The sequence below is a fragment of the Dipodomys spectabilis genome, unplaced genomic scaffold (genome assembly GCF_019054845.1).
Source record: "Dipodomys spectabilis isolate Male_0828 unplaced genomic scaffold, ASM1905484v1 ptg000141l, whole genome shotgun sequence".
NCBI classification, from domain to species: Eukaryota; Metazoa; Chordata; class Mammalia; order Rodentia; family Heteromyidae; genus Dipodomys; species Dipodomys spectabilis.
The window spans coordinates 10627530-10915887 of record NW_024870818.1 but is presented as its reverse complement, the minus strand read 5'-3'; the positions used below and the strand labels follow the sequence as shown (position 1 = coordinate 10915887).

The 288358-nt window shown below is 42.1% G+C and overlaps 1 protein-coding gene across 3 annotated transcripts; it reads left to right on the top strand.

The window, feature by feature from the left end:
• Positions 1-75557: 75557 nt before the first annotated feature.
• Positions 75558-262071, top strand: Sptbn1 (spectrin beta, non-erythrocytic 1). 3 transcript variants are annotated; one of them, XM_042691168.1, is made up of 36 exons: positions 75558-75745; positions 124337-124531; positions 192078-192229; positions 203023-203196; positions 206612-206703; positions 207973-208053; positions 208365-208480; positions 211667-211779; positions 212469-212656; positions 214664-214781; positions 216004-216162; positions 216805-217107; positions 218731-218884; positions 219551-220421; positions 220521-220658; positions 221700-222456; positions 223161-223363; positions 229413-229503; positions 234093-234239; positions 235339-235602; positions 237203-237427; positions 238212-238301; positions 238476-238757; positions 239607-239737; positions 240880-241084; positions 241482-241856; positions 245624-245868; positions 247329-247467; positions 248506-248590; positions 250439-250635; positions 251968-252080; positions 252722-252785; positions 257461-257699; positions 258928-259101; positions 260090-260132; positions 260737-262071. In XM_042691168.1, the coding sequence occupies exons 2-36, from the start codon at positions 124384-124386 to the stop codon at positions 260953-260955; spliced, it is 7095 nt and encodes a 2364-aa protein (XP_042547102.1). In that variant the 5' UTR covers positions 75558-75745; positions 124337-124383; the 3' UTR covers positions 260956-262071. The 3 variants fall into 3 exon arrangements, with proteins under 3 accessions (XP_042547102.1, XP_042547104.1, XP_042547103.1); XM_042691169.1 differs by lacking the exons at positions 75558-75745; positions 124337-124531 and adding an exon at positions 152658-152998; XM_042691170.1 differs by lacking the exons at positions 75558-75745; positions 124337-124531; positions 257461-257699; ... (1 more) ...; positions 260090-260132; positions 260737-262071 and adding an exon at positions 152650-152998 and having other exon boundaries at positions 252722-255110.
• Positions 262072-288358: the final 26287 nt, after the last annotated feature.

The window sequence follows — 288358 nt, the reverse complement described above, 5'->3', positions numbered from 1 at the left end:
TCTTCTATTACTCTGTTCTATCACTGAGTGTCTGCATGAAGCCTCAGGCTTGCTCAAGAGGTTACCCTTTTTTCTAGGTTCTCTCTCTTTGCCAAGGCAGACACCTGAGACACCTCTAGACACCTGAGGTCACACTTTAGTCTCCTGCCTGCTCTCCTTGACCACCCAGCATGCCTCCCCCAGTGCCCCCTTCTCCCTCACCCTGTACTGATTGACTTTTGCTCTGAGCATTTCTTCTTGCTCAATATTGTAACTTTTCTAGATGAAATCTTAAGATGCTGCATATCCAGGTATTTTTTCTTTTTCTTGTTTGTTTATAAGATATTTTAGCAACTATATACCCTAGTACCAGAAGTCATTTTTATTTCTTAAAAATAAAACAAGCATTTTATTATTCAGATGCAATTCCTATGCCATACAGTTCACTGTTTAAAGTGTACTCCTCAGTGTTTATGGTCCCTTTTTTCTTCTCCTTTTTAAATTTTATTTTAGAATTTTAAATTGTTATGCTAAAGGTGATGTGCAGAGGCGTTCCTGTTTCATAAATCAGGTAATGAGTACATTTCTTTTTTGGACATTGTCATCCCTTCCTTCATTGTCTCATAGGTTTTCCCTCCTATCCCTGCCCAAAGTTGTATAGTTCATCTTCAACATAGTTGCCAGTCATTATCCCTGCTGAGCGCTTTGTCCCTCCATTTCTGTGTACCTCTTAACCACCTCTGGAGACAGATATATAAGCAAACAAGACAAAAAGAAAAGTAAAAAATTCTAATTCCCAGTTCCTGGAGTTCATTTTGATAAATATTATTTTATATTGGTAGTCCTTTTTAAAATAAGGTATGTAACTAATTAAATTTGGGTGATCTGATTGAGAACTGAGATTTTAAATATCACTTGGATATCCATAGTGCCTCTATTCATTGAGGCCTTTTTAAAGTAAAAAGAAAATTGTAGCATGGAAAAGTGAACATAAATGTTTTAATGGTTTAAGTAAAGATAAAACCATACTTAGAGACTGAATTTTTATTTATTTATTTATTTTTTTTTTGGGGGGTCCGGTCGTGGGGCCTGAACTCGGGGCCTGGGCGCTGTCCCTCAGCTCTTCAGCTCAAGGCTAGCGCTCTACCACTTGAGCCACAGCGCCACTTCCGGCTTTTTTCTTTTTGCTTATGTGGTGCTGAGGAATCGAACCCAGGGCCTCAGGCATGCAAGGCAAGCGCTCTACCACTGAGCCACCTTCCCAGCCCGAGACTGAATTTTTATACCCTACATTTATTAGGGAATAATAAATTTCCTTCATAATAAGACAATTGGTTCTCATTTAAAGAACTTAATGGAGTTGAGGTGTGGCTCAGAGGTAGACACTTTGCTAGCATGTGTACAGCCCTGGAAAAAATAATTGATAATTTAATCATTACTTCACATGTTGGTCTCTTTAAAGGAACATTACATACATTAATTAAAATGTGTGTTGGAAGCCGGGCACACATGGCTTAGCTACTTAGGAGGCTGAGATCTGAGGATTGTAGTTCAAAGCCAGACCCAGCAGGCAAGTCTAGGAGACTCTTACCTTCAATTAATCACCAAAAAGCCAGAAGTGGTACTGTGGCTCAAGGGTAGAGTGCCAGGTTTGAGTAAAAAAGCTAAGGGACAGTGAATTCAAGCCTGAGTACCAGCATTAAAAAAAAATATATGTAAGAAATTAGAAAGAAAAGGCTGGGATAAGCCAGCTTGAAGGTAGTGATCAGTTTTTAAATACAGAACACTTGACAGACTTCTAATTCTCTTAATCTTTTCTTTTTTCCATGGCAACATAAAGATAGAATAAGCCAGTGTTAAAGTTTGCCTTAAGAGTCAAGGATGAAATACGTATGTCAAAATACAAACTGTAGGCTTCCTGCAGCCTCCCTCGCTCCCTTCTCTTTCTTTCTACACCTCAGTCTGCAAAAAGAATTGATTAATCTTATTAGTGAAATCATTTTTGTCTTGCTTCCATAATCATAAACTAATGTGATATTTAATAAGTGCAAGTTATCTTTTTATGAGATTCATTAGTCAAACTTTATAGACTTCTTTTGCTCCTTACAGCTTTCCAGTTACTTTACCCACATTTATGAATATCCAAAATTAAGAACCAAAACTTAGAGGCTCCAAAGAAACAGATCAGCAGGTATATCTACTAAACAATATAAAATGTTAAAAAAAATATAAAATGTTGATATGGAAATATATGGTCTTAATAAATTTAATGATAAATGGAAGAATGAGAAACTCTGACAGAGTGAATATTAATAGCTCTAATATATAAGAATAAAATTTTTGACATAAAAAGCTCATACAAACCAGTAAAAGAAAGTTAATTAAATTAGCCAGGAATTGGCAAGAGCACGGAGAGCAATTCACAACAGAAATATGTAATAAATGCTGTTGGGTATAAGTGCAAAATAAGAGCAATACAAGTGTGTCTATGACATGAACAAAAATTAATAAAATTATTCATACGCAATGTTGATAAGAATGAGGAGGAAATAGATAATATGTACAGCCTTTTAAGAAGAGCAATTTGATATTGGGCATGGGTGGCTCACACCTGTAATCTTAGCTACTCTGGAAGCGAGATCTGAAGGTGGAGGCTCAAAGCTCACACATGCAGACAAATCAGAGAGACTCTTATCTCCAACTAGCCAGCAAAAAGCTGAAAGTAAAGGTGTGGCTCAAGCGGTAGAGTGCCAGCCTAGAGTGAAAAAGCCAAGAGAGTTCGAGGCCCTAAGTTTAAGCCCTAGTCATGGCACACACAAAAAAGAAATTTTACGAAAGTTAGCAAAGTTGTAAATACACATGCCTTTTTTTTCTTTCTCTTTTTCTTTTTTCTACTTCTTTTCTTTTCTTTTTCTTTTTCTTTTTTTTTTTGGTCATAGGGTTTGAACTCAGGGCCTGGACATTGTCCCTGAACTTTTTTACTCAAGGCTAGCACTCTACCACTTCGATCCACAGTGCCACTTCTAGTTTTCTGGGGGTTAATTGTAGATAGTCTCATAAACTTTCCTATCCAGGCTGGCTTTGAACTGTGCTCCTCAGATCTCAGCCTCCTGAGTAGTTAGGATGACAGAGGCATGAGCCACCAGCACCCAGCTACACATACATTTTTATTCTACTATTTTTCCCTTGGTTATCTGTTCTACAGAAATAATTACAAGTAAACAGGGACACTCATTTTCTATATTATTGAAACTTCAAATAATTGAAGAAACATCAGTGCATATTAATAAGGCTCTTTATACAATGGGTGTATCTGCACAATGGAATTTCCTACTGTGCATCCAAAACATGGGCTAGATTTTTCTCCTCTTCAATTTTCCCTCAATTTTTTTTTACAGTGACATCAATTGATTTAACTTTGGAAACTTTAATGAAAACAATTGAGGAAGAAGACTAATATCCAAAAAATGCTAACTATCTTCCATCATGAGCATCAACCCACCAAGTTTTATATTTACTAGGCACAGCTCAGGCATGCACCTGTTTCTTGGGAGCTACTTGGGAGGCTGAAGTAGGAGGATGGCAAGTTCAAGACCAGCCTGGGAAATATAGTTTTCACTATGATCTCTTTCATTTCCAGATGCCTATCTTCATGGATAAACCTGACCTGTGGTGATGGCTATAACCAGAAGACACTCACTGGGACAGTGGGCTTGTAGTGCTCAGGATCAGGAGTAAAAGAACCAAAGAAAGTCAGCCAGATCTCACCCTACTGTGAATGTGTGTTCACACACCTCACCATCTGAGCTGCCACAGCTTGGCCATTTGTGCTGACACCCAGGAAGCGGCGAGACTCAGCAGCCCTGGACCCAGCTGTCCCTTCCTTTTTACCTGGTTTGGGAATGAGTCTAGGAGAAGCACTGACCACCATTCTGGTGCCTGGAAGCTGTCTGTGTTTAAGCCTCCCGATTAGACTTGCCACTGTGAGGCACAAATGTCACTCCATAGACCTGTTCTGGGTTAGTGGAGATAATGATTAGGATTCGCAAGGTTAGACAACCAGTAGCCATTCCTGGGGAAATTCCAGCTCCATAGCCTTGCAGCCTCCAGAGTTTATTTGGGGATGTTAGGCCTTCATCTAAGCTAGTTCAAAAGGAATTCAAAATAAGATTTGCAAATTGAAAAATAAGTGTGGCAATTTGAATGTCTTTCTTAATTTTAATCTCTTTCTTTTCTTAATTGAGCAAATCATTTGCTTTGTGCATGTGAATGATGGTTTTTTTAAAGATCACATTTTTTGTTCTAAAATATATTTGGGAAAACATATAAAAATTTTGTTTAGAAAAGAAAGGATGCAGGAATTCCCAGTTTCCCTATGATCTAGGGCATATTATAATTAAAGTGCAGAGGTACCAGTTTGAATAAAAAGAACATTTAGCCACTCACAAATCAGTTCTTAAAAAGAAGCATTCAATGAAAAGAGAAAATGGAATGTGTTCAAGTATAACTCTTCAAGCCCCAACCTACTGCCCAAAGGTTCCAGTAAGCCTTTTTGGACCTTGATCTCTTGAATTCCATAGGTATAGAATTTAAGTTTATAACCTAGGTTTATACTTACACTCCATTCTTAACTGTTTTCCTTCATAGCAACGTCCACTATTTTTGAGTCCAAAGGCATGCATTGTTAGCCTCATGTAACATATACTCCACTCACGACTGACTAAAGGAACCAGCAAAGCCATAAATGGGCAAACTACAACTCATGGAACCCTTGGCTTCCCTATCTAGTCTTAGACAAGTTAACCTGTACTCAAGTTCCAAGCAAGGCTCTTGCTAGTAGGGCAGTTTCTTGACTTGGCTATTGTACCTGACATCTCTAGAAAGTAACCTGGCTTCTCTAAACCATGGATCTTTATCCACATGGATAATAAACTAGCCAAGAAGTGCTATCTGGTGTTCTTTTCTTTTTCTTTTAGCCTTTGGCTTGTACTCTTTTTCTCTAGTTCCTTTCTCTTCTAAGATAGTGTTTCTTCACAGGTGGTTACCTGCAGACACTACCAGTGACCCTAGTTAAATGCACAGCTTTGTGGGATCCCTTGTGGACTTTGAAGCCGATTCTTAGGTATGAAGCCAGGCCTGCATCTCTCAGTGGTTCCTACAGACTCTCTTTTATTCTCAGGTACTTGTGTCTGATTTCCACAAAGGTAGATTCTACTGTTTTTCAGTGATGAGTCTCAGACACAAATATGCTGATGAGACTAGTTGATGGAGGCCCCCTAGTCAGTTCTTTTGCCATGCCATACCATCCACCCTGCTCCCAGACAGTGTCTGCCCATTCACATGCACCTGAGGTCCCTGGTTTCAGTGGATACGTTTCCCCGTTGACTCCAAGTGACTTCTGAGATGCTTTGCCACAGCCCAGAAAACTGGGAATTCTTCATCCACTTGTGGACACTACAGGAAGGCACACCCTCATCTACACCCATATACCTACACATATGGGCACACCTGTGCCACACCAGGCACAGAGCTATGTACAGCCATGAGCTATCATGGGAACATGGGCACAGAATGTGTAACTCCTCATCCTCTTTTTTAGATATTTTCAAATCTGTGTTTCTGTGGTGATGTCTTTTTTAGGCTCGTTTCCTTGACTACAGGTTGAGAATGATGAAAAGCCCCTGCGTGCCTTTTAGTAGTCCTGTCTCTACTGGGCTCGGTGGCTGAATGACTGTATTCTTAGTCCTGAGTCACAGTCTGTTGTATTGATCATATCTTTGCACTGGAATTTCAGAATCTATTTGCATAAAACATATCCCTACCCAAGAATTGATCATCTTCATTCCTTCTTTTACTGCATCAAATACTAGCTCCATTGCTTTCAAGGGCTGCATGGCTCAACCCTTGTCTCCTTAAACCCTCCTCTGCTGCCTCTCTTCCAGCCCCCTGTGATTTTTTTGTTTCTAGCCTTTGTTCTAGCCTCTGTCCATGCTGGTTCTAATGAAAGGTTCAAATCCAATTCCTAGATCCCTGAGTGACTTGGGGCAAGTTGTTCAGTCTCTAGGTCTGTTTCTTCACCCATTGGCAATAGGGGTCACCACGTGCTGATATATAATTTGACCAGCTGCCCAGTACTGAAATATTTATAGTTTTAGCAGCTATTTTTGTGAGAAAGCTAAGTGCATACTTACCTCATAGTGACTCCAAGTGCTGAGCAGAACTAAATAAAGTCAATCTGATAGCACAGCATACATTTTTCTACTATAAAAACTTGAATAAAAGATTACAAACAATATTTCCTTTCTTTTTTACTCATTTCTCTAAATACCTGTATTGGATATTTAATTCAAAGCAATATTCTAAATCATATGCCATCAGTGTTCAAAGAGCTAAAAGAGTAAATATTCACTAGAAATTGAGAAGAGTAAAACTGAGCCAGTACAATACATGGTTTACTTATAAAAGTCATTGATGATACCATAGTCTATGCCCTGGGATGCAATCCAAATAAGAAGAAGGGATTAGTCAAAAGGTTTCACTTGAGCTGGGCACTGGTAAGAGTCTGCCAGGTGCTGGTGGCTCACGCCTGTAATCCTAGCTACTCAGGAGGCTGAGATCCAAAGATCACCCTTCAAAGCCACCCCAGGCAAGAAAGTCCATAAGACTCTTACCCTTTTTTTTTTTTTTTTTTTTTTTTGGTCAGTCGTGGGGCTTGAACTCTGGGCCTGGGAGCTGTCCCTGTGCTCTTCAGCTCAAGGTGAGCACTCTACCACTTGAGCCACAGTGCCACTTCCGGTTTTCTAGTGGTTTATTGGAGATAAGAGTCTCACGGATTTTTCTCCCCAGGCTGGCTTTGAACCATGATCCTCAGATGTCAGCCTCCTGAGTAGCTAGGGTTACAGGTGTGAGCCACCAGCACCTGGCAGACTCTTACCTTTAAGTAATCAAGGAAAATCTGGAAGTGAAGTGGTCAATTAAGTGACCGAGATAGTACCTATGCCCTGAGTTCAAACAAAAAGGGGATGAGGGAGGGGCTCTTTTACAAGTTCCTGGAGGTCCCAGTATGCTGCAGCATACTGTTTCCCCTGTCCTTCCATTCATCTACTTCCCCCACCTCTGCCCATTTACCACCCATCTCTACTCAAACATCTTCCTTAATCTCCTCCTTGTCCCGACCCACAAGCTAGGCCCTCTACACACCCTAGTAAATACACAGATGTTTTCTATCCAGTATTCAGCCTCCTCTCCTTGTGACCACAAATAAACTACATTTCATAGATGTTATTTTAACTGACCCATGAGGTTGATTTTTTTTTTGGGGGGTGGGGGAAGGAGTTGGTCATAGGGCTTGAACTCCAGGCCTGGGTGCTGTCCCTGATCTCTTCAGCTCAAGACAAGTGCTGTACCAGTTGAGCCACACCACCACTTCTGATTTTCTGGTGGTTACTTGGAGATAAGAGCCTCATGGACTTTCCAGTCTAGGCTGGCTTTGAACTGCGATCCTCAGCTCTCAGCCTCCTGAGTAGCTAGAATAACATGCATGAGCCACTGGTGCCCGGCAATGAGGTTGATTTATACCAACAACATGGACAGCAGTAACACTCATCATTTGCAGTCTTTATTGGTTTCAAAATATGCCTATATATTCTTTGATAGTATTCCTTGAAAGGAGCAGTGGAGCATAATTCTTCTCCTCTTAAGTGTGAGCTGGACTTAGTGATTCTCTTCTAATAAACAAATATGGCCTATGACTTCTGAGACCAGATCATAAAAAGCATTGCTGCCAGGTGCAAGTGGCTCATGCCTGTAATACTATCTACTCAGGAGGCTGAGATCTGAGGATCGAGGTTCAAAGTCAGCCTGGGAAAGGAAAGTCTGTGAGACTCTTACCTCTAATTAATCCCCCCAAAAAACCAAAAGCCAGAAGCAGAGCTGTGGCTCAAGTGGTAGAGCACTAACCTCGAGCTGAAAAAGCTCAGGGACAGTACCCAGGCCCTGAGTTTAAACCTATGACCTGAAAAACAAACAACAACAACAACAAAAACCACATTAGAATATCCACCTCTGCCTACCCCACCCAATCACTCTTTGACTTCCGGGGACTCCAACTGCCATGTTGTAAAGTGCCTTTGGAGATGTCCACATGGCTAGGACCTGAAGCTGCCTTCTAGCAATTGGCAAACATCTGAGCCCTTCTACCATTAGCCATATGAGCAAGCCATCTTGGAAGATCTTCTGTCATTCAATTCTTCAGGTAAGTGGCGTCCAGCTAATCTTGATTCCATGAGCAATCCAGATCCAGAACTACCCAGCTAAGCTGTTGAATTTCTGACCCACGGAAAGTAGGAGTCCCCTCCACCCCCTGCCACCAGTCCTGGGCTTGCACTTGGGGCCTAGGCACTATCCCTGAGCTTTTGTGATCTAGGCTAGTGCTCTATTGCTTGAGCTACAGGCTCCACTTTTAGCTTTTTGGTGGTTAATTGGAGGTAAGAGTCTCACGAACTTTCCTGTCTGTGCTGGCTTCCAACTGGGATCCTCAGATCTCAACCTCTGAGTAGCTAGAATTACAGATGTGAGCCACTGGTAATACTGGCTTTTTAACCTAGTTATATAATAGATAACTGAACATTCATAGACCAATAATATACCAGCTTAACTATAAAATATTCCATACAATATGTATACAAACTCTCTATTTGCCTGTTCATGAGCCTTGAAATAAATGGTTCTAAAACCCTAGAAGGCTACAAAGAAAGGAAGAGCAACACCTTAGAAAGCCCAACTTGAGGCTTTCTTATTACAGTGGCAAGAGCTATTTATACTGTGTAAAACATCCTCCTGTTTTCTTCCCATGACATTTATTGTTCTTTATCTCATACAATATAATTAGTGGTTTTTTTTCTAGTTTGTGTGTGTGTGTGTGTGTGTGTGTGTGTGTGTGTGTGTTAGTCGTGGGGCTTGAACTCAGGGCCTGAGCATCATTCCTGAGCTCTTTTGCTCAAGACTAGTGCTCTACCACTTTGAGCCACAATGCCACTTTCCTTGTGGTTAATTGGAGCTAAGAGTCTCACAAGGACTTTTCTGCCCAGGCTGGCTTTGAACCATGATCCTCAGATCTCAACCTCCTGAGTAGCTAGGATTATAGGCATGAGCCACCAGCAACCAGATAGTCTTTTATTTATAATGGGCATTGAATTGATTACAAAATGTTTGGCAGTATATTTATTGATGATGCATCTCCATCAATGCTCACAATAACCCTAGAAAGTTGATACTACTATTTTGATCTTTCAGATGCAGGATCTGAGCTAAGATGTTAAGTGGGCTTGCTTATAGTCCAGAAAAGGCCAAGGTGACAAATGCTCTTGTTCCCAAATTCAGGCTCTGAGCTCTTCCCCAATATTCCTTCTTCCATACAGTGCCTAAAAAAGCTCCTTACATACCATTGTTGCTTAATAAATGTCTGTTTCTGCATGAATAAGTGAATGGGCAAGCAGTAAATGTTAAGAGGGGTAAATGTCATGAAACAGTTCTCTAGTCATCAAAAAGCCTCATTGTCCTGAGATGGGTTTGACTCCATACAAAGTCTTTTTCACTTGCATACACAAGAAATTTAGGGTGTCAGTGACTAGAACACATAAAAAGATTCATTCACTGCATGAAAAGCATGCTTCGAGAACACTAAGAAATTCCTCATCACATCTACAGTTTTAGATCTAGAGCTTTTCAGTGTTTGGGGACATCAAACAAATTCAAGACTTTTGTGACTAGCCAGCTCATTAAGGAAAGCTGCAAAGCTCCATGGGCAACCCTTAACTGAGAGGACAGCAACAGGAGGACAATCACTAGAAACCTGTGTCCATTCATAGGGGCCTGGCTGGGGAGCCTGGACAGCACAACAAAGACTGAATTGTTCCATCCAGAACAACATGAGAATGCAAGAAAGAGTGGGTACTGAGAAAAGGCAATGAATGAGTCCCTGGCACCCACACAACAGGTCAGCCTTCACAAAGTTGGGGACAGAACTCCCTGCCAAAGAACTAGTCTCAGCAGGCTTGTTCTGTGAGTTCAAACTCTATCAGATACAAGCTAAAAAAAAAAACACCCTAAATTTCCAAAATATGCAGACAGTCACCCTGGGAAAAAGAAGGCTCTCCCTTCCTAGGGAGGTAGATAAACAACAAATAGTCTCAAACTCTTTCTATGTAAGCGAAGCCAGGTCTTCCTTTCTGATTTGCTCAAAATTGACCTTCAGGTCAAGCCAACAGTCTATTACTCAGGCTCATTCCTCTGTCTATTCCAGTTCTCCCTCGGGAAGCTTACATTTTCCCTACTCTAAGCAGTTTTTGTTTTTTTTAATGAAGTGAAAAATGTTGAAAGTAAACTTTGGGAAGAAATGATTGGAGCAAGAGAGAGACACTTGTTTTCTATTCTATTTTTTTTAACACTAACATCAAGGTGTAGTCTTTTTCTATTTCAAAAGAAATCAAATATTACTCTTGGAAACCTTTATAACTACAAATCTCTGCCTTCAAAATAATAATTGTTCCTGCAAACAAAAGCTTTATTTCTAATGGAAAAGTCTACTCTGTGTGTATTACAGAACACCTTCACTAAACAAAAAAAAGGCTACATTGGCTTATTTTTTAATTATAATATTGCTTAAGATGGTATAGCCATGTATTACTCTTTTATAGAGTATGAAAGTATGATTTTTTTTTTTTTTGTCAGTCATGGGTTCTGAACTCTGGACCTGGGTGCTATCCCTCAGCTCTTCAGCTCAAGGCTAGCACTCTACACTTGAGCCACAGCACCATTTCTGGCTTTTTCTGTTTATGTGGTGCTGAGGAATCGAACCCAGGGCCTCATGCATACAAGGCAAGCGCTCTACCACTGAGCCACCTTCCCAGCCCCAAGTATGATTTTTTTGACTGAAGGTGGTTCCCTCCTACTCCAAATGATATTTAACAATATGTAGGAACTTTTTCTATTGTTGTCATAATGGGCCTAGAGGAGTGAGATTTCTACTGACATCTAATAGATAAAGGCCAGAAGGCTGCTAAGTATTTTCCAACACATAAGACAGACTCCCACAACAAAGAAATAATCTGGCCCAAAATGTCAATAGTGCCCAAGCTGAGAAAGCCTGACACAGATACCATGAGTTCATCATTTAACACAGCAATTCCACCTTAAATTGTGCCTACAGATTAACAAGAAAGGATGGGTCCTTGTTTGAATAGCACATTGTTTGAGTAGTTTGGCCAGGTGTGTGTGTGTGTGTGTGTGCTTTATGGACATGCAATGCACTTGATAAATGCTGTGAAACCGAACACAACCTTTACTCTTTTTCCACTTTTTAAATGGTATTTGCTGAATCTCTTCTATAAGATAGACTCATAATTTTATTTATTTATTTTAACATTTATTATTATTATTATCTTTAAGTAGTTGTACAAAGAAGTTCCCACTCTACAAAACAGTATATGAATACAAGTTGTCTGACAACATTGTCATCCATCACTCCTAACCCATCCCTTCTCTCACTTCTTTTTAAAAATTGAGATTAGGTGATTTCATAAATTTCACAGTATTGTGCAATAGTGATACTTAGTTAATGTCACAAACACATTTTAACCTTCACAAGGCAAACTGTCATTATCATGGTCTATAAAGTTTATGAATTCTGAGCTTTGACAATACAAATTATTTCTTCCACATCAGGCGATGTTTACTTTTCTTTCCTTTTGCTTAGTGTGGGCTGTTCCCTCTTTCCCTCTCATTCCTCCCTTCCCATTGCTGTCTTTGCTTTGCTTAGTTCTTCTTCTTATGTCCAGTGCAGCTGATGGGTCCCTTTATTCTGTGTCTTCCTCCTGGCTTCCCTCCATTGAGTGCATATATCTACCATATATATGGTCAAGAACATGGAGTCATTTAGTAATGATACGACAAAATGAGTGGCTGTCCTTTGTTTCTCGAATCCTGTTTACTTTGTCATATCTTCTTGGATTTTGGCAGGCACAGAATTTAAGTAAATGACTCTTCAAGCTTGAACATGCCTGTTCTTAGCCAGACAGAGAAATGTCCAAGCTATTTCTAAATATTTCACTCAATATTTTGGCCAGGAAATGTTTTTGTAGAAAAAAATGAAATGAGATTATACTGAAATGTCTAAAATGTACATGTTATAACTAACTTCAGATATGACTGGTTTTGTTAGATCGTAATTATAAATAAACTACCTTTGGGAAAGTCAGGTCTTCAAAGGGCATCAGTTCAAGGGTCTTGGGGCTTAACTAGTAAGCCTGGGTCATGAGAGCTGCTGGTACTTTCCCTGTATAATTTCCGACTGTCCCCACCCTAACCAGTTATCTCAGGACAGGAGGTTCTTCTGGACTTCCCTCCACAGCTAGAATAGCCGGAAGGACGTGAGTGTTGGTCCCAGGGGTGGAATTTGGCTCTTCAACTTGGAATAGAGACATTGGAAAAATTTCTGACCTGTCCCTCCCTACTCAGTCACGAATCCACATTAACTCCTCTACTGAGTGGCATGAAAACATTTTTCACTTAAAGTATCCTTAGCAAGATGGATGCTCTCAGAAGCTACATTATTGAACTGTGAACAATTGAAGTCTTTGGATTGTTGACTAAGAATACGAAGAAATTCCATGCCTTCTTTCACAGGTCTATGAAAACATTGCAGGCAATGTAATCTTTTATTTTTGTTAATGATTTAGAAAGATTTTTTTCTAATAAAAAGAAACATAGCCTTTCAGAAACATTAAGAAGAATATGGTCAGTAATATTAGAGGGCACCAAGAAAAACCTAACAATGAGCTCTTGTTGTGTAACTCGGGCTGACCTTAAGTTTAAACTTGAGGCCTTCCTTCCTCCTCTTCCTCCTGAGTACTGGGATTACAGCTGTACCCTACCATGCCCAGAACATGGGATGCGTGATTCCTTGACTTAAACCTGTTTGTGATTATCTTGCTAGGGAAAAGAAGTAAAATCTGTGGCATATGTGCAGAGAGAGAGGGAGAGAGAATGCTACAAAGCACTATGATAGATGTACAAAAATACATTTACATTTACAAAAATAAAAATGTACTTCCAATGGTTTTGGCTGCCTTCAAAGAAAAGCATAAGATGGAAGAGCTCTTTGGTACCCGTGGACTGGGCTAACACGGAAGCCTATTCAGGTCAGGGAGCTGCAGGCCCAGCCTTACCTCCCTGCTTGACACGAGTCAGAGCAGGATTCTGCCTGCTGTCTCTATCCGCTTGGCCCCGCTTCCCATTCCTTCACAGTCCTAGATTGGAGCCCACCTCCGTTACTACAGGTGACCAAAGCATCAGACAGAGGTTCAGAGCCCTCTACTATCAGTTATGAGGCTCCCTGGTCTCAGTGGGAAAGATCCAGTCTTTTGGGGCCATGGGAATGGGTGCAAGGTCCAAGAACAGTTGAAAAGTCTGGGATTCATCCAATAGCTATTCAAATCCAAGGGCTTTGGCTAAGTCAGAAAAATTATGGGAATGCAGTAAACCATCTGCCTAGTTGCATTCATCCCTGGGTCAATCACAATAGGTGTTCAGAACCCCTGGCCCTATGCAATCAATTAAAGACAGACAGCTTCCACTAAGCACTAAAATCCTGGATGGGCTTGCTGGTTTTAAATCGTGCCTCTGTCATTCTGGAACTATGGAATGAGTTAAACCTCAGCATGATCCTTGACTTTAACTCATTCCAGTTTCTCACATAAGAACAAAGAAAACACCAGAAGTTATGCATCCACAGGGTGATGTACTCACACTTGGCTGAGCACTGCGTGTTCACCCTGAGCTCAGAATTTCCTTTGGAGTGCAGATTTAACACAAATCCTTTGTTTTTGTTAAATGATAGCACACATAAGTTGTTCTTTAATTTATTATGTGCTGGGAAGTTCTTTATAAACATTAATGTTTTCATATATCTACATATGCACATAATTATAAATGTATGTATGTACAATCTATACATCTATAAGAAATTATACATAGTAAGAGGTTGCATAAATGCCAGCAACGGGAACACTTTTTGAAATCCCTTTGAAACTGAATTTGTTTTTATATGTTTAATTACTGAAGTCATATATGCACATTTTAAGAAAGTAAAAAAGTTTTATAAAGGAAAAAAATGAATAATCTTGTCTCTGTCCAAGCCCCCTTTTTTGAGAGGGGGAGGGAAATCTGTCTCAAACTGATTAGAATGAGAAAAATAACATTTTTTTCAGGAAAAGAATGAAATGAAGTGAAAGTCTGGCACTGGTGGTGTATACCTGTAATCTTAATTACTCAGGATGCTGAGATCTGAGGATCCCTGTTCAAAGCCAGCCCAAGCAGGAAAGTCCATGAGACTGAAAAGGGAGATTTAGGTCCTGGTATGGAAAAGGAGGCAAGGACCATGGCTAGTTGAATTTTTTAGGTACTGCTTTAAGATAGAGATAGTGAAGAACCAACCAGAAGTCAGTGGTAGATCTGTAGGGATGGCAAAGGAAACAAGGTACAAATTCAGGCCTTCCATAATTGATCAGTGAATTTTCATGGCTATAGAGAGCAATAACCTAGCGGTTCCTTCCATAGATTTTCCTCCCAAGAGCTTCTCCTTTGAGAAAAGTCCAGTTACCCAATGCGCATTTACCCTAAGGATTCTTGGAATTGCATCTGAACATTCTTCTAATGCAAAAAGGAAATCTGGTCCCTCTTCCCTGGAGAGAGTAATCCAATGGCCTAAAAGGGAATCTGCAAACAATTTCCCAAGAACCTATGCTCTTCCTGTAGTGTGAGCAGGAGACATTTGGCCCAAACTCCTAGAAAGCCTCAATCCCAAGGGAAGTTCACACATCCCCTGGAGAATAGGATCTATGGTGGCCAGCACCAAATGGTCTTTTGTGGGATCTAAAATGTAGCATACATGGTAAAGAAGATTCTGAGTAAAGGAATTATCTGGAAAGTAGCAAAGAGAGAAATTAGGACAGAAAAAAAAAAAAAGAAAAGAAAAACCACTAGAAGCCTTACAGGGTCACTGCTGCAGGCCCCAAAATAAAGGGAAGACTTCAGCCTCCAGAGACTACGCTCCCAGCTGCAAAAATGTTACAGACTGAGCATCTTTGTCTTCCAAGGAGACCAAAACAAAGATCAAATAATCCAGGGGGTGGAGAGTGGGACTACAGAACTTCATAGCTTGCTGACCTTAACCTGGCATGTGATTCGAAAGTTTTGTTATCTCATATAGTAATTGGATGCTTGGCCCTTTAAAAATACACATGTTGCCAGGCGCTGGTGGCTCACACCTGTAATCCTAGCTACTCAGGAAGCTGAAATCTGAGGATCATGGTTCAGAAACAGCTGGGGCAGGAAACTCTGTGAGACTCTTATCTCCAATAAACCATTAGAAAACCAGAAGTGGTGCTGTGGCTCAAGCAGTAGAGCACTCGCCTTGAGCTGAAGAATGCAGGGACAGCACCCAGGCCTAGAGTTCAAGCCCCATGACTGACAAAAAAAATATACATATGTTAACAGTTCTTTATGATCTGCATTGAGTTCTCTTAACCTTTCCATATGACTAATTAATATTTCTTAAAGAGAGCAGGTGTTTTAAACTTTAAAGTGTTGGAAATTATAATGGGATGTGATTAAGGTAGTGTTTGTTAAGGGAGAGGTGGAACATTCTAGTTGCATATTAAAAATAATCTAGCCTGGGCATGGGGGCTCATATTTGTAGTCTTAGCTATTCAGGAGGTATAGATTGGAAGAATGGTATTTGCCAGCCTAGGCAAAAAGATAGTAAGAACCCCATCTCTAAAACAAGCAGGGCATGGTGAGTATATCTGTAATCCTAGTCATGTAGGAGGCATATATTGGAGGATCACATCCAAGAGCCCAGGGAAAAAAGCATGTGATCCTATCTGAAAAATAACTTAAAACAAAAAGGGCTAGGGGCATGGTTCATGGCTCAAATGGTAAAGGGTTTGCCTAGGATGCATAAAGCCCTGAGTTCAAACCCCAGACTTCCCCTTGCTCTCTCCCAAAAGATAACCTAGAGAGTTTTAAAAGACGCCTGAAACTCATCCTTAGAAATTCTGATGTGATTGTTCTGGGGTTAGGGAAATGTATCTGTATTACTTCCAGATGTTTCCGTGGTGATTGGAATGTGCAAGTAGACATGAGAAGCACAGGTCGAAGCCACTAACTTGACTTATCCCAAATAAGCACCACTTCCTGTGAGGGTACAGAAAAGCAAGCGAAACAAAGGAGCTCTCCTCCCAAATCGCTCTGCAGCCTTCTAGTGAGCTTCCAGGGAAGTCAGAGCCCACGCTGAAGCTAACTACAGGCTGTTTTTTCCCCAATCCCCAACACCAGCACCAGATTTCAGTTCATCATTCTGGTAAGACTGACAACCACACTCATAACTAGAAGCAAGAGAATGAACACAAGACAGTAAATCATTCTCAAGGCCTTGAGTGACCATACCCTGGGCCTGCCTCAGCCAGTGAGGAGGAACATAGGGACAGGAGTACAGGGGATGCTGGCCCTCCAGGGCAATCCTCTAGACCCATGGTGCTTCATGCTGGAAGGAGATGAAGAGAGGAGGAAGACACAGCAAGGACTTCCCTAAGGAAATAACACCAGGCCAGATTCAAAGTCTAGAAAGGAAGAAGACTATAGAGGAATGGCAAAGGAGGCCCCTCACTGCTCTGGCTAGTAGTTAGCTCATCAGTGGACACATGTGAGCACGCCGGAATGGAAAGAGACAGACACCAGCTAAAGCTGACCTGGACATTGCTCCAAACACATAGGAGCACTTCATAAGGGACTACCAAAAGGAAATTTCAATATATGGGCACACCCAGGGGGAAACAAATGAAGGTCAAAACTAAGCAAGTTCTGAAACTGGAGGAACAGGCCCCTGAACTGGCAGCCTGGTGGTCCTAGAGGCTATTGAGTCAGGGTGTGTCACTGGCATCAAGATAGATATGGCCTGCTAGAAATAGCAGTTCTACATACAAAGTATCCTCAAAGAGCTGCCCTTCCTTCTATAGGGCTAAGAAAAACTATGTGCCTGGGATATCAAATAGGAAAAAGAAATCAACAATACTAACCAAAACTCTTTAATAAGAAATAAGAACCAGACCAGGCACTAGTGGCTCATGCCTATAGTCCTAGCTACTCAGAAGCCTGAGATCTGAGGATCATGGTTCAAAGCTAACCTGGGCAGAAAAGTTCCCATGAGACTCTTATCTCCAATTAACCACTAAAAAAATCAGGAAATGAAGATGTGGCTCAAAGAGGTAGAGCTCTAGCCTTGAGCAAAAAAACTAAAGGACAGCATCCAGGCCCTAAGTTGAAAGTCTACAACTGAAAAAAAAAAAAAAAAAGGAAAAGAAAAAAAAATCAGAACCACAAGTCTATGGAGGAGTGAGGTTCAGAATACATCATCTGTGTGGTATATAAATCCCAAGACAAAGAGTCAGAGTAGAAAACTGGACTAGATGCAATGAAACTCATAGTCCACAGAGTCAAACACAAAACTCCCCTAATGCGATACTTCCACAACGCAGGAAGTCCATGGTCTCAAATGTGAAAGTTAACACCAGTGAAATAAAAATTATAAGCCACACAGGATAATACTAGAACAAGGGAGAATCAGGACAGGAAGCAAATGGGAAATGAATAGTAATCGGATAACAAAGAAAACCACATATATTACGAGTAAAAAGTTTGTTTTGAAGGAATACAAGAAGAGAACATAACATAAGGAGTAAAGGGGGAAAAGCAATGTTGAAAAAGATTCAAAGAGATTGTCCAGAAATTTAAATAAAGCTCCAGTGAAGTTGTTGAAACGTTCTATAAACAGTAAAACAACGAAACATACAAGTTCCAAATGACTGCATAAATGAGCTTTTACCAATCCTTTAAAGATAAAATAATGATGTTAATGTTTTCATGAACTGGTTAAAGAGAAAATACAACTTATTAGAGGAGAACTTCTTGTTCTAGAAGATGGAAAGAAAGTTTTTAGCTGTCAACATAATGTGGAGAAGAGAATTAAGCCCTGTGGCACTTTTGCATCATGGTAATTCCAGAAAGAACAAATAGAGAAAATGGAAGATATTACACATTAGAAGACATTGTAATGGCATGTCCCAGAATTATAGAAAGGTGTGAGTCCCCAAATTCAAAAAGCACAAGTAGTGGAAAGGATGAGTAAAAGTAAATCCACCACAGAGGTACTGTAGCAAAAAAAAGATAAAAAAGAAAATCTTAAAGATCAGAAAGAAATGGTTACCTCCAAAAGAATAACAATTAGACTTCTTAGCAAAATTAAGAGCCAAAACTTGAAATAATCCAAATGTCTGTCAACTACTGGGACAGATCAACAAAATCTCATTTACCTATAGACAAAATACTATTTAGCAATAAGAGTGGAGTAATTCATGATACATGCTAAAAGTGGAGTCCTACAGATTGTAGGGCTCCACTAATAAAAAATATTATCAGAAAATTGCCCCTGGTTTGGGGAGGGAGCCAAGACCCACAGCAAAAGTCAATGAGGGAACTTTGGGGAAGATGAAAATGTTCTAAAGCTAGTTTGTGGTGATAGGTCACTTAAAACCATTGAGCAATGCACTTAAAATGGATAACTATGCTATGTATTGATGAAACTCCAATAAAGTTGTTGAACGTTTCTCTGAACAGTAAAACAACAAAATATACAAGTTCCAAATGACTGCAGAAGTTAGCTTTTACCAATCATTTAAAGAGCAGATAACCCTGATCCAATACAAACTATTTCAACAATTACAAGAGTATGTATCCCATTATGTATAAAGATAATGCAACATGAGAGTCAAATCTAAGCAATCTGTGTCTGAGTTAGGAAGGATTCTTTTATTGGAGGAGGGGGACAGAGATGGTGCTTGGATTTGAACTTAGGGTCCTATGATTGCTTGGCAGGTGTTCCCTGTTTGAGGCATGCTCCTAGCCCATTTTTCTCTAGTGTTTTGTTTTGGCCAGTCTTGGGGCTGGCCAGTCTGGGGGACAGGACCCGAGCCCTGTCCCTGAACTTCTTTTGCTCAAGGCAAGCACTCTACCACTTGAGCCACAGCACCACTTCTGACTTTTTCTGTTTATATGATACTGAGGAATAGAACCCAGGGCTTCATGCATGCTAGGCAAGCACTCTACCACAAGCCACATTCCCAGCCTTTCTCTAGTATTTTTGTTTGTTAAAAACTTTATATTGGATAGAATCTCATTTTTTACCTGAGTAGGAAGCTAGGTTTAAAGAGATTATTTCCTTTCCCTTCCTTCCTTCCTTCCTTCCTTCCTTCCTTCCTTCCTTCCTTCCTTCCTTCCTTCCTTCCTTCCTTCCTTCCTTGTCTTTCTTTGTTCTCTTGTTTTGTGCCTGTCCTGGGGCTTAAACACAGGGCCTGGGCATTATCCCTAAGCTTTTGTGCTGAAGCTAGTGCTCTACCACTTGAGCCACAGCTCCACTTCTGGCTTTTTGGTGGTTTGGTGATAAAAGTCTCATAGTTTCCTGCATAGGCTGGCTTTGAATCAGGATCATCAGATCTAACCTCCAGGGTAGCTAGGATTACAGGCATGAGTTACCACATACTTGGCTATAAACGAATCAAAACTAATCTCATAAACTCTTCTCTACTCCAAAGTAGGCTTGGGATGGGGGGAGAGGGGCCTGGCTGTCTGATCCTAACACCTCTAGGTGTGGGGGCTGGGAAAAGTGCTGAAGGCTGAGGAGATACTCTTCTCTGGGTGGTGGGGGTGACCAGTGGCTTATGTTTTGTTCTTTTTTGTTTTGTTTTTTGAAACAAAGGACTCTCAACTTCAAGGACATAAAAACATCTCTATGGTACCTGGGACAATGAGAAATAGGTACTCCAAGGGAACCTTCTTGGGGGCTAGAAATGTTTAATATCTTGTCTTGCTCTCCCTCAGGATATCCACAGGAACAGTACAGGTTCTACTGTCAAGTTCCTCATGGCCAAGTGTATGAAAGAAAAGAGAGCGGCCTGTTGGAGACATACGCTATACATCCTTTGATTTTCAAGTACAGCATGCCTTTTCTCATTCTGCCTAGTCTGTTACAGCCTTGCTTTTGCCCTGAGATGAATCCCTTCTCTGCTGTTAGACTGAAACTGGTCAATGAATCCTAATGAATAATTGATCAGTAACTGCATCAATACTCCTTTCAGTAGTGAGCTGAGGAAAGAAGGAAAAGAGAAATGGCTACATCCATCCAGGGCCATATCAGAAGGAGAAAGAGGAAGCATTAAGGACTTCACTCACAGCCATGATTTAAGAAAGAGATTCATAAATCAGTTATTTCTGGGGACTCTGGTCCTTTCATATGACCATGTCCATATCTCCCAGTCTACACTTGCATGTTCTTATTTCTTGAAGGTTTCAGATAGTGAGTCCATCTTTGGGTAATGACCTGTGTTGTAGAGCATTCTACTCTAAAAGGAAAGCTGTCCCTAAAAGAACATAATTCACACCAAGTAACAAGTTGGCTAGGCTTTTTGGATATGTTCAGGGGCCTTCCATTTCATATAAAACTTGCTACACCTTAATTCCATTTAATTTAGAGGCCCTACGCAACTCTGGTTCCATTCCTTATGGACTCCTAGGTAAAATTTTCTTTTCAGCAGAGTATGATGGTGCACACCTGTAATCTCAGCTCTTTAGAAGACTGAGGCAAGAGGATCATGAATTCAGGGGCAGCCTGAGCTACATAGTGAGTAAAGGAAAAAAAAATCTGTTTTCAATGTCAGATATCCCTGGGTAGAAATCGATTTAAGATATATGGAATAATTCATGAAATTCTTTGATTAAGCACTATAGTCTATGTACTAATGCAATTTCACTATTTTTATGTTGTTAAACTGTTCAATAATTGATGTGTTCTGGGCTCTGGAGATATTTCTCGTTCATATCAGTCAGAAGTTACAGCACTGAAATACAGTCTATCTAAATGCCATGTATGTTCTGGTACATAGAGAGGCTCAGTTATTGCCAAATAGCAAAAGTAACATCTTGAGGGCAAGGCAGGATATCCAGGGAGAGATTTAGTTTCTTTATAGGGTCAACCAAAACCCTTGTCTTTTTACCAATTAAATCCCATACTTCATTCTTTTTCCTCTTAGTTCAAGTTTCATGGCATTATTTTTCCTTTCAAATATACAGTCATTCTTCACATTTTATGTCACCCAGACTAGTTAAAATTCTCCTTCCTTTAAACTATTGTAAAAAACAAAACTATAATGGGTTTCCATTTGTTTAACTTTTAAGAAGTGACATGGTCTGCAAACCATAGAAGAGAGGATGAATCAATCGCCTTCTCAGACGAGAAACCCTGAAATATTTATAACCTAGGCAGGTCAAGGATAAATGCACTAGAGGCTGATTGGATGTTTGCAATTAGCAGGATGCACAGCCTAAATGATGTGCAGGAAAAGTGACAGTTCAAATAACATCAGCCTCCCTAGCTAAATATACATCTTCTAAATATCTCTGAAACATTTCCGAGTGTCTGTCATTTGCTGTTGTTGCTGGGATGGCTTTAAAGTACTCCTGCATCCCTGTGTGGAGGTGACTCACCAGCTCACTCCACCCATCTGGCTATGACTCAAGGCTCCAGTTTCTTGTTAGAAAAATAATTATGGGAGCTAAAAACTGTGAAAGAGAAGAGCATGTCAGGAATTTCAGAAACCCACCCTGGGGACCTCTAAGATGCTCATGTTGTAAAGGTCATGAGCAATCGCAGATCACAGTAAATTACCTCTTCTTGCCCATTTAGGTGAAGTAGCAGGGGTTCTCTATTGGCTAGTCTCTCTCTAGAGAGAATTAACCGTGGAGTTGAATCTCTGCCCTTTCAGAGGGAGTTCTAAAGCACTAAATCTCATTCTTTCTCCTCCCTGCACCTCCTGCTTCTTATTCAATGTTGGTAGAGACCTTGGTGGGTGCTATGACTGCTAACACTGCTTCAGGCCCTAGAACCCTTCCTCCTTCCCTGGGGAGGGGTCATACCACTCTTAGTTTGCACAAGGGGTCGATTAATTTTCTCTCTATCTTTTTATAGTTTGAATTGCTTATGTGGGGCTTTTTCGCTTTTGTGTGCAGCCACTTCAGATTCTTTTAGCTGCATGAAGTTAAAATGCTCATGTTTTCCTGCCTTCAATGTATAGATTTGCTTACTTGATTATAAAGTCTCTGAAGTTCTCCATTTGGAAACTGAAAAAAAGAGAGAGAGACATCAGTGTTTCTACAGGCTACTTAGTTCTCTCCTTCCTTTCTGTGGTGGACATATATAGTGCTAATACATATTTAGCTAAGCTGGGCCTACAATTCCCAGAGGTCTCTTTCAGGTCTAATTGACCTGAATTAGTGAAGAAATGAAACAGTTATTACTTTTATACTTAGAAAGTGGGTGTAATCACAGGGTAGTGTGCTGTCCACCATACTATGGCTGATCTAGGGGCTCCACTGGCAGTCCTAGGACAGCTCCTCCAGCTCTTCCAGCTCCCATCAGGCCTTCTCTGTCAGCTTTTGTCACTGCAGCCAGGTATATTCTTCTCTGTGGTATAGAAGCCATCAGCTTCTTCTATAAGAAACCTGCATCTGAGCGGGGCATCAGTGGCTCACATCTGTAATCCTAATTACTCAGGAGGCCGAGATCTGAGAATTGGAAAGTCTGTGATAGTCTCATCTTCAGTTAACTACACCCCCCCCTCCAAAAAAAAAAAAAAACAGAAATGAAGCTTTGGTTCAAGTGACAGAGTGCTAGCCCTGAGCCCAAAAGCTCAGAGACAGTGCTTAGACCTGAGTTCTAGCCCCTAGACTACATAAATTTGAGAGGGAGGGGAAGGGTGTGAGAGGAGGAAAGAAACAAGGGGAGGGCGTGTATTCTATAACTGTATTCTATAACTTGGCTGGTAAGAGCCAGTGCAAGGCCCCACCCATCCTCATGGTTTCCCCTCCTTCTCACATGCTCCAGTTGCTTCTACTTCTCCCACTTCACCCCCATCTCTGCTTCCTGACTCCCTGCTGACTTCAAGCTGCAGCACCAGAGGCAAGAGCTTCACAGAGATGCTTGTCAACATGCCCTTAGCTCCCATGAGTATACACAGTTAAATTGCTTTATCTTCCCTAGTGATTCTGCTTCTTAGATAATTCCTGACAGATATACTGACTTCACTTGGTTGCGTTTATTTTGGGATACATAGGGGAAAGGATTTAGGCAACCACTGTTGAGGCCAGGAGAGCACATCCTTTAGCCTTATCTGAATAGACACTTTCCAAATGCATTAACCCATCTAGGTGGGTCTAATGTCTGGAATTATGGCCAACAGCACTTCTGTCTTTGCGCTCAGAACAGTTTAAGGTTTTTTGATCCATGTTGCTTTAGTTTCGCTGACATGAACTAATCCAGAATGGTTTAATGGAGCATGTGGGTGGCCAAGGTGTGACTGTCTCCTTTAAGAATGTTCTACTGCCGGGCTCTGGTGGCTCAAGCCTGTAATCCTAGCTACTCAGGAGGCTGAGATCTGAGGATCATGGTTCAAAGCCAGCCTGGGCAGGAGAGACCGTGAGACTCCTATCTCCAATAAACCACCAGAAAACCGGAAGTGGCGCTGTAGCTCAAGTGGTAGAGCGCTCGCCTTGAGCTGAAGAGCTGAGGGACAGCGCCCAGGCCCAGAGTTCAAGCCCCACGACCGACAAAAAAAAAAAAAAAAAAAAAAAAAAAAAAAAAAAAAGAATGTTCTACTACTAGTCTCCCATCAGACTTGTCAGTTCAAGGCCTCCAAGACACTCTGGTGTGCCTACCACATCGTAAGCCTTGTTAAGAGGAGGCCTTCTTAGGGAAATTAGTAATCCTGTTGGGCAGCCAAGCAGTGAGGATTTATTTGACTCTTCTCTCTGGGTGGGTCTGTTGATTTTAAAGGCCATGTTTTAAATTATGAAAGTTTCCCAGCAGCCACAAAACTACATTTTGGTTACATGCATGCTTATGTAGAGCGCCAGCGGGGTCTGGAACATACCCCAGGAAGTTCTCAAAATTGTTCCTGTGGCTGAACTTACCAATTTTTTTTTTAACATGAGAGTTTCCTTTGGATGGAACTTAGGCATACAGGTCATGACTTGATCAGGATTTTAAACAACCCCAAACCTAGACAAATAAGAGCATTTTCCAAGCACAGCTGCTTGACAATGGAGATTGCCAATGTTCTTTCGATGAAGTGGTGGGGAGAAGATGTTTACAGGAAATCTGTTTGCTTTCTTCCAAAGTTTGTTTTTCACTCAATCTACAAATAAAGACAATGTTTTATTAACTCTATGTATCCATCTTTGAAATGATTTGGGGGCAGTCTTACTCCCCTAATTATTCTTACAATCTTGCCTAATATTATGCTGGATTTACTCTGCATAAATTTGAGCAAATAGAACACTATCAGTCCAACCAGGCCTCCAAGTGATCCTACACAATCCTGCCAGGAAGAGGTTGTAGACAGGGAAGCCAAACATCACTCAAGTAAAGCAGATGTCATTGCCTGATGCAATCTTCCACAACCATGTTTGCCAGTGCAGATCACTAGGGCCTTCAATATTCCAAGGCTATGCCTGTCTGAGTGACCAGGGATCTTGTATGCAGGAGTTTATGTATATTTCCTGTCTTTTACCCATCTGAACCCAACAGTAAGAGCTAGACAGAGGTATTGATCAATTACCATAAAAACTATCAGCTTCATTACCGAGAAAGACTGTTAGAGGATACTTTTTAGTTATATAACTATAGGATTGGTCTTACTGTCTCCTGTCACAACCACAGTCTTCACTCAAAGGGTCAAGGTCTGTCCCACTAAACTTCCTGAATGATCAGGGACAGATGAATCAGGAAGCCCCAAAGGAGAGAAAAGAGGAAGGGAGAGGGTTTGAGCCAGCCTACTGTTCATTTTTTCTAAATCCTGTACTAGAGAAATATCTTCTTTCTGTAGAGAGAATAGGCCAAGATACTGCTAGACTGTGATTTTTCTATGCAGACACCACCCTTCCTAGCCTCTGTTGCTGTTTTCTGCCACGTTCAACCATGGCTGCTAGAGCACTAGAATCTTCAACAAACTAAAAGTGGCCTAGTGATCTTTAGAAAAGCAATAAAGAATGTTCCTATTAATTTTAGCTTATTTTTATACTAGCATTTTGCTAATATATTCCAATCTTGCTTAGGCTAAATATTAAATATAACATCTTTAGCAAAATTCTAAACTGTTTCCCTTCCTGGCCTCCAATGCATAAAGGATGGACATAGGATAGAGTTTAAGCCAGTGAGACATAAATAGAAGTCTCCTGAGCTTTTCTGTAAAATACGTTGTTTTCCAGATTTTGAAAAAATAAAATAGCTGATAACGTCCTTCCTTCCCAGTTTCTTCTTCATGCCCTGGCTTGGAAATGATGACATTTTAGCCACTTTGCAATCATGACAAGTCAAAGATAGAAGTAAACACTGCCTCATTAAGGATGAGTGGTGCAGCAGACACAGAGACAAGATGCGTGATGGCTCCATGCCTCAGCTGAGCTGAACAGGAATCAGCCTACCTCTGAGTTTCTCTTATACGGAACAACAAAAACAGAACAAAAGAACATTTGTATGAGATGCTTTTAGGATGGATTTTCTGTAACTTGCAGATTCTTACAATCTGCACTGACTTTGTTTCCCCAAGCATCATCAAGAGGTCTTTTATGAAGCAATAACACGTCAAGGGACTGCTGTCTACCTTTTGCTCACCAATTCTCAGCCAGCCAAGCATCCAAACCAATACCGGTAGTGACAGAGATGAAATATACCATTGCCACTTCTCCCACATCCTGTCATCATCTAATAATACTGTAGAGCAGAGCCTGCTTCCTTTGACTGTTGTGTGCCATTCTGATTCGGCTTTCAGTGCTTATGCCCAGCCTAGGATTTGCTGCCTCATTACCAACGATCACAGAGTCCTTTCTCCTGGCTCTCCTTTTCAACTTCAGGGACAGCTAACATGCTACATCATCTCCCATTTGAAAGACATAGGATAAGTGCAAATTGTGTTTTTAATAGAGTCCATTTATAACAAATTATTTTGTCACCAACTTCTCCAGCCTTTAAGGCAATTGATTCCCTTCTCAATAATTTGTTATCATCTGCAAAAGAAGATTCATATTGAGTAGAAACAGGCTGAGTGAAGAGATTCCCAATACTCGATTGATAAAGAAATAACATTCTGGAGTTCCACAGAGCTCTGTCTTGTATAATTTAGTAGCATTCTATGTGAATGAAAGACAGTTGATGTAGAGAGAAAGAAAAACGACCACCATATCATGTCCTAATAAGCAAGCAAATTTAAAAAAGGTTAACAAGGCAAAGAAAGTCCTGGATCCCCTGCTTTCACTGTATTTGATGTTGGTATAATTTGTGGAGGGGAGGAGAAAAAACAAATTATTTAAATAGGGATACAGGTGGACCCATTGTAACAATGAGACGTACAAGTCGTTATGTCAAAAACAAACTTTACAACTTTGGTGTGGGGGAGGAGAGTTAGGGGGGTGGGGGGGAGGATGGGATGGGAAGGGGAAACAAAGGAGGAAGCTACAATGCTTGATAAGAAATGTATTCATTATCTTGCCTATGTAATTGTAAACCCTCTGTACAGTATTTTCACAATAAAAAAAGAAAGTCTCTGGATCCTTATTTTAATTCCTAATATTAAACAATATTTATTTACCAAGAACTATTAGAAGATTCAGGGAACCTTGTAGCAAATTAGTATTTAATGACTTCATCAGCATTCCACTTCCTTCCATAAAAGTATAACATTTTTCTAAATTATCTGTATATGTACTGCAATACTTACTGTTACTTTGTGGCTTCTATATATTTGGATAGCTCTGGGTACCAATGAGTCTTATTGGTGTCTGATGTATCCGTTAGGATGTGCTGACCTACAAGTATCAAAAATGTAGTCAAAAAACCCAAGAAGGATTTTTGAGTGTAGCTATCACCAAGTCCTGGGGCCTTCTGGTTTTGAATAATGTGATGCCATCAAGTACTAAGATTCTATCTTCTCACTCTGCCCTCCTCAAAGAGTTAAGGATGTTGCAAGACAGCTGTGTTAGCTCCCAGATCCAGTCCTCACAAGCGAAAGGCAGAGCAAAAAGATACATACCAAAAGACTTATCTGGCTTCTTTATGAGGTGAAAGTTTTTTGTTTTTTTCAGCCACACTCCCCACAGACTTTCTCATAGGACGCGTTAGCCAAGACTGGATTGTATGGCCACAAATGGATCTAGGAAATCAATTATGGCATTTCTAACCTTTTGTGTTGGATTCAGACAAAGGGTCCTGAAAACATTAAGTAGGCCCCAGACATCACCTGCCCAGTATAAACTATTAGAGATTACCAATTGCATATTCTGTAATGAAAAAGATATAAAATAAAACTTACGTACATGAAAATAATCAGAATAAGTATGATCAAATAGTACTTAGTTAAAATGATGTCTTCTGTTCACTATCAATGGGCCATATTCATGGATTTGTAAAACTCATTTACAATCTAAGTTCATATTCATTTTCCATTTACAAGTGCAATACAAGCATACTTTTGTTTTTATAAATTGTTCACAACCATAATTTTAGTGGAAAATGATTTTTCATTAAGATTTATACATCACAGTTTACCTAGCCATTTCACTCCTGCAGAACTCAGATGATTCTCCCCCCCTTTTTTTTACTTAAATAGACTGTAATATCATGTTTGTGCTAGTGAAGTTTTTCTGCTTGTAGAGTTATTTTAAGTGCAAAAACACTATGAATATTTGTATAACTTATAAAATATTGTCATATTTTTAAACATCCAGAATGACTATCACAGTTTAAAATTCTCCTAGTAACATGTATACATTTGCAAATTTAATCATAGCCTTACTGACATGATGATGTAATTCTTTAGTTTTTTTATTTGCACTATAAAATGTCATATTAATTTTATTTTTATTCTTTTCCTGGAAGAACTGACCCTCCAGGCTGAAAATTATAGTTGAGGGAAGTTAGTCTCTTACCCAGAGCCAATTTTAAACTACTAATAATAGTTCTTATCTCTGAAGGGTATACATGAGAATTTGGTTGATTTTTCTCACTTTTTTTTCCTAGTTATTAAATGAATATGGATTACTTTGGTTAACAAATGTAAGGTAATTCACACAAAATATTGTCCTTCTAATGAGCTCAATTTTGATAGCAGTAGGAGTATACATAAAAGAGGAGAGTCCAAACAGGAGGCCAGAACACAGAGCAACTAGAGAGGAATGCAGAGATGAGTGTAAGCCAAGGCTCCAGAAGTCACGGAGACCATGAGAAGGAACAGCATGTCCACCAAGTGGGTTTGGGGTTCCTGTGTGCCCCTGAAGCCAGACAGGACACAGGAGACAAGCTGGACTGCTAACGAGCCAACAAGAGAACAGATCGTTTCTTTGATTGTGTCAAAGGGTTTTCTTACTGTTACTGTTAATCTTGGGTAATTTAGCTATTTTTCATTCTAAAATATGTCTTTGTAATTATATTGATTTAGTCATTCATTCTACAAATATTTGTTGTCTATGTGTAAACATTGTCATGAACCTGGTGTGCAACATAAGACCAAAAAACAGAAAGTCTGAGAAGACTTTCTCTAAGTAGAAAGGAAGATTAACCAGTAGGAAGAAATAGAAAGAATGGTAATGACGCTGTGTCCAAGGGAAGAGTGAGCTCTCTCATGCCAGGTGATGAGGTGCATTTGAATAGAGCCTGATGCGAGGAAGTGACACATAAGTGTGTGTTGTGTTGTTGGAAAGAAAACAATCCTGTGTGGCTGGAGTGGCTCAATAAAGTGAGTGTGGTCAGAGATGGGATCAAGGATAAATCTGGAAGTTCATTCCTATAGGCTCTCACAAACCATGGAAAGAACTTGACATTATGTTTTCAATATAAGGGAAAGTAGTTGAGTTTTCAGTGGCGTATATTTTAAAGGAATCACAGTCAGTGTTTGAAGAAGAGATGAGTGAGACTTGGAGGCAAGATGAAAAACCAATTAGGACCAATTGGGGTTTATTGCAAGTCCAAGTAAAGGCATTAGGAGTTTGGATTAAAATGGAAGTTATGAACTAGTGAATGGTGTTTGACTCTGAAACATTTTTCTAGACAGAGATGAAAGACTATGTTGATAGATAAGACTGATAATGTTAGAAAAAAGGCAGAATACAAGATGATTCCTCAGGTATTAGCTTGAACAGTTAGGTGACCAACTGGTATGGCCTTTACATTTTAGAGGAATGAGTTTAAAGGAGTGAAATCAAAAAGTTCAGTTCTCGTCAGTTTGACATTCAGTAGCCAAATGAAGATGGGGAAATTAGCAGTTGAATATAGTTCAGAGAAGAGATCTGGCTTGGAGGTTTAATTTTAGAGTTATTAGTGCCAAGACGTACTTACTAAGGGCCTGGGCATAGCAAGAGACTCTTCAGCAGGTAGGGATTGGGAAGAAAAGAGGGTCCTGCAGAGGTCACTAAATGGCAGTAGCCAGAGAAATGAAGAGAATCGGTTAAGTTGATGGTCCTGGAAGCTCTATGAGAAAACAGTTTCAGTTAACTAAGATGATGCCTAAGAAATGATCAGAAAACATGGTCAGTAGCTCAGTATGTTCCCAAATGCCTCGGGTAGATCAAAAGTCAAGTAAAGCAATCCTAGTAGCCACCTCTCCCAGGATTCTTCTAGAGTGATATCATCGGAATTTAGGTGCCTTTGAGTTTAGGATCAGGTGGCTCATATCTGGATGATCCATAATTGGTTGTCAATCTTTGTTTCAGTGAGATGTATGTTAGCTATTGTATGTTATATGCTAAGATTATGGACGAGAAATGGAAAACATGAGGCACAGGTCTAGTGGAGTATCATCACTCAGTAATGTTGGTGTTGACTTTATAATAACTCTAGTAAGTCTCACTTCAATTTTAGCTCTCATTTCAGGCTGTTGCTGAGCAGTAATCCAAAGATAAGCACTAAGTTTTCTGGGAATAATTGAAAATCATCATAACATCTTAGAGCTGGAAGGACTGCAGGAATTCCTCCATTCTCTTCAGCTAGCAGATAAGAAAACGGAGATCCAGAAAGGCTAGGTGACTTCTCAAAATCATCTTTCAAATTAGTGGCAGAAGTCAGACCAGAGCATGGGTATCCCAATTCTGTGTTGTTTCAAATGAGTTACAGTAAGGCTCATGATTTAACCACCTAAAACTTAATAACAATCACTGTCACTTTTGATTAAAAATCTTCTGCTTCTCTTGATTAAGGCAACTCAGTTATTCTTGTCTACAGGATTTGAAATCCTTTAAGTTGGTCTTTCTTGTTACCTTACTTCTTTACTAGTTGTTTTAAGCACTGAGAAATCCTTTGATAAGGCAACAGACAGCTTCATTTGACAATATTATAGTATTGTCACATTCATCACTGATATTTTTATGGAGGGACAGAAATCCAGGAGTTAAGAAATAGCTGTTCTATGGCTGGGAATGTGGCTTAGCAGTAGAGTGCTTGTCTAGCATGCATGAAGCCCTGGATTTGATTCCTCAGTACCACATAAACTGAAAAAGTCAGAAGTGATATGGTAGCTCAAGTAGTAGAGTGCTACTCTTAAGCAAAAAGAAGCTCAGGGACAGTGCCAGGCACCCAGGACTGGCAAGAAGAAGAAGAAGGAGAAGGAGAAGGAAGAGGAGGAAGAGGAGGAGGAGGAGGAGGGGGAGGAGGGGGAGGAGGAGGAGGAGGAAGAAAGAGGCTGTTCTTCATCTAAAATCATCCACTTATATATCTTATATATACATAAAGAATTGCAGGAGCATTATTGTGCAGATTTCAATACACATTGCAGATCTCAGGCTCATGCAGAAATTAACCTTAAAAGAACCAATGTTATTTTTTCCTTCAGCTCTTCAGAGTCTACATGGAGCTCATATATATTTAGTTATTGAAATATTTTATACCTCTATTACATTTTTCCATAGAGAAATCCTGAACATCCCTTCATTAAACTTATAAATAAGCCTATGAGAGATGAAGAATCAGACAGTCTTATTCCTATTTTAGAAATGTGAAAACTAACAACCCCAAAATGTAAAATATGCCCAGAGGACCCATATGAACAGGAACAAAGTCCTTTTCTCCCTTTCCCTCTCCAGTCAATCTTTGAGTCTTATCCAGTAGTCTGAATTTAGCCCTCTGTATTACAGCTGTTCCAAGAATAGATGCTGCCAGAAAATAAAGCCCATGGATTCCTGGTGCTCACAAATCCACTCCCAACTTTTCCCATCACTAGTGACCACAGGCTTAGCCTCTGCCAGACTCTAGAGTCAGGTGGTCTCTGTAGCCACAACAACAGTGAAATCCATCACATTTCACCCTGGATAGCTCTTAATAAGTCACCAGTAATTTATAGTCTATCCAGTCTTATTAAAGCGACTGAACTGTGTGCATCTGTAGAAAATGAAGTAGCAAGCAACAGACCAGCAAAAGACTGGTCGGATGTCTGTGACTGATGAGCAATTTCATCAGATGATAGATGTGGAATGTCCTAGAGAACGGCTGACATCTGGGCAAATTATAAGGTGGTTGGAAAGGTTCAAATTAATGGAGGTAACATAAAGTGCTTAGCAGAGTCCTAGTCAAAGAAAATATTCCCAGGCACTGGTGGTTTACACCTGTCATGCTAGCTACTCAGGAGGCTGAGATTGGAGGATTACTGTTCTAAGCCAGCCGGCTCAGGAAAGCTGGTGAGACTCTTTGCTCCAATAAACTACTCAGAAAAAGCTGGAAGTGGCACCGTGGCTGAAGTGGTAGAACCTTAGCTTTGAGTAAAAGAAGCTCAAGGACAGCACCCAGGCCCTGAGTTCAATCTCCAGGACTGGGACAGAAAAAAAGAAAAAACATGTTCACAAAATGTTAGTGGTTGTTAGACTAGTAGTTATATAGGCCATCATGGCTACGATGACCACTTTTTAAATTAGATTTTAGTCTCATGAGAAGTTTAGGCGGTGATTGTCATTTTCCCCATTCCACAGATCAGACTTCCATAGATAACACTTGGTGGTCCCCAAGTTTTCTCCAATATCACCAAGTGGATTCATTTGTTTACCAACCAAATATTTAGCAAGTCTTTGTGCATTAGGTACTGAATTAGGCAAAGAGAATGACAGAGCTGTGTCTTCATGGGGTTTAGAGTCTAGAGGGGTACAGACAGGTAAACGCAAATGTCATAACATCCCGAGGCCAGCTTGCATTCTTCTCCTTCCACCTTGCAAATGTCTTAATATGAAGCCGCTGTAGGGCTGGGGATATAGCTCAGCAGTAGAGTGCTTGTCTAGCCTATAGGAGGCACTGGGTGTTCTATCCCAAGCACCATAAAACAAAAAGGGGAAAAGAGAGGGGGAAGGAAGAGGAAGGAGAGGGAAAGGGGAGGAAGAAGAGGAGGAGAGAAGAAAGAAGAAGGAAGAGGGAGAGAAGGGGGAGGAAATGGGAGAGGGGAGAGAGGGAGAAGGAGAGAGATAGGATTGTCCTACTAGGCCAGTGAGAAAAGGACATTTTCCTGAAGAATGCACAGGGGATATAGAATTTATACTTCACAACACACGGAATTCCTTTTCCCATAGACATCTTAGTCCTTCCTGCCACCTTAATTCTTAGTCTTCTCACCCCACCCTGTTCTACCTCAGTTTCTCAGTGTAGGGCCAGACCCCTAGCCAAGGCTCTTCCTTGCCAGCCACTCTATGGCTCTTCTTCATGCAAACCATTAAGCCTTATATTGAGGTATTAAAAAGCTCCTCTCATTAGTAAGATAACCCACTTAGAAGATAACTAAGGGATTATGAAGAAATTGTTTTTCTGCTGTCCTGTCAGTAAACAGGCAGTTCTAGTGTGGGTTGATCCCCGGCATTAGAGGAACACAGAGGAAGAACTTGGAACCTGGACGTAGGGCAGCAGGGCAGATGTCCAGGAAAAATTGACATCTAGAGTATCGTGGGTGTTGCGGTTGCCTACTCAGTATGCATTGTTCAACTGTTGGTAACTCTCCTAATTTGGGGACAGAAGGAGGAGTGCAGGATGCTTGTACCTTCTATATAAAGCCCAGGTGCTGTGGGGTAAAAGAATTCTAACACCCTTACCTCAAGCTTAAGCTCACTTGTAAATTTCCATCTCACAGCCACAGTTCTTGGATCAGGGGTGAACAAGGGCTTAAGATAAAGCAGGGAGGGATGGGATGGCTGTGTGGCAGGAGCTGGGCTCTGCTTTCTTTAAATTGCTATCTGACTACCATGAGGACCACCAGCCTCAGCAGGATGGTTTTGTTGTCCATAGGATGAAGAATTCAAAGGAAACAGAACCCTAGGACCCCAGAGCGGAATCATTTTAGTGCTGTGAACCTTTCTAATCTGAGGATACTTACAAGCCAACCCAGCCTAGCAGAGACAGAAGGTGAGATCTGATCAATGTGTAGACAATAAACTTGAGAAGGGGAATAGATAGGTACCAAATTTACAGCTTACAAAAGTTCATTTAAATGAAGTTGTTACATTTTCAAAAATACCATAAAATACATAAACATGCATTGATTTTTAAAGTTAGAATAACTAGGAACTCACATAACTTTGTTTTTGAAATGGGGTCACTATGCAGCCCAGGCAAGTCTTGAACTCAAGATCCTCCTATGTCAACTTCTCCCAAGAGTTGGGATTCTAGGTGCAGGCCATCATGTGTGACTTATAATGCGACTTTTAAAAGAAAACTTAAAGCTGGGCGCCAATGGCTCACGCCTGTAATCCTAGCTACTCAGATCTGAGGACCAAGGTTCAAAGCCAGCCTGGGCAGAAAAGTCCATGAGACTCTTATCTCTAATAAACCACTCAGAAAACCAGAAGTGGTGCTGTGGCTCAAGTGGTAGAGCACTAGCCTTGAGCTAAAGAGCTAAGGGACAGAGCCCAGGCCCAGAGTTCAAGTCCCATGACCAACCAAAAAAAAAGAAAGAAAAGAGAAAGAAAACTTCAACACTTTGTTAGAATTCTTAAAAGATTATTTAAATAAGTGGAGAGAGTCCATTCCAAGCTGAAAAGACTTAAGAACATTAAAATGTTTCTACCAACTAATAGAATTGAATTGAATTTATCGACATAATACTATTATATTATATGCTATTATGCCAAAATCCAGTATTTTTAATTCTACAAACATATCCTAAAATATAAATATGATAGTGTACAGTGAAGGCTGGTGGCTCATGCCTATAACCCTAGCTACTCAGGAGGCTGAGAGCTGAGGACTACATTTCAAGGCCAGCCCAGGCAGCAAAGTCTGTGAAACTCTTATCTCCAATTAACCACCAGAAAACTGGAAGTGGTGCTGTGGCTCAAAGCAATAGCCTTGAGCCTCAGGAATAGTGCCTCATCCCTGAGTTCAAGTCCCAGGACTGACAGAAATATTAAAAATTAAAAAATATATATGGTGAAAATACCATTAACAGAGTATAAAAACAATGAAAAACTTCTATAAATATTCATCATTAAAACACATAGTATAATAAAATTAAGATTAAAAATAATTCACCAACTATATCATGGATTCATAGGACCAAATGAAAGTATTTAAAATACATAATAATTATTGTGAAATGAACTATAGCTAGTTCAACATGTAAATATTTATCACAAAATGCCTTTTGACATATGAGGAAGGAAGGCATGTACAGACAGTATTCCCCTTTGTCATATATTATAAAAATAGGAAGAATTAACACTTTTCCTAATAAGACCTAAAAGAAAGTCCACTGTTAGGTTTCTGAGAGAATTTTTATTGTCCTGGTAAAAAGGGGCTGATGTGGTCTCATTGTTCTTCCTACTTCGAATCTAGAGTTTTAACAGCCAGATTGGAGCCAAGAGGTAGATAATATGAGGAAAAAGGCCAAGAGAATTTGACTTTCCAGCATTAACATTGTAGAGAGGTAAAATGATCCAGCAAGCCACTCAGTTCTTGTAAAAGGAGAAGAATAAACTTATTTGTTTAAGCCTCTGTTACTCAGATTTTTGTTATTGGAAGTGAACTAATTATAAAGGATGCAAAGAATGTTGGATAAGAGTAGAGTTAGTAACAGCAATTTTTTATTATGTGATTTTTATTTGGATTATCTAATTTTTTTAAATTCTTATTTTTATTATAAAGGTGATATATAAAGAGGGTACAGTTACATAAGTCAGGTAATGATTACAATTTTTTTGGACAGTGTTACCCCTTCCCTCGCTCTCTCCCAGTAACAGCAAATTTTTTATTAATTTTTCATTTTTATTGTTATTATAAAGGTGATGTACAAAGGGGGTTACAGTTGTCTAAGTCAGGTAATGAGTACATTTAACACCATTTTTTTTTGTCAGTTGTGGGGCTTAAACTCTGGGTCTGGGACCTTCCCTCTGCTCTTCAGCTCAAGGCGAGCTCTCTACCGCTTGACCCATAGCACCACTTCCAGTTTTCTAGTGGTTTATTGGAGATAAGAGTCTCATGGACTTTCCTGCCCGGGCTAGCTTTGAACTGTGATCCTCAGATCTCAGCCTCCTGAGTAGCTAGGGTTACAGGTGTGAGTCACCGTTGCCTGGCTTTTAACAGCAATTTTTAAAACAGACAATTATGCAACATACTACCAATGCATTAATAAATTAATTTTAACATTATTAAAAGGAACAACAGTGAAAAAGATTTTGATCTATAAGGAAAAACTTTCTTACAACTTTATGAGGAATTGCAGAGAAAGAGATAGGTAAGCGTACATATACAAATGTTAAACTTCTGTATTATCAAAACACCTGAAACATAAGAAAAAGTGCAGTATGAAAAATATATCAAATATGATGCTATAGGATCACAAACACAATAAAAAGAAGTTTATTCATCACTCTGACAATGGTCAAAGGATGTTACCAAGAAATTTTCCCAAGGAGAAATAGAAACAGGAAATAGATACCTGAGAAAAATCTTCGTCTCTGGTAGTAATCAAAGAAATGCAAGTTAAAGCAACCATTTGGCACTGACTTGATTAACATTTTGAAAAGTGATGGGCTGGCAAGGTGACAGCAATCCTGGTGTACTCATTCATTTTAGTTGGCACTACCAATTACAACCACCTTTGAGAAAGCAATATGGTAACCATGGAAAAATTTGTGCCCTTTGGCCCAGTAATTCCCATTTTTACAATTAATACAAGGACAATAATTCAACAGAAGCAGACATACACTCGTTGTTCTTCAGGGCCTCAGCAATTCAATTAAATCCAATTAACATATATTTTACACCTTCGATCTGCCAAGCAGAGGCAACAGGGAATCAGAAATTAATAAGACACAGTATCTGACCTCAGGGGGTTCACAGTCTGGCTAAGGAATCAGTGGATAAGTACACTACAGAATGGCATAGAAAATCCAGCAGTAGAAGTCAGAAGAGCTAGATATTTATGATGGGGAAAGCAGCACAGGTGACCCAAGGCCAGACAAGCTGAGAAAGGCCCACTAAAGGGTTAGAGATGAGAGCACAGAGTTTGGACGGGGAACAATGAGTCACGCAGTCATGCAGGAATACCGGTTCCAACAGTTGGTTTATGGAAAGAGAGTTTTCAATTGCCCCAGATTAACCGCAATAATAATGAGAGTGGAACATTCGTAAATCGTCAACATTGGAGTTGTCTCTTTATGAATTGTGATGCACCATGAGGATGAAAACTATAAAGAAGATATGTTAATACACAAGACATTTATGATATGCTAGCAAAACACCTGGGAGAAGTAACTAGTCCTCAACACTGAGCTTGGCTCCAAAATTCACTTTAAAATTTTTTTATTGTTATTATAAAAGTGCTATACAGAGGGGTTACAGTTACATAAGTCAGGTATTGAATACATTTTTGGGGGGACAATGTCACCCCTTCCCTTGCTCTCTCCCAGTTTTTCCCTCACATCCCCACCCACAAGTTTATTTTTAATATAGTGTCTAGTGAGTACCATTGCTGCATTTGTTCACACTTTGTCCCTCCATTTCTGTCCCACCTCTTACCCTCCCAAAGACAGATAAATGAACAAACAAGACAGAGAAGAAAACAAGAACAGCAAAGAAAAAAACTTCTCATTTCCTTGGATTCCTTTATTAAAACATAATCCACATGTTACAAAACTTACTCATTTGAAGTGTACAAGTGAGGGGATTTTTTGTTTGTTTGTTTTGTCAGTTGTGGGGCTTGAACGCAGGACCTGGATTCTTTTGCTAAGCTCTTTACTTAAGGCCAGCACTCTATCACTTTGAGCCATAGTTCCACTTTCAGTTTTCTGGTGGTTAACTGGATATGAGTCTCATGGATTTTTCTTGCCTGGGCTGGCTTTAAACTCCATCCCCAAATGGCAGCCTTCTGAGTAGCTAAGTATATAGGCAAGAGCCGCTAGTGCCTGGCAGAGTCAGTAGTTTTAATATCTTCACAAAGTTGTACAACTCTCACCAAGACCTAATTCCAGAATATTTTTGTCCCCCTAGAAAGAAATCAGTTAGCAGTCACTCTAAATCACCATTGCCTTTGATGTGAATCTATAGAACTGTTTCCTTGGGGGGAGGTGTGCCTGGGTGAGAGTCCATTGGAACTCTGAGCCTTCTACTTGGTAGGCAAGTACTCTACCTCCATCCCTTTTCTGTACTGGTTATGTTTGAAATAGAGTCTAGCTTCTTTTTTTCCAAGCATACATGTGAAACACGATCCTCCTCCTTTTCACTTCCTTCCATAGCTGACATGTCAGGTGTACTCCACCATGCCCAACTTCTTCCCTTGAGAAAGGGTCTTTTCTGTCCTTACTGGCCTGGCACTTTATCTCAGCACACCAGGTAGTTAGGAGCACAGGAATAAACCACCATCCCAGGCCAGAATTATCTATTTTTCATTTTCCCCTTCCAACCTCCCCCAGCCTGGGGAAGCAAGGCTAATACCTTATTTATTGTTCTGGCCCCAGTAGGGAAGCTGGCCCTTGGCAGAGTGCAGCTGACAGAACCCTGTAAAAGGTATAGACATAACAAAGGGGAATTAAACACAGACTCTTGTGAAACTGGAGAATCCGCTTTGCAGCATGTGTAGCTTCTTGCACTGTGGGGTTCTGCAGGCCCATCCATCCTAACTTGAGTCCTTCCTCCCCATGGTAAGGCAAATGTCAACTTGGCTCCCGCTCCAGCTTCCCTCGTTGACGTCTAGGGGTCCTTCCACAGCAGGAAGGGAGGGGGCCGGAAGTATCCCCACTCAGTAACACGCACGGAGGAAATCTGGTGCTGCATTTAGTTTTTCCACTAAGGAACTTAGAGAAGCCATTGTTCCCGTGGCCGCCTTCACCAGGCTCATTATTTCTCTTCCTCACAGGTCTTATCTCTGGCAGGACACCGTTTTGTTCTTTCCGAAGAACATTGAAGTATAAAAGCTGTGGTTCTCTGTGGAAATGACCACAGATGATTTTCCGTGCCATTTGCACTTGTGCTTTCTCTGACCAGCTAAGGTTTGTGCCCTTTCATTTTCTGCAACCACGACACATCCTCTTGAGCAGCCTGAGTGGTTACAGAATCTTACCTCACTGTTCAGGAACAAACTACAGAAATGATTCATCGAGGCATACTTCCAAGCGAAGATGAGGATGAACTCTAGCACTGTGCTGAAAGCACAGACATGGAGAAACTCCGTGACGCAGGAGGAGAGGCGCAGGCCAGGAGGCAGGGTCTCCGCTTCTCGTTAACCTCTCTGGTTCCTCTCCTTGTTGAGGTTGGAATGGAAAGAAGTCACAGCAGGTCCTTCTAGATTTAATTTCTACAGTTGCTCTAAATTAATAAGGGGAGGGCCTGGGAAGGTGGCTCAGTGGTAGAGCGCTAGCCTTGAGCTGAAGAGCTGAGGGACAGCGCCCAGGTCCAGAGTTCAGGCCCCACGACTGACATAATTAATTAATTAATTAATTGAAGGGAGAAACATGGCCTTCCTGTTACAGACATATTGGGTGTCAGAGTCCTGGTGAAGGGCCCAAAAAGCAGGGGAGGATGGAAATGGAGGAAGACAAGGGATGGAGTGGAAAAGACTGAAGGAAAGCAAAGGGAGAGGAGAAAGGGTACAGAAGAGAGAGGAGGAAGGAAACAGGAGAGAAAGAGAGAAGAAAGGAAAGGGGAATAGGGGCCAGAAGAGGGGGCAAATGGACAGGAGAAGAGGGAGAAGAATGAAGTAGAGGGCACAGGAGGGGGAGGGGACAGGAGGATTGGCAAACTGGAGTGACTTCAGTGGAAAAAGGAAACAGGGCTCCCATGTCTGACATCCTACCACAGGGCTATTTCCACAGCCAAGGCAGGTTATGGGGTTTGTCTTCAATGAGAATCAGTAAGTTTCTGTGTCCTCCCTGTGTGCTGAATGAGCACGTTCCCTTTTCTTCAAGTCACTCTGAGGCTGGAGGCTTTGAGGGATGTGAGGAAAAGCCATTCACCCAACATCTTACACTAGCCAATCATGCATGCAGTTCAGACTCAGCCCTGCTTCCAAGACCCATGTTCTGAGACTCTACTAGCCTGGGAAGAGACAATACAGAGAAGTGAGGGAAGGAAAAGTTTCAGAGTGGTTATCTTTCCACAAAGGTAATTTAAAAAAACCCACAGCTTATAAACTTGGTCAATAAAATCCACCTACTATTTTAAAAAAGTGGAAAAAGTAGTCTGAGTGAAGTACAACTTGTTCAGTTCAAGTGAACAGACTTAAGATAAAGTCTCAGAAGCATTCTTGGCACAACAGGCCTCCCCACCAGGGTGATACTTCTGCACTGTGATGGCAGTTAACTCTTACTGTCTTACTTTTTAATAGTGACTTGGATTTAGCAACAATGCTTTATATTTTATAGCATATTCAAAGATTTGAAGCATGCTCACATTCATCCTTTTACTATGACAATAAAGAAAGAGGAGAAGGAGCTCAAGTAAGGTTTTTGTTTTGTTTTGTTTTTGTGTTAATCCTAGGGCTTGAACTCTGGGAGCTTTCCTTGTGCTTTGGTTGTTGGGGTTTTTTTTTTCCCCCCTCCAGACTAGCAATCTACCACTTGAGCCATAACTCCACTTCTGACTTATTGGATAGTTAATTGGAGATACAAGTCTCAAAGGCTGTCCTGCATAAGCCAGTCAATTAAAGATTTTTGAGCCATACCTCAGTTTGATTGCCACACTTGTCACTTAATAGTTTTATGACCTTTGACTGGCTGCTTAACTAAGTCTCAATCTTCTCTCCTTTTAGATGAGGGTTAATAGAAATATGTATCTTGTAGGCATCCAAAGAGATAAAATATGTTAAGCCCTTCACATACTAAGTGCTCAAGAAATATTTAACAGATGTTTAATAATTTATATATATATATATACATATATATGTATATATGTAGAGAAAAGTTACTATAGGCTTTTAGAGATTCTTTTTTTTTTTTAATTTTATTTTATTTTATTTGAGAACATACTGTACAGAGGGGTTACAATTACATGGTCAGGATAATGCATACATTTCTTACCAAGCATTGCAGCCTCCTCCTTTGTTTACCCTTCACCTCCCTTCCCAGCCTCCCCCCTCCCCCCCACCCAATCATACCCCCCCTCCCCCCCCTCCGACATGGTAAAGCTGGTTTTGACATGACATTTTGTACTTCTCATTGTTGCAACAGGTCCACCTGAATCCTTAAACGACTTGTTTGTCCCCGTCTCTTCCACATGTTATACTGACATCAAATATAGTGAAAGCAGGGGTTACACTGTGGGGGAGGGACATACAAAGCAACCAAGAAATAATCTTATAAATGCGTTAGAAACACATGCATGAAAGAAACAAAAACATTAAAATACATATTTGAGGGTTCGTTTTCCTAACATCACATTCTCTGACTTTTTCCGCTTGACTCATACCTATACTAGATATTGCAAATAAGGGAAACCATGGGACCTATGTTTCTTTGGGCCTGGCTTACTTCACTTAATATAATTTTTTCCAAGACTTTCCATTTCCTAACAAATGGGGCAATGTCATTCTTTCTGATGGAGGCATAGAATTCCATTGTGTATATATACCACATTTTCTTGATCCATTCATCTATTGAGGGGGGCTTTTAGAGATTCTTAATGTGCTCAAATCCCAAAACAGATTCAACTAGGTTCTATCTACCTAATCAATGTAGACCAAATTTAGTTTCTATAGACGAGTTTTGATTTCCGATTGCTAAGGTTAGTAAATGATAGATTCCTTACCCCCTCCCTTTTTTTTTGTCAGTTGTGGGCCTGAACTCTGGGCCTGGATGCTGTCCCTCAGCTCTTCAACTCAAGGCTAGCACTCTACCACTTGAGCCACAGCCTCACTTCTGGCTTTTTCTGCTTATGTGGTGCTGAGGAATCGAACCCAGGGCCTCATGAATGCAAGGCAAGCACTCTACCACTGAGCTACCTTCCCAGCTCAGATATCAGAAAAACTATCCAATATTTGAAAACAGGCAGAAAAGACCACTAGCTCTTCCTTCAAAGCAGCAGTATTGCACTTGTCTGTTGACTTTACAACTCTTATGGATGGGGAGATTGACTTGAAATTTTTCTCTATAAAACAATTTCTGTCCAATAGAGCAGATGAGCACAAAAATTATAGTTTAATGTCTTTTGTACAATATTCAGTTTTATATCTAACTCATCAATCTTGTAATATTTCTTTATTAAATTTAATCCACACATACATATCTCAAATGCTCTTTGGGCCAGTTTTAAAATCTTGATGTTCTCATCAATAAATAAGATATTCCTATTTTATTTGCCTGAAATCTGATTTTTCCTCTTTTGGAAATTACACTTTCATATATCACATGCTAATACAGGAAGAGCTCTGAAATACCAAGAGATTTCCACTTGTTCAGAGCTCAGAACAGAATAAAGTTATCTCAAATTCAAGCCCAATATCTTTGTTGTATCTTATACCTCTTATACAAAATAGAATAGCAACAATAATTTCTAATGTAATAAGAACAGAAGGCTACTCTTCTGGAAGGCTCTGGATGTTTCCAGGCTATCTTCACATCCATCATTCAGTTGGAGAGGAATGTGAGAAACCTCCTATGGATCTCCTTTCCAAAGGCCTGCTTCTCCAAATATGTTTCTAATAACCTTAGAGGAAAAGGAGGAACTCTTTAAAAATAGCATTGGTCTAAAAGTTTGGGGGGGGGACAGAGGGGGGTGGGGAGGAAGGCTGGGAAGGTGTCTCAGTGGTAGAGTGCTTGTCTTGCATGCATTAGGCCCTGTGTTTGATTCCTCAGCACCACATAAGCAGAAAAAGCCAGAAGTGGCGCTGTGGCTCAAGTGGTAGAGTGCTAGCCTTGAGCTAAGAGCTGAGGGACAGCACCAAGCCCAGAGTTCAGGCCCATGACTGACAAAAAAAGGGGGGAGAGGAGTAAGGAATCTATCACTTACTAACGTTAGTAATGGGAAATCAAAACTCTTCTATGGAAAATAAATTTAGTCTACATTGTTTAGGTAGATGGAACCTGGGTTGAATCTGTTTTGGGATTTGAGCACACTAAGAATCTTTAAAAGCCTTATATTAACTTTTCTCTACATGAAAAGAAAGAGAATTCCTTCAGAGCTGCAGAGAGGTTAAGATAGAAACCTGCGCTACAAGGCTGAACTCACTGTTATATTTTAAATGAGTCAAGTATCTAAAACTAGCATGTTGTTTAGAGTCCTGGGCACAGGCTATTCTAGAAAAAGAAAACTGAAGCACAGATCTGAGTCTACCTCAAGCAATAAATATGGGTGTGGAACTAGGGTTTAGTTAGGCAGAGCCTGTAGTCACGTTTGTACTTAACACAACTGTTATTATTGAAATAATAGCAAAATGAAGAGGGGGATTTGTGTTAAGAAACTACCAACACTTGGTTTTGGCATAGTTGGCTCTTCATTTTACATTTTCCTGGATTTCATTCATTCTTTCCACTTGCTTTTACTCATCGCTTTTGCTGACTGCTTAAACTCAATTCCTCAGTGTATAAATGTTGGATTCACACAAAGTCCAACATTTCTTAGCCCTGTTTTTCTTGCCTTGTTTAAATGTCATCCATAGTCTGATGCTTCCCAAATTTTATCTATATCATCAGAAGTAATTGCATTTCCATTTGGATGTCAAGGATCAACTTAAATTTCATAGTCAAGACAAATGATTCTATCCTCTCATTCCAGGTCCTTAGTTCCTGAAGCTAAATTCTATAGGTGGGCCTTTTCCCATACTGCTCTGGGGCCTCAACACTCTTCCTTCAATCTTTTCAGGGACAGCTCCCCTTAGTGATCCAGATCTCAGTTCAAACATCACTTTCTTCCAGGAGCCCAGCTATCTCTGGCCCCCACCTGAAGTAACCCCCCCCCCTTACTCAGCCACCACCACTCATTCTAGCCATCATAGACATAACTCCAGGTTATCTGCTAAATATTAGTGTAGTAATCATTACTCACTATTAATCTTCCTCAAGCTCTATTCCATACTCCAATAGAAAAGGTGCCTCATCTATTATAATTAATATTTCTCCAACACCTAGGTACTCAACAAACTTACTGAATGTATATGAGCTTGCATGAACAAGCACATCTCTGGGGATCCTATTTTCTTATAAAGCCAGAGTGTCATCATCACAAAAACCATGCATGATAACTGGGAAGGGAGGAGACACATATGAAGCATGACTGTGAATTTTAATTGGATGGGGAGCTAGTCAATGCTGGAACAGAAAGGAGATGGTGGAAGAAGAGTTTTGTAAACAAAAATAGCACAAGAAAGTAAATGGTTTAGTATCCAGACTTTGAGATTCTAAAAATGCCCAGTAGTCTCTAAATCTTCAGAAAAATTTCAGGAGACTGATACAGAAGATTCATGTTATTCTTATTTTGCCAAGTAAAGATAAGAGGAATTTTTATCATCTATGATCACCATCATATCCTAAAGAACTTTTAACATAATCAACTTTGATTTGTGGAAGCTCTTTAAATTGATCTTATTTTTTTCATTCTACCATGGACATTGGGAAGTGTCACCCTGATATCATAAGAAACCACTGACTTAAGTGACTATCTTAGGGTCAAAGAGAAATCAATAGCAAGTTTCCCAACTTCTCAATATGTTGCCTACGGTCCCTTAAAGCTCTCTAAATACTCTCTACTAAAGTGTTGCAACATCCAGGTGAGCTCAGAAACCTGGCATGGGAATGTTTCTTAGAATTCTTCTCATGTGATAACCAATTATAAGGTATACAAGAAAGGTAAAATGTCTGATATGTGTGTTTCCGTTTTATTAAGGAAGAAATGGATGAATCAGGAGAGTCATAACATGTAAACAAGATTAGTAGCACCTACTGAAAATAATGGCCAAGACACCATTATTGTTGTATGTGATTGTGTCACATGCAACACAACATAGAATTTCCTTTCAATTTACTATAAATTGTTTTTTTTTAATTTTTTATTGTTAGTACAAAGTGAATGTACAGAGGGGTTACCAGTACATGAGTCAGGTAAAGGGGACATTTCTTTCTGGACACTTGGTAACTCCTTTCCTTGCTCTTGCCCGGTTTTTCCCTCCTGTCCCCATAAATTGTTTTTAAAATAAATATTTTTAGAGAGTAAGATTAGATGGCACATATAATGAGAGGCAACTGAAAAAAAAATGTTTAGTCTACTTGGGAAACTAAGAAACAAAACCAAATGAGCCCAAGGCTACCAAGGATTATTCACATTTACTGCTGAACCAATTTATTCAGGAATAACACCCACACGAGAAGGTAGATATTTTGAAATATGGAAAATGTGAATAATTTCCTTAGATGGCTTACTTCATTTGAAAAGAGGGAAATCTGCTCCTAGATGATCTGCAGAATGCAAATGACAGTGATGAGAAACCAAATGTTAAAGGGCGAAGAGCCTTCATGTCAGTATCTAAAAGAAGCAAGGGTGGCTGGGCCATGTGTCACCACCTCTTAGATGCTATTGTAAGAAATTAGTAAACCCCCGGAGAACACTGGGAACCCTGGGTGGCCATCATCATATACAAGTGAAAAAACCAGCAGGACTAAATAGTGTGGTCATTTCACTATCTGATGGGCTCCTAGAGGGCAGTAAACTATCTAGGTGTCTGGCTCACTAGAGCAACAACAGGAATAAGGGTGGTCCCCATTTGGAATTCTAGCTCAAGGAAGCATCAAGTCCTCACTCCAGTCATAAAGCCAGAGAACCCTCTCTCCCCACGTTCAGGTCAAATGGAAGGGAGTCAAATTTGATCCCACACACTTCTAAACTGTGGGCGAGCCTCTTGAGCTGCTGAACAGCAGTCAGGAAATGGGGCTGCTCCATACACTGATTCTGTGAACCCAAGGTTCCTCTGGAGAGCTGAAGAAAATCATAGTAGGAGATAGATTTGACTTGCTCATACAACCCAAGATAGTCTTTGCATTCATTTCTAATAGTTTTTTTTCCATGAACACAGCTGGTCTTCAGCTGATTCATCTTCAGTTGGACTGATACCTGCCCCCAGCTCACTCTTTTCCAGACTTAGATCCACTTGAATGTCAAGTTTCAACCTCCTCAAGGTTAAAGTGGTTACATGATCATCCTACAAACCTTGCTATGTAAACCTAGTTTATGGAGTAACTGTGGATAACAGTGGACATTAACCTTGTTCTGTAATTGCATCTTTTGAACAATGAAATAAGAGCATATGGTAGGAGAAGGAGTGAGTTTTTTTCCCCTGCAGAGAATGGATGTTTCTGTTGTCAATCACCCTCTAAAGTGGTTTTTTTGGAGACAAGGAATTGGAGGGTGAAATGCTTTGAACTAGAAGCAGACTGTGTCTGAATCTGAGGCATGGAACAGATTAGAGGCCTTCCATTGGCCGAATAACTGCTGTTGTCACATGAAAACAGGTGATGACAATGCCAGGTATCCATTCAAAGTCAAAGCAAAAAGGGCGTCCCATTGTGTTGTGACTGAGGTAGCAATGGTGAATCTGGTTAGTGTCAAGAAGGTGCATCTGTTTCCAGGGTTGGAATGGTGATCCATCAACGCAGTCACCCAAGACTTCTGATCCTGCAGACTGGATATCTCTTAAGGAGCAGCAGCAAGATGAGAAAGGTAGACCAGAAAAATGAAGGATTTTGTTGGGTTCAACTGAAAGACACTTGTAAGATATTCTCATTAACAACGGATAAGATACTGAAAAGTGAGATTTCTGGCGAACAGCTCCTGGGCAGACTCTATGCCAGAATAATGTAAGTACACCAAGGAAGAATAATTGTTGAGAGTCACTGGCTAGTGGGGTAAGAGTATTCCTCTGATTACATCTACTTCCATCTATATTAGTTTATCTCATCTGTAGTCACTTAATCTCCCAAATGCTTGTTCTGTATTCTCTGACAGTCACATCCTGCCATTTCTTTCAGTTGTTGCTGTGTCAAAGAAAGCAGATTCTGCATTGTGTTTAAAGTTAGATTTCAGTCTTTTTTTCTTCAGTACTGTAGTTGAATGATTCAGGGCCTCATACTCACTAGGTAAATGCTCTACCACTTGAGCCATTCTGCCACAGCTTTAGTTTAGCTTTAGTTTATTTTTCAGGTAGGGTCTCTTACTTTTGTTCTTGTTGGCTTCAGACCAAGATCCTTCTTTTTCCTCCTAAATATCTAGGATTACAGCTGTAGACCATATCTAGTTTGTTGTTGTTGTTGTCTCAATTACACTTATACGTGGGCTTGTCTTAAACCTAGATCCTTCTATCTGTACCTCTCAAGTATGTAGGATTACGGGTGTGGGTTACCACATTCAGCTTAAAGCTGGTTATTATAATTACTTTTTATTTTGTTTATCATTTGTTTCTGTTGAAACTTTACTTCCTGGCATAAAGGCAACTATCTCATATTCTGGGCTGGTATCTCTTCATATTATAAGGACACTAGTGCTGCTGGATTAGATCTGATGCTGATAGCAACATTTAGTCTTAATTACCTCCTAAAGGTCCCAGCCTCTAGAATAGTCACATTAGAAGTTAGAATCTCAGCATGATCAGACACAATTCAGTCTAGAGCAACTATATATATACCAGCATAGTTAACATGAAAAACGAACATTATCAATACTAGAAACCAGAATGACAGGAACTCTCAAATACTGTTGCTGGGACTTTACATTTTATTTAGCCGAATACATCCTTAGATTATTAGCCATAGATTCTACCCCTAGTTATTTCATTCATACATACATCTACTTACTAAAATACCATACAAGAACATTTACAACAGTTCTATTCAAAATTGCCTTCAGCTGGAAAGAACTCAAATGTTTATACATAAGATAATAAAAGATAAATAAATTATGGTATGTTCATACAATGGGATATTATATAACCATGAGATTGAATGCACTATATCTCCCTCCACATGATAGTATGAATGAAGCTCATAAACATAATGTTGATGGATAGAAGCTAGACACAAAAGACTATATACTTTAAAATTCCAGTTAAATAAAGTTCAAGGCAAATCTATGGTGCTAGAAGTCAGGCCAGTGGTCACACTTGGAGAGGGAAGTGGTGACGGGAAGGAAACAAAAGAGGACTTCAAGGACACTGGATATGTTATGATCTAGCTTCTGGCTACACAGCTGTGTTCAGTTCATGAAAATTCATGGAGCTGAATACTTATCATATGTGCATATTTCTGCACTTATTTTACACTTCAATAAAAGTTTTCTTTTCCCTAAAAAAAAAAGAAATACTCTACAAATTCCACATTGTTCTGAAATAAAGTCCCCAATACATCAGCCTAGCCTCTTTATGACCTGGCCCCTAGCCCATCCCTACAACTTCTGGCTTAAACCACAGCCAAAACAAGATATCTTTAATACCCATAATGCTTCAGTATCTTTCCTGCTCCCCCGCTCCCCACCCAAAGCCTGATTAGTCTTCTCACTTTATCTACTTGGTTCACTCTTTTAAACAGTAAAAGTCGGCCCAGATTGTATTCTCCACCAGCATGTTTTCCCTCCCTTAACACTCCCTGTGTGCTTACACTTACTACATTGCACGGTTGTTGCTGGTTTACAAATCTGTCCTCTCTGCTGGACTGAGTGTCATGAGGGCAAAGATTGGATCCTTTGTCCTGCATGTGTAGCGTCTAAGGCATGCTCAGCAGATAGCAAATGCCCTGCCAACTGCAAATAAATAGAGATGAATGTAATTTAGTTTACATCTTGATTTTGTTACAGAATTTTTCTTTGATCAGTCTAGCAAGAAAAAGAAAAAGGTTTAGTAATAAATGAAACTAATCTGGCAGCACAGACCATCCCATGCTCAAAATGTAGGGGTTTTTTTGGTTTTTTTTTGGGTCTGGTCGTGGGGCCTGAACTCTGGGCCTGGCCGCTGTCCCTCAGCTCTTCAGCTCAAGGCTAGCCCTCTACCACTTGAGCCACAGCACCACTTCCGGCTTTTTTTCTTTTTGCTTATGTGGTGCTGAGGAATCGAACTCAGGGCCTCAAGCATGCCAGGCAGGCACTCCACCACTGAGCCACCTTCCCAGCCTCAAAAATGTAGTTTTCAATGGGCATTTTGTCTTTCATGAGTCTATATATCAGAGAAATCAAATACACATTTCTTAAAATACATTCTAGTAATATTGTCACTCCCTATAGGCTATCCAACTGTACAAAATGATCACATTCCTCCAGAATACGGGTGAAGTGTTAATGTTCTTGGTTGGCAAGAGACTCAAGAAATTCCTCTGACATCTAGATTGGCCATGTTTCTTGGTGGATCTGCCAGAAATTCCTCAGATATCCTAGTTGAGGATTTATAGACTGAGAGGTTTATGATATTTCAGAGGGTAGAATCAGCTATTGTTACACATATTAAACAAGTGAAGCAAATGCAGCGTAAGTTGTAATTGGGCTCAAAGCCCAAAAAGTGATCTAGCTTGACAACAGCCATTTTCTGTACAGATACAGAACAGCTTCAGTCAGGTGCAATAATAAGTAACAGGTATAATCATAATGGATTCTAAACAGTGTGTGTTCCCTACTTCTGATTTAGGGCTTCCCTTAGGACTTCATAATAAAGAGCCAGAAGACATTAATGATTGGTAGGTAGAAAAAAAAACTGCTTACCACCCAAATAGTTAAGACAGAGGTAAAGCAGTAGTGTATAACTGTGTGTGTGTGTGTGTGTGTGTGTGTGTGTGTGTGTGTGTGTGTGTTTGGGTCAGTCCTAGGGCTTAAACTTACGACTTGGGCATTGTCCCTGAGATTTTGTGCTCAAGGCTAGTAGTGTTTTCCCACTTGAGCCATGGCTCTACTTCTGGCTATTTGATAGTTAATTGGAGATATGATAAGCCTTTTAACTGAGCTGGCTCTAAACTGTAATCCTCAGATCTCAGCCTCCTGAGTAGCTAGGATTGCAGGTATGAGCCACTGGCACCTGGCTTGTATAACTTTTTTTTAAGGTGATAGGAAAGTTGATTAGAAGAGAAGTGTACAGAGAAAGAGCTCATGTAGCATGGACATGCCACATGAAGATAACACTTCAGCCTATCTCAACCATCTAGTGCTGTTTTCCTCTTTACAGAGCTTGGCCTTGGATTAAATAGGGAAAATTGGGGCCCTTGAAGATGGCTTTCTGATTAGTGGGTCTCTTTTCTGTTTCCTGTAAGGTTGTGACACCAGAGACTTACAGTCCCATTCTTATTTCCTCATTCTTTTGTGTATAGCCTTTAAATATATGTACATACAAATACTGACATACTGATAGGTGTCTAGACATACTAAGCTATTCTTCAGAGAAGTGTTAGCAGTGGGCACTGCCATTTGGCTGAGGACTTCTTGGTCTCACCCTCTATGATAGAGGATGCAGGCTTATTGGTAATGCCCTTGGCGCTGCCTAACCCCTTGACACCTGATCAAGCTGAGCCAATCCCATGCTTTGCAGCTGAGTCCTAGTTAGACAGGCAGTCCAAGTGAGAAGATCTGTAGGGCTACTGTGGGTAGCCATATAGGGTCCAAGGAGTAGGCAAAGGTCAATACATGAAAAGGGAAAAAGAAGATAGATAGATAGACAGACAGATAGATCGAGTTGTAGTTGGAGAGAGAGAATGGTATGGTGGGAGGAAATCAGTTCCCAAAAGCTTTCTCATTTCAGATTCCAATTCCTTGGTTGAGAGCTGCGACATTCCCTGCCTAAATTGAGCCTGGTTTTTATGACAAAGCACCAAGTTATTGTACTGGCTGATTTGGGAGGATTTCTGAGACCCTGAGCCTAAGATTCTCATGCTGTGGTATGCAGGCAGGAGGTCTGTCTTCACCCCCCCCCCCCGAAGTGAGGGAGAGTGGGGATTTAGTGCAGCTGGTCAGAGGGAGCCTGCCCTACACCAGTCCCTACCTCAGACCCAGGCTGAGCTTCCTGTCCTTCAGCCCTGGACGCTGGTGTCTTGGGAGGAGTTGGTTAAGGGAGGGTGTTCATCTGATTCTTTACAACCGGAAACTGGACACTGTAAATGATGACATGGGAACGTCACCAATACAAAATTAAGCCCATGGAAAAATTTAATTACCAAAGCTAGCACAGGAAATTGCATTTATATATGGAAACTAAATTTAGCAGCCTGGACAGATTGACAGGATCCCTTCTTAAGTCGGTGTAAATAGCCCATGCCAGGTGCTAGAAAGTAGTGGACAGTGGCAGAGGCTGGCTGAGCAGGCCCGGGTCGCTAGGCTGTCTGTCTTAGGATCTCAAGGAAGAAAAAGGTTTTTCTTCGGCAAGCGCAGTAATTTAGATGTCTTCTTTCCTAGGTTAGGAGAGACTGAACCGATTTTGCAAGAGTCATTTTGCAGGGCGGTTCCTATTCTCTCTCTGCTTCAAACAAGGAAAGGGTGTGGCCTGACATGGATTCGCCTGGCCAGTGTGTTTGGAAGCCCAGGGGACTCATAAGAAAGAGGAAGTGTGGCCGTGGGTGAGGGGAAATGTCTCAGGCTCTTTCTCCTCACCCAAATTCCCTTTACTGTCAGGGTTCCCTCCTTCCCAAAGTGCTCCTTCTACCCACTGCAAGGCCCAGGGACATAGAAGACCTCCCTGGGGATCTAGCCTGGCTGTCCTCAAAGCTCCCTTTAGCTCATGAAGGAAAGTCCACCCAATCACAGAACCTCCCTTGCAGTCCATGTCACCCCCATCAAGACCATGGACCAGATTCACAGTAAGCCTTTTCCCAGGGTCTGATTTCAGGGTGCAGTAGGGGCAGCTGTTAGGAGATAGTGTGGACAGGGTTGGGGGTGAAACTCAGATTCAGGGATGGGTAGAGAAGGACAGAAGCCAGGACCTGACTTTCCCTCTCTTTGTGGAGTCTGGGAATTCTTCTTCTGAAGCTGTGCTTCCAGGTTGTTTTGAAAGGTTATCTGTCAATACAGGAGGAGAGGACACATTTCAACCTTTTAGCTTAATATCTATTTGGGCAGTATTGGGATTTGAATTCAGGGTCTTATACTTGTTAGGCAGGTGCTCTGCCACTTGAGCTACATCCCCAGTCATTCTTGTCTTAGGTACTTTTTTGGACAGAGCCTTTCCTTTTCTGCTCTGGGACACCTTTGACCTCCACCTTCCTGCTTAGGTCGCCAGTGTAGGTGGAATCACAGTTGTACAGTACTGTCCCTGGCTTATTGGTTGAGATGGGGGCTCGCTAACATTGTTTGGCTCTGGTCATCTCACACTGTGATCTCTCAATCCTGAGTGGCTGGGATTACATGTGTATGTGTCTGTAGCCACCTTGACATAGACATAGAATATGGATCTTGGAATAGCCTTGTCCCTAATATTAGGGCTAGGCTGTTGCACAACTTCAACACTGGTTGAACGTGAATAAGTACCTTAGACCCCTGGACCTCAATTTCCTTATCTGCCAAATGAGGATAACAACAGTAATGCTTATTGGGAGGGCTTAAAGTATAATTAATTGCAGTTATTGTGTGCCCTTGACAAAGTTAGTTTCTCTGTGTCTCAGTTTTCTTACCCATCAAATTGGGAGGGCAATAATGATATCTATTTCTAAAACTTGTTATTACCATGTGTGCCAAGGCCTTGAACCAGGGTCTGATACACAGTGAATGGTATGTGCATGTTAGTTGTTCTTACAGTTCACCAACTGGTACTCCTAGCCCCACTGGCTGACTGGATTAAAGGAACACACAGTGCAATGTGTAGCTCACAGTGAGGCCCATCTCTCCTACATCTCAGAGGTTGAGATTTGCCTCATGCTCCACACTTATTACAAAATCCCTACCAGACTTCTAAGGAAGTGTAAGGCCTGTCCCTCCTTCCAACTGCAACTGTTACATTAGCCAAGTGTAATCTGATGAATACAAACTAGGCGTTTTGTCCTGGGATAACCCCCATTATTGTCAGTAAAGGGCTTTGAGATCCACTCAGAAAGGTGCAAAATGAATCTTCCACCTCTGGGCAAAGATGTGGCAGTGGCAGAAAGTGAGGAATGGGAGGGAGGATGTTGGCTGCTCTCCTGAAATGCACTGCTTGCCATTCTTGACTGTAGAAGAGTTTCTGCAGCCCTGTGCATTTTGGCAGGCGCTGTGGACCGGGCTGGGTTTGGGAATTGACTTCAAGTGTGGATTATGTGAGAGGTCTGAGCCTCTACAAGCCGTGAGTTGATCACACAGAAAGACCTAGACGCCATGAAGAGCTATAAAGGCTTTCCCAACAGCAAGCCCAATTTCCTCTGACTACATGACAGTCTCTGGGGATCAGAAACTCTGTTGAATGCTCCATATCCAAACAGCACCCTGGGCTGTCCCATTGCTCTCTTTGGGAGTGAAACTTAAGAAGGATGGTGGGGGGAGCTGAGAATGAGTAACAAAGGAGGTGAATGTAATCAAAGTGACTATATGCTTTTTGTGGAAAGATCACCATGAAACCTCTCTATATAATTAATATAGCTAATAAAAAGAAGAGGCCCTGGGGAGGCCACTGGCCAACTGGGACCCATCAAGCACCCCGATCCTCACCTGCAATGGGTCCCCAAGGATCCATTGCAGGCAGCCTCTTACTATGCCTTCTGCCTTGTAGACACATTTTATCTTAGGAACATTTTATTCCTTACCCATATTAAGGCATGAGTGAGAAAAGATCGTACAGTATTATACCACTAAGATATTTTCATTTTTTTTAATGCTTAAGGAAGTCCTAGGCTGGAGAATATTGGCATCTACGTGTACAATTTCAGACAGCAATCTGAAGTTGGGTAGGATCTTTGTTGGAATATGGTTCTGGGGTATCAGGCCTTTTCCAAAGTCTTTCTCATCCTGGAATCCATTTCTTCAAGCTAAACATTTTTCTCTTGGTCCCTCCATGTATGATGTGAAGTTCAAGGACATCACTGTGTTTTGGAGTTGTTTGGAAGGTATTCCCCAGGGCTCATGAGCAGTGACCATTAAATCCCAGTGGCTGTGGTTTCTATCCAAACCTTTACTTTGGAGGCCCCATCCCTGATGGCCAACAGCTGAGTCCTGAAGACAGTCATGGAACAGCGTCCTCACCATCTTTTTGTTCCTGTTTGGAGGCTTCTGACCATGTACACATCAAAGGAATTGTACGGTTTTTACAAATAGGAAAATGCTAGAGTGGGGGAAAGCATGACATGCTGTTGCTTTATTGGTTTGAGCCATGACTTTGTTTTTAAGATCATGTTCAGTGCCGGATATTGATGTGTTAAGTTGGTTTACATGCCATGTCGAACAAGCCCAGCGGTAAACTATAAACATCCTTGTGACTTTTCTTCAAGGGAGTATTTGCTGTGTGTGACTGGGTAACCATTTTTTCAAGAGTTAAACATCTGAGCTATTTAAATTCCTCTGCCAAGTATGAAAAGCAAATTAAGTAATCATGGCACAAGCTCTAAAATCAGAAGAATGAGGAGTGCTGTATTTTTTTTAAATAACTGGTGAGGGTATGGATATATGAAAGCTGATTGTCAGAAATTCACTCCAAATCACTGGCTGATGAAAGAATTTCAGAGAATACAGATACCCCATACATGTATCTGTCCTGGTGGCAAATGAAGTTAACAAGTACTTGAATGCCTGCTGGGCAGGACAGGGTGAGGATGTCAATCCAGGGTGTGGGGCTGAGCTTTGTAAGCATGTGTTCTGGGTGTGTCCATGAGGCAGCAGAACTATTTTTCTCAAACTTTCTGTTTATAAGGCTGTGTTACTTGGACAGCTGCTGAAAAGTTGAACCAAGAGATGTGATCGTCAGTTTGTGTTGCCCATGTGACCTCATTTAAATAAATGTATCAGTGATATACTAAGCCATAGTCTAGCCCCGCTCTTCTCTGCTCAGAGGAAAACAGAGATACTGTTTATTTCCCATGAAGGAAAAGTTTTGGTTCCACCCTGAATGTACCTTTGCTTGTTTGTAGAGCTGTTTCCTGTTTTTCCTTATCAAAATATTTCAGCTGTGACTTCACAGATTGAGGGGTCCTGTCCCAACTAAGTCAGAAAAGTGTGCTTAATCACTGTCTTGAAACAAACCTACTATGTTAGCAATTAGATGATTTTTTTAAAGAGAGGGAAATAGTTTTGTTCCATCCAATATCTTCTATTGAGGAAAATTCAGATAGGAAAACAGCAAATTGGAACAAAATTAATGTAACAATATTATATAACCATAACAGCTGCCTATGATATTTCTATTTCCTTTTATGAATAATGTACATATTTTCCTTTGAATATGCATCTATGCTTGAGTCTGGCAGCAGTCAAACCTTAAAGGAATGAGATAGATGATTGATTTCTGCCCATTAAAGAGACTTCACCCCTCACCACTCAATGCGTGCTGATTTCATCATTTCAAGCACAAAATGTGTTTATTTCCCTGTTTCCTATTTCTTGGCTGTGTTTGTTTCTTTATGTCCTATTTCTGGGCTATGATGGGGGAGTGGGAGGAGTAGATATCTTCTTTTTGCTCACATGAACACGTACACATGTGAGATAAAATTCTAAGGAAACATATCCTAACTCTCTGAAAGAATGTATTCTGATTTGCTGGCAAATGCAGCATTGAGGCATCAAAACCAGCTTTTTTTTCCTATTTCTTCATATATATCCATCAGTATGTTGAACAAGAAAGAACTACCTCATTCTTTGAGCGGAAGATTGAGGAAAGTGCTTAGCTGGGTGAGAGAGTTAGTCATGTGTCCTAAGGCTGGCAGTGTTGCACCTAGGGCACCAGTTAACTAATCTTTAATTTTTGTACCAGGCACAGATCCAGCCCATCCAGTTAATCAGGATAAATGATTAAGAAGGACTTTCTAAAACTGCTGAATATAACTCACTCTCACCAAATATAGGAATCTCTGAAGCCAACTATCTTGGTCAGATGAAATGCAGTGACAAGACCTAAATTGTGCTTGTGGGGAAGAGGGATGGGAAGGGAAAAGGTGGGAGACCATGAGGGAGGGGGTAACACTGCTCAAAAAGAAGGAAAAAAGATCCAAATTGTAAGAAAAGGAAACTTCCTTGGTTAGGATAGGAAAGAAAAAATAAAAGCAAAGAATCTTGGGTTTCTTTTTTTTTTTTTTAATACTTTCTTATTAGAAAGCTACTGTAAAGAGGGTTTACATTTACAGGAGTAAGGTTATGAGTACATTTCCTATTGAGCATTGTTACCTTCTCCTTTGTATTTCCCCCTACTCTCCCTACCCTTCCCACCTACCCAACTCCTCCCTTCCCCCACCTTGTTTATTGCTTTTTAAAGATTGAATTTAGACTCATTGTGCACCTAATGATACAACCTTCTGGCTGGTGTTGAGTAGCCACCAAAGTATACCTCAGAGTTCATGGTGAGAGAAAACTACAGGGCCAGTGTCTATCCTCTGTAGAGGTCCTTATCAGTGCTTCCTGAGACCTTCCAGAATGATGACTTTCAAATTCTGAACAGCTATAGGAAAAGAAAATATTTGGCCAGCTGTAGATGTTGGATTTTGCTTATCTGAAGTGGTTTTCAGCTTCAGAAAAAGTTTTGCTTTTACTTAACAACCCACCACAGCCCCGGAGTCTGAGCCTTATGTTAAGTTATCTTAATGTAGGTTTTTTAGATCAGTTACCTCAGAGGAACCTTTTTTTTTTTTTCTTTGCCAATCCCAGAGCTTGAATTCTGGGCCTGAGCACTGTCCCTTCGATTTTGTGCTCAAGACTAGCACTCTACCACTTGAGCCACAGCTCCATTTCCAGCTTTTTGTGGTTAATTGGACACAAGAGTCTCATGGACTTTCCTGCCTAGGCTGGCTTCTAACCATGATCCTCAGATCAAAGCCTCCTGACTAGCTAGGATTAGAGGCGTGAGCCACTGATGCCTGGTAAAGGAAGCATTTAAAAATTTTTCTTGTTATTATAAAGGTAACATATAGAAGGGATACAGTTATGTAGGTCAGGTAATGAATACATTTCTTTTGGGATAATGTCACCCCTTCCCTCATTCTTTCCCAGTTTTTCCCTTCCATCCTCACCCACAATTATATAGTTCATCTTCAATGTAGTGTCTAGTGAGTATCACTGCTTCATTTATTTACTCAAGAATCATTTTTAAAATCCTTTCTGATTATCCAGATAGGGTACACATGTATGTGTACAAGTGCATAATGTGGTCCCCTCTCCCAGAGACGCTCACATCCTGTAGGTGCTCTGGCCTGTTTCCTGTGTGGTCATTCACAGAACAGGATCTGAACATGGCTTTTCTGTAACTTTGATATATTCTTTGGAACATGTATCCCAGGATGTTCTTTAAGGCTCCAGTTAACTGGACAAAATCATTATTATGCAAACAGGGAGGAAATGGTGAAATGCTATAACATAAAAATGAATCTTAGAACTCAATAAGAAACAAAGATAAACAACCCCATAGGAAAATAAGCGAAAGATATATACAGTCACTTCAAGAAAAGGAACAAAATACAGAAATAGACACATGGAAATGTACTCCAGCTCACTCTTAGTTTAAAAAGTCATATTCAATTGATGATGACATAGCAGTTTCACTTCCAATTGCACAGATGAAAAAAGGAGTAGAAAGCCCAGGATAAGGTACAAGGGAGCTGTCACTCATACTCATTGTTGGTGAGGGCATTGTTTGAGGGCAATGTTTTGTCTTAGCAGCTTTGTAATACCTACTACAATTGATCTGCATATTGTACTCCTATTAATGTAACCTAAGGAAACAAGTAAGCACACAAAGAAATGAATATGGACTGTTGTTGCAGCATAGACTCTAATAGAAAAAAAAAACTAGAACCAAACCAGAAAAAGAATTTAATAGACCTCTACATGCTCTCACAGAAAGTGTTCCAAGATACAGCAACCAGTAAAAAGAGCAAGTTATGAAAAAGACATAGATATGATTTCCTTTTTGTTACATGCATGGGAAAAGCTAATGGCTTATTTAGTCAGATATAGGGGTTGGCATTTTGGAGAACCTTTCATTTATATCCTACATATTTCTATAATATTTGGGCATCTATTAAAGAGAAAAATACAAGCAGTTTCAAAACCAACCAGTAGGAGCAAATTGTTAAGAAAACTGTCAGATAGTTTCCTTGCTAAACTTGTTAAATCTGAATCTAAACATGAGCAAATAATACTCATATAAATCCAAGTTCCTCGATGTTCTTTAAGATAAAACAGTTTGTCCTCCTAAAATTTATCAATGTTATAAAAAGTAAATGAGTCAAAGAGATTGAGATTGCTTTTTAATAAATAAATAAAGTGACCTGACAACTGACCTTTGTTTGAATCCTGAATTCACAAATACAAGGAAACAGTCTGAGGGACTTTATTTGGACATGATTGCATGAGTGAATCTAAGTGACCGGGTAGTATTTTGGTGATTAAATTTGGGGACATGCTAGTATACAAAATTTTCTTTTAACTGAATATTTTGAATATTTTGTGTATCTCCATAATAGATATTCCTGTGTATATATTATCTTATTTTTGTTTTGAGTGTTTATAGGACAAGAAGATGTTTTCCTATTTTGGCCAAAAATATTTCTGTGATGGTTGGGGAAGATCATAAATTCATTTCTAGAATATCTTATCTGGCGTATAGATTTCCAATTAATGCTAGATATCAACTAGGCTATATCATAAAGTTGGGGGAATTCTGAGCGAGAGCAATTGTTAAAGATCACATGAGATCAGAAGTCAGAAAGTCTTCCAAGTGAGCAAAAGAATCTGGATGGACCAGAGAAGTTACACATAATTGATTAGGAGATATGTTTTTGGAACTCTTGCCCCCATATTCAGTACTCTTACCAAAAACGCAAGTAAGATTTATTTAACCCTCACAAAACATGAACAATGGACCAGACCCCATTATGACCTGTCCTGAGAGAAGCTGCTTTTGTGTGTGTGTGTAGGGGGGAAAAAAAAAAAGCTTAGCACTTGAGAAATTGTATGATAATCCTCCAAGGAACAAAACCTCCAACTCCTAGCACTTGTAATCATGCAGGCAGTTTGCCCAGTTCAAACTGAACTAAGACATGCCCTTTGCTTGACTTTTTTGTTACATAAGAAGCACTAGGTGTTCAAGCCAACATGTGTTTTTTTTCTCTCTCTTTAAAAAAAAAGAAAAGAAAAGAAAAAAGAAAAGTGGCTGCTTATGGAAGGTGAATAACAAAAGAATTCTAAATCCCGGGGCTGGGAAGGTGGCTCAGTGGTAGAGTACTTGCCTCACATGCATGAGGCCCTGGGTTTGATTCCTCAGCACCACATAAGCAGAAAAGGCCGGGAGGGGTGCTGTGGCTCAAGTGGTGGAGCACTAGCCTTGAGCTGAAATGCTGGAGGACAGCGCCCAGGCCCTGAGTTCAGGCCCCACGACTGACCCCCCCCCCCCCAAAAAAAAAAAGAATTCTAAATCCCTTATCCTCCTAATAAACATTTCCTGCCCCATTCATTGCCAAGATGCTCAGTATTTTGTTCGTAGAGGGGTAGGGAGAGCTGATATCAACTGGCCTTAAGAAATGTGTAAACCTCTTTCTTGGCTGAATGAAGAAAGACTCCAGCTTTACTCAACCCCTGAGAATGATCTGGTGACTCACACGGTTGGCTGAAATCAAAAGGCCTTTCTTCCTAAAACAATATAAATGCCCACACCTTGGGGACCAATGGAATGCTCCCTAGTGTTAATGGAGAGAGAGTGACTTCTTGGAGCAGCAAATATACTTGGGAGTAGGTGGGCAAAGAACTCTAGACACACAGGGCAGCGCCAAGTTAGAGAATCTTTTAGAAAATAGTCCCAGATACTAGCTGGCATGTGAGACTCACCACTTCTGGCTGACAGGACCCAGTGTCTTTTTGTTTTGTTGGTTTTTTGAGACAGGATCTGACTATGTAGTCTGGTCTAGCCTCAAACCTGTGATCTTACTGCCTCTACCTCCCAATTCCTGGAATCACAGGTATGGAGCACCATGCCTGGCTTATTTTCAGGGAGTACGTGGGTTATGTCTTGGATTCGTTGAAGTAGCTAAGATCAGGTAGACCAAGAAGAACCACCAGGCAGAGAACTACAGCTGAGAGCACTGGGACTTGAGTTTGATTTGGAGTCAAAATTGGATTTTCACACCCAATGAGGGTGAAAAGGTTGTGAAGTCAAGGATAACACTGTTTTCCGTCCAATAGTCAAGTTAAAACAATAGCTAGAATGAAGCCATGGAGAGCAGGCAGCCAAGCTGATCAAGGTCAGAGAAGTATAATACAGTCCTGGGGGTGGGGATGGAGTGGTGCCAGGCCAAAGAATAGATGGTACAGCCACTCCATTCTGCTCCTGCTGCTCTGAATAGATTATGTATCTGGGCCATTAGAAGAAGTACCACCATAATTTTATTTACTCTGTTTCCTGGCAAATGAACTGAAACATAAGGCAGAAAGAAGTTTGCTTCTGGAGGAGTATGTCTATGTTAATACAAAAGACTTTTGGAGATCTCTAGAATTTCAAGCATCCAAGAACACTTCTAAGCTGAAGCAGGATAGGGGAAGAGATCTGGTCAAACAGACCACACCATGATCAGCCATATTGAGTTCTTCAACAGAGTGGTTAGGTTCCCACGGATCAGGTCAAGATGCTTAAATGTAGGGGAGGGTTTGTAATGTTAGCATGCAGAATAGCCCTAGCAGTTCAGGTCAGATATGTTTATGCTTAAACCCTCAGGGAATGGCATGAAGAAGCCCAGTGCAATAGTTTAGATCTGGAGTGTCCCCCAAAGGTCCCTATGCTAACGGCTTGCTCATTAGCCTGTGGAGGTACTGAGCAAGAGTAGAACCTTTAGGAGGTTAGGGCATTGGGAGCACGCTCTTGAAAGGGATGCTGGGACCCTTTTACCTTCTTCTTTCTTGACTTCCTGGCCACCATGCGGTGAGCAGCTCTGCTCCACCACATGCCTTTGTCAGGATGTGTTGCCTCACCCCTGGCCCAAAGCAACCAAACCAAATGATCATGGACTGCAGCCTCTGAAATGAGAAGGCAAAGTAACTTTTCCCTCTTTTCAGCTTGTATATCTAAAGTATTTTGTCCTAGTGACTAAAAGCTGGCTAACATACTCAGGTATTAGAGAAGGGGAAAAGGTAAATTCCCAATAGAAATCCTGATAACTCAGGGTGACAACAGGGTAGGGGAGAAGGGAAGATGAACTCTACAGATGCTTTAGAGCCTACTCAGAGAGAAGGGTAGAGAGCAGGGCCCAGTTTGAGATGCCAGTGTTTACCCCAGCCACTTGAAAACCACCACCCATTATGAACGATGCCCAGTGCTGTCCATGTTCTTAGCTTTAAATCTGATGCTGTCATGTTTATCACGTAGGAATCCTTCCTCAAGGAATTTACAGTCTTTCTGGAAGACCCTATTATGTGGCCAAAAGAAGATGGGGAAGGATCTATTTTTGGAGGGGTGAGGGAGGAGCCAAAAAATACAGCAAGTTCTACCCTTTCCTCCCAAAGTGGGACCTGAGCTGAGCCTACAAGGAGGAGAGGATTTGAGGGAGTACATAGGAGAGCATGAGCAAAGGTAGTGAGGCAGGGATGCTCAGAGGCCAGTTTTGGAAACAGTAAATAGAGAAAACATATGGATGACTGACATTTTAAAAATCACTTATTCAGACTGTATCCTGAGCAAGAACAGTTTCCTGTGGTTTATAAATAGACTGTAGTTATTTTAGTAGAACTGTAACACTGATGATGATAATTCATGGAATGTTCCATGGAGACTTCAGTTTTCTACGAGCCAGGATGAAATGTATAAACATGTAAGAAATCATCTAGAACATGAAACGCCACCTATAAAAGCTACTACAATGCTGTTCAGAAACTCAGTGTTCTCCACCAAGTTCTGGCTTCCCTCTCCTTTTTCTTCTTCCTCCCTCTTGGGTTGGTCCTGAATTATGTTATAGAACGCCTAAGGTTTTTGAAAGATCTAGAAAGGTGTTGAGTGATACAAACACAAGAGATGGAGTTATTTTTCTGAACTCACAGAGTCAAGGTTACAGTTTAGAAGGCCTATCACGTTTCCTTAAACTTACCTTGTTGAACATCCAATTCCGATCCATCTCCATAACCTAAGAAGCTACCAGAATTATACAAAGTTTAAATCTTGGATTCCTAAGAGGAGAAATTTGTTCACTAGACTGGTATTTTTTATAGGCTGAGGATTCCAATTGCCTATACTTAAGAAATATTCCTATGTATTTGTACATGTCCAAAGGGGGAAATATTTATATTAGTAGTTAAGTACTGAACTTATAGGTGTTTTCTTCTTTCTTTCTCTCTTCCTTCCTTTCTCTCTTCCTTCCTTTCTCTCTTCCTTTCTTCCTTCCTTCCTTCCTTCCTTTCTTTCTTTCTTTCTTTCCCTCCTCTTCCTCCTCCTCCTTCTTCTTTGCTTCCTCCTTTTCTTTCTTCTTCTTCTGTCTTCTCCCTCTCCTCCTTCTCCCTCTCCTACCCCTTCTCATTTCCTTCCTCTTTATCTTCTTGGCGGTTGTAGGGTTTGAACTCAGGACTTGCTTGCTATGCAGACCCTCTACCATTAGAGTCATGCCTCAGTTCCTAGATTCACATTTTGTTTACAAATAGCATATTTATCCATCTTTTATACTACTCTATTTCTCAATCTGTTGCTTAGGAGTCCTATTCTTATAAATTGCTCATTTTGAACAAGAAAATCCCTTTTATTTGTATTTTCCCCTAGGGTTCCTATTTCTATAGACTTAGGGCAAGAATGACTACACAATATCCTACATATTCAGTCACAGTGCAGCTAGGCTTGGGTTTCAATCACATCTTTGAACAAATTTAGTTTTAGTAGTGACAGCAGTGTCAGCAAAGTGCTACAAAATTTTACTAGAGGAAACACTAACAGGCAGTCCTTTCTTTTATCTGAAGAGATTGCCATCAAACATCTCCAAAACTCTTCAATACTTCTTCTCTGAGTGGTTCTAGAAGACCTGCGGTTATGGCTAAGGCTCCAACCATACTTGAGCTCTCTAAATTAAATAAGAACAGGTGTTATATCATTCTCAGCCTTACCATGATGTCATTTGATGGTACAGAAAAGCCACCAGCAGCAGTACTTATAGAAATTTTAATAATCCTCTTAAACACCCTCAAATTTTGAAGGTGCTCTAGGAGTTGAAAAGGAAGCTCCACCCCATTTTTTTTATAACATCTCCTACAAAAAATCCCCTTTAATTCGTAGCCTGAGTATCATCTTCACACTTGACATTTGTAGAATCCTTTCTTAGTGACAAAGATTTTACTTGGTTCAGCCTACACCATATGTGTAAGTTTATATTTCAGGTCTTCCAGAGGAATTAGGGTGAAGGTATGTTTGTGGATAAAAATCTTTCATATTGACATGATGACAAATTGGATTGTATGTTAGACCAGAGCTGAGGAGTATCATCTAGGCAGATGTGTCCTACATATGATTTCTGGCTCAATATCCCAACCCGTTTACTTGAGATATGAAAGACATAGAAAAGAAACTCGGGGTATTTTCTCCTTTAGATATCAAATCAGATTTTGTTTTGCACTTTGATTTTTTTTTTAAAAAAGGTATACATGGACAGAAAGATCAAAACAAAACATACCACTTTAGTGAGATGTGCAAGTGTGGGTAGAGTTCTCTTCAGTGCATCCCTCAGAAAGTAAGATGTAAGTGCCCTTCTGTATTTTGGCCTTACATACCTATGAAGAATGAGAACACACCAGGTAGCCAGAGAATACTTCTCCTTCCTTTCTCCAGCATGGTCTATTGAGGCTTCCCTAAACTGATAGCTTTCCCAACACCTAGGCTACTGAATGCAGCTTGAACAAGGGGCATGGGAGAGGTGGGACAAGAAGGAAATAGAAGTTAAAATTAGTTTTGGAAATGGAAAATGTGACATTTAACTCTTGGCTGATTTATGCACCATGGTAGCATATGAAAGTCTCTGGGCAAATGTGCAGTTACATGAAGGTCTGATTGTGCTTATCTTAGTCTTTTCCATGATTAGTGGATCCAGAGCCAGGGTACCCCCAGGCTGTGCATTAGGTATCCAGTGAGCTGCCTATGGGGTTTAGCACACTCTCTGCTACTGGACAGCTTTGAGGGCAAGTTATCCTTTCAATGCCTTACTGCCACCTGTATAATGTAGAAAATAGCATCTCTCACGTGGGTCATTGTTGTTTGTTGTTTTTAATGCTGGGGTTTGAACCCAGGGTCTCTTACCTAGAGTGCTTAGGCAAGCACTCTACCACTGAGCTTCATCCTAGCACCACACATGACTGTTTTAATTTAATTTTTAATTATATCAAGGGGTTTCATTATGATGCTTAATACATGTATCTAATGTATTTGATAAAATCCATCCCATCTATATTACTCTTCTTGAACTCTTTCACTTTTAAACTTTTCACACACAAATAGATCTATTGTTAATATGTATATATCTGTGTGTATATACACATATTCTATAATATTCACCCTCCCATCACCTCTGTCTTCCTCCTGGTTCACCCCATCAAAGTATAAGACATAGTGGATACTTAATAATGTTCCTCATCCCCTTCTTTTTTTTTCCTTTCTGGTACTGGGGCTTGAATTCAGGGTCTAGGCATTGTCCCCTATCTTTGTTTCTCAAGGTGGTACTCTATCACTTGAGCCACACCTCCAATTCTTGATTTTTGGTGGCTAATTAGAGATAAAAATCTCATGGACTTTACTGCCTGGGCTGGCTTTGAACAAGGATCCTCAGATCTCAGATCCCCAGCCTCCTAAGTAGATAGGATTGCAAACAATAGCCAACAGCATCCAGCTTCCCCTTTGAATCTTTACAATCCATAGTAGTATAAACCTTTGCCTGTCTCGACATGCATTCCAAGATCCTCTAACCCACCCCAGTCTATCTCCCGCCCCATTTCCCAAGAACACAGAATTGGTTAGACTCTTAGAATATAATCAGCATTCTACCTTCTCTGTGTACAGTGTCCCCACCTTAAAAGGGGAAGAAAATGGCGCCTTCATCACAGGGTTGTAAAAATCAGTGGTTACAAAACACACAGAAACATGCTACATGGTCTCAATTTAGCTCTTAATAGTCTTTTCTTCTAATCATCTATTAGGTGCTAGTCACCAGGTATTCTTGCGACCCAAAGATACCTGATGTTTCCCTAAGTTCACACCTTGGGTTTCTTCTCTGCTCTTGGAATACCCTGCTGCACCTTTTCTATCTAGCAAAATCTTACATATCCTTCAAAGCCCATCTTGAAGGCAACTTTCTTGAAGTCTTTGTAGGTTTCCCCTAATTAGGTATCCCCTTTCTTGAAGGAATTTTCTCAAGACCTGTGGCTTGGTGGCTTAACCCATGTTCTACTTTGTATCCAATAGGTTTTATACTTTTGTTGTTGTTTGTTTGTTTTATTTTTTTGTCGGTCATGGGGCTTGAACTCTAGGCTTGGGCGCTGTCCCTCAGCTCTTTAGCTCAAGGCTAGTGCTACACCACTTTGTGCTACAGCACCACTTCCAGGTTTATACTTTGAAGGTACTGGCAGCATACTCAGCAGTGTGATCTATTGGGGACACAGCCTGGGAACTGACATAGGATCTCTGCCCTTGGACATGTCACTCCACAGAAGTTTGCTTTTCTCTGAAAACAGTGTGGTATGTCCCTACCTGTAGCCACCTCCATCTCTATGTTGTGTAAGTCTAGCATACACTCCCTGAGCAGCCACATACATGCCTGTAGGACTGCAGGTAATGAGAAGGAAAAAAGTTGGACCCCAGAAGTCTTTGCTTAGAAAACCTTCATTGCATTGTAAAAGCAAAAGACTAAAACAGTGAGTAAATGTGCAGCACATAATGGAATGCCGTGCTGCTTTAATGAAACAATACAGCACTTACCATGCGCTAATGAGGCAAACTCTAGGATGCGACTGGAGGCATAGCTCAAGTGGTAGAGCGCCTGTCTAGCTCTAGCAAGTGCACAGTCTTGAGTTAAAACCCAATTATATATACATACATATGTATATATAGTGTAGTACACGTCATATATATATATATGATGTGTTAAGTGAGAAGAACAAGGGGCAGCATTGTTTGTAGCATGCTACTTATTATATAATAAATAGAAGTAATCAGAATATACATGCCCAAAGAATCACTGAACAGGCACACTGGAAGAACAGTCCATAGATTTCAAGTTCAGACTGATGTTACCTGTAGGGAAAGAGGTTGGGGTAATAAGGTGAATAGGATGAGGAGTGAGATAAATGAGAATATAAATATGTATTCCTTTGTGGTGTCTGGGCTTGAATTCAGGGCCTTGTTTTTGTTTAGCTTGCTAGCTCACGACTGGCACCCTACCACTTGAGCCACACTTCCAGCTCAGGTTTTTGCTTGTTAATTGGAGATGAAATTTTGAACACTTTCCTGCCCAGATTAGTTTCAACCACCATTCTCCAGGTCTCAGTCTTCTGAGTTATTAGGATTGCAGGAGTGAGTCACTGGCTTAATCATGTAAATATATTGCCTATTCAGAGAAAACTCTAAAACTAGAAGAGAAACCTGTGATTGTAGCAATGAGTATTTTAACAAAACAGGTTTACCTTGTTGGTTTCCAGTTTTTAATGAGACTAGAGAACTGAACAGTAGTTACTAACTTCTTGCTACAGCTTTGTACTGGGCACCAATGCTTGCGGGAAAAGAGTCATTAGTAAAGCAAACCTTTAAGCCAGGAGCCGATGGCTCATACCTTCAGTCCTAGCTACTCAGGAGGCTGAGATCTAAGGATCACGGTTCAAAGCCAGACCGGGGAAGGACACCTTGAGCTAAGAGCTGAGGGACAGCGCCCAGGCCCAGAGTTCAAGCCCCACGACCGACCAAAAAAAAGAAAAAGGAAGGAAGAAAGAAGGAAACAAAGAAAGAAAGAGAGAGAAAGAAAGGAAGGAACGAACGAACGAACGAATGAAGGAAGGAAGGATGGAAGGAAGGAACGAAGGAAGAGAGGAAAGAAAGAAAGAAAGGCTAACTTTTGGGCACCTTTGGCTCATGCCTGTAATCCTAGCTACTCAGGAGGCTGCAATTTGAGGACGGACATTCAAAGCCAGTATAGACAAAAAAAATCTTAGCGATTTCTTATCTCCAATTAACCAGAAAAATGTCAGAATTGAATGTGTGGCTAAAGTGGTAGACTGCCAGCATTAAGGGGAAAAGCTAAGCCCACAATACCAGTGCAAAAATAAAGAAGGCAAAACTGACAGTTGAAGTATTCCTGGGATCTGCTTCTCACACTAGCCACATTGACTCTCCAGTTCATACCACCTGATTCCAATGGCCACTACCTGTTTGAGGTGTAAATGGTGACTCCGTGAGAGGCAGAAGTATCAGCACCCCTGTTCTTTCTGCAGGATTGGGGAGAACTCAATCAGTTAGGAGGCAAGGCACAGCTAGTAAACTCTCAAATCGCTTTGAGAAAACTAAAACAGCAAAAGAAGAATATCTGGATAGGCTGTAAGTCCTGTCTTATCGATAGTTGGTTTTGGTGCATTCTACATGATTCACTACGACACAATTCAGAGAATGCTTTCTTAGCCTTCCCCTATGTTAGCTATACCTCAGATGAAAGCATACATTTTCCCACCCAACGTATCTACTCCAGAGTCCATAGCAATTTGGAATCCACTGTATGATTTTCTTAGCCTGCTTGGGTCCAGAGTCCTCTTGGAGCGAATTCTGGAAGTATAAATGACTTGCAGCTGAGCCCTGGCCTGGGCTACATTAAAGCCCAGCACTCCTGCTTGGCGACTCCTGGGAAGGCTTCAGAAGAGCTCTTCAAAGCAGGCCTCATAAAAACAAACACCCCCACCGCCACCCCCACCTCCTGTCCCCTTCAGAAAACAAACAACAATACTGCTCTGTTCACCAAACACAAGGGAAATTTTCTGTTGAAAGCTTTTTTTTTCTTTTCCTTATTCCATATTGGCAACACTTATTAAGGAACGGATGACTTTCAAGTTTGGTTATTTGAAACACAAGCACGTAGGAAGCCAGGTGCTCAAAACTTCTCAAACTGCAGCCTTCACACACACACAAAATAGTTTTATAATTTGATTAAAATTGTCAGGTTTTTAAAGTGTCTTTGACCACACATTTTAAGTAATTATGTTTACATTAAAGCTAGTAAGTGGCTGGGTACAGTGGCTCATGCCTGTAATCCTAGTTACTTTGGAGGCTGAAATTGGGAGGATCATAATTCCAGGTCAGTTTGGGCATATACATGAGATTTTTTTGTCAACCAATATCTGAGAATGGTAGTATACATCTGTCATCCCAGCTACAATGGAAGCTTTAAAGTAGGTGGATTAAAGTCCAGATATTCACCCTGTCTCAAAAATAACCAGTGCAGCTGGGCACTGATGGCTCATGCGTATGGTCCTAATTATACAGAGGCTGGGATCTGAGAATCAAGTCTGGGCAAACTAATTTTTGAGATTCTTCAATCAATCAGCAAAATCTAGAACTGTAGATATAGCTCAAGTAGTAGAGTAGTGCTAGTTGTGAGTTTAAAAAAACACACACAGCCGGGTGCTAGTGGCTCACACCTGTAATCCTAGCTACTCAGGAGGCTGAGATCTGAGGATCGCGGTTCAAAGCCAGCCCGGGCAGGAGAGACCATGAGACTCCTATCTCCAATAAACCACCAGAAAACCGGAAGTGGCGCTGTAGCTCAAGTGGTAGAGCGCTCACCTTGAGCTGAAGAGCTGAGGGACAGCGCCCAGGCCCAGAGTTCAAGCCCCACGACCGACAAAAAAAAAACACACACACAAAAAACATAAAACAAAAAATGAGTGGACAAAGTTCTAGCCATAGTATGGTTAAAATTTAAATTTTAAAACATAGATAAATAAGTAAATAAATAAATCCAGTGCAAAAAAGAACTGGAAGCATGTCTCAGCAGTCGAGCATGGCTGCCTAATAAGCTCATGTCCACAGTCCTGCTGGACACTGTGCTGAGTGCTTATTATCCCAGCTGTGGGTGGCCTTTGGTTAGGAGGGTCTCTGTCTGAGGTTGACTGGGCAAAAACAAGAGACTCAACCTGAGAATTAAATGAGGCCAGGGGAATGGCTCAAATGGTAAAGCACATGCCTATTATGTATGAGGCTCTGAATTCAAACTTCACTACTGCAAAAGAAAAAAAAATCCTAGTAAGTAAAAGATCTGGGAGTCTCTCTCCTTTTCCAAACTTTCCAAAACAGTTTTTGCATATATGAGGGCACACACCTGTAAATCCAAACCTTGGGAGCCTAAGGCAGGAGAATCTTAAATTCAAGGCCAGCTTGGGCTGCATAGTGACATGCTGTCTCAAAAAGAACAAGAAGATAGAATGTGGGAAGCAGTGTTGTTGTCAGATGGACCAGCTTGAATTGTATTTTTCTCACTGTAAGACCTCAAGCAAATGTGTCTCAGTTTCCCAAATGCCCAAATATATGTAGTGAAAATAATAATATTTAAACTACAGTAAAAATGATTATAACTTATCTCTCACGTAGGAAAAAGGCTTATCAATAGAAAAATGTTTTCTCATTTCGTAATTCTTTAAGGGCTATTTCAATCTTGAAGAAAAGTTGAACTTGATGAGTATGGTGACACATGCCTATAATCCCAGCACTTGGAGGCTAAGACAAAAGAATTTGGAGTTTAATGTTATCCTGACCTCCATGGTTGTCTAAAAACGACAACAACAATAACAACAGTAACTCTTGCTTGTTCTAACTCATGTGGAAAAGGAACTCAAGAGAACAAAAACTAAACTTGGCACCAGTGGCCCAACCTGTAATCTTAGCTACTCAGGAGGCTCAGTTCTAGAAGATTTATGAGCTCAAAGCCAGCCTGGGGCAGACAACATCTGCAAGACTTCATCTCCAATTAGCCAACAAAAAGTCAGGCTAGAGTTGTGGCTTAAGTGGAAGAGCACCAATGGAATAAGGGAGGAAGAGGAGGAGGAGGGGAGGAGGAGGGGGAGGAAGAGAAGAGGAGGAGGGGGAAGAGTGGGAGGGGGAGGGGGAGGGGATGAGAAGAAATTAGCCTGCAAGCAAGGCAAGAATTTCAGTGTCTCTGTGACAAATAAGCTGATGGTGGGCTTGTGGGTTTTGGGTTCTAAGAGTGAGGTCAAACATTTGTACTGTGGCCATGTATCTAAACCCACATCTGAATGCATGGAATGGGAATGGAGGGGGTTACGCCAATACCAGAAGTACGATGAAGGGAAGAAGTGGTTAGAATCTAAGAATCAATCTTGACAGAGGTGTTTGCCCTCAAACAAGCTGCCTTTTAGACTCTCCACCCTTTGTGGGAAATGACTTCTTTCTTTCTCACCCAGCAGCCTATGAATTTCTGCAACTTCAATGAATTCAAGGCACGAATCTTGCCCACTTCTGGAATTCTGTCCATTGGCCAGCAAGTGCATCCAGCTGGGGGAAGGATGGGTGGGAGGGGATGTGTTGAGGCAGTGGCACTGTGACATCGCCAGTCTTCTTTGGACTTCTGAAAGAATGACAACAGTCATTAAAATATTAGTCACAGAAAAGCATCATGACTCGCCACCTCCAGCTACTGAACCCTTTGTGTTGGGACACATCGCAAGCCTGGGCCCTGAAAACAATCTCAATTTGGAGCTCTTGCTTTGTGGCACACTCCAAATTCTACTTGCTTTTCTTCACTCCCCTGAAACCTAAATAGTTGAGGATTCCAGTTACTGAGAACCTCATGGACAATGTCTAGAACAGCATTGTTCAAGAGAGACAGAATGCAAACCATATATATAGGGAAAAGTTTTTTCCAATAGCCATATTTTAAAAAGTAAAAACAGTGAAACTCATTTTAAAAGATTTTATTGCCAGCTATAGTATATATGCCTAAAATCCCAGCACTTGGGAGGCTGTGACAGGAAGATCATGAACTAGCCTGGACTACACAGTGAGTACCTGTGTTGAAAAATAAATAAATAAATGTGTGTATATTTTTTCACTCATTATATGCAAGATAGTCTCATTATAATACATAAATATTTTAAAAGGAGGTATTTTGCAATTTTTACAATATGTCTCTGAAACCTGATGTGTATATAGATTTCATAAAAAAATTTTAAGCTAAACAAACCAATATTCAAGTTCTAAGCAGAAAAGTTTGCTAGTAACTGAACCAATAATTCCTTTTTAAAATTAAGTTTAGCTTATTTGTGCTGGGGATTGAACCTGGAACTTCTTACATGCTAGGCAAAGATGCTGCCAGTGAGCTAGATTCTCTAGCCCTAAATTTAAATTTTAATTGATTAAAATTTAGTAAAGTTAAAAATTCACTTCCTGGGCTGGGAAGGTGGCTCAGTGGTAGAGTACTTGCCTTGCATGCTCGAGGCCCTGGGTTTGATTCCTCAGCACTACATAAGAAAAAAGCCGGAAGTGGTGCTGTGGCTCAAGTGGTAGAGTGCTAGCCTTGAGCTGAAGAGCTGAGGGACAGCGCCCAGGCCCAGAGCTCAGGCCCCACGACCGGACCCCCCCCCAAAAAAAATTCACTTCCTGTCATTGTAGTCGCTTAGCAAGTAGGGTGAAGCCAGAAACTTCTCTATAAACTTATAAATATGAATATATAATACATAATATATTATACTATATAATACATTGTTGCATTTATATATGTTCATATTATACATAATAAATATACTAATAAATATGTACTACTGGTGCCTTGCTAGAATAAAAAACTAAGGTTGTGTGTGACCCTTTTTTTTTTTTTTATGGGTCCAGTTGTGGGGCCTGAACTCTGGGCCTGGGCGCTGTCCCTCAGCTCTTCAGCTCAAGGCTAGCGCTCTACCACTTGAGCCACAGCGCCACTTCCGGCTTTTTTCTTTTTGCTTACGTGGTGCTGAGGAATCGAACCCAGGGCCTCATGCAAGCAAAGCAAGCGCTCTACCACTGAGCCACCTTCCCAGCCCGTGTGTGACCCTTTTTGAAGAAAAATTGAAAAGCAAGTGGTGGTGGAATGGGGGGGAGGTGAATCATCTACCAAATGAAGATTTATTGAAGTACTGTTATCTCTGATATATATTTATTGAATAAATCAAAGAATGAATTGCTCTACAAGCAGCAAATGTGTTATTAGTGCTTAAAAATTCATTTCATGATAATGATAGCTTAAGCATGTGTCTTTAGATTTCTCACTACAAAATGATTACTTGTAAATCCTTAAATTGAAACATTTTGATTTTGAGGAAACTTCTCAGACTAGTTCAGAGCTAAAGGGAAGACAAATTTAGGAGTAAACAAAAATCCTGGATATGGTAGTAATTAGCTGTACTACCAGAACTAGGGAGACCAAGGTAGCAGTATCCTGAGTTTGAGGCCAGACTGGGCTACAAAGCAAGTTCAAGAGTTGGGCATCAATGGAGCCGCTCCTGTAATCCTAGCTGCTCAGAAGGCTGAGTTTAAAGGTAGGTTCAATCTTCAAGTAACCAGCCAAAAACATCTAGATTAGAGGCCTGGCTTAAGAGGTAGGGCACTAGCTGTGAGTGAAAAAGCTGAGCAAGAACACAAGGCCCTGAGTTCAAGCCCTGGTACTTACACAAAAAGAAGAAGAAGAAAAAGAAGACCTTGTCTCAAACAACACAGAAACAAAAAAGTGAGTAAATAGAAACTAAGAGAATGCATTCAAGTTTTTAAAATCTGTTTTGGTTTTAACGTATGGAGCTATTATTATAATAATTGGGTTGATTGAACAAGGAAAAAATTTAAGGTATTATTCTTTCTTTTCTAAATAAAACAGTCCTAGCAGACCATCCTATTGTTTACCAGGATCTGGTTTCAGGTGTAGACTCGTGACTTATTTCAAATGATCAGGGAGAGTGAACACATCTTTCCTGAGTGGAAGATGCCCCACAGAGCTAACCAGAGTTGGCTTTACAGAGTAATAAATTATCCTTTGTTGATTTGGGGACCTGTGTGCTACTTAGCTTCAGGGATTGTGCATCATAGCCATAGTTTATAATTTCATATGTGTGTGTGTGTGTGTGTTAGCGATATTGCCCCCTATATTTCCAATAGAAATTACAATGACAATTTATGTCTGGAAAATTTTTGTAACAAAGAACCACTTTTATGGATGACAAAACCATATAATCAGTGCTTTAAAAGGCGTCAGTTGCCAGGAGCCCGTGGCTCACGCCTGTAATCCTAGCTACTCAGGAGGCTGAGATCTGAGGATCAGTTCAAAGCCAGCCCAAGCAGGAAAGTCGTGAGACTCTTATCTCCAGTAAACCACCAGAAAACCGGAAGTGGCGCTGTGGCTCAAGTGATAGAGCACTGGCCTTGAGCTGAAGAGCTGAGGGACAGTGTTCAAGCCCCATGACCAACAAAAAAAAAGAGAGAGAGAAAGAAAAAGCTTTCTTATGTAACTATAACCCCCCTGTTCGTCACCTTTACAATGAAGATTTAAAAAATAAAGGGAGGTATGATATGTTCCATACATGATATTGATGAATTGCAGATTCCTTGAAATCAACCTCAATTTCAATGTGAAGATAAACTTCAACACAGCTGCTTCTGAGATATTTAAGAACACTTCTGAGTCCCTGCCACCATGCACTGAAACTTTAAAACTTTTTTCAAAAATTTTGCCTTTCACTGAGATGTCTCCTCTAATAAACTTTCCAGGTTTAGGCCTGGACTCTAGGTCTTATTTCTTCCACCAAAGGAGAAGAATTTTATATAGTGAAGTGTGTGTGTGTGTGTGTGTGTGTGTGTGTGTGTGTGTGAACTCTTAATCCTTTAACATTTTTGGAATAATTACTGATGCTTTACTAGAGTTGTGTGTGGCCCTCATTAAAGAAAAGTTGAAAAATTTAAGTGGGAGTGGAAGAGGGAGGTGAGTCATTTAGCAAATGAGGATTTATTTAAGCGCTGTTATCTGCAGTAAAGGAAGCAGTTAGGAGTCACCATTTCAGAATAGCATTGGAAGAATTTAAATGTGAGACATTTCCCAGTATTGAGGTTGTTTTCCTTGGTAATCTATTAACGTTGTGGGTGGGGAGGTGCTGGGGGCCACTGCAAAAAATAAACAAGGGAAAGGGAACAACTTTCGTTCCTAGTGGATTTCCTGCATTACCTAATGGGAACAGCAAGTTACCACGCTGGTTCTGTTCACTTCAACAAATAAATGTATTTTGAGAAGCCCTTAAGTGCCTGCTATACAGTGAACAAATAGACAAGAGAACAAATAAACCAAAGAACCCTTCGCTTGGAAATTTACCTTCTGGTTTGGTTCATCAACCTGAGAAAAAAATGTTCAATTACTTAGCTTCCTCAATTTCATTGATAGGTATCAAAACTAAACCTTGGACAAGTATTTCAACGGATGGTGAAGGCTTAAGAAGAATCATTTTTTAATCTGCGATGACAACTTCATTTAATTTCTAGATATTTATTTGGAAAATTCAAAAATATAAATCTATCAGACCAGGTTCCATTCTGAAGCTTGATTTGCATGATTTAACTGTCCGTACTTCTTATCCCGGAGATCAGATCTTTAGAAGTCCTGGGATTTTTTTTTTTTCCAACCAAGATGGGCCCCTGTGCCCGCTGCCAACGCACCCTGCTCGGATGGGCACTTCACAGAACTGGGAGAAAGTCAGTTTCTCCAGAGCCAGCCTTCTGAAGAGCGTTCTATTCCTAGTAGTAGCGATGATTCACCATCTTTTCTCCCAGATGATGTGGGGTTCAGAATCTCCCTATGGCCTAAGGGGAGCGGGGCGAGGGGTTGTCGGGTGGGCCAGCCCCTAGGGAGGTGGCACTGGCACTTGACAAAACTTGAGCAAACACCAGTACGGGTCCACGGGGGTTAGGGACAAGGGCAAACTCAAGTCCTCCCGTTAACCGGGCAGGGGGTGCGGCTGCGCCGCCGCCCGGACCCCACTCCCGTGTCGGTGGGGAGAGCACCTGGCCCCAGGTAAAGGCGGAGCCCGTGCCTGGAGTCGGTCAACCACTTGCCGGGTCTGTTCCCGGCTCCCTTGCAGGAAAAGGGTGAGCAGGGCTGTCACGATGGAAAAAGCCATCGTTCCTCTGGGAGGAAAACGCCCGAGCTTTCCCCGGGGCGGCCTCGGCCCTCCTTCCACACCGGGCTGGGTGAGACTTCCAGGCATCACCACCCAGACGGCAATCCGCAGCCGAGGACGCTCCCCGCCCACCCTCCGCCCGCTCTCCACCGCGCTCCGGGCGCAGACACCGCGGGCGCACCGAGCCTGCGCAAGTCACCGAGAAAATTAGGCTGCCCTTTTCCAGGGCGATAATCGAATTAGCTCAAATTAAACGTGAAATTGGCCCTTGCTGGCGGTGGGGACAAAACCCCCATTGTTCCACCACCACCCCCTTTTTTTTCTTTTTGCTGGGGCGGCGGCCGCTGCGGAGCCCTCCCCGCCCAGGCCTGGGAGTCCGGGCCCCGGGTAGGGCCGGAGCTCGGAGAGCGGGGACGCGCCCAGGGATCGGCTGTCCCGGCTAAGCAGGCGCGCGGTGGGCGGCTGCGGGGCTGCGCGCGGCGGCGGAGGGCGGGCGAAGAGGAGGAGGGGGAGGAATCGCGCCGGGAGGAGCGGAGGCGGGGAGGACGGTGCGGGAGAGCGGGGGGTGCGCGCGCCCGCAGCCCCAGCCCGCGCCGCGCCCGCGCGCTCCCGCCCTCTCCCCGCCCCTCGCCCCCTCCCGGCCCGCTTTCTCCTCCCCTGCTCCGCGCTCCCCCGCCCCCCGCGCCCGCCCAGCCCCCGGAATCAGTGCAGCTGTTGCCGTGCAGGCTGCGGATTCCTCCAGTCCCTCCCTCGGCCGCCTCTCCTCTCGGAGCGAGCGCGCAGCACCGCGCGGCAGCGCCCACCGGTCCCGTCCTGTGAGCCCCGGCCCCAGCCGCGGACAGCCCCGCGGAGTCGCGTCCCGGCCCACCCGCCCGGCCGCCGAGGAGCGGGAGGAGGACGGGACCCCGGGCCCCCACCCCGTCCCTGGAGGTAGGCAGGCGGCGGGGCTGGGGTGGAGGTGTGGGGGGGCCCGAGGCTGGAAGATGCCAACTCACCGGGGCTGCCTCCCGGGCGGGCTCCGCGGCGGCGGGGGAGGGGCGCGAGCCCGAGGCCGGGGGACGCGGCCGCCCTGCGCCCGGGGGAGCGGCGTGGGGGCGGGGAGGCTGCAGAGCCCGGGCGGGGCGGCGCGGTGCGGGGAGCCCGGGGCGCCAGGGCTAATTTATTACGATCGGGGTGACGCGGGGCGAGGGGCAGCGGGCTCCGCAGTGAGGCTGCTTGCTGCAGACCCGCGCGCGCTCCCTGCTTCCTCCCGGGCCCCATCTGCCCTACGAGCGGGCGCTGCGGCGGCCCCCGACGCGGGGGTGGTGCGGGGTGGGCGGCCGAGCGGGGGGAGGGTCTTTCCAGGTCCCCCTTCCCGGGCCCGGCGGGTGGGGAGCGGGCGTGGCGTTGACAGGGCCGAGCTCTGCGCCTAACGGTACCGGGGATGCGGCCAGGCGTGGTCCGGGCTGCGCCGCGCTGCAGCTGAGCCCGAGGCGGTGGCCGCGGGCTCCCCTCCCGCTTCCAGCTCGGTTCTCGCGCTCGCCCCCCCACCCCCCCTGCCGGTCCCCGCCCTCACTGCTGTCCCCACTCTCCACGGGCTGGGCGTGAGCCGCCCCGGGGCGCCCACTGCCGCCGCGCCCGCCCGCCCGCCCGCCCGCCCGCCGCCCCTGGGCTCCTGCGGACACCCAGCCTTCAACAGGTTCGTGCCCGCGCGGGGACCCCCGGGGCCCGCCGAGGGGAGGTGGGCGCGGAGGCCCTGTCCCCGCACCCCGGACACCACGCCCGCGGCCCGGGGTGGGGGCTTCCCTTTGTTTTTGTGACTGGGAAGGTGCCAGGTGCGGCCCCGGGACGGGGAGGGGGCGGAGATCGGTACCCACACCCTTGGGCCAGTATTATTATTTTACATCCCAAAGCCCAACCCGCCCGCGGGGAGCGGCTGCTGGGGGAGGAAGGGTGCGCCACCGGAGGAGAAAAATGGATTCCCTGGTTTATTTGGGCGGGGATGTGCGTTTTTGGCAAGATGGATGGCTCGCGGTGCCCTGGTCGTGATGCAGCACAATGCCGCAGCCTGCTCTGGTCCTCGCTGGCGGGGCTTGGCACGGACACTCGGCGCCTGCGGGCCCCCGCGCGGCCCCACCCAGGCCCGGGGCTGCCCTTGGCCCGCGCCTGGAGCGGCTTCTCCCCTGCCGCGCTGCTACGGCTGGATGTGGCCTCTGGCAGGATCGGGTCACCTGGGTGTGCGGGAGAGGGAAGAGTCCTCTCTTTTCGGGGCGACCTCTCCATCCAGCCCCAGCTGTGCGCTTGTGCGAGGCGCAGGGGCGTGCGTCCTTCAGCACCAATGCAGGCCGAAGCCGCGGGCCTGCAGATGCGGGTGCGAGTCGCTCGCCCACCAGGGAACCCGAACCCGAGGGAGGGGCTGCAGAGGGACACGGTGGGGTGTGGGGCTAGTGGTGCAGTCAACACGAGTGTGGAAGCTTTTCTGTGCATCGACCATTAAGCAGCAACCACAGCCCAGATGTGCATTGATTTCATTTGTGAAAAGTTGGTGTTTATTAATTATTAGACTTTCACAGCCGTGTCATTACAGTACCATGTCTGTCTTTGGCCTATACTACGAAAATGATTCAATCCTATAAGAAACCTTTGTTTTTTTTAAATGAGACCAATGGATTTTAGTTCTGTTGTTCCTGAGATTTATAAAAATGTTAACCGTCATTTGATTGTCTTAAAGGCATTTTGCATTGTTCATGGGTAGTAAGACTTTTAACCTGTTTTTGCTCTGTTTTTCACTCGCTTTTTCTGCAAGTCAAGTACGTCGACATATTTTGGTTCTTTTACTAGGGATTGTTAGGCAAATGAGTGCTTTGGTTGCTGGTAAATTGCCGTTCAGACTTCTTTTTATCCAGATAGTCAGGTCTCCAGTCATGACTGAGGGAGTATGAGACTTGCAAGCTGCATTTATGTTTGTTTATATGGACCTTCTGTAGACCCTTTTTTTTTTTCAGCTATGACTAAGTAGGGGATAGACAAAGGCAGACCCCAAGGCCTCTGTGGCTGATATCTGGTCAGTTCCCAGTGTTATCTAAGTTTCCATTAGCACACAGGAAATGTCCCTTTACAATGCCATTTCTGTATTTCACTCAGTGTGGGATGGCAGATGGGTTATATTTCAAATGTAACTCCAGGCTCTTGTAAAAAGTGTAGGTGAAAAGGGAAAATTCAGTATGCTAGCTGGAAGAGAAGGTCAGTGATCAGAGCCAAGGGCGTGCCTGCTTTTATTTGTTTTAAATCTCTGATGAATCCCCGCTAGTGCAGAGTAGAGCTGCCTGTAAAATGTGTGTGTGTGTGTGTGTGTGTGTGTGTGAGAGAGAGAGAGAGAGAGAGAGAGAGAAGCGGGGAGGGAGAGGGAGGGAGAGAAAGATCTTGAGTTTCTCTAATAAATGGTGGTTAAAATAGGGAAGCTTTTGGATTTGGATTTCACTGTTGTGCTGGGTGTATAAAGTTACGTTGTTAAAGATTTTTGGGAGCGTTGTCTGCATGGATTATCTAATCTTTTTGGATAGAAATATCCTATGTTGATGTCAGAAGGGTTTTAGCTGTTCTGGCTTACAGACCAGGTGCAGAACTCTGTTGGGCTAAGCTTATTGTAATTCCGTCCATCCCTTGAAAGACCAAAATCTTCATTGGAGACCATGAGTATTGGTGTCACCTTCCATTGTGCAGGCTTTTTGTGAGGAGGATCCTTGAGTGAGACTAGTAACAACCTCATGGTGTAGTTGCAAGTGAGAAGACATCCCTGAGCAGGGTCTGTCATTGATGATTTCGCAGAAGGGTTGTTTTGTCTTGATATGAGAGTATGACTTGCCTTATGGAAGTATTGTTTTGACATGGAAGGATTTTACTACTCCTAGTAAACAAACTTAGACATGTTTGAGTATAAATCGTTGGATGTGTGTTTTTTTTAACTGAAATAATTATAAGGTTTTCATTTGAAGAGTTTGTTTGGTTTTGAGTCTTAGTTTTGCTGTGCTGCTCGGGCTGGTTTCAAACTTAAAGGAGTTTGTCATCCTACCTTAGCCTCATGACTACAGCTCCCACACCATGCCTGGCTAAGATGTAATCAGGCATTATTTAATGTTCTGTGGATGTCCTTATGGTAGTTCTGCTTTCTCTTTACTAGATTATTGGGAATGCAAGCCATCCTTCCATAAAGAAAGAGTTAATTAATGGTCTTGCTATGAAAGCTACTTCTATAGATTTGTGAAATTTCTCTTGAAAGTTTGGTCTTCACATTTTCTGGAAGTGCTTTGTGTTTGTAAAGACCTGGTTTAGGGACTCTGATTTCCCTGGAAGTTGTACTGTAGTCAAATTTATGTAGTGTAGAATTCTCATCATCTTGTTATCTTCATGAGTAAAACTAAGTTACTTCAGTTAGATTCCTCCATATTTCTATTTTTAAGAATCTCTGGAGAAGGTATTTTGATACTGCCCCTTGCTGTCTTTGTGAGGTTCATGAACCACGAACATTAGAATCCTTTGAGAATTTGTTACTCTTAAGCCCTACTTTAGACCTTCCTGTCACCCTCTACATTTTAATATGATCCCTAAATGATGTACGTGAAAGAAATTCTGCCTACTCTCTCAGCTAAGGCCCGCTAATATCAAATGCTTCCTCCTCTTCATCCTCCTTTTTTTTTTTTTTTTTTTTTTTCTAGTGTGTGCTGGTCCTGGGGCTTGAACTCAGGATCTGGGCTCCGCCCCTGAGCTTCTTTACTCAAGGCTAGCACTTTACCACTTGAGCCACAGCTCAGTTTCTAAATGCTTCCTTCTTGTGTCTTTTTGTCTTCTCTTTTTGCTGAAGTAGTGACACTGATTTTTATTTCTATTTTCTCTTGAGTCACAGGATTATTTTTATACAAAGTTCAACTTTAATCTTGAGTCTGAAGAGTCCTATTCACTAGTTTATTTAGGTTGATCAGTGTTTAGGGTTCTTTTCTAAAATACCTATAAAGCTGAAAAACAGCTTGACCTGCTGAGGATAAGAAGGCATTGACTTTAAGGCCTCAGAGCTGGAGCCCAGGAAGCTGATTTTGACCTCAGAGTCCTCTGCTTTCTCTGGCATCTTATTCTGTCCTTCTGGTCCATTGTTTCTTTTTTCTAGTTCTCTTTTACTTTTTTTTTTTTTTCTTTTCCTTTCCCTTTCTTTTTGTGTACCTGTGCATATGCTGGGACTTGGGGCTTGACCACAGGGCTGGGCACTGTCCTCAAGCTTTTTTAAAAGCTCAAGGCTAGTACTCTACCACTTGAGCCTGAGCTCCAGTTTTGGCTTTTTTTGGGCGTTCAATTGGAGTCTCATGGACTTTCCTGCCTAGGCTGGTTTTGAACTCAGCCTCTTGAGTAGCTAGGATTACAGGCATGAGACACTGTCCCCTACCAGTTTATTGTTTTCTTCCAGCAGTGTTTTTGTTTTGTGAGTCCTGTGGCCTGAACTCTGGGCCTGGGCGCTGTCCTTCAGCTCTTCAGCTCAAGGCTAGCATTCTACCACTTGAGCCACAGCTCCACTTCTGGCTTTTTCTGCTTATGTGGTGCTGAGAAATCGAACCCAGGGCCTCATGCATACAAGCAAGCACTCTACCACTGAGCCACCTTCCCAGCCCTGTTTTTGTTTTTTTAATTAATTAGTAGATACAGATAACTATATGTTAAAGAACCATAAACCAGTAGGCATTTAGGCAGCCACCACTTAAATTCAAAGAAGAGCCTTATTCTATATTCCGAGCCTTTTTATCCAGTCTGAAGCAACTCCCATCATGGATTTTTTGGGTTTCCTCTCTCTGGTTTAGCTTGCTTTAAGAAATCCTGATTTTTGTGGGTTTTTTTTTTTCACTTTCTATTGGGAAAATACATCGTTTTCTTAGTTGCATTTTTAGGTTAACATTATAATCCCTATTCATCTATTTTATTGCTGTAGTACATTCATTTTCACTGCTGTGTGGTATCCTATTACAGCCTATTCATTCATTTATAAAGACATTTTGATTGATTGCTATAAAAGGGCAGCAATAAAATGGTTCTAATACTTTTTTCTAGGTTTACATAAGGGGATATTTTTTTTTTTACATATAGGGGATATTCCTCACAGATTCTCTGTGAGGAATGAAATTTGCTGGATCACAGGACACATGTAGCACTAACTGTACTCGATAATGCCAAACAGTGCCCCGGTTGTCTTCCCATTAGCATTGCATACATACATGTTTTATTTGTTCATGTACCAAATTTTAGAATCTTATGCAATTGAAATTTGTAAAATATTGCTTTCTGGTTTTTATTTGGGATTTTCCCAATAATGAGAGGCTAAGAATCTCTTTACCATTTGGATTTCTTTTGTGAAGTACCTATTCAGTGGTTAGCCTGTTCTCCTTTTTGATTTTCTTTTTTTTGTTGTTGGTCATGGGGCTTGAACTCTGGGCCTGAGCGCTGTGCTCTTCAGCTCAAAGTGAGAGTTCTACCACTTGAACCACAGCACCACTTCCGGTTTTCTAGTGGTTTATTGGAGATGAGAGTCTCATGGAGGAAGTAGCACTGTGGCTCAAGTGGTAGAGCCCTCACCTTGAGCTGCAGAGCTGAGGGACAGTGCTCAGGCCCAGAGTTCAAGCACCACAACTGACAAAAAAAAATAGTCTCATGGACTTTCCTGCCAGGGCTGGCTTTGAACCACAGTCTTCAGAGCTCAGCCCCCTGAGTAGCCAGGATTATAGGCGTGAGCCACCAGTGCCTGGCTTTGATTTTATTTCTTAGTTTCTAATTTTTAAGGTCTCATCAATGGAATTTATATATAAACACAGGCTGTAATGGCCACTTGTTGGGGCGAGGTAGGGGGGACCTTCTATGAACATTTCTTCTTATCCAGTAAGCATTTATGCTATTGATGTTCTCTATTTGTTGCTAGTCTTGAGATTAGTTGCAACATTATTTTTTTATCTGGAATCTAATTAATTGGAGGTAGGCCCAATGGCTATGTCTGTAATCATAGCTATTCAGGAGGCTGAGATCTGATGATCTTGGTTCAAAGCCAGCCTAGAGAAGAAAGTCCTTGAGACTCTTTTGTCTAATTAACCACTATAAAGACAGAAGTGGAGCTGTGTTTCAAATGGTAGAGCACCAGCCTTGAGCAAAAAAGCTAATAGATAGTGCCCAGGCACTGTCAAGCCCAACATAGGTGTACATGCATGCACGCACCCCCCCCACACACACACATTGGTACATTCACTTTCCAGAATTTAAAGTTGCAGTGTGGTGTGGTGTGGCTTGGAATTGGATAGGAATTAGGTCCTGTAGCCAAGGACTACAGAGTATATAGAATAGATTCTCTGTACTGTGTGTGAGTTGGCATTATTAAACTTCTGTTTTTATAAAGCCATTGTGGAGGCCAAAATATGGTTCATCACAGCATTGACTTCTGTTTACGACAAATATGAATCACTCTGTCTTTCTACTGAACTAGAGATAGATACTCAGTAATGTTCTTAACACAGCATCTTAGTCAATAAGTACTCACTGATCAAATCTGGCACTCGGTTTTTAAGATCATATATAATTTAAATTTTTTGAGTAGAAGATATTTTAATAACATGAGAATTTAGAATACAGTGAAACAGGAAGGAATTAGGAAACAGGGAAAGAGGTGATCATGGAGTCCAAAGGTAATCAAAGTAATAGTAATGTTTAAGGGAATGACAGGAAGGGGGAGTAGGTGGAAAGAACATTGTCTAGGTCCAATCCTGAGCCACCTATTTAATGGATGGGAGATGAACCCAGAAGACCAGGAACTAAGGTGATAAAGATTTCACATTCCAGTGATGGCAAAGAGCGTGGCTGGTATGATGACAGAAACAAACAAGTCAAGGGCATGAGTGGATACTTGGTTGGAAAGAGTTTTGCTTTACATGTTGAGTTGGAGGTTGCAGCTGAATCCTCAGTGGAAGTGGGAAAGATGTCATACTGCCAGAATGTGATGGTGGCCTTTGGATTGCAGGGATCTTGAGTCTCTCCAGTCCCACAGCTGGACACTTTGCTCAGTTACTCAGTCTCCTTGACAAACATTTTAGACCTCTCTGATGCCTCAGAATCCTCACTGATAAAGTGGTGGTATGACAGCGCCTACTACATAGAACTTTATTCAGGCTGAGATAATCCAGGACCCTTTACAATACACTTTAGTGATTATAAAATGTGGAATTTTTTTGTCTCAATTTTTTTTTGCTGTCTTTCAAGTACCTTCAGGAAGGATACATTCCAACAAAAAACACCATTCATTTAAATATTTCCAAGTTCAATTTATCTTAAACTTGTCCAAAGAAAAAGAAAGGCAAACCTAATTTAGTATATATTTACTTTTAAGTGATCAAGAAAACATTGCAACCTCATATGTGGGGAGAAGACACAGGAAGTTTATAAAAGAACAAATCAAAGAAGACAGTAATTATATTACATATTTTAAGAATAGTTTCTCAGCATTTTGGCAAGGCTAAGATTGAGAGGAACTACTTTTTTTTTTTTAATTTAATGCCAGTCCTGGGGCTTGAACTCGGGTCCTGGGCTCTTTCTTGAGTTATTTTTGCTCAGGTCTAGCACTCTACCACTAGAGCCATAGCTCTAGGGGATGGGGGGGGGGTGCTTAATTGGAGATAAGAATCTCACAGACTTACCTGCCAAGGCTGGCTTTGAACCAGGATCTTTAGATCTCAGCCTCTGAGTAGCTAGGATTACAGGTTTGAGCCAGCAGTGCCCAGCTGAGAGAAACTACTTTTAATGATAATCTTCCTTTTTTTCTTACACAATGTTATATGTGATAGATGTGGCGTATATGCCATACATGATTTTTGTTGTTCTTTCTCTGCTTTTGTGTGACAGGATCTCACTGTGTAGCCCAGGCTGCCTTGAACTTGAGTTGTTCCTTCTTCAGCCCCTTGAGTGCTGAGATTTTAAGCATGCACACACCTGCCTATCCTTTGTGTCTTTAAAACAATTTTGTGTGTGTGTATGTGTGTGTGTGTGTGTGTGTGTGTAAGAGAGAGAGAGAGAGAGACAGACAGACAGACAGACAGACAGACAGACAGACAGACAGACAGACCTACCATGAAGGGACACAATAAGCTACTTTAACACTTTTTAAATGGAGGATTTTTATAGATAGTATTTTGAAGGTGAATTCCACCAATGAATCAAGTTGTCTTTCATACTGAAAAGAATAGTACTTTTCTGTCCAGAACTGGTAATTTATATAAAAAGTCAACTTCAAACTTTACTTCCAGAAATTTTGTATTTTTTCTGCCACATACTTTAACCAAATGGTTGTTTAAAGAGAGTTTTAGGGGTTATGATATGAGATATAAAAGTAAGACTGTTGAGCTAGCATGTGTGACCCCAATATTTATTTATTTAAATTGGAATCAACTTTTATTTATAAATGTGTAAGTTTCAATGATTTTTATTTATAAATACATATAAAAAAGAAGAGATGTTATAATTTCAGGATTGCTTTAAAATTGACCCTTATTTATAGACATCTTGATTTCATTCTCAGTAAAGTCTCAACTATGGGAGTAAGTGCTGAATGGTTTTTAGAAGCATTGTATGTTTCTGCTCTAGAATCTTGAGTTCACTGCTAGCTCTAGTCTTTCATATACAAACTCAAAACCACTAGTTAGGTAGTAAAACATATGCTAGATACATATTTACTCTAGTAGGATTTTTACTCACGGGATCAACAGAATGACATGTAGAATGGTATAAAATAGAATTTATTCTTTTGAAGTATATGCATATTCAACATGTAATTTATGCAATTAAATATGTTTATGCATAGCTAATTCATGAGCTTGTTAACACTATTTCTGGGTGAGGGGAATATAGATTCCTACCTCTTCACCTTTTCTTTTTCCTGTTCTCCACAGCATGAGAAATACTTACTTGTGTTATTTATCAAAAATATCCTACACTTCAAGTCTAACACTGGTAGCTCAGAAAACCAGAGCACTAACCTTGAGCAGTGTTACTCAGGGACAGTGTCCAGGCCCTGAGTTCAAGCTCCATGACCGACAAAAACCAAACAAAAATATCCTACCCTTCAGAGCCAAACTCATGGATCAGAACTAATGAGAAAAAAAAAGATCTATCAGCTAAGAATACTGTCTGTTGTTTAAATCTTTTTTTTCTATCAGAAAAAAAGTAATATTAATGAGGAAGGGGTAATAATACTGAAGTTTCAAAGAGATTTTTTCCATTCCTTGCATTTTGTTAGGGATTTAGCACTTCCTTCTTTCCATGGAGTGTAGAAAAAGATACAGGAATTGGGCCACAGGGAGCCTGACCAAGGTGAATGCAAGAGGGGCTGTCTCTAATGGCCATCGCCTTTCTTTTAGTTTCTCCACCTCTTGGGTAGCTCTTTCAGAGAGAATTTTTTAGTGTGTGAACCTCAAGGTTAAATCTGAATGGTAAAAGGTTGCACATTTTTTTCTGGAATGTTCTTCATCAGCTGTACAGAATATTGGAGTGAGAAAGGGAATTTTTGGGGGGTTGGGGAGGAACCTTTCCCCTTTTTCTTCTTATTTATTTAAATGGGAAGGTAAATCTAGGCTGCTCCTTAAAATAATATGTACTTGCTTTGCATTTGGAGAGTTTTTATTGTGAATTATAGAAGTCTTAACATATATATATGTATATGTACATATATATACATATGTATATATACATATATGTATATATAAAAATGTATATATACACACATATGTATATGTGTATATATATATATATACATATATATATAAGGCCTTGCATTTTGACTGTGTCTGCTAATTTACACAGTATATATAGGTTTATTTTTCTGAATAGTTTATATAGAATACCTTCATAAAGACATGGGTTAACATAAAGTCATTATAACAAAAATAGGAAAAAATGTTGAAATCTTTTTTGTTATCTAAGTAATAGATGTTTATTATATCATGTAGAAAATAAAGGCAAACACAAAAAGGAAAATTGAAAACATTTGGTTTTCCAACCCCAGAAATATAGTCAACATTTTGGTATAACAAGCCTTTTTCTCTCTGTGCATATTTCCTATCCCGTCAATCTGTAATGAGGGCCAAAGGTGTAGCTTTGACTGTATAATCACATGATGCTTATCACTCTTCTAGTTTATACACGTACCATGGCAAAACATGAAAGTTGATTATAGGTCATAGCCAGAGCTATCCCATGAACACTGTCTGATACCTAGAGCTGTTTTAGGATTTTTAGTGTTTTAGTGATACTCAAGAAAAATAATGAAGAAACAGAGAATCCAACATTCATTTATTACAGACATTTCTCTTCTCTGAGTTTTTTTTTTTTTGCAGTGGAAAAATACTAGAAATCAAGTTCTCATTAGATAATGCATGCTTTCTGTTGTTTTGAAAGGAATTCCCATCAGAGTCGCATTCATTCCCTTGAGAGATGCTCCATATACTTTGGGACAACATCTGATTTTATTTTTTGCCTTCAGATTTTAGTGCCTTTGGAACAGCTTACCCCATAATGAGTTATAAGTGGAATTAACCACTTTTAATCTGTTTTTTTTTTTTTTTCTTTCTGTAATCAGTTTTACTGAGCTGGGTTTGGGTATAGCTGTTGAAAGCATAGATTGGATTTTAGCTTTTTAATGGTCTTTATATTAACTGAATGCTTTAAGATTCTTTCTTTGGACATAGGATCTGTTTAAAGGAGAAAAGGCAATATGCATGCTTGATTATGCAAGCCATTTCTCTTATCCAGGACCCACTAGCTGGCTCCTCTTCATTCCCTGGGGTTTTACTTGGCCCCATTTCTGAGACAGGCACTAAAATGGCTTCTACATATGCTGAAGAGGACAGAAAGAACCCTTTGCTTGGAAGAGGAAGTAAGCCCTTTCCAGCAGTTTCCATTAGGCACTTCGGGATGGGCCACCAAGACAAATGACAAATGATGTTCTTAGTTTGACCACTAAAGGGCAGTAAGGGCTCCTTTCCTACTTGAGAGGGAGTGGTCTGGACTGGGTGATAGATGTGGACAGCACAGGTGGACTTCCTTTCTCCAGACAAGGAATTCTTCAGAACCCCAATCCTATGGGGGAGCATTCTCTACATAGGAGGCAGAAATCCATCGAGGGACTCTCCTATAGTTGTGCTTCTCAACTCCCTTGCTGACCCTTCTTTCTAGTCTTGGTTTGGTATCTGGTTCCTTTCTGAGGAAGAACCCTCAAACTGACTCCAGTAGCAGCACATGTTGGGTCTTAACACTTGGGGTGGCAGTGCGCGCCGGGTCCTGATGACCCAGGTTGGAGGTGGTCAGGGGACTGGAATGTGGCCTCAGCTGGACTTCTGGCCTGATGAGAATACCTGTCACTATTTTGGGAAGTGAGTGGTTGCCAGAGGACTCAGTCAGATGGCCTCTCTGAGAGGGGCCTGGTCCTTCTCACAGTGGCTTGACAATTCTGGGCTGCCAGCTCCCCCAGATTCTCAACTTATCTCCTTGGTGGAGTGGGTGGAGAGGTAGGAGTGCCCTAATACTAGCACAAAGAGATTAGGGTGCCATTTGGAAAGGAGAGAAATAGGCACACACCTGTTTCATTCTTTGTGAAGGTATGTTTTTTTTGTTTTTGTTTTTTGTTTTTGTTGTTGGTTTGCTTGTTTTTAAATTGTCTGCTGCTAAAGGGATTCCTCTGTTTCCCTGATATTAAAAATGGTTTGTGGGCTGGGAAGGTGGCTCAATGGTAGAGCGCTTGCCTCGCATGCATGAGGCCCTGGGTTCGATTCCTCAGCACCATATAAACAGAAAAAGTCGGAAGTGGCGCTGTGGCTCAAGTGGTAGAGTGCTAGCCTTGAGCAAAAGAAGCTCAGGGACAGAGCACAAGCTCTGAGTTCAAGCCCCAGGACTGGCAAAAAAAAAAAAATACTACTACTAATAGAAATGGTTTGTTTCTGAAATTATGTTCCTGGCATGAAAAACACCAATTTCATCCTAGTGCTGAAAAACAAAACAAAACAAAACATTGGTCCTTGCAGGGTTGTAGTTTGGAGAATAGCTAGCTTCTTATTTTGTTTCAAAGGAAGACATTTTCCTTTTCTTTATTTATTGTAAAGGTGGTATACAGAGGGGTTACATTTGGAGTACATTTCTTTTTTAAAACAACCTCTTCCCTCATTTACTCCCAGTTTTTTCCCTTCTGTCCTCCCCCACAAGTTGTATGGTTCATTTTCAGCCTAGTGTCTAGGGAGTACTACTACCGAATTAGTTCACCCTTTGTCCCACCACTTGAAGATTTTTTTCTATTAGTTGAATTTTTCATAATGTATTTTTTGATTGTGAAGAAATATTTTCTTTGTGTATATTTGCATGTATTTAAAGATGTTTATGGCAGTATATATTTCTTTTGGGTTATCCTCTTGTTAAAGGAAACTGAGTCACATGAAAAAAATAGGGTTTTAGTGGGTCTTACTTGGAAATGGTTTCCCCATGTTTTCTACTTTAAAAATAACTAGATACTTAATGTAAAGAGTCTATCAATAGATGGCCTATCACTGGAATGTTGTGCAGCTGTGCTGAACCGGAGGCTCAAATGTGCTAATTAAATACAGAATGGAATGTTAGCAGCATGTGGTTAACCATTCCAGCTTTTTTTTCCGAAAAGGATTTTTTTTTTTTGCCAAATATTAACAACTAGAGAGTATTCTGACTTTCAGATGATGTACTACTATGTTAAATTATTCTTTGCATGGAGGTAATGGAGCTCATTAAAAACTGGGATTAGCCTTTAAAATACACAGGATTTATCATGTGTTTTAACATATGGGCAGTGGTGGCCAGACAGGTTTAGCATCTACAGTTCTGTCTTTATTGTGATTTGGTCTTTTTTGAGTGATTTGATCTTTCCTTAGTTTGATTCTGAATGCCCAACTTTTCTTTGAGCAGTAAGGCCACAGCAGATCTTCTCTGTTTGAGTAATATTTTGACATTTTTTGAGGGAGACCAATATGACTTGTGTCTTTTGGATTAAGCTGGATCCACACAGATGGTGGTCTGAATTTTTTTAAGTCTGGCATTGTGCAGAGTGACCGAATGGGGGAAAATGGTAATGTGGTTAGGTAATGTGGTAACATCTTACTTGATGTGTCTTTTGAGATAAGTGGGATGTGAGTCCAGCAAAGCTGAGCATAAAATGTTGGAATTCATTGGAGAGCTGCCAAGAGATTGGGGAGCAAGCTATGTGACAAGCACTAATGCAGCCATGTCCTGCCTCAAAATAGCTGCAGGTGAGAAAAGGGTCTTGAAATTTGCCATTTCCCTTGACCAGAGACTCTTCCTTTAAATAGACTACCAAGAAATGGAGACAATCACTTTCCTTTGGATTTTAGCAATGTCTGTTTATTAATTTTTGTTCCCATTGTCTTTTAAAAAATCGTGAAAGTTTGTGTAGGAAATTACTTCTTTATTTATTTTTATTTATTTTTGTTTCTTTTTGTGCTGGTTCTGGGACTTGAACTTAGGGCCTGAGCACTGTCCTTGAGTTTTTCTTGCTCAAGTCTAGTGCTCTACCACTTGGGCCACAGCTCCACTTCTGGCTTTATTGGTGGTGAACTACAGATAGGAATCTCATGGCATAGCCTTCCCTGGGCTGGCTTTGAACTGTGATCTTCAGGTCTCAGCTTCCTGAGTACTGGGATTACAGGCACAAGCCACCAGCACCTGGTAGCAATTACTTCTTAATAACATCATACATGGTTTGATTGGGCTAATCAGTAATGCATTAGCCCAAATTTTACCTGGTGTTTCCTCTGCCCACACTCTGCTCAGAGAAAAATGCTCAGTCTTTGTGATTTGAATAAAATTCAGGGCTCTGAAGATTTAAAACAAAAAAAACTTCTATTTTATGTATTCACTATGTATTGGACATGAAATACTGATGTTTGAACACTGAAATACTGTAGTGGCAAAGTAAGAGACACTGGACACTATCCTGTGGAATCTTACCCATGTTTGTTTGTTGGTTTGTTTTGTTCTTACTTAGGTCCATTGATGATTTATCTTCAGTACTCTCTTCTAATTGATTAACTTTCTTTTTTTCTTTTTTTTGTCCGTTGTGGGGCTTTGAACTCTGGGCCTGGGTGCTGTCCCTGAGCTCTTCAGCTCAAAGTGAGTATTCTACCACTTGAGCCACAGCACCACTTCTGGTTTTCTCATGGTCAATTGGAGATAAGAGTCTCACGGACTTTCTTATCCAGGCTGGCTTTGAACCGAGATCCTTAGATCTCAGCCTCCTGAAGTAGCTAGGATTATAGGCTTGAGCCACCGGCACCTGGCTTGATTAACGTTCTAATTGAGGTCTCTCTGGCTTTCTCAGTAGAAAGACATATTTTAAAGTTGCAGTGGTGAAAATAAAGCAAGCAAGGGAGTGGCCTTATACAGAAGAATTTTTTAATTCAATATTTGGATTAATGAGGGGGAGAAATAAAGTATATGTAAAATAGCATATGGAATCAGTGAGTTACCTTTTGAGGGACTTAAACCCTATAAAGATTTCTTAAAAGAAAATTCACAAGATAACATTGATATTGAAATTATCCTATAATTTTTTTTTTTTTTGTCACTTGTGGGGCTTGAACTTAGGGCCTGGGCACTGTCTCTAAGCTGTTTTTGCTCAAGGATAGTGCTCTATCACTTTGAGCCACAACATCACTTCCAATCCCATAACTTTTGGTCCTTTAGAAATTTGGATTAAGACTTATTTTAATCATTTTATTACCTCCATGGAGTATTCTGAAGATGGTTATTTCTTTTATATCGCTTCAGTTTTTTGTAGATCTTCCATTTTGTTTTGTCACTTCCAGTACTTTATATAAATCAAAGAGGTCTGTTCTTCTTTAGAAACATGGTTTTCAGCTCTATGTAAGTGTTCTACATGTAGATTTATCAGTTGTGATTACTGTGCCTTTTGGTCAATAAGTTGAAGCTATTTTAAGGATGTTTAGACTACATAAAAATATTTTGTGTTTTTACAAAATGAAAAATACTTTGTGGAAAACATTTTTTTTTTTCATTTTTAGGTTATAATTCCCTATGGTTCTCTATGGTATTGGCTACTGGAAATGTTTCCCTTATTAAGCCATATGATGTCATCTTTTTTTTTCTTTGCTTTTAAAACACATCCTTGAGCCAGGCTCTGGTGGCTTGTTCATATAATCTTAGCTACTCAGGAGGCTGAGATCTCAGGATCATGGTTTGAAGCCAGCCTGGGCAGGAAAGGCAATGAGACTCTTATCTCCAATTGACCACCCAAAAAGCTGGAAGTTGAGCTGTGGTTAGATGAAGTGCTACCTGTGGAAGTGGTAGAGTGATAGCTTTTGCGTGCGTGTGTGTGTGTGTGCGTGCGTGCGTGCGTGCGTGCGTGCGTGTGTGTGTGTGTGTGTGTGTGTGTGTGTGTGTTTGTTTCCTGGGGCTTGAACTCAGGGCATAGGCACTGTACCTGAACTTTTTGGCTCATGCTACCATTTGAGCCACGCTGTACTTCCAGCTCTTTTGATGGTTAACTTGAGATAATTGTTTCACAGACTTTCCTGCCCAGTCTGGCTTTCAAATCAGGTCCTGAGATCTCAGCCTCCTGAGTAGCTAGGATTACAGGCATGAACCACCTGGTCTACCATTTCCCTTCACTTAGCATACTATTATTTGATCTGCTCATAGGAGCCTGAGCAGAGAGTTGTGACCTCAGACAATCCAATGATTTAGAATATGTGTTCACTTAACTGTGCTAGAGAATCCACTCCTGGGACAAGTACGCAGAAAGTTCAATATTTGAATACTCCTTTTCTGAATTACTATCTAGACTAGAGAAATCATTGATTTAAAAATTTTTACAGGTTGACTATTTCTGTGTATGTGATTTCTGTGTATATGATCTGTATTGGCACAAGCCTACTAAGACTGGGAACAAATAAGCTTCCATTTAAAATATTCCAGATCAAAAAATGTTTGGAATTTTTGCATATGGCTAGATGTTGGGGACTGCATGGACAGAGCCTGGCATTAGCTGGCTCCTCATGTAGTGGGCAGGCAAATGGCGGCTTTACTGAAATCTGCTACAAACGGCAGTGGCCTGGACAGGTGAGGACCACATGGAGGTCATTCCACTGGTAGGGGGAGTAATGACTTCGTTGACGAAATGCTAGCCAGTCTAGATGTTTCCACAGCTGTTGTCAGCTAGCCGAAAATAAATTGAAGTCGTTGGAATGGTAAGTTTTGCTGTGTGAATAGGCTTAGGTAAAATAGTGCTTTCTATACTTACAAAAGCATCTAACATAATAATAACTAAATAAGTGTTGGTAATCACTGAAATGTCCACATTAGTAAGTTAGTGGACAGGACGGATATTACAGAGGCAGTAAGAAAGGTGTAGTGGCTCTGAGAGCCGACTTCAGACGCGGCCATTCTGAACTGTGATTTAACACTGTTCATACTGTGGAAAACTTTCCAGTAACATAGGAAGGTTTTTCTTTTTAACATAAAAGAAGATTATATAAATACTGAGACTTCAACTATGTAAAAAAAAGAAAATACACAAAGAAAGAGAATTAAGGGCCTAGCACTGGTGGCAATCCTAAGCTATTCAGGATCCTAAGTCCAGAAGATTGCAGTTGGAAGCCAGCCTGGGCAGGACAGTCTGCTTAATCTCCAATTAAATAACCAAAATGCTGCCTAGTAGCATGACTCAAGTAGTAGATGCTGTCTATCAGTGAAAAAGATGGGAACCTATGGTCCTGATTTCAGACTCCAATACCAGCATAAAAAGGAGGGAGAGGAAGGGAGAGAGAGACACAGAGAGATTGTCAATGTTATTTTTTGGGGGGGGGGTCAGATAATAGGACAGTAGAAATCCTTGTGATTTTTGCTTTTTTCTCAGTGCTTTTCGGAATTTTCTAGTATTCGACAATATGCATATGTTACTCTTAAAGTTTGAAAAAGTAAGCTTTAGTTTTAGAAATCCTCATATACCTTAAAAACAATTAGCATGTTGATTATAAAAACATTTCACCGTTCTTTAAACACTCAAGGCCTCTATTTGGCAACAGCTTTCCTGCTTTCTGGTTCTGCACTGCTTTTATATTCTTACGAGGTACCCCAGAGTAATGAAACTCAAAATGTTTTTAGTTCAGAAATTTCATAATGTAGGTCTTTCCACTAATTCAGACTGATAAGATAGTGAGAGGAATGCAAATGTGAGTCACATGGCTGTCATTTATGATCTTTCTCCAGCAAATTTTGGAATTCGGTATGATCTGAGACAAGTTGTGTTCACATTTTGATTTTAGCACGTGGGAGGGAGATACCGTTGGTTATCACCTACCAGCTCGAGATGAAGCACAGCAACCTATGCTGAGTATTTCTCAGGGGTCTGGCACACTGTGGGAGATCAGTTAGTGATGTTCCTCTCCTCACTGCCCACCACCCCTTCTCCCAGATAAACTACAAATGAGATTGACCATGTGGAATTAGTCACTAAAGATCATGGTGTTTAACTCACTGATCTTTAGTGCTCAGGTTAGGAATCCATAGATCAAATTGGCCTTATTGGTGTGTGCTCATTGTATTCTCTATCTTCACATAGCTCTGTACATGTCATTGTATACATTTATTTAAGAAAAAGACCCTCCCATGGTTTGCCATGCAGTTGAAGCTGGGGCCGTAGTAGCACCATCATTTTTAGAAACTCAGTGGTACAAAACTCACACCAGTGTAATGTTCACTTGTGTCAAGTATCTTTCACTGAATGATGGGGTCCTTGTCTCTCAGGACTCCAGCTAATTGAATATCACATTTATCCAAGTTAGCCAGAACTACTCATATGCCCTGCCTGCCTCACCGCAAGGACAGCAGGCAACAGTAATCCTCCTCCGTGACCACAATGAGACTGAATATATAGAAGTTTCTGGCTCCAAAACACTGCAGATAAGATGGTCTAGCTTAGTGTTTCACATCAGCTTCTTTGCAGCACTAGTTCTGAAGTATGTTAACACATGTTATATATAGAAAGAATATTTCCTGGTCAAATAAATTGGGAATGCTGGGCTAACGTAAAACGTAACAAGTTTCTTCAGGAAGAACTTCTCACAGCCTTTGTGTGTAGTTGGCTGTCCAGAAGAGAGTGTGACTTAGGGTATTCCTCAAAGTTACCTGACCACGGAATTCATATTATTTTTTTGTAGCCTATCTTTGGCATGGAGTTCAATAGGATATGCTTGGATATATAAGTGTAGTCTCTTCTCAAAGAAATAATACTGGAATTGCATTTTAATCGTTAAAATTGTAAAAAACAAAAGGGGGGGATAAGAAAGAGCAGTAGAGAGGGTGAATTTGATTAGAGTTCGTTATATGTACATATGGACACATTTCAATGAGCCCTTTTGTACCATTAATATAGACTAATATTAATATTAAATTTAAATATTACTTACCTTGGGAAAGGACTTTGTTTTTATTAGTTGTTAGAAGAGATGACTATTTGAAGAATCTTGATTTCTACTGTTACAAATCAAATTGCCTGTAATGTTTATAAATTTCAGTCACTTGATTATATGCTTATGTTGAATCTATGGAGTGTTTCTTCATTTGGTTGTTTTTGTGATCTAAACTTACCATTGATAAGAGGAAAGTAAACAAATCATGACAACTTCCTGTAGTGGTTAGAAAACATTAATTGGTTTGAAGAGATGACCCAAACACAGACTTTTTTTTTTACTGGCTTCAGTATTTTTCTTGGTTCTGTCTGACTCTGTAACAAGCTTTCTAGAAGTCTTGAAATGAGACACTTCTGGAATGGAGACTCAGAGACAGCTTTTGTCAAGAGAAGTGATTTCTTCACCAGAAGCCTTTGGGTTTAAACAGAGATCGCTGCCAGGGATTTCATGCCTGCATATGTGAGGAATACTATTGTGGAAGTTTTCCCATAACTGGCTGAGAACCTCATATAATAAAACTTAGGTAAGAAGGAGCTTCTGGTTTATAACTAGATAGCCAAGACATGTGGTGACCAACTCCGTAAACCTTAGAATTTGTGCCATTTTCTTTTCCCTCCTAATGATGAAATTATGTGGAATGTAGGCTGAGAATTCACTGTTTCTTTGGTTTAGTTATTTTTCCTTTGTGAGTGGACACTGTGAAGGGCAATTGCTGTTTCATGACAGGACTTTGAAATCTCATCAGTTCACCCAGCAATGCCATCTCACCCCTGTCCCAATGTCATTACCGTCAGGACTGATTGTTAGAAGACTTGCATTTCAACTACAGTATGAGAATTGGAGTCAGAAAACACCTTTAGAGCCACGGTTCCCAGTCTTTTCCTTTTTGTTGACTTTAGTAGTGGTGTGTTTTTGTTTGTTTTTACCAGTCCTGGGGCTTGAACTCAGGGTGTGGGATTTGTCCCTGAGCTTCTCTGTGCTCAAGGATAGTGCTCTACCACTTGAGTGAGCCCCAGTGCCACTACTGGCTTTTTCTGTTTATGTGGTACTGAGGAATCAAAGCCAGGGCTTCATGCATGCTTATCAAGCACTCTACCACTAAGCCACATTCCCAGCTCGACTTTACTACTGTTGTAGTAACACATTCATGATTCTTCACAAAAACATTTTTCACTTGGCCTATGGCTGATGAAAGTCAAGTTTATATATGAAGGAATATTACACACATGGGAGTGCTCATCTAGCTGCCCCAGGTCTCTTCCCAGGACCTTGGCCTAGAACATGAGGTGGGCAACAAAATTTCATGCTTATTTGATTTGAGGGAGCTGGTTTTGTCGACTTCAGATATAAATTTGATATAAATTTGTTCTTATTTGTTTATTTCCAGTACTAGGGCTTGGAGGCAGGGCCTCACATTCTTACTCATTTTCTTGCTTACAGCTGGCACAATGCCACTTGAACCATGTTTTCAGTTCAGCTTTTTGCTAGTTAACTGGAGATATATTCTCATAGATTTTTATGCCTAGACTGGTTTTAGATCATGATTTTCCAGGTTTCTGCCTCCTAAATAGCTAGGATTACAGGTGTGAGTAACTGGGACCTTCTCGAATTATGTAAGTTTTTTTTTTTTTGTTAGTCCTTCCACAGGAAAGTAGAATTTGCTTTCAGTTTGTCAGCTACCTGTATATTTGCCACTTAGTTACATAATGTGCATCTGTGGTAGAGAGAAGATTGCCATTGGGACACTCATTTATCAAGTTGTGGCTAATTAGCATTCTCCATAGAGAACACATTGCATAGCTGACCCTATGATATAGGAATGGTTGTGTGGTTGAGTGGGTAGAAAGTGACAAAATGAAGCCCTTTCTTTGCCTCTCTCAAAAGTTAAGGTTTTCCCAGTAGAATTATACGTTGAATTGCCAAGTTTGGAGGGGAGAGGTGGAGGGGGGGGGGGGGATCAAAATACCTGGCTAAAATTACATGTCAGATAAAAACAACAACTTTTTTTACTATGTCTCATGCAGCATTTTGGGCCTACCTAAACAAAAGTTTCACTTTTTAATATGAAATCTAGCTTTGACTTGATGTCTAATGTGTATCTAACAGTGAAGGGTTAATGTAATCTGAAGACAGTTTTTACACTATCGCTCACATTCACTCAGATGTACATAAGAAAATATAGTCTGGATCCTATTGTATTGTACTTAGTTACTATTTTAAAAGTCTGCCCTCTATTGATAGGAACAGTTGAGGTAGCTATCTTGAGTGGCTGTGGCTGGGTGCATACTCAAGCCAAGATGGAAAGGAATTCATTCTGGTTTGCCACAGCCACAGGAATTGCATTGGTTCTGGAAGGACTTGGCTGTGAGTACAGATAGATGGACATAAGCCAGCTTTGTCCTTGGAGAGGGGAGTCCATTGGTTAAGGTGACTTGTAGAAGCTCTGGCCAACTCCGTGAATTCTCCATTTTGTGATTGAATTACTTTGGTAGTAATTTGGAGGAGGGAGGGTCTAATTTTGGATCTCTTGTATTTCGCTCATCCTTGTAGAGGGAACAACATTTATTGTCACTGAATGACCTTCCAATAACCTTCCCATTAAAACCTCTTCTTCCTGTTTTTGTAGTGCTGCCTAGAAAATGCTGGGGGAGCTTTTTGCTTTGGAACTCTGTCAGCAGTCAACCTGAAGGGCACTGCAAGCCTTTGGGAATTGCTGATTGGAAGGTCAGAGGCTGCAGAAACAGGAATGTCTGTTTGCCTTTTTTACACTGTCGATCTGATCCGTGCCTTTGTTAAGTCAGGTCTCTGAGCTGAAGCTTCTCCAGGTTAATGATACACTTGGTGAAATCAGTAATGGTGAAGGTAAAGACTGCCTGCTGGAGAAGAGTGAGCCAGAGCAGATGGATTTTGGACCAGTACCTGCTTTTTTTTTTTTTTTTCCCAGTACCTACTTTTTAATTGCTGCCAATTCAAAAAATTGAATGTGCCCAATGAAAGTGCACAGGTTTCAAGTTTCCTTTTGAAGAAAAAGGTACAGTGGTAAGAGCATACTATTAGGCACAGATAGTGTATGTGTGGCTTAACCAATGTGAAAAAGAAATTGAATTAGGGGGGTTTGTTAAAGTACTAGAATTGGAGAATCTACAACCATGCTTCCCTAGACATTCCCACTTTCCTTTGGTTTTGGAAGCTAAGCCTGATTAGTACTTGGATGGGAGATCTGGGAATACCAGATTCTGTAGGAGATTCTTGTCGGGGGAGGGGATACGAGAGATAACATCCAAAAAGAAATGTACTCATTACCTGATTTATGAAACTATAACCCCTCTATATATCACCTTTCTAATAACAGTTAAAATTGGGAAAAAAGGGATGGCTCCACAAAATGAATTATTTTTATATACTAATGTGATCTAGGCTTTGGATGCTAATGGTTATTTGAAAAGCTTCTTTCCTGAGCCGTCTCCTTTTCACCTCATTGCTTCCTTTCTTTCCCCATTCCTTTTGGATGCTTTGCTCTTGACAAGACTGAGGTTTGTCTTAGTGTCACCTAGTTGATTTACATAATGCCTGCAGTATTTAGCCTTATTGCTCACCTTGCTTCTTGTATGTATGTGTCTGGTTGGATAGGAATTGGATAATAATGGTAGAAATGTTCACATTTTGGAGTAGATCTCATCCTTGGCAGCACATTGGCATTACCTAAGAGCCTTAAAAAATGTCAATGTCTGGGTCTCACTTCCAGAGAGTCAATTTAGTTGTCTGGGGTACAGGATGGATTCTGGGACTTGTAAGAGCTCTATGGACAATTAAAGTATAGTGTTAAGTTGCAACAAATCTTCTTATCTACTCCTAGATTTGGGGCCTGTGTTATGCTGTCCAATAAGATCACCACAAACACAAGGTAACTACTTACATTTAAATTTATCAAAATTACGTAGAACTATACCTTCAGATTAGGTTATACTCCATCAGATGTCCTTAGATGTTTGGTTAGGCACATATTGTGGCTCAAGGCTGCCATACTGGACAGTGCAGATATATGCTTGCATTGTGGTACTGTTGGGCAGCCTAGTTTATTAAGCTGGCTCAAAGATTTCAGCCAAACATGGGAAAAGTTGTGAACATTTGAGAACTCTGACACAGGAAGGACAAACTTGGAATAGAGCTAATTCAACAGAGTCCTGTTAGAATCCTTGCCAGGCCTGAGTTACCACATGCTTTTTAAGGCAGCCTTTTTCTCAATGGCCTTTTTGGCACCAGCGGCTCAGGAGCAGTTGGTGTGATGTATTAAGTGTCGCATCTCACAGAAAGGCCCCATTTAAAACAGGCTGGCCTTAGAGGTGTAGTAAGGACTGAGGGCAGGCAAATGTGAACCTGAGGAGGCTGGGGCTAGTGGAGAGAAAGAGATAGTAGCTTAATTCCTCCAGAGCCTAGGAATGCCCTTAAAGGAACTGAAACATGAGCATTTGGGGTAATATTGGGTGAGACAACATTTTATGCCTTCTGCTGAAGACAGATCTGCCTAGGCTGTTTGTCTTGCCTGATTTGTCTTCTCTGTGGAAACAAGGGCTGTGCATTGTGGGGCTTCTACCTTTTTGGGAAGTTGGGGCATAGGAAAGTTGAGAGAATAGAGTCACACTTAAATCATGCTTATTCAGATATGACAGAAGATTCGGAGAAGAGGATGGTTAGAAGAATGAAGTATGTGAATAGATGTGGTATGCTTAGAGACTGACTCCTACAAGTGAGAAACCCTCTTGTGGAGCGGCATCCTTGAAACCTGAGCCTAGTCTGCATCCTTCTCTTGCTAGCTCTTTCCAGAAGCAGATTCCTGTGGTTTTCTCTGAACTTATCAAAATGAAAATGCCAAGTGTTTATGGGCCCAGGAGTGAATAGGCAAAGAAGGCAGACAACAAATGGATACAGGTACAGGTTAGTCCAAGCATGTGAGCCCTACCACGACCTCTGAGATCCACCTGAAAGAATTTTCCTATTTTATCTGTTCTTTACCCAGGTGGAGTCTTAAGACCCTGTTGGCAGATCTCATCTCCTTGGGTTGTCTTACTTGATGATTTTTTAATAGCTTCTGTAGTTGAAAGCCATCTTGGTTGAACTCTTGTGGGTGCTGCTTTATCAATTTTTTAGTTTTGGAGGACTGAATTTAAAGGACAAGTAGAAACTCACTTCCAAAGCTTTTGAATATTTGTGTTCTGAAGTACAACCTTTTCTGTTCTTAGAAGAGTGCGCGGAGAAATCTAGAGATACGTAGACCAGTGTTCTCAGCAGTGAGATTCAATAGGATGAGGTGATTTCCAGATACACTGTCAGAACCACTGAAAGCATTATTAAAGATATTCCTGGTTCAAGGTCATAATACATTCCGATGGATAAGCAGCCTTTTGAGGCACTGGGCCCAGCAAGCTATAGCTTTTAATTCCTAGGTGATTTTGGTGAACTGCTGAGTTGGGAACTATTCATCTTAGGGCTGTCCTGCCGTTTTCACATGAGAAAACCAAAGGGCTAGGGAACTAAGCTGATTTCCTTGCAGTTAGAGGCAGCCAAAGGTAAAACTAGACCAGGGATCTTTGTAAGGTCCCTGGTACCGTGGAGAAACAATGACTCTCCAATAGACTGCTGTGGTATCTGACCTGTACTGCAGTCTCCTTCCTAAACCCTGCTTCTTTTTGTTAGTTTCTTTTAAGATCTTGGCTGAGAATTGAGTTCTCCTTTTTCACTCCCAGGGTGCTGGCTGTCTCACCTCTTTGTAAAGGGTGGTGTGTCACAGGTCCTTTGTGGTCATGCAAACTAGGTGTGAACTCTGGGACTCTTTTTTTGCCCCCTCCAGGTTCAGTGTCTTGCATTATCTCATCCTGGTGGCTGTTTTGTGAATTAGTTCACTCTATTCTCCTCCCTTCCCCAACAAAAAACAAAACAAAAAAACCTCCCGCCCTATCTTGATATATTTTTTTGGCTGCAGAATAACTCCAGATGGTTCATTTTGTACAGGGGGAAAAATAACAATTTTTCACACTTTTCCATGAGTTATTTTTCTACTTTCAGTTTTAATGAATCTATTAATCTTATGAAGAATGCTTTTTTTAAAGGAGACTAATCTGAACAAACATACTTACAATTCCAGTGTGGCAAGAATTAATAAGAATATTGTTATCATGAGAAGCTAAAATAATAATCCAGTTTTTCTAGAGATGAAAGTTAAGGAAGAGATCATTTAATACTTGGGTTTGGCATTGAAAAATGAGTGACAAAAAAAGGGATCAAATAAAATGACAAATTTGAAAGTACTTTGAAAAATACATGGCAATGTGCCTTAAAAAGCCATTGATGTTTAAAATACTTCTGATTTGAGAACTGAATTTTAGATTAAGAGCTTTTGTGAAGAGCATACATACAAAAATCTCTGGGGGGGGGGGGGGAGGGGGAATGTTTTACAGAGTACTACTCAGTGAGTTATTTATAGAAACATCGTTTACTTTGAAATGATTCTTTTCATTATGGATTTTGTTTTCATAGTGGTGGGGATTCAACCCCAGGCCTCATGCATGCTAGACAAATGCTCTCCCACATTCCCAAGCCATAGCTTTTATCAGTTGGATATTTCTGGATCAAAGAGAGTACCTATACAAATCTTGAACAAGCCTAAAATGTTTCATCTTTGCCATGTTCTCATAAAAATATAAGATTCCCTTTTGCTGCTTATGCTGATTTCATAGAACCACCCCCCAAAATCTGCTGTTTTGTTCAGGCAGTTGATGCAGAGGATGCAGAACAAAGTTTTGAAGGTTTTATAAATAGTTATGTGTGTGTGTGTGTGTGTGTGTGTGTGTGTAGGTACACACATCAATACTGGAACTTAAATCAGTGCTTCATGCTATCATTTAGGATTCCCCCCCCCCCCCCCCACTCAAGGCTGGTGCTCTTTGACTTGAGCTATACCTCTACTGATGGCTTTTTTGTTTGGGGGGGGGGACTGGTCAAGAGTCTTAGGAACTTTTCCTGACTCTTTTGGCTTTGAACTGTAATCCTCAGATCTCTGCCTCCTGAGCAGCTAGGATTACAGGCATGCGCCTCCTGCACCTGGCTGTTATTCTTCCTGATCTGGTTTTCTTGTACTTGCATTCACACATTTTACCATCTTTGTGTTTTTATCTAATTCTGCTTCTTTTTGTTACATCATGAGTTGAATCTATATTAAGAAAACTGCTTAAAACTGTCTTTCATGACTAGATGAAGTATGCAGTCTTTATTACTGGACACATAGGTTGCTCCATTTTTTTTCTACTATAAAAAGGTACAGTGATAATGAGCATCATGGCATATAAAATTTTATCCAACTCACCTTTCTCCTTAGAGTCCTCAGAGGAGAATTATTGGGTATAAGATCAATTTGACCCATGCTTCAAAGGCAGTGTGGTTTGTATGATCTCATTGCAGGTGTCTGACCCACTTCCTGCCCTCTGTGCTAGCTGATCTATAACTGTGGTAGATGACTTCAGGTTTCAACAGAATGATAACATTTTATATGCAGTTGGTTTGTGTTGCTTAAAAGGTTTTGCTCTGCCACATTTATGTAAACAGTAGCTGTCTTCATGGTAAGGAGACATGAACACCTGTCTTATGTTGCAAGCCAGGATATCTCTAGCCTACAGTAGAAATGTAATTGACTACTGGGTGGATTTCCTTTCTTTTCATGTGGAATAAAAATAAACTTTATAGGCTTGTATAAACTAGACCAGAAAAGTTAATAGAAATAATAAAAGCTGTCAGATTCTGTTGAGCTCTAGGATATTATTATACTCAGATTCTTCTAAAACTATGTTTAGAAAATTGTGTATATTATATAGTTTAATGTATCTACAGAATATCAAGTATACTACTTAACCAGAAAATTCAGCCCTTTAAAGTTCAGATAGAATCTAAGACATTTTGATGTTTTCAAATTTTTTCTAATTTTCTCTTGTGTTCTGGATTGCTTTTACATATGTATGTGATATATACGTATGTATGTATGTATAATAGCTGTAAACTGTATGCTCTTATATGCTTTAAATTTAACAAGGTTAAAGTTGGAGGAAGGTTCCAAGACTTACAATGCCAAATATACATTTGCATCTGAATTAATTTTCTATCCATAGCACGTTATATTTATTGTTCACTAAGTGCCTTAAACAGAAGACGTTTGAAGCCTAACATCTAATTGTGAGTGATGACGGAATGGCTATGAAAGAACAAAGTTTATAGACCTTCCCCAAAGTCACAAGTGGGTTGCTTTCTTTACTTGGAACTCAAGACAAAGAAAGGATTCTTCATGAGACTGATCAAACCACAGTCCCACTGTAGAGAATGACAAGAGAAAGAAGTGATTAATGGTGCCATTCAAACCCTGGAGCACAATGTCTTAGGATTGAACAGCATACAGTACAAGATTTTATACAACTCATTAATACAGGCTTACTCATTCCAACACTTCAAATGCGAAGAATGAGTTTTAAAATTTTAGGTGGTAACGTACATTTAAAAATGACTCATCATCCCACATCCCATTCCCTGGATGTACTTCTGTTCATTGAGGGGTTTTTGTTTGTTTGTTTTGGGTTTTTTGTTTTTGTTGGTCTTGGGGCTTGAACTCTGAGCCTGGGCACTATCCCTGAGTTCTTCATTTCAAGGAAAGTGCTCTACCACTTGAGCCACAGTGCCACTTGTTATTTTCTAGTGTCTAATTGGAGATACGAGTCTCATACTTTTCTGCCTGGGCTGGCTTTGAACCACAATCCTCAGATCTCAGCCTCCTTAGTAGCTAGGATTACAGGCGTGAGCCACCAGAACTGGTCTCTTTTCTTTTCTTTTCTTTCCTTTTCTTTCTGTCTGTCATGGGGCTTGAACTGTGGGCTTGGGCGCTGTCCCTCAGCTTTTCAGCTCAAGGCAAGTGCTCTACCACTTGAGCTACAGCACCACTTACGGTTTCATAGTGGTTTATTGGAGATAAGAGTTTCACGGACTTTAGTGCCCAGGTTGGCTTTGAACCGCAATCTTCAGATCTCAGCCTCCTGAGTAGTTAGGATTACAGGCATGAGCCACTGGCGCCCGGCTGTTTTTTTGTTTTTTAAAGAAGAAAATAAAAAACCCTATAGAATGTCCTATAATGCAGTCTCTTAATTGAGGTATAACCTGTGCTAGGATTTGTCTTTCCATTTCTCAGTACTTGTATGGAACAATTAAGAATGAAATGAAAGCATGTATCCACATGAAAACATGTATCCATACAAAAACCTGTACACCAACACAAACGCAGCTTTATTTGTGTATCCCTAAACCTGGAAACCACACAAATGTACTGTTATAAATGAACAGCTAAACTGTTCTAGCTATATTGGAACACTATTCAGCAATAAAAGGAACAAACTGTTGCTATATGAGGTCACATTGCTGAATCCCAAAATGATGCTGCTGAGAGAAGTAGCCAAAGAAAGAGTTTAGACTGCATGATCTCACTCATGTGAACATGGACATGAATCCATAGGGACAGAAAGTAGATCCATGGTTCTGTGAGAGTGGGTGAACAGAAGGACAAGCTAGGAGAAATAGACCAAAAGGGACGGGAGAAGCTTGGTTTCCTTCCTTTCCCTTCTTTTCCTTCCTTCCCTTCTCCCTCCTTTTCTAACTCCCTCCCCCCTCCTTCCTCCCTTCCTCCCTTTCTTTCTTTCTTTTTTTTTTTTTGGCAGTACTAGAGCTTACATTCAGGGCTCTTGTTTGATACGCTGGCATTCTCACTGGTGCCACACCTCCAGCCTCTTCTGGCATCCGTCATTTTCAAGGTCCATCTTGGGCTGCAGTCCTCCTACTTGTGCTTTTCTGTGCCACTTCGTTCAGCCAGTGGGCCTCCCTGATAGCTGAGATAATGGGTGTGTGCCATTGTTCTGTACCCAGCATTGGTTAAACTGCAGTATCTTGGTCTGGTCTCTTACTCTTGACACCCCCTGATCTCTGCCTCCTAAGTAATTAGAATAATAGTATTGAACTACTGCACTTACCCTGATCATTTTGGTGATTGTGGCAATGGTTTTACAGATACAGACAGGTCAAAACTTAATGTTGTATGCGTTGTGTTACGTTTCAGAACAGGTAGGGATGGGCCAGCAGCTTTAGTAATGTGAATGCTGAGATGGAGAGGTGTTGAGTGAAGAACTCTGGAGGTGAGCTCCGTGACTGGGCCGGAGGGCATGGACCTGCTGGGTCTGGGAATCGTAGGGATGCAAGCGTTTGTGACAGATGGAAGGGAAAACTGGGAAGGTGTGCCTCTCCTACAGTTTGCAGCTTTGCTTTGAAAGCTTTGGGTCCTCACTGATGGGTGGTAAGCAGAGACAAGATCTTTTCCATCTCTGGGAGGATGAGGAGGCAGAAATATCAGGTTCAGACCTTAAAGAGTCTTTCTGAGATGCCACCTCCCCCTAAATCTATCCAAAGAAATGTTCCTGTTGTGGAGAACCTTGTTATCCAAGAGGGGTCTGTCTTGCCAGGCAGCTCTGCTGTGTCCAAGAAACTGCACACCACACTGGAATTCCCACCTGGATAAATACTTAACATTTCTCATTGCAAAGATAAAGTGTTCTTTGTAGAAGAAACTAAGAAAAATATACTTGGGAAAAATAAGAAAAGTTAAATTGTCTTTAAACTCATCACCTAGTGCTAGATGTTTTTTGATATTATGATGTGCATTTTTTGCATATGTGAATGCTTTCAAGCAAAAATAAAATCTTAACACAATCATTTTGTTACTTGCTATTTTATGAATCTTCTTCATATTTTATGTTGAAATACAAATTGAATTGTCCAAATTATGTGTTGCCTACATATTATTAAATCAAACTCCCTTTTGTTTCTTGTTAAAAATTCTGGAACACAAATTACTTTCCTTTATTAACAAGCAAGTAAATCAAAGAATGTAAGTGTATTATTTTTTTATTAAAAGATGTCACTTCTTACCAGGCATTGGTGTCTCATGCCTATTATCCTAACCTCAGGAGGTTGAGATGTGAAGATCCTGGTTCAATACCAGACAAGGCAGACATCTTAGTTACATATTAACAAAAAGTCAAAAGTAGAGCTGTGGCTCAAATGGTGCAACACTAGCACTGAGCCAAAAAGATAACTGAAAGTGTAAGGCCTTGGGTTCAAACCCCCACTACCAGCCTAAAAAGAAAAAAAAAGATACAGCTTTAAAATTTATATTACAGAAAAATAGCCTGGATCTAGTAGACATTTTAACTTAAGGGAAGAAGGGAAAATCCCTTTCTAGAAGTGTACATAGGCACATATAGTGGTCTTGTAACAAAGTATTAATCTTTTTCATACATCAGTTGACAAAAAACCACCAATGAGAACTCTTGTACCCAAAAAAAGATTTTGTTCCCATGTCAGAAATAAATTAGTAAGTATAAAGTACCATAATAGTGAACATGTTTTTGAATGATCATGGCTAGTTAGGGGGATGTGAGAATTAAAATAACTAGGAGCTCTAATTTTATTTTATTTTTTTTTGGTTCCGGTCATGGGGCCTGAACTCTGGGCCTGGGCGCTGTCCCTCAGCTCTTCAGCTCAAGGCTAGCGCTCTACCACTTGAGCCACAGCACCACTTCCAGCTTTTTTCTTTTTGCTTATGTGGTGCTGAGGAATTGAGGCCTCAGGCATGCAAGGCAAGTGCTCTACCACTGAGCCACCTTCCCAGCCTTAGGAGCTCTAATTTTAGAGACCTACAGGGATCTTAAAATGCCCACTAGGAGGGAGTTGATAACTGTCAGGGCCTCCAGAACAGTGCTGATGGGAGGGTACCTATCTGAAGGGCAGTACGCAATTTCTTCTAGAAATTTATCTTTAATAATTGGAGAGGGAGCTGGGTGCTGGTGGCTCACATCTGTAATTCTAGCTACTCAGGAGGCTGAGATCCAAGGATCATGGTTCAGGCAGGAGAGTCTGTAACCAGAAGTTAACCACCAGAAAAACTGAAGTGGCATTGTGGTTCAAAGTAGTAGAATGCTAGCCTTGAGCAAAAGAGCCCAGGGACAGCGTCCAGACCCTGAATTCAGACCCCCATGACCGAAAATAATAATAACAATAATAAAATATTATTATGATTATTATGTCCATGGAAATAATGAGAATATTGAACATTTATATCATTAAATGGGCTCCTTCCGGGGCTGGGAAGGTGGCTCAGTGGTAGAGTGCTTGCCTTGCATGCCTGAGACCCTGGGTTCGATTCCTCAGCACCACATAAGCAAAAAGAAAAAAGCCGGAAGTGGAGCTGTGGCTCAAGTGGTAGAGAGCTAGCCTTGAGCTGAAGAGCTGAGGGACAGCGCCCAGGCCCAGAGTTCAGGCCCCACGACCAGACCCCCCCCCAAAAAATGGGCTCCTTCCCTTCATTTAGTTAAAATGTCTACTAGGCCAAGGCTGATTTTCTGTGACATAAACTAAGAAACTATATCTCTCATTAAATTTAAATAAATTATACACTTTTTTGGGATAATCTCACTGTACAGCCCATTTTGGTCTTAAACTCATTGTCCTCTGCCCTATTCTCCCAAGTGCTGTGATTATGTCTGGGCCATCACAACTCAGATTCATAGCTGTCTGTTCTTTTATTTATCCATAGAATGCTATATCCCTTCTAAAAATGATGATGTGGGCCTATATTTATGGGAATATTTGTTCAGGAACTCATAAATGGGTATAAGCATACATTTTGCAATCTGAAGATCTGACCTCTATGCACACTGGGAGCTCCATCCCCCTTCCCCGCCCCCCCCAACACACCTGGTCTCTTCCATTGTTGAGTTGGTGCTAAATAAATGTCATCTCTTGGTCCATGGGATGTGTATCCACTCAGATCACCTAAAGTGATGTTCTATCCAGTAAGAACATCATAAAAAAAATGCCTGGCTTAGAAGAGAGAAAGAGAAGGGATTCTTATTTGGTGGGGGGTGGGGGGGAATAGATTATATAACATCTGCTTAACAAGTGCAGAAACAGCTTCACAACGAGAACACCCAGTCAGAAAATCAAATCCTACCACCTAGTGCTAAGTAAATACATTAATATTTTCCTGTTAGACGTGATCACTTGCCTTCCTCTCTCCCTCTCTCTCTCACCCCTTTATCACTCCTCACTTTATTAACTTATCCTTCATTCCAGCAGCCTGCCTGCCTGCCTTCCTGCCTGCCTTCCTTCCTTCCTTCCTTCCTTCCTCCCTCCCTCCCTCGCTCCCTCCCTCCCTCCCTCCCTCCCTCCTTCCTTCCTTCCTCCCTTCCTTCCTTCCTTCGAGTATTAGAAGCTTGCCATTTGGAAACGATATTGTATCCAAATAGTGACTTGATGTGTTTTAGGTAGTTGAACAGCCACCTTTTTCCTCAGTGGTGTAACTAACTTGTTTGAGAATTGAGGAAATGATAGCTCCTCACTAACCCCAAAGGACAGTTCACCCTGAATCCTTTTCTAAGCCAGCGAATTTAAAGGCCACCTCGCTACCACCTACAACCTTTGTTCTTTGTGTTACAAAGAAAACTTTGATGTGCTTCTTATGTTTTGAAAAATACCTGCAGGTATTTGGGGGAACTAAATTTTGGGAAGGGCTACCTTCTAGCTGAACCCTACTGTGAAATTCATCAACACGGGACTTCAGCACCGCACAGCAGGGCAGGTACAAGTACAAAGCCAGTGACTTCACAGCTGGAGACCATTCTCTGAACTTCTGCCCGGAGAAGAGTAACAAATACCAAAGGGGAAAATGTTCTAGTTGCCCTCCCCCTCCTCCTCCTCCTGTTCCTCCTCCTTCCTTCTTCTTCTTTCTTCTTCTTTCTGTCGTGGGGCTTGAACTCTGGGCCTGGGCACTGTCCCTGAGATCTTCAGCTCAAGGCTAGTGCTCTACCACTTGAGCCACAGCGCCACTTCCAGTTTTCTGGTGGTTTTGGGGAGATAAGAGTCTCATGAACTTTCCTGTCCGGGCTGGCTTTGAACCACAATCCTCAGATCTTAGCCTCCTTAGTAGCTAGGATTATAGGTGTGAGCCACCAATACCTAGCCTAGTTGGCATTCTTGTTGAGGAAGTCCACCAAGAATCAAGCTACAGTTAGCTTGTTTGTATAATTTTGGCTTAAAGAATACATGTTAGAGAGTCCCACCTGAAAAATGGGATGCAATATGGTGATGGGACTTGAGGGTCTGGACCAAATACTGATCAAGAGACAGTAAAAAATGAGTTGCAAGTGAGACTTAGTGCTTCCAGGGCACCTTTCTTGCTGCTAGACTGTGGGTGATCCACTATGGGCCACATGTGGCTTCTGAAGACATATGGCTGATGAGATTGAGGAGCTACATTTTAAATTTTTATTTAAATTTAATTAGCTTTAATTTGAATACCCACACATGGCATCTGATGACCATATTGGACTGCATTGGTCTGGCTCCGAAGCTAGGCGACTTGGGCTCAGATCCTAATTCCACTATCTTACCTCTTTGACCTTGGGCAGATTCCCTCTGAGCCTGAGCTTCTACTTTCCCTTTTGCACCTATGGAGTCCAGGTACGTCTTGACTTCTGCAGAATTCTTGGGTAGACCACAGAAAAACACGAATCAAGTAATGAACAATTAATAAAAATTGAAAAGGATTATAAAACCAAGATGCCAAAAATACTGATTACATTTCAGTTCTGGAAGGGATTGGGTCTTAGAATTCCCAGATGATGATGTTGATCCTTTGCCTATTTTGGCTCCTCTTTATAAAATAATGGTGATATTCGTTTTTGTGTGTGTGTTTTAATCTTTGGTCCTTAAATAAATGAAAGTTGGAAAACCACATTGGCCCTCCATTTAAGTTTATTTAATTTTACTGGTTTATAAAGTAAAAAAGACTGTACTTAATGCTGTACAAACATCATTTAGCTTATAATAATGTTTTTGGTGTTTGTGCTGGGGTTTGACCCCAAGGATTCAGTTTCTTGCTTGGTTTTTCACTCAGGGCTGGCACTCTGCCACTTAAGCCATACCTCCACTTCTGGCCATTTGCTGGCTAATTGGTGATAAGAGTTGTGTGGACTTTTCTGCCCCACCTGGCTTTGAACTTCCGTCCTCAGATCTCAGCCTACTGAGTAGCTACGATTATAGAGCTATAAACTGAGTACTGGTGGCTCATGCCTATAATTCTAGTTACTCAGCAGGCTGAGATCTGAGGATCATGGTTTGAAGCCTAAGCAGGAAAGTCTGTGACCCTTTTTATCTCTAACAACACAAAAGCCAGAAGTGGAGCTGTTGTATCAAGTAGTACAGCACTAGCCTAGAACGAAAAAAGGCCCTGAGTTTAAGTCCCAGGATAGCACCCCCCCCCAAAAAAAAAAGGAAGAAGGAGAAGAAGAGAAAAAGAAAAAACAACAATGCTCATGAAGTACCAAAAGTGAAAGGTTTTTGAACTATAATTGGTCTGACAAAGGATGATGACTGGTTATTTGCCAGTTTGGTTTGTTTTCAGCAGTTGATAAAGTGGAGAAGGAAGGAGAGACTCAAACCAATTTGCTGTTCTACAGCTGCAAAATATTAGAATGTTAGCATGGCCCAACAACTGACATAAGAAAAATTGTTTCACAGTTAAGTCTCTAAATGTTGTCCTAAAAAACACAACGTCTGCAATTATCTAATTAAATTAATAAAGGCTGCAGGTAATAGAAGTAATATGGAAGGCATTTTCTGGCAGATAAAGAAACCTTCCCATCTGCACATGATTACGAAGCCCCTGTTCTTACTTGGCTTTTCCCCTTCCTGTAGCCCCCATTTCTCACTAGGAACTAATAGTACATAATAATAAAACCTTGGATGGCAGCCAGTGCAATTTTGGCTAGCTTCTCCAGTGTTTGTGAAAGTTGAAAAAGCAATGCAGCTGTTACACTGGGTACTTTCCAGTAGAGGATATGTTTTCCAGATGAAATCGCAAATGGTAATTGAAATGTAATCAGTATTTTTGGCATCTTGGTATTATAATCCTTTTCACTTTTTGTTATGTTCATTGTTTATTTCTTAGGATTTGTTTGGTGTTTTCCTGCAGTCTATAATCTGCTAAAAGTAAGAGGATGAAAGAATGTTTTAGGCAGTTGTTTTTTTTTAATGCAATGCAAATAGTTACATTTGCTGACTAGAGGCTTATTGTAAACAGCTACACAACTTATATTTAAGATAGCTTATTGTGAGTCTCATGTTCAAGCAGCAGAGGAAAGAAAATCTAAATTCCAACTAGAGTATCCAAATTCTAGAGATTACTAGCAGTTTCTAGATTACTTAAGTAGGCTTACACTCAGTGGGCTCAGGCCCAGGCTGCTGGAGAGAGTCCTACTCGGTGATGAGCATACTCTTTCCATCCCCATCTAGATTGCTGAATTGGGGTTGGGGGCAGGGGGTTGCTCAGATGATTTCTTTGACATTTGGGGTATAGGAAGATATTTGTCTGTGGAGCTCCAACTAAGTAGTAGTTCTCTGCCTTTGGCTTCATGTTTTAAATACCTTTATAGTCGCTATCATACCAGGATGGTGTAAGTCACACTGTTCTGTTCCAGTCCTCCTTATAGACAAGAAAATTGGGGCCCCAAATAGCTAGAGGACTTCCCGACAAACCCCTGGGGACAGTTTTCTGGAAGGGATGTCTGGTGACCTTCCAAAAACGATTGTGGAGATTCAGTCCCTGCAGCTAAAGAGGGCAGGATCCTGGGTTCCCTGTAGAGCCGTCACTTCCCTGGCTCTTCTACTGTGGTAGACACTGCCTGTTTTCTGCAGGAGCTACTGCCTCTCTGCTTCCTCTGAGAGAGAGAGGCTAAGAAACAACTGCGTTAGGTGCTTATGTTTTTTTTAATTCTGAAAACAAATAGGTTTGTAATTAACTAAATTTAGAGATAGCAACTTCCATACCCGTTGATGTGTGTTACAAAAATGCTGCTCAGAATAGCTGGTCTCTCTCAGCCTGTTGTGGAAACCTCTTTTTCACTCCTGTTAGGGAACGGTACACAGTGTTTCATTTACCTGACCATTTCCATTGCCACACCTATTCATTAAGGATACTGGAATTAAACTCTAAGCTGGCTGGACAGCAAGGTGTAAGATTATGGTATCCAGAAGGAGGGGTTGGGCTTTATAGACTTGGGGCTGCTCTATTCCAGCCTGTCCTGCTTTAGAAGCTGCTTCCTCTATATCTGCCCTCTTTTCTGTGGGGCACTCCTGGGTACTGAGTTTAGGTTGATAGCAGGTTGATATATGGGTGCACCTTGCTGGCACTGGGTACTGGAGAATTCTTACCTCTAACTGGGGCTGGAGAGGGACAGAGGAAGGACCCAAGGTGAGGTCTGGGGAGTTTTGGGAAATGGAAACTGGAAACTGAATAAGAAGCAGCTTTCGTCCTTGGAGACTATGTTATGAGTGTGTTTGTGTATGTTTGTGTGAGTATGTGTGCACATGCACATGTGTGCGCCAGTATTGGGGCTTGAATTTAGAGCCTGGGTTGTTGTCCCTTAGCTTTTTCTGCTCAAGACCACTGCTTTACCATTTGAGCCCCAGCTTCCTTTCCAGTTTTTGAGTGATTAATTGGAGATAAGAGTCTCACAGGCATTTTGCCTGGGCCAGCTCTGGAACCTTGATCCTCAGATCTCAGCCTCTGGAATAGCTAGGTTTACAAGTGTAAGCCACTGGCTCCTGGCAACATGGAGACTTTCTGTGAGAGAAATTTGATCATGGTTTTTGTTAACTATTAATAATTCTCTGAAAATTTATGCTGCAGATCATCATGAGCATAGTTTGGAATATTTGACACAACAACATTTTCCTTGTAAAGCAGGACTGCATTAAAGGGCTTTGGTTCATTTCCAGACTTGTCATTTATTCTTTTTTTTTTTTTTTTTTGGTCCAGTCGTGGGGCTTTGAACTCGGGGCCTGGGTACTGTCCCTCAGCTCTTCAGCTCAAGGCTAGCGCTCTACCACTTGAGCCACAGTGCCACTTCTGGCTTTTTCCTTTTTGCTTATGTGGTGCTGAGGAATCGAACCCAGGGTCTCATGCATGCAAGGCAAGCACTCTACCACTGAGCCACCTTCCCAGCCCTTGTCATTTATTCTTATAACAACATCTCTCTCCAAATGTTAAACACAGTAAGAGTATATATGTGTGTGTTTTATATATATATATATATATACACACACACACACACCACACACACACATACACACACACACACACATTATGTAATATATATATAGTCAAATAATTCACTCATCCCTTATCCATACCACTCATTTCCCTCTGAAATGATGTCTTATATCTCAACATTCCTTCTAAAAGAGTTCTCGACTGTGGCCATGATGAGGAAGGTGGCAAGGTGGCACTTTTTTTTTTCTTTTTAGCTTTCTTGTCACCTGGAAGCTAGTGGTGAAGGTTTGTTAGTCTTGTTACAGAAAAATAGACTGTAGTGGGCAGCTGATATTAATTTAGCACTGTGGGACTGGCCAAGCTGTCAGGGGTCTGGCCTTACCTGCCTACCCCCTCCTCTCTGATGAATTAGTTTACATCAGAGAATCCTACTCCTGATATAGCTGTCTATTTCTGGTACAGCGACACAACAGAGATGGAAGACAGCTCCTGCCATTTAGACAAAGAGAAATATTCACTTTAAAGAATTCATTTTAAGGCTGTGTATGTCTAGGTGACAGCTCCCTGCTGCAATTTCTGCAAATTTCTCCACATAGAAAAAGATTAATGGACATACCCAGAACTCAGGCAGAGCTGTGTTAATGAAAAATCTATGTCAGTGCCAGACCAAGGACAAACTCTGGCCTTGCTGGGTTTTGTATTTCCCCTTTTGGAATGTGCACTGAAGCGATGGGGAGGGGAAGGGGGTTGGTTATACTGGTTTTGTAAAGCCCTTTGAGCTGTAGCCAGAACCCTCTGGAACATGTAATGGAGCTTCCTGGAGTGGGGAGCAAGGTGAGCATCATGGCTGAAGAGTGCCAGTGCTTGCTGGCTTTGTCAGGAAAAAGCAGCTAGCCACCTCAGAGAGGAATGTCCTTGAGATTGCTGTCAGGGTTTTCCTGTGGCTGAGAGCTCTTACCTACCAGTGCCACTGGCCCCTTTCTTGGCACCCTGTTTTACACTAGAAGAGATCTTAACAATTGAGTGCATTGTTAGTCTTCAATTCTGTGATCCCTAGATCAAACAGACACACACACACACACACACACACACACACACACACACACCACACACACACAAACACCAAGTGAAGATTATTCTGTTGAGCTTCTTACAAAAAATAAAGATAACATATTTGGATCTTGATGGCCCATTCTCACCTGCCCTTAAGACGTAATGATTCTATTCTGAGAGTTTATAATCTGCTTTGTTTGCTCTATTTGGAGATATGAGAAGAAATCATAGGAACTTGGCCAAAATTTTGCACTCTGTCTAGCACCAATGGTTGCCTTCCTGTTCATGGAAGAGTAGGCTTAGTGTCTGCCCATGTGGATAATTCCTTTGCAGTCAGAACTACAGCGACCGATTACCCTTCCTGTCTACCCTCCTTGCAGGCCCAGGCTTAGGGAAGATGCTTTCAGAGGAATCTTTTGATACTGTCACGCATGCACTTGTGCACGCATGCAAACACACACCCTAAAAGATTCACAGACTTAGCGGAATTTAAAATAGCATCCAAGGTTAGATTTTGCGGGGGGGGGGGGGGGGGGGGGTTCCGGTCGTGGGGCCTGAACTCTGGGCCTGGGCGCTGTCCCTCAGCTCTTCAGCTCAAGGCTAGCACTCTACCACTTGAGCCACAGCGCCACTTCTGGCTTTTGTCTTTTTGCTTATGTGGTACTGAGGAATCAAACCCAGGGCCTCAGGCATGCAAGGCAAGCGCTCGCTCTACCACTGAGCCACCTTCCTAGCCCCGTACAAGAGCTTTTTGAGCATGAAAGTGATCAGCATTATAGGTTACTGCCCTGATGCATGCTCTCATGACTCACAAATGGTCTCACAGATAGGCCTTTCCTATCTGGTCTTCAAATGTCCCAGCTGTTATTGAGCAACATAGCAATGCCAAAGACATACACTCAAAACAAAACCAGCCAGCTTCGGACTGAGGAGGCGTTCCCAAATGCCTGTCTTCACATCGCCTGACTGGATGTGGTTACAAAGAGTGGCTTTCTCATACTTTCTTGATGCTTCCAAGTGTATCTATTCACTTTTCTCAAATATTTTGGTGCTATCATGATCTATCTATAGAAAATGAGTGAGATAAGGTCACATCTGGGCATTAAAGTAGCCATAACCAAAAAAAACCAAAACAAAACTGCAGCTTTTATGGTGCCTCGGTTGTCATCCCCTGACCATCTGAGTGTCCCGTTACTGTGTTGCTGCAGTACAATTAATATCAGGTGTATGTGCAGTGATTTTTTAAAATGTGTATATCAGTACTGGCACTTGAACTCAGGGCCTAAGTACTATCCCTGCGCTTTTCCTCTCAAAGTTAGTGCTCTATCACTTGAACCACAACTCTACTTCTGGCTTTTTGGTGGTTAATTGGAGTTAAGAGTCCCATAGGCTTTCCTACCCAGTCTGGCTTTGAACTGTGATCCTCAGATCTCAGCCTCTTGAGTAACTAGGATTACAGGCATGAACCACCAGTTCCAATCCATAAGGGAGTTTAAAAAACAACAATAACAACAATAACCCACAAACATTCAAAAAGGCCACTGTGGCTCCAAGTGATAGAGACTATCTTTGAGGGGAAAAAAAAAAGTGCCCAGGACCTGAGTTCAAGTCCCAGTACTGGTGCGCACGCACACACACACACACACACACAAATTGCCAATCATACAGAGGGGCAAAGCTTGCTGTTGAAGTGTTCAACCAAGGAATGACAGTTACCTACACGACTCTGAGAAAATTTAAGTAATAAAATTTAAACCTAGAAATCTAGTAGCCATTAAGCTTAGGATTTTGGTCATTTTGTAAAGTGAATTGAGCCTTGTTTGTTTTGTTTCATTTTGTTGAGATAGAGTCTGGCTATGTAACCCAGGTAGGCCTTGAACTCCGAATCGTCCTGCCTCTGCTTTCTGAGTAGGATGACAGATGTGCGCTGCCATACTTGGCAAGGGAAGTGATCTTAAAGCAATCAAATAAAATGTGCTATAAAGCAAATCCAGTGAAGTTGTAAACTGAGTAATTTCTTCTGCCCTGTCACAACATGGCCCATCATGCTTTGTGCCAGGTGAAACTAAATAATGAAAATTCCGCCTTTGCTAAATGAACCTATGCAAAGAAGGTTGTCACGTAAGAAAGAATTTTACTGGTGTCCAGATTGATAACATGTAAGCAGAAAGAAACATAATATTTTATGTTACGCTTAGCTGTCTGCGTGGTGACACTGCTCCTGCCACCTGCTGTTTCATATCACAATTGTTTTTCAACATATGCTCTGGCTGGGTGCTGGTGGTCTAAAAGTGAGCAAAACAGGTAGATCCTGGTGAGAAGAGCATATATCATATAATACTTCGTTGTTATAGTGCTTTTCGGTCATTCATTCATTTTACATATTGCTTTTTATTTGATCCTTATTCCAGGTAATCAGGATGTGCATTTTCACTTGATAGATTTGCAGAGAATGTTGGCATCAGGAAGCTTTTACTTCTAAGTAAAAGCCAGCTTTCCAACAGAAGCGCATTTGTTTCTGCTGCTCTGTGGTTGAGGCACACACAATGCCAACTTAGGAAAGTTCACAACAAACAGGCAGTGAAATGTCAAACTCACTGGAATTCAGAGTTGGTGTTTTGGTAGGAGTGTCATGAGAACTATGCCCTGATGTCATTTAAAACTGGAAGTAAATGTAAGATTGACGCAATTATTTAATTGCTTCAAAACCCCACATTGGCCCATAAAACTGGTGTGGTTAGTGAAGGATTTCAGTTTTAATTACTCCTGTATACATGAAACAGAAAATGAGCTGTGTCAGGTGCCTGTGGCTCATGCCTATAATCCTAGATACTCAGGAAACTGAGATCTGAGGATCGCAGTTCAAAGCCAACCTGAGCAGGAAAGTCTGTGAGACTCTTATCTCCAAAAAAAATCAGAAGACCAAAAGTGGTGCTGTGGCTCAAGTGGTAGAGTGCTAGCCTTGAGCTGAAGAGCTGAGGGACAGCGCCCAGGCTCCAGAGTTCAAGCCCCACAACTGACAAAAAAAGAAGAAGAGCTGTGGGGGGCTTTAACTGTTAATGTATGAAGATTGGAATGTATTTTGTGGGAATTTTTTTTGACAATTTTAGTTTGGTTCATATTTTGTAACTTTAGAAGCTTATAACTGAGCATTGGTAAGGCTAATCTTTCTCCTGCTATCCACTTGGAGGGTATAGATGACTTTAGGTTAGGACATATAATGTTATATTTAGAATTTAAGCAGTATCATATAAAGGCTGAAGAAAGGAATAAGGTACTTTGTTTAAAATTAATACACAAAGAGTAAATGAGAACAATATATAGTATATCAAGATTTTTCTTTTTTCTTTTTTTTTTTTTTGGGTCCGGTCGTGGGGCCTGAACTCTGGGCCTGGGCACTGTCCCTCAGCTCTTCAGCTCAAGGCTAGCGCTCTACCACTTGAGCCACAGTGCCACTTCCGACTTTTTTCTTTTTGTTTATGTGGTGCTGAGGAATCGAACCCAGGGCCTCAGGCATGCAAGGCAAGCGCTCCACCACTGAGCCACCTTCCCAGCCCTATCAAGATTTTTCTTTGGCATAAGTAACTCAAATCATAAATCTACTTACGCTTTCAAAATTCCCTTACATAGTGTGTATCCTACATAATGGAAGAGGTTGGGGTAATACTACCTCTGCACATACTGTATTCCTCCTTGTTGTAGATATGTGTTATAGCCATACACTATAAGGAGAAGTTCATAAACCATGATGACCAGATCTTTTTTTTTTCTTTTGTGTGTGTGTGTGCATATGTGTATGTGTATGTGCATATTCGCACCAGAACTTGAACTAAGATCTGGGGCACTGTCCCTTGGTCCTTTTACTCAAGGCTGATGCTTTACCACTTGAGCTATACTTCCACTTCTAGCTTTTTTGTAGGTAATTGAAGATAATAAGAGTGTCCTAGATTTTCCTGCCCAGGCTGTCTGCAAACTGAGATCCTCAGATGTTAGCCTCCTGAGTAGCTAGGTTTACGGTAGTTAGGCACCCACACTAGGCAACAAGATCTTTTTGGTAGACTGCTTTATAATTAGTAACTGTAGTCAGTGTATTTCCTGCTAGTGATGTCTTCTAATATAATTAATTTCAAACCAGGCACTGATGGCTCATGCCTGTAATCCTAGCTATTCAGAAGGCTGAGGATTGCAGTTCAAGACTCTTATCTCCAATTAACCAATTGAAAACTAGAAGTGGAGCTGTTGCTCAAAGAGGTAGAGTGCTAACTTGAGCAAAAAAAAAACCTCAGAGACAGGGCCGAAGCCTTGAGTTCAAGCCCTGCTAGTGACCAAAAAAAAAAAAAAAATCTCTAATAAGGAAGAAGAGAGTCTAGCTGAGTTTGCCCAGTTTCAAAAACAAGGTTTATATTCATACTTTGTGACCTCTAAAGCTATATACTCCACTTGCCAGTGGCTTTAGGAAAGTGTTAGCGTTGAATGTGGGCAATGAGGGCTTATAATGGGCATTTTATTCTCTGACTGTTGCACAGAGAAGACAACCAGCCCTGCAGAGGTTCTGCACGGTGCTCACTTCAGTGTTGGAGAGGAGTAGTAGCCCATTGCAGGTTTTACATCAGAGACATGATTGAATGGGACTCACATAGTATGTGAAATTCTAATTCTTTGGCATAAAGCAACATGCCCTTCATCTTCCTGCCTTCTGTGGCTTTCTTTGTTATCTTCATTTACTTAAAGGAGATGAATTTTCTCTTTAGGGTGGCTAGTGTCTTCTGGCCTTTTTGAAAATTCTCAACCCCACCAGAAGTCTTGACTTATTTTCTCCTGAGTGTCTACCCATGGCATTTTTATACTATAGATACAGTGAGTATCTATATATAAGAAGGAAGTTTTTTCCATCTACTCCCAAGATGGATTTTCAGCCCTTTGGGATCCATGTCATCTCTTTTCTAGAGGTACTTGCTAGGAGAACTGGCTGGGGGAGCTGTGTACAAGGCAGTAAGTAGACTTTAATAAGGTTCATCCAATGAGTCTCATCATTTAGTTCAGAGCCTTGAGACCTTTAGATATTTTTCTAATCACTAACAAGGGTTTTTACCTCCAGTGGAAGGCCGAACTGAGCATTGAAAGCTCGGGTTTTGAAGTCACTCACACTTGGTTTAGATCCTTCTGGCCTTCTTCATTCTTTTTTTAGCCATCATTGACAAAATGTTAGTCTTTTCATTAATTCAGTCTTTGATTAGAGAAATAGGGGTAACAATAGTAGCTACCTCAAAAGGTGGGGACCAAAAACACTAACCAATATAAAATGAGCTGTTAAATCAGTGTTAGTTGTGTTAGAGTTTAGACTCTGCAGCTGTCCATTTTGAAGATTAGATTATGTTCTTATGGCTCTGAATTCAAAGTGCTAAAGTATTACAATAAAGATAGAGCTGTATGACTTGATCTAGTTCTTTGACTCTCTAGAAGGTTTGAAATAATTGAGATGGAAACATGCATACGAGGCAAATACAACTATCAACCCAAATAGAATTTGTGTATTAATAGGGATAAATATTTCATAATGCTAATAACTTGATGAGGAAGATAAAATAATAATTATGTATACTCAGAAAAGTAGAAGGAAAATCTGTTAATCATACTTGGTAATTGATAAATAACATAGAAAAAAAAGTGAATACATCTGTAGAATAAGTCTTCCTTTCCTCTAGATCCCCCCTCCCTTTTTTATGGTTTTGTGGTTTGAACTCAGGGACCCATGCTTGCTTGGGCAGTGTTCTTCCACTTGAGCCACACCTTCAGCTCAGCTTTTTGCTGGTTAATTGGAGATAGAGTCTCAGGGACTTTTCTTCCCTGGCTAGCTTCAAATCTTGGTTCTTCATATCTTAGCCTCCTGTGAGGCTGTGTGAGCCATTGGCACCCAGCTTAGCCACCATTTTATTAACAAGACTTCCTTAAATAAGTCTCTGAGAACCACTTCTTCTGAAAATGGTCCCATACTCTGATTTGGGGCTGTGGTGTACAGTGATTTCATACTTTTTTATACTAGTGGTTTCTGTGTTTCTGCAAAACTGCAAGCAAACATGATGGTTTTCAAAGTGGATTGAATGAAGGACATTATATGTTGATGGTTCTGGCTTCTTGAAGTGCTTTGTGTACCATGTGGGACTTTTCATGTGTGTTGTGTGTGCACAGAGAACTCTGAATGGGTTGAATGGCAGTTTGGGGTTCTTGGGGAGCACCAGCTCCTTGAGACTCAGTGACGGGAGGTAAGCAGGGGGATTCAGCACAGGGGCCTCACTCATGGTGTACAGAATGCTTTCACAGGTGCATGGGGAGCAGGGATCAACTCTCCTGCTTTTTGGCAACTGCATAGTTGAGAAGGTTGAGTCAAAACCCACCCATGTCTGCCACCCAGAACCGGTGCCTTTCAAAGTTTTGATCAGAACTTATTTTTCTTTCTTTCTTTTTTTTTTAAAAGAAGATAGCACAGTTTAGCGTCCAGGATATTCTTGTGCAGGTCTTTTTATAAGTAAGGTAGGAGGGTTTTTCAGTGTTTACAGAACATTTAGGTCTGTGAATTCTGCCAAAGTAATTGTTAGCATCTGGTTTTCCTTCTGATAAAGGACTAGTAAACGTCGGCCACATTCTTCATTTTATTTAAATTTGTGTCAGCTCTTAAGAGGGAATATTAAAAAGTGTGTGCTTGTGCATCTGTGTGTGCTCAATGTGTGTTATGCTAATGAAAATTCTATTTGTTGCTCTGTTTGTTGCCTAGGTTTAGATAAGAAATGATAATAATACTTACCATGGACAAAGCCTGCATTAAAAAGGAAAGCTAAATTTTCCTAATGTATGAAGACGCTTCTTATTAAGGATGTGTTCATGTTCACTAGCAGTCTGTTTTTTAAATGTGGCTCTGTTGAGAGCAGAATGTCCACTGCCTAGGAAGTAGTTGTCAGCGTAGGGTAGGAGTCAGACAGGGAAGTGTGGTCACCCAGGGAGATTCTGTACAGTGACAGGAGAGGGCGCTGGAAAGACACTTGGGGATGAACTCTTGTTCAAACAAATAAAATACCTGTGGATTTAGCTGTGCCTGTGTGGCAGAAAATAAATGTAGCACCTTGGGCAGTAACATAATAAATAAACAGAAAATTTCTAAAACCTCACATGGGCATTTTGTAGTTACAGGAACATTTTTGCCTTTTTTAAAAAAAAACAGCTTTTCCACCTGAGGCTGATACTCTTACCACTTGAGCTACTCTTCCATTTCCAGGAATCTCTTTGCCTTGTATGTCTAGGATAATAGTTTCCTTATCCATTTCTGTCTTGATCCACTGGTTTGAAGAAATAAAATTGGTGTCTGCTTATTGAGAAAGAATTGATAAAGAATTGAGAATTTCTATCTCTTGGAAAATTCCAGTTCAAGCCAGGCGCCGGTGGCTCATGCCTGTAAGCCTAGCTACTCAGGAGGCTGAGATCTGAGGATTGCCGTTCAAAGCCAACCCAGGCAGAAAAGTCTGTGAAACTCTTATCTCCAATAAACCACCAGAAAACCGGAAGTGGCGCTGTAGCTCAAGTGGTAGAGCGCTAGCCTTGAGCTGAAGAGCTGAGGGACAGCATTCAGGCCCAGAGTTCAAGCCTCACAACCGACATAAAGAAAATTCCAATTCATGCAATTCATAAGGGGAATGATCTGAGCAGAAACATACTCCTTATTTTTATGTGTTCACACACAGTAGAAATGAATAAGGAAGGAAGATAGACATTTAATACCTTCTTAAAACCTACTTACAAAGAACTTGGCTTGGATATTACCCATGTCACATCTAGGATAGTATGATTTTTTTCTCACGCTGAGGCTGTGTAATGACCTGCTTCTGTGGCCCTTGCTAGGAGAGGTGCTGTCTCTCTGAAGGGAGAGTGTCCTGTCTTGTGCCATTCATACACAGTCCTCTCCATGGCAGAACTGGCAGAATTCCAGGATGACTAAGCTTTCCGCCCTTCTGTGGTACTCGTCTTTCCACAGCCATTTCAGAAGTACAGATTACCTCACGGGCTCTGGGGAGGTGTGATTGATAGTACCTTGGGAAAATGTAACCTGTTTTAGATGACCTCCTGGGAATTCCTCTAGGTGTGATGTCAGTGGTTCTCATGGCTACTGAAGAGGGTTGAGGTCATGATGTGTGTGGCCTGCTGACATCTGAGATCCCCATTCAGTGAACTCTTCCCTCGTTTCCTGACTAGTCTTCACTTGTAGGTCACTCTCTCTCCCTGCCATTGAGTGCTAGAAGCACCTTTTCATGGTAGCCCTGGTAGGGTGGAGAGAAAGAGAGCCTTGAAAAAGTGCCCTGAAAATCAGAAAAACTGAGAACCTAATTTCGATGAATGGTTTTGGATAGATGGAGGATATGGAAGAGAAAATTCTTGATGTCCAAATTCTAAGCTCATGAGTGCAACAACTGAATAAAAATAGTAATGAGGCCAGGTGCTAGAGGCGCATGCCTATGATTCTAGCTATTCAGGAGACTGAGATCTGAGGATCAGTTTGAAGCCACTGGGGCAGGAAAACCTAGGAGACTCTTACCTCCAGTTAACTGCCAAAAAGCTGGAAGTGGAACTATGGCTCAAGTGGTAGAGTACTAGCCTTGATTAGAAAAGCTCAGGGATGGCACCCAGACCCTGAGTTCAAGCCCCAGGACTAGAATACATACCACACACAAAAGGTAATGTATAGCATCAGTGTTTCTTCTGTATATGAACTAGAGGTACTTTATATTCTCACTCACCACGTTGAAGAACAATCATTTTTAAAGAAGATCAATAATTATAAGCCCACTTGGAAAATGTGCTTAAATTCTCTACATATATATCATACTGTACACTGTATTTTATAGTTATTGTGCATCAGTTAAGATGAAACAAAGGGTGAACGCTTGTTCATTGAGAAACTTACGGAAAGTAATTGGTGACTGGGGAAGTCAGTAGTGAGAAGACATTCAATCACAGGTAGGGATAGAGAAAGGATGAAGGTTGGGTTATTCCAGAGCAATGGTATGAAGAGGGGAGCTGGAACACAGACTGGTATTATTAGCTGCACTGGAGGCCAAAGTATGGCTTGTTATTTTTGGTCAGTAGGTGGCACCAAATAGCCAACTTATTTGGGAAGGTACATTGTGCTTGAGTTTCACCTTGAGTTGGATTAAATCTAATTTTCTGTACTTTCAGAATTTGGGACTAATCATACATACACGTAACAACGCATTCTCCCTCCTGGTCCCATTCAGTAGAATATATTTATTTAGTTTTCTGTAATTTTGTTTTTATGAAATTCCGTAAGTATACTGCTTATATAGTTGTTAAAATTCTTTTGTATTGTTAAGTTGGTTGTCGGTAGTGGGAATTTTACTTCCATTAAAAGTTTTTTTCTGTTTGATGAGGGCTCACTGTATCTGGAACATTTCTGAGCATGAAATAAGTCTTCAGAATGTTTGGGTTCATTGAGTGAATAAGAGCTGTATTGAAGGGAGAAGCTACATGCGCAGCTAAACATTGCATCTCTCCCCAAGGGTAAGGTAGTAAAGTGAAGACAGCAGTGGGCAAAGAGTTGAAGCACGGGTCCTTATGTTCACAGGAAAACACTGACTCTTGGTAGGTTCCTCAGGAGTCAATGTTAGGGCGTTGCACATGAATTCATGATAATTGAAAATAATTGCAGACATCTATGCACCACCACTTATAAATAAGCGGTGCCACTTATTTGTATCTTAATCTTAGGCATTTTTTCTTCTTCTTCTTCTTCTTTTTTTTTTTTTTTTTTGGGTTGTGGACCATGAACTCTGAGCCTGAGCGCTGTCCCTCAGCTCTTCAGCTCAAGGCTAGCACTCTACCACTTGAGCTACAGCGCCACTTCCGGTTTTCTGGTGGTTTATTGGAGATAAGAGTTTCAAGGACTTTCCTGCCCAGGCTGACTTTGAACTGTGATCCTCAGATCTCAGCCTCCTGAGTAGCTAGGATTATAGGCATGAGCCACCGGCTCCCGGCTAGGCATTTTTTTTCTTTCTTTTTTTGGGGGGGGCGGGAAGGGGAGGTCCGGTCGTGGGACCTGAACTCTGGGCCTGGGCGCTGTCCCTCAGCTCTTCAGCTCAAGGCTAATGCTCTACCACTTGAGCTACAGTGCCACTTCTGGCTTTTTGCTTTTTGCTTATTTGGTGCTGAAGAATGGAACCCAGGGCCTCATGCATGCAAGGCAAGCGCTCTACCACTGAGCCAGCTTCCCAGCCCCTAGACATTTTTTTTCTAATGGGTGAGCGAGGTATACAGGAAGAATGGTTTGTTGAATGTCTTCTGTAACATTAGATGAATGAGAAGCTGAAAGATTCTTGTGGTGTAAACCAATGAAAATAAACAAGTTCATTCAGAAGACCCAAGTAGTGTTGATGCAGCTTGGACAAAACTTTTAAGCTTTCAGTTTAAACTTTTTTAAGAGTGATGAAGAACCATTTGTTGGGCATCTATCATCTCATAAATCCTTTCAACATCCTGTAAATTATCTTCTCATGGCTGGGGAAACTAAGGCTTAGATCCTGCGTAGCTTGGCCAACATCACATACCTGATAGGAAGCAGCGCTAAAGTTTAAAACCAGCTTTAAATTCCAAAGACTTGTTGTGGATAAGCCCTAATTGTTCTTCTTTCTTATTACCTTTAACCTATGGGGTTGTGTGGGGAATCTATGTATTTGACACACTAAATGTTTTCCCTTTTCTTCCTCATAGACTTCTAAGAAAGAGCTGATGTGGAGGAGTAGCTGAGACAGACCAAGATGACAACTACAGTAGCCACAGATTACGACAACATTGAGATCCAACAGCAGTACAGCGATGTGAACAACCGCTGGGATGTGGATGACTGGGACAATGAGAATAGCTCTGCACGGCTCTTCGAACGGTCCCGCATCAAGGCTCTGGCAGGTGAGTCTCCTTGCCTGTCACTGGGGCCCAGGATGCTCTGTGGTCATTTAAAAAGACATCTACTTTGTTTCTATTACAACTGTTTCTGTTATGTCATCTTACCTCTATTTAAAGATGTCCCATGAGAGCAAGCTTACCATATTATAAGCAAGTTTTGTTGGAGAGCTGTCAATCTCAATGGCCAAAATAATTCAGAAAAGAGTGGGGTTTTAGAGTACTTTAGAAAGAACTGTGCTAATATTGTAAGCTTTACCATTGAGCCACTTCTCCATTTCTGGCTTTTTGGTGGGTAATTGGAGATAAGTGTTGCATGGATTTTTTTACCTGTGATGGCTTTGAATCTCAGTCTTCATATCTGTGCCTCCTGAGTAACTAGGACCATGGGTGTGAGCCACCAGCGACTACCTTTTTTTTTTGACACATAGTTCAAAATATTGAAGAATATATACACAAAACATCCAAGCTAACCTGTATATATTTAATATGTGATATATTAAGTACTTGAGCTGTGTAAGGTTTGTCAGTGTCCTAGTCAGGGACTTCAGATGTGAAAAACTAATATGGTAAGAGCATATTTAATACTGCAATGTAAGTCTGCCATTGCTTTATCAACATTGGGAGGAATATGACCTTGTTGTATGATTCCTCATCCTTTGTTGCTAGAATATACTTTGATATTGATTCTGGTTAGGCTAGAGAGTATGTTAAACTAAAATTGCCCTGGAAAGCTGGAAAATAATCCATCACTCAGAAAACTCAACAGTACCAAGTATATGTAAAGCAAGTCAAAATAATGTATTCAAGCTTCTACCTTGTAATTTGAGATTTCAGAGGAAATTGTGAGTAAGAGAATTGTTTATGTTTTTTTATTTTCCCCCTCTTAATAATGTCTTTGATTATATTAAAAATTATGACTTGATCAGGTACATTTACTGTTGGTTATGAAAATATGTTACTTTTTTTCTTTATAATAGAATCTAATTATGAAACATGTACCATTTTTAAGCAAAAAGAAAATCCAAAGTGGCTTAAGTAACAAAGAAAATTTATTGAAGTAAAGGACTTGTTTCTTTCTCTCCACTTTTTGCTTTTTTTTTTTTTCCTAGTATAGGCTCTATTCACAAGCAGGCTCTATCTTGTAGTTCCAAGATGGCTGCCATAAATCCTAGAAATCCTACATTTTTGGGACAGTCCATGGAAAGAACAACTCTGTATTCCCATGGTCCTGAGCTCTATCTCACTGGGCTTGATTAATCATGACTTGGGCTGGAGAATAGGATGCACTAGTGGGCTTCATGTAAAGAAGATGTACCTCTCTATTGGGACAGTTTTGCCAATACTTCCCAAAACATTTGGATAGAAAATTTATAATATAATAGGAAGGAAGAAGAAGGGAATCAGTGTTAGAGATATACCAATTACATACCATAGGAAAAGTATTCAACTACCTTAAGATAATTTGTCTCTTATGTAGTAGTGATTTAAAGATATTTCTTGAGCTTGTCTAAATGGATGATTAATCATATAGTCATTGACTCCAGAACCAGTTTTTTTTTTATTTCCTAGTTCATTCATTACCATGAAACTTCAGGAAATCATAGATCCTGTGCTAGTAGATTGATTGGTACTTTTATTCCTGGGCTGGCTTTGAACCATCATCCTCAGATTTTAGGCTCTGGAGTAGCTAGAGTTACAAGCAGGAAGGAGTCATCAGCATCTGCCAAACCTAGTCATTTTAAGAGGTGGAGTCTAGTAACTTGGAATAGTCTTAGAACTGGGAAGAAAGAGACTAGGCCATGAGCCTTGTAGTGACTGATTCAGTTGCAACCACAGCAAATCTGAAGAGGCCAGGCTGCAGGGACTATCTTCAGGGACTATCCCATGACCACAAAAATCTGCTCCTGGGCTACACAAGATGATAGGCCATCCACAAACTCACGCATTCATCATACCAAACTAGGCCTTTCCTTTCTAGCATCCACACCTCTCTCTCTTCAGATGGAGCACATTTATGCCCAAGGGAAAGAAAACAGCTTCTTGGGTGTTAGCATGGACTTTTAAGCCTCATGGTTAAATATATCTATATACTTAATCACAATAAAGAATTTGAAAAAAATATATATATATACTTTGTATTTAACTGATACAAGAATTGTGCATGTTTATGAGGTACAATGTAATCTTTCTGGATTAATGAAGACTTAATAGCTGCACCTTATTTTCTTATCCACTGTTGAGGCTGTTTTCTAAAGCACCTAGTAAATACCCCCACCATCTTTTCTGACAATCCAAATCTGAAATAACATTTCTTCCCCAGGAGGTTCATGAAAACTGGTGAAGAGGAAGTCTGTTTAGACCATTACATGTGGACCTTGACTTTTGTACTTTTGTGACTATGGGAATCAATGCAAGACTCTTTTCTGTTTGTTTGTTTATTTTTTTATTTTCTTACCTTCCCTCCTATATCTTGTAGACCCAGTTTCTTCCTTGTTTTTGTACCCAGCTTGGATCCCATTCTTGGATTCCACCTTAAATTCTGTTTTTTCCTTTCAATGTTGGCTGAAATCTTGGTAGCTGAGGCGAGTGATCCGGCTCAAGAGAACCAGAAGATATGCTGCCATGCTGCCACGGTTTCCTGGATTAAGCCTCTTAACTACACACCCAGCTCTTTTCCCCAGCCAGTTTCCATCTTGGTCCTTGCTATTCCAGAACTGGCTTCTCTTTCCTCAGTTTCCTTAGGCTCACTTTCCCTTAATCCTCCCTCCCTATTGCTTCCTTTCTCTTTTATCACACAATTATTTTTCCTTTCAGAAAACCCAATTCAGTTATTTAAGAGCATCCAGCTGGGTGCCGGTGGCTCACGCCTGTAATCCTAGCTACTCAGGAGGCTGAATTCTGAGAATTGTGGTTCAGAGCCAGCCCTGGCAGGAAAGTCCATGAGACTCTTATCTCCAATTAACCACTAGAAAACCAGAAGTGGTGCTGTAGTTCAAGTGGTAGAGCGCTTGCCTTGAGCTGGAGAGCTGAGGGACAGTGCCCAGACCCAGAGTTCAAGCCCCATGACCAACAACAACAACAAAAAAAGAGCATCCAGAACTATACAGCATTTGCCATTATCTAATTCCAGAACATTTTTATGACTCCCGAATGAAATCCCATACACATTGAGCCTTAGCTTCCCATTTTCCTTTCCTTACAGCCCCAGGTAATCATTAATCCACCTTTTGACTGAGATTTGTCTATTCTGAACTTTTCTCAGGAGCAAGGAGATAGGGGGAAAAAATTGTGTATCTTTGTCAACATTAACCTACAATTTTATATAAATGGAATTATACAATATGTGGCCTTTTGTGACTAGTTTCTTTCACTTAGAAAATTATTTTCAAGGCTCTTCCATGTTGTGGCATGTATGATTTCTCCCTCTGCCTGCTTATATAAGGAATGGTGGATTAGTGAGAAAGAGCAGCCAAGACTATAAAAACTACCAGTGAAAGCATCCATCACATCCATCCCAGGGGACCACGCAGAGGCAGGCAGGCACAGGAGGAAGATTATTACAAGGTTTATTAGAGGAGCATATTTGCCCAGAGAACGAATGGCAGCCTCCACTATCTAGGAGGAAGCAGGGTCTGAGAGGTAGAGGTGAGGTAGATGGGAGTTCAGGTGGGTCTGGGCTATGATAGGGAAGGGCCAGATGTATGTGGGGAACTCCAGGGTAGGGAGGGGCTCAGGTCTGGGTGGAGCTGAGGACCAAAGGTGGGCATAATACTTACAACCAGCACCAGAAATTGTGGCTTTGATTTGATGACTGCTTAGGAACAGATGGCAGATCTATGTAATACTATAGACCTAAGAGTACTGTGGTCATTAGAAAGCCTACTGGTGGATGCTGGGTGTCTCAGGTGGTCATGTTTGTTGCTTTCATTTAACTTCTGTAGTTTAGTTCTTTTGCCACTTGTCTACCTCAGTGCTGTCTATCCATCTACAGCTCAAAGTGCATACGGCTAGAGATCAGGGGGATGTCAGACTTATCTTGCGAGGAATTAGAGCATGATAGAGGACTGGAAAGAGACTGGGTGGAGCATTTTGCGTGAGTAAGGAGCGCTAAGTGTGAGGAGTGCCTGGACTAATGTCTCTGTCTCTAGACGTGGTTGTCCAAATGGCAGGAGCCATGGCTGCCATCCTGGGCTCCTGGGCTTCACTGCCTGACCCTTCACTTTCACCATCTTTCTCTTTCCAGTGGAAAGATGGCCAGTAGTTGGGACTGAGGCAATAATTTACTAGGCTTTGGTCAAGTGGCTGCATCCGGGCCAGTGAATTGTGACGTAGAGTGTGGAGGGATGTCAGAACAAAGCAGCTCCCATCTAACCACGTAGAGCTGTTTCCTCCAAAAGTGGCTGGGTGCTAGGAACATGACAGTAAATAATAGGTGTTCATAACAGTCGATCAGAAAATTGATGTTCTTGACTGATAGACATTTTACAAAATGGAAAACTGAATATTCACATTCACACGACAAATTTCTATCTATCCATCCATCTGAGATGCTGGGTTTTGAACTCAGGATCTTGTGCTTGCTAGGCAAACATTCTACCATTTAAGCCATGCCCTAGCCTTAAATACTTCCTTTTTAAAGTAAGGAACCAAGCCAGATATGGTTACATACACCTGTAGTCCTACTGGAAGCTGAGGCAGATGGATTTTTGAGTGGGAGACCAGCCTAGGTTATTTAGTGAACACTACACCAGCCTGAACTGCATAGTGAAACTGTGTCTGTCACAAAAAGAAAAAAGAAAGGAGAAACAGATGCCTGAATGAAGAAAGATGAAAGGAAAAGAATGGAACCAGTACTGGACAACTTCCTTTCCAATCATGGAAAAAATAACTTAAAAAGAGAAACAGAATTTCAGTTGGTTAGAATATGTCTCCTAAGTTTTAGTTTGCACCTAAGTTAATATTTTACTAATGTATGTGGTAATTTTGTGGGTTTCTTCTTTGAGGCCTCAGAGACCAACCTGTTTTTAAGAGTAGAACCAGTGCCCAATACTAGCATGCTATTCCAGGTTTTTCAGCTAGAGTGTTACAAGTACTACATTAGCCTGTTTCTTACATGTATCCAATTTTGGGGGAGAAAAGACAATTTACATGAAGCAAGCAGTGAATACAGTAGCATTATATGAAAAGTGTTATCTCAATGCTTTCTGAACCTTAGCCTGTTCATCCTTTGCCTAGTAACCACATCCATTTCCACAGTCCCTGTCTCCCCGGTAATCTTATTACTTTATGCTCAAGGGAATTTGCTTAGCTTTGAATTTTAGCCTGTGAATTTCCAGAACTCTAAAATAGTGACATAATTGAGTTCTGAGTATATATTACTGGGTGAGGCTGATAAGAATTTTGCCATACAGGTTTAAATTTCTTCATCCTCCTTCAGTATCTTGAACATGTATGTGAAGTTGCTTCATTAGTTACAAGATTGTCCCTGCAGGCATATTAAGAAACAGCTGGACTGAAGTCAGGGAGATGTGGGGCTCCCCTCTCAGCATGCCTGGATCACCCTGTAATTCTTAAGGAAACCCATGCATTCTTCTTCACTTTCTAATCTGAGCCCTAGTCCCATTAGCAAACTATTTGGTCTGTGCTGCGTACACTGACCTTTTCTCTTTGGAAAACTTCTTTGGCCCTCATTATTCTCTGTCTTATTCCCTGTGCATTATTATTTTCATGTGTGTACTCAGGGCGGGTAAATCCATATTCTCTCCCTCTGCCAGTTAGTCACTTCCTGGAATCCAGTAACAATAGCTGTTTCTTTCAGCATTACCTGAGTAAGTCTTGAGTAGTTAGGAAAAACTCACATATGCTTAGAATGAGTTCTTACCATTTAGAGAATGTTTGTGATATTTATCTGACCATTTTATGTGTTTAAGAATTTTACATTAAAATGCATTGTGAAATAGTGTATTGTATATCATACATTACAGTGCGCTCATTGAAAAGAAAGCAAAAACCCAAGCACTTCAGCAATAGACAATGGATTCTTTCTTTCCTAAACCCATCTTACTCTCGGCAGATAATTTCTTTTAAATGTTTAGCGCATGTCTTTTGGGATATCTAGTCATGTACACAATTGAAGACAAGTATAGAATATACATATTTCCCTTCACATATCTATATTGAAATCCTAGCCCCCAAAATGCTGGAGTTAATAAGAGGTGAAGCTTTGAGAGGAGACCTCAGAGTAAGACTAGCGCCCTTCCTTATCCAAGGAACACAGAGATGGCCTTTGTTCCAAGTGTGAGAGAATACACTAAGAGGCCTTCACCAAGAAACCAGGAGGAGGGCTTTCACCATGAGGCCAATCATGCTAGACTCTGACTTATACTCCCTAGAGTTGTGAAAAACAAGTATGTGTTGGTTAAGCCTCTTCCCTTTTCTTTCTTGTTTGTGTTTTGTTTGGCCAGTACTCAGGGCCTAGTGCTCTCACTCACCTTTTTTGCTTAAAGTTGGTGCTCTACCACTTGAACCACAGTTCCACTTCCATTTTTTTTGGTGATTAATTGGAAATAAGAGTCTCTCATATTTGTCTGCCTAGGCTGGCTCCAACCAATGACCCTTCTAGGATTACAGGTGTATGAGTCACCAGTACCTGGTCTACCTTTTTTTTTTTTAAGGTAAAAACAGAAGCAGGTCTGCAAACACCAAAAGTGTTTGCCTCAGATTTTTCATTCTTTCAGTGTCTGGCCTACCCATGACAGAGTCAATTTGGCAGAACTGCACTTTGAAGTTGGGGGCACTGTAATGATGTGTATGCAGTAGACTAGTTATCCTTCACACAAAGCTGTCTTTATGGCGTATGCCTCCTTTGGTACTGCAAGTCTTACCCTTATCTGTTTTAGTCATATGAGCTAAGGCTACAGAGTCCTTTGTCTTTTCCTTCTTTAGGTCACAATGGTATTTTTGTACCTTTTCCATCTTTACCTCTTTAGCTTCCATATTTCCTGAGAAAAGGTGCTTTATGGAGGATGTGTATGGTATTTGATAAGTCCAGTGGCCAAGGCAATGCAGGGAGTGGGGTGTTAGAGTGGTATTTACAGTAAGAGTGCCTCCATTTTGCTATACTAGCCAAGGCCATTCATCTGCCTTCTAGATAAGCAGAGCAGAGTGCTTATTTTAACTCATGTATAAGTTAGCCTTTTTTTTCCTGTGACTGCCAACCAGAACATCTTAATATCCATGACACTAACAATGTCATTTGTCCAGTAATACCCAATAGCCAATATTTACCCTTTTGTTTGATATGTTTGATAATCTCATGGGTTGGTTTATGTATAATTTTGAAGTAACTTTACATACTCAACTCTTTTACCCTTTATATGTCTCTTGTTAGCAGTAAGTTTACATACTCAACTATTTTACCCTTTATATGTCTCTTGTTAGCAGTAACTTTACATACCCAACTATTTTACCCTTTATATGTCTCTTGTTAGCACATACAATTTTATTCCCAGAGCTGGTTACTCTGCCAAGGATTATTGTGTGCTTCCAACTTCTGCTGAGGCCCTAAACACACCATCCATGGAATTGCACTCATTGTCTCTAAGCATTTGAAGGAAGGCCAGTGTTAGTGGGGATGCTTGTAAATAATGTAGAGGTATTCAAGACTGCCTGAGAAATACAGGATGCAGAGGAGGAAGGGCTTGAGGAGGATGCATCTGATACTGATGTGACACCTAAAACCCCCAACACAGAATGAACAGGTGTGCTTGTGCAGCTTTCTTTGTGCATTTAATCAGCTGTAATCTTCAGGAATGCCCACATGTGGGTTGGCTTTTGAACTCTGGCACATTCAGGGGGCCATCTTAATTGGCACATTGAGCACAACTGTTGTCCGAGCTGAACTTTACTATGGAAGCTGATTCTCTATATTTTTAAAAAACTGAATGAAGGAATGCAGAGTAGTTGTGATGATTTAATCTATAACCAACTTGTGATTTTGAAAGAAATAGAAAAAAGTGAAAACCACATTTTTAATGAGATTCTTTATTATGTGACCACATTTTTAATTAGAAGTGATCTTACATTAGTAATTTCACACATACATAATTATATTTATTTGGATATATTTGTGTATACTCCTACATATTTAAATTTCATAATGTAATGTTTAGTTAATTTGATGAAATGCACTAAAGTTGTCTTTGTGTGTGTGTGTGTGTTGCATGAGTCATGGGGCTTGAACTCTACTACTTTGAGTCACAGTGCTACTTTTGGTTTTCTGATGGTTAATTGAGATAAGTCTCATGGACTTTCCTGTCTGGGTTGGCTTTGAACTGTGATCCTCTGATCTCAGCCTCCTGAGTAGTTAGGATTACAGGTGTGAGCTACTAGTGCTTAGCCTCTATTCAACTTTTTAAAATGACAATAATGTTCAACTAATTTTATTAATTTAATTTGTGTGTGTGTGTGAAAGAGAGAGGGGGGAGGGGCTTGGTTTGAACTCAGGGGCCTGGGCACTGTCCCTGAATTTGTTCTTTTGTATTTTATTTTTTTTGCTCAATGCTAATCCTGTACTAGTTGAGCCACAGCTCCACTTCTGGCTTTTTTGCTGGTTAATTAGAGATTAGAGTCTCACAGACTTCCTTCCAGGGCTGACTTTGAACCATGATCCTCATAACCATTATTCTCATATCTTGGTCTCCTGAGTAGTTAGGATTACCAGTGTAAGCCACTACTAGTACCTGGCCATTTGTTATTAATCGTACGGAATGCCATGTTCTAACAGGAATATCTTCCAGTACAACAAAGTGGTCTCTATTTGTAAGCTTTACAAAATTAGACATATGAGGGTGAATTGTGACTGGTTTTTTTTTTTGTTTTGGTCATTATTCATAAATGGGTGAAAAAATATTTATTGATCATTTATTGTGTGTTAGACATTGTGATTGGTGTTAGAAAGACAGAGAAAGGTTAGGTGTGATGATACATACCTGTAAAAAACATTACAGCATTCAAGAGGTCAAGATAGACTTGTGACTTTGAGGACAGCCTAGGCTACCTGTTGCAAAAATCAAAAAGAAATGCTCATTTTAGCAGCACATAAGCTAAGATTGGAACAACACAGCAGAGAAGATTAGCAAGGAGGATATACAAATTTGTGCAGCATCCACATTTTTACATGTAAACGTGTATCTGTCTATCTCTATCTATCTATCTATCTTTCTGTCTATCTATCTATCTATGCAGGATCACACACACACATAGAACATACCTGTAATTGTGGGATTGTTTGAGGGATTACAGGGAAAGGAGAGGAAAAGAGACCATGAGAGAGAGAACAATATGGAAATGCATCGCATCTGTGAATGAAGATGGAATTCACTAAAAACTACTGAATAATAGAGTGGCAGTGGACATAGGAAAAGCAAGAGTAAGTGGGGAGGGGCTATTTTCATTAAAATACTGCATATGCATGTGTGGAATGCTGTGGTTATGTCTCTTTGAAAATTAACATACTGTTAAAAGTGACAGGATATGAATGAATGAATGAATGGACAGGAATAGAAATGAAATAAATAAAACATGAATGAATGAATGACAGGACTATAAAATGTCTAGTGTGGGCTGGGAAGGTGGCTCAGTGGTAGAGCGCTTACCTTGCATGCATGAGGCCCTGGGTTCGATTCCTCAGCACCACATAAGCAAAAAGAAAAAAGCTGGAAGTGGTGCTGTGGCTTAAGTGGTAGAGCGCTAGCCTTGAGCTGAAGGGCTGAGGGACAGCACCCAGGCCCAGAGTTCAGGCCCCATGACTGGACCCCCAAAAAAAATTAAATAAAATGTCTAGTGTGTGAATTCTAGGGGTGGGGGAGGATAAATGGGGGAAAATGCTTTCTGCACATGTGTAAAAATGGAACAGTAAAGCTTGTTGAGATTTTGGACAGATTTCATAAGGGGAAGGTAATAAGGGTTTGAGTCTGATCAAGGTACATTGTATATGTCTATGGACATAGAATGAAACCCCCTAAAATGAAACCCCCCATTAAAAATATGGAAAAATATAAAACCAACGAAAAAGAAACAAAGATAGGTGATTAAATGTAAACCATTCTTTCTGGTCAGCAACAGAGGAAATGATCTATTTTCACAGAATGGCTATATTAGTAGATGGAAGGGAATTTCAGCAGACCAAGCTAACGGGAGCCACATGCTGAGGAGGCTGAAGTGGACAAGGAAGCCTTGAATGCCATGCCAAGGAGTTGTTTTACTAACTGGTTTGCACAACTCAGCTCAGAACATTTATTTTCAAATAGAAAATTTTTACTTCAACATGTAGTGTAGAGATGCTGGCCCAGAGCTGACTTAGTATAATAGGACACCTGTTCCCCCTAGATTCCTGTGCTCAGGTGTCCTCAGGCCTTAGGGTTTCAGGGACTTCTTGTTGGAAGGTAATAATTAGATGAGAGGAAAGAGGCATTTGGGAAAATGGGGGAGGGGTTGTTGTCAGGGCTTGAGAGAAGAACTCAGACTGTTGAATTTGGCTCCCCAGGACTTGCTCTCCCACAGGTTGTAGAAGAGATAAGAATGGGTCAAAGACAAGGATTTTGGTTAAGGTTCTATAAAGTCTTTGTATGTCAGATGCTTGGGGCAAAGAGGATTGTATTGGTGGGTTTGATCACAAATCTGCAAAGCAGACCACTGTTTGATTGGAGTGTGGTGGGGAGGCTGTACTATATGGCTTCCAGTTTTAGAATTCTATTTTCCTCGGGCCACATTTGTCTATACTTGTCTAACCTTCAGAAACTATAAGGCCCCTGAGGCTCTTTAAGTCTGACTGTCTCCGTGCACTTTAGCAATCTCCTTAAGGGCTAGAAGATCTGAAGCTTCCTGCCTTTGGATTCATGCATCTAGGACTATTCAGCACAGGGCTGATGCAGAACTCAAGAATGGCCACAGAAGCCTATGCCGGGTCCTACATTGGATCCCTTCTCTGCTTCTTTCTGCCTGGGAATGATAGGCAAGTTGTTCCAATAGAATGGGAACAGTGTTTTATGAGATTGTTATGAGAACTCAGAATATTGTGCAGGGTGCCTCCCTCTGGAAGGAGTTAATTGTAACATTTCATTATAAAAAGAATTTATTTTTATTTTTGCTCGTCATGGGGCCTGAACTCTGGGCCTGGGCACTGTCCCTCAGCTCTTCAGCTCAAGGCTAGCGCTCTACCACTGGAGCCACAGCACCACTTCCAGCCTTTTCTGCTTATGTAGTGAGGAATCGAACCCAGGGCCTCATGCATGCAAGGCAAGCCCTCTACTGCTGAGCCACTTTCCCAGCCCCATAAAAAGAAATCTTTGGAGTGCAGGATCACCATCACCAACCTGGACCTTCCATATTGAAGATACTACATTAATGTCCAATGAGAAGATTAGAGGTGGTGGTGGGAAAACAGGAACATTCAAAGGACACATGTGTGGATGGTCCAAAGACGCTGGTGACCTGTGGCTTGGTTTGCTGTGGTGTGCAGAAGGTATTTGTGACTTTCAGTCTTTCTCCCTGGAGGCCAGAAAAGCACTGAAAATGATTGTTTTTGAATTATAAAAATTAATATGGGATTCACATTTGTGTCTTCTCTATTCTCTTTCTCTGTTTTAGATTTGCACTCAGTACACATTAAAATCCTGCATAATCCCAGCTTTATTGAGAAAATGATTCAGGATGCAATAAAAATGCTTTAAAACTTTTTGATAAATTGACTTTTCCTCCTCTACCCCCAACCTCCCAACCAAATGAATGAGCCCCATTGGAGGGAGGCTGCATGCCAATGTAGAAAATTCCTGGTCAAGTGGGCTGCCTCCTCCCAGGCTGGCTGGCTCTTCCTGGAAAGGGCTGGTCCTTTGTGGGGTTATTTGGCTTTAGTGCTCTGCTTCTTTGTTGAGACAGCTGTAGTTTGACATGGGGGATAATAAAGAAGAACGATTATTAGATTTCCTTATAATACTTGAAATTTGTGTATTACTTTCATCGTAGAGAACATTGTATATATTACTATGTTAGTGCAGTGTTTGAGGGGTGTGATTTCCCATTTTACAGGTTTCAATCTAAGAGTATTCTGAATCAGGCTGTCATTTGCTTCAGCCTGTGTTAGTGGTCATATAAATCAGAGGCTCTGGCTTCATAGGCACTAACTGAAAACCTCTGATGCCTTTGACTGTCCCTTTCCAGCCCTCTTGGAAATTGCCTTCCTTTACATTAAGTATTTGTAGATTTCCAAATACCCTTTAATTCATGGAAGATAAAAAAAGAACCTTATACCTCTTCCTACAATTACTTCATTATAGAGAATTATGTGTAAGACTAGATAACTTGAATATCTTACTTGTAATGTTTGTGGTGATGGAGCTTATTAAAAACCTTTCCCAACCACTGGGTGCCAGTGGCTTACACCTATAAATCATAGCAACTAAGGAGGCTTAGATATGAAGATTGCAGTTCATTCCAGCCCAAGCAGGAAGTCTTACCTCCAACTAACCACCAAAAAGCTGGAAGTAGAGCTATGGCTCAAGTGGTAGAGTGCTAGCCTTGAACAAAAAGGCTCAAGCATAGTGTCCAGGCTGATTCAAACTCCAGGACTGGCCCCAAAATTAAAAAAAAAAAAAAAAAATCCTAGTGAGGCACTGGCGGTGGCTTTGTAATCTTAGCTACTTAAGAGGCCAAGATGTGAGGATTATATGATTTGAAGCCAGCTGGGACAAGAAAGTCTATGAAACTCTTTTGTCTAGTTAACCACCAAAAAGCCAAAAGTCGAGTTGGGGCTCAAGTGACAGAGCAATAGCCTTGCATGAAAGAGCTAAGGATCCCAGGCCTTGAATTCAAATTCCAAGAAAAAATAAAAACCTTTGCCAAGGAGTCAAACGTTACCTGTATTAACAGAAAGACCGAGAGCTGAGAATCGGCTGCTTTACAGAATATTTTATGTTCCTGATTGTTAAGTACAAGACAAAAGTGGTCAATTTAAAAGGGGTCATAAATAATCTGTTATTTGAAAGAATCAAGCTGAGTGTCAGTGGCTCATGCCTATAATCCTAGCTACTCAAGAGACTGAGATCTGAGGATCATGGTTTGAAGCTAGCCTGGGCAGGAAAGTCCATGAGACTCTTACCTCCAATAAACTACTCAGAAAAAGCTAGAAGTGGCACTGTGGCTCAAGTGGTAGAGCACTAGCCTTGAGCACAGAGAGGCTCAGGAACAGAGCCCCAGGCCCAGAGTTTAAGACCCAGGTCTGGCCAAAAAAAAAAAGAATCAAACATTTATCCTAGATAGCATACTAACAAAACATAGCAGTATGACTTGTCTTAGAAGATATGGAGGGCTAGGGTTGTATCTCAGTAATAGAGTATTTACAAGGCCCTGTCTTTAGTCCTCAGAACTGGGGAAAAACATATCTGATAATATAAAATGTATCGGAAGGAGTTAGCAAGTTGACGTTGTCTTGTTACTGAGGTGTGAGTTTTGTCCTCTTTTCCGGGTGGTTTCTGTGTACATAGTGAGATGTACATGGTGTGTTAGTATAGAGATGATAGCAACCTTTGTTCTTCTCCAGGAAATAACAACTGCCCTATGATTCCAACTCAAGTCCCAGTCTTAAGTTTTTGCTAATGTTTTATGTTGATGAGTCAGAAATGTAGGCTCCTGTGGAGTGTAATTAACAACAATTAGTGCAACTTTGATTATAATCACTTCCAATTACAGACTTCTTTCCTGTGTAATAGGTTTTGCTATTTGTCTTTCCATAATCTTTAACAGGCAGACACATACATTCTTTTTTTCATCAGTAAGAACCTTGGTCAATAGCTTCATGAACCTTAAATAGCCTAAAATTATCTTTAACAGCAAGCTATGTACATGCCCAGATTGACAGGTATTGTATATTGCTATTCTTTAGCTGGTTGGGCAAGTCTTGATATTTCAGGATAGGTGAGAATTGAGGTTGTCACAAAACCTTCAGCGTAAGAAAAATTGGTCTAACACCTGCCAAGGTGATCCTGTGCATACACATGTATTGTATACATTCTTGTCAATGCACATGTGCCCTGAAATTGTGTAATCGTAAGCATACCTGATACTATGATTAAAATACCATTAGTTTTCTCAATGCTTTGTACGTCTGTGTGTTTGCATGTTTATATTTTGGCAGTAGTGAGATTTGAACTCAGGGCCTCACATTTGCTGATTGGGTGCTCTACCATTTGAGCCACAAAACCTTACCGACATGTTTTGGATAATCAGCTTCCAAGATGCTGAGTGAAAAATGTTTTGAACAATTTCATGAAGGTTGGCCTGAAGTAGAGATCACAAGCCTGGCACTGGCAGCAACTATGATGGGTTGAGGTTGCACCACCCACAAGCAAGTGTGAGCTTGGGGACAATAACTAATTTATGAAGCGTTTTGTTACAAAAAAAGGAGAGTTGGCAGGATTCCCAGGTAAGTTCTAATTTCTTAAAGATGGAAGAGAAGACTTGGAGGATCACTACGTTGGTTGTTACTGCTTGGACCACTCCGTTTGAACTCCAGAATCACAGACTCAGAACATGTGGCTGTGGAGCTGTCTTCCTTGCCCATACTGCATTTTTCCTCTGTCTTACTAAAGCTTTCATCATTCAGTCATTTACTCATTCCTTTTTGTGTCAGTACTAGGGCTTGAACTCAGGGTGTGGTTTCTGTCCCTTAGTTTTTTCATTCAAGGCTGGTGCCTTTTGATGTTTAATTGGAGATAAGAGTTTCACAGACTTTTCTGCCTGGGCTGAATTGGAATTGTGACCCTCAGATCCCAGCCTCCTATTTGAACGACAGGTGTAAGCCAGGTATGAGTCAACAGTGCCTAGTAATGCATTTTTTAATTATGGTTAAGGAAAAAAATAGTATAAATATTACCATCTTAACTATTTTTAAGTGTATAGTCCTGTAGTGTTAACTGTATTTATACTGTTGTACAGTGGATATCTACAACCTTTTTATTGTGCAAAACTGAAACTCCATACTCATTAAACAATTACTCCCTATTTCTCCTACTCCTAGTTTCCAGCAACTGCTATTCTACTTTGTTTCCATGAGCTTGATGACTTTAGGTACTAACTGGAACTAGAAACAACAATATTTACTTCTTTTAAAAAAAGTTTTTGTCAGTTATGGGGCTTGAACTCAGGGCCTGGAGGCTGTCTCTGAACTCTTTTTGCTCAAGGTTAGTGCTCTACTACTTTAAGCCATAGCTCCACTTCTGGTTTGCTGTTGGTTAATTGGAAATAAGAGTCTCACAGACTTTTTTTTCTTGGCCTGGCTTTGAACTGTGGTTATCAGATCTCAGCCTCCTCAATACATAGGATTATAAGCATGAGCCTCCATTGCCTGCTGTATATTTTCCTTTTTGTTTTTTTGGACTGGCTTAGTAAAAATAATCCTCAGGGTTCATCAGTGTTGAAGCAAGTGACTGGGTTTCCTTCTTATTTTTTTTTAAGGCTGATAATATTCCATTGTTGATAATTATCCCAATTTCTTTATACATTAATGAATACTGGGACAGCCTTTTACCTCTTTGCTCCTTTGAACAGTGAACAGGGGTGTGTAGAGTTTCTTTTTGAAATCCTGCTTTATTTCCCAGAAGTGGGGTTGTTGAATCATATGGTGTCCTAATTTTTAATATTCTGGAGAGCATCCATTCCACAGCTCCATGATTTTACATTCCCACTGATAGTACACAAAGATTCCAATTTCTCTATAGCCTTTACTCTAAAGCTTTTATAAAGTTATTAAGATAACATACAGGAAAGAAAAAGGCACCACAATGGTCCCAAGTTGTTTTTCTGGGTAGTTGCTAACTGATTTCAAGAGTGATAGAAAGGATGAAAATGAGTATGTAGACAGGGGATATAGGTGGTCAAAGGTCAAAGCCATTACAAAGACCTCAATTCCCTCTCTTTTTTCACTTTATTCCTACCTGTCATTAGAATTCTAGTTGTAATGAATGGATCCATTTGCCAAATATATTGTTTTAAATGTTTTCTGAGAGGCTGTTCTACTAGACATTGTAAAAATAACGAAGGAAAAGTCAATGAAGAACATGGAATGAATCATCTTTGGACAGCGAAGTGTTTTGGGGCTGCTAGTATGGCTGGTGTTCTGTGCTACTCCAGGACAATGAGATGGGAGCTGATAGTATCACAGTCTGGGCTTTGCATCTCTCTGGGTTGGCACAAGTTGGGCATCAGAGAACATGGAAAGATTTTGATCTTCTGCCACTTCCTATAGGCCTTTTGGCTCTCCCACGGTGTTAGACGGTGGAAGGAATGTGGGAGAGGTGATTAGAATCAAGTTCTGGAATTTTGTAGGTTTTTGTTTGTTTGTTTGTTTGTTTGCCAGATCTAGGCCCTGTTCCTGAGTTTCTATTATTCAGGGTGAGCGTGAGCCACAGTGCTACTTCCAGCTTTTTTTGAGTAGTTTGTTAGAGATTAGAGTCTCAGGCAGTTTCCTGCCCCAGCTGGCTTTGAACTGTGATCCTCAGATCTCAGCCTCCTGAGCCGCTAGGATTATAGGCATGAGCTACCAGTGCCTGGCAACTTCTGGAATTTTGATCCCTGGAACCATGTCACTGACATAGGTATGAGAACAGCAGGCCAGGTTTTGTTGTTGTTGCTTATTCTGCTGGTGGTACTGAAGCTTGAACTCAGGACCTCATGCTCTTGATTGGCTTTTTCGCCTAAGGCTGTACCACTTGCGTCACTGCTCTATTTCTGGCTTTTGATGGTTCATGGGAGATTAGAGTCTAACAGACTTTCCTACCCAGGCTAGCTTTGAGCTGCAGTCCTCAGATCTTAGCCTCCTGAGTAGCTAGGTTTATAGATATGAGCCACCTCCGCCCAGCCTTGCAGGCCACTTCTTTGTCCTTAGCTCCCTACACTTTGAGATTTGCCCTAGAAATCAAAGAGGTAGCCATGATTCAGAAAACCTACTTTCAGATCTCTGGTATGCCAGTAACTTTGTACCTCTGGGCACATGTTCTTTTTCATGCTTCTTTCTTGTCTATAAATGCGATGGTTGACTTAGATACATGAGTTTGAAAGGGCACTTTTGACACCTGTTGAGAGTTGTAGCTGTCATCTTCTAAATACAAAGGACAGTCTGGGGGGTGTGGGGAGGTTTACATAAGGCTAAATAGGCTCTTCAGCTCACCATGTGGGGCCACCTATCTACAGAGAGTCTTTGCTGTGATCAGTGTTCAGGCTCTGAAATGGCTACACTGTTTCTCAGATGCTGTGCTAGGAGATAGGGGCAGAGGATTTTAGAGACTTGAATCTGTCTAAACTAGCTCATGGTGTATTTCCAAGGAAAACTAGCTCATGATGTGTTTCCAAGGACATTCTACCCAAAGGACTTGAGACATATTTTGTTGGGGAAGCCAAGGCACTGGCTCATGGTTACATAGCCAGTGTCCAAAACTGAAAATGGAGTCTATTTTACTTCTCTTGAGTCTGTAACTGGTGTGCTTCCATTATTTTAATTAAACAGATAAGACTGGTGCACAACAAGGGGTAAGCAATACTGTAAGACAGTGTGTAAGTGCCAGGTGAGGCAGGCTGATGGACTGGTTGGTGTAGGGTTTCTGAGAATGAGCAGTGATGCCAGCTGGGATAATCTGGGAAGACTTCTTGGAGGAGAGAAGGTTTTTGTGCTGTCTTGAAGGATTGATGGATTACTGAAGGAGAAGAAAAGGGAGCTCCAAGAGCAGAGACATGTAAAGCCCTAGACAGGTGGTAGGGCACTGGACAATGTGGTTAGAGCAGAGGGACAAGAGGGAAGGGATGAGCATGGACATGTATTGCTTAGCCTGTGATACCTCAGCACCTTGAGCATGGAGAATGACATCCTCATCATGTACTTGTTTGAGGACATGACTTTCTCTCTATTCCATTTCTGTACACTGGGACCCATCCTCCTTAAGTAAAAGTCATTTACACTTTGATCCAACAGGAACTTATCCGGCTCTTAAAGTGGGGAGGAAAAAAAAAAAAGAGGAGTAGCGTGTATGTTTCTGTAAAGGTCTCAGAGGTAGCTGATAGCTCCCGTTTTCAGTAAGTCTAGAGTCTGCCTCCCAACTAACAGGCAATAGGCAGCTGGCAGGCCTTGGCACTTCTGAGTGACAGGGCAGTCCATGAATTATTCAGATCCTGGGTTCAGTCAGTGGCTGCCTAGCAAAGTCCTGTGAGAAAGAGGCTGTGCTATCTCATGGAGAGATCGGCAGGAGCTCAAGTACTGGGGTAGGGTGGAGTGGATAACCACACTCGAAAAGCATTTCACATGCTGCCATGGCAGGGCTGCGCATCATTGTTGCTGCACCGGGGCCTGTTTTTTCACTTGGAACTGACATTCAGTCAATAAGTACAAGAACCCACATTCATTTTAGCATGCCATATTTGTGTTGGCAGGGGTTAGGTTAGAAGCAACATTAAAGTTACACATGAGAGGTGCCAGTGGCTCATGCCTGTAATACTAGATACTCAGGAGGCTGAGATCTGAGAATGATAATTAGAAGTCAGCCCAGGCAGGAGAGCTTGTGAAACTTTACTTCCTATTAACCATCAAAAAGCCAGAAGTGGCTCTATGGCTCAAAGGGTAGAGTGCTAGCTTTGAACAGAGAAGCAGCTCAGGGACAGCACCCAGGACATGTGTTCTAGCCCTGGGACTGGTATGTGTACACATGTGCACAGACAGACACACACATATACTTTATACATTCATACTCATAGATACTGTGCTTCAGAACACAGACCATTCATATCAAAGAGACCTCAGTGTTTTCTGCTATTTCCCAGCCAGTATAGAAATTCACTTTTTGATACATTTGAAACAGTAGCTATTGTAACTATCACAATTACCATCACTGACTTGTCATTGGTTATGTGTGACCATCTTTGTAATTGTGTCTGAGACCCTTCCATGACCTGAGCTCCTGACTGGGGCTGAGAGCACATAGGATGGGTTGATGGGCCTGTGTGGTCAAGGTGTTGTGCAGCCTGTGTGGAGGTTTGCACACACCCTGCTCCCTCCCTTTCTTTCCTTACAACCTCAGGTGCCTGGGAGCTTGGTCTTTTTTTTGGGGGGGGGGTCCAGTTGTGGGGCCTAAACTCTGGGCCTGGGCACTGTCCCTCAGCTCTTAAGCTCAAGGCTAGCACTCTACCACTTGAGCCACAGCGCCACTTCTGGCTTTTTTCTTTTTGCTTATGTGGTGCTGAGGAATCGAACCCAGGGCCTCAGTCATGCAAGGCAAGCGCTCAACCACTGAGCTACCTTCCCAGCCCTCTTTTTTTTTTTAACCTTTCCTTATTTCAGTTCTGAGAAAAGATAAGGTGGGTATGAATGCCTGAGGGCAGGGTCCAAAAGCTTATTTTCACAAATAATAGATGCCTATTTCCTCCTTTTCCCCAGTGCTGAGCTATGTGGAGAACAGTGTCTTCTTACTGCCCATTCAATTCTAGTATACTCTGGTCCTGTGGCTCTGAACAAGAGTGTCTATCAGTCTATCAGCCTTTCCTCTCCATGTTGGGGGTAGAAAGAAGAACTAAACATCCTGGGCAAGAGCAGGCCTGGCCCCAGTTGCATTCCTTGGATGTTCTTTTCCTTTAAACCTCTCTACCTGTGGGGGAGGAGCCAGGTCCTGGCTCTGGTTTCTGTTACTTTGAGGAGCTTAGCAACACCTGTTTGCCAAAGGTGGGGCCTCTGCTCTGGGATGTTGTTTTGCCCATATAGGGAAGCTTTGCCTGTGCAGTTAACTGATGCCATAAATGCAGGGGTAAGGCTTGACTGGGGTAGAAAGTTCAATAAACTGCATTTCTGACCCAGGACCTTGGGTGGTTGTTACAAGTATAACTTGCTAGATAGTTTTCTCTGCAGCAGTAGTGTCAGGACAAGAAATAGAAGAGAATATGGATGAAAATTAGATTTGCCCTGGTGTTTCAGATTCTTTATGTGACTAGATAGTTCTGTGTGTGTCTGTGTGTGTGTCTGTGTGTGTGTGTGTGTGTGTGTGTGTGTGTGAGAGAGAGAGAGAGAGAGAGAGAGAACAGTTAATATCACCATGGATTGAAAAGTATCTTTAGTGGTCCCTTTAATTTTTCTTGTATATATATATATCCTTTCTCTTAAAACACCAAATCTGATTGCCCCCATAAAGAAATATTGATCCTTCTCAAAACACATGCCTTTGTAACCTGTTTCCTAGTGCATATTGCACTGGTGTTGTCTCTGAGGCATTACTGCATTCTGGCAGTAAAATGGGATTTTGAGTTTGCCTTTCCCCATGCATAATAAGGGAGTTAAAGAGTGAATACTTGCCAAATGGAGGACTGGTTCTGCCACCTAGAAATGTCCTTGTCCAGTCCCCAGTGAGCCTTCCTGGTGCTAGGAGCCACAGCTGTTCTTTGGAGAGCTGACCCTGAGCAAACGAGAGGCCAGAATGGGCAAGATGAAAGAAAGGTGTTTGTCCAAAAACTTAACAAGGCTGACCACTCTGGATCCCAGCTGAGGTCAGCATTTCCACAGGAAGCCTGCGCTATCACCCAGCCAGTAGCTTTTATGATGTAGTGAGACATGGCCACACATGGTGTAGAATTAAGTTTTGAAAAATCCTCTTTAAACTTCAAACTTCGAGCAGTTTAAATATTTATAATCATGACTGCTAGGATTATGCTGGGATCTTTATAGATATTTTAGCTCACTTAATTTAAGATAACTCCATGGAGATGGTCTCCTTGTTCTACCAGTTTTTCGGGCACAGTCACTGACAAGGTTACAAAGTGCCATCTGCTTTTACCCATCTTCCCTTCCTAAACGTGTCCAAACCCTGACTCAAAGGCCCTCATGGACAGTATTCTAGCAGTAAGAGGTGGTCTCATCTTTGGTCTTCCAGGAGTGGTGTAGATTGAGGAAGGGAGCTTACAGGTGGTGTGCCTTAAGTGCAGGGTAAAACTGGGGAGCAAGGAGACATTTAGGAAGGTGGCAGGCAGGTAAGATGCCAATATGAAATGTTTTGCTACTGAGACTTTGAAAATTGTTAGAGGCGGGCAAAGAGGCATCACATATTTCTGCCTTACATTCTTGGTTCTTGCTAGATTTTATGGTGGTATACTTGGTTGGTTGAATTTCTGCTAAGTAGGGAAATTTCCTTTGAAGAAGCAATGGTTATTTATTTAATAGAAGACACATAGTGAAGCTGACTTTGGGGGAGAAAATGGCAACTAGGTAGGGGGATGAGACTTTCTGGACATTAGATACTAGAAAAACAAGAACTATCACAGGTAGGGGTTTCAGATTATAGGAGGTGGAAATGTGTCTTCTAGCAAAGGAAGAAGTTGTGCAGAAAGGTGAGACAGAATGAGAATCAGAGATGAGACAGGAAGATCTAGAAACTAGTGCTATGATGTGGAGTTGGGTCTGCTTCTCTATCTATCCTACCATCCTAGGGGAAGAAGATTTTTTTTTTTTCTGGTCATGGGGCTTAAACTCTGGGCCTGAGCGCTGTCCCTGTGCTCTTCAGCTCAAGGTGAGCGCCCTACGGCTTGAGCCACAGCGCCACTTCTGGTTTTTTGAGTGGTATTTTGGAAATAAGAGTCTCACGGACTTTCCTGCCCGGTCTGGCTTTGAACCAAGATCCTCAGTTCTCAGCCTCCTGAGTAGCTAGGATTATAGGCCTGAGCCACCGCTTAGAAGGTTGTTTTTGTAGTAGTGCTATATTTTGGTTTCCTAAAAGGAATTGCTCAGGAGAAATTGGCTGTCGTCTTACATCTGTCAAGGGATTTGACAGTGATGAAGAATGGAAAGCAGTTCTGGAAAGGTCAGTGGAAAGCAGCAGCAAGAGGTTCAGCAGAACAGTTTATATGTGAAACTTTGTTTTTCTGTTCTTTTCTGTTTCCACCACTTCTTTTCTAGCTCTTGGGTTTTTTCAAGTCCTGGGATTGAATGTGTATAAATCCCATCCGATTTTAACATTTTCTGGCCACTCTCTCCTGACATTTTCAGTCTTGATTATGTTTGGATGTTCAGGAAATGAACATTCCAAGTTTCCCCTTTCAGGCTTGCAGGATTTGGGGAAACATTCATCATCACCTCCCTAACCCCACAAAGGCTCCTAGAACAGAGGCTTCATTTCATCCCTTACGTTCTCATTCTCATCCACGTGTTAAGTCTTACAGTGTACAGGTCCCAGTTGTATATGTTCTTTGGAGGCTTACTTGGTTTTATGTTTGCCTTGCAGCACTTAGCAAATTTTACAGCTTTTTGTTTTTGACAAAATGAACCCTATTGCTTGAGCCATGTCCCCAGCAAGTTTTATAGTTTTTCTGACAAACCTAGAAGTCTTTAGTTAGTATGCAAGATATATCATTAGCACTCAGGAGAAATGGCAGAGATGGAGAGGTAGAAAGATGACTTGGTCATCTGCAGTCTGCCTGTTGGCTGTGTCCAGCCAGGTGTCTCTAGCTAAAGAAGGTACTGTGTATCCCTGGCCCACAGTGACCAAAACTGAGACAATACCTGCTTCTTAGAGTTACTCATTTTGTAAGCCATGGAGGGTGATGTTACAATCATCACGTCCATCCAGTTTATGTGGAGTGGATGATGATTGGGACTACAGTAATTATTGGGCAGGGGGCACCCAAGTAAGGGATAAATACATTTAGGACCAGAAGGAGTTTTTATGGCTATAGATTCCTGCTTATCTGTTAAGGACCAGGATTGTGAGGAGGCCTGGGAAAGTTAGGAACACATGCTTAGGATTATGTAACTTCTTGGTGGCACTCAGAAGTTAGGGTGAGCCTGAGTACTTGATGTTGAACTTGGGTCCTTCCTTCCACAGATCACCATAGAGACCTAGTTTTACCTTTCTGGTATCATAAGCTTGGCAAATACAAGGCTTTAGTTGCTTTGCTTCTGTAGCTGCCTTGCTTGTCAATCTTGGCTACCCTTACTTCTTGGAGTTTGGATAGAAGGCTGCTGTATCTGAGTTAGCTCACTGATCTGGATGAGGGACACTGGTTTTTGGATTAAAAAAAAAAAAAAGGCCAAAATTGAAGGGTCTGTTTCTGAAAAAAGCTTAGTTGACTCAGCAGTCTGAGAACTATCTCCCCAGCTCTCCGCTTAACATTACTATTCACATGCACATGTTTCCGCATAGCTAAGGCCTTCCAGAGTCTTCATGTAAAATCACAATTAATAAAACCGTGGGTAGAACCCATAGCCTTTTGCTTTACTAAGGCAAGACTGAGAAAGGCCTTCCTTCTGCTAATTATTCATTTGACAATGTATTGTCAAATCCTCAGGAAGCTATGTACCTGGATCTCAGTTGCCTAGCAATACACTAAAATGTTTTTAGAGTTAAAATGTAATGATGTTTCTTCATTTCTGGGCAGTAATTACATAATAAAATCCAATTGATTAAAAAAAATTCTTCTTTCCTCTTTAGAATATCTATTCTTCCTCCTTCCACTGAAGTTAAGTATACTTCCTCTTGGCTAAGGCTGAATACTCTACCTACTACACTTTTGAGCCTCTTTGCCATGGGTCTTTTCCTGCCTATGTCAACTCAGGGCTGAAATTTACCTTTCATTACCTCTTCTCTTTTACCTCTACTCTTTCTCCTTTTCAATAACTCCTGTATCCTGGCTTTTGCTGTATGAACCCATTAACTTTCTTTTTTTCTTTTTTGAACTCAGTGCCTGGGTGCTGTACCTGAGCTTTTTCACTCAAGGCTAATGCTCCACCACTTTGAGCTACAGTGCTACTTCTGGTTTTTTTTTTTTTTTTGTTTGTTTGTTTGTTTTTTGGTGGTTAAGATAAGAGTCCTACAGAGTTTACTGCCTGGGACAGCTTTGAACTGCCATCCTCAGATCTCAGTCTTCTGAGTAGCTAGGATTACAAGTGTTGAGACACTGGTGCCCAGCTCCACTTACCTTCTGATTTGCATCCTGGCTCTCCCTTTTTCTCTACTTATTCCTTTCCAATGTGTGATGCCATCTCTTTTGCCTCTCTTCCTTGAGTACCTTTCTTTCTTCTCCATTAGACTGTCATTCCCTAATTCCTTTGGGATTTCACTGGTTTTTCTTCTGCCTTCCATACCCAGGCCTTTCCAGGCTTCTGCTCAGCTCCTTGCCTTTGTTCTTCCCCTCCTAGACATAACCCCACTACTCTCTCCACTCACACTCCTCTCTGTCCAGGACTGTGTCTTCGGCTTTGAGCTGCACTTTCCATACCTTGAGTGCTGTGGACTTGTCACCTGGTGCTATTGCAGGTGACTCAGAGTCAGCCTGTTTAATCCTCTCCTATGCTCCCCAGCCAGCTCTAATGCCCAGTCTTTCCTGTTCCCATCCTTTGAACTTCCTACTTACAGTTGGTTACCAAAGTCCTATGGACTCTTACATCAGTCCCATTCCATTTTTTCATTCCTGTTGCCACACCCTGATTGATCCTTTGACCTGGAGAGTTAGTCACCACCCAACTACACTTGCTACCTTCAATCTCTCTCTCTTCTACCACATTAATCATTTCTAGAGCCTAGCTCAGATACCTTCCAGAGGCTCAAAAGTCTCCAACAGTTTGCGGCCTGTACTTAGTTCTACCTTTCTCATGGCTTCTCTCCCAGCCTGACAGTTCCTATGCACCAGCCACACTGTAGCACCAGAGGGTCTTACATGTTGGTGGGAAGGCTTCTTTCTCCCTGAAGCTTACTGGTTATCTCTTTGTGTTTCAAGGTCAGGTCACAAGGCCATTTTGTCTGCTAGAGCTCTTCTTAGCAGATGTGGCCTCCTTGTTCCTCCTCTGAACGCTCATATTTTGGTATTTGGTTGTTTGCATCTAACTTTTCCTGTATCTTTCTCCCAGTCATCTTTGTCACGCTTCCAAAAAAACACTCAGTAGTGTGCCTTGCACATGTTGAATACTGTAAATGTAGCCCAACAGACCCTGGAAAGGAAACCATGAGTGTCTTTGACTTGCCTTTACCTCCTCTCCACTGCTGAATTAGAAATGGTCAGATGGGCCCTCTTCTCTGGCCTTATCATACTAGATAAATATTTCCATTTCTCACCTACTGTTCCTGTGGAGTTATTAAACCCTTTCTTAGTTTCAGAACCTTTTGAAGACATGGATATATTCACTCAGCCTGGTTTGTTCAACACCAGCTGCTTGGGATTGTTGGCTGCGCGGGTACCAGCTTCTGCCATCACTCTATGTACCCTGGCTACTTGGAAAGCTCATTCCATGTACTTCCCCATACCCGAGGGAGCCAAAGGGAGATGCTGGTTGGTGACTCATAGTCTGTTCACTAAATGGCTTAAAGATGAAAAATTAAATGGTATAAATTGGCAGAGCACTTTGAAATCTCATTTTCTGTGTTACATCTGGATGCTTAGACTCATTATCTCACCAGTATATTTAATAGTAAAGCAGTGCTTATTAAAAAGATCTTCTTTTTATTTATTTTTTTAAATTTAATTTTATTTTATTTGTGAACATACTGTACAGAGGGGTTACAATTACATGGGCAGGATAATGCGTACATTTCTTACCAAGCATTGCAGCCTCCTCCTTTGGCTTACCCTTCACATCCCTTCCCAGCCTCCCCCCTCCCCCCCAATCCCAATCCTTCTCCTTCCCCCCTCCCCCCCCACCGACGTAAAAAGATCTTCATTGAAGCAATTCCCACATACTTCTCTTTGTAGTCTTTGTTTCTTTTTCTTTTTTTTTTTGGTCATGGGGCTTGAACTCTGGGCCTGGTTGCTTTCCCTGAGCTCTTCAGCTCAAGGCTAGAGCTCTACCACTTGAGCCACAGCGCTACTTCTAGCCTTTTCTATTTATGTGGTGCTGAGGAATTGAACCCAGGGCCTCATGCATGCGAGACAAGCACTTTACCACTGAGCCACCTTCCCAAACTCTCTTTGTAGTCTTGATGTGGTATGAATGAGGAAAATGTAAAGAAAAATAAGGACCTTGAAAAATGTACTTTTTTTTTGGTCTGTTGTGGGGGCCTGAACTCGGCCTGGGCACTGTCCCTCAGCTCTTCAGCTCAAGGCTAGCACTCTACCACTTGAGCCACATCACCACTTCCGATTTATGTGGTACTGAGGAATCAAACCCTGGGCCATGCATGCAAGGCAAGCACTCTGCCACTGAGCTACCTTCCCAGCCCCGAAAAATGTACTTTTAATTTTAAAAAGCATGAAGAAAGTTTAGAGCATGTTCATATTATCTCTTAAGGGACTTTGTTGAGATAGGCATTAATTCCTACTCTGTGTGCTATTAAGAAAAGCTGACAATTTGGAAAGAATCCAGGGTTTCTTTCAAGGTCATGGGATGATGAGGAGGTTTGACCAGGCTTAGAAACGCAGGTCCTGAGAATCCTAGGTAAGTGCTTCTTCCCAGACCCAGTATTTTGTTTTGCTGCCTTCCCACCTAGTTTAAGTCAGCATTTGTGAGGTGGTAAAGGTTAGAAGGCTTGAGCATATGCTCTACTTCTTGGATGATGAGAAATATCTTCTTTCTTATCTTGAGTGGACTTGTCTTGAAAGCCAAAGTTGATGTTATGGATCTGTCTGGGTTATTGAACCAAGCGTATTCTGGGCTCTTGAGTTTAGTTTTTAACTTTGCTCAGGACAAAATACAGCCCCCCTTGAATTACAAGTGCCCCGGCTTAAAGTGTACTTGGACTGGGGAAATGTTGGAATCCTTTAGGAATGGAAACACCTACTTTAAGTGAATTATCCCTGCAGGGCTCCAGGCTTGTAACTTGTGTGTCAGCTTTAGCTAGTGAGGGAGAAAAAAAGGGTGGGAGGAGGAACAGGACTAGAGTCAGTTATTTCCCAAGGACACATTTGATCATGTTATTTTCTGCAGAACGTGTTTCTTTTCTTTTTTCTTTCTTGGTGGCAACGAGCAAACAACAGAAGTTTAAAAACCAAAAGCTTTTAACTTGAGGGCTTCCCTCCCACCTCCTCCCTTTATTCTAACCCCCCCCCCCCCCCCCCCCCCCCGCACCTGATCATAAATTCCTCCGGGGTCAGAGATCTGGGTGGTGTTTACCTGTGTACCTTTCTCCCATAATGCCTTGCAACGCGGTGCTCCCTGTGAGTCTTCCTCCCATGGAATTACCACGATAGAAAAGCCCCAGCTTAACCTCCCAGGTTGACAGCACGTCTGCCGGGAAAGGCTCTCCACTGGGCTTGAGCCTCCCCCCTCTCCGTCCCCGGCAGCGTCTCTGTAATGGGGCGCACAGCCTGACTGCTTGGCTCTGGCTGGGGGAAGGCGGGCGCGCGCTTTTGGCGCCCGCGCGCACCCAAGGGTGTGTGTGTGTGTGTGTGTGTGTGTGTGTGTGTGTGTGTGTGTGTGTGTGTGTGTGTGTGTGTGTGTGTGTGTGTGTGTGTGTGTGTGTGTGTGTGTGTGTGTGTGTGTGTGTGTGTGTGTGTGTGTGTGTGTGTGTGTGTGTGTGATCTCTGTTCTCCGCAGACGTTCCCAACGTGACGTGATCGTGGGGGGTGGCGGGACCCTGCGGGACCCTATCCACCCTCCAGGCCTCGGGGTGGCCCTGCGTCCCTTGATGCGTGATAGCAATCGGACACTTTTCCGTTACGCGGGGCGCCCGACGGAAGCTGGTGCTTGCAGCAGCTTTGTTAGGGAACCCCCCCGCCCCGCTCCGCCCCGCGGGGCCGGGGTGCGCCCAGGGAGCCCCGGGTTGCGGGGCTGCGGGCCCGGCCCGCCGCCTCCCGCGCCCCCTCCTCGTGGTCCCGCCTGCAGTTTCCTCCACAATGCTGTTATGCTAATCAGGTGACATCACCGCCCGGCCGGGCTCTGATTAAATTACAAACCGGCCGCCACCGGGAGGAGGTGGGAGGAGGTGTGTGCTGCCGGCCGGGCTGGGCGGCCGCGCGCGCCTACGATTGGCCATATTTAAACCTTTTTTTTTTTTTAGGTAGGACTGTTTCTCCCTTCTCCTCTTCCTCCTCCTCCTCCTCCTCCTCTCTCTCCTTCTCTCCTTGGCAGTTTCTTTCAAGTTTCTAGGCCGGGGCCAAAGCAACCCAAAGGAAGGAGGGTCCCCCCAGGAGTGGTGGGGATCCGCGCCCGGGCGTTAGGTGGACTCTGCAGCCGACCTGCGGTCCGTCGGAGCACCCCGCACCCGTTTCCCACTGGAATGCGGCTCGTTTGAGGTCCAGCCCTTTTGGTCCGGACGGGAGGCGGGCCTCACGGAAGCTGCCGCGAGTTGGATGGGGGTAGGAGGGGACCCGAGCGGGATTTCCAGTGTGCAGCCCGCCGGGGCGCTAAGCCGGGCCTAATGGAATTGCAGAGGACCTCCAGCATCTCGGGGCCGCTGTCGCCGGCCTACACGGGGCAGGTGCCTTACAACTACAACCAGCTGGAAGGGAGATTCAAGCAGCTCCAAGGTGAGTCCCCTCCCAAGGCCTAAGCTGCCTCGGGAGGAGCTGGTGGGGGCTCGGAGACTCCAGTTCTGCCATATGTTAGGTAGGTCCCCACCCAGATGAAGTCTGTGGCCACAAGGCCTGCCTTCCAGAGCCCACGCTTGGTCGTGCACAGCTTCTTTCAGGAGGCCGTTGCTCACACTACACCACGACTGCTACCCCCTCCCTCGTCTTTCCTGTACTCTCAGTTGTCAGGTATCTACTGCTTTACTTCTCCCTTTCTCCCTCTCTTTCTCTCCTACCCCCCCCCCCCATTAAGTGCTAATAGAGCCATTAGTAGGCAAGTATTTGGTTCCTTAGTCACCTTTGCTTCCCAGCCCCCAACCTCTTGCCTCTGGGAGCCTTCAAGGTGTAAAGTGCCCTGCTGAGATCCAGTCTTGTAGAACAATAACAAAGGGGTTTGGGGGGGAGTGGTCTTTTTTTGTTCCTAAGTCTTCAGTAAATTACAGTTCTGATTCTGAAGCTTAATTTTATCCCTTTTGATGTATTGTGTTGGGGGAGAGCTTTCCCATCCATTTAGTGGGCCATGTAATTTATAATAAAAGCCAGTAATTGTCATTCAATGCCATGGGCTGGATTAGTTGGATCAATTACAGGGTTTTTTTGGAGTCTGTATCAGGTTCGGTTAATGAGATGCATCCAGGATCTTCCTGCCCATATTTTTAGGACACATAGGATCCTGCACGTACAGCGCTGTACTGGGTTTTCTTGCCTGCAACCCTGGGCTGTCACTAACCAGCCTGCAGGCCCCGGCAGCAAGTCTCAAGCAATCCTTGAAAAAAAAGAGTTTGTAACTGAAAACAGAAGCACTTCCGTTTGGAAGCTCCAGGAATCAGGACTGGGCCAGGAATGGCTCTTACTACTGTAAAGCGTAGCATTCAAAAACTACGTGTTTCCTATTTTAAGTCTTCACGGTGGCACCAACGCGGTTCCTGTGAAGAGGAAGGAAGCAGCCTAGTCCTACTGTGTTTTTCTTGGGAAGGGGGAGTGGGGAAGGATGTATTTCATTCATGGGTTTGTGAAATAGTTGACAGTAATGACACTCTTGGAAAACAAGAAGCAGAACAGGACGTGATTTTAAACATTTGCTAAACTGCTGCATTCCTGGGGCAGTTAGCTCAGGGGCAGTTCTCTTCACTCTAGGGAACAGTTAGGAGTCTTCAAAAGCAGTCTCCTTGTTTGAAAGTTTAGGTGTGAGGAGTTGCAAGTGGTGAAACGGACGGGTGTTCATTTTCTAGTGTGGCTCTTTGGGGCTCTGTTAGCAGCCAGGGAACTCAGAATGTGACTCCCTACTTCATTGTGTCATTTTTTTCAAGGAGAAAACACCCCTGGGGGAGTCTGAGAAAAATACCCATGGTGATGTTTCCAGGCTGCCCACACCTCAGGAAAAAGGCCAAAGCTGTTGAAAATGAAAAGGTGTGGGAAGCTCAGGCCCACCCATAACAAAAGGCTGAGATGACTCTAAACTGCTCACTGAACAGGGTGGAGCTTACACACAGGAAATATCTTAATTGTCCTCTCTGGATAAGGAAACATTTAAATTAAAAAAAGAATTATCTGTACCTCCTGATATTTTTACCTCAAATATTTTCTTATGGAAATTCTTTCCAAATGGGCAGGCTTTGTGTTGTATGGTCACTGTAAAAGTTCTTAACTGACCTCTGCCCTCCCAGTTTAGCTCCAGATAACTTTATTGTAAAACATTGTGGTCTAGAGTTAGTTGCGCAAGTTTAGTGTTGGTATTTCTATAACAGAAAACCACCCAGTGTTGAGGAAGTGAGGACATTTGAATTAACTTTCAAGGGTGATGGATCACATTAGGATCACTTTTGAGTGTCTTGGGTGAGAAATAAAACTGATTGCATTTTAAACACAACCATCTAAGAATTTTGATAAAAAGCCTCCTCCTTCCCACCTCTGCCCTGGTACTCTTTAGTATTCATAGTTGTGGTCATTACTTTTTTGTGTCTGCCAATACTAGGGTTTGAACTCAGGGCCTAGGCACTTTTCTTTCAAGGCTAGCACTCTACCACTTGAGCCATAGCTCCACTTCTGACTTTTTGTTATTGGATAGAAGAGTCTTAGGGATTTGTTTACCTTGGCTAGCTTTGAACTGTGATCCTCACATCTCATCCTTCTGAGTAGCAAGGGTTACAAGTATGAGCCACGGGCTTCTGCCTCAACCAGCTTTTGATAACATGCACAGTCTCTTTTATTTAATTTTATACCCACCTACAAGGCTACCTCTTTACTCTTCTGGATATAATCTTTCCTAGCTCTTAACACCCAATGTTGGCAAAATACTACTCGATATTGTTTGTTTTTTATACCTCCTATCTGAGTTTATTTGCTTAGACTGCTATGATTCTCTGGGAGTTATTTTGCGTTTTTGCTGCATCCTAAGAATTCCAAAGGCACAGAAAGAGGTTTGCCACTCTGGCTTAGGAAAGGATGATATTAAATGAGCTGGTCGATTTACGTAAGTAGTAGTAGTGATTTATGGATCAGTAAATAAGAGGGATAGAAACAAAACTTCATTGACTTGGAGGGAGGGAGGGAGAGAGAGATAGGGAAAGACAGAGAAATTTATAGAGACATATATCACTAAGGCCTTTGGTCTAAGACAAGATCGTTTTTTTTTTTGGTCGGTCGTGGGGCTTGAACTCTGGGCCTGGGAGCTGTCCTTCAGCTCTTCAGCTCAAGGCAAGCACTCTACCACTTGAGCTACAGCGCCACTTCCGGTTTTCTGGTGGTTTATTGGAGATAGGAGTCTCACAGTCTTTCCTGCCCGGGCTGGCTTTGAACCGCGATCCTCAGATCTCAGCCTCCTGAGTAGCTAGGATTACAGGCGTGAGCCACCAGCGCCCGGCTGACAAGATAGTTTTTGATCCCCAGTACATACCTTCTTTCTGTCCTTTTTTTTTTTTTTTTTTTTGGCGGTCATGGGGCTTGAACCCTGGGCCTGGACACTGTCCCTCAGCTCTTTAGCTCAAGGCTAGTGCTCTACCACTTGAGCCACAGTACCACTTCCGGTTTTTCGGAATGTTTTGTTGGAGATAAGCGTCTCATGGACTTTCGTGCCCAGGCTGGCTTTAAACTGTGATCCCCAGATCTCAGCCTCCTGAGTAGCTAGGATTACAGGCATGAGCCACCCGCGCCCAGCTGTCATTTTTTTTCACCTGCAAAATTTTTAAGGCATCACTTTCTTCAGGTGAACCAGTTTGTGCATCTTGGAAGTTGGGTTAATTTTTTTTAAATCAAAGTTAATTGAAAGAATTTAACTTAGTGTAACAAGTTTAGAAAAATCTGTATTATTAGAGGTTCATGATACTTTCTCCCCAGTTTCACCCTTACCAGATTAAGTCCTTATGAGAGAATACTAGGCTTGCTATCTGGATACTCTGAAACTGTTGCTTGTGCCTATTGTACAAGTGAAATTCCAGCTCCAGCTTGGCATTGAAAGACTCCCCCCAACAACCCCACCTCCTGTGCTTTCTCTTCTTCCAGCTTTCCTGCCTTGCCCTCAAACCTTCTGGATCTGCAGCTCGAACCTGCTTCCCTCCAACGCCCCTCCCCCACTAGCACCCATCCCATTGGCCCCCTTAGCGTTATTAGTAAAGATGATACTGTAGTGAAAATGTGACCTAGTTGAAAAAGCATCACAATGAACTTTACCTTCTTTGCACCTTACCCTGCCACTTAGCAGCTGACATTCCTGAAAAATGAGCTCTTTTGGTTCAATGTATTTGCACTAGAAGGAGCCATAGCTCCTCCCTGTCAGCTAAGAAGGTAGGGGTTGGATGAAAAGCTTTAGACTATAGGAATGTATTACTCTTGTCACTCAGATTCCATGAATACAAGCTGCTGGCATGGGAAGTCAGTCTGTGCAGAGAGCTCTGGTCAGATGTCTGGACATGGGCTGCCCTCTGGCTTGGTGAGCCAAAAAACACCAGTGCTTTCAGCTTAAATTCTTAAATCCAAACTGGATGCTGGTAGCTCATGCCTGTAATTCTAGCTACTTGGGAGGCAGACATTAAGGAGGGTCATGTGGGGCTTGAGGCCAGCTCAGACCAAAAGTTTGTAAGATTCCATCTCAACAAATAGCTAAGTGCATCAGTAAGTACCTGCCATCCCAGATAAGCAAGAGACTGAGATTAGGAGGGTTGGGATTCCAGGCTAGACCAGGCCAAAACAAAACAAAAAACTTCATAAGATCCCAACTCAGCAGATATATCTGGGTATGGTGGCGCATATCTATAATTTTAGCTACTGTGTAAAGCTTAAATAGGCCAGCCTGGGCAAAAAGCAAGACCCTATCTAAAAAGTAACTAAAGAGTTGAGCACTGGTGATTTATGCCTGTAATCCTAGCTACTCAGAAGGCTAAGATCTGAGGATCATGGTTCAAAGCCAGCCCAGGCAGCAAAGTCTGTGAGACTTATCTCTAATTAACCATCAGAAAACTGGAAGTGGAGCTGTAGCTCAAGACCCTGAGTGCCCAGACCCTGAGTTCAGGTCTCACGGCCAACAGAAAAACAAAAACTAAAGCAAAAGGGCTCAAGTATGGCCTGAGAGAGTAGAGTGCTTGCCTATCAAGTGGGAAGTCCTGAGTTCAACCGTCAGTATTACACCTCCCCCCCCTCATAACCCCCCCACCCCCAAATCCTTAAATCCAAATTTGGAAAGACTCCAAGAGGCCAGTTATGCAGAAGAGGAGAGTGACAGATAAACAGCGTTTGAAGAAAAGATACCACTTAGGTGAGGAGAGTGAAGTCAAGGGATTATGATGGGAGAGCTTCTGGATAACTTCTGGTATTGTCACTCATTTTCACATCTTATGTCTGAAAAGGGTTCTAGTCACAGCCTTGCTCTTTCTTCCTTTGTTTTTGTCTCTTCCTGGCAAGTGCCTTCCTGCTGCTATCTATCTCTAAAGCCAGGCCCTGACAAGAGTTCTACTTGCAAAAAAGTTGGGGATTGACTTTGTTGGAATTTGAGTTGAGCCAACATTTCCAGTTGTTCATAGCTCCCGTTCTTGATAAATATCCTCAGTACAGCTCATGATTCCTTACATCTTTCCCTTACCCTTCAGGCCCTGCTATCTCATTGGGAATCTTTTCATGCATTTCAGATACCACTCTCCAAGATTCACAGAAGGAAGGAAAAGCTGAGAACCTCTGCTTTCTTTCCTTCCCATTAGAGATGAAGTTTAACCACTTGATTGTTTTCCTGTTACTTTCATGCATTGCTTTTTTTGTTTCAGTCCCAGTATTTGTTTTTTGTATATTATTTGAATCTGAAAGCCTAAAGACCAAGGGAGCCCCAACATAACCTATCTTAACCACATAATTATTTGTTTGGTTTTTTTTTTTTGGTCGGTCGTGGGGCTTGAACTCTGGACCTGGGCGCTGTCCCTCAGCTCTTCAGCTCAAAGTGAGCACTCTACCACTTGAGCTACAGCACCACTTCCAGTTTTCTGGTGGTTTATTGAAGATAGGAGTCTCATGGTCTCTCCTGCCCGGCCTGGCTTTGAACCACGATCCTCAGATCTCAGCCTCCTGAGTAGCTAGGATTACAGGCATGAGCCACCAGCGCCCGGCAAAATTCTTTTTTTTTTTTTTTTTTTTGAGTCGGTCGTGGGGCTTGAACTCTGGGCCTGGGCGCTGTCCCTCAGCTCTTCAGCTCAAGGCAAGCGCTTTACTACTTGAGCTACAGTGCCACTTCCCATATAATTATTTGTTAAAGGACAAATAAAATGAATGGTACTGACTACCTACCTATCATAGAGGATTTCATATGAAGCTCTCAAAATTAAATCCCCAAATAGCATTAATATGACCTGGGAACTTGCTAGGAGTCCTTCTCATCTCCATCAGAAACTGGGAATAAGTTTTAGCACCTGTCACATGGCCTCTATGCGCAAGGAAGTTTGAGAAACAACCCCTTCTTAGTTCCTGCTGCTTTTGAGGAAAAAAAATGAGGGGGCACTGGTGTCTCATACCTGTAATCATAGATACTCAGAAGGCTGAGATCTGAAGATCACAATTCAGAGCAAGCCTGGGCAGAAAAGTCCATGAGACTCTTATCTCCAGTTAACCACCAAAAAGCTGGAAGTAGAACTGTGCTCAAGTGGTCGTGAGCTAGCGTTGAGTGAAAAAGAAAAAGGATAGCACCTGGGCTATAATAAAAAATAAAAAAGTGGTGGTGGGGGGAAGTGGTAGGAAATATGGAAGAGTATATTCCTTGAGTTCCCTCCAAGTAGGAGCAGATACAATCTGACAAATGAATAGTTGGGGGAAAGCATATTTCAGAACAAAGTTGTGAAATAGGAGAAAGGCATGCAGGTAGTTAGGAATGGCTCTGCCCTGCTGTGTTAAGAGAAGTCATTTGACATCTGTGAGCCTCACACCACTTCTGCCTTGTGAGGTCAGTTACCCACTCTAGGCTCCCACTAGATGAATGGGAGAGCCATTACAGCAAGAGGTGCAAATTCCAAAAAAAACAGTATATGTCAGCTCTGAGGACAGTTCAATTAGATATCGAGTACAGCTTTTTATTGTTAAAAAAACAAAAACAAAAAAACCTTGTTGGGTTTAACCTTAAGAGCAAAAATCCCAGCAACTTGGCATCTGGAAAGGAAGTAGATGGTGCCTGGCCGCATCCTGTCCTGCACTGCACTGCTTTTTAAATCTACACGTCAAATCTCTTACAGGTTGGTGTTAAACGTAAGCAAGTACTATACTCTCTGAAGTTTCTTTGAAAACTTGTCCATGTACTATTAAAATGTGAACTATGGCTCTAGTTCGCATGATTCTATTTCCTTATAAAGAAAACTTCTACATGTACTACAAATTCTAAAGTTGTTGCTTATCAGAAAATAATGTAGAACAGTTCAGGTATGAACTTTTTTTTTAAAGTCCTCCCTTCTGGAAAGTGACACAGCTAGAGGCAGAGCTTTTAAGTTTTCAGTGAAGGGGAGCTTCGCAGCCATATGTCTGTTCATGGCATATTGCACTGTGCACCTTATCAAAATGAACCAGGTGAATTCAATAAGCCAGCCATCTTTAGATTCCAGTGCCTATTCTTCCTCTTTGCCTAACATGTTCTGTTGACATTGAGGCCCAGCTATTAGAAGTAATAATTACAGTGAAGTAAATGATGAGGACATTATAAGCATTTTTCTAACTTGAAATTCTCTGCAGGGGTAGCTTAATTAAAAATGTGGCAGTTGTTAATCATTTTATGAGTAGACAGGACCTCCCATTTAAAAGCTTGGTTGTAGGTCACTAAACTGCTTCAAAGCAGGAAGATGCTCAGAAATAAAATATTAAAATAAAGCTGAAATTTTAAAATAGGGTCCTTTTTAGTTGATTCTTTTTATTAACAGATACTCCTTGTTTACCTGCTTTTCTATGAGCAATTGTCGTCTGTTAGAACTTGTGTGGGTCAGCATGTTTCAGCAGTGTAAGAAATGCTGGCTGACTTGACCAAACATAGAAGGAAATAGCAACCTTGTGTCCAAGTGGGACTCAGGTAGAGGTAAGGGACCCAGGTAGGGGGGTTCATGCATGTTTAGGGTGGCCAGAGCTTAAGAGTACAGAGGGAAGATGGTAGAAGGCGTTTGGAAAGATAAGGAACTGTAAGGTTTAGAAGTTTTGGAAGTAAGTCAGACACTGAGAAACTACTAGAGAACTTCAAATAGAAGAATAACTTCATCTAGTTTTTAAAATTGTTTACTCATCTGAGCCCTGTGGAGGATGGTTGTTTTGGAGGGTCATGGTCACCGGAGGCAGGGAACATGTGTTGCATTCCTTGGTGTGTGACAAGCTTAGAAACAACATTAACTTCCTTGAATTTAGAATTCTGTTATTTAGTGTGATCTGCAGATGACTTTGGAATATGTTAGAAATGCAGCCTATTAGGTCTACCTCGGACTTAGGCATATGTCAGACTTACTGAGTCAGAAACTCATTTTAGCAAGATCTTTTTTTTTTTTTTTTTTGTCAGTATGGGGCTTGAACTCTGGGCCTGAGCGTTGTCCCTCAGCTCTTCAGCTCAAGGCTAGTGCTCTACCAACTTGAGCTACAGTGCCACTTCTGGTTTTCTGGTGGTTTATTGGAGATAAGAGTCTCACGGACTTTCCTGCCCAGGCTGGCTTTGAACCGTGATCCTCAGTTCTCAGCCTCCTGAATAGCTAGGATTACAGGCGTGAGCCACTGGCGCCTGGCTTTAGCAATGTCTTCAAGGGGCTTTTGTGCACATTCCATTTTTATTTTTATTTTGCCAGTCCTGGGACTTGAACTCAGAAACTGGGCACTGTCTTGGAGCCTGTTTGTGCCCAAGGCTAATGCTCTACCACTTGAGCCACAGTGCTACTACCAGCTTTTTCTGAGAGGTTTATTGGAGAGAAGAGTCTCAGGGGCTTTTCTACCCAGGCTGGCTTCACACAGCCCTCCTCAGATCTCAGCCTCCTGAGTAGCTAGGATTACAGGCCTGAACTCACCAGTGCCTGGCTTGCATGTTCAATTTTAAGAGTAACTGCCTAGGTAATAGTTGCTACCTGTCACTTCTTCCCCTCTTCCACATGAACAGAAAAGGTCTAACCTTGACGTTTATACCTTAGATATAGATCATGATAAACGTATGAGAAGTGTTTACATCTTGGAGTGTGTGTATGTGTGTAAGTAAACTATCATTTTAACTATAAAAATCTTGAAAATCTGAATGTATAATCGTTAAAGTTTATTAGTCTAAGATATTATAAGGCTTTATATGTTGGCTGGCTAATTTCTAGCTTTGTAAGTCTTCGTAGAGCTTGGGATTTTCCTACTTGATAATCATGCAGTTATAGAAATGTGTGAGGATAAAAAAAGTTTATTTTCATTTATCGATTTAGTATTAATGGGGAATTAGAAAAATACTTTGAGCTAGTTTGTTTAAATTATTCTGGAATTTTAGCAAGATGTCTACATGAAGTGGCAGCATCCATATCTCCTTTACAGTTAAACCCTTTATATTCCTTTAAGCTGCTGTCGTCGTCATCATCATCATCATCATCATCATCATCATTGTGTGCCAGTTCTGGGGCTTTTCTCTGAGCTTTTTTGCTCAAGACTGGTATTATACCACTTGAGCCACACCTACTTTTGGCTTTTTGGTGGTTAATTGGAGATAAGAATCTCTTAGACTTTCCTGCCTGGGCTGGCTTCAAACCTCCATCCTCAGATCTTAGCCTCTTGAGTAGCTAGGATTACAGGTGTGAGCCTGTGGTACCAGGCTCAAGCAATTTTTTTTCAATGAAGCAAAATACCACATATTAATAGAGTGAGTCTATATTTAATGTTGTTGTTCTTCTGACTGGTTAGACTTCATTCCACTTTAATGCATATCTTGCAGTGTTTTCAGGTTTGAGGGCTGAAGGGGAAACAGTAAATGAAAGTATGTATTCTTTGATAAATGCTCACTTTGAGTCTGCAGATGAAGTTCTTAAGTGGTTGGTATTGATTAGGGAGGGGAGAAGAGCACTTGTTGAAACCTGTTGGCTTAGGGGAAAGGAAAGTACTAGAGAAAGGACTGTATTTACCCAACATCTTCCAGCTTCTCCCTGAAAGGAGGACCAGTAGGTTCTCCTGCTGGAGTAGAGGGGGGTTAGAGCAGTGACTCTGGTGATAGTTTGTTTCTCCAAGGCAGGGCTGACAGTCATTATTAAACAAAGTTTCATTTCTAGCTGTTTCTTTATAGTATCTAAACACATTTTAATGTGTTTATTGTATCAGTTGTATTATGATATCATCATGAGAAATAAAAATGAAAGTTCCTACAATCCCAGCCATCTAACTTTCCAATAGCTGCTCATTATGTACATAAGGTTTAGCACTGTCATAATTATTATGTACATTGAGTTTTGTCTAAGTATCTTGTTTTTACATCTTAAGTACCTCAGCAAACATTGCCAGTATGCTTTGCAAATCAGAGTAGTTTATTTACAGTCTTATTTCTAGAATGAGGGTAGTACAAATTTTGTATATTGAGATTCTCCTGAGAATTAAACAAGATTCTCTTCGGCCACTGATTAGTTACTTGGTCCATTGTATGCAATAAGTGACCAGTCCATGACAGTTATGCTTATTTACAGATCCTGGTTAAATAGGCAGACACAGCAAAGGTGAGCCTTCTGAACTTGAGCTGAGTGCCTTAACACCCACCCCACCCTTGAAACCTCTGGGTGTGGTTTCCTTCAGTGTACTAGAAGAACATTTAGTTTGTCTGAAAATGCACCCCACTGAAACATCCTTTCTCCTTTAGAAAGGCTACCAGGCTGATGGCAGGTACTTGGGTTCTGTGACATTTGATGTAGGTTGAAGGTCACAGTGGTATTGCCTCTCCCAAGTTCTTAAAAAGCATCAGAAGCAGCTACTACTGAAGCCTGAGCTTCCAGCTCTAGATCAGAGAGCCGCCTTTGTCAGAGACCACTACCATGTCCAGACTAATGTGACCGCCTTCCATGGAGATGTTGAATGCTTCTACTGTGTTTGCTTTTGAAAGGCCTTTCTTAGCCTTTCTTTCTCCTCCAACTCCATTTTCAAAAGGCACAAGACCTTTAAGTAGAAAATACAGTAATCACAGTAGCATGGAGACATAGGCTGGCCTATATTTGGTTTCACAAAGACCTTGTGAAAGAGCTAACCTTTTGGATGATGAAATGATGCAAGTGGAAAAGTTAATTTGAGGATCAATCACTGCAGCACATTCTGTTCATAAAGAATGAGCAAAACACAAATAGTCTGAAGCCTCGTTTCTTCTTCTCTGGTGACAAAGATATTACATAAGCTGTGTCATTTGTTAGGTGAAAATCCCTTCACTCCCACCTTGGAGCAATTGTGAAATTTTTTCTTTTCTTTTTCTTCTTCTTCTCCTCCTCCTTCTTTTTCTTTTTGCCAGTTTCTGGGGCTTGAACTCAGAGTTTGAGTGCTGTCCCTGAGCCTCTTTGTGCCCAAGGCTAGCACTCTGCCACTTGAGCCACAGCACTGGAATGTCCTGCCTTTTCTGGTAGTTTGTTGGAGATAAGAGTCTCACAGACTTTTCTGCCTAGGCTGGCTTTGATCTGTGATCCTCAGATCGCAGCCTCCTGAGTAACTAGAATGCAGGTGTGAGTCCCCAGCCCCCAGTTTGTACTGGAATTTTTGGAGATAATCTAAGAACATATCATTTGCAAAGGGTGTGTGTGTGTGTGTGTGTGTGTGTGTGTGTGTGTGTGTGTGTGTGTGTGTGTGTGTGTGTGTGTGTGTGTGTGTGTGTGTGCTCAGCTTTTGGAGATAATCTAAGAACATATCATTTGCAAAGGGTGTGTGTGTGTGTGTGTGTGTGTGTGTGTGTCCTCAGTTTGTACTGGAATTTTTGGAGATAATCTAAGAACATATCATTTGCAAAGGGTGTGTGTGTGTGTGTGTGTGTGTGTGTGTGTGTGTGTGTGTGTGTGTTCAGCCTGAAATCATTATATAAACCTTAAGACATTTTGATGGCATTGGTATATGGAATAGGAGGTTACAGCCAAGATGGTAGAAAACCAAACCATCTCATAAAATGTGGCCTTGACATTTCTCAATTAGGCTTCTTCATTTGGGTGCTGTGTAGCCTGAGCTCTACCTCATATTTCTTCCTCAGTCTTCCAAGTACTGGGATTACAGGACTGTGCCTGACTTGTTTTTGAAAGTCACTTGAACTGTTAAATGTTAAGTTTCTGTAGGTCAGCAGCTTGAATGTATAATATCTGAGACATGAATTTAAGACCTAATGCAAAGTGTGTTCCTGGTGCTTGAAAATGGTGCTCTGATTTCTATTGAGGGAGACATTTATACCTATAGAGGCTTAAACAATTTGCTATAAAATTCAGCCTTGCCGTAGTAGAGGGGTGATGTATCTTCAAACACCTGCTGAGCAGATGAAATCCCAGCTGTGCAGTCTTTGGGGAGGCCAAGGAAACAGAGATTGAGAACCTGGTGGTGGTTGTGGTTATGGTGAGGAGGGTGGCCAGCCAGGGCTTTATCTCTCCTTCCAGAAGCAGGGTGGAACATGGGCTCAGGACAGAAGCCAGCATTCAAATCCTGGCTTCAACCATGACTTTACCTCATTTTCTTCATCTAGGAAGAATTAAGTAGCCCATAGGCAGCTCTGGAGATTAAGTTATATACTAATAGTGTGAACATTTCACTCTGGTTTACCAGACAGCTTTGGATTTTAGCACTGAACATTCCATATTCAGGGAAATGAGTGGTGGGGCTCACCCTAATTAAGAGGGAAGGTACCTATTACCACAGAGCTGATACTCAGGTAAAGATTGGTAAATTTTCAGGAGGGTGTGTGTGTGTGTGTGTGTGTGTGTGTGTGTGTGTGTGTGTGTGTACGTGTACATGGTAGATAAGTTTCATGAATGAGGGAATAAAGTAATGGAAGCACATAGGTAGCTGTTAAAATGAGTTCACTTTTCCCCTGAGAGGTGGCATCTCCTGCTACTTAATAAACAAAATGTGTTGAATGAAAGAACAAATCACTCATAATGATTTTGTGTCTATGATGTTGTTATACTGAGACTATAGGAAAAAACTGAGCCTATTTACATTTTTTATGTGTGCCCAGTGAACCTCTCCTTTTATAGCTCTTGTTTTTGGGGCCTTGTGTGAATGGATTCCTAAGACTGCTGGGTGTGAGGGAATTTTACTCTGTTGCTAGTTGAAGAGAAGGAAGTCCTTATACTGTAAGAATTAAGGTGCTTAGAGAAATTGAAGTCATTCTCTAGAAGTTTTCTCTTTTATTTTTCTCCTTTGAGTAGAATGATCAGTAAGAGTATGTAATGTGATGTAGCTACATTGCAAAAAAAATTTTTTTAATGTACCCAGTGCAACTGAGGTCCCCTTTCCTAGGTGTGGTAGTCGTTAACATATTTATATTGTGTTACAATAAAGCAAACACAACTTGTCTAACCACAAATGTGTTTTTGCTCTTGGAGGCAAACATGACTAATACTTTTCTAGAAGCTCAGCAGGTAAATCACACTCTGATTAAATAGAGACAAGGCCTCAGCTATTTAGATAATGTTAGTGTATGCATCCAGCCCATTCAGCTGATGAAATAACAGAGAAAATGGAATTTTGGCCCAGCCTTCGGCGCCTCCCAATCACTCCCTTAAAAGAAAGTCTTTCTTTTTTCTTTTCCACATGTGTGTGTGTGTGTATGATTTCAGTTTATATGTATGATTTTAATTTTGAGGTTATTTCTTTTCACTTCAAACACAAGGAAGCAATTTTTAAAAGTCATATTCATTTAGCATTGGTCTTGACTGTAGCCTCATTACTGGGAGTTCTTGGCCACAGAACAATATACTATAATCAGCAGGATGATAAATTCATGTATTTTGGGGGTGGAGACAGGGAGAGTTGTGAGGGGCACTAGCGCAGTGGCCTGTTACACCAAATCCCCACAGCCATGATTGGTGTCTGCCACCAGTGTGACTGGAGTTCTGTGGGAAGCCAGGCCATAATCTGGCTGAGATCTCTCACCTGTGGTTGTCATTGGGTGATTCCAAAATGACCTTTCTTTATTTTCTTGTGAACTCATGAATTATGTCATGGTTCCCACTCCCTTTGTTTGATAAAGAACGGCTCTTTCTGTTCTGTTTCAACAAGAGGAGAAAGAGACACAGGCCACTTGGTGAGTCAGCATCTGGTTAGGGATCTTGTCATTGTCCACCCCCCACAACCCCCCCCTCCCCCCAGTGGGAATTCACAGTGTAACTTACTTAGGAAGATTCCTTATACTAAAAACTAATTCCTGTTGGCGTAGGAGACCCAGTCATTAGAATAACTATGGTTTTTTGGCATACTTCAACCCCTGGTTAATCTTCTGCCTTGTCTTCTTCTGTCTACAGTTGGCCTAGGTACTTGGATCGCAGAAGCCCAGTTTCTGTCCCTGCCCTCAAGAAGCTCGTAGGACATAGATGGCATTTTGTTGTTGTTTGCTTTTTAAACAGGATCAGTGGGCATACATGGAAGTGGGGTGGGCTTCTTGAAGTGGAGAACACCCACCCTCCCCCATGAAAACTAAAAAGTCAAAATCAAATACAAAGACATTTTTTTGTGGGGAAAACATGTCAAGGCCATCTTTGTTCAGGCCCACTCAACTTGGCCGTGGGCCTGCTGACAAGGGAAAAGACACCTTTTCCATGACAATAGTCAACATTTATTTGTGCACTAGACTTAGCTCATTTGCTTTTTTTTTTTTTTTCTTTCCAATTTTTTAGAGGCAGGATTTCACTGTGTAGCTCAGGCTGGCCTCACACTCATAATCCTCCTATCAGCCTCCTGCCTGCTGGGACTACAGTTGTGGGACTACTACCATACTTGGCTTCTTTGCTACTTATTACATGCGTTTTTATCTTACTTCACACTCAAGAACGCTAGCAATGGAGACAGAATTTATCTCTGTTTACAGAGGAGAAAACCCTGGCTAGGAGAGATGAGGTAATTTGCTCAGTGTAAGTGGTAGAGCTGGTCTTCCTCCCAAAGCCCTAGCATTAAACCTTTACTCCACATTGCCCCGGCTGAGATAGTTATCTTCTTTGGAGGATTTGGGTGTGGCTGGGTGTGGGTGCCGCATTTGAAGTCTAGTCTAGCTGTACCCCCTCACAGTTCCTTAAATCTCTGAAGCAACTTCCTTAGCCGGGGCTGCTCTGAAAGCATCCTGCCCTCTGAGTGGTGGTATTTATGATGGGGTTTCCTTCCTCCTGCTGGTAGGGGCATCAGCTCTTCTCGCTCAGTGCATTGATGATGGGTTGTGCTTGTGTGGGCCACATAGTAAACCAAGTGATACTATGAGAAACTCCATCAATGCTCTCTGGTTTGGGACAGGAGGTCATGCCCTTTCTACCACATTGCTCAGGAGTTGACTGAAGCCTGTGATGTAAAAGTTAAACCACAAGCTTCAACTGCTGAACATGACTCGAAGAAAACATTTTTGGATGCCTTCCAGCACCAGCCAGGCACAAACCAGTACATCCTTTCAGTCACCCCTGTGAGCTGGGGTGTGCCACATCCGCTTCTTCAGACAGGTGAAATGTCCCCCAAGACAGGAAGTACCTGACAAGTGACAGAATGAAACCGTGGCAACTGGGATGTTATCCACATTTCTTTGAACTTGAACTCTGTCTTGTAAATAAGTAGAGAGGCAAAGCCAGGCCTAGTGTACATAGCTGTTGGCCGAGGGATTGAAATTTTTAGTTTAAACCCAGAGCACTGTGTATTTGATTGTCCTGTTATTAAGAGATTAGCCAAATTCACAGGTGTCCAGAAGATTTCCACTTAACCTAGCAACAGACTGGACACACAGCTGGGAAATGGAAAGCTCATCAGTTAGATTTCTCAAATAACCAATTTCTGATAAAGCTGTTGCTGTTGATGAGTAAATCCTCCCATTATAAACAATGCAGCCAGCTAATTTGCTTATCGTTGATATTATAAGCACAGCTTTAGGAGGATGAGTAATGCCTTTGCATATCTCCAAGGGCAGAACTGACATCACTCACACATGGATAGTGTTTAGTGATACAAGTGAGGTATTTGGGAGATGGAATTTGAGCCATATGCTAGCTTCAGTTCAGTGACAGGGAGGATTGGTTTGTCAGGGTCCTAGGGAACATTAGAGACATGGCTATCGATACACTGGCCATGATCGTCAGGGCTCTGGATTTGAGCTGCTGGATGAAATACCGCAGCAGGAATACTTGTGGTAATACAATGAAACAGTGAGTTGATGGCAGCCAGACTGCATGACGGCGCTCCACTTCAAGGTATCAAGGGCTCATTTGAATCGGTCCACTAACTTTGAAGCAAAGAAGGGAAGTGTGTCTACATACATTAGGAAAGATTCGTCCCAACATGCCTCTGCTTGGACAGTCAGAGAACTATATCTTTTCCCATTTTTTTCAAACAGGAAATAACCTATAGCCTAAAAGAAACATAAATGGGTGAGTGCTTAGGGCAGTGCCCAGAACTGAACCAGTTTATCAGTTCATGGCACCAGCATTGGAAGGAAAGGTGGTGATGGAGGTAGTGTGTGTTACCCAGGTCCTCCTCCCCTTTCTGCTGCTACCTTGGCTCAGTTAATGACTTCTAAAGCTAACACGTCCATGGCAGGTGTATGTAGCTGTTGACTCTAGCTGTTGCTTTAGTTTCACTCAGTATTTTGACCAAGTTTTCCTACTTTCTAAAGCATATCCTCAAAATCCAACTTGCAAAGTCTCAAAGTCAGATGTTTATTGTATAGTTGATACATTATTACAGACTGACTGTTGGAATAGAGTAGAGTAGTGTTAGCCCAAAGAACTCCCTTCTACATAGCTTAGTGCGATCCTTCCGATAGTAGGCTCTTTCCCCTCTCCACAGCTTAGCATGCTCCCTTCTTAGGCAAATGCTGGGCCCAAGTAGTAAAGGCAGTAAATAATCAACCAGTAAATAATCAGCCTCCAACCCCCTTTACCTTGGGATGGCACTTCTCTGGGGCAGCTACCACCATATAAGGCAACAAGAGCCCTTTAGAGTGACCTTCAGGTGTGGGCAGTTGCAGGACCCCTTATCTACTATTTGGACAGTAGCCATAAATCCTAGTCTGCCATGATGAAGCCCCTGGCCCACAGGTCCACACCAGGGTCTCCGCCTCCTCCTAGCCCCTCCTAGTCCTTTCTAAACTTCCTAGTTTATATGGGTCACCTCAGACAATAGCCCCCGCTTCTTCTCACTTCTCCCTTGTGAAAGGGGTCTTGATGGCCCCTTTCCCAGCAATAAACTTTTCTTTGTTCTCTGTACCTGCGTGTCTGCATGGTTTCCTGGCAAAGTCCAAATAATCTAACAAGTAGTATGCACTTCCTAATTAAGAATAAGTGTGGACAGGGAATGTGGCTTAGTCGTAGAGTGCTTGCCTAGCATGTATAAAGCCCTGGGTTCCATTCCTCAGTACCACATAAACAAAATAAAGCCAGAAGTAGTGCTGTGGCTCATGGCAGCTTTTAGAACACCTGTCATGTGAGTATCCATTTTGAGGATAAGGAGACTGAGGCCTAAAGATGCCTAAGTGTAGGGGACAGACACTGTCTGAAATGACATTCTAAAAGGGAATACTAGGTTAAAAAGTACCAAATGTTAGATGGGATTTTGCCTCCTCTTTGTTAGCAAAAAGCTGATCTTGGCGTAGGTTCAGACAATCAGCTGTTTAGCAGCTGACATTGGCAGAGTGACCTTGAATAACAAACTTGGTTTGGGTTCTCTGGGTTCCCGGAATTGAATCTGTGGAAGAAACTAAAGAGAAAGCAATAGGAAAAGTACATCCTCATGCAAAGAGCAGGAAGGCAGATAGATCCCTACCTCAACTCCAGCCTTGTTCAGTGTTGGCAGCAACGGTGGTGGTCATGGTATTAAGTTGTAGCAGCTTGATGCTGGCTTTATGTAAGCACAGTCTTAAGTATTTGTATCATTGATTCATATGTTCCTCACAACATCCTGTGGAGTTTTAGTACATTAGGAGGATGAAGAGACTGAGGCACCCAGGATGTTGTCCAAAGATGCTTAACTTTGTAAATACCAGAGCCAGAATCCCAGCAGGTAGTCTGCTCCTATTTCTTAACCTTTTTATTGTACTGCCTCTTGAGTATTTCCTACACGATAATTTCTAATAAACACCTGATCTCTAGGACCTCAGCAGCTTTGATTTGGGAAAAGCAATTACTGAGAGGTAGACATTCTTGATTCTGTTCCAACCTTAAAGGGCTTTTGTAGACTCATTCTTGATTGGTGAAGGCACCAAAGGGCAGCATGGTAATCCTGTGTGTAATTCCAGCCTTGCCTGATCTTGGAACACTTTCTTTCCTGTTCCTTGATGGTAGTTAGCTCTGGTGATTCTGGCAGAATAAAAGGGACGCAGCTGGCAGAACAGATTCTTACGGTCCAGATTTTGCCACTCTGTAGCCAATGATTTGCAAAGGACCTAGAGTCAAGAGTGCTAGTATTAAAGTCAAATTTTGGAGTTAAAAGTGTGTTATTCACTCCTGAGGCACTGATTACACCGAAAGTGACTGGAGCAATTTTCAAAGGTGACATTTATTACCTAGAAATATGGAATTGGGCCAAGAAAAACTAGTTTTTAGGGTTTTAAGTTCTAGAAGTTCACTAATATTTCTTGACTTTAACCATTTTCAGCTGCTGGATTGTTTATTGGCATGTTTAGGCCAAATGGTCTTTTGTTCTATGATGTCCATGTGTGAATAAAAGTAGATAATCCCTAGTTCTGGTTGAGCTGTTGCTGCATATCCTAAGACTTCCAGCTGCTATTTGCATGTTTTTGTTTGTCATCCCCCCCTCCCCCTCAGGCCATCTTTTGAATCTCCCTGTAGCAAGAATAATACCAGTTTTTAAGAGAGGCATCAATTCATTCACACCTCTGCTTAATACCCCAACACCACACCCTTTGTTTTTCTTTCTGGCAGTTGTCTCCTAAATTTATTGCCAGAGAAGCAAGCTACTGATTTGTTTTTATTGTTTCTTTTACCATCTTCCAGAAATGGTTTAATTTGTCCTGAGCATGTGTCCACTGATGATTTTTTTTTTTGTGGGGGTGGGAGTTGTGTATGTTCTGCTTGGAGAGTCTAGAATCATAAGACATATCATAGGATTATTGGGCTAGTAAATGCTGGGTTTGTTCTTTTTCCCCACTCTGTCCAGAAAAATGTCTTTCTTGGCTTCACATGGCTCACCCAAAAGTTGCCAGGTCACTGCTCTGTTTCTCTTTTCCAAGAAATTTTATTTGGAGAATGTCATAGAGCAACCCCCTTGTGTCTATGTGTATGTTGTATATTCCTATTTTCTTCTCTTTTCTTTCTTTCTTTTTTTCTCTTCCTTCCTTCCTTCCTTCCTTCCTTCCTTCCTTCCTTCCTTCCTTCCTTCCTTCCTTCCTTCCTTCCTTCCTTCTTTCCCTCCTTTCTTACTACCTTCCTTTCCTCCCTCCTTCCCTCCTTCCTTCTTTCCTTCCTCTCATTCTTTTTTTGTTTTGGTTTGGCTTTGGTTTTGGTTGTGGGGCTTGAACTCAGGGCCTGGGTGCTGTACCTCAGCCTCTTTGTGCTGAAGGCTATCTATCCCTCTACTACTTGAGCAAAAGCACACTTTGGTTTTTGAGTTGTTAATTGGAGATAAGAATCTCACAGAGACTTTTCTGCCCAGGCTGGCTTTGAATGTCAGATCTTCAGATCTAAGCTTCCTGAGTAGCTATGTTTAACAGGCTTGAGCCACCAGCTCCCTGCTTTTCTCTTTTGAGAATAAAGCTTCTTGCAGATGTATGTGGTTATCTGTACTTTGATCTGTAGTATATTTAAAATACCAGAGTTGCCAGGTACCAATGACTCATGCCTGTAATCCTAGCTACTCAGGAGGCTGAGCTCTTAGGATCATGGTTCAAAGCCAGCCAGAGCAGGCAAGTCTGCTTATAAATAAACCACTCAGAAAACCGGAAGTGGCATTGTGGCTCAAGTGGTAAAGCATTCACCTTGAGCTGAAGAGCTGTGTGACAGCGCCCAGGCCCAGAGTTCAAGCCCCACGAACGACCAAAAAATAAATTAAAAAAAAAATACCAGAGCCATGTCAGAGACATAGAATAAAGTTTCACCTGTGGCATCCATTGGTATAAGAGTATCATTCCAAAAGAAGAAGAAACTGTATCAGGTAACTTTCTACTTTTTTTTTTTTTTTTTTGGTTGGTTGTGGGCTTGAACTTCCGGGCCTTGGTATTGTCCCTGAGCTTTTTCACTCAAGGCTAGTGCGCTATCACTTTGAATCACAGCACCACTTCTGAATTTCTAGTAGTTCATTGAAGATAAATCTCACATACTTTCCTACCCAGGCTGGATTTGAACCACAATCCTCAGATCTCAGCTTCTTAAGTACCTAGGATGGGGCTGGGAAGGTGGCTCAGTGGTAGAGTGCTTGCCTTGCATGCATGAGGCCCTCGGTTCAATTCCTCAGTGCGACATAAGCAGAAAAAGTTGGAAGTGGTGCTGTGGTTCACATGGTAGAGCGCTAGCCTACAGCTGAAGAGTTGAGGGACAGTGCCCAGGCCCAGATTCAGGCCCCACAACTGACAAAAAAAAAATTGACTTAAGTAGCTAGGATTATAGGTATGGAGCCACCAGCACCCAGCTAAAAATCTGTTTTTATTATTATCATTTTTTTTTAAAGATTGGTTCAAGCAGTATGGTTCTTTTTTGGGGGGGGGGGGGGGGCGGCCGTAGGAACCACATAATACCATAAAGAAAAGTTTCTGAAAATACCCACTCCTTGTCTTTCATGCTCATCTGTAGGGACTTGGCCACTCACTGCGCAGCAGTTACCTGTTTGATAGGGCTAGTACACAAGCCATCTTCCCTGCTTACTCATGTACACTTCAAGGCTGCGTGTGGAGCATATCATGGAAATCAAGCCTTGCTCTTTGTCCTGCTTTTGAATTGGGAAGATGTAGCTGCTGAATGGAATTCTGAAAAGAACCTTAAGTCCCAGAAACTCCTGACTTTTGACTGTTGGGATTGTATAGTGTCTTAGAAAATTGTTTAGTAAACATATTAACTGATTTTAGCCAATAACGAATTAGAACTAAAATGACTGTATTATACATCAAGCTTTGCCAAAAAGTGCAGTGTGACAAGAGATCCCCAAAATGTGAAAGTAAAATAGCCTCCAGCAGTTAACTCTGTTGACTTTGGAAACAGGTTCAAAACCCAAATCTCTGCCCAACTTCATATTTCCTTTCTCCTCCCAGGGCTAAGGCTGCTGCTGAGAGTTGCCCTTTGGTGTTGCTAGGACCAACCAACTGGTGTGACCTTAAGTAAATAATTGACAGGGGCCTAGTTTCATTTACTTTACAGCTCTTGGTAAAAGAGATTTGGGGCGGGTTCTGACAGCCTCTAGGCCCCTATGGGGAAGGTGGCCACTGACAAAAGGCAAGCTTCTGAAATGGTTAGAGGGAACCCAGAAATTTTTTCTTTAAGCTGGATGACAGAGGCTGGTTTTCTTCAGATAATTCCATCTGAGCCAGTTTGCTGGTGGATCACACCTATAATCCTCGTTACTCAGAAGGCTGAATTCTGAGAATCAAGGCTTGAAGACAGCCCAGGCAGACAAACCAGACTCTTAATGTTCAGTTTTTTTAAAAATCAGCCTAAATCAGAAACTGAAGATTATGGCTCAGGTGCAAAAGCCCCAGCTATGGGCAAAAGAGCTGAGCAAGAAGCAGGGCTCCGGTAGCCTGAAATCCTAACTACTCAGGAGACAAGAGCTTGAGGGTTGATATGCAAAGCTAGCTCCTGCAGGAAAGTGTGAGACTCTTATCTCCAGTTAACTAAAAGAAAACCGGAAGTGGCACTGTGGCTCAAAATGGTAGAAAACTAGCCTTGAGCTGAATAGCTCAGGGCAAGTGCTCAGACCCTGAATTCAAGTCCCAGAATCCATCCCCCACCCGCACCCCATGCAAAGAGAAAAAAAGCCAAGCAACAGCAAGATTGCAAGCCCTGGTTCAGAGCATGTATGTGCATGCACGCGCACACACACACCTCCCTTTTGCTTTTTTTTTTTTTTATAGGATCTCATGTTTTGGTCTGGTCTGGCTTTGGCTATTTATGCTTCCCATGTAGCTAAAATAAGAGGCATGTGGCACTGTGTCCAGTCTTTCCTGTTGAGGAAGGGTCTTGAGAACTTTTCTGCTCTGACTGGCCTAGAACTGTTGATTCTCCTAACCTCACCCTGCCAGCTTATAACCTGTTTCCTAAATATACACTGAAAGAGCACAGTTGAAAGCACAGGCTGTAGGATTTGGGAGGATCAGCAGCGTTGCCCTCAGCTGCTTATCTGTGTGTATTAGTACAAGTGGAGAAGGGAGAGCCTGGCCTCATCCCCAACCTTCTCACTGTCCTCAGTGTTGGGAGGAACAGATGCCTTGAATGGATACTTCTCCGTGAAAGCTGGCATGAGACACAGGTGGAGACTCCTCCTCACTCACACAGGACTATCCTCCCACGGTGAGGATGCTGAGTGGTGTGGGCCACCCTGGCTGAAATTGAGCCGCCACCGCTGCCTCTGCGCTAGTGCAGCTCTCCCTCCTGGGCTTCCAAGCTAACCTTGGGAAACCCCCCTTGGGGATGAAGGGGTGTTGATTGGTTGATTGTTGTTGTTGTTGTTGTCTGTCAAGGGGCTTGAACTCAAGGCCTGGGCATTGTTCCTGAATTCTTTTTGCTTAATGCTAGTGTTCTACCACTTAGAGCCACAGAGCCACTTTGAGTTTTCTGGCGGTTAATTGGAGGTAAGAGTCTCATGAACTTTCCTGCCCCAACTGGCTATGAACCATGATCCTCAGATCTCAACTTCTTGAGCAGATAGGATTGCAAGCGCCTGGCTTGGTATTTTTTATTTTATTTTTTAACTTTTTGTTTTTCCTGAGATCTCTTTGAAACTAAGGGTGCAGCCTACCATTTAAGAAAAAGCGTAACACGGGGCTGGGAAGGTGGCTCAGTGGTAAGAGTGCTTGCCTTGCATGCATGAGGCCCTGGGTTCGATTCCTTAGCACCACATAAATAGAAAAAGCCGGAAGTGGCACTGTGGCTCAAATGGTAGAGTGCTAGCCTTGAGCTGAAGAGCTGAGGGACAGCGCCCAGGCCCAGAGTTCAGGCCCCACGACTGGCAGAAAAAAAGAAAAAGTGTCCTACACCTTGAAGTAATGACAGAAGTGAAAACCTTTTCTCCTTTGTTATTACTGCTTCCTCCTCTGACTAATTAGCCAGCCACTGCTGGTATCATTAAATTTTGTTCATAATCCTGAGCATCTGTCTGTAGGAATTGCCTCAAGAGAAAGAAAAGGAAGCTCAACTAAACATTTGTGTTGCTCTTGCTAATTACCCTAAGCTATGCTTTTTATTATTATTATTAATTAATCACCCTACTTGCCTCCAAATCCCAATAAAGAACTTTTCCCTGTGCTAGAGAACAGACACTTCACTCTTCCCTGGCTGTAGATGTGCCGCTTCGCGGTTTGGTGTGTAGGCTACCTGTAATTAGCAGAGCCAAGAACAGGGTGGCTCTGGAACCCACCATACAGGAAAAACACATCTGGAAGCCTGATTGTATGTAACCTTGGCTTGCTCAAAGCTTTTTGTCTATACTGATGCTGGGTGGAAGCAGATGCAGGAGTAAAATTCTTTTGTCTTTTTAAAAAAAATATGTGATGGTAAAACAGTTAAAGAAACTTGACTTTTTAAGTCACTAAGAAAGTCCAAGAAAAACGTATTTTAACAAAGATTGGGATGGGAGAGAGAGAGTTAAGGCATGTTTTGCCATGTATAAAGGTGGTGTTTAGAGGAGGGGGTCAGCCATGGGTCTGAATTAGTAGTTACTACAAGCCAGGGCTCTTGGACAGGGCCTGGAATACGCTTTTCCCAGATGCTGTGCATACCTGGAAATGAGAATAGTTTTTTTTTCCCTAGTAGACTTCAAACAAAAACAAAACCCACATGTGGAGGATTATTTCTGATGAGCACATCTGCATTGAATCATGTAAAACTCTCATACTGGGAATTGTTATGAATTTAGGTTAGGATACCTTTAAGAGATTAACTCAAAGGGTTCTCATAGATGGGATAAACTTTTCTCAGAACTCAAAACAACCTAATTTCACCATAGGTACAGCCTAATGTCTTTGCTAGTGCAGAAGGCTCTAGTATAGTGGGGGCTCTAGAGTTAAATTTGCTTTGTGACTGGGTAAACCGTTGGACCTCTCTCTAAGCTTTAGTTTGCTCTTACGAAAAGTATGTTTGATGGTGAGGACTCACTTCATTCACACAATGGTTGTGACAATTAAATGAGTTTCAGTGAAGTGCTTACTAGAATGCCTGGCCCCTGTAATCACTCAATAAACCCTGTCCATGGAGGTGTGGGTATGGGAAGTGCTGCTTTAAGTTCTCTCCCATTTGGGACCATGTCCACATGGCTTCCTGCTTGGCATAACGTCAACTGCGTTATGCTGTGGTCTTCACCCTGAAGCTGGATGGTGATGTTGACTGACCCACCTCTCTGTCAGTTGACTCCATAGTACTTTGGTCCTACCTGACACGCGCCCCCCCCCCCCCCCTCATTCCATGCAGTACAATCACTTGACAAGGCTGTCCTTTGTTCCAAGGCTTAGTGTAGCAACTTCCTAAGAATGGGATACTCTTTCCTTTAGTTGAAATCTGAGGTGGAACCAGAGTAAATAAAGGATCTAAAATGGGATTTTTTTTTTTTCTGCCTGAAGTGCAGGTGAGAGGTCCTTGATCTTTGGGCTTTTGCTTTGCCCCTTTTGTGTTTTTTGTTGGAAACATGATTGGAAGCTACTCCTGACACCAACACAGTAGACCTCGGTATTTTGTCAGTGAATGATACTTTAAAAAATAAAAAATGTCCCGGCCAGGTGCTGGTGGCTCACGCCTACAATCCTAGCTACTCTGGAGGCTGAGATCTGAGGATCACGGTTCAATGCCAGCTCGGGCAGGAAAGTCCATGAGACTCTTTATTTCCAATTAACCACCAGAAAACCGGAAATGGTGCTGTGGCTCAAGTTGTTGAGCACTTGCCTTGAGCTGAAAACCTGAGGGATAGTGCCCAGGCCCAGAGTTCAAGCCCCTTGACCAACCCCAAAAAAAAAAAGTCCTGGGGCCCCTGCCTATTAAAAGGAAGTTTTAATAATTTGTTTGCTTTATTAAACTTATAAATGTAAACGGTTAAATATTAATGTAGTATTCTTAGGAAGGAAGATATGAGAATTCAGGGTGGTATTTTATTTTAGACTATTCTTTGAAGATAGCAATTCACATAGGACCTTTTATTGTACCCAGAGAGGATTTGTTTTTCTCCAGCTTTTGTATTCCTGCTCATCAATCTCAGACCCATTGGAGAAATTTAGTTCTATTGTCAAATAAAAATTGCCTGTTCCCAAATGAAAATGACATTAAATTATTTTTCAAAATTGCTATGTTCTCAGAGATGGGAGGGAGGGAATGAGAAAGAATGAGGGAACAGCTGATACTAAGTAAAAGGAAAGAAGTGTACTTATCACCTGATGTATGTAAAGGTAACCCCGCTGTATATACCTCTAAAACAACAATTAAAAAATTGCTGTGTTCTTATTTTAAACATATATTTTATCTTTCCTAAGAAAGATACACAAGTGAAAATGCTTCTGATCTTTTCCTCTGCCCCCTTAGGTAATTACAATTAGTGATTTAGAAAATATCCTTCCATACCTTTCATGCAGTATCCTATTTAAGTATTTATAAGATCTTGCTAAATATATACATAGTGCCCTAAGGGACTTCCCTGCATTTGGTAATGTATGTAGTAATCTTTCTGAGCTTGCATCCTGTACATTTTCTTTATTCTTTTTAATATGTATGCATATTATACTGATGGACCATACTTTAAGTTAGTTGATTGATTTAATTAATCAACCTATTAATGCAGATTTAGATGTTTCTAGTTCTTAGTCTTCCCTGTTTTGCTGTTTTTTGTATAATTATTTAAAAATAATATATATACATACTATGCATCTTTTTGTTCTTGCACAAGTATTTCTAGAAAGCAAATATAGGTAAATTTAAAAATTTTTTAAAATTTACTACTACTGTTGTTAACTACTATTTGTGCTGATACCAGAGCTTGAATTCTTAGCTGTTTCACTCTTGGCTGAGCTCTTCTACTCTTTTTGTGTATGGACATGCATATGCTCATGTGTGTGCATGCATGTACCCATCCTAGGGCTTGAACTCAGGGTCTGGGCGCTGTCCCTGAGGTTTTTGTTGTTTTGTTTTGTTTTGCTGAAGGCTAGTTCTCTACCATGTGAACCATAGCTCCACTTTAATTGGATAAGAGTTTCATTCAACTTTCCTGCCTGAGCTGGCTTTAAACTGAGATCCTCAGATCTCAGCCTCCTGAGTGGAAGTCTTAAGAACTTTTCTGCCAGGGCAGGTTTTGAACTCCAGTCCTCAACTCTCAGTCTCGAGTTGCTAAGATTCCTTGGAACCCTGCCAAAGAAGTATGCACTTTAATTGATACTGCTACTTACCTTCTACTGTTACATAAGAATGAGTGTTCCTGTTTATTTTACCTTTAGTGAATGAAAGAGTTTTCTTTCAAGTATAAGGAATTGGGTTTACAGTTTTATTTTCATACTTCCACATAGTCTACAGCTATAGCAGATTATCTTTGAGCCTCCAGTCCTTCCCATCCAGATCCAAGATGATTATCTTTATAGATGCTGTTGAGGAGAAATAGCTAAGGTATTCATTAAACAATAAAATGCTCCTGAAGAACAAATTGGTAGAACAATAGGCTTCCAAGGCTCTAGCTGAATAAACTAGTAGTAATACTTCTCCGATGACAATGTCACACTCCATCTCCAAATTGGCAAAATTGCAAATAGCCAGGTCCTCATGCCTGTTGACAAATCCTGATTCACTAGAAATAAGCCTTGTGTGTAAGATGGGGTAAATGAGAAGCATGGATGTGAATGTACCCTTGAATTAGATGTTATAAACACTTGTCCTGTGAAGACAGATGTGTTCCAATTTAGCAATAACTTTCATGTGTCCAAGACACAACAGAAAGGCTACTTTCACCTTTGGTGTACCCATTTTACTTCAAAGCTTTTTGTCTTCATTTGAAAAAAAAATTAGAAGGTTTATACATTGTTTTCTATACGAATGGACTTAAAGCTTTGGTCAGTGTTCCTAATGAAAAACTGGTTTTGATTTTTTTTCAAAGTCATTTAGTAAATATTGTAAATTGTTAATGGGTCTGCCACCCTGCCAGTTGACTAAATTATTGCTGGTGATTGAATCTGATGTTGAATTGAACCCAATGTTTCCATCCTCCTTTATTAAAACAAGGCAATGTACTTTATGTACTTATGGGATCTGCCTGCCAAACCTTTGTACTATTTGGCTTAGAAAGAAATCTTGTGTGACCATTTATCATATGGGTGAGGCTAAGGAAGGCCACACAGGAAGGCAGTAGCTTTCTTTTCATTTGACAGTGTCTGAGAAGTAAGTGAATGAATGCTGTGAATTCTTAGGGACTTGGAAATTGGTCCTTAGGTTTTTTTGTTTGTTTGTTTTTGTCAGTCATGGGGCTTGAACTCTGGGCCTGGGCGCTGTCCCTCAGCTTTTCAGCTCAAAGCTAGCGCTCTACCACTTGAGCCATAGCACCACTTCTGGCTTTCTGGTGGTTAATTGGAGATAAGAGTCTCAGGGCCCTTCCAGCCCCAATCCTCAGATCTCAGACTCCTGAGTAGCTAGTATTACAGGTGTAAGCCACCAGGCTTGGTCCTTAGTTTTTTTGAGGAAAAAAACTCTGGCTTTAAGACATTTGGATGCTCTGAGTCATTTTTATAGTAGTCATTCATTGGTTAATTAAGCTAAGATTTAAAAAATGACAGGAGGCCATTGTGGCTAGATGCTGACTATTATTGAGTAATACCATTATTATTGAGCATAACACTGAGTATTATTATACTGTTATTATACATTATATATATATATTGCTATTCTACATGGAGTAATTTCTCAGGCAGTGAAGGCTGAGTTAAACATATATACTTATAGATTAGATTGGTCTGATTAGATTGGTCTGATATCAATAAACTACTTCCTGGGAGGAGACTACTCTGAGCAGTGAAATTTTGTGGTTTTGTTTTGTTTTGTTTTTTGCTGGTCGTGGGGGCTGAACTGGGCCTGGGCGCTGTCTCTAGCTCTTCAGCTCAAGGCTAGTGCCAAACCACTTGAGTCACAGTGCCACTTCCGGCTTCTTTTTGCTTATGTGGTGCTGAGGAATCGAACCCAGGGCCTCATGCATATGAGGCAAACAATCTACCACTGAGTCAACTTCCCAGCCCCTGAAATTTTGGTTTGATGCACTGGGGTATCACTTAGAAAATGATATCGACTCAGTACTGTAAAATTATACTTTTTCTTTTTAAACTTTGTTACAGTCATTTCTGAAGTTCAAGTGCAATAGATAGTCCTCACGTGCCTCCTCCCCAAATACAGTGGACAATTGTGTCAGCGTTGCTGTTGGGATAGCCTTACTTATTTATCAGTGTCATCTTAACCCTGATAGTGTTTACTATAGATCATGATCATTGGCTAAAAGGGGTTTAGGTGACTAATTTGTAATGAACAGAGGGCAATTATTACAATTCTCTTTTGTTCTCCCCCCCCCCCCCTTTTTCTTTTTATGCCAGTCTTGGGGCTTCAACACAGTCTAGGCACTGTCACTGGACTTATTTGCTGGAGGCAAGCACTCTACCACTTGAGCCATAGTTCTACTTCTAGATATTTAGGTGGTTATTGGTATCTCAAAGACTTTCCTGCCCAGTTTGGCTTTGAACTGTGATCCTCAGATCTCAGCCTCCTGAGTTGCTAAGATTATAGGTGTGAGCCACCAGTGCCTGGCTGTTCATGTTTGTTTTAAAATATAATCTTTATTATTTTTTAAAACCTTGTCATAATTCCTGTGGTTATAGATTATGACTTGTCTTTCATTGTCTTTCAAAATGCTAATTCTCTGGGCAGTAAATTTTCACATATAACCTTAGAGAACTTCTTGATATTTCATTTAAGTATCTTAGATGAAAGCTTTCATAGTGAATTCATCCACAGAGAGATTATTTTGGTAAATGCTATATTGTGTGTGAGAAAAGCAGACATCTTTGACTTCCCCTTCCTGTGTTTCCTATTTAAGAAAAGAGCTTTTTGGATTCAATGACTGACAGTAAACAGCCATCAAGAAAGGGTCCCCAGTGGCTGTGGTTGGTGCAGTTACCTTACAGGCAGCATTGGCTCTAGACAGCTGTGCAGCAGAATATCCTTGGGTCTTGAATATCCTTGACTTTGATGTATGTGAGAGAAATGGTTTTCATCCCTGTACTCTTAGCCCTAATTCTTTTGACCTTAAAAATTCTGGAGATCTAGAAAAGATTGAAAATCATTAGCAAGGGCTAGGATATACACATCTTCTTTTTTTTAAGAACATGAGCACATTATGCATAACAATATAATTTTGGGGGCAGAGAATGTGGCTTGGTGGTGGAGTGCTTGCCTAGCAAGCATGAGGCTCTGAGTTCTATTCCTTGGTACCACATAAACAATAAATAAAACTAATAAAGGGGAAAATAATCATTAATTTAAAAAATATAGATAATTTTTTTCTTTTCCTCTTCCCTCCCCTTTCCATTTTCCTTGTTACATGAAAAAAATAACATGGGTAAATTTGAGTTTCTTTTACTACTTCCACTAAGTTTAAAGCTCCTACAATAAAAAAGCCTACAGTTTTTTTTTAATGAAGTATAGTCATATACTGCATGAAGACTTTTGAGGTACATGATGGCTCACATACACAGACTCTGAACTGTCTCGTGAACTCTGTGCTGTTCACGAAATTGTCCATAGCATATTTCTTAGAATGTATCCTTGTCCTTAAACCATGTATGACTACAGATGATTTTAACTTCACTAGAGTATTTGTGTGCCCTGTGGTGGGCTGGTTTAGGATATTATATTTATTGCTTTTTTAAATAGTGCTGCTTAGGTTATAATATAAAATCACAGGATGAAGTTTGCTGACTTCTGTTTTTAATTGATCTTGGAAATCATGAAGGATCTGACCTCAGGTGCATGGTCATTTTTATCCCTCTCATTTCAGGAAAGTAATATTTTGTTTTCCTTAGGCAATGAGGGATAATAGTGTGAGCAGGGCTTTGAGACTCAATTATTTTGGGGGTAGGGAGAGGCAGGCTGGTCCTGGGGCTTGATCAGGCCCTGGGCACTGTCCCTGAGCTTTTTTATTCAAGGATAGCACTCTACTACTTGAACCATAACTCTACATTCAGCATTTTGGTGGTTAATTGGAGATAAAAGTCTCATAGGCTTTCCTGCCTGGGCTGTCTTTGAACCATGATCCTCAGACCTGAGTAGCTAGGATTACAGGTATGAGCCATCAAAAGCCTAGTGGCTTTGAGATTCCTGAGGTTTAATGTGGAGATAGGTTCTAATCCTGGGTGCATCTTCGCTAGCAACATGTTCTCAGGTGAGTCACAGAAACCTTTCTGTACTGTTCTGTTAAAAAGAGGTAATAATAAACAAGATAAAGCTACATAGGAGCAGAATAGGGTTCATTCTGTCCCTTGCACTGATTGTTCCTTTCTGTAATCCCTAGCTATTTCCTTCTGTGTGTTGCAGAGAAGAGTAACCTATTAGCATGGCCCATGATCTGGCTACCTGTATGTGGAAGCAGTTTTGACATGTGTCACCCATTTTTTAGTCAATAGTTTCTGGTTATCTTAAAATGGAATCCTGAGAATGCTTACGGCTGAGATTATGGCTGAAGTGTAGAACAAGCAAGCACAAGTTCAAACTCAGTACTACTGAAAGAGAGAGACAACACATTTACTTTCCCCTCCTGTTTGTGGCACTTTGTTATTTCTAATTCTCACCCTAGCTTTCACAACAGAGGTTTACTTTAAAGACCATTTGAAAGCTGGGCACTGGTGGCTCACGCCTGTAACCCTGGCTACTCAAGAGGCTGAGATCTGAGGATTGTAGTTCCAAGCCAGCCCAGGCTGGAAAGTCTGTGAGACTCTTCTCTCCAATTAACCACTAGAAAACAGAAGTAGTGCTGTGGCTCCCCCCCACCCCCCACAACCAACAAAAAGAAAAAAGAAAAAAAGACTATTTTATTTAATAGAAACCCTCCCCTAGCCTCAGCCTTCTCTGGTCATAGCTGCTTATTGCTAGCTTTTTTTTTTTTTTTGCACCACTTGTGGGGGGACTTGAACTCTGGGCCTGTCAACCACTTTAAGCTGTAGTGCCACTTCTGGTTTTCCGGTGGTTAATTGAAAATGAGAGTCGCAGGGACTTTCCTGCCCGGGCTGGCTTTGAACTGCAACCCTCAGATCTCAGCCTCCTGAATAGCTAGGATTAAAGGCGTAAGCCACTAGTGCCTGGCTGGATTGAGACATTAAGGAGATCACCTTGAGAAGACCCCAGAGTGTAGCGTGACTTCTAAGTTCAGTATTGTATTGTAGCTCTTGGGAGGTTTCCTCACAGTGCTTTAGTTTCCATGCTGGCAAAAAAGCACGTTGCTCCTTGGCAAGTGGATGTAGCCAGCCGATATATACACATAGGTGCAGTTATACAGGGTTTACAGTTGCTTTGTAGTTTGCACATCAGACTGTGTTAGCCAAGAATCGCCTGCTGCATGTGCATTTAGGACAGATGTTGATGTTGATGTGTGTTTTGTCCATGAAGCGGGTTAAACTGCTAAGGGAAACGTTTTAACTCAAATTCTATTTATATTCAAACGAGCAAACATGAATTAAAGGCCCCTAGACCAATCTGCCACCCGAGGCCTTCAGTCAAAAGATTAGTTTCCTTCCTCTTGTTCCCTCAAGATAACAGTTTGATTCTCTACTATCCATACAGCCAGTTGCCTGTTTCCGGTTTCCTGCTCTGTATTATTTTGCATGTTTCTCCTGGGAAATGGCTTATTTATTTTTCAAGCTAAAGCACACAAGAGAACTCTACCCTATCAGATTCTTTTGTTTTAAATTGATTCTTCCTTATTTTTTTTTAAACAACTCAAGGATGGATAAGTCTTGTGATTGACCTGTTTAACTCATGTTAAAATGATATAGGTATGCCCTTGTGTGTTTTTCAACTTTACAGTTACAGGTTTTCAGTGAACATTGCTCAGAAACAAAACACAGTAAAAATTGGGGGGAAAGAGTCTCATCTTTAAAGTTATTTTTGGACTTCATTTAATCTGAAAGATACTACCACACAGTCGCATTTTTATCATGGTTCAAACACTGAGAAACAGTTACGAGAACATGCAGTCATAAGAGATTTGTTATATAATGAAAACATTTCACTGTATATGGTCTACCCATGTGATTGGGAATTTTCTTAACTTCTAGGGGATCATTAGCAGCAGCAGCAGCAAGATTGTACATATTGGTTTAGCATTTGTGTATTGTACACGCACTCTGCCAGGTATATGCTAAGGCTCTAAACAGACATGAAATGGACCACTTTCCTTTGAGGCAGTTGCAGGATAATTGAGGAGATAGGACACGGAATAAATGAAAAAATGAAAGATAGTCATCCATCAAATGATGATGCTGGCCCTCTTTTTGACCTACATCTCAAAGAAAGACTGAGAAAAGAGACTGTCTTCTAGGTAGTAAGCAAAGATGGGCAAACAAGAGCATGTAGTGTAAGAGTACAGGGCAGTATGGGTAGAACACATAGGAGGCATATCAGCAAAACTTCCTGGATGAAGCTGGTGCCTTAGGAGCAACCACTCAGGACCATTGGACACAGGCACAGAGAACTGGATTCTAGTATTTAGCTTGGAGTCATTGAAGATGTTGGCATATTAGTACAGCTTTGAAAAATATTTGGGAAGTATGACAGTGGCAGTGATATTTAAAGTGGATTAGAAGGCAAAGATGCACAGGACAGGGAACCTTAGAAGTTGATGGTGGGTGGGACCTGAAGTCATCCTAATTGTGTCCAGAATTTTCTTGTAAATTTCCAAAAATACATTGCAAAGTCAGTCTCTTTGCAGTTGATTCTGTCCTTTTTTTCTTTCTATTTTTAACTTTCTAGTTTGTTTTCTTAGCTAGACTTTTACTTCGCCGAATATATATATAATGTGTACTTGGTAATATTGGCGTTTATTAATACTCTGAGCACACTTTCAAATTAGACAGCTTTAAATAGCAAGTCATGGCCATATGTTTGAAGAATGATTGCTTTATCATTTCCCTTTGACTGCTTCTCAGCTTCCATTCATACAGCTCTTTTCTTGCTTTAAACCCAAGTCTGTATCCAACTTGATCATGTCTGTGCAAAGCAAAAATTGCACTGGGTCACCTTTTCTTCTTAGAGCAGCCCATTATTTTAGAAGAACTTTTTACTATGTATTTTTCATTTACACCTATGAGTTCTAACCACTTGCAAAGTAAAAAGAAGATTTCTTGAGCCAGGTGTAAATTCAGTCTGAGGAAAAGAGATAATGAATTAAGGTCATTTAACAATTATCATTTCTATTTTACTCTTACTTTCCCTCCAGATTGTTGCATACCTTTAAGCCTTCCTTCTTCCCTGACTCTTATTCCTTTCCAAAGCAGAAACTGTGGCATGAAAATGATGTGCTCAGTGCGCTTTACAAAAGGCATTGCAGAAAGATACTGCTCATTCAATCCCATAACACAATGCCCTTCTACTCACTGTAGCTATTGATGTGCCTGTAACTTGATTCACGGTAACAGTATTGATTTTTTTGTAAGTAAAAAACATTCTTCATAGTGAACAAAGACTCTTTTGCCTTCCAGCATTGACAGTGGTCATTACCTAAAAAGAAGTAGCCAAGTAATTCTGCCTGTAATTCTGGCTGCTTAGGAGGCTGAGATCTGAGAATTGTGGTTTGAAGCCAACTTAGGCAGGAAAGTCCCTAATACTTTCTCTCTCTCTCTCTCTCTCTTTCTCTAACTGGATCTGGGGCTTGAACTAGGTGCTGTCCTTCTTTGTGCTCAAGGTTTAGGGTGCTTTGAGAAAGTGCTAAGTGCAGATACATGGTGGTGCTGCAGGCACACCTGCAATAAAATTCCACTACCAAAAAGAGTATCTCTAATAGGATTTCACTTTCAGTTCACTCCTTCAGGAGTCAGAAGCTGATGTAAATGTTACCATTCACAGAAGCAGACGGATTTTCTTGTCTGCTTCTCATGGAATCTCTCTTCTTCCTGACTCCTGACCTCATTACCATGTAGACCACTTACCTGTTTCCCAAATAGAAAGCTTCTGGTTCTTTGTTGTTGTTGTTTTCTCTTGCTTTTGCACTTTCAGCTGGGTTGTGTTGATGGCCAGCTAAGGAGTGAGAATGTGCTTAAGTAAGGTCTTGGCTTTTATTCTACTCTCTTTTCAAAGACTGGGTGGTAAGCAGTGTTTGGTTCCGAATGCCTTTACATCTGAAGAGTGAGAATGAGGCCTTTTTTCCCCCTGTACCATAAGCCTCAATAGACCAGAGACATATCTAGTCTTGATGGCAGTACCAGTCCTGACAATTGGAGTGTTAGTGATACAGGATACACTTTACAAAAGGATGGGGAGAAGGAGGATTCTAAATCTTGCATCATGAAAATATGTTTTTTTTTTCCCAGTGTTGTACAAGAGACATTAGTTACTGTCTAGTGATTGAGAAATTTGGCTGGAGCCAGCCTGGTTGGGCAATTGTGAGGATTGTGAAGTATCAGACCCACTGTGTTGGGCGTAACAAGGGTTAAGTGAATGCCATTTTTTTCTTTTAAAGAGTGAATCACTGTCTTTCTGTGTATCTTTCATACAACTTCCTGCCCTTGCACTTGTAGTTTCACCCAGTAGTTTGTTTGTGTGTGGGTTGTTTTTTTTTTTTTTTTTGATATATACTGACCCAGATGTTGAAGAAAAATTTTTTTGCTTTTGAAAGAAAGCTGATTGAGATGACTTCTGAAGGCTTGCTCAGTCAGGAAATGGTAGGATTTCCCCATCCCAGGTAGATTCTCAAATGGTTTGAATTGATGAGAAAGCTTCTTTGTTGCACAGTGGGGTTCAATGAGCAGTTAGAATAATCTGGACACCTGACTGTATGATTTATATCCTCCCATTTGATATTGGGTGGTCTTCTGGTGAGTCCTTGTGATATATAATAGTGTATAATCTGAGAAGGGTAGGGGCAAACACAACCGAGAGATATCCACAGAGAACATGAGACCAGTTCCTTGGAGTCAAGTATGAAGCAGCACTGACTAGGAACCTACAAAGCAGGGTTTGGCTGTGTCATCTTCCTGGGAGGAGATACAGGCATGCATTCCCTTAACAATAGCAATATAAGTCCCTGGAAAAGTAAGAGGGAAATGGAAATGGCACAGAGGCAGGAATGTTTCTCATCATACTGACCCAGACAGAGCCCCCAGCATTCCAGGATCTCTGCTGCTCCTCTGCTTGGCACCATGCCTTTTTGTAGGGTGAATAAGTCTGAAGGCAGGGAGTTTTAGTGCCCTCGAGCCAACATGCAAACCATAAAGCCAAAAAGCCTTTCTTTGATGCCGTCTAAGCCGATGATGAACAATGACCTCCTAACTTGAGTTTCCTTCTCCAGGGCTTGTAGTCTAACCAGCTACTAATGCCAGCTCCCAACTCTATAAGCCTATGATTTTCAGTAAGGGTTCTCGGCCCCAGAATTGTCCGGGTTGGATAATGATTTGTTGTAGGGGGCTGTCCTATTTACTGTGGGACATAGCATCCCTGGTTTGTGTCCTCGAGATGCCGTAAGCATATATCTCAGAAATTTCTTTAGACATTGTTAAATGTCCCCTGGGAGCAACCCCCCCCCCCTTTTATTGTTTGTTTTAAATCTCTGGTCTAAATAACGAGATCACTGTGGATCTTGCAAGAACTACTTTTCTACCCCACCACAATTGCCTTATGTTCATAGAACTGGAAGCTGATCCTCTTCTTCCACCTTTCTGCCAGTGACAGCTGCTTGAGTCTGGAAACCTATGGATTGTCTTCCATCCTTTAAGCCAAGGGCCTTCTGTTTCTCCAGACCTATTTTCCCAGCCTCCCTGGGTGGGAAATGTAGGGGTGATGTCATTTTGCCTTGCCAGGGAGAGTAGAACAAAGGATTGGGTCTCCCAAGCCTGGAGCCTTATCATCAGTTGCGCCACTGGGTGATGGACTTCCCCCTCCCTCTCCCTCCTTCCAGCTTCAGAAGTGTTTGTTGACACCAAGTAGCTGTCTCTGCTGAGTTGGTTTCATGACCCCCTCCTCTGTCATCAAGGTATCAATCGGGTCTGGTCCCTGGGCACAATCAATCTTCCTTTTAACTTCTTCTTAACGTTTCTAGCCAGAGCAGCTTCAGAGCCGGTGTGATTTTTCTAGCATTCTACTCTTTTGAAGCCGGTGGCGCACACAGCAGCCTCAGAGAGCCTTCCTTACACAGATTCGAGTCTGTTTTGTGTCAGCTCAGTCCTTCCAGCCCTGCCACGCCTCTCCACCTCACCCTCTACCCTTAAGTTTGCTTTTTTGTGGGGAGGAGGGTTGAAGTTGAACTATAACTCTTTAGAGCAGGTTTGAAGCAAATCCTCAGAATTTTCTCATTAAACAAAAAAACAAAAAAGCAAAAAACCTGCTATGGCAGCTTGAAAGAAGCCGCCAGTGTTTCTTTATAATGGCAGATTCACCCAAAGGAAAGGAATCTATTTCGCTCATCCCCCCTTGCGCCCCCCCACCTCGCTCCCTGAAATGCTTCAATCCAAGCATACTTTCCTTTTGATCTTGCTCACTTGATAGGCTGGGTGTGGTAGTAACTTTGAGTCTCAAACCTTTCATTAAGAGCCTAAGATACCCATCAAGGACTTTATTAAATGTTTTCCAGCCCAGTATAGTACATAAAGGATATTAAATTTTTTTCCAATTAGTTGGCTCTAAATACCATCTGAATCAGGAGTTACTTGCCTCCTGGGTAGAGACCATCTGTGAAATGTCCCCAGCAGAAGCTTAATGTGTCTGTATTCTCCAGCCTTGCTCTTTCATAAATAGCTAACCTTAGGCCAGAAAGTGCAGCTCCCCACACGACAGAGTAGTAAAGTTACCATTCATCACCATGATTGTGTGATTAATAATACATGTGGTCTTTTCCAAGTACAGTGTACCTCTTGCTGTCTTTTTCTCCTTTCCTAATCTGCCCTTGTGATCCTTTGTTTCTGGTTGGCCTTTGTCCCCCCACGACCATTCCATCTGGATAGACCATTTATTTAGGGAAGGAGAGGCTGGACTTCAGGGAGCTGCAGGTGACCAGGTGTCTGCGCTGGTCCTCACTGGCTCACTTGCCGGTTGGCAGCAGTGGTGAAGTCTCAGAATGTCCTCTGCCTCACTCCTTGTGGTGGGGTTGGTGGTGACCTCAGCAAAGTCCTCCGGCAGATCTTTCTAGGACACTGGGCTCTCTCTCTGGCCAGCAGTAGTACCCTTAGGCCACTGGCACATGCCCCATTCACAGGATCAGCTATTTACATGCCACTCAGTGGTTTTGAAATCGTAAGAAATTGTTGGGCTCTCTGCTCCTTTTGTGAAGTCATGAAGTCATGCATCTTTCTGATTTGTACTAGGAGTAGGGCTTGGGTTCTTGTGGGATTAGAAGTACAATACCAAGTACGATACCACTTCCATATTTCTATGGAGATAGCTGCAGTTAAGAGGATCTAAGTAGATGCTGGGTGCTGGTGGCTCATGCCTTTAATCCTAGCTACTACTAGGAGGCTGAGATCTGAGGATCACGGTTCAAAGCCAGCCCGGGCAGGAAAGACTGTGAGACTCCTATCTCAAATAAACCACTAGAAAATCGGAAGTGGTGCTGTAGCTCAAGTGGTAGAGCGCTTGCCTTGAGCTGAAGAGCTGAGGGACAGCACCCAGGGCCCAGAGTTCAAGCCCACAACCGACAAAAAAAAAAAAAAAAAAAGTATGATACCTAACTGGCAGAGGGTAGCTCTGTAGATAACAGTGTCAAGGAGTATTGGTGAGTGTTCCAGGGCATCCTGGATGTCTGTTGAAGGTATCTACCTGACGTTAGAACATTCTGCAGAGGCAAGACTACGTGGATATGGAAGGCTAGTTCTGCCCTGAATGTTTGTAGAGTTTATGGTTCAAATTGGATATCACCTAGGCATCCCTGAGGTTTGAAAAACTTAATGCTAATTAGATGGCTCAAGTTACAACTACCATACTTTTGAGCATAAATCAGCAGCTGCCTTTTCAGTGAATGTATGAAGTTTAGAGATGACTATTTAGTCCACTTAGTTGGTAGAAGAGGGCACTGAAGCCCTGGTTCAAGACCCTGACCTCCTGATGACTTTGTACTGCAGATTACTTGGTATTCTGCCTTGTCTGCTGTCGTTTTCTCTGTTATCCATAGCACATGTGACCTCAATGGCAAATGAAGGTCATGAGTGACTTTATTTATTTTTGCCAGTCCTAGGGCTTGAACTCAGGGCCTGGGCACTGTCCCTAAGCTTCTTTTGCTCAAGGCTCGCACTGTACCACTTGAGCCACAGTGCCATTTCCAGCTTTTTCTGTTTTAATAGTACTGAGGAATCAAACCCAGGGCTTCATGCATGTTAGTCAAGCATTCTACCACTTAGCCACATTCCCAGTCTGTGACCTTTTTTTGGAGGTATCGCCCAAGTTTTTGTTCATGAAGATTGCAGTCTTCTAAGCATTTCTTTCCCACATCCTTTTGTGTACTGTGTGTTTTCTCATATTCACCTTTTGAAGGAATAGTAGCTAAACATGTCTCAGATGCTCTACCAGTCAGATACTATTGTACTTGACAGAAGCACTGCAGAGGCCTCTGTCATCATCTGCAGGGAGAGGAGGAAAGGAAATGGAGTGAGGATCTTCTGGCCAACAGTAAATCTGGAGACTCCTTTGTTCAACAACTTATTCCACTTCTGTATTTCTATGGAGATAGCTGCAGTTAAGAGGATCTAAGTAGATGCTGGGCGCTGGTGGCTCACAACTATAATCCTAGCTACTCAGGAGGCTGAGATCTGAGGATTGTGGTTCAAGGCCAGCCCGGGCAGGAGAGACTGTGAGACTCCTATCTCCAATAAACCACCAGAAAACTGGAAATGGTGCTGTAGCTCAAGTGGTAGAGCGCTCACCTTGAGCTGAAGAGCTGAGGGACAGTGCCCAAGCCCAGAGTTTAAGCCCCATGACTGACCAAAAAAATAGGATCTAAGTGGAGATTTCATTGGAACTTACTTTTGCCAACTCCACTCCTATTGGTATACTCCTGTGCTGCCAGTGCCAAGTTGGTGGTAAATTGAGTTCTTCTCTCCTTGCAGATGAGCGTGAAGCCGTGCAGAAGAAGACCTTCACGAAATGGGTCAACTCTCACCTTGCCCGAGTGTCCTGTCGGATCACAGATCTGTACACTGACCTTCGAGATGGACGGATGCTTATCAAGCTGCTGGAAGTACTCTCCGGAGAGAGGCTGGTAAGTGGTAAATGGTAGCTGACTGTCTTGTCCCAGATATAGAAAAATGTTTTTTGGTTTTTTTTCCCCAGAAATCAAATGTGAACTTGTTGAATTCTACAATTAGTAATTTTTGCAAAAGGGAATCGAGCTTTTGGGGAAAACTCCAGTGTCACATTCTGAGTCTGGGTGATAATTTTGAACTGTAATAAAGAAGCGTCATTCTGGTAATTTGTGAGGTTGCTGCTTTTCTGGCTAGTGTCCCTGTTAAACAAGGCACAGAAGTGGAAGGGCTGGGCTTGGACACAGATGAATCCATATCCTATATGAGATCATGGGATGATTTCTAAATTTGTGTCTTACTGGTTCGCTGGAAAATCTGAGCTGCCATCTCAAGGTGGCAAGAATTGAATTCAGTCGTGTCTGATTTTTTTTTTCTTTCCTTCTCCCTTTTCGTTTTGGGGGAGGTGGTGGAGATTGGTATTTTGTTGTCTCCTTGGGAACTGAGCATCTGATGAATTTACCTCACCCTCTTGGGTAGGAAAAAATTCCAGTCTGCAGTGAAACTATCCCTGTTCTGTTTCCCAGAGTTGCTTAGGCCTCTCTTACTGTGACTTTTGTTTATGCACCAGATCAGAGAAGCTTAAACCAGTCAGTGACTGACCCAACAGGTTTTGTCTCACCTGGGCTTTTGAAGACTGATGCTGTATTTTCTACCAGAGCACATGCTAGGTAGTGGTGGGCCTGAGCCAAGAGCTCATTGCCCAGGGTTAGAGCCCACATCTGCACTGACCTCACCAGGAAACTATGATGCCAGTGGTTGGCAGGACTTCCAGAAAGCTGTATTTTTAACTTGATCTCCACCCTGTAACTTGACAGCCGCAGTGGGCTTTTGTGCAGGTTGACCCACACACCTCTGACCACAGGCAAAGGGGCCAAGGTTGTACCCTCCCCTATTATTTCCCACAGACACAATTGCCTCTCCGAACCTGAAGAAAAATAGAGTCAGCATTTTCTATCCCTTTGCCCTTTTGTTCAAGACTAGAGACCTGGCTTTGATGAAAGGCAGTGAAGTCCCTTGTTATAGGTACTGAGTTCTATCTGTGTTCTTGGTTCTTGGAGCCTGCAGATGTTACTGCCTGTTTTCTATCAGAGCTTATAGTTCAAACTAGACAAATAGAAAATCCCCTCAAATCACAGTGGCTGTGAGAAGGGAGTGGCTTATAAGGAGGTTGGTTATTGGTGATAAGAGTAGTTTGTAAAACCCCAAGTGCATTAATTTCTTTTGCTGTCCTTCTCTGGTAGTTGTCCTGGATTAGAAGCTAGATAGTCCAACTGCTTGTATTCCATGCATACTATAGATACAGTGAGTTAATTTGTTCATTTGAACTGGAGATTTTCATTGATTTCTTTATAAGGAACACAAATCACACTTTGTTGTTAGGCCTTAAATTAGAGACCCTCCTAGCTGAAACCAGAATCCCTCCCTGAGGCTTGGACTGAAGGATTCTTGCATATTCAGATTCCAAAACTAATGAAGTGATTAGTGCTTCCAGGCCAGGGTAAATTAGTGTCCACAGCTAACTGTGCCATCAGATAACATTTAGCGCTAGGCTTTCTGCACCAGTGATCTGAAACTCTGGGTAACATAAACATTTGCACTCCATCTGGAGTCCCATCTTAGTAGACTGGTGTTTACCACCAGCTTGGCAGTAAATAATAGATAAATGTTTGAAGACCTAGATGATCCAAATTTACTGTGTTAATTGATTGTTAGATTCCTTTACAGAGGTTTTGTGTATGTGTGTGTGTGAGAGAGAGAGAGAGACAGAGACAGAGAGATTGAGAGAAACAGAGAGAGAGAGAGATTGTTTCTCCACTAAATAAACTTAAAAAAAAAAGTTTTCATTTAATGACCCAAAAAATTGCAGTGTAACCTCACCTTGTATATTGCCTCAGTACAATTCGAGTCAAGTTTGAATGGCTTTTAAGATGTTATTTGTGTTGTCACAGAACTTGACTCAGATACACTAGAGAACAGAAATTCCCATGTGCCATTCTGGCCTGGGCAGGCTCTGTGTCCAGTGTCTTCCCTGTTTTGTTTTGTTTTTTTGGTCTCAGAAAAGTCAGCTTAAGGAGCAGTGAGAAATCTGTGGGGCCAAGTCAGGAAAAAAGCTGATGATTTTCTGAATTTACTATGATTTTCGGAATTCACTATGAACTGTAACTCTTCTTAAGGTCAGGCTTCAAAATTCTTTTAACAACATAGGCCTGTTCTTTCTTCAGTGTCACATTGGCAGGTAAAAGTGTGAGCACAGACATGGTCCTAGTCACTCTATGGTTGCACCTTAGTCTCAGAACTAGATGAGAATGGGACTTGCAGGATGAAGGCTGGCTCACAGCAGCATTGATATTTAAAGGGAAAGGAGCCCCTAGCATAGTATCCACAGGCCTGCATCGTGGTGGTGAAGGTTGTACAAAGGTACTAACCTAGGGTAAGAGCTTGCCTGTGGGGGGGGCTAGGAAGGTGGCTCAGTGGTAGAGTACTTGGCCTTGCATGCATGAGGCCCTGGGTTCGATTCCTCAGCACCACGTAAGCAAAAAGAAAAAAGCCGGAAGTGGCATTGTGGCTCAAGTGGTAGAGCGCTAGCCTTGAGCTGAAGAGCTGAGGGACAGAGTTCAGGCCCCACGACCGGACCCAAAAAAAACAACAACAACAAAAAGAGCTTGCCTGTGCCTGCTCTCTTCCTTTCATGGGGTTCTGCAGGGAAGAATTCCAGGGAAGATGGCAAGTGTTCTGCTTTGCTCCTGTCATATTAAACTCACCTCTAAGATTGCTTTTCCAAAGGCCTCAGTTCTCTCCCCAAACCCTGCTATTTCCAACCACAGATGCTACTAGTTTTTGTTTGTCCCTTGTTTCCTAATATTCTATCTTTATGATGTTTTTGGTTCTTTATTCTATTAGTCTCTAAGAAGAAAAAAACAAACAACAACAAAACAGGCATTTGGTTTTCTTTTGCAATCATTAGTTCCAAAACAGGCTGAGCTAGGTGGGGTTGGTTTACCATGAGATTTGTTAAGCCTTAAATCCACATTGAACTGCACTGGGGAAGGTTTTTCATAAAGCCTGTGTGAAGAGACCATACTGGCATGTATTATTTGTTGAAACAAGGTTTTGTGGACTGACCACAAAATCTAGCTGTTTTTTCTAAATACTATTTGTAAAAAAGGAGAATTTACTTTTGTTCTAAACAACTGGCCACCAACAACGTGCCTCACACATGGGTGAAGTCTTCTGCTCCACTATGTGTGACCTATGTTCTATGGCTAAAGACACTGTCACTCAGACTGCGGGACCATCCAGGCTAGGGAGTGGCATGTCCACTTTCCAGGGCCAGTCTTCTATTTAGCAGTTCAGCCCTTGGAGAAGCATGGTTCTGGGTGGTTTTAGAGTTCCTTAGGATTTCAGGGGGGAATGGGAATTGCTAAGTGGGGCAGCCTGGTCTTATCTTCTTGGGGGGCCTATCAAAATACACTGTTGGGAACGCTTCCTTGTGTCTTCTTCCGTTCTAAAGGAAGCCAAATGGTCTTCCTAGGGGAAAGTATTCTTTTTCCCACTTCTGGGTTCTGATTATTCCATAGTTCTGCAAGTCCAGAAGCCTGGCAGAGTATAGACCCACAAAACTTCATGAGTAGTTGGGAAAGAGCCAGGATCTTGGAAGAACCTTCTCTCCCTCTACCCTCTAGGGACTTCCAGCCCATGCAGGAGAACTAATCAAGGCCACATTAACTTGAGGCAGGGCTTGTGGCTCTAGTAGCAATTAGAAGTATGTTTTCAGAATCTAAAGGTAGCTCCATAGCCTCACAGTTTCCTCGCCTTTGAAGTCAGAAAAGAGATGGGTCTGGGACAAAGGTGTTGGTAAAGATTCAGGACAAGAAAGGGACCTTGGAAAGGAAAAACAGGAAAATGTCTGCAAAAATACACATAGAACAAGGACTGTACGGGGAAGTAAAAGGAAGCTTGTTAAAGTGATTTAAAAGAGGATGAGTAAAAATAGGCATTTCCTTAGAATGGCCTCCCTGCCTTCAAAGCCCCTGGGTCTCAGGCACAAGAGCCTGCTATCCTATTGATCCTTGTCTCCATGTGAGTGGCAATTCAGACTGTCCTATCACAAAGACACAGGATAGAAACATTCCTGTTGCCATGGAAACCGGCCCATGCCACACTAGGAATCTGATGATAATTACTGGAGGCAAGGCACAAGATGCTGCTCTTCTTGACAGAATTAGCCACTCCCTGGGCGAGGCTTCAGAAAGTGTTTATTATTGAGAGATGCACCCTCCCCCACCCCTCTCATTGTGTTCCATTTTCGCCATTGTTATCTAATTCTTCCTTTTGAGAAAATGAAGTTCAGTGATATAAATATAGTTCTTACAAAAAAGAAAACTATTTGCCAGATAGGAACTGAGTCTTTTCCTTCCTTTCACATGGAAATGCATACCACTCTTCCTTTTATTATGAGTTCTGTGCTCTTGGTATAATATAAAAAGAAGGCGCTTTAAAGTCTTAGGTCACCACATTAAGGAACTGGGCAGATGACTTCATCTGTCTGGGCCATCATATCCTCATCTATAAAATGACATGAATAGTGATTGTGAGGATTATATGAGACCGTATCTGTAAACCACCTAACAGAGATGTACACTGTAGTGCTCCATAAATGGCATCAAATTATTTTTGTAGCTTGGAAACTGTGCAGTTGATGGACATGTTTCTATGTGTAGTTTGTAAGATCATTATCACCTTTTGAAATTAATTTTTTAATTATCACTTCCTGGACTGTACAAATAATGTGCTTTGGAAATTTGAGAAGCCCATTTAAGCAAATAAGACCCAGATGAGGGAGCTTGGGTGTACTTGAGCTTTACTCTATTTTTTCTTCTTCTGGGATTGAGCCCAGGGCTTCATTTGCCAAGCAAGAGCTCTACCACTGAGCTTCATACTCAGAGCCTTCTCTTCGTTTTTATGATTTAGTTTTGAGGGCAGGGTCTTGATAAATTGCCCAGGCTAGCCTCAAACTTCCGATCCTCTTGTGTCAGCCTCTTGAGAAGCTAGGAGTTCATGTGTGTGTGTCATGTCCTGCCAGCTTTCATCTTGATATTCTCTCTCCCTTATGTTGTGCCAACAGTGCATCATCAAGCCTTGCCAGCTATTTGTTCTGTTTGTGGTAAGTGGGTGGGTAATGGTCCACTGGCCATGGGTGAGCTTCAATTATGAAAGTGGGGAGAGGGCTGGGAAGGTGGCTCAGTGGTAGAGCGCTTGCCTTGCATGTGTGAGGCCCTGGGTTCGATTCCTCAGCACTACATAAGCAAAAAGAAAAAAGCTGAAAGTGGCGCTGTGGCTCAAGGTGTAGAGTGCTAGCCTTGAGCTGAAGAGCTGAGGGACAGCGCCCAGGCCCAGAGTTCAGGCCCCACGACCGGACCCAAAAAAAAAGAAAGAAAGTGGGGAGAGCTCTTTGGAAATGTGAGGGTTTTGTAGTGAAGTATTAAGTAACTTTTATAAAATAATTCTTGACTCAGTATAAATTCCTTACTGATACATAGCAGTACTAGCAGTTGTTTGAATCCTTGTTAAAAAACATGCTTTTTAGTGTGGTTTTCTAATCTTTCAACTCCCAGGATTTCCATGTTTTTACATCTTCTTAGCGCCATATTGTTTCTCTCTATCATCTTTCCCTTTCTTTCTCTTTTTCCCTTGTCATTCCCCTTCCCTTTTCTTCCTTTCTTTAGAATTCAGAATTTAACATGGTCTTTCAGGATTGGGAGAATAACATTGTTATCCCTATAATTGGTACATTTCTCTGCCAGCTCTAAGTTTGCTTTTCCATTGATACACATCAGTGTTTCTGGTTCTTCCTGGGAGAGTTCTAGACTCCGAGGATTTTTGTTGTGGACAGAGAGATGTGTTATTGTTTGATGAAAAGTGGCATAGGGAGAAGAGTCCCCTTTTTTAGGTAGAGGTTTTTGGAGAAAATGACTTGAGATGCCCTTTGCTAATGGAAAGACACTAGATTTAAGAATGTCACAAGGGTTGAGGGTATAACTCAGGCTGAGCACCTGCCAGGCAACACAAGCCCCTCGTTCAGACCAAAGTAACCATTAAAAACAATAACAACAACCAGATGAGATAATTGTCAGCAGTCCCATTTTACAGATAAAGAGTCAAGTGATTTACTAGAAACTGTAACTTTGGTATTTAAATCATTCATTACTTATACAGCATTACCCAGCAAAAACATGATATATAAATCTAGTTTACTCCTATTTAGTATTTTTTAAAAGTTTAAAGGCCAGGAACAATAGGAAAATCACACATGTGCGTGCATCTACACAGCACAAGTCAGTTCATGAGTACATGTCTTTTTGGACTGTCACTCCTTCCCCCCTCTTCATTTCATTTTTGTTTTCACCGTTTCTTCTGGTGTTATCTAATCATTGGTGAGAAAACGTTTGCATACCATTTTGATTTATGTTCCTTTCTCTCATGCCATAATTTTTCTGATGGCTGGCCTTTGATGACTTGATTTGTGTCCAGATTTGGAGTGGGCAGTCTTTATTTTTATTGTGAAAATACCGTACAGAGGGTTACAATTACATGGGCAAGGTAATGAGTGAATTTTTTGGATCCGGTCGTGGGCCTGAACTCTGGGCCTGGGCGCTGTCCCTCAGCTCTTCAGCTCAAGGCTAGCGCTCTACCACTTGAGCCACAGCGCCACTTCCAGCTTTTTTTCTTTTTGCTTATGTGGTGCTGTGGAATCGAACCCAGGGCCTCAGGCATGCAAGGCAAGCGCTCTACCACTGAACCACCTTCCCAGCCCATGAGTGCATTTCTTATCAAGCATTATTGCCTCCTCCTTTGTTTCCCCTTCCTATCTCTCCTCCACACTCCTCCCCCCATGCCAAAATTGTAAAGTTCATTTTTGACATAACAACTTGTACATCTCATTGGTGCAATGGGTCCACCTGTTATCCCTATTTAAACAATTTGTTTTTTTCCCTTCCCCTCCACAAATTATACCAACATCAAATACAGTGAAAATGGGTTATACCATGGCGGAGGGACATACAAAGCAACAAAGAAATATTTTATGAATATGTTAGACACAATAGCAAGAAAGAAAAAAAACCTTTGTCTGAGACAAGCAGAAATGGTCAGATAAGTTGATGTTAAGCAAAATGAACCCCAAGTTAAGGAGTGGACAATCTTTAGCTCATCTAGTATTGCCTGTTAGCACTACTGTGTTGTCCTAGAATATGCGCCATACTGTGGGAAAGCTCCCTTCCTGTGTTCACGTGCAAATGCATACACATTCCACTGAGATTTTATACTTTGCTATTGGTGTGAAGGAGATACTGAGAGGACGTTCTCTACTGCATTATCTGAATGCGAGCCAGACAAGTGCTTATTCAGGATCTGGGTTTTTTGAAAAAAAATAGTGTGGTGCTATGCTCTGCTGCGGAGAAACCAGGCCATCCGTCCCTATTGACGCCTTGTCTCCTCTTATGTCCTCCTACCACCTGTGCAGTTCTGCTTATCTAGTTAGGAAATAACCTTTGTGCTCTGGTGGAGGTGCGCTCATGGGAACACCTGCTACCCCAGCAGAATATTTCTGCCTTTGAGCTGGTGGAGCCCAGGGAGATGATCACTCACTGTCCCGCTCCAGGGTGCATAAACACTGGCAGAGAAGAGAAGGGGAAAGAAGGAGTCGGGAGGGGAGAGAGGAGTGGAGAGGAGAGACAAGGGAGCGAAAGGAGGATAGGAGAAAAAACAGCTTCTGAATAGCGGAAAGACTTACCAGAAGCCTCTGTTCTATAATTTACATGCCTTTCAGAAGGGCACCTAATCCTTCCCTTGCCTTTGAACAGACTTTAACCAAGAACCTCATTCTACCATGAAGCCATCTAGGGTTGAGAGCAGGGGCTGCTGTGTATAGGTGCTGTCTTAGCCAGGAGAATTGATAGGTGATCCAGGAGATGATGGAGAGAAGCCAAAGAACATGTGTGAGCACCGTGTGCAGAGTCATGTGTTTCTCAACCAGAGGAGCAGCCTTACCCACTTCACCAAGGCAGCATCGACCCTTGCACACATCTCCTCCCGAGAGGAGACCTGGTGTGATGGCAGGAGGCTGGTGGGTAGACCTTGGAAAGAGAGGCCACCAGCATCAAGCAGAACTTGAGATTGAAGTCTCCCCTTTCTATTTCATTTCACATGTAATGGTTTTCCTGCCTTATTTGATTATTCAATTTTCATGTACTGTCACCTGGCATAGCAAATAACAATTTTTGATATTTCCCAAATACCTTAATTTTTTTAGTTTTGAAGTTTCCAAAAAGAAATTATTCTCCTTTATTCTTTTTTGGATGTGTTGAAGGCTGTTGTTATGTGCAAAACTTGATTTGTAGGAACATTTCTTTTTCCACTGCTATTGTTTGACAGTAGAATTTATGGAGTCTTTAATTCCTATTTCCTGCATGGGGAGCAGGAAATGTTTCTTTTTCTATTTCTCCCTTAACCCCGTGACATTAAAATAAATTCTTGCTAAAACTTACAAAAGAAGTGGAATTAACTAGTTGTTTAAGGCCTTAGCTTGTAACCTTATTTCCTCAATGTCAGAGTGAGTTCTTTCACTCTGTGTTCTTTTTCTGTAAGAGAAAAGCAAAAAATAACAGTTGTCTTGAGACTGGGCAGATTCAACATGGCTACTTGTAATCCAAGTAGCCTGCCTAAAGATGTTTTCTACCTGGTGAATAACTGAGGCTCTTAACTACAGAGGGAAGGCAGGAAATGGACAAGATACTAGCACAGGGTTGGCTGCCATCTTTACTTTGGTGTGCATCTGACTGCTGCCCACCTGGTCTGCCTTTCTCCATGAGGCCAGCTGACTTGTGGGTGGGTTTTCAGGTCACAGTACACATGCCTTATGTTCAGAACTGAACTAAACACCATCGAGAGTAGTGTAGCAGAAGCCCAAGGCATTTTCTTTGCTCTCTTGTCAAAACTAGCAGTCCCATTGGAAGTTACTGGGGCAATAAAAGAAACAAGAATAAAAGAAACAAGTCTGGGCTTTGTGGTCTAGACCACCAGTGTGTGGAGTTTTGAGGAAAGAGACATGTGAGAGCAGGATGATTGGAAATGCCTCCAAGGAGGGAAAGATGTACCTTGGCTGGAGCCTTGGAAGGTGGGTGAGCCAGAGTGAGGTGGCTATGGAAAGGAGCTTCTGCGTAGCTAGGTTAAATGTGTTCTCATGCCAGGCAGGGCATGCACATCCTGGTGGCATCTTTGTGAGATGATGACATCAGCCCAAGGAGTAGCCTTTCCCAAAGAGGGACAGATGGAAATAGAGCAGTAGGGGAAGGAGACATGGGCTTGCTTTTGACATGGTAGATAATAATGAGTCATTGAAAAGTGTGTGTGTGTGTGTGTGTGTGTGTGTGTGTGTAGTGGATAAATATGTAAGAATAGCAAATTGGTAGACATGTAGTACATATAGTGGAGCTACATTGTGAGTATATCATTGTATATGCTTATGTCCTTTGCTTTACTTAAATGATCATCTTTCAAAGACCTCCTTTAGGTTTTGGTATAACTGGGTAAAACAAAGGAACTTGGGCTGTATTCAAATTAGACTATTCTTGTTTCCTCCTCCCTTTTCCTTTCTTTTCAGTGAGTCATCCCTTTTTATTTAACCCTTCCCTGTCTTCACTAAAGCATTATGGGAGTTTTTTTAATTTGGGCCAGGGGAAATGTACCGTTTTCTTTTTCTTTGTTTCTTTGCCAGTCCTGAGGACTGAACTCAGGGCCTGGGCACTGACCCTAAGCTTCTTTTGCTCAAGGCTAACACTTCCAGCCTTTTCTGTTTATGTGATACTGAGGAATCGAACCCAGAGCTTCGTGCATGCTAGGCAAGCACTCTACCACTAAGCCACATTCCCAGCCTGTAATGTCCCATTTTCATTGTGAGCCAACCTTAGGAAATGACCCAGGTCTACAGATGGCAAAACTATGTTTACATTTAAAACAAGTAAAAAATCTGAAATAAGGCTGGTGGCTCAGTGGTAGAGCGCTTGCCTTGCATGCATGAGGCCCTGGGTTCGATTCCTCAGCACCACATAAGCAAAAAGAAAAAAGCCGGAAGTGAGGGACAGCGCCCAGGCCCAGAGTTCAGGCCCCACTACTGGACCCCCCCCCCCCCCCAAAAAAAAAATCTGAAATAGCTGGGCGCCAGTGGCTCACACCTGTAATTCTAGCTACTCAGGAGGCTGAGATCTGAGGATCACAGTTTAAAGCCAGCCCCAGCAGGAAAGTCTGTGAGACTCTTTTCTCCAGTAAACCACTAGAAAACCAGAAGTGGCACTGTGGCTCAAGTGGTAGAGCACTCACCTTGAGCTGAAGAGCTGAGGGACAGCACCCAAGCCCAGAGTTCAAGCCCCACAACCAATCCAAAAAAACCAAACCAAAACAAAAAAACCTGAAGTAGTTGTGTGGATAGCAGTTAGTGCTGAACTTTTCTAAACTTCCCATTCCTGCTCAGTAGTAAGTTGTGTAACTTCCACGATTCAACAAACCTAAGGAGCAATTGGTTACCATTCCTTTAAGTGTATTTTTCTAAAGCTGTGACACAAACACTGCTCTTGGAACAGATGAACTTGTGGTCTTTTTGGTTTGGGAAGCAGCGTGTGACAGACTTTGGTGGCCTGGGGCCCATCCCTAGTCTATTGTATGACCCGTTCCCCCTGTGTTCTCTCCTTTCCAGCCTAAACCCACCAAGGGAAGAATGCGCATCCACTGTCTGGAGAATGTGGACAAGGCCCTCCAGTTCCTGAAGGAACAGAGAGTCCATCTTGAGAACATGGGTTCCCACGACATTGTGGATGGGAACCACCGGCTGACCCTTGGCCTCATTTGGACCATCATCTTACGCTTCCAGGTAAGGAACTCAGCCCAGAGAAGTAAAGCCTGCCTCCCAGGTAGAAGCATCCTATCCTGGTGGAGTTGGCTTCCTCCAGAGGGATCAGGAAGTCCAGGTTGAAACCATACCACAGAACCAGAACTGCAGAGCAGATGTGGCATCTAGCCCCTAGGACTGGACTGACTGGCCTTGAAGGCATGTAGAAGCTACTGCTTCCTCCTGCATATTACTACTCCTGACTCTTGCCAGTGATGCACACCTACAAGGCATCCCAGCCTACCACTTCCCCAACACCTCTAAAAGTCTGATCTTGGCCACTTGGTTTTCAGGAACAAAAGTTAAAGATGATGATGATGATGATGATGATGATGATGATGATGATGATAATAATAATGCTAAGTTACTAGTACCAGACTGTCTTAACTTCTCCAAATTGTGGCATGCATTATGGAGTACTTTGGAGAGAAATTATTAGGGTTCTGGCTCATGTGTGCTGTACCATTTTCACCTTACTCTCCTTGGGATGTGAGGAAGCTGTTTTCAGGGGAAAGAGAAAAGCCTTACATGTGTTTGAATCTGATCATTTTTATGGAAGTATATTAGTGAGAAGGTACTATAAAGGGGAGAGAGGGAGCTCTGATGGTGGGAGGGGAAGAAGGAGAGACCAAGACGGAGCACTCTGAGACTGTTAAGGATGAAGCTTCTTGAGTCCCAGTTCATTTTTTCAGTCTCCGGGGGCATTCTTCATGCTAATAACTTTTCAATTAAAATTTGAAATACGGGAGAAATTTCTTACCCTTACCCTGTTTTCAGGTTACTCTGCAAACAGATGTCTTGGGTGACTGTATTCTGTATGTCTTTCCTTCCTGCTTACCAACTTTTATCTCTGATAAAAATTGATTTTTTTTTCTGGGTTAATACAAACTTTGCAAAAAAAAAAAAAAAAAAGGAGAAATATCAAATTATAGCTATCTTATTAAAACTCTGAAACCAGCCTGTGGCCAATCCTTTTTCCTTCTTCATTCCCTGAGAATGGAGTCTTGTGGGCAGGGGTGTGTGTTAAAGGGCAGGAGATTAAAGTGAAATTAACAGAAAGAGACACTTCCCTGACTGGCTTGTTCCCAAACCTCAGCTGATTATCTGCCACCATTGGGAAAGCTTAGTAATTCAGATTACCAGGGTCCAACTGCAGGGATTCTAATTACTTAAGTTTGTGAAAGATGCCATTGCTTATAGAGTTAATTGCAACAATCAAGGCCTTTTGGTTTTGCACACACAAAACTTATAGGTACGTTTTCTATGTGCTCCTAAATGATTTGAAAATGTAGTGAATATCATTTACCAATTATTGTTCTTACGTCTTATGCCAGCAAAGTTGACAGGACAGTCACCAGTTTTGGAGAGTAAAGCACTGTGCTTGTATTGCTTTAGGCACGTGGTGATCAGAATATGGAAGGACATCATCACTGTTACCTCTGATGGCAGATCAGTGCCCATGTCAGGAAGCCAGCACACACCCCCTTCCAGCTATGAATCTGAATTGGGATTCTCAGCACAGATTAGGTTGAGGCCTTGGCAGTGTGCCTTTTCCTATACGTCAGTGTGTATATACAAATGTGGATTTTCTCTGTTCTAGGTGAGAGGCATAGGGTGCCAATGTTAGTGTGTGACCTGCAGTGTTAGTGTCTGTCATGACTCAGCTTCTTCCAGTAGTTTTATTGGATGGTCACTTAGTCTACAGATATGTGTTGATTTCTATCTCATCTGAGACTTGACTCATCTTGTCTCCTCTGTGAATTTTCTCTGCTTGTCCACAAATAGCTCTTCTCCCAACTCTTGAATATTGATACAGAAGTATTTCTCCTTTCTGCTGTGGATTGTGGAATTCTCAGCCTAAATGTACGTGTGTGTGTGTGTGTGTGTGTGTGTGTGTGTGTGTTCTCTTTAGCTTCTAAGACATCCTATCCTACATATTCATAGTAGGAACCTATTAAATACTGACAGTAGCTAAAATTTATTTCTGTGTGGACATATCTGGAAACAGATGGCTTTCTTCACAGAGAAGCTGACAGTAGTATTTAATGCATAAAGATCGAGCCTGCCTTTCCCTGTGAGTTTGCAACATTCTTTCACATTCATTTTCTGCATAAGAGCTAATGAGTCTAAGAAGAATTTAGGGTTTCTGTAGATTAGCACTTCATATTCTTGCCATAATTAGAAATGTGTTTTTTAAAAGTAGTTATTTGAATTCTTAGGTTTTTAAAAAAAAAAGGTTTATAACTTTTTAACCTTAGATATTTTTTCCTCCTATCTCTAGAAATCTCAGAAGGAATTCTGGGAGGTATTTGTAGCTTAGATGGAGAGAGAGCTGACAAGAGGAAGGACAGCAAAACTTGGAATGGTTAGATCCAGAAGGTTAAAGAAGACTTCTTAAGCAGCTGCTGGTGGCCCATGCCTGTAATCCTAGCAAATCAGGAGGCTGAGATCTGAGGATTGTGGTTCGAAGCCAGCTAAAGGCAACGAAGTCCGTGAGACTCTTACCTCCAATAAACTACTCAGAAAAAGTTAGAAGTGGGGCTGTGGCTCAAATGGTAGAGTATTAGCCTTGAGCACAGAGAGACTCAGGGACAGCACCTAGGCCCTGAGTTCCAAGCCCCAGGACTAGCATTAAAGAAAAAAAAAAAAAGGCCTCCTAGGCCACAACATCGCTTCCAGTCCTATCTCAAGTTCAATTGTATGAAAGAAACTATAGACTAAAGGCTATTTAGAATATTAGTCTACAATCACATAACTGGTTGCTGGCTCCTAATCCAAAAATGGAAATGTAGTCATTGTTATTGCCATGCCTAAGATGGAGATACTGATGTAATCCGATGGTGGAGCCTCAAGTCAGGCCCAGGTTTTGGTGCCCGTAGAGCAGGCCTCATGTATAATGTTGAACTTTGGCTTGTGCAGTACTTGAAATGTAGACCATAGAAGCACAGTATTTAAACACACTACCTTGGGAGTTTGGATCAGCTTTCAGGACATAGGGCACATAATATCTTCATCATTGGAGTCTAATCTTAGTGTGAAAATGGTTATGAAAAACCACAGTCAACGTTTCTCCAGGTTCTGACAAGGTTCCAGATGACTGTGGGCACCTGTGTGCTGCTAGCTTATCACAGGAAAGATGGGCTCTCTTGGGGACATGAACATCCTCTAATAGGAAAATGTGCAAGTAGACCATCTCCTCTTTAGCTGTATCTGTGTTCGAAGTAGGAAACTCAGTTCTGGCTGGTGTTTCCAAGGTGATCTCGGACTTGAGGACACAGTTTTTATTGATAGACATAACATGTAATCTTCAGGGTGAGATCTTGTTTACTCTTTATATAAATGCAGATCTGTTCTTCAGTGACTGTTAAGCACTGTAATATTCCTTTGTACATCTTAGATCCAAGATATCAGTGTAGAAACTGAAGATAATAAAGAGAAGAAGTCTGCCAAGGATGCATTGCTGTTGTGGTGCCAGATGAAGACAGCTGGGTGAGTGGGAATGCAAAGGGCACTAGGGCTGTGTGTTCCAGGATTAAAGCCACTGCAGTCACTTATAAAGTGTTGACAGTATCTTGTCCTCGGCTTTCAGTCTTGTTAACACAGAAGCGGTTGCTATGTTGGCATTTCAGCTAGTTCTCGGAATGGAATAGAAGGAGTTTTGATTTATATTTTGAACCTGTCATTTTTCTTCAATCAGTTGCTCCGGAAGCTCCAGAGACCATTATATTTTGGATTTTTAAATCCTGGGGGTACTTTTAAGAGTCATACCCACCATGTTTTAAAAATGCAGTTTTCTCCTCCCCCTAATTTCTGCTGTTTTGGGGAGCTTTATGCAGTAAACTTAACAGTAATTACTGCGTATCATCTGCCTCCTGCTTCCCTTCCTTTTATTCTCACACTAAAAGTTAGTGAGGATATTTTTTAGAGAACTGCCTTATTTTGATGATCATTGAAGTTGTCTGAGTTCAGCTTATATTAAGCCAGCAAACTTCTCATCGAGTCTGTTTAGATCAAATTGGCTTAGGGTCGTAAGTTCTTAATGAAAAGTGCTTTTATATCTGGTTAATTTGAGTTACTGTAAAAACTAGAGGTAGCTATAACTAATGAACGTGAAGTATGGAAGCTATAAGACACATATTGCCTAATAAGCAGGTCAAGTCAGGCATGAGCCTTTAATCAACCACAAGTATAAATTATTAATAACTAGTAGGACATACCCTAGCTGATTCATTGGGGGTTAAGTTACAAACCAAGGAACATTTTTAGGGAGCTACTGTATTTTCTAAAACTTTGTTCAATTAAATGAAGTAAGACAAAAAAAACTGAGTGTCATATGAACAGGTAGTCCCAGCTACTCTTGTCCCAGAGTGGCTTGTGAATTAAGATCCAGTGACTTGAAATCCCAGGGTCTTAGTAAGTAGACTAGAAAGCCAGCAGAAGCAAGAAAGTCTCAACCATGTCAAAGTTGTAGTCACTCTTTCCTAAATAAGTAGCAGTTTAAATCTAGGACATAGTTCACAACTTTTGTGAGATTGAATTAACGTACAGAAGAAGCTACACAGCTGTATATTTATTTTCATTGTATAAAAATCATATTTGAAAAGATTTCGTTCTCTGTCATTATCTTAATTGATATTTTCTGCCTTGGATTTTACTATGCTTAGAAATATTTTTCTTTTTTAAGTACTGTATTGAGCAAAAGTATAAACTTTTATTTGGTAATTCTGTGGCTTTTCTCTTACACTTTGTACTTGGCAGATACCCCAATGTCAACATTCACAATTTTACTACTAGCTGGAGAGATGGTATGGCGTTTAATGCACTAATACACAAGCACCGGTAAGTTGAAGAATTCAAGTTGACCACTATAGAGTAGAATATTTGCTGACATTCTTCTATAGCAAATAGGGGTGACCTTTGAGTCTCATATCCGTTGCCTTTGATTTTTGCACCACAGTGGAAATTTCTTCATTCCAGAAGGAGAAAATATTAGAGAATACATGAATTCTAATCTTGTAGTTTTTCACAACATAGTAGCTGTTTTAACATTAAAAATCATATCTCAGTATCAGCAATAATTACATCTCATTTAGTTATAGGATGTATTTCCAGGACATAATTTTTGTTGTTTCCTTTGTTGTTGTGTATAGGCCTGACCTGATAGATTTTGATAAACTGAAGAAATCCAATGCACACTACAATCTTCAGAATGCATTTAACCTGGCAGAGCAGCACCTCGGCCTCACTAAACTGTTGGATCCTGAAGGTAAGAATTATATGAATGCTTGGTGGTTAGTGTCAAAGGGTTAATAACAAAATCTGATTTGTGTTGGTTTGCAGTATGGCTTTGGGAATTAGCTAAAGAAGAGGAGCTTAAATATTTGGTTATAGGAACTAAGGATATAGGAGAAGGATGACATTGGACAAGGTTTTGGAAGTTGAGAATGACTTAAAACAGTGTGACAAGGAACACTAAGCACCAGGTGTAAAGGAAATGGACCAGGAAGGAAGAAAACAAGTGTGAGGACCAAGGATTTAGTGGACGTCCTATCCCAGTAAGAAATATACCAGGGAAGGACAAGGAAGTTAAGGGCCCCAAAGGTTAAAAACTTTTGAGGTTGTTCAGCAGGTAGTGGAGAGTTGGTGGATCTTAGCACCAGCTCTAACAGTAGACAACCTATATAGACACTCAATGAATGCTTGTTGATTGACATTCAGTTAAGGGGAAAGGGATGCTTTGTAGTAGGTGGAAATTGGGACATGAACCTCATTAGGAGGCTGTACTTTGCTTGTGAGCAACTGAGAGGTTACACTAGGAAGATGGTATTCGGGGAATGTATGATAGAAGAAGCAGTTCTCACAGTTTTATTTTCTTATATTTGACTACCTCCCATTCTCTGCATGGAACTGATGGCTCTACCTGTCACTCTCTGCAGCAGCTCACGTCTGACGAGGTAGCACAGAGCTAACCTTTGTTGGGCAGCCCACTGGGTTCGCATTTAGGTTTCAGTGCAGTATGGGCTCTTAGGAATTTTTTCTAATGTTGAGAAGCATTTAAAATAGATTTGTTTGCAATGCTCGAGGTTTATAGTTCCTCTCAGTTATGAGCAAATATTAGAGGGAGAGTGAAGGGAGGGGGGAGGAGTGTTTGAAAGTTGAAAGTTGTGATAAATATAAAACAGGAAGCTTAGCTCCCCAAGGGCAGATGGAGGTCAGGGGACTGCCAAGCTGGTTTTTTTGCTACTCTCCAGTGTATCAGATGCACTGATATGTCTACTACAGGAAGCTGAGATAAAATTATCTTTGTGCTTACCCATTAAATGATTTCTCAATGTAAACAGAAAGCTAAAATTACTTGAGTTACAGTAAATCTTTGTGTTTAACCCCTTCATTACTATGGGAAGGAGATTTTTCTGTGCCCTAGCACTTTGTGCTTTTACAAGTAACCTCTTTTTTTTTTTCTGTAACATTGACAAAAGTTTTTAATAACTTGCTCATGGGTTCATCTTTCTAATATAAAAAGGGCATTGATGTTGCTCAGATGACAGTACAGGAGCTAACAACAGCAGCTGATGCCATATATCCTGAGGGAGGGTTTATTCCTGATTCTTAGTTATTCTTAGCCCCAAACACCCAAGTATTACTAGTTATTCACTTGTAGACAAGTTAGAAAACCAATTTTGGTTCCACACTCTTTCCACTGTGTTGATATTTCTGTTTATTAAATTGCATGAATGGCTTCCCCCCCCCGGCTGTCCTTCAGTTCTCTCCTTTGGACACATTTTGATGGGACCGAGTTGATAGAGTCCTTAGGAAGGAGCAGTAGCTGTGTTCTCGATCTCATTATCACTGGCTGCCTTGGTGAACCTAGGTTAGGATCCCTGTTCTGTGCCCTACTGTTCTCATGCTTAAAATAAGAAAAACTCTGTGTGTGTGTGTGTGTGTGTGTGTGTGTACACGCACACACACGCACATGCCAATGTTAGGACTTGAACTCTGAGCCTGTACATTGTCACTTAGCTTTTTTACTCAAGGCTGGTTTGCTACCAATTGAGCCACAGCTCTGCTTCTAGCTTTTTTTTGTTTTGTTTTTGGTGGTTAATTGTGGATATGGTTTCATGGATTTTCCTGTCTGAGCTGGCTTCAAAGCAAGGTCTAGCCTCCTGAGTAGCTAGGATTATAGAAGTGAGCTTCCAGCACCCAAAAAACAATCATTTCACTCAAGGTCTTTTGGAGAATAGAGATGCAGATATAGTTATGAATATATGCTGAGAAAGAGCCTGATTCAACTATTGAGAACCATCATGTATGTCCTGTTGTCAATCTGTATGGGGCTGGGTGCTTCCTCAGTATTGCCTATTTGTCATTCATATTCATTCACCTTCTCTCTCAGTAAGTGTTTATTGATGACCCACTTTGTGCAGAAAGCACACTAGGAAAGTGGAATGGACTAAGGGACCAAGGCAAAGTTCTTTCCTTAGTAATTGACATATGTAGGCAAATAAAACACAAATAAATAATGACAGTCAGAAAGTAGACTATGTGATCTCAAGCAGAATCCTAAGGGAACAGGGGAGGCAATAATTCCCAGCTATGAGAATGAAAAGAGGCTGTGTTGGGTGTAACATTTGCTCTGTTGAGGGATAGAATGTAAAAGGCCCCTTTAAGCAAGGCAAGTTGTGAAGAAGGAAGGAGAGCCATCCATATTGGAACATATGGGACATGCCTGGAAAATGGAGAGAATCATGTTTGGTTCAGGTATAAGGTATCTAAAGAGAAGTAGTAGGCTGTCAAATTAGGAATGCACATTACTTGGTATTTAGAAGCCTGATAAATATTTGAAGAATAGGTAAATGAAAAAGAGAAGAAAAGTTAGAGCCAAATTCTAGAACACTAAAGGGCTTACTCTTAATTCTTCAGACCGAAGGGCACTTTTGAATACGTTAGCGACAGGAAAATGTGTTTGTGCTGTGCTCTTAGGTCGGTCTGGGTACATTGTGTACAGTCAGGACAGTACTCCCCAGAGAGGGAGCATTGTCCCAGGTCTGACTGGTTATGTCACTCAGTGTCTGAACCCTGAGAGACAATAAAAAATAGATGATAATCACTATCCCACAATACTGTGAAATTTGGGAAATTATGTAATCAATCACAATAAAGAAATAGATGATAAGGAGAAATAGATGACTGAAGACCGAGGTTAGGCAGAGATTCTGGTGCCATGAGCAGAGATAGGGTATTAGGGATTTGATGTTAAGGATTGAGATAAGACAGCAGGGAGATCAGCGTGGTGTCTGTAGCAGGCATGTTGTATATATTCTAGGGTTCAGTGAATCAGTGATTTGCTTTCATTCTTATTATCCTCAAAATGAGTACAGTTATTTCAGCTTATTCCTGCTGCCTGGGTGGCACTGTGAGCACAGCCCTCAACAAATTCTTCTCTGCGTTTCAGATATCAGTGTGGATCACCCTGATGAGAAGTCTATTATCACTTACGTGGTGACTTACTACCACTACTTCTCTAAGATGAAGGCCTTGGCTGTTGAGGGAAAACGAATTGGAAAGGTGAGCTCACACCGATTTAGTGAGTTCTGTCTTCCTGTACTACAGCTGAGCCCCTTCTCATCCCATGCACCCAAATTTGCCAGTAGCAAACATAGTAGCTTGGGATGGCCTCAATAAGTAGCAGAATACCAGGAGAAGCCGCTTCTTCCTCAGGGGTATTAAGAGGTGGATTGATGGATAAAATGTCTAGAAAGAGTTGAAGGGGATCTCAGATATAAAAACTTCTCTTCTTACCCTTTCCAGAAAATTGGGCGTTGCAGTCTGATTGGGGTGGTTAATGTCATGGCCATGAAACCCTACTCTCTCTAAATGAAAAAGCCTCCATCATATATTTTTTTACTTTGTGTGTTCACCTGTTATATTTTTCAAACCACTTTAGACTAGATTACATTGTCCTCCCTTGTGCAGTGGAAGGGAAAATTCATGAGATGGAGTCAAGCTGAAAAAAGAGCCCTTTTATTTCTCTAAGAATTTGAGAGTTCAGCTGTCATTGCTCAAAATAATAGACTCAGGCTACATGCCTATTTGTAAATGGTTGAGTTAAAATGCTCTTCTGCCAAAGTGGCACAGAACTGTTTCACACCAGTCATCTAAGTGCCTGTGTTCATAGGGATTTAGCAGTCATGTTTTCTTTGCATGGTGATGTTATTTGCATCTTGATGTTCAGTTTTTCTAACCATTGTTTACAGGTGCTTGACAATGCCATTGAAACAGAAAAAATGATTGAAAAGTATGAATCACTTGCCTCTGACCTTTTGGAATGGATTGAACAAACCATCATTATTCTGAACAATCGCAAATTTGCCAATTCTCTGGTCGGGGTTCAACAGCAGCTTCAGGCATTCAACACTTACCGCACTGTGGAGAAACCACCCAAGTAAGATGCACATTGTTATAGAAGAGGGGAAAATAGCAGCGAGTGGCCCTCTGATTTCAGACATTTGTGATTTCATCTCTTGAGTGCCTCTCACCTGTGGCCTGTCCTAATTCTTTTCATCCTCTTAGTTCCGTGTTACTGTGTTACCATAAATCATGCTCTCCAAGCCCTTTTCAGTAGGAATGTGCCAATGAGGTAAGGAAAAGAGAGAAGCCTAAAGAATGATACAGGTCCCCAGTCCCTTCTCCAAAATCTTCGTGCTGACTGTCCATCAAAATACCATGTTTTCTTGAATTTAAGAAAGTCAGCACAGAGAAACCAAGCACAATGGCACATGCCTGCAATCCTAGCAGTCAGGAAGAGATAGGAGGATCCTGAGTTTGAAGCCAGGATGGGCTGGGCTGCATAGTAGGACCCTATCTCAAAAAAGGGAGGAGAAAAAGGACACAGAAAGTGTGCTATCCAGTGTTAGACTTCAAGTGAGTCTGCAACAGTACCTTAGAATCAAGCCCAGTAAATAGCTGTGGCAAAATGTATACATTAGTACTGTGTTAAAGACAGTAGCTCCTGATCAGTTCAGATCAGGTTTTATTGTCCAGCAAAGTGATTTTTTTATATAACTTTGACTCCTTTTCTGGGGGAGAGGGTGATACTAGTGTTTGATCAAGGCTTTGTGCTTTATCACAAGGGAGGTACTTTATCACCTGAGCCATACTTTAGCCCTTTTTTTGCTCTTGTTTTTTTTGAGATAGGATCTCACTTTTGCCCAGAATAGCCTAGACCCTAATCTCTGTTTCCTAACTAATATTTTAGGCATGACCTACCAATGCCCAACCATAATTCTTTTTAATTTTTTAATTGTTATAAAGATGATGTACAGAGTGTTAACAGGTATATAAGTTAGGTAAAGAGTACATTTTTTTTTGGACAATGTCACCCCTTCCCAGGTTTTCCCTCCCATGCCTACCCACAAGTTGTATGTTTATTTTCAACAGTGTCCAGTGAGCACCATTGCTACATTTGTTCACCTTTTGTCCCTCCATTTCTGTGCCTCACCTTACTTACGCTCCCAAAGGCATACAAACAAACAAACAGGACAAAAGGGACAGAAAACAAAAACACAGCAAAAAATAAAAAAACCCCTCGTTTCCATTTCCTGTAGTTCGTTTTGATAAATATTCTTCTGCATAATCAGATGCACATAGGCATTGTGCCTTTCTGTTTGTCTCCTAAGAGTATCCTCCTTTGGTCTCACTGTATGTGAATGCCTAGCGAACTGGATAATTTATTTTGTCCCACCAACTATAATTCTTAAATAAAGACTGTGGACTTTACTTTGTTTACTATAATTCCAGAAGTACTCTTTATTTTATTTGAGAACTCAAATTGCATTTCTTGGTGAAGTCTCTGGAAACAACTGAAAAATATACTAACTAGACATTTGAAATAATTCTGTTAAATACAGTGGCCCATATTCTCTAAATGAAAGAAGCCTATTGTCCCAGATGTATGGATTAAACCTTGCTTATGACTAATTAAAAAAGTATCTTGTGGGGCTGGGAAGGTGGCTCAGTGGTAGAGTGCTTGCCTTACATGCATGAGGCCCTGGGTTCAATTCCTCAGCACCACATAAGCAAAAAGAAAAAAGCCAGAAGTGGCACTGTGGCTCAAGTGGTAGAGCGCTAGCCTTGAGTTGAAGAGCTGAGGGACAGTGCCCAGGCCCAGAGCTCAGGCCCCAGGACCGGACCCTTCCCCCCCCCCCCCCCCCCCAAAAAAAAAAAAAAAAAAAAAAGTTATGCCTTTGACAACAACAAACGACTGCAAAAAAATTCCTTTGGCATATTCCAAGGTTTGGAAGAACTGCTGTCTCTCTAATACACACAGCTGATAACATCACACCAGAGATAAATGGCTTTTAAAATTCTCTGCATAGGTAAAAAAATTTTGTCCTCCAGTTGCAAATGAACACAGTAACTAATGCTTATGGCTAACTTCCTCTATGTTCAGATTTACTGAAAAGGGAAACTTGGAAGTGCTACTGTTCACTATTCAGAGCAAGATGAGGGCCAACAATCAGAAGGTCTACATGCCCAGAGAGGGCAAGCTCATCTCTGATATCAACAAGGTAACTGACTCAAGAAGTCCTGTTTTGGCCCTGACCTACAGATTTTGGATTTTTCTTACATAATTTCTTTATTTCATTTTACTCCTTAGTTGTTTTTTAGTAGAGTCTGTGGTGGGCGTATTTTGTTTGTTTTTTTCCCCTGAGGCCATCCCCAGACAACAATTGTCATACCTTATCCTCCTACGTAGCTAGGTGGTGTGCACCACCACACCCAGCTTATTTATTAAGATGGGATCTTGCTAACTTTTTGTCTGGGCTAGCATCAAATTTTGAGTTCCCATTCTTCTCCCAAGTAGCTGGGATTGAAAGTATGAGTCACAATGCATCAGTCTTGGCGGTTCTTCATTGCTGGGAGGACAGGAGAATGAAAAGGTCATTGCCTGCCTCCTGAATTGGTGAATGCCAGCCATGGCAGTGGCTCCAGAAAATAAGTATAATGGGCCAGTGGGTACTGGAGCCTTAGGGGCAATTTTAGATTTAATCAAGCCAACCCTAGCTCAGACTACCTTGAAAAGTTTACTCAGTGTCTGGGGCAGTTAACTCAAACATCTTCAGAACTGGAAACCTTATTTCATGGGTTTGGAATCTCTAGACTTAGGTTGTGGGCTTTCATGTCATGCCCCTCTGTCAGAGAAGCTGATTTTGTCTGCAAGACTTTATAAAACTTCTCCTCGTAGACATTATTTCTAACTGGTCATTAGAAAAATCTGAAAATCTAGCCAGTTATATACACTTAGATTCCTTTGAGTTGAAGTGTTTGGGCTTACTTTTTTTACCGTGAAGTTTTACAGGAGTAAAGTTAGTATAGGCAGGATTATGAAAGAAGTTTTAAGATGTGGATTTTTGAAAAACAGCTCAGAGTAGAGTAAATGAGAAATTAATGCTATGATTTCATCCTGAGAGAAATTATTTAGCCTCTTTAGGTGGTCAGCATTTAAATTAGTTATTTTGTTTCCCGTTAAAGAGATTTATAATTCAGTTTCATTGCTCCATATCTACACTGTTTTGCTTTCCTGGCACCGGGGAGAGGATTCCCCTGAGGCTACCCTAGGAGGAAAATTCTTGTTTTCTCAAGGCTTTCGAGTCCAGGAGGGTAGGAATGGGATTTCCCTGTCAAGTTCTCAGGTCATCCTGAGAAACAGTAGCTGTTGGTGTAGCCACAGAAGGTTCCTTGAATGTCACAGGAAATCATTCTTTTTTTTTTTTTTTTTAATTTCTCCAGGCCTGGGAAAGACTGGAAAAAGCAGAACATGAGCGAGAACTGGCCCTGCGTAATGAGCTCATAAGACAAGAGAAACTGGAACAGCTCGCCCGCAGATTCGATCGCAAGGCAGCTATGAGGGAGACTTGGCTAAGCGAAAACCAGCGCCTGGTATCCCAGGTCCTGTTCTCTCCATTCCTACAGAAATGTAGATGGGTGGTCTAGAAACAGCCTCTGTACTCAAGGGACCCTGAGCCACAAACAGCTGCTTATCAACATCCAGTGGTGGGAAGCTACTGTCTCCTCATCTCACCCACTTCCCATGAAGAGGATGTTTATAATTTCCAATGTACTTTCTCTTCTTAGCTAACTTGTCATTGACTTGGAAGTGGCTCAAACAGTTCAGAGCCAGTGAGTTTGTGAACCATTTATTTTAAAAACAAAACAAAAACTACCCTTTTTTGGACCAACAAACTCTTCAGAGCAGTGAGACTGGTTGTGAAATAAATAAAAGTGGCTTTCTTTTCCTTGGTTTGACATAAACTTCACTCATTCCAGTCTCTTAAAGTTGAGTGCTAGATATGAGATGAGCCCCTCCAGACAGAAGGAGAAATTGCTAATGTCTTTTGGGGAGGGTATTGAAGTTTATTTCAAGGAGTCTAAAGGATCCTTTTCTTAAAGAGATCAGTTATGGAGGGAAACCAAGAGACATATTTAACTCTTCCTTCCCTTCTCCCTCCTTTCTTTTTCTCTTTGCCTCTTTCCCATGTTTTAGATTGGATGACTTATTTTGTATTGCTTCTTATTCACATTTCTCTACAGGACAACTTTGGATTTGACCTTCCCGCAGTTGAAGCCGCCACAAAAAAGCACGAGGCCATTGAGACAGACATTGCCGCATACGAGGAACGTGTGCAGGCTGTGGTGGCCGTGGCCAGGGAGCTTGAGGCAGAGAACTACCATGACATCAAGCGCATCACCGCGAGGAAGGACAATGTCATCCGGCTCTGGGAGTACCTGCTGGAACTGCTCAGAGCTAGGAGACAGCGTCTCGAGATGAACTTAGGCTTGCAAAAAATATTCCAGGAAATGCTCTACATTATGGACTGGATGGATGAAATGAAGGTAGTGACTCTTAAGTAGGAGAGGCCTACTTAGTAATTCCTCAGCACTCACATTTTATTTATAAAGTGCACTTTATAAAGCCAGAGGCCTACACTACCCAGGATCAGCTCATGAATCCAATGAGGTTTAATGTGCAAAAGTTGTAAGGAGCACCAGTGAAGATTCCTTTCGTTGCTAGATGTCTGGTACTGTGAGTTAGATTGAACTTGAATACATTCCACTATGGGGAATCAAGTAAATTGTGTGGGTTTTTAAAAAATTATTTGAAATGCAGTAGCTTTCAGTTGATAGAGGATCTTTTTTTAATGTATGGATGATAATGGCATTGGGAAGGCCTTGTGAACAACGCACAGGCCAGGAGTTCGGATATGGAGTGCCTGCATTGCCTTACCTCTTTTGAACCTCCCTCCTTCATCTTCTTGCAGGATGGTGCTGGATGGTAATGGCTAGTTCTGCTTGCTAGTTCTGCTTTGTGCTTCCTCCTTCCATTATGGACAGCTTGGAGCACAGAGTTCTTAGCTTTCCCCTACCCAGTACTGAGACCTACTATTGTGCCATAGCGCCAGGCCTGGTTCTTTCCTGTGATACAGGCCATATTAAGCAGTTCTCCAGCTGGGAGATATTGAGCCCTGGAGATACAGAACAGAAGAGAGCAGTTTCTACACAACCCTGTGAAGTATACTATGTTCCCAAGCTGGACCTTACACAACAGATACTTCCCAGGATGTCAGCCCTCATCTAAATAGCTTACCTCTCGAACTGCTTTGGCAGAAGGGCAAGGTTACCTGATACTGTCAGTTTTCTTTTAGTGTCCCAGATTTACAATGCTTTTAGGTATGATCCATCTTGACCTTTTAAAGTAGAAATGTTCATAAAATGTAGCAGAGAGGTGCTTTCTGTTGTATAATCAGGATGCACATAATTCATATTAGATCAGAGACTTCCTTGGAAATGTTGGCTGCAGTAGAAATTCCATCTGAGGAGGACATAGCATAGTTGATGGAAAAAAATTGGCTGACTGATGAAAGAAAAAAAATGTCAGTGAGTTCAAAATTAAACCAAACATGTTGCTTTGAGTCTGCTAAACATGATAGTTACCTGATCCTGCTCTTACTGGGCTCAAGATATATCTTGTAAGCCTTTCAACTAGATTCTCCCATTGATTTTATAGCTGTCATAGAAGCATATCAGCTAGCCCTGGGAGGGAAGGCATTCACTGAAAACTTTGAAGGGAACAATGGATTACCTTTGTCTTTTACCTTCTTGAGTGGTATTGTTGCAGCATCTTCTTGAAACCTCTGTTTACATCTTGGAATCATTCACATAAGTCCCTTGTGCCCCACCCCTTAGAGTTTCCTTTGTGTATATTTTAGTATAGATTTACCTTGTCTAGTCCAAAGTAAATGGCCCTTAGTTTATTATGTCTCTTCTGATGCTGGCTTCCAGGTTTGTTTGGTTTTGCTTTACTCTAGCTTGTTCTTATCTTTTTCAAAGGCATTGGGTCAGATGTAAGCTAGAGGAAAGGTACTCCTCAGTTGCCAGATGTGCTTTTCCAAAGATTATGTGATGCTGAAGTCAAGGGTTGTCTTCACAGATGTCTTTTCTGTTGCCTCTTCTGAACAGGTGCTATTATTATCTCAAGACTATGGCAAACACTTGCTTGGTGTGGAGGACCTGTTACAGAAGCATGCTCTCGTTGAAGCGGACATTGGAATCCAGGCAGAGCGTGTTAGGGGTGTCAACGCCTCTGCCCAGAAATTTGCAACAGATGGGGAAGGTAAGGGCAGACCATCCCTCTCATGTACTCCTGTAGAGCACATGAGCTTTGTGTTGTATGCGGCAGTGGGGCTTTTAAAACTACTACACCACTGATGGTTCCTGGTGGCTTTGCTTCTGAGTTGAGTGCAGTGGAGTGGCCTTTTGAACTCTTTAATTCCTGTCTCTTTTTTTCTGAAATAGGTATTTTCCTTTAACACTCAAAGGCTACTGGGTTTCAAATGGTGTAGTGTTTGGCCGTGGAACTCTGCCAGATCACGTTCCATACATACGTGTTCTAGTTGCTTAGTGTGGCCATCCTGCAGCTCATGACTTGGGCACCTGTTTGCATCCTCTGGTTAGAGGAGGTTTAGAAGCATTTGGCATTGCTTCTTAACAGTTTTAGAAACAGGAATGCAAACTACCTTCTTTTATATTTTTTATGTGTTTTCTTGGTTCATAAGTGATGATTTTGTCTACAGTTGAGCCCAAAGAGTGATATGTGTCATTGCCCCTTCCTCCTGTTCCAGTCAAGATCCTAGGAGATACTCCCTGCCTCCTCACATAGCCCTGCTCTTAAGAATGAGCTGGTAATCAATAGTTAGGTCATGGCTTACTGCCTGAAAATGAGGAGGAACCCATGCTAACCTCTGTCAAACACCCACATACCTGCCTTGGTATTAAACAGGCTACAAGCCCTGTGACCCTCAAGTGATCCGAGACCGGGTGGCTCACATGGAGTTCTGCTACCAAGAGCTTTGCCAGCTAGCAGCTGAGCGCCGGGCCCGCCTGGAAGAGTCTCGCCGTCTCTGGAAGTTCTTCTGGGAGATGGCAGAAGAGGAAGGCTGGATCCGAGAGAAGGAGAAGATCCTGTCCTCTGATGATTATGGGAAAGACCTGACCAGTGTCATGCGCCTGCTCAGCAAGCACCGGGCATTTGAGGACGAGATGAGCGGCCGCAGCAGCCACTTCGAGCAGGCTATCAAAGAAGGTGAAGATATGATTGCGGAGGAGCACTTTGGATCAGAAAAGATCCGTGAGAGGATCATTTACATCCGGGAGCAATGGGCCAACCTGGAACAGCTCTCAGCTATTCGGAAGAAGCGGCTGGAGGAGGCCTCACTTCTACATCAGTTCCAGGCAGATGCCGATGACATTGATGCCTGGATGCTGGACATCCTCAAGATAGTCTCCAGCAACGATGTGGGCCACGACGAGTACTCCACACAGTCTCTGGTGAAAAAACACAAGGATGTGGCTGAAGAGATCACCAATTACAGGCCCACAATCGACACGCTGCATGAGCAAGCCAGCGCCCTCCCCCAGGCTCACGCAGAGTCTCCAGATGTGAGGGGACGGCTGGCGGGCATTGAAGAGCGCTACAAGGAAGTGGCAGAGCTCACACGGCTGAGGAAACAGGCGCTGCAGGACACCCTGGCCCTGTACAAGATGTTCAGCGAGGCTGATGCCTGTGAGCTCTGGATTGATGAGAAGGAGCAGTGGCTCAATAATATGCAGATCCCAGAGAAACTGGAGGACCTAGAAGTCATCCAGCACAGGTAAGTGGGAATTGCTGCCCAGGGCCCGAGGGTGTTGACCAACTTCTGTGACTACCTGTGGCCATGTGAGTCACCCCTCTGTTGAATTGTTGTTTGCAGGTTTGAGAGCCTCGAACCAGAAATGAACAACCAGGCTTCCCGGGTTGCTGTAGTAAACCAGATTGCACGTCAGCTGATGCACAGTGGCCATCCCAGTGAGAAGGAAATCAAAGCCCAACAGGACAAACTCAATACAAGGTAAGCAAGACAGCAGTGTGCCAGCTGCCTATGTGTGAGACTGGAGAGGGTGAGGTCAGTCTCCAAGCCTTGCTGTCAGGAAAACTTCCCATGTGTGGTCATTGCAGCACTGATATCAGAACATTGACATATGCCTTTCCACACACCCTCATCCTCCTTTCTCCAGAAGTAGTTCTGGAGGAGGGATGGCATATTTAGCATAGGAGGATGAGCATTGTCAACCCAGTACCTCCCCCTCCCTCTACTGAAGTTGGAGCCTTAGTGTGGCATCTACCTAGTATGGTGAAAGAAACATGCACCTGTGCTGTCCCTTCTAAATGATTTCTGGACCAAGAGTCTAGAATGTTTGGGATCTGATTTTCCAATGAAAGTCCCAGTTGTTAGGGTAGACTTTGTCTCAATCTGAAGCTTTCTGTTGAGCCATGTTTGAGCAGGCTGTGGAGGATAGTTGGCCTCAGTAATGAGGAGTGCTGTCAACCTTTGGGTTTAAGAATTACTCCTTAGGGCCAGACCCTGGTGGCTCACACCTGTAATCCTAGCTACTCAGGAGGCTGAGATCTGAGGATCGTGGTTCAAAGCCAGCCCAGGAAGGAAAGTCCGTGAAACTCTTATTTCCAGTAACCCACTAGAAAACCGGAAGTGGTGCTGTAGCTCTAGTGGTAGAATGCTCACCTTGAGCTGAAGAGCTGAGGGACAGCACCCAGGCCCAGAGTTCAAGCCTCATGACAGACAAAAAAAAAAAGGAATTACTCCTTAGGATGGGCTTGGAGATGAGTAGGGTGTGTATAGCAGCTATGGATTAATAGATGTGGTACAACTGTTTGTGTTGGATCTCTTTACACAATTGGTTAGGGTAATACATCCCCTAACCAGTTCTGTCATATTTGATGTCAGTTTACTGAGTGAGACCATTTTCCAGAAAACATATAGTCCAAGTTAAGATGGAAGGTTAAAACTAGGTAACTTTAACCATCACTGTTCATTTTAGTATCCAGCCATGGATTCAGTCTCCCCTTACCATGTTTTTCTCTGTACTCACAGGTGGAGTCAGTTCAGAGAACTGGTTGACAGGAAGAAGGATGCTCTTCTGTCTGCCCTGAGCATCCAAAACTATCATCTTGAGTGCAATGAAACCAAATCTTGGATTCGAGAAAAAACCAAAGTTATTGAATCTACCCAGGACCTAGGCAACGACCTGGCTGGAGTCATGGCCCTACAGCGGAAGCTGACTGGCATGGAGCGAGACTTGGTTGCCATCGAGGCAAAGCTGAGTGACCTGCAGAAGGAGGCAGAGAAGCTGGAGTCTGAGCACCCCGACCAGGCTCAGGCAATCCTGTCTCGGCTGGCCGAGATCAGTGACGTGTGGGAGGAGATGAAGACCACCCTGAAGAACCGAGAGGCCTCCCTGGGAGAAGCCAGCAAGCTGCAGCAGTTCCTACGGGACTTGGATGACTTCCAGTCGTGGCTCTCCAGGACCCAGACAGCCATCGCCTCTGAGGACATGCCCAACACCCTGACCGAGGCAGAGAAGCTTCTCACACAGCATGAAAATATCAAAAATGAGATCGACAACTATGAGGAGGACTACCAGAAGATGAGGGACATGGGTGAGATGGTCACCCAGGGACAGACTGATGCCCAGTACATGTTTCTGCGCCAGCGGCTACAGGCCTTGGACACTGGATGGAATGAACTCCACAAAATGTGGGAGAACAGGCAAAATCTCCTCTTCCAGTCCCACGCCTACCAGCAGTTCCTGAGGGACACAAAGCAAGCCGAAGCCTTTCTTAACAACCAGGTAATGTGTCGCTGCCTTTGCTTCTTTCCTGTTGAAGCTGGCGAGGCCTGCCCTTGGCAGCCATACCAGTGTGAAGTTACTGTAGGGTCTGTTGTTTTTTTCTTTGACTCTTAAATCACCAAACTCTTACCACAAAGTAAAAGATAAGAATTGAAGATTTCTGAAATTTCCATGTCAGCTACTGTTGAAGGCCTTTTCTGTTCATGTTATTTCTTCATAATAGTTTAGTTGGAAACATTCTGTAAAGTATTAGTCTAATTCAAATGGTATAGTGGGGTTTTTAAATTTTTTTTTTTACCAAGTAGCTTGTCCTTGCTTTAGGATCAAGGACACACAAGGCATAGAGTACAAAAAGAAGACAGTATATCTTATAAGACAAGAGTTTGCAGGGAGTACTGCCATTGTCTTCATGAGCAAAACAGGACCCAGGTGGCTGACATACAAAGGTTCCATTATTTTTCTTACTGTGAAAGGTTAGATTATTTAACCACTTGGAGAAAGTTAATTCAGACATGCCACTCCGATTTTTTACATCTCTGCTTGCTTTTTATTTGATTCAGTAGCTTTTTTCACATCAGTGCAACAAAACAAGAGTTATGAAATGTGTTACATGGAAACATACAGCACAAGAAATAAGAATTCTTTTGTTAATATATCATGCTACCATGATTCTTTTTTTTTTTTTTCCTCTCCTTTAAAATCAGGAGTATGTTTTGGCTCATACTGAAATGCCCACTACCCTGGAAGGAGCTGAAGCCGCTATTAAAAAGCAAGAGGACTTCATGACCACCATGGATGCCAACGAGGAGAAGATCAATGCTGTTGTGGAGACAGGCCGGAGGTTGGTGAGCGATGGAAACATCAATTCCGATCGCATCCAAGAAAAAGTGGACTCCATTGATGACAGGTAAGGTTTTCTGAAGCTTCCAAGGGAATCTCACACTCCCCAGCTTGTGTGCTATTGGTGCTTAGACAGTGAAGACGGTGGTGTAAGTTTCCCAATCGGCAGAATATGGACACTAAGCAAATGGTCATCTACTTACACAGAAAATTAATGAGCAGTGCATGCCTGTCTTAGGATATGATTCTTTTTTTTTTTTTTTGGGTCCGGTTGTGGGGCCTGAACTCTGGGCCTGGGTGCTGTCCCTCAGCTCTTCAGCTCAAGGCTAGTGCTCTACCACTTGAGCCACAGTGCCACTTCCGGCTTTTTTCTTTTTGCTTATGTGGTGCTGAGGAATCGAACCCAGGGCCTCAGGCATGCAAGGCAAGCACTCTACCACTGAGCCACCTTCCCAGCCCCAGGATATGATTCTTAAAAGACATGTACTAGACTGAGCATCAGTGGCTCACGCCTGTAATCCTAGCTACTCAGGAGGCTGAGGTCTGAGGAGAGCCTAAACAGGAAAGTCTGTAAGACTCTTAAATCCAGATAACCACCAAAAAGACAAGAAATAGAGCTGTGGCTCAAGTGGTAGAGCACCAGCCTTCAGGTTAAAAGTTCAGGAACAATGTCCAGGCTCTGAGTTCAAGCCCCAGGATCTTCTCCCCCCCCACAACCCTCCCTCACACACAAAAAAGAAGATATACTAAGAAAGCCTGCAAAGCCAAGCTAATCCTCAAGCAATGAATCCTAAGTAGAGATCTGGTTTAAGCCATGGGTACAGGTATCATTGATGAAAGCCAGATTTTTCCAGGCTCAAGCCACATTTGCCTTCAACCATGTGAGACTTTTCCGAAGCCTGCCAGGAAAGAGTAAAGGATGGTGAGATTTGCTTGTTTTGAGTACCTGGCAGAGTCACAGAGAAACATTATCTTAGAAAATTGGCTTGTATAATGCTGTTATGGGATTTTTCTTATGATGAAAGAAAGGGCCATCTTCTTCTGCTAGCACACTTCAGGATTGGATTTTTGTTATTTCCTTTTTATTTAAAATTTTCTTCTTTATTTTTATTGCTTTCTCTTCTGAAAGATTTCCTCCCTACCTTGAAGACCAGTGTACTCCATTTGACCCTAACTCTTACCCTATCCTGATTGCCTAACTTGGGAAGTCAGGTTGGTTCCAAGTTTGTATGCCCCAGTATGGATTAGCTCTGGGCCAGCCTCTCTTCTAACCAGTCCTCTCTGGTTACAGTTTAGGTTGGCTTTGAGCTCATTTGAAAACTAGTATCAGGTTTCTCTGGCCTTCACATTCAATTTGAGAGGAAGAACTGCTTGCTGGGAGCTTTCCCTGGCAAGCCACATCCTGAAAGTCTCCCCTTGCGCTCTAGAACAGGTCAACTTAAAACAAAACGTAGGTTGAGAAGGAGAATTGCTCTTGTTCCCTTAAACATTGATTTCCCAGCATTTCTGGTCTTTCTTTGTGCAGTGATTCACAACCTAAATGATATGTTGTAAGGATAATTCTGTAGACTATAGCGTAACTTTTACTAACTTTAAATTTGTGCCTTTTTTTTTTTTTTTTGGCACCAATCCTGGAGCTTGAACTCAGGGCCTAGAGGCTGTCCCTCAGCTTGTTCTGCTCTACCATTTGAGCCACAAGTCCATTTCCAGCTTTTTTCTTTTTCTTTTTTTTTTCCTGCCTGGACTGGATTTGACCCTCCATACTCAGATCTTAGTCTTCAGTATAGCTAACATTTAGGCTTGAGCCACTGATGCCCAGCTTTTACCTTGCTTTTTAAATAAGTGTGCAAAACCAGAATTGAGCATTTCCTTAGCCTAGAGAGAATTCCATCTTTCCTCATGTCTCTCATTGTTTTTGTGAATATGATACTTCTTGGTCCTCCATTTTAGTTACACACACAGCTGGTTTCCCCAACGTAGGGTTGGCGCTGAGACACATGCACTCAAGCCAGTGTGCAGCTGCTCTGTTGCTTCCTGGGTTTGTGTGTCTTCCAGTGCTGCAGCTGTGTGAGGATGTTGGGAGCGATTGGAAAGCAGGTGGTGCTGTCAAGATGGTGACTACTGGATAGGAGAGCTTTTCAGCAGTCCTCAGTTGTGGCTTAATCTTTGTTTTGCCCTTGACGAAGAGCCTGGGATCTTGGAGTTCCAGGGCTTCCTTAAGAGCACTGAATTTCAAAAGGCAAATGAAAAGAGGATTCTAAACTATTGATAAACATGGATAGTCATCAGGATGGCTACTTTTTTTTTTAATCTTTCCTAGTATTAATCTCAATTCTGGTTTCACTTTAATATCCTCAGAAGCCTCCAGGTATAGAACTAACCCTAGAGGATCCTTGTCTGTTATAAAAGCATACAAATCTGAGTTCCAGGTATTGGAAGGACCCAAGCTAACTAAACATCTAAACTTCCCACCTCCAATTTTCTAACCCAGAAACAGTCTGAATGCTGTAGTGAAGCTAGTTTCATAACATGTAGTTGTGACACACTCACATTCAGGAAATACCATGTTACCTCTGAGTTGGGGGGAGGAGGAAGGCGGAAAAGGGACCAAAATAAGAATGCTGCCTCTTAACTGTAGGCAGAGCACAAGCAGCCTTTAAAAACAAATCTGCCTTGGGGGTATGAATATGGGAAGAAACCTCTTGGCTAAAAAGAAAAGTCCAGTCACAGCCCAGTCCATGGAGAGGCAAGAGTATTACCTACTTTCACAAAGCAGGGTCTTTCCTCTTCTGAGGAAGCAGAATACTCAGTTCTTGATCTACTTTTGTGTGATAAGGGAGCTTTTGTGTTTGGTTATGGGGACAAGAAGCGAGAGAATCTCATCCCAAAGAGCACTCTGGGCCTGTAAAAATAAGACATGTGTTTTAGAAAGTTCTTCTCAAGTCTTTTCCTGCAATTGAGTCAGTGAATCAAAATCTGAGAGCCTTCCCCTTGAGTAATGGTTGCCACTGGCCAAGGATTTGGCCACACTCAGTCTTTTAGAGCATTCTCTAAGTCAGCAACAGTCTACTACCTACATGGCTGGCTGATGAGCAGAGGCCAGCATCATGTCCACCCATGGAGTGGTGTCATTCAGGAGCATCCCTTTTCCCATTGTCAAGAGCCTTCTATAAGAAAAAGATTTAATGTGCAGAGAAGTCTATTAAGTATGCGTGAGACTTGATTATACCAAGAAATAACATTGAGGTTCTGTCTGATCATCTTCCTTAAGAAATGCTTTAGACTGTGTTTGAAGTTCTTTTCATTTCCATGATTTCCTCATATGCTAGGCTGCAGGTCTTGTTCTAACTGCTAGTATCTGGTTCTTCCTTGCCATTTGTAGCACTTTTGTGAGATGCCAGATGAAGGAAATGGAATCTTATTCTAGGCCTTTGACTAAAGGGAAGGTTCCTTCATTTTACCAATTCACAACTCAAATTACTTTACTGCTGAAGATTTGCTCCCTTCCTTCCTTCCTTCCTTCCTTCCTTCCTTCCTTCCTTCCTTCCTTCCTTCCTTCCTTCCTTCCTTCCTTCCTTCTTCTCTCTTTCTCTCTTTCTTTCTCTCCCATAAAAATAGAGCTGAAATTTGAGGGTAGGGGACTTGCAAGAAATTTTCTTGTCATTCCTTACCCGCCCACAATTCTGAATGACTCATTCCTTTTAGCCTTACTTTATTAAAGTTGTACTTCATTTTATGGCTTCTGATGAAAGATAGTAGTGGCACCAGTGTCTTTAGCCTATTATTTTTAATCTTATCTTTAATCCCATCTCTAGTACCTATTGTGAGCATTTTTCTTCTAATCTATATCTTGACGTTGCATAGCATTTAATATGTATAAAGACTTTTCATTTAGCATTATATAGTAAGGTTTTTTTTTCTACATTTGCATTTTGCCTAAGTGGCCTGAGGGTGTTAAGATTCCTTCTTTTTTGGGGGGGGGATCCGGTTGTGGGGCCCTGAACTCTGGGCCTGGGCGCTGTCCCTCAGCTCTTCAGCTCAAGGCTAACACTACCACTTGAGCCACAGCGCCACTTCCGGCTGTTTTTTTTTCTTTTTTGCTTATGTGGTGCTGAGGAATTGAACCAAGGGCCTCATGCATGCAAGGCAAGCGCTCTACCACTGAGCCACCTTCCCAGCCCCAGGATTCCTTTTTTTATGGGAAGCTATGGAACCCCTTTCAACTTAAAACAGTTGGGAAGTCATTTGTTTTTATTTTTTTATTTCTTCATTGAGAGTAAGTGATTACATAAATTTCACAATATTGTAGGGGATAGTGATACTTAGCTAAAATCACAAACACATTTTAATCTTTACAAGGTGAATTGTCATTATCATGGTCAAAGCTTGTGAACTCTACCAATTTTAACAGTACAACTCTTTCTTCCAAATCAGATGATACGTACATTTCTTTACTTTTGCTTAGTGTAAGCTGTGCCCTCTTTCTCATTCCCTCCCTCCGCCCTTGAGTTGTTTAGTTCACTTTCATCAATGTCCAGTTCAGCTGATGGGCCCCTCTGCTGTGTTTTATTACCTGTTTCCTTCTGATTCTGTGCCCTCCTCCTAGCTTCCCTCAGATGTGCACATATGTGGGGTCAAGAACATAGAATCATCTAAAAACAATATGACAAATGAAGAGGTTTGTTTCTTGAGTCCCGTTTACTTTGTCATATCTCGTTAGGTTTTGGGAAGTCCTTTTATGTATCTGATATGGACATGGCCATGCTGTTTCCGTTTGTAACACGGTAGTAGTTCTGCAGCGTTGGCACCTGCAGGAGACATAAGAGCAGGGGCATTTCCTCTGCTTCCCCACGCAGAGAGATGATGGACCACAGCCAGTTGGGCCTAGGTGACATGTGCCATCACTGCCAGACCTGTCTTCTGGGGAAGATTCCTCAGCCCTCCATTAGCAGCAAGTTCCCTGAGCTGCTCTTTGGCAGTTTTGTGGAAATCCTAAGTTGTGCTTTTTCTCACTCCTGCCTTAGGAGCTGGCAGGAGGCTCATTCTGCTTCCCTGCTTGACCACCACCCTGCCCCACCCCCCAAGCACCATCAGTGAGAAATTACTTTGAGAGAATCAGAATGAAAACCCAGCTCCCCCACTTGAATTCTGCCTTTGCCCGTCTTGATACCCTGAACATACTGTACAGGTGACCAGAGACGTGTCTCCACGACAGTACCTCTTGGTCTTCTTGGTCTTCACTGTAGAACAGCTCCTCCCCCATTGCATTATGGTCCTTTTCCTACTACAGCACTGCTGCTCTCACTGTTTCTAGGGATGCACCAGGAGGAAATTTCCCAGCGAGGACAGCAAAGAAATGTTCAGGCTAGGGAGCCAGTCCCCATTTTCCATTACTGTTCAGTAGGTTGAATATGAACCTTTAAATCTTACAAGGGGGGGGTGTTTATTTGTTTGTTTTGGTCATTCATGGGGCTTGAACTCTGGGGCTGGGCACTGTCCCTCAGCTCTTCGGCTCAAAGTGAGTGCTCTACCCCTTGAGCCAGTGTGCCACTTCTGATTTTTTTTTTAATAAACTATTTTTATTTTTTGGTGCCAGTCCTGGGGCCTGTTCCTGAGCTTCTTTTACTCAAGGCTAGCGCTCTACCACTTGAGCCACAGTGCCACTTCCGGCTTTTATTCTTTTTGCTTATGTGGTGCTGAGGAATCGAACCCAGGGCCTCTTGCATGCAAGGCAAGCGCTCTACCACTGAGCCACCTTCCCAGCCCCCAGCCCATGATTTTATATATATTTTGTTAGCCTTATTCCCAATTACAAGTTTCTTGATAATTTTCAAGTGCTTTAGAACTGAAAATGGGGACTTGAGTTCATGCTCAGATCATTTCCCCAGTACTAGCTTAGGAAGTTCCAGTTATATGCAGATTATATAGTTTGGACAGGTGTTTGAGTCTCTAGTACATGGCCTGTTTATTTGAAGGATGATAGAATCTCTTGTTCATCTTCTACATATGATTGAGAACTAAGCAAATTCTTTGCAGCATATATAGAAACTCAGGAGAGATAGTGGCTTATAAGTTATGTGATTTAGAAATACGTATTTTGCTTACTGCTTTCACAGACACAGGAAGAATCGTGAGTCAGCCAGTGAACTTCTGATGAGATTGAAGGACAACAGGGATCTTCAGAAGTTCCTGCAAGATTGTCAAGAGGTATGCCGCCCTCAGTCCCTCCTTTTGTGGTTTCAATTTAGCATTGAAAATCTCTTGAATTATAAGATTAATAAGGCCAGAAGTTTTTTATAACCCATTTGATCAAAGGTAGGAGATAGGAAACTTTGTCAGTTTTACCCTCTCAGCTGCCACTTAAAAGAAGTAGATTACTATAATCTAGAGTACTAGAGAATAGGACTGAAATTCCATTACAGCACCACTAGCCACTATTTTGAGATAATTAAAATTGAAAACATAGCTCCTCCATCTCACAGCTGTATTTTAAGTGATCAGTTGCCAATATATGACAACTATAACCATATTAAACCACATAAACAAAGAACTCTTACATCTTTGCAGAAGTTTCTACTGCACAGTGGTACCCCAAAATATTATGCAACCTAAAAATGTTTAGTGTTGTTTTAACATACAAGGTACATTTAAACTATGTAGGAGGAAAGCAATAGCAAGAATTGAAACTGGCTACCAGTTAGGAAGTAGAGATTTTAAAACTAAATTAGAATTCTATTCATGTAAGATCTTAAAATAACCATCTTTCAACTTCTTACATATGTGTCTAATAGACCAAGAATGGGAATCTTGATTTCAAACACCAAGTTTTAACATGTGGTATTAATCTCATGATTCCCATACTATCTCATGTTTCCCTGATAACATGGATAAACAAACTTTGAAAACTAAAGTTGGCCAGAAAAGCAGTCTCTGCAAGCTAGTTGGAGAAAACATCTAGTCACTTCCACATGGTGTGGGTTCTTGAGCACATCGTATTTCTCTGTCTACCAGAGAAGTAGAATGCAATTTAGTCCTCTCTGGTTTATTAGAATCAATGCCCTTGGAGGCAAAAATGAAGTGGGAACATCCACAGGAAGCTGCAGGGACTTTGGGGGTAAGGGGTATGGGGATAATTTGTCCACAAAGAATATGACTCAAATCATAAACACCTTGCACACAGACATGTGGCTGGATGCTAAAAGAAATATAGCTCTCATGGCAGCTATGTGAAATCTTCAATGACAAAAGAGCTATCTTGTGTGTCCATTAATATACTGTCTTATTGTGAATCTTGCCATATGCTCCAGTAAGAAGGAAGGCCCCTAACCATAGCTTAAGATCTATTAGCTTTAAGTGCCACACTGACATATCTTGTTCTCCAGGGGATTTTCCTGGAGCCAGACAGGCTAAAGGCCAGAGTACCTCTTCTGAATGTCATGTGGGCATGAATAAGCCATTTGAAAAGGAAGTTCACTTAAAAGAGATCATCGTGTCCCAAGACTGGGCTCAGAAGTAAGCCATAGAGATATGTTTTGCTATGCTGAGTACCAGTTGGTCCTGTGCACAGAGGGAAAGGTTACAGCACTTCTAGGCTGAGCAGTTCCTTCCACACATTGACAATTCTTGTGTCATATGGAGGTTCCCTTGAAGTACCATTAGTGATGTATGTGTTCTAACCTCAGGCCATGTCCTTTGACCTAGAGGACTGATGGAATCTCGTGTTCCTAATTTTAAAGGGACAGTTAATAAGATGAAATCCATTCATCTAACAGTAATAAAGCCAAGGTGGAATTTGAGAAAATAAGCCAAGAACTGAACAGAGAGGGAAACAAGGAGGAAGCATTGGGAAATCTAGTTATTGCAGTTAATATTTCCAGGTCCAGCCCTCTGTTTCCAATCATGTAATTACAGATTCATAAATAGGGATGTGTGGGGAGAGTGAGTAGATGAAGTGATAGTCCTTCCCACTGCACTCACAGGAAATAATGGGTCTTAGTAGGCCTTTAGATCTTTTCCACTTGTCAAAAATTATAGTCAATTATACCCAGGGATTTGGGTCCTACATCATTTCCACTCAAAATATGAAAGAAAGTTTGGGCTAGGGGTTTTTGGTTTTGTTGGCTTTGGTTTTGGTATTGGTTTAGTTTGGTTTTGATTTGGGTTTTTTAAATACCCAGGAGATAATCTGCATCTATGATTATACTGCCATGTCTCCCTACTTCTTTTCTTACCTTGTTATATATAACTACATGTGTGAATATATGTGTATATACATGTGTGTATGTATATACATGTCCATACATAATCCTTTACTGTGAACTTCTTATCTTTCAGCTTCATGAATATGCACTCCTTTATAAGCCAGAGTCTGAGACAATGGAGTTTGTACAAAGCAGCTTCCCATTTGGTCATCTAGCTTTTATGCTGACGGTTATTTACATAGTACCTAGAAGTCAAATTTAATGCTATCATTGATGTTGGTGTTTACAGCCCAGGGAATCAGGAGTTTCTTTTTTCCCCACTCCTTTCCTCCTGGGTGCCTTGGCTGGAAACAGTGTGGACAGTGAGATTTGCCCTTATTGCCAGCCCCATAAACACTGTCCAGATGGGAACAACGATTACAAAAACAATATAGTGCAAGTGAACAGGAACCCCCACCTTCTCCCACTTACAGATGTGGATACAAAGAGCATCTTAATCTTTCTAGTGTTATCTCAATGGGATGTCTTGAGAAAACTGACAAATGACTTTAAGGCTATCAATTTTTGTTTTATCCTCCTATTTTCTGAAACATACACTTTGATGTAGATAGACATTTGTGGCACAGAAATGTGAGCTCAGAGCTTTGTTCTTGGCTTAATTCAGTGATGAAAAGCATTTGTTATCTTTTGCCAAGCTGCACAGCAGTTTTCTCTGCAGAGAATGAATGTAGTCTTAAATGACCTTTATGCCCACATTTAGTAACTATGGCTCTGGTTCCGAGTGCTGATGAAGGGCTGGTGCTCTGGCAAGTCCCACAGACGACACCGTCCCCACCGCCCGCCCTCCCCCCCCCTCCCCCATGCATTGTGTTGTATTGCATGTTGCTTTACCTGTAGGGTGTGGTGTTCAGCAAAGAGCAGATTTGTTTATAAGCCTCTGATTTTTATATAGTATTCTCTCTCTTTAAAAAAAAAACCCTCTAGGATATTTATGAGTAGTGAATATGTGAGTGTCCCTGGCACTTTGAATAAATAGGTGTTTTTTTATTGTGTGGAACCTCTGTGTTCAGGGGCAGATTTATTGTTTGGTTTCCTGTCAACTTCTTAGATTAGATGAATCACCCATAATATTTCAGATTTTAACCACTTATATAAGTTGGAAAACAAGTAATTCTTTAAAATTGGATATTTCAGTATTTAGAGTTTTGTGTGAAAAATCAATGACTTATTACAAAGGACATTTTAAGATTTATTAGCTTAAGTGCTCCAGTTTAAAAAAAAATGACATCAAAGGTCTTGCTACCTTTTGATTTCAAACCTTGCTCCCTGTGATTCTCCTTCATTTGAAGAGCATGAGAGGTGCCCAAGTTCACTTGCCCTCAAAGCTAGGAGTTCCCCCCACTGACATAATTTCTAAAGAATAGACCTATTGTTGAAGGGAATGTGATCATTCCCACCCCAGCAGTGACCAGAGTGTAGGGCCAGCTAATGGCCTTTGAACGTTGAGACTACAGTAGTACTTCCTTTCCATTGGCCCTACTACCATTTGTAGATACTGGGAAGTAAAATGATGAAGATAGTCAAGTGTAAACTTAATGTCCTGAGTGGTATAAAAGTAGGCTTCATCCTGTTACCTGGGAGAGGGCAGATAGTCCCTGAAGATTCCTGTTTCCGATCCAACTGAACCTGACAACTGAGGTTTCATGTATCTCCTACAAGGCGGAAAAAAAAAATGTTCTCTGGGCAGTACCCTGTGGGGGAGAACCAACTTGACACTGGTAGACTAGCTGGAAAAATGGACCACATGGAGAGAAAAGCAGCAGAAGATACGTTTTAGAGCCTGTCATTGGGCTGTCTCCTGCCCCAAACCTCTTAAAACGAACTTCTTCCCATCTATCTGTCAGCAGCTGGCAGACTTAACATGATTTTCAAGAATTCACTTCCAGGTAGACTTGTAGGATCTGAATAGAGGGTTCTATAGAGATAGAGGCAATGGAAAAAAGAGAAGTGAAGTTGACTTATATTTGAATGAAATGTTGACAGGATATCGTTGTTGCTTTAGCCCTACCCACAGCAAGCAAATTGTTCATGCCTTTTTGGCATTCTCATCAAAAGGGAGGGAGTCAGTAAATGAGTAGATTGGTTTGTTAGAATTTTTTTCTTTACTAAAAAGAACCAAAAGAACTTTATTGCCAAATGAATTAAAAGACAGTTAATCAGGATGAACATGGTTTAAGTGACACAGATATTTGGAAGGGAGAAAAGGTTTTGACTTGGACTAGTTAGAGCAAAATTTTAAATACAAGCCTTTGGGAAAAGCCAGTTGAAAGTGTCTTCTAGTTTGGAAATTGGCTCATTGTTTTTGTACTTCTAGGCTTTATATTCCATGTACAGTTTAGACCTAGCTTGAGTACAGACTCCTTATAATGGATACTTGTGGCTCAGAGTTGGAAAGTTAAACATCTGGTTGTGTGTTGACATGGAAATGTACAGTATTCATAGTCTAACACTACAATCCTTTCTAAGGAGGGGGAAAAGCTGATAGGTATAATGACAGTCTCTGAAAACTTTCTTATGTTTTTGTTGTTGTTTCAGCTTTCTCTCTGGATCAATGAAAAGATGCTTACAGCCCAGGACATGTCTTACGATGAAGCCAGAAATCTGCACAGTAAATGGTTGAAGCACCAAGCATTTATGGCAGAACTTGCATCTAACAAAGAATGGCTTGACAAAATTGAGAAGGTGGGTTAAAACGTTTGAGGAGGGCCCTCGTTGCCGTGTGGTGGTCCTGATGAGGAGAAGGAGCTGAAGGTGTGGATGCACTCATTTTTTTCCTTCAAAATACACCAGCATATTTGAGCCTATGTTGTCATTTATGAAAGTTTCATAGCCAGTGGCAGTCCGCCTCTCACTTGCCAGTTGGTGACTTCACCCTACCAGAAGGGAAAACAGAAACCCAATCAAAAGTCTCAGAAAACCTGGCTCATCTTCAAGCAAATACTTGGTCTCTGTTATGCGTCTCTTCTGCTGCTACTGGTGGACCGTGGACCTCTCTGTCCTTCTATCTGGGTCATATTTGCCTGTGGTATACTGTGATAAGCTTTATCAGATATAGTTGCACAAGATTTTAAAATATTATGTGTTTGCTGGGCTCCAGTGGCTCACACCTCTTGGTCCTAGCTACTCAGCTACTGTGATCTGAAGATCACAGTTCAAAGCCAGCCCAGGCAGGAAAATCTGTGAGACCTCCAATTATAGTAAAAGCTGGAAGTGGTGCTGTGTGGCTCAAGTGGTAGAGTGCTAGCTAGCCTTGAGCAAAAGGAGCTCAGGAACAGCACCCAAGCCCAGGGTTCAAGCTCAAGACTGGCAAAAAGGAAAACAAAAAGAACTATGTGTTTAAATCGCCCATGTGTGACTACTGTGAACCATCAGGCACTTCAACTGAGCACCATGAGTTTCCCGTCCTCCCTTCTCTCCCCTCATACTTGATATATTGCACCAGGCTCTTAAGAGTTAGAAAAATGTGATGGCTATGGTCTCTGGGACATGAAGTGGAGGGGGGAAACCTTGGTTTATTAGCACTGAATATCCCATTGCTGCAGTTGATACTATTTCTGCATGTGGCAATTAGGAATGTAATCCCTGGAAACTTTGTGTTTAGCTGAGACCGTTGTTGATTTTATTTGGTAGTAACTTCTAATGGGAAGAATTTGTGAATGTGAGCATGTGTGTGCTGAATGAATGGGTCAATCAGATCAAATGTTAGGTTTGTTTTACATGGTGACATTTACTTTCTTGCAAATTGTATTTAATTACAACCATACTGGTTTGTGTTTTCCAGGAAGGAATGCAGCTCATTTCAGAAAAGCCTGAGACGGAAGCTGTGGTGAAGGAGAAACTCACTGGTTTACATAAAATGTGGGAAGTCCTTGAATCCACCACCCAGACCAAGGCCCAGCGGCTCTTTGATGCAAACAAGGCTGAACTTTTTACCCAGAGCTGCGCAGATCTGGATAAATGGCTCCATGGCCTGGAGAGTCAGATTCAGTCTGACGATTATGGCAAAGACCTTACTAGCGTCAACATCCTGCTGAAAAAGCAACAGGCAAGTGGATAAGGCAGCAACCTCCTTGGGCTTTGCCTGTTTTCAGCCATCTACTTTCCATGTGAAGGGATTTAATGCCCAGCAAAGTGCTTACTCTGACAGCATCATAGGGCATTTCCAGAGTCAGCTAGAAACACAGTGTCAGTAAAAGTGTTAGGTGTCAGCATGGGAACACTTTGGAAAATATCTTTTTATAGTTAAGCTGTGCATCTCATGCAAATGAAAGTATCATATTTACATGGTTTGTTGTATAATGTGTAGATGCCTGTCAGCTATCCAAATTATTCAAGGTACTTAGAGACCATAGAAGAAATGTGGGTTTTTCCACATTTCTGTATCGCAGCAAAAGGCTCAAAAGACAAGTGAATTTACTATTTAATGAGAAAACAGTTGCTTTGAGGTTGAGAGAAGTGTGTGTGTGGCTCCCCTGGCTAGCTCTGCAACCTGAGTCCTGGTCACTGCAGCTGTGACTACAGGCACTACAGGACAGTGGCTGAGTACTGAGGCTGGTTTCTTTATCAAAGTGACACTGACCTCGCCTTTAGTTAAGTGACTTGGTCACTGACTGTGTTCTGCAAGTTACTGTGCATGAAGTATTTTTCCCCCACAGGTAGTTTCCCTGTAGAGGAGCTGCTTTCCTCCTCTACCTGAGAATGGTGCCAGTCTATACACAAATGAAACACCTATTTTTCCTAAGCTGTCAGTATATGGCCTTCTCCTATGATAGGTCCTGAGCAAGAGGCCTCTACTTTCACCCATTTTCTTTCTTGCTCAAGGCTAGCACTCTACCACTTGAGCCACAGCACCACTTCCAGTTTTCTAAGCCGTTTATTGGAGATAAGAGTCTCACAGGCTTTCAGCTATGGCTGGCTTTGAACCATGATCTTCAGATCTAAGCCTCCTGAGTAGCTAGGATTGCAAACGTGAGCTACCGACGCCCAGTTCATCCATTCTCTTTAAATGAAGAACTAGTATGTGTTCCATTGATTGTTCAGTATGACCTCCATCCGCTTTTTAACCAAGGAAATAAAGGCAGGTTAACATTACCTTCCTTAAATGAACTAGGGCTTCAAGACTAACATAACTCCTTTCTGAGGGTAAAGCTGGTTTCTGGACAAGCAAATAAAAGCTGACCTTTTTCTATAATGAATTACTGTCTCCCCTGTCATTTCCTTTGTTAGGCTCATGGACAAGTTTGAATATTACTCAAACTTTAAAATCCTAGAAAGGGACATTTAGGCATCAGCTGATGAACTGGATTGCCAACTAGTAGATTGATTGATGGTGGAGCCATTTCTTTTTTTTTTTTTAATTTTTATTTTTTTATTGTGAAAATACTGTACAGAGGGGTTACAATTACATGGGCAAGATAATGAGTACATTTCTTATCAAGCATTGTAGCCTCCTCCTTTGTTTCCCCTTTCCATCCCTTCCCATCCTCCCCCCACCCCCGGTGGAGCCATTTCTTAGATTTTCTACTGTATAAGTTTATATTTATTCTTCAGTCTTCCCTTTTGGCCAGTACACCAAACAGATACTTGATAGGTCCATCTATGTTTCCCCTGCTCTGATGCAACATCGCTGTGTCTTTCACTTTTAGATGCTGGAGAACCAGATGGAAGTACGGAAGAAGGAAATTGAGGAGCTTCAGAGCCAGGCCCAAGCTCTGAGTCAGGAAGGGAAGAGCACCGATGAGGTAGACAGCAAGCGCCTCACTGTGCAGACCAAATTCATGGAGCTGCTCGAACCCTTGAATGAAAGGAAGCATAATCTGCTGGCCTCCAAAGAGATCCATCAGTTCAACAGAGATGTGGAGGACGAGATCGTGAGTAGACCCTGTTCCAAATAACCTTGCCTTTCCAGAAGCCCATGTTCTCACTGTTATGCTCACTTAGGCCACATTAGTGCGCTGAGCATTCACAGCCCAGGCTCTACTCTTTTCTAGGGGTTCTTCCCCTTCCCACGTGATAAAACTCCATTCTCTGCTTTTCTGAAGATAAATCCAGGTTTTTTTCTTTCTCTCTCCTTTGGTGATACTGGGGTTTGAACTCAGCTTCACGCTTAAAAATCAGGCATCTACAGCTGAGACGTACCTTCAACCTTGTTTGTTTGTCTTTGCATTGGTTATTTTGACACAGGGTGTCACTTTTTGTCCGATCATGTCATATGCATGAACCAGGGATGTAGTTGGTATGACAAGTGGATGTAGTTGGGATAACAAGTGGATGTAGTTGTGTCTAGCTTCTTCAGTTGAGCTGGAGTCTTGTGAACTTTTTTGCCTAAACTGGCCTGAAACCTGATCTCCCCCAATGTCAGCCTCCAGAGTTGCTAGGAATATAAGCATGTGCCACTGTGCCCTGCTCTACTTCTACTCCAGAATTTTAGTACCCCTTCAATGGTGCTTAAAAAACAAAACAAAAAAACTGTAAGGCTCTGACATTAAGGATGAGTTGGGATTTGAGATCCAAGCATTGCCCCACTGCCCGCCCTCTGGTGGCCCCTTGAAGGATTTGGCACACTCTCGGCAGCTGGTCCTCCTGATACTCTTGTTTATGTCAAATATTTGTCCTTCTATGCAGTCCTGACCACTTATTTGCAATTCTTTCCAGTTGTGGGTTGGTGAGAGGATGCCTTTGGCAACTTCCACAGATCACGGCCACAACCTCCAGACTGTTCAGCTGCTAATAAAGAAAAACCAGGTAAGTGTTTCTGCTCTAGCTAGTTCAGCCTGGTAAATAATTGTTCCACATCTCAAGGCAGAAAAAAATGAGAGAGCTTTGAAGGCTTGCAAGTTTATGGCTCTTAACAGTTTGACATAAGCAGCAGGCTACGGTCATTTAACGAGACTTGGGGTGTGTTCCGCTCCCACACAGACCCTCCAGAAAGAAATCCAGGGGCATCAGCCTCGCATTGATGACATCTTTGAGAGAAGCCAAAATATCGTCACTGACAGCAGCAGCCTCAATGCGGAGGCCATCAGACAGAGGCTTGCCGACCTGAAGCAGCTGTGGGGCCTCCTCATCGAGGAGACGGAGAAACGCCACCGACGCCTTGAGGAGGCTCACAAGGCCCAGCAATACTACTTTGACGCCGCTGAAGCCGAAGCATGGATGAGCGAGCAGGAGCTGTACATGATGTCTGAGGAGAAGGCCAAGGTGAGAGTGGCTCCCGCCCTCCCTAAGAGGAGCGCGAGGCCCATTCCTCACAAGGGCCTCAAACTCAGACTGTGCACTTGGCCTTGCTGGGGGCTTTTGTCAGTGAGCCACCTTTTGCTTCTTCTTTTGAGTGTTATAGAGAGGCACCATAGTGTGCAGAGGTGGCTAAAATCTGACTTCTTTTTACCCTGGACACTTGATCTTCGTGACTGAATTGTGCGTCATCATGGTGATTCATCCTGTTACTTCTTTTGTATAAAGAAATTTGCCAGAATCCTATATAGAGTGCCATAATCAAAATGGCTTTGATACCCTTAAAATATTTTAAGGTTCCCTAATGCCGTCATCTTCATGCTTGACGAGCTGTTGGGGTTACGGCCAGCCTGGGACACTTGGCCTACCTATACTTGACTCAGGTTGTGGGGCCTGAACTCTGGGCCTGGCTGCTGTCCCTCAGCTCTTCAGCTCAAGGCTAGTGCTCTACCACTTGAGCCACAGCACCACTTCCGGCTTTTTTCTTTTTGCTTATGTGGTGCTGAGGAATCGAACCCAGGGCCTCATACATGCAAGGCAAGCGCTCTACCACTGAGCCACCTTCCCAGCCCTGTACTTGACTCTGTATCTCAGAAGGGCCTTGGTCACTCTGGGTTATCATGTTCCCCTATAGAGACCTCTGTCCAGTCCATGATCCTCTCTGAACATTTCCTGCTTACAAGTCATACTACATTTGCAGTGTTTTTCTTTCTGATTGTCCTACCTCCTGTCCCATTGCACAGCTAGCCTGTGGTGGTATCAGGTGGTATCAGACCAAAAGGGCCACTGTGGTTGTGACAGTCCCTCTCTTTGCAGGATGAGCAGAGTGCTGTCTCCATGTTGAAGAAACACCAAATTTTAGAACAAGCCGTGGAGGACTATGCAGAGACAGTACACCAGCTCTCCAAGACAAGCCGGGCATTGGTGGCTGACAGCCATCCTGAAAGGTGAGACTTTCTGTTCTTCAGTGAATCTTTTACTAAGCTGCCCAAGAAGAAAATGGCAGCATTCATCTTAACTTAGTGCCAAGGGGGATCTTTGGGAAGTGTTCTTACCATAGACTTAAACAGTATCTGGTGAACAGGAAGAATGAACAGTTTCATTGTCATCTAATTTATTAGGAGAACAGTTACTACTTTTAAGGTGAGTGGAAGACAGTGTAAGGATCTACAGGCTGGGGATATAGCTCAGATGTAGAATATGTACCTAGTATGCTCAAGGTACTGGATCTCTTCCCGGACTACAAATAAATAAGTAAATCAATGGACCTATAGGGGAAAAAAAGAACAAAATTGTATCCTAACTTTTACATATCAAGTACTCAGAACATCTTAGAGGAAACATAGGTAGGTGTGTGGTACTCACTGACTATGTATGGGGCAAGAGCATTAACTTCAAGAGCATACATTTCAGGCATTTTCTGTAATTGCTTTTTATGACTCAGAGTGGAAAAAAGATCAACTTTGTATGTTTAACCAAGGCAGATTAGAGGAGATGAAGTCAGGGAATATATTCATGATTAGATTCTCAAGAAAGTCACCCCCCCCCCCCCCCCCCCCCCCATCTCCAGGGATAGGCACCAGCAAGTTCTTGTCTCTAATTTCCTGTTGTGAGGAAAGAAGATTCAGCCTCCTTAAAAAAAAGCACACTCAAGAGCCAGGAAATGTAGCCAGAGCCAGCTGCCCTAGCAGAGGCAAGCACACGCACACAAGAGGAGATGGAGGCCATCGGGTGCCAGGCGGCAGCATCTTGTCTGTAACTGGTAGCGTTGTATCTGAGAATGGAAGGTAGCTTCAGAGTTTTGCGATAACTTCTTAAGGAAATACTGACTTGCAGAGCCAGTAGTGCAGTTACAGGCCCCTCCTCCTCCCAATTGTTACGTTCAAGATGGTTTCTGGTCTTAATTAGTGTGTTTGGTTTACTTACTAGCTCTCTTTATCATTTGAAATTGAATTTTAGAGTTTTCTTTTTCAGGCTAAAAGGTATAAGCAGAAGCTTCCTTAGAGAAAATTTGTATTAACGTTCCCTCCTTTGTTTCTCCCCAGGAAGAAACTTGACATTTAAGGTGTCCTTTCTCCCCCTTTTTCAGTGAGCGCATTAGCATGCGGCAGTCCAAAGTAGATAAGCTATATGCTGGCCTGAAGGACCTTGCTGAAGAGAGGAGAGGCAAGCTAGATGAGAGGCACAGGCTATTCCAGCTCAACCGGGAGGTGGATGACCTAGAGCAGTGGATTGCTGAGAGGGAGGTGGTCGCAGGGTCCCATGAACTGGGGCAGGACTACGAGCACGTCACCGTAAGTACCTGGGCAGAGCTTGAGTGGTACGTAGTGAAGAAGTGTATGGAAGTCCGATTGCATTCCTGAGCTGTGGGTGAATGCAATATCCTGCATTCTAGTCAGAAGTCATGGGGTTCTGTTTCCACTTGGTTCCTCATCAAGTGACTTTGGCTTAAGTTGGTTCACCTCTCTGTGCCCCATCCTCTGGCAATTATAGGAGATAGAAGTGGTTTACTCTTTGCAGTGTGCAAGACCGGATATGTTTTAGAGCACAGATCTGTTGTTCTTAAAGTCATGCGTATTACTTGTTACCTCCCACTTAGAGGCAGTTTCTTTGCCAACGACATTCATGGGATCAGGAAGTAAAATGTTCCCAGTGGTCTCATTGATTTCTTTATACCCATCCTCCTTTCAGATGTTGCAAGAACGATTCCGGGAATTTGCTCGAGACACAGGGAACATTGGACAGGAACGTGTGGACACGGTCAATCACATGGCAGATGATCTCATCAACTCTGGACACTCGGATGCTGCCACCATCGCTGAATGGAAGGATGGCCTTAATGAAGCCTGGGCTGATCTGCTGGAGCTCATTGACACGAGAACACAGATTCTGGCTGCCTCCTATGAACTGCATAAGTTTTATCATGATGCCAAGGAAATCTTTGGGCGTATCCAGGATAAACACAAGAAACTCCCTGAGGAGCTTGGGAGAGATCAGAACACCGTGGAGACCTTACAGCGAATGCACACCACCTTTGAGCATGACATCCAAGCTCTGGGCACTCAGGTGGGTGGTGATGTACTAAAACACAATGTAGAAACTTCACATAGCATCTTAGTGCATCTCTGAGTGTCTCTCTGTTCCTCTCTGTTCCTTACCTCCTCCAAACATGCCTGAAAGATTAGCAGGATTAAATAATGCATGCTCATGCACACACATTATGATAATACTCCCATTTTGCAAGAGCTTTTCAGTCCATCAAGTTCTGAGTTTGCCACATTTGCAAACATTGTTAAATACTCATGATTATAATAAATAAATGTCTGCACCACATACACACACACATTGCAAGGTATAGGCTTCAATAAGACTTTATGTTATGTTAGCATTTCCATCCAGAATAGTTTCCAAAACAATACCTTGTTATTTTTCATGAACCATCCCAAAAGAAAAAAATGAGATTCTAACATTTTAGTGTGCCTGGTGTTTTCCCCCTCAGTATTGATCAGCTAACACAAAGACTTTGTTTAAAAAATGTTTGACAAAGTAATAACAGTATAACAGAAAGAATCTAGTGTAAACATTCTCTAATTTCTAAACTCTGTGCAGTTTCCTGTTTAGTCATATCCCTTTTAGTTGAAAATTTACATTTAGTTGAAAAAGACATGATATATTTCATGGACCTAGAAAAGAAACCAATTTGATTACAAATACTAGTCTTGAGGGGTTTTGTTTTTGTCTATTGAAATGTATTTCCAGGCACCAGTGGCTTACACATGAAATTAGTCCCAACTACTCACGAGGTTGAGATCTGAGGATGGATATTTAAAGCCAGCCTGGGCAGACAAAACAGATTCTCATCTCCAGTTAACGAGCAAAAAGCTGCAGTGGAGGTGTGGCTCACTCAAGTGGTAGACCACCAGCCATAGAGCAGAAAAGTTCAGCAGGAACATAAGGAGCATAAGGCCCTTTATGAAGCCACATAGAAAAAAGAAAAAGGCAAACACTGATTAGTGCCCTGGGTAGCAGACATTTTCTACCAAAGACCAAATAGTAAATATTTATTGGTTTTATGTGGAACATTTAGTTTTTATTATAACTACTTGCCTTTGCCATCTTAGTATAGTGCAGCAATAGAAAATGTGGGATGAATAGATTTGGCTGTGTTCCAGTATATCTTTAGTTTAAAAAAAAAAAAAGCTTGGAGCTGGCCAGGCCAGGCTCTGTTGAAGGCATCATTCTCACTGTGTTTTGGTACCAGACTGCCATTGTCGTCTCACTGATGCTAAATTCATATTGATTTCCTATAACAAAAGCCTAGGGAAACTTTTGGAGGCCTAGACAAAACAGCAACAGCAAGTCTTCCCTATGCATCTTAAAATCATTACTTTAGAATTACAAGAGAACTAAGAGATGATGGAGTTGCTCTCTTGTTTTTCACTCAATGTCTTCAGACTTGGAGTAGTGAGAAAGCCCAAGAGTTCAGTTCCATCCAGGTCAGGACCATCCATCTCCTCGTGTCCGACGGTCTCTGTCTGTCTCACCATAACGTATGCCTAGGCACTTTATGACTGCAAGTATTGCCAATCCTTGTGGTACAGGTTCCCTGAGTAGGAAGTATCTCCTGCTGGGCTGTGTCATCTTTTGCCAGCTTGACCTACTGCTGTCTACATAAGTGCCTGGGGGAGCAGTGGGAGATGAGGGCATCTTACAATATCTGCCCCAGGGGATGGTCTTGAGTGGCTATGCAAAAAGCCAGTTAACTTCTGTGGGAATTTTCAGTTGTACATAGCCTCTTCCACTGCACTTTTTGTTGTATGAGTCCATTCAGAAGAGCAAGAGGCACAGGGAAAGATTTGGTTAGATTATAGCAAACTAGCCCTTTTCAGATAATTTCTTACACATTTGCTCATGATAATGAGTTATACTTAAGCCTTAACTATTAAAAGAATATTCCCCAAAGTCTTTAAGATATAGAAATCAAATCACCGTCGAAACCAAATCCCATCGATGCTTTAGCAAAAGCTTTATTTTCTTACCACCATTTAAAAAGTCATTATGCGGTTGAGGGGCAGTGACCCTCCCCTCCGGGCCCCTCCCCTCTTCCCATTGTCTATCCTATCCCATTATCCCCGCACAGCATTTCTCCAGATACTCTCCTCACAGATACCCATGAGGACGCCTGATGTGCAGAGCTGTTGTCCGTGGACTTTGTGAGAACGTCTTATCAGGAAATAATGATTGTCTCTTCCACTGTATTGTGTATATCTTGATTAGACATTGTGGGCATGGCACTGCTGAAATGTAAAGTATAAAAACAAAGTTTGAGGGAAATATTAAGTATAAAACAGTCACAGTTACTGTTCCTATTATAGACAACAAACCAGCTGTATTTTTTCCCTCATTTTGCACAAAAAGGAGAATATTATACATACCACCTGACCTTGCTTTTTACTCCGAGCACTTACATGCGAGTACTTAGAGCATTTTCCCATTTTTCTCATAGCTGCACAAGGGCTGCACTTTCAACCAGTCCATCACTAATGGAGATCCATCTTTTGCTTATGTAGATCATGCTGTGGTAAATAGTATGTATTTCCCTTCCTAAGTGTGCAAGGATATATATATGTGTGTATACACACACACACATACATATATATATGTGACAAATTCCCCAAATGGAATTATAAACAGAAGATACATGCAAATATTATTTTGATAGGTACTGTCCATCACCTTTTAGATGAGCTATAGCCTCTTACGAGTCAAGCAACAATGAATGATCTCACTGACAAATGCATCTTCAAAGCTGAATTTTGGCCAACAAATAGATAACAGTATTCATGTCATCACCTGGCATCTTTTCATGTTTAAGACCTATGTTAATTTCCTATGCTGACATTTCTTAGGGTGTCCATTTTTTGTTGACTTGTTAATATTTTACTTTTCTTTTGATGAATGTCATAGCTATAAAGATAGCTCAGCAAAATATTTAGCTGTAAGTAGAAGTGTACTTGTGGCTACATTTTACTAAATCATCATTCTTGCTGTTAATGTACAGTTTTACAGGGCTTTTGTTTGTTTGTTTGCTTTGTACTGGTCCTGAGCTTTTTTTTTTTTTGGTCCGGTTGTGGGGCCTGAACTCTGGGCCTGGGCGCTGTCCCTCAGCTCTTCAGCTCAAGGCTAGCGCTCCACCCCTTGAGCCACAGCACCACTTCCGGCTTTTTTCTTTTTGCTTATGTGGTGCTGAGGAATCGAACCCAGGGCCTCAGGCATGCAAGGCAAGCGCTCTACCACTGAGCCAACTTCCCAGCCCGGTCCTGAGCTTTTTTTGTTCAGAGCTACCACTCTACCAGCTTTTTTGGTAGTTATTTGGAGATTAGAGTCTCATGGACTTTCCTGCCCATGCCTGGCCTTGAACTGCAATCCTCAGATCTCGGCCTCAGGAGAAGCTATGATTACAGATGGGAGTCACCAGCACCCAGCCAATAAAAATTACCTTAACCCGGAGTGAGTAGGGAAGGTGTTCATTTTTGGGGCTGTAACTAGAAGTGCCCTACTTTATATCCCAGGCCACCTCTAGAGCGCCTTTCCTCACCTTCCTGACCTGTATGTCTGTAGCATTTTACTTTATTATTAGAGAGCTAACTATGCAGTTTCATAGGTTTATAGAAACCTGGGTCTTTCTGACTTGGTGGTCCTCCGTGAAATCAGAACTCCTTGAGAGGCACCAGGCCCGTTTTGACCTAGTGCTCCATTAGTAGCAGCGTTGTGAGGAAGGAGTGTGGGGAATCTGGGGTCAAACCTGACTCATCTTCCCCGTGGCTTTGCAGGTGAGGCAGCTGCAGGAGGATGCAGCTCGCCTCCAGGCAGCCTATGCGGGTGACAAGGCTGACGACATCCAGAAGCGTGAGAACGAGGTCCTGGAAGCCTGGAAGTCCCTCCTGGACGCCTGTGAGGGCCGCAGGGTGCGGCTGGTGGACACAGGGGACAAGTTCCGCTTCTTCAGCATGGTGCGGGACCTCATGCTTTGGATGGAGGATGTCATCCGGCAGATAGAAGCCCAGGAGAAGCCAAGGTAATACTCAAGGCGTCAGGGTGCAGAGATAGGGACAGCCACCCCTGCTTCAGTTGTCTCTGACACACCATTGCCGGGGACCTGTGGACCCTCCTAGGTTATATTTCACACTCACCTGTGCCTTCCTGGTCATGTGCCCTGGGCGCTCCTGACCACTTTATCTTGGGAATGAGATGGGTTTTTCTAAGATTTTGTTTTTCATTTTGTTGTGTGCTGGTCCTAAGTCCTGTGTACTATCCTTGAGCTTTTTTGCTTAAGGCTATCTTCTACTACTTGAGCCACAGCTCTACTTCTGGCTTTTGGGGGGGAGGGGGGGAGGATTGATTAATTGGAGATAAGAATCTCAATGACTTCCTGCCCAGACTTGGCTATGAACCGAGATCCCCAGATCTCAGCCTCATGAGCAGTTAGGATGACAGACATGAGCCACAAGCACCCAGCTCACTTTTCTCCTGTTGATTGGATTAAAAGCCCCTTTGTCCCCCTTCCATACACGTTACCAAAGGTTATCACTCTCAACATCTGCTTTAGTGGTGTTGTAGGATGGTAAGTTAATGTTTATTCTATTTCTACCCTTTAACTTCTGTTTCATTCAAAGCAGTGAAAAGAATTCAATAGTTGAACAAATAAGTACAGATAAAAGCTGCTGTTCACCCATTGTAATTGAGATAAAAATTATGCCACAATATAAGAAATAGTTCTGTCATTTAAAAAGCAGTCTTGCCAGGCACTAGTGGCTCACGTCTGTAATCCTAGCTACTTAGGCTGAGATCTGAAGATCATAGTTCAAAGCCAGCCCAGGCAGGAAAGTCAGTGAGACTCTTACCTCCAATTAACCACCAGAAAACCAGAAGTAGCACTATGACTCAAAGTGGTAGAGCACTAGCCTTGAGCAAAAGAGCTCAGGGACAGTGCCTAGATCCTGAGTTCAAGCCCCACAACCAACAAAAAGTAAAATAAGAAATAAAAAGCAGTCTAATTCCCTGCGCCATGGTTAGTTCTCCCTGAGGAGCTCTCACTACAAAACCACTGGTTTCCCCTGTTTATCATTTTCTGTCTGAGTTCAGAGACTTCCCCAGCTGTTCTGGGGTACATATCCTGAGCCCTAGGGAACTTGTTACTGCCTCAGACCTTGTTGACAGAAAGCCTGTCCAAATTGCACTTCAGGGCAAAAGCTTAACAGAAAACAAGCAGTGTTCTTATACTTATCAAGTGACCATTTTAAATTATTCAGCACAAATAAAAGGAGCCAGCTTCTAAATGTGGAGCCTGTGCTGACTGAGCTGTTCCTGAGCTACATCCCCTGGAATTTTGACCCCCATTGACCCAACCTGTAAATCAACCCTCAAAGGCCAATTTGGCCATCATTTTCCTTCAGATTGATAGCATGTTTGAAAGCCTGCATGCTTTTATGGAAAAAGCTTGAGTTCCTAAAAGAGATGTTACTGGTCTAATTTTAGGGATGTGTCATCTGTTGAACTGTTAATGAATAATCATCAAGGTATCAAAGCTGAAATTGATGCTCGCAACGACAGTTTCACAACCTGTATTGAACTTGGGAAATCCCTGCTGGCTAGGAAGCACTATGCATCTGAGGAGGTAATGCTGCTTCTTGGGGCTGTGGGATGGATCAGCTGGAGGAGTTGATGGAAACTGACTTGAGTATGCGTGCATGTGCACACATTATACACAGAAATGTGAACAGCTATGCCTTAGTACCCACAGGGGATTGTATCTAGGACCTCCCTGGATCTCAGACTCCATAGCTGCTTATATAAAATGCCATAGTATTTGTAAATAACTAGCAACATCTTCCCGCATGCTTTAAATTATAACAGCTAACACAAGGTAAATGAAATGTAATTATTATACTATGCTGCCTAAGGAATAACGTGAAAAATTTGTTTACAACTTCAGTTTCTTTTCCTAATGTTTGTGGTCTGCATTGGTTGAGTCCTTAGTTACAGAACCTGCAGATACCAAGCAAACACATGTGTGCACACCCACATCCTCATATTTCAAAACTCCCTTTTCCTAAGACAGCTAGGCAATATTGTAGGCCAAAGCCAGTGATTCTGTGACACAGAAGGTAATTTTTTTAGGGGCCTCTGGTTAAAAAAAAAAATGACCTCTCTATTCCTCCATCAGTGCCTACTGGTTCCCAATGCTTCTCCATTGAATTTGCCTCATCATTTTGTCGCTTTGCTCAAAGGGGGATGATTGCAGGTGCTTGTGAGGGTACTGGCATTGACAAGTTCATGACAGGTTCCCTTTGTGAGGGGGATGCCATCCTTTTACAGAGGCCAGGACTTGGCTCCTCTTGTTGTTCCTCTCTTTGTGAATATATGACTGCAGGACTGTGATCACCCAGGGGTTAGGGACGCCCAGTGCATTGTTGACCTCCTTACCACAAAGCTGCTTTAAGGAGAGCTCGGCCCTTCCCACAGTTCCTTCTGAAAGCATGCTAGCCATGCTTTTCCCTCTGCTCCAGGATGTACATTAACAGAGCTGATGGTTCCTAGCTTAGTGGTAATCCCTGCAGAAAAGATACTTTCCTTGTGTGAAGTGACCTCTCAGGAAAGATGAAAATGCCATAGTACATCCTACTAAGATGTCTGGAATCTTCTTTTCATACAGATCAAAGAAAAGTTACTACAGTTGACGGAAAAGAGAAAAGAAATGATTGACAAGTGGGAAGACAGATGGGAATGGTTAAGACTGAGTAAGGACATGTTTCCTTTTCTACTCTTTTGGGGCGGGCATCCATGGAAAGCATGCAAGGTTTTTTCTCTGCTTTATTTAATGCATTATTATTACTTGATGATTTTTAGCATTCTTGCTTTTTCTTACTGGCATAAGCATCATTTTTCACTCCATGATTGATGACAGTGTCATGAGTGGGGTTGGGGCTTTGGTGTCCTTAGATGCATGAATATGATAATGTGACATCGCTTCGGAGACCGAGCCCCTCCAATCATCTTCAACAAGACTTCTTTCTTCACAGTGAAGAAAGTGAAAAGCTAGCCTGTCTTATATTTGGTGGTTTTAGTGGAAGATTGATGACATTAACATCTCTTAAGGTTTTGCTTTTGCCCTTAGCATTCTTCTGAGTATTTTGTCATATGTATTACCTCTAATGATCTTGGGAGGTAAAGTCTATTTTATTTGCTTTTATTTTTATTTCGGTCAGTCATGGGACTTGAACTCTGAGCTTGGGCACTGTCCCTGCACTCTTCAGCTCAAGGCAAGCGCTCTACTGCTTTGAGCCACTTCTGGTTTTCTAGTGGTTTATTGGAGATAAGATTCTCACGGACTTTCCTGCCTGGGCTGGCTTTGAACTGCCATCCTCAGATCTCAGCCTCCTGAGTAGCTAGGATTACAGGCGCCCAGCTGTAAAGTCTATTTTTTAATCCTCATTTTATCAAGGAAGATGAGCCCTTGCAAGAATTATAGTGTATAGTATTAGAAATGGCATCTCAAAATTGGTCTGAACATTAAAAGTAGCTGAGTTATACTTTGACATTCTGTGTTGGAACTCTGGGTGTGTCCTTAGGTTCTAAGCCCATTCATACACACATTGAGTGCTTGCTAGAAGTAAACTCCAAAGGAGCCCTTTCTAAAAGGTTTGTAGAAGACTCAGTGAATGCACATCCTATTGGGCTCAGAGCCCTGTTCTTTGAGAATATGGCTTGTAGTTTTTGAAAACTCCCAATTTCATTCAGTTGAGCAAAAGCCACGTTATACACTGCAGTAAACCGCATATCAGATTTGTACCTGAAACATGATGATCTATCTGCGTGGTCCCCACTTCAAGTCCCTAAGCAGAGATAGCATATTCTCTAATTGCTAAATTGATACTAAGGTGTCAAAAATAGACAGCCATCCCACTGCAGGGATACTGGTACCTCCCACAGCCCACTTGTTACCTGCCTAGCCCAAGCATAATTGCTGTTGGTGATGCAGTGAGAAGTAATGTTAGCTCAGTGTGAAGCGAGCTTCATTCAGCCCCACCTCCTCCTAAGTGCAGGGCTGGAGGAGTGTTCAGTGTTTTCGCATGGAGGGACAAGAAAGAGGCACAGTGCCACCTCGGTCCAAACTGTTGCTCCCCTCCCTCTCCACCCCCAAGAAGAAACAGGATTCTATGAATCCTGCCAGGTTCTGAGGGCCTGTTTCATGGAGATAGAGCTAAATGAGCAGAGTGCATTTTGGACCTGCACTTCTCAATCTGATGGCTACTGTCATATATATGTCTCGTAGGGACTTGAAGTATTCTCAGATTGTTATGGAAGTATTCTCAGTATAAAATCTGCCCAGTGGCTATGTGTTAAATATGGTATTTTTTATATATTGGGCTAAAGTTAAAGTTAATTTACCAGTTAAAATTAATTTACCAGTTCTTAGTCTAATAATGTGACTGCCTGAGAAGATAAAGTGACATACATAAAGTGGCCCATACATGTGGCATTTACACTGGAGCATGCTGGTCTTATAAACTGTGCACCCAGCTGCCACCAGAGGGCAGTGGTGCCAGTGGTCCTGGGTCCACATTCATTCTTGGTACCCTGTACAGTTTTGGAGGTCCATCAGTTCTCAAGGGACGCCAGTGTGGCCGAGGCTTGGCTGCTTGGACAGGAGCCCTACCTATCCAGCCGCGAAATCGGCCAGAGTGTGGATGAGGTGGAGAAGCTCATCAAGCGCCATGAGGCATTTGAAAAGTCTGCAGCGACCTGGGACGAGAGGTTCTCCGCCCTGGAAAGGCTAACAACAGTAAGTGATCTCTGAATACATGGCCGGGGCTTGGATCTGGAAGTATGTGGATAGTCCCCAAATTGGTCTCACATGCCCGTGATCCTAACCCTTAGGAGGCTGAGGCAGAAAGACTGGGTAGTAAAGTTTGCTGCCAGCCTGGACTACAAAGTAAGACCAACAGAAATCTCTCTCTGATAGCACCAAGGAAGCGGCTTAGGACTACTAACCTCTCCATCACTTCCAGACACCTGGATTGAGACGTTTGTCTAGTAGTCTTCTGCCTGGTAACTGATGGCTGAGACTTGTTTTTCTTTGACTACTTCTCCTTCGGTAGTTCAGAGTCTTTGAGTCCTGAATTTCTGGAGGAATTCAGGATTTGAATTCTCCTCCAATTGTAGCTTCTCCCTGGGCCACTATAAGACCTCCCATTCCCATTGGTCTCTTTCACCAGTACAGAAATCTTAGGAGAGGGATAGGATGCTATTGTTTCTTCTAAGACTTTGGTACTTATGGTACAAAAATTCATTCTTTGCAGTATACAAAAATGACAGGGGTGGGGGTTCTCCCAATTTCTACAATTCTGGGATTTAACATGTGCCTGCATCCTTCTGTGCTAAAACAGAACTTTCAAGTGTGTGCATATTGCTCATGAAATGGCTTTGGTACAGGTAGATGACTATCCTGAGGTTTTTCTTTTTCTTCTTTTTTCTTTTTTTGTGCCCATCTGGGGCTTGAACTTAGAGCCTGGGCGCTCTTCCTGAATTTTTTTGCTTAAGGCTAATGCTCTACTACCTGAGCCACAGCAGCTCACTTCTGGCTTTTTACTAGTTAATTGGAGGTGAATGGACTTTTCTGCTCACACTGGCCTCAAACCATAATCCTCTAATCTCAGCATCATGAGTAACAAGGATTATAGGCATGAGCTCTGCTATTGTGTTTTTTTATTCTTTTCTAATATATAATTTTTATTGTAAAGCTACTGTACAGAGGTGTTACAGTTACATGAGTAAGGTAAGGAGTACATTTCCTATCATGCATTTTTACCCCCTCCTTGTGTTTTTGTTTTTGTTTTTTTAATATGTTCTGGAGATTTGGGCACTTTTCTTTTAGCAGAGTGGACTTAGAAATTAAATCCATGCTCCTAGGGGGACACACAAACCAGTGTGGGAAGGGGAGATCTTGCGGGCTCGGTTTAGCTGTAGTTGCTATGAACTCCCTACCATTTTGCTGGGGATGGAAGAGCTTCGCGTTGTCCAGTGTGAGCTAGGGTAGAGACTAGATGCAAGGGCCTCCCTTTCCATAAAAGTGGCAAGTCCAAGCCCTGCTGAGCATGACTGTGTTCTCCCTCAGTTGGAGTTACTGGAAGTGCGCAGACAGCAAGAGGAAGAGGAGAGGAAGAGGCGGCCACCTTCTCCAGAGCCAAGCACAAAGGTTTCTGAGGAGGCTGAGTCCCAGCAGCAATGGTGAGTCACAGGCAGCAGGAGAGGCTGGAATCTTCATTACCATAGCAATCGTGAGGTTTTTTTCTGCCTTGTGAGCCTGGCCACATCCCTTCCTGCTCATTATTTCCTTATGCCATTGAAAATCCACGTTACCCCCAAGTCACAGCCGAGCACACGGACTGTCTATCATGCAGTCACCTAAGCCATGTAGGTGGCAGAGCTGGAATGTAGGCAGTACCTCTTGGACTGTGTGGGCACTGTGCTGTACATAGACACACACGCGCACTCAGAAATTTCCATAGCATTCAGTGGGTGGGCTTCCCCACCCAGATTGCAGGCCAGCGATTTTGCAGTAGTTGCATTGAAAATTCTGGGTAATTTCACATAAAGGGAGAAAGTATTCTCAGTTTGCAAAAGGCTAGTTATGTTGGTACAGTATGAGCAGCCTGAACCTCTGGTGGGCTTGTGGACAGGGCTGTCCCTTAAGCTTACTCCACGTGAGATCTGTCTGAAACGGGGAAGTTACAGGGTTTTTAAAAAAGTTGCATTGTGTGAAAGAGTGTTGCTTATTTCCTTTTTCTCTTTTTCCCTCCTTGCCCTTTTCTCTCCCCTCCTTTCCTCCTCCTGCTTCTTTTCTCTTTCCCCTTCCCCCCACCTAATAGGGATACTTCAAAAGGAGAGCAAGTTTCCCAGAATGGTTTGCCGGCTGAGCAGGGATCGCCACGGGTTAGTTACCGCTCTCAAACCTACCAAAACTACAAAAACTTTAATAGCAGACGGACAGCCAGTGACCAGCCGTGGTCTGGAATGTGAAGTTCACTACCACACTACCATTTGTCAAGAAACCACTTTTTCCAGATCCTGTTGGTTTTGACTTTTTTTTTTTTTTTTTGGCTTCCACTTCACCCAAAGTGTTAAAAATTTTACTTAATTCATAGCCTTTTGTGATTTCATATATGTTTGCATTTAATCCATGTTTATTTGAGTCTCCTAACTGATGGATTCTCGATGCCTGAAAGCAGCATACTTACTTTTTGTTTATTTATTGTGAGCTTTTTACTTTATTAAGATTTTACAGCAAAAGCCTTACATGAGTAATTGAAATTAAATGTGATTACAGCATTATGAAGAAGAAAACTAGAATCTTAACAGGTACGGCCCATCCAGTTATACTAACAGGTCACAGTACTGCGCTATATAGGTACTGTGCCATTTACAGATGCTATTAACCTGCTAGTTGCTAGGGCAACCAGGAAGCTGGTGCATAAGGAAGGAGATGTTGAGTAGCGAGATTACAACTTAAAGTCAGCTGTGTAACATTCCAAGAAGGATGCATTATTTCATTTCATTGAAGATGATAAGGGGATGGGGGGGAGAACTAAGATATTCTCAGGAAACTGTTTAACTTTTCAGTACAGGGTTGTGATATTTTGAGAGCCTGGGGTCATTTAGTTTTACAAACCAATTTCTCTCTGACCTTTTTTCTGCCAAGTCCCTAGTTGAGAACCATAGGCTTCCTTGCAGCCCACATTGCTGCCAGCCTTGGACGTAAATTGCCCACTGACTGCTGCCACCCCTGTCTTGGTCACTGTCAGCCCTGACCAGACATGGCAAGTGCCAGCAGCTCACAGAATTCTGGAAGCCTGCCTTACCATACTTCCTGACCTCTGTTCAATGCTTTCGGGGTGTCAAACTGAATTTCCCAAACAAATGGAACAAAAGCCATTCTGGTTCATCCTGATTACTTGAACGACACACTGCAGGACCTGTGCCAGGGAGCACTTGCGAGCCTCCTGGCTCCAGAGGTAACTTAGGTGTCTGGGAATAGAAACTCAGTGGTACAGCTCGAGTGAATCTGGCTGATGCATTCGTTTTCTCAAGACTTTTTGTGGAGCTCTCTAGTGAAGAGTCTTCTAAGATGGCATGCTACCAGGCCACCAGCAAGAATTGAAAATGTTTTAACAGAAATCCTTTTCCTTAGGAATAAAAGCTGATGAAAGAGGTGATTTCCTGATCAAAACAAAACAAAATCCATATTGCATCAAAGCCTTGTGAGACATTCAGTTGCTCATTTGCCATATTTAGATGTGTTAGTGAAGTCAGAAACCTGTTTTGGTATGTGTTCTCCATGAGTTAAGTCTGATTTGTCTTTTCATTTCATGATGCATGTCTTTTTTTTTTTCTTTTGTCAGGATAACATCATATAGCATCTTGTTTGTTTTTCCTTATCTCTATGTACATATCTATCTACTTGTGACTGTAGATGGGTATATAGATAGATGCCAAGCCTCTTAATGTTCTGGGGTAGTGTGCTCCATTATTGGGTCTCTGCCTTAAAACACATCCAAATTTATCATGGAGGAAAAAACAAAACAAAAAACCCTTGTTTTGATCATTAAGGAGCCCTAAAACACGTGTTTCTGGCCCCAAGTTACATTTGTGTGTCATTGATCTATACGTATATGTTACCATATATGTGTGTATGTGTATGTGTTTAAATTTTGTATCATCCAGACCAATGCTCAAGTTTTAATGCTTTTTATATTCAGAAGACAAAATAGAACCCCACATACACACATAAGAAAAGAGTGCTATGATGCTTCTGTAGCCTTTGCTCCATGTCTATTTTTAATCTAGATTTTTAAATGGTAGCTTGCCAGAACAAAATTGTAATTAACAATTGGATTGCATTAGAAGAAGAAAAGGCCATTTCATTCTTTGGAGTGATGATGCAGAGACTCAAGTTAATGAACTTGAAAGTGGTGTTGCTTCATGCACTTTGAAAATCAAGCAGGAGTTTCCTGTGCTACTAGTTGTCACATTGCATTTCTGTTCACCTCCCGATTTAAGCATCTCAGATGTGGCCAACCACTAAAGCACTGTGGACTAATGCTGGAGAGGAGCACTGGGGTGGGTGAGGGGGAGTGTGTCCACATGTACTGCTGTTTGATCATAGCATCATGATTTGCTTTTGATGTTTGTCTCTAGTGGTGTGTTGTCTGTTGGCATGCTTAAAGCACATGTCCATTAAAATTCATTTTGTTCCTTTTATTTTCCTTGTTTTCTTGGTTAGTGACTCATTTGCATAAACATTAATTAGCTCTTGCATACTGGTTTGGGGTTTTCTCTTTCCCTCTAATTCTAAAGAAAAAATTTTTGCTGCAGAATTTCCCTCCGAAGAGATTTCCCTGAACTCCCCTTACCTTGGAGTTGATCAGTCTGATAAACTAGCTTTTTTCAGATAAATGTCTGTCTCTCCAGGTCATCACTGGCTTTAGTGGCTTTCAAACCAACTCTGCAGCACGAAATTTTTTTTTTAACTTGGTTTCTGAACATCCTAACTAACCCCATGTCTCTCTGGACTCACACTTTCTACACCAAACTCACTTACTCCTCACCACAAGTTTCCTGAGGTCTCATGCTAGAAGAGATTTGTCAACTTTAAAATCCACTCATTTGTTTGCTTTTTAGTTGTTATTACTTCCTCTCCTCCAATTCTCTCCTAAAAGTGAAAGAGAAGCCAGGCACAGTGGTGTACACCTGCAATCCCAGCTATTTGAAAGGCTAAAGCAGGAACACTGGGAGCTTGAACCCAGCGTAGACTTACACAGTAAGACAGTTCTCTCTCCCTTTCCCCAAACAGTGTGACGGGAGTGGGGGTGGGGGTTGTAATAGCATCTGGCTCATAAGCACAACTCTACAGGCTGACATGCGCAAAGCCTCTCTGCCCCCACACTCCCTCTTTTTTCTCTTCTCCTCTCTCCCTCTCTCCTTCTCTCCTTCTCTCCCTCTCTCCCTCTCTCCCTCTCTCTCTCTCTCTCTCTCTCACACACACACATACACACACACACACACACACACCCCTTTCTGCCCTAATAATACAGTTGTCCACATCACTATGACAGTAAAGAATCGAAAGCACCTTAAATTGTACAGCCTCTAGTCACACTCTAAACCTTGATGTCAGGTACAATGGCTTGCATAAACTAGTAACGCTCCACCCCTTCCTAAGTTTTCACCAGCCCCTTTCCCAGAGAATGAATTTTGTTTAAAATGGAGCTCTTGGACTCAGCCAACTAGATAAGACCTAAGCGAGAAATCCAATCCCTGAGAGTTGACAGATCTGTGTTCCAGTGGTGGTGGCCAGTCTACCGCTTCTCCTGCCAAGGTTGTTGCTGCTAATTCGGTGTCACTCGGATTCTGGGCAGCAGCGGTGGGGATGTAGCTAATGAGTATGCCATTGACACCTCGTGTTTGTCTGTGGATGAGGGGTGCAGGTTGTCTGTAATCCACTAAAGCGTCAGCCACACCCAGCTTTAGTAACTCGCTAATCCGCGCCCTGGGTATATCAGCCGGGGGCTGCTACAGTTCATGGTACACAGTTGATGGTACACAGGCTGAAAACGATAATGAATCAAGAGAGCCTACTCCATGTTCAAAGCCGAAAAGCCGTGAGGGTCACAGTTTAAGTGAGCTTGGGAAGGAACGCTCCCGAAGACGTCTCCAGCCTGCTGGGTCGGAGCCCTGGAAGCCTGGCTGTCTCTGGGCTTTCTCGTCTCAGTGCAGCAAGGCACCGTGATCAACCACCCGTGATGGGGAAGGCCCTGGTTCTGTCTGTGTTTGGGGGTAAATAGCTGTGTGGTGTTGAGTGACTGTGATTGGCTTTTCCAGCTCCTTTAACACAAACTACAACCCACTCACCATCCACCTTTCGGCAGATGTGACTCCATTGGTGTTTGTTGACCTGCCTTTTTTCCTTCCAGCCCTTAAGCTCCGAAGGCTAACGGGGAAGGGAGATGTGAAATGCATGACTGTCATCCTAATTCTGCATGTGTTTATGACGATGTGTTGGGGGTGGGGGTAGGCAGGGAGGCAGAGCATTTTCAGAACCCTGAAGTGTCTCCTTGTCGCAGTGTGTGGGAATGCCGGGTAGCTCTGGTAGAGTTGTGTCTCCATCTGTTTGTGAATGCCCTTTTGCTTCAACCTCAGCCGCCCTCTGGTGGCACCCTTGGGTGTAAGGTGGCTGCTGTATAACGTCCATTCTCTCTCATATTTAATGTGTGATTGTTGCTGTTGTCCTTTTGTTTTAAAGTAACCCTAAGAGGAGATGGTCTAAGCTATGTCCAAGAAAACGGAGGTATCAGGGGAGCAGAGTGCAGTAAAACTCACCCTGGCATTTTGCTTTTCTCATTCTCCCCCGCAAGCGGGCGGCCCTTAATCCATTCCCACCTTCTAATGTCCTTGGTGTCCAGCTGGCTTTGTGGGGTATGCAAGGGTTTTACTGTACTGCCTCCATCTGTGCCAGGCATTTATACACAGCCACATGTGCCAGTCAGTCAGAGCGTATGCAGTTGCCTGATGGCTCGTGAGGTTAGCTAAATGGCCTCTCTGCTGTCCCTAGATGACAGATACGGTGGACACCAGCGAAATGGTCAATGGCGCTGCTGAACAGAGGACGAGCTCCAAAGAGTCCAGTCCTATCCCCTCCCCGACCTCTGACCGCAAGGCCAAGACTGCACTCCCAGCCCAGAGTGCCGCCACCCTGCCCGCCAGGACGCAGGAGACACCCGCGGCCCAGATGGAAGGCTTCCTAAACCGGAAGCACGAGTGGGAGGCCCACAACAAGAAAGCCTCAAGCAGGTAAGGGCAGCGCAGGCGCAGCAGCCAGGGAGACACGGTATCCTGTGCAAGGACCGAGGACCACTGGCCGTGCCCGGCCTGGTGGAGGAGGCCAGGCTCCTGTGCTTTCACAGACGCAGTAACCACTGGGTTTTGCTTCTACTTGGGACAGACACTGAAAAGCCTGAAATACAGTGTCATTCTCAGTTCATCCTAAGAAAGAATTTACTACATGGAGGAGTCTTCCTTAAGTTTAATAATTCCTCTGTAGGATTCCTTGTGGGATCTACCTGTTACATTTCCTCTGGTCTTAACCACGTCAAATCAAACAGGTTGTAATGGGTGCTTTCAGTGGTCATCTATTAAATGGCAAAAGATGATGTAAAACTCATCTGACTCCAAAGTCTTTGTGCTTAACAAATAAACTACTGCCGAGGATCACAATTATAGGGTCGTGGAGGTTGCACACTACATGGGGTCGTGCTATCTATATCTGTCCCTCACACTGACAGTGACATACATGCAAATTCATGCATTTGTTGTGAAAAATTAACATGACCATTTACTGTACATAAGGAAAAGGCCACCTTAGTCCAACAAAGGTACCCAGAAGTGTTCGTGGCTCTGGATCTGCCACCTTGTGAAGTGGCTGAACCACATACACAATGCCACCAAGAGTGGAGGAGCTTCCACGTGAGACCAAGCATGTTTCAAACAAGTCCAGCCTGACCCATCGCAGAGAGCCTGAGCACCAGCATTTCCCAGCAGAGCTGAACGTGCCTTTACTTAAGACAGGACCGCATTTCTCCCCCAAATTCAGAGATGGCGCCCTCAAAAGTTGCCACTGCAGCCCCCCAGGAGTCTGAAGGAATTTCATCCTGTTGTTTAGCGCTCAGTGCAGTATTTTTTTTTTTTTTTGGGTCCGGTCGTGGGGCCTGAACTCTGGGCCTGGGCGCTGTCCCTCAGCTCTTCAGCTCAAGGCTAGCGCTCTACCACTTGAGCCACAGCGCCACTTCCGGCTTTTTTCTTTTTGCTTATGTGGTGCTGAGGAATCGAACCCAGGGCCTCAGGCATGCAAGGCAAGCGCTCTACCACTGAGCCACCTTCCCAGCCCTCAGTGCAGTATTTTTTAATGAGAGAAGTATATTTGATGAGAGGTCACACCGTAGTCACATGATAGTCATTTTCATGTCAAACACATTCTTAATTCTTGAAGTGCCATTGACAGATCTTTCTTTACTATGTATAGGTCCTGGCACAATGTATATTGTGTCATAAATAACCAAGAAATGGGTTTCTACAAAGACGCCAAGACCGCTGCTTCCGGCATCCCTTACCACAGCGAGGTCCCTGTGAGTTTGAAGGAAGCCGTCTGTGAAGTGGCCCTTGACTACAAGAAGAAGAAACACGTGTTCAAGCTCAGGTGAGGGTTGATGTGTTTTATGGTTACTGAGAATGACTGTGGATTTACCTTTCCCTTGGGTTTTTATTTTTTTATTTATTGTGTGTGCATGAGTTATTTTTTTCCTTCTTTTTTCCAGTACTGGGGTTGATCTTGGGTCCCTGAACTTGCTAGGCAAAGCTCTACCACACCTCCAGCCCTGGGTGTGGTTTTCTTTCACCAACACTGTGATGGGTTGGTTGGGCGCATTTGGCAGTTTGTCAGGCAGGGTGCAGGCGGCATGATCCCTCAGGGGCTGGTCCTGCCGCTGCACCAGCAGCCCAGGCATCACTGGGTGTCATGAGGAAGTTCCTCCCATGGATGACCTTGTTCTGAGACATACGAAGGGAGATCTAGAAGGGTTTCTGTAGGTAAAACAGACTCAGGAACAGGATTCCCAAAGGGCTATTGTTTTTGAAGAGCTTTCACTTGAATTCAGTTTAGACCAACAATCAAGGATGCCAGTACTCTTTGTTCTACAACAAAGGTAAATTTTGTTTGGGACTTTTTTTTTTTAATTGGTGCCAGTCCTGGGGCTTGAACTCAAGGCCTAGATGCTATCCCTAAGCATTTGTGTTCAAGGTTAGGACTCTCCCACTTGAGCTACAGATCTACTGATGGCTTTTTGGTGGTTAATTGGAGATAAGAGTCTCACAAGAGTTTCCTGCCCAACCTGGCTTTGAATCATTCTCAGATCTCAGCCTCCTGAGTAGCTAAGATTACAGGCATGAGCCAACTGGTGCCTGGCTTATGGTTAAAGTACCAAGCAGCTATGGATTGGCCTAGGGTATTATATGACTTCTCAATGTCCAGGGGCTGTTGCTGGGCTTGTGTGCATCTCCAGGCATGCTTGATGTTATGGGTGAAATTCTTGCTGATGTTTCTCGTGTAAATCTGTTGTCTGCTCAGATCCCACATAGAATATGGAAATTAGGGTACTTAACTTACTTTTTTTTTCTTGCGATTACAGACTAAATGATGGCAATGAGTACCTCTTCCAAGCCAAAGATGATGTAAGTTACTAGCTTTTGTTTTTCTCAGATATGTAGGCGCAAGTGAGTTCATGTAATGTTGTTCGTCTAAGTAATGATCAGTGGCCACATGTCACGTGGTCTGCACAGTCTCTAGCACTGGACGCTTCTCTCCATGTCCCTGGAAGGCGGCACTTGTCATCCTGTGTCCCTCTGTGATGGAGTTGAGGGAGGGAGCCTTGCCTGCCCTTCCCAGTGCTGGAGAGCACAGAGAGGCGGCCCAGGCCCAGTCAGGAGCCTTCTGTACCACACATCTCCACCGCAGTCCAGCTGTTGCATGGGTATCTGCCACTCGAAGGAAAGACAGGCAACAATGTGCATTTGAAAAGTTCCCTGTGGCCAAGGGAGACTCCCTAGTGAAAGAAAGGAAAGGCACTGGCTTGGGTGAGACCTGATTCCCTGAATTTCAGCTTAGCTCTTCTGAAAGGCAGGGGCGCCTTTAGGAACCATGAGTTGAAATGAATCTGCTCAGCTCCATTCCACGGCCTTTGTGCTGGCAGGCCTAGAGGGTCAGGTCAGTGGGGCTGGGGCTCTTCCCACTCCTGCCTCTGGGCCAAGTCTCACCCGTTTCTCCTGCTCTGTCCAGGAGGAAATGAACACGTGGATCCAGGCCATCTCCTCTGCTATCTCCTCTGACAAACATGACCTGTCCGCCAGCACCCAGAGCACACCAGCCTCGAGCCGGGCGCAGACCTTGCCCACCAGCGTGGTCACCATCACCAGCGAGTCCAGTCCCGGCAAACGGGAGAAGGACAAAGAGAAAGACAAAGAGAAGCGCTTCAGCCTTTTTGGCAAAAAGAAGTGAACTCTTCTGTGTCATTTCCTGTCCTCCTCTTACCTTTCCAGTGAGATCCAGCATGCAAGCTCAGACCAACACATTACTCTGTGCCTAACGTTCCCTCCATGTGGTCAATTTTTTTTTTTTAATTTATAGAGCAGTTCTGGGGGGTTGGGGAATACACCTAAAACACTTTTATCTCCAAGTTACAAAAGTTTGAGGTGCAGAGGGAAGGCCAGGTTTGTTTTTTGGTTTATTTTTTTTGTAATGAAATTATATAGATTAGATCTCAATATTTAACTGTTCCTCAATTTTGTGAGGCTGTGTTGGAAATAACCTGCCTCTCGTGCTGATGGTTTGCAAGGCAGCGGTGCTTAAACAATACTTCCTGTGCTCACCAGAGACAAGATGTACCAATTTCCTGGTTCCATCCTCTTCCACTTCCTGTGGTGACCCTGAGTCTTGACTATTAGAGATGCCCACGATGGGTGTACCTTTTACTTAAGCAGATCATGTATTATGATCTCGCCGCAGCCCTAGGGCAGTTCCATGTTGAAACCTACAGACCAAACCATTTGTATCTGGCTTCACTTACTAACACACAACATGCAGCTTTCCTGCATCAACCGCGACAAGCGTTCAGAATGTCGACACACACGAAGGAATAGAAAACTGATACTGTTTTAAATAATCTGTAATTTCAATCCTTTTTTTTTTTTTTTTTGCTGAAATACATTATATTGTATGTTTGAGATAATTCTAGTACAAAGTATAATAAAATTAGATGTATAATAAACCCTTTAAATCATTGGTAAGTGTACAAGTGGAACGGAAGCATTTACTGGACAAAGTAATGTTACTCTAATGGTTACTTGCTCGTGCGTTGCCACACTGTGTTATAATTTGCTTCATTACCTTGCTGTTTGATACATAGTGTGCATTTCTCTGTCACTGTAACTATTGTAATGACAAATTTTCATCCTACTGCACAATCAAAATGGCATTGATAGGAATGAACTCCAGAGGCTGGGCCTGAACAAGGAGTGGTCGCTCAGGCCTGGTGCTCCGTCGTACGACCTGTACCTCTCAACTTTTGCCCTATCTGTTAAATATATGCTATGTCATTAAATGCTTTTAAATCTAGCATGGTGACTAATGGTGGTCTTTCCTGTCCTGGGAAATCACAAAGGAAGATATGGTGAGTGGAAAAGCATCATACCTTCTGAATTCTTGACATATTTTTGCACATATCTGGTGCACCAGTTTAGAATACCCCAGCAAAGAGAATAATAAATGGTGTGAAGTAATAAGACATCCAGACACAGGTGGACCGACTTTTCCTATAGAAGGTCAGAGAGGGTAAATGTTTTAGACCTTGCCATTCACACTCCACTCTTCTAGAACAAAGGCCATGGGTGGTGCTGTACAAAGCTCGGTGTGACTGTGTTCCAGTAAAACTACTACAGGAAGCATACTGGAATCTTACTATTACATGCCACATAATTTTACTTTGGTTTGTTTTTGAAATGTTTAAGGTTTAAAGTCCATTTTGCAGTTGATACAAAACAGACAAGAGCCAGCTTTGGCTCTTGGCTATGGTTTGCTGGCGCCATCATAAAATCATTAGTGATAGACTCATCCCCCTTCATCTGGGTCATACCACTTGTATTCAAGATGCCATTGACACCAGTCACACACACCCAGTGACACTAGAGCTTTCTTGTAGCTCTAGGTAAATGATCATCACCGTCTTGTCCCTTTGTGGCACAGCGATCCAAGGTTTCCCTCTCATCTCACTACGACAGCCCTTACCTTACTCAAGATGGGAGTCAAATTGTTCAGTTTTCAGCAGACCAAAATGTTAAGAGAAAGCATGTTGAAAATAATTGTGATTAATTACAGCCTACTCCAGATACAGCCACGCAGGTAGCCCAAATGCCCTATCACATCTAATCTCATTAAAATGCTATGTGCAGTTCTCAGATCTCTGGGTTTTGGACCTTGGGTCTGTTGTCCTTGCTTTCTGGATGGATGCATTGGTGGAAAATCCACTGGCACCTGAAAGTAGATGATGGGTGGCAAGAACATGAGCAGTGCCAGAAGACCCCAGACATGACACATTCCCTGCCAAGAGGCGTAGCCCAACAGGATCATGATCTTCAGTCCTATTTGGGTACATTATAGGTTCTTTGCAAGATCTTCCACTGTCTATAATATTTTGAGGATTGTGTACACACGTGTTAGTGGCTATGATATTGTTAAATAATTTTCTAGAGCTATAGGATGGATGGTAACATGGGCTTAAGTATAAATCTGAAGAGAAACAATAAAGGTAAAGTGGTCAGGAAATGAAGTGGCATCCTTGATTGAGTCAGACCTTTTATCACACTATAACTTCCCAGTTGGGCTACATCTTCACCTGATGGCGCCTGGGTGCTGTGCTCTGGTTGAATTTGGGTATACTTAGAGGCTATAGTTTTCTTGAGTGATGTTTCTACAATCTATTGTATCCTGAATAGATGAAACAACCATACATCAACCTCTACAGTGAGCACAAGTAGTTTACATTATCTATAGTGAAAATGGATTCATCCTCTGAAAATAATAAGCATGTGATTTTTAAAGTCTTTGTTATAAAGTCATGGTTTTAAGAATATTTAGTGAATTTTATTTAAGTGAACCTACCTTTTCCTCTCACTAAATAGATGAGTTTCGAGCCGATCTTTTGAAGTATTGCTCTATAACCCCAAAAGCCATTAAAAGAAAAAGAAACATTGTGTCCATAATGCTCAGATTTTCCTCACCATTGAAGGTCCCAGTGAAATCCTTTACTTTCCATCTCTCAACACTATTCATTGATGAAGAGACCTCCTTGAAACTTTGAAACTGTCCCGTCTTTAGCTAGTAAAAGTGTTTTGAGGTTGGATGAGAGACCATTTGATACAAGCTTAGTGATGGCAGCTGCCTGTCTTGGATCCCAGATGTCCCGGGCTCTTCTAGTACATTCTCTAGGCCTGCAGTAAGTTACTTGTGTGAGAAAGCCTGGTTCCTTCTATGGCAAAGTAATGATTGCAAGGACACAGGTTGACTGCAGAAAGCTCTTGGCCCCCTGTTGGTCCTGTGTCTAGGCAATATTAGTAGACTGCTAAATAAAAAAGCCTATATTCAAGTTTAGTATTGCAAGGTTTTCCCTTAACATCACTATATTGTATGAGAATCAACTTTTTTCCCCCTTTGTGGCTCACGGCTCTAATTCTAACTACTCAGGAGGCTGAGATCTAAGGATCCCAGTTCAAAGAAAACCCAAGCAGACAAATCTGAGAGCCTCATCTTCAATAAACCAGCAACAAGCTGAACATAGATGTGTGGCTGAAGTAGTAGAACACCAGCTTCGAAAAACAGCTGAGCAAGATTGTGAGACAGAGTTTAAGCCCCAGTAGTGGCATCAAAAATAATAAGATTTTTAGTTCTGTACAATACAGGAGGAAGATTAGGATATTTTGCAATTTCTTGTTTGCTTTATCTCATGCTATACACAGGACATTCAGGACAGCTATACCAATACTCTACTGCCACTGGTATACGTAATGAGAGCAGTGTTTGCTTTGCTTTGCGATGGGGTCACATGTTGCCCACGCTTTCTCAAACTCCTGGATTCTTCTGCTTCAGGCTCCCAAGTGCTGACACTACAGACACACGTGTCACCATATCCAGGTATCTTCTTGACTAAACCTTACATTTTGTAATACTTAGAGATGCACGTGCAGTAGTAAGAAATAATAGAGCCCTCATTTTCCCTAGTGGAAGGTTCTTTTTTTTTTTTGGGTCCGGTCGTGGGGCCTGAACTCTGGGCCTGGGCGCTGTCCCTCAGCTCTTCAGCTCAAGGCTAGTGCTCTACCACTTGAGCCACAGCACCACTTTCGGCTTTTTTCTTTTTGCTTATGTGGTGTTAAGGAATCGAACCCAGGGCCTCAGGCATGCAAGGCAAGCGCTCTACCACTGAGCCACCTTCCCAGCCCCATAGTGGAAGGTTCTTGCAACATTAGTGCACATCCAGAATATTGTTATTGAATGCGAAGCATGTAGCTCACACCTGTAATCCTAGCTATTCAGGAGGTGAAGATTGGGAGGATCTCAATTCAACATCAGCCAGGGCAAAATGTTTGTGTGATAACCTCCTTCCCCTGTCTCAACCAGTAGTTGGGTATGGTGGTACATACTGTCAGCCCAGGTACACAAGAGTAAGTAGAAGGGCTACAGTTCAGTCTAGCCCTGACATAGACCCAAGACTATTCAAAGAATAAAGCTAAAGTGGCTGAGGATGTGGCCAAGTTATAAATGGCATCATACAAGATGAAGTTGGTATGATTTAGAATTGTTTTAACAATTCTGTGCAGAGTCATCTGGGTAATATTCCTTGTGTCAAGACTTCATTTCTGTTGCTGAATAATATGCCCTGGTAAGGTTGTGCACAGTTCAGCCACTCACTGGAGGGTATCTGGTTCCAGTTTGGCCATTAAAAATAGGGCTACTGGACTGGGAATGTGGCTTAGTGATAGAGTGCTTGCCTACCATGCATGAAGCCCTGGGTTCAATTCCTCAGTAACACAGAAAAGGCTGGAAGTGGTGCTGTGGCTCAAGTGGTAGAGTGGCTAGCCTTGAGGAAAAGCAGTTCAGGGATAGTGCCTACACCCTGAGTTCAAGCTCCAGGACTGGGGGGTGGGGGGGGAGAAAAAAAAGAATAGAGCTACTGTAAGGTTTTATATGAACATAGATGATTTTCCTTGGTAAAGAAATGCCTAAGAGCGCTGGGTACTGGTAGCTCATGCCCGTAATCCTAGCTACTCAGGAGGCTGAGATCTGAGGATCACGGTTCAGAGCCAGCCCGGGCAGGAAAGACTGTGAAACTCTTACCTCCAATAATCCACTCAGAAAACCAGAATGGTACTGTGGTTCAAGTGGTAGAACACCCGCCCTTGAGCTGAAGAGCTGAGGGACAGTGCCCAGGCCCAGAGTTCAAGCTCCATGACTGGCCAAAAAAAAAAAATGCCTAAGAGCTGGTTACAGCCCCTCCCTTATCTGGCCAGTTCACTTAAAGCAGAATGCTCTTCTGTTACTTTCAGAACTGAATAAAAAGCTCCCAGAAGAGAAATAAATATGCATTTCGCTACTTTTCAAGGCTTAGATCCAACTTCAAGGACACTGGCCACCCTAGAAATTATCAATGAAATGTGCAACTGGCCTGACTAGACGAAGAATTGCAACTTGTTTGAAACTTTTTTTTGGTAAAAGGTTGCCCTTCTAAGAGTGTTAAGAAATGGAATTGGAGATTAAGTGGAAGTATGACTCAAGTGGTAGTGCACCAGCCGTGGGGGGGGGGGGGGGGATGGAATTGGAGGAATTGGAGGAACCAGGCTTTTTATGGTTGGTTTATAGTTGGTTGAGACAGTGTTTTACTTAGCCTAGGCTGACCTTGAACTTGGGTGATCCTCCTACCACAGTGCTGGGCCTACAGGTATTCACTACCATACCTGGCTCCCTTTGGTTGAAATTAGGGATCAAGATGAGTGAGAAAGATGTGTCTCTCCTATGTCATCTAGTACGTTTCCATTCATGCTGATAATTCACCATCAATGCCTCCTACTGGGGAGATTGAAAGAGAGAGAATCTTCATTAGAATTCGTGTTGTTCCTAGGTAACAGCTCATTTTGACTCTTGTCCTGAGGCATGCCCTGGCTTCCTGAGTCACCTGGGGTTCTTTGCCTTTGTAGCACTGCTTGCTGTGTTTGCCTGGAATCTGCTTCAAACTGTCACTGTTTGTTTTTCTTGTGGCCAGGGTGGATTCACAGCAGGAATGGAATGCTAGAGACTGCTTTTGCTAAAGAGCACAGATTTGTCACTTGGGCCTGCAGAAGCCTGATGGGTAATTAAAAGTAGCATAAAAGTTTAGCCATCTTCTCTGAGCCCTTGGATTCTAGAACAGTAGGTCTGATGGGTAATCATTGTGGGATAAAAATAGTAATGCAGACACCAATGGCATTTTTTGTTGAGACGGTGGCTGAGGATTGAATTTAGGGTCTCATATGTGTTAGACAGCACTCAACGCTTTGAGCTATACCTCCCTTTTTGCAGATAAGGTTTCACTTTCTGCCTGGACTGGCCTGAGCTTTAATTTTTCTACTTGTGCTTTCTCTCGCTGGTGATGACAGGCACGGCCCCTGTGCCCAGCTATTGGTTGTGATGGAGTCTCACAAACTTATGACTGCTGGCCTCAAACCTCCATCCTTCAATCCCTGCCTCCTAAGTGTTAGGTTTTTAAAAAGAGGTAGCTGAGTAAGAACAGCACCAGCACGCACGTGGTATTCAGGTAAGGGGTAGGTTTATTCAGTTGACCTGCTGGGACCAGGCAAGGTTGGCACTCCACGTGGTTTTGAAAGGCCTGGCAATGAGAGAGAGCTGGGAAAGAGAGGAAAGAGCTAGAAAAGAGCAGAGAGAGGGGTAAGAACAGTAGCACGCACGTGGTATTCGGGTAAGGGGTAGGTTTATTCAGTGGACCTGCTGGGACCAGGCAAGGTTGGCACTCCACGTGGCTGGGAAAGAGCTAGAGCAGAGAGAGAGCAGAGAGAGCTAGAAACGAAGAGCAAGAGAGCGTCTGGGCCTGGGCTAGGCCTTATGTACGGTATGGGCGGGGAAAGGTGTGGCCACATCAAATTCAGATGTGACCTCAGCGGATGCAGATGTGACCTCTTCCAGGTGTCCCAGTTGCCTAGGTAACGCAGGTACTGGGTGGAGACTTTGCTGCGAGGAGGGTGGAGTCTGCTAGCCATCCAGGAGCGGACCTTACACTAAGTAGCTAGCATTACAGGTTTGAGCCACTGCCCCTGGCCACTCATGACTCTTTCAGCATAAGCAAGACCCCACCTGACCAGATAAAGAATGATTTAGTGCATTCTCCTTGTAGAATGTGGAAGCTCACGTCTGTGCAGTACTCTAAAGAAAGACTTGAAGTGGAGCCCGGTGAAAAAGCTCAGGGACAGTGCCCATGCTCTGAGTGAGCCCCACAACTGACAAAAGAAAAAGAAAAAGACTTGAGCCCACTGAGCCTCGTTATCAGACCTTCCCAGTGTGGCCAGTGTTCAATTCCACCTCCTTCCTCTGCCCTTCACTGCTTGTCTCTTTAATTAACAGGGACGCCTGGAGTTGGGGCTTAGGCTCTGAAACTCCAGTAACAGGAAGAGGAACATGAGCATAAAACCCTTAAATTGAGACTCAGAGAAACTGGAAGGACCCCTCACCCTTGCCCACGCTGTGCTGTGCCCACAAGGCCTGCAGCTGCTCCTTGGGTACAGGCCTTGTTCAGTGCTTTCTAGTCCCAGCACTGACATCCTGGAGGGAGGCCATGTTGGGGCCACCAGAGGCCAGCAGGCTTGTGCAACGTGCCCTGTGGCCTTCCCTTGTCCCTTTCAGCTATTTATCACTCTTGGGAGGCCCTTTGTGTTTCGGAGTGGGAAGGAAGGAGGCGGAACATGAGAAGTTTCTGAGACGGACTGAAGAGAAAGGGAGTTTTCTCTTTCACAAGCCTTCAGGGACTTTCTCCATTGGGTGGAGCATTTTGCATTCCAGAGTCTGGGCTTGGGCGGAACCCGGATCTTTCTCAAGTCCTGGCTCCCAGCATTTCCCCCAGGAAATCTGCTCAGCTTTCAGACTCCATTTTAGTCTGTCAGTGAATTATTTCCAGTGGTCAGTGAATTATTTCCAGTGTGGCTGGGCTCCAAGCTTAATTTTGTGAGGGAAATAGTCACTGTCAGTCTCAATCTCCCAGCTAAGGTCTCCATCTAAGGAGTCTAATGTGGAAACATTGCCTGCTGATACACAAGCCAGGCCCTCTCTTGCTTCCCCTCAACCATCGATTGCACACGTCTGCCTCAGTTCTCCTCTTGTGATTTGATTGCTTTGGCCTGCTTGTTTAGCTTCTGCTTTTCTAAGGAACGGCCATGGGCTTTTAGGATAAGCGGACTCAAGGGTGGCTCTTCACCTGCCACCTGCGCAGTGTGCCCTCGTCACTTCTGCAAGCACCCACTCAGAGAAACAATCCCAGAGCCACACTACCAGCTGCGTCCTCTGAGCCTTGCTGTTCTCGAAGAGGGGATGGAAATCCGTGATGATCACTGCCTCCGTAAGCCGCTTTCACCTCCCCTTGGTATTCTTCCCGATGAGAGACTTTAAAGCATGTTTGCTAATGTGCTCACAGCTGCCCCCTGACTTTGTACATCTTAAAAATGCTCCTTTGTTTTTCCTTCAAAGGTACTTTGGGGACGTAGCTGGCTTTGGAGAGCAGAGGAAGCAGGTAGGAAGGGCCTCTGGGATCCTGCGCCCCGGAACCCTGGCCAGGCTCCCACCCCAGTGGTCCCTCGGGTAGCTTCCCACACACTCTACATTTCTTGACATACTCTACATTTCTAAATTAACCAAAATCCTGCCAGAGGAATTCGGTTATTATCTTTGAAAATAAGGCCCTGCATCCATATGCTTAAAAACTAAAAGTGGATCCCTGTTTGTCACTGTTGTAAGGTGAGAAAATGAGAAGCTGCATTCTGAAGTCTTTACTGGGGCACAAGCGGTCTGCAAGCAGCCAGTTAACGAAGAGCTGCACCTGCAAATACATTTAACACAGCAAACAGGCCAGGGAAGGAAGGAAGGACAAAAACATACCCACAAACCAATTCAGCTCCAGTGGAGAGCCGAAATGGGATGCCATGTTGGCCAGAGAAGAAACGGGAGACAGGACAGGAACACAGAGACTCGTGGCATGGCGTAATGGCTCCTGTGCTGGTCCTGGCCTAAATAGGGTCAGGTCAGGGGACAGGGTCACAGGAAGCTCACAGTCCTTAGCACTGGATTGACAGGTTCAGTAACCTATCAGCCGAGTGCCCACCCAGTCTCCAGAGATTCAACTGGGGCAGGAGGGGTTTTACCTCCTACCATGAAGACAAGATGCCAGACCCTACCATCTATCATGTCGCTCGCTAAGACGGCACCAGCCAAACCTGTTCTCCCAACTTCATCATCACGTACTACTATTAATTCAAAGTGGGTCAAAGACCTCAACCTCAGACCTCAAACTTTGAAACCACTGCGAGAGAGAGTAGGACAAACATTAGAACTTAAAGGTATAGGTAGAAACTTCTTAAAAAGAGTCCCAGGGCACAATAGATAGGAGAGACACTTGACAAGTGGGACTACATCAAAATAAAAAGTTTCTGAATAGCTAAGGATATTGTTGCTAAACTAGAAAGACAGCCAACAGACTGGGAGAAGTTCTTTGATCAATGTATCAGACAAAGACCTAATATTCAATATATGAGCAAGGAGCTCAAGAAACTAGCCCCTCCCAATAATAATAAAGCAATCACTAAATGGGCAAGAGAAGAGATAAGAATGGCAAAGAAATACATGAGGAATTGCTCATCATCCCTGGCAGTAAAAGAAATGCAAATCAAAATGCTGAGATTCCATCTCACCCCAGTTAGATTGGCCAATATTGTGAATTCAAACAACAAATGTTGGCAGGATTATAGGGGAAAAGGAACCCTTCTGCACTGTTGGGTGGGAATGTAAACTAGTGCAACCACTCTGGACAGCATTCTGGAGGTTCCTCAAACAACTAAACATAGACCAGCCATACCACTCCTAGAAACCTGCACAATGTTCATTACCATATTATTCATAATAGCCAACATGGAAACAGCTTGGATGCTCCACAATAGATGAGTAGGTCCAAAAATGTATCTATACACAATGGAGTTTTACACGGCCATTAGAATAAAATAATGTAATTGGCAGAGAAAGGAATGGAACTGAAAAAACAAAGTCATGTTACGTGAGCTAAGCCAAGTTCAGAGAGACAAATGGCATGTGCCTCTGACATGTAGAAATAGATCTTAAAACACACTAGGATATGATAAATTGTACAGGGTTCTATATACTCACACTCAGTGAGACCAAAAGAGGATACTCTGAAGATTGAGAAACACAAAGGCACAATGCCTACATACCTCTTCATATATATATATACATATATATAAAGATATGGAAATGCTTCTCTAAGATATGGAAATGCTTCTCCCTTTTTTCTTTTAATTTTTTTTGTATTTTTATTTTTTGATGATTCTGTCTTTATGTATGGTGTATTCAAGTGTCTATCTTCAGGAGGGTTGAGGGAAGGGTATAGAACTCAAGGAAAAAAGGCTAAAACAGTATAACAATGGAACTCACTGGACACTGGTAAGAGTGAACTATACAACCCGTGGATAGAGAGGGGAGGGAGGGACGGGGAGAGAGTAAGGGAGCAGAAGACACTGTATAAAAGGAAATGTACTATTACCTGAATCATATAATTGTAATCCTGCCATACCTCATCTCTATAATAACAATAAAGTAAATTTAATTTTTTTTACAAAAAGAAGGCCCTCCCAAAATGCGAATTATCTGCTCTTGGGGAGGTTATTTGTTTGTTTGTTTGGTTGGTTGGTTCGTTGGTTTTTCGGTTGGTCATGAGACTTGACCTTGGGGCCTGGACACTGTCCCTGAGCTCTTTTTGCTCAAGACTAACACTCTCCCAATTTGAGTCACAGTGTTACTTCTGGTTTTCTGGCGGTTAATTGGAAATAAGAGTCTCATTGCCTTTCCTGCATGAACTGCCTTTGAACTGTGAGCCTCAGACTTCAGACTCCTGAGTAGCTAGAATTACAGGCATGAACCATCAGTGCCAAGCTGTTTTGTTTTTAATGTGGTAATAGTACTTGAATTCAGGGTCTAAACATGATTCCTTAGCTTTTTCACTCTAGGTTGGCACAACTCTACTTTCAGATTTTTTTTCCTGGCTAATTACAGATAAGAGTCTCATAGACTTTCTGCCCAGGCAGTCTTCAAACTGCAATCCTCAGAACTCACTAGGGTTAGAGGTATGAGCTACCAGCTCTCAAATCTCTTCTAGAAGTTTTTAGTGCCTCAGTTAGTAAACTGAGGCATCACTTGGCCAAGAGACAATCCACGAGCTTTCCTTGTTCCTGGGTGCCGCACCTCCTAACTGAAGTGCAGCTTTCTCCTCAGTCAACACCCTGTTTCTTAACAACATTGGCATTCCTGAATAGATAAAGTTGTACTCAGAGCTTCAGATCAAAGGCCTGACACTGGGGTTCCAATATGCAGTAGTGAAGGACAGAGGGAGATGAATTATACCACGACAGGAAGAAGTAAAGCAAGCAAGCATTTCAGCCTGTCTTTGAAGACATTAGACATGAACTTTAGGTTTAAATGAAAGAATTAGGGAAGGGGGATTTTTTTGTTTGTATAATTAAACAGTCCCTGTGGAGGTGGTAAAAGGTGTGGTCCAGTTGCTTATTATCTCTGATTGGTCAGGCAGCCTTGTCTTTGATGCTTGGGGAGGCAGCTTTGACTCCTGCCACAGGATGTGAATCCAAGATGGTTAACTGCAAGCCCCCTGTAGGAGAGAACAGCTCAGAGCAAGAGCATGTGCAAAATAAAGACAGAGCATCTTCAGGCCCACATGAAAAGCCAGTACTTTGAGCAAAGGCAATTATAAAATCACCTAAGTACCTGTTATAAAATTTCCAAGGAAACTGATGACTCAAGGCCAAGCATGTCTCATGTGCCTGAGTGTGAAACTGGATTTTTAGAACCCAGGCCTAAAGCCCAGGAGTCTCAAATTAGGTCTTCCATTCACCCCCATGCCAAATAAAGAAGCATAGTGAAAGGCAGAGAAAGAAAGGAGAGTTATTACACCAGAGCCATGGGAAGGCAGCACTTCAGCATATCTTCAGCCATCTTTCAAAATACAGACATTGGCTGCAGGTTCAATTTTCCCTATTGAAAGGTATGCCTTAGTTAAAACAGTCCCAAAGCCAGTGCCAGTGGCTCACACCTGTAATCTAGCTACTCAGGAGGCTGAGATCTAAAGATTGTGGTCCAAAGCCAGTCTGGGCAGGAAAGTTCATTAAGACTCTTATCTCCAATTAACCAACAGAAAACTGGAAGTGGCGCTGTGGCTCAAGTGGTAGAGCACTAGCCTTGAGCTGAAGAGCTGAGGGACAGTGCCCAGGCCCAGAGTTCAAACCCACTACTGACAAAAAAAAAAAAGCAGTCCCACCCAAGTGGCAGGTATGGTCTGGTTGACCATTAGCTTAGTCTTTGACTTTGGAGTGAGTTCTGGAGGAATTGTTACTTTAGTACTGGAACAGACCAAGCATAAGCCTGTCTCCTGAAGTTTGTGTTTTTGCTTTAAGATGATAAGAAGGAAATGTCACCTGTTTGATAGGCAGCTTGCCTTCTACACAAAGTTGACATCTGTGAATCAGGTCTTTCTTAGAGTCTGGTGATTGTGAAGAAAATAGCTCAGATGAAAGGGCACAGGTAGCTGGGTGCCGGTGGCTCATGCCTGTCATCCTAGCTACTCAGGAGGCTGAGATCTGAGGATCGCGGTTCAAAGCCAGCCCAGGCAGGAAAGTCCATGAGACTCTTATCTCCAATAAACCATAGAAAACTGGAATTGGTGCTGTGGCTCAAGCGGTAGAGCGCTGCTCGCCTTGAGCTGAAGAGCTGAGGGATAGCGCCCAAGCCTAGAGTTCAAGCCCCATGACCAAAAAAAAGAAAAGAAAAAGAAAGGGCACAGATACAATGTTAGGGGACTTTTCCACTTACAAGTGCATCATGGGAGATGGGAGCGGGGCAGGGCTGTGGGTGTTGGGCATGGAGGTGGTGGGGGAAGCCATTATTCAGAGTGAGACCTGTGGAAGAAGATGGTGTCAGGGTTTAGGAAAGGATAGAGGGAGGGATGGCTGACACTCCTCTAGAGGGGTGAAGAATTTAACTTCCCTAGAACAGCTTGGAAGACTGATCCTGTCCTTCCTTGTGCTATCTCGCTTAATTGTGATACTTGATATTTGTGGGCTCTGGGAAGGGGACTAAGGAGAGCATCTCTGCTGTGGGAACATAATATGAGCCCCATATGGCCAGGACTCCTGGCTGCCAGGACTTGGGGGACCAATGTGTCCCCATTCCCCCATGAGTGTCCTTGTACTTGCAACCCAATCAAGAGTTAAATACACTGGCTGTGCATTTACAAACACTTGCTGCGTGCTGCAAGTGCCCCTGTCCCTTCCTCACAGTGCCTGGAAGGTAGACACTAGCTACAGAGGTGCTGTTAGAACTGTGACCAGAGCTATCACCAGGGAATGAAAGACAGTGAGCCAACTCAGAGCTGATAGAAATGAGCCCGGAGTATCTGAAGCTTTGACAAGGTGTTCATGAACCCATAACCAACCTGTCTCCCTACCTCATTCCCACTCAGCTCTTCTGATATCTCGAGGTTAAGAGAGTGTGTGTCCAGGAGCTCATTGGAATTGCCAGGCCAGGCCCCTTGTCTATGTAAGTGGAGGTGTGAGTGTGAACACCCCACAGAAAAAGAGAGGGAGCTTTGCTGATCTAGACAAGCAGAATGCCTGGCTAGACATAGTGACTTAGATAGGTGACTTGGAAGAACTGGTTTTACCTGTTTCCACCTTTTGTTTTTCTCCAGACAGAATGACTTTATCTCACTAATAATAACAGAGAACAGATAACAGAATTCTGTGTCCAGCTCTATGCCAAGCTTATGTTGCCTAATCTCATCATACCCTCACAGCCACTCTGATATTAAAAGTCTTGATTATACTGAGATGGAAACTAAGGCTCAGAGATTTGAATAATTATGCAACTAGCATCTAGAGGTCCAAATTCTGATGCATCTCTCCAGAGGTCCTGACTGCTCTTGACTACACTCACTGCCCAATGTGCTGTTCTCCACAGAATCCTATCCTGTCCTTCTCTGTGGGATAAGACCCAATGGCCATATCTCAGAATAGCCAGGAGGGAGTTTCTGTGTAAACCATTGCTCTAATGATGGGCTTCAGGGAAGGAACCACTCAATATCCATGTAACTTCAGATGTGTAAAGTCACAGTTCTTCAATAACTTCTCCAGCTCCCATGTCACTCTAGAATTTAGATATGCAAGTGCAGGTTTGGCTCTCAAAGTCTTATACAGTGTAACTGATTCACTAGTCTTACAACACTAGCTGTCCAGACCTGAGCTGCCAGTATTTGCTCAAGTCTTAATAGGCCAAATTAAGAGTGCATGATGGATACATGGTAACTGTTAAGGAAAAGAAGAAAGAAGGGAAGGGTGGGAGTAAAAGTGTTTAACTAGCTGGGTTCCTAGTTGCCTCCGAAAGATGGCAAAACAAGTCATGGCTAGACCAAAATCCATGGCTGTGTGGGGCATTTTTAAAGGTGTCTGAGCCCAAAACCTACATGGATACTTTCCTTCTGTCTCCATCACAGCCAGAAGATGTTGAGGACAAGCTTTAGGAACTGATGGGCTCCCGCTGAGTAAGACAGGCCAAATTTCCATTCTTGCTCCCTGAACTGGGCCACAGGCCTCCTTGTTTTCTACCTTCCATCACAGTCCTTTTTTGGGGGGGTGTTGGGTGGGTTATGGGGCTTGAACTCTGGCCTTCGGCACTGTCCCTCTTAAGCTCTTCAGCGTAAGGCAAGTGCTCTACCACTTGAGCCACAGCACCACTTTCAGTTTTCTGATGGTTAATTGGAGATAAGAGTCCCACAGACTTTCCTGCTCAGGCTGGCTTTGAACCACAGTCCTCCTGCCTCAGCCTCCTGAGTAGCTAGGATTACAGGCGTGAGCCACTGGCGCCCAGCCCATCACAGTTCTTTTATACGATTTCTGATTCTCTCCACTGTATGTGTGTCTGACTCTTTTCCTCATACCTGTGGCTCCATTCCTCCAAAGTCTAAACCACACAGCAACTTCTATGACTCAGCCAAACTCCAGTGGCCAGGTGGTTCCTTGTACAGTTTTTTTTTTTTTAATACAACTGTTTTCCTTTACAACCTTTTATTTCTGCCACACCATAAAGTGACTTTCTCCTCTTCCTCCCCTTCCTCCCTCTCCTCCTCTTCTTTTTCTCTACCTCCTCCTTCCTCTTCCTCCTCCTTATTTTTCCTCTTCTTTCTTTTCCTCTTCTACTTCTGTAGTATTGGGTTTTGAACTCAGGGCTTTGCACTTGCAAACACTCTACCATTTCAGTCATACCTCAGCCTTTGTTTTAGTTATTTTTCAGGCAGAACCTCGCACTTTTTGCCAGGGGCTAGCCATGAGCTGTAATCCCCCTACCAATACCTCCCACATAGCTGGGATTACAGGTCTGATCCACTATGCCCAGCTCTAGGGCTGACTTTTGAACTCTAAACCTCATACATGCCAAGCAGATGTTCTACCACTGACCTATACTCCAAAAGTCCATTTTAACTGAGAATGGAGACTGAGCCCTGGGTGCTTGTGCTTAGTCATCATTTTCAGGACGGCAGGTTCTTGGATTTCAAAATTGTGTGTGTGTGTGTGTGTGTGTGTGTGTGTGTGTGTGTGTGTGTGTGTGTATGTGTGCTGGTACTGGGAGAGCCTGAACTCAGTGGCTTGACACTGTCCCTTAGCTTTTTCACTATGATTGATGCTCTAGCACTTGAATCACACCTCCACTTCAGGCTTTCTGCTGTTTAATTGGAGATATACATCTCATTGACTTTCCTGCCTGTGCTGGCTTGAACTTCAGATCTCGGCTTCCTGAGTAACAAGGATTAAAGGCATGAACTACCAGCACCTGACACATTTCAAAAGTCTTGTTGAAGATGGAGGTGTAAGAAACTAGGCTACTGAATGGTGAGCAGTCTGTACCCCAAGAAAGATTTATACCCCCACAGGTTGTTTTCCAGCCAAATGATGCTCTGGCTATGAATTCAGCCACTTGGGACTCCTCCAAATACAGGTAAGTAGCACTTGGGGTGAAGATTTTTTTAAATCAAATTTCTTAAATAGGTACTTGGTTAATTCAGTTTTTAAAATGTTGGCTAAAACACAGCATTTAATTTTTTAAGACAATAAAAGGCAGTCTAATTTTTGGGGGGGGGCAGGAATACCAGTCCTAGGGCTCAAACTCAGGGCTGGGGTGCTGTCCCTGAACTTTGGGCTCAAGACTAGTGCTATACCATTTGAGCCACCATTCCACTTTTATAATTTTTGTTTTTTTTTTTTAAGTTCTTAACTCTTAAGTGCTTAATTGGTTTTTCCTTCCCCAGGCTGGCTTCAAATTATGATCTTCAGATCTCAACCTCCTGAATAGCAAAGGTTATAGGCATAAGCCACCATGCCTAAGTAATTTAATGCTAATAATTCTTCTGTCCTGCCTGCACAAATTGTACTGTTAATCATGTGTCCTACTGTACTTTATCAGGGTGGATTATATAAATGAGTACAAAAAGCAGAAATCACTCTAAAAGAATTGGGTGTATTTTCCTTTAACATTACTTTATTTATTTATTTATTTATTTTTGGTCAGTCGTGGGGCCTGAACTCTAGGCCTGGGCACTGTCCCTCAGCTCTTCAGCTCAAGGCTAGCACTCTACCACTTGAGCCACAGCGCCACTTCAGGCTCTTTCTGCTTATGTGGTGCTGAGGAATGGAACCCAGGGCCTCATGCATGCAAGTCAAGCACTCTACCACTGAACCACCTTCCCAACCTTGACTTGTGGATTTTAACCATTATTATATATTCTGTAATTTAAATTGTTCAGCCTAGCCCTGTGATGTAAGCATGCACAGTTGCCTTAATCTATTTACCCTTTTTGAGTGTTCACTTCTCCTAACTTAGGAATATACACTTCAGGTTCACTAAAAATTCTTGAGCTGTTTTTTTTTTTTTTTTAATTTCTGATTAGCAGTAGAAGCTGTTAATTAGCAAAATGGAACTCATCAGTCCAAACAAATGATAGACAAGATGCGGGTTGGAAAGGGGAGGCCCTCCCACTCTCTCCTAAACAGAATTGAAAGTTTTAGTGAATTTATGTAGAATGAATAAATGGACAAGAGCAAATTCTTTCCTTATAATAGAAATTCAACAACAAACATAAAAGAAATAATGGGGCTAGAAAATCATCAATGCCAGCCAGGCATGGTGCTCAATCTTGTAAATCTAGCTACTTGAGCATTGGAGGATTATAGTTTGAGGCCAGCCCAGGCAATGTTTCACAAAACAAAACAAAAATTCATGTGATTTTATCTCAACCATTGGCTGTGTGCAGAGTGGCAGATCTGTCATTCCAGCCTCACAAGGGGGCATCACTAGGAGGATCACAGTCCAAGTAGACCTGGAGAAGCAACTAAAAAGCTCTGCTAGAATGATTTGAGTGGTAGAGTACACCTGCCTAGCAAGCAGGAGGCCCTGACTTCAGCCCCAGCACTACCACATTTAAAGAAAAGAAAAAAGAATAGAAACAAAGTCATCAGTGTTGACCAAAATAGTGAGAATTTTATGTCAAATTGGATATTTACATCTCAAAGTATCTTCTAGATATTGCTGCTTATTGATTACCAAGTGAAGAATATTAGAGGGCCTTACCTTAACTAGACATCAAAATTAGCATCACAAATATAGGAAAATCTCAATTTCATATGTCTCCTATTACAAATGTACTGAGAAGAGCATCATTTCTATGACATTCTTTCCAAAATAAAACAATAACAAGGTAACTCAGATAAAACAATGAGGAACATCGCTTAGACAAGCTAGTCCTTCATTTAAAAAAATTTAAGGTCAAGAAAGGCAAGGGAAAAAAGAACAAGATGTAGACATTGTTATAGATTACAGGACAGTGCTCTCAGGCGGTCAGGAAACAGTAGACCATAGACATAGTGGTAGTAAATATGGCGGTGGGGGAGAATCGGCAACTGTGAAATCCGGATAAAGAATGTACAGGATTTCTTTGTACCAAAACTTAACGTTATATCAGAATTAAAAGTTATCTTCCCAAAGCTACGCAATGGAAGTAGTGAAGTTAATGAGCCTAAGAAGCTGCTCAGTGAGCTGCTTCCATGGCAACCTGTGTTCGGCTAACCAGCGGAAATGACTACTGTATCTGACCACCTGCCTGCGTCCTGCCACTAGAATACTGTCACAATTGCCTGAGTTCATCCATCTTCCATGCACAGAGCTGGCATTTCAAAGTCTCCAGAGACGGTTATGGGACTGTGATGTGTTTACTAATGAACCTTTATATGTGGGGTGGAACTGAATTTAGGAGTTGTTTTCATTATAACCTGATTGCATTAGAAGTCATAGACACAATTTGCTGTGAATAACCAAATTATTATAGATGAGTTTATGACTCTCCAGCCCTCTAGGGGTTTGACTGTCTTGGGGCAGTCCCCAGCCTATGCAGAGTCCTGTTCTCATATTTATGGAAGGGCCTTCGTTTCTTTGGGAATCCCCCTGCTGGCCAGTTGAGGCAGAGTGTTCACAAACAAGCTTCATGATCCCTTCTCTGCTCAAGCCCCTTTCAAGGCCTTACACCTGATTTTTGTGTTTCATTTCATGTTCTTTTTTCCTTAAGCCACCCCTTTGCTGGAAATTACGTGTCAGGCTCCTTAAAATCTACTGAGTATGGGCTGGGATGTAGCTCATCCTGGGTTCAATCCCCAATACAAAAAAAAAAAAATCTACTGAGTATGCTGGGTACTAGTGGCTCACACCTGCAATCTTATCTATGTAGGAGGCTAGGATTAGGAGTATTGCAGTTGAAGGTCAGCCTGGGCATACATATGAGACTCCTTTTCAACCAATAGCTAGGTATGTTAGTGTGTACCTGTTATTGTAACTATCTGGGAGGCTGAGATCAGGAGGATCATGGTTCCAGGCCAGTTTTGGTAGAAATGTCAGTGAGACTGTATCACAATGAAAGAAGATGGTTATGGTGGCATACCCATCGTCCCAGCTATGACAAGAAGAGTAAAATAGGTGGATTACAGTCCAGGAACAGGATTAGACAAAAAAAAATAGACTGTCTCAAAAAATAACCAGAACCAAAAAGGGTGGAGGTATGGACTATAGTAGAGCCTTCCTAACAAAAATGAGGCCCTTAGTTTCAAACCCTAGTATTCCCTCCCCCCTCCCCACCAAATCTACTGGTTTTATCTCAGAAGTTTCTGGAATGAACTAGAACAGTACATTAAGCTCCATGGTCACTGTTATACAATGCTGAAATTTTTCTCCTTCTCCTGTTTCCTATCCCCATTTAGGTCCAGTTACATAGAATATGTGAAATCATACACCCAGAGGCAATTACTGTCAATGTTTTAATTCATGTCTTTCAAGACTTGAACAATATACTTTGTATTTTGAACAGTAGTGCATTCTCATGGTTTAAAAACAAAGTATATAGTAAAAAGTCTTTTTATTCTTATTCCTCGTGCCAATTTGCTCAATTTGCTTCTTGTTCTTAGATTTCTAAACTTATATGCACATACAAATTCAAAGATAAAAAATTTCTCATTTGGTCTGAAAAGGAGCACTGTTTAAAAGTCTTTTTTTTTTTTTTTAACAATACTTCCTAGGCTTTTGAAGCTGGCCTTGCATTTGCTAGGCAGGCTCTCAGCCACATGAGACACACCCTTAGGCCTTTTTTTCCTTTTGTTATTTTTCAGGTAGGGTCTGTTGATTTTCTCTTAGCCCATCTCCAACTGTGATCCTCCTCCCAATCTGCCTTCCGAATAGATGAGATTAGAGACATGTGCTACCATGCCTGGCTGAACTTGCTTATCTTTAAAAAACATAGCAATATATTTCCATATCAGTAGATGGAAATCTTGCTGATTTTTGCAGTTACATAGTACTCCATTATAGGACTGTACTGTAATTTATTTAAATAATTCAGTGTTTACTCATCCTCCCTTCATTTCTGTGCCCCCTTTTTACTCCCACTAAAAAGACAAAAACAAAACAAAACTAAAACAAGACTAAAAATGACTACAAAAGACAGTCCAGTGTTGATGTTCTTCCTTTCTGGAGGTAAATTGTTTCCGTATCATTTTCTGAAGTCTCATAATTACCTTAGCCTATTTGCATTTTAAGAAAAACACTTTTAATGAATAATTTAAATGGTTGATTAAGCTATGAAGATGGTCAAAACCTGTAGATGTTAATTGTACTTCAGAAACATTGGATTTCTAATTCCTTGGGTTAAAAAATAAAGACAGAGGCACCGAACGCTATAAAGATAAGTCTGTGAAAATGTACTCCCTGTCTGGTAGGCAACCACAGAATCCGCGCCAGAGAAGATATTACGACCATAGTCCGTGCAGCAGTCTGTCAGCATTTTCAGAAATATGACTCTCCGTCCCCATGCGCCAGCCAGGCAGGCTCCCTGCTAGACATGGTGATGAGGACAGGGCTGCCCTGGGGTGACATTTGTTTTGAAGGAGATCAGAGGCCAGAGCACATTGCAGGGTATCAGGAATCCTTCTGACCTTGCAGTTGGATGTACATTTAGCGCTGAATCTTTATTAAGATGAAATGTGTACATCCAGTAATGCTTTCCTCATCGAAAACCTATTGTAGACAACATGTGTCATTAAGAATAGAACTTAAGACCACGTGTTTCAACTATTTGTAATAGTTGAAATAGTTGGTGCCTTATGTGTAATAAGGCATCTCAAGGAGTGGTTAAACTAAGGATTTAGTTTTTTCTTCTGACTGGGGGGTCCCACCAAGCTCCTCCCAGGGGAGGGGCTTCTGCGCCACCTGCATGGCCAGGGCATTGCTGAGATGCCCCCAGGGGCAGCATGGCTGCAGCTGCACTATCCAGATGGCCTCTCATTCTCTCAGGTCGTTTGGCCTTATACCTGTCCTTGGTCTCCCCACAAGAAGGAATATTACAAGAGAGCAAGATCCCACAGGCATGTGAGTATTATGCTTTGGCATGTGCCATGCTTGGTAATATACTATTGATCAAAATGATCAATAATGATGGAGTCAAGGACATGATACCAAGAGTATGTCACTGGGCACAAAAGTAGCCTGGTGTTTTTCTCTAATGTTTTATTTGTAAGGGACAGACTTCCTTCCCAATGAAAAAGAAAGAAAAACACTGAAAAGGCCTCAGAGGAGACAAACAGGTGACAGACCTGAGGCTAAAATGTACCCCCACCCTCAAAAGCGGTGCGCTGAGGAGTGCCACTGCAAAGGTGAAATATACAGACTGCAACATTGTTTTTCTTTGTAGTGCTCAGAATTGAACCTAGGGCCTATCACATGCCAGACAAGTGCTCTGTCACCAGACTCCACCCTAAGCCCTAAAGCATAATGTTAGCAAGTGTCAGTTTTTCCAGCTAGCAAGGAACAAACTCCTCTATCTAGGTAGGTCCTTTGGACACCCTATTGCTCAGGATGTAGGAGAATCTTGGTCTGTGGGCTCAAATTTCTTTGCTGTGGCTGCCATTAGGATCAAGAGAGGATACACACAAGCACCATCGCAGGGACTGGCCAATGCAGGCTCATTACCACCAAAGGGCTCGGGGATCTTGGCAGCAGGAAGACAAAATGAGGAGTGGTTTCATTAAGAGTGAAACATTCCAATTCTAAGGACAACACTCTTCAGGGGATGAAGAATAATTAGTTAAGGGATAGTGGCAAGAAAGCTGGAATTTATAAGTAAATCAAACTTTTCGATGTAAAGCAAAGCAAAGCAGAATAACTGAATCCTGGCTAGCTGCTAATATGGAAAGTTAGTTTGACAGTTTTAGAATACTCATGACAATGAAAAGGACGAGTGTTGAAAGAATGGGTTAAATCTTCAGATAGTGAACACTATCAAAATGCTAGTGGCTCACACCTGTAATCCTAGCTACTTAAGAGGCTAACATCCAGAGCATCTGAGACTACATCTCCAAAATAACCTGCAAAAAGCCAGGTTACAAGTGGGGCTCCAATGGTAAGAAGGCCAGCTAAGCAGAGAAGCTGAATGAGCAAGAGGTCCTGAGTTCAAATGCCAGTACTGGCAGGAAAAAAAAAAGAGGTTAACAATACAATAAAACTAAGCATTTCCTTCAAATATGGGTAGATTACTCATGAAACTCACAAAATTCAGAAAATAGAGCATACTTTATTTCTCTTTTTTCCTTAACACACTTAGAGTAAATACTGAAGCAGAAACACATTGGAATTTCAAATATATATATATATATATATATATATATATATATATATATGATTTTAAAGAAGAAATAGATTGGTAAAAATATGTCTTGTTGGATAAATTTGCTTTATGTAATTTTTGTTAAATCAAGAACTATTCAGATTCTAAATGTGAAGTTGAACATAGTTAGACACACCTGTAATCTCAGGCCTTAGGAAGCAGGGGCAAGAAGATCAAAGGTTCAAGGCCATCTAAACAATAAATAAATAAATTGTAAACAGAAATTAAAGTAGAGTGACTTGTCAGCCAGATTATTTGATGTCCATTTTGGTTGCTTCATAATGACAAACTGAATAATTTGGCTTGATAAAAAAATAAAGAAGATAAGTCAGATGCTGGTGGCTGACACCTGTCATCCTAGCTACTCAGGAGGCTAAGAGCTAAGGATTGTGGTCAAAGACAGTCTAGGTAGGAAAATCTGTGAGACTCTTACCTCCAATTAACTACAAAAATCTAGAATTGGAGCTGTGGCTCGAGTGGTAGATACTAGCCTTGAGTACAAAAGCTTAGGGACAGCACTTAGGCTCAGAGTTCAAGCCCCAGGACCTGCTAAAGAAAAACAAAAGCATTCAAATTATGTTTCTTCTTGTCTAGGATTGTTAATGTTGAGAACCCCATTTCTTTTTCTAAAATATGGTTGAAGAAATGTTCCAACCAATCCTGCTGTGCCATGTACACATGGCTATGCTAGTGGTTTGGGGATGAGAGCTGCCACATTGAGCGAGTGTGCATGACCTGGCACATGTTTATTCTGTCGATTGTTCTCAGTTTACAGATGAGGAAATTAAGACAATGTTAAGCAGTCCACAACTTTATCTAACACTATTCACTCAAATAAGAAATGAAAGCCACTAATTTACTTAAACAGAGACTGGAGCAGGCAAACTGACTGTAGCTCTCACATGCATGTGTTTGGGAGCTGTGTTTGAACCAGGCCTGAGACAAACATGGCAGAGAGTAGCTGTAACATCAAAGGAAGGGTCCCTAAAGAATTGCCTACCCGCTCAGCTCCATATATAATACACGCCAATTTTCCTGTTTCCAGTCACACTCCTCCCTCTTTTTTCCTGTTGTTACTATGACAAAGCATACAAAGCTATCCAGACAGCCCATTCCTTAAACTCATGGGAATCTAGAAATACCACTTATTTATGGCTTTAAAAACTATAGATATAATAAGGAAGCACTTTGGTATTTTCCACTTGGTCAGAAAGGGCTGGTCTCTTGGTACACAAAATAACATGCCTGTAGTACACACACAGTCCTGGGTCGCCCTCTTCAGGAAGACAGAAACATTTCCCCTGTCTTCCAGCTGTCAATTTTTTTTTTTTTCTGCTTATGTGGTGCTGAGGAATTGAACCCAGGGCCTCATGAATGCAAGGCAAGCGCTCTACCACTGAGCCACCTTCCCAGCTCAGCTGTCAATTTTTAACAACTTCTACCTGTTAGGTTCAGAAAAACAGAATTAAAAACAAATTTCTGAACTGTATTTAGTGGCTTAGTATTTAAAGAGTATCAAAACTCAACTTTAGGTTAAGAGAAATAAGAGTATTATAAAAAGTTGTTTGATGTTTTTAAAGGAAAATTTAATCAACTCCTCCATCAAATATAGCTGTAAGCATTGTCCTTGCTTGCTAAAAGAGTTTGCTTGGCAATTCCTTTTCTTTCAAAGGTTATTTTTGCTGGTATAGAACCCCTCCAACTCACTCCTATGTGCTGTAGAACATACTTGGTTCTTTGCCAAGCAGGACCCTCCGCTAGGCTTGGTGCCCACTGCAGGCTTTCAAAAAACACTTAAGAGTGAATTTGTACTGGGGCTTGAAATCAGAGCTGGAGCATTCTTCCAAAGTTTTTTTTATTGTTGTTTTTTGCTCAAGGTTAGTTCTCTACCACTTGAGCCACAGCTCTACTTTTGGCTTTTTTTCTGGTTAACTGAAGATAAAAAAAGTTTCATGGACTTTGCTGCCTGGGCTGGCTTCAGACTGTGATCCTCAGATCTCAGGCTCCTAACTAGCTAGGATATTACAGACATGAGCCACAGGCACTGAAACTGAATCCATTTTTACTGTACAGCTGCACACAGCCTAGATTAACACAACACTTTAGGATAGTGGCATGTCTTATCAATGAGGGAAATAAATGAGCTTTCTCTAAGGCAAGCCAGACTTTAGGATAAAAAAATAACAAAATAAATAAACTACACTTTATTTTCACAGAGTCTAAAATTCCAGTAGGAAAAATTCACCCCCTTTCGTAATTACCTTTACAGTTCTCATACATATTTATAATTTCTAGGAATGTTAATTACTTTAACTGCTATTAACGCTAAGCTTTGCTCAGGCAAGGGCAGACTTAAGCCCTGGCTAAGGGATACTTCATCAGGTAGGCTATGGGTATTGGGAGAAGTGATTGATTGGAGCATGGAAAGTGATAATTTGAATCTAGAATGTTCCCCCAAAGGTCTATGTACTGAAACTTAAAAAAATTATTAGAGCCAGGCTGTAATGAAAACATTATTTTAGGTGAAAAAAGCTACAAAGATACCCATTGTATGATTCCATTTTCAGATGGAATGAATGTCTAGAACAGACAAAGAATACATATACAGAAAGTAGCTTAGTGGTTACCTAGAGCTGGAAATGAATAGATGGAGAAAATGTGAGTGATGCTAGTAGGAGGGGATGATTGGGGATGATTAAGATGTTCTAATGTGGCTGGGCACCAGTGACTCACGCCTGAACTCCTAGACACTCAGAAGGTTGAGGGGATCACAGTTCAAAGCCAGCCCATGCGGGAAAGTCCCAGAGACTCTTATCTCCAAATAATCACTAAAAAGCCATTAGTGATTCTGTGGCTCAAATGATAAAGCACTAGCCTTGAGCAAAAAGCTCAGAGACAGTGCCCAGGCCCTGAGTTCAAGAATAAGGACCAACACACACACACACACACACACTGAAATATACTATGACAGTGGTTGCACAATTCTGAACATGCTTTACAACACTATTTTATTTTTAAAAATTTAAGTATCTATGCACACCTTCAACATTCTCACCTCCCTTCAACCTACTCCTTCCCTTCCATTTCTTAATTTTGTGGTATATACAATGAATTCTTGAGTGCATTTTCCTCCTCTTCCCCTTTTTCATTGTCTTTCCCTCTTCCCTTGTTCCTCCTCACATCTTGTATATAGCTGTTTCCTGGTGTTTAATTTTTTGGTCTTTGACCCAGTCTTTCTAAATTGGTGTTTACTATTTTTAAGTAGTTGTACAAAGGGGTTTCAAGTCAACATTTTAATTAATGAATACAATACCACCATTTAATGGCTGAAGTGTGCAATATATGTTATAGCTCAATAAAATATTAACAACAAAATGTACATATTGATAGTTCCTAGCTACCTTTTTCCTGAAACAGTCATTTTTAGATCAGAAATGAATGATTACTCAAAGAAGAAAAGATTGGTTTATATGTTTTCCTTTCTTTTGTATTTCTCCCCCAGTCCCTTTTCAAACATTTTTTTTTTCTTTTTTCACCCCCACCCCGCCTTTTCAAACATTTTCAACAGCAGATGAAGAGGTATGTCTATCGAGCTATGGTTAGTAATACTATCCGAAAGAATCACAAGTTGCCAGAATTTCTAGATGGAAGATGGGCTTCCCCCATGCTTACTATTTAGTTGAGATAACTTAAAATACTCAGGTCAGATGAAACAAAATGCTTCTTTAATCCATGATCAAAAGGAACTTATTCTAAAAATTATTCCTAGATATCTTGAGAAAGACTTTTTCAAACATAACTAGCTCTACTCAGCATGATGACAGAGGCCTCTAATCCCAGCATTCTAAGGCTGAGGCAAAAATATTACAAGCTCAAGGCCAGCAAAGACTGGACTACACAGTGAGACCTTGTTGCAAAACAAAAACAAAAAACAACAACAAAAGTAACAGTCTGGGAATGCCTGTAACGTCCACCTGAAGACCAGGTTTCAACGCTCAGACATTTTTTAACATCAGCACATCAGCTGATATGCTTAATCTGGACATGAGCCCTGGTAATTATTTTCCTAGTCCTGGACATATTTCACTTGTAGTTTTTCTTTCTAATAAAGTCTTTATTAAAACACTTGTATGAGACTCCTAATCTCAAAGAAAGAATGTGAAAAATGAGTCATGTACCTCATAAGGAAGGCTATACTTTCAGAATATTTCAGTTATGACAGGCGTAGCATCCACTTGTGACATGAACAACCAAATGTAGTATCTTTACATATTCTTTCTAGGCAGCCTATTGGATGATTAATATTCCTTCTTTAAAATCCATACCGATGGCTGGGAATGTGGCTTGGTGGTAGAATGCTTGCCTAGCATGCATGAAGCCCTGGTTCAGTTCCTCAGTACCACATAAACAGAAAAAGCTGGAAGTGGCTCTGTGGCTCAAGTGGTGGAGTGCCAGCCTTGAGCAAAAGCAGCTCAGGGACAGCGCCCAGGCCCTGAGTTCAAGCCCCAAGAGTAGCAAAATAAAATCCATACCAAGAAATTTACATTATGTTTTTTGGTGGTACTGTTTTTTTTTTTTCCTGGGCTAGCACTGATCACACCCCTCCTATTTATACTTCCCATTGTAGCTGGGATGACAGATATACAGTACTATGTCCAACTGTTTCTGTTGAGATGGAGTCTTGTGTCAGCCCAGCCAGGAAAGAAAGGTCTGTGAGACTCTGAAAATCTGGGCAAAGTGCTGCACACTTATCATCCCAATGAAGAGGAGCCTAAAAGTAAGTGGAAGATAGTTCAGGCATGAGGGCACACATGCAGGGAACAGAGAAGCTATCCTAAAAATAACCAGCGGAAAACAGAGCTGATATGAATATATATATATATAAATATATATTTATATATTGTCTAAAAGATGATGTATATAGATGGATTCCCAGGGTATAACTCATTGAACAATTAATAGACAGTTTAACAAAATTGAATACTGGAAAGCTGAAACATCTCTTGGCTGAGAAGCATGAGAGCTAAGTAGGAGGAAGTACACAAATGGAGAGAGGAATGGTGGGTGGTGGTGAGTACACCTATAACTCTATACATGCATGCAAACGCAATGAGGGAATTTTAGGAGCTAGGTAGGGGCGCGATAGATTGCGGGGTGGGAGGGAGATGATGGAAAGGGGTGACACTGACTGAGATGCATTGTACGCATGAATGGACATGTTAAAATTGAAATTTCTTTGAATAACCATTTGAAGATAATAATCACTTTTAAAAA

What these genes read in the sequence shown, in the direction of transcription:
- Sptbn1 (XM_042691168.1), top strand. Translation starts at nt 124,384, where the DNA reads ATGACAACTACAGTAGCCACAGATTACGACAACATTGAGATCCAACAG. An exon ending in TGCCAGATGAAGACAGCTGG is followed by an intron (nt 206,704 to 207,972) that starts GTGAGTGGGAAT and finishes TGTACTTGGCAG; the next exon opens with ATACCCCAATGTCAACATTC. An exon ending in TGTCTGAGGAGAAGGCCAAG is followed by an intron (nt 238,758 to 239,606) that starts GTGAGAGTGGCT and finishes CTCTCTTTGCAG; the next exon opens with GATGAGCAGAGTGCTGTCTC.